The sequence below is a fragment of the Leptopilina heterotoma genome, unplaced genomic scaffold, assembly GCF_015476425.1.
Source record: "Leptopilina heterotoma isolate Lh14 unplaced genomic scaffold, ASM1547642v1 Lhet_18, whole genome shotgun sequence".
Taxonomy (NCBI): Eukaryota; Metazoa; Arthropoda; class Insecta; order Hymenoptera; family Figitidae; genus Leptopilina; species Leptopilina heterotoma.
The window spans coordinates 290,565-578,922 of NW_025110896.1; the positions used below are offsets into that span (position 1 = coordinate 290,565).

Genomic DNA, 288,358 nt, shown 5'->3' on the forward strand with positions numbered 1-288,358 from the left:
TTTTAATAAACTTTTCCCTACCTTTTTTCCCGACAATTTTTTTTCCATTCTTTTTTATTTTGAACTATATAGAGAAGAATGAAAATTTCAGTTGCGAAATAGAATTTTTTATTATTGAATTACATAAATTTTAATTGCAAAATGTAAATTTTAACTTGTAAAAATAATAGAATGGAAATTTCATTTGGAAAACTGATAAAATTAAAATAGAAAAATCAATTATAAGGCTGATAGAATTGAAATCGAAATTTTAATCCTATAACAAATAGAATTGAAATTGAAATTTTAATTGAGAATCAAACAGAATTGAAATGAAAATTTCGATTGTAAAATTATCATTGAATTAAAATCGAAATTTCAATTATGAAACTAATAAAAACTGAAATTTCACTTCGAAAACGAATAGAATTGAAATCGAACTTTTAATTCCAAAATAGTAAGAAAATTGAAATGAAAATTTTAATTTGTAAACCAACAGAATTGAAATTGAAATTTCAATTATGAAACTAATAGAAATTGAAATTTCACTACGACAATTAACAGAATTGAAATCGAACTTTCAATTCTAAAACAGTAAAAAAATTGAAATTTTAATTGGTAAACTAACAGAATTGAAAATTAAATTTCAATTTTGTAAAATTCTCATTGGATTGAAATCGAAATATCAATTATGAAACAATTATGAAATTTCAATTGGAAATTTAATACAATTGAAATCGAAATTTCAATTCTGAAAAAGTAATAAAATTGAAATATAAATTTTAATTGGAAAACAAACAGAATCGAAATCGAAATCTAAATTCTAAAAATGTAATAAAACTGATATTAAAATCCCAATTTTAAAACTAATAAAATTAATAATTGAAATTTCAATTCTAAAAATAATAAAATTGATAATGAAAAATTCATTAACAAGGGCGATAATAATTCTTTTACGTTTTTTCATTTACAAAAAAATACACGCAAGTCTTATTTTTGTAAAGTATAAACAATTCGTTGCATCACAGTAAATAATTTTTTTAATAGTAATAATAATAGTAATAATAGTAATAATAATAGAATTTTCAATAACAAAAATTAGTTTGTTTTAAAATTCTCTTTAAATAAAAGTTTAAATTATTTTTTTCCATTTTCTATTAATCAAAATTGAATTCATTTATTCAACCGGTCGTAATAATTGCATAAATTATCAAAATTTAATAAAAGACAAATTATATTCCAAAAATTTATTTATTTATTTCAAGTTGAATGTTTTTCCAAATAAATCCAAATTAATAAATTTCGTTTTTAGAAAACTAAAGTGTCAATTCCATTTTATAAAATCTAAAATTTCTACATTTTTCTCTAAAAGAAAATTTTAAACTTTGATTCAATTTTGAAAAATTGAAAAGAAAATGAGAAATTAGAATTTCATGAAAAATTCCCAAAAAATCGAATTCTATCACAAATCAATTATTTTGAAATAAATGACGTGAAGAATTTATTTTCTTTTCCTTTATTGTAAATTCTTTTATTTTTGCCTTCCATTTTAAATTTCCTTCCGGCACAAATTCCTTCATTTTTTTATTATTATATACGAGTGTTAATTTTCCAACGAGGAAAATCCTGCTTCCTCATAATTTACACGATATGTATACAATTTCTTGTTTATTAATTCGACTGCATCAACTAATTTAAATAGACGATATCTTGTTTTCTGTAAATTTAAATTTTTCAAATTTGCACTGGTTTTAATTTTTTCCCGATATTCGTCATATTTTCTCTAATTAACTATTTGTTTTTAATTTCCTATCATTGTCATCAATAGAAATCAGTGATGGTTACAATTTTCTTTTTTTTTTCATTCTTTCATCTGGACAATTCAATTGAAATCTGATTATTTTGACAAGGAAAAAAAAAGTGTGAAAAAATAATTTTTTTTCCCATTGAGGGAAAATTTTCTGCACATTTTCCAAAACAGTTGAGATGACATTTTGAAAAAATATTCTCGATATATTGTCGAAAGGAAAGTAAAAAAGCTCCGCCAATTTTTTTTTCTTTTTTTTGTGAAATTGTTGATATTCTCGGCGCAGCTTACATCTCGTAACACTATTTACCATTCGAGGATAAAAGTGGACTGCCAGTTGTGGAATATCCTTGATTACAAGTTGGCAACATAAATGGATTCATGTTGAACGGTGATCCCACTACTTCTCCCAATCCTGTAACATTTCAATTATCATTTTTTTTTCTACAATTCCCTCGAATATAAAGTTAAAAAGTTTTTATTACGAAGAAGTCTCAAAAAAATAAAATTCCCAAAAAAAGGAAATTAGATTTTTTTCAATTTTCAATAGAAAATAATTATTTATTATTGTAGTTTTTGGCTTAGAAAATAATTGTTTAGCAAATAAAAAAATTTCTGTTAATTTAAAAAATTTGCAAAAATTTAGTTAATTAGCGAATTTTATAATACGAATGAGGAAAATTGTTTTTTTTAAACAAATTAAAAAACAAGCACGTGCGAGTAATGGTTAATAAAAAAAAGTGAACACTGTAAAAATATAGTTTAAGTCGAATTTTTTACTGAAATGTTAAATCGACTAAATGTGAAATTTAATATTTTATTAATTTTTAGAATTCATTCTTAGAAATTAATTAATTAATTAATTCAAATTCAAATTGTGCAAAAATAAGAAGAAAATAAATAAATAAAAAAAAACACCCAGACAAGTGGCTTTTAATAAAAATATTATTTTTTCTAGAATTTGAATATCATCAGCTCGAACGTCAATTAATAATTTAATTGAAAAAATTAATTCCAATTGTATAAGAAAATAAAAAATAAATAAATATAAACGAATAATTTTGAACAAGTGGATTTTAATAAAAATGTTATTTTTCCACAATTTGAAAATAGTCAACTCGAAAGTTAATTAAATGATTATTTGATCAATTGACTCAATAAAATTTAAAAAAATTTTTAAAAATTAATTAATTAGAATTAAAATTGTATATAAAAAAATAAAAAATAACGAATAATTTAGAACAAGTGAATTTTAATAAAAATGTTATTTTTCCACAATTTAAATAAGTTCCATTTGAATGTTAAAGATTGGCTCAATAGAATAAATTTAAACAAATAATGACTCAATAAAAAAAATTCGTTAAAATTAATAAATTCAAATTCAAATTGTAAGAAAACGAAAAGAAATAAAAATAAATATTTTCAGACAAGTGATTTTCAATAAAAGAACAATTATTCTACAATTTGAATAGAATTAACTCAAACCTTAATTAAATGATTAATTGATTGACTCAATATAATTAAATAAAAAAATTCTGCATAATTATTTAATTAAAATACAAAATGTAAGAAATGAAAAAAAAATACTTTCGGACAAGTAATTTTTAATAAAAGAATATTATTTTTCTACAATTTTAATATAATCAATTGGAAGCTTAATTAAACTTAATTAAATGATTAATTCATTAATTAATTCAATATCTTTAAAATATATTGTTTTAATTAATTCTTTAAAATTAATTAATTAATTAAAGAAAATAAATTCCCGAAAATGTGAATTTAAGATGCAAAAAACTTAATTTTTACAGTGATCTGAAAGAAAAAGAAAAAATGAAACTCTACCATTTTCTGAATAATTCTGAATTGGGGGATGAAAAAAAAGTATTCTAATTTTTTTTCTCTCTTGACAAATAGAAAATATGCAAATTGAATTGAATTAGAATAAAAGGGGGGTGGAGAAGAGAAATATTTTTGGGGAAGTACCTACACTCTTTCTTAGCCGGATTCTCATAATATTTTTAATCACAGTGCATGGGGTTGGTGGTGATGGTGGTGGACGGTTAGCGGTTACTGGGCGGCTGTGGCGAGGTGGTGCTGTGTGGACCAGTGCGGTGGGACTGAGGTGGTCGGTGGTCGAACTACAGGGGCGAACGCACTTCCGTCCCCGGACGTATAGAAAATGCCATATTGTTCGTGCGCTAAAATGAAAATCCACAAGGAAAATAATAAGTGAATGCAAATAAATGAGGAGGAAAAAAAATAATAATAATGATAATAATAGTGTGTGCGACAATTAAGCAAAATTAAAATGCAAACTTCAGCCTCGTGCTCATGCAAATTTATTTATTGTTTATTGAGAAAAAAAAATGTTTGTTTCCTAAAAGCAAATTAGTTACTTATTTATTTACTTTCTTAATTATTTATTTATTTCTTTACTTATTTATTTACTAATTTATTTTCTAATTTATAAATCTATTTATTTAATTATTTACTTATTTCTTTACTCATTTGTTTAAATATTTATTTACCTATTTATTTATTTACTTATTTACTTATTTATTTAGTTACTTATTTCTTTACTTATTTGTTTACTTATTTATTTACTACTTTATTTTTATTTACTTATTTATTAATTTGGGACGCAGCAATATAATATTATTGTATTTTATATTCTGATTTAAAATTTTTAAAGACAGAAAAATGCACTAAGAGAAAAGTTATAAATTTTCATCGGAGATAATTTTCTGTCTCCCAGGCAAATAGAAATTAATTTGTTACAAAGAAACTATATTTGTTGTTAATAAACTGTATTTTTTGAAAATAAATTTTATTTATTGTAAATAAAATTTATTTAGTTCAAAACAAAAAATTCCTTTCCGCCCAAAAAATTTTGTGCGGAAAATTGTTTATACAATAATAATATTTAGTTCAAATAAACAATTCATTTCCGACCAAAAAACTTATTTGTGTCAATAAAATTTTGTTCGAATAAATTTTATTTTTTACAATTAATTTTATTTTAGTACAAATAAATTTTATTTCGATCAAATAAAAAATTGATTATTAACAATTAAATTTATCTTCTACAAAATAAATTTTATTTCGATCTAAAAAAAAAATTATTTCTGTCCAAAAAATCTACTGGACAAAATAAAATTTGTTTTCAATAAAAAATTAATGTCTACTAAAAAAAAGTTATTTGTGCAAAATAGAATTTTGCTTGTACATAAATTTTATTTTTTACAATTAAATTTTGTTACGTTCTAATAAATTTTAATTGTGATTCATTTGGTTCAATTTGAAAAAATTTATTTTCGGCTAAAAAATTTATTTCTGCGAAATAATAAATTCTTCAAATAAATTTGCTCGCACAAAATAAAATTTTCTTTTACATGAAAAATGTTTATTCAAATAAATTTTATTTTTTTAATAATTTTCATTTTATTCAAGTAAAAAGCTTTTTTATATGCAAAATAAAATTTTGTTTTTATTACAAAAAAATTTTTTTCTGCTAATAAAATTTGGTTTTAATAGAAAATTTGTTACAATCTAGAAAATTTATTTGTGACAAATATTTTTAAATTTAATGGAATTAAAATTTATTTGATTCAAATAATTCTTATTTGTCACAAATAATTTTTATTTGTCAAAAATTAATTTTATTGTTTCAAATAGATTTTAATTGTTACAAATTTTTTTTGATTTACATAATTTTTAATTGATACAAATTTTATTTGCTGCAAATAAAAAAAAATTTATTTATGCAAAATATAAAATTATTCAAATCAATAAATTTTCTGGAATAAAATAAAATTTTGTTTCTTACAAAATAAATTTTATTTCGATGAAATAAAATACTTAATACTGCACTCAAAATATTTGTTTGTGCAAAATAACATTTTTTATTTGAAATAAATAAAAATTAAAAGGAGATTAATTAAAAACAATAAAAAAAATTTCTTCTTCTCCCTGTGACGAAGACGAATTTTTAAAATTGAAAACAAAAATATAATTTTTTTGTTTACAGTTTTTCTAAGAATATTACATTGAGACAAAAAAACGAATCAAAAGTGTTGCGAAGCAACATTTTTGATTCGTTTTTCTGTCTCAATTTCAAATCCTTTGAAAAACTGTCCTTAATAAATTTTGCAAAAAGAAGAAAAAAAAACCAAAGGAGTTCTTTGTCTGTTTTTCCGCGAATGATTGTCGCGAAATATCGTCATGGGGCATCTGAATTGGGCGCAATTTCAAGTTCTCAGAATATAAAATTAATAATGAAGATTGCGTTCGTCGGTGAATCTTGAACGTTAAGAAGATAAGCGCTTGCGCATATAATAGAGATGTTCGCTGTTAATTAGAGTTGGTTGTATGGTGGTGGTGGTGAGACTTACGCGAAGTGTAGAGGGTCGGACTTCCGGTGTAGGGATTGGCGACGGAGTAACTTCCGCTTGTGCTGTGACTGTGCGGCGTGCTGGCGGAACTTCCGCAGTAACCGCCACTGGTTACAACCCCCCGTGGACTCGCGCTGCTACTTTGCCTATAGGCGTCGACAGTGTTGCCGCCGCCGCCGCCTCCACCTCCAGCTCCGGCGCCTGACGTTACCGAACCGCCGTCTAAAAATAGAAACCTGCCCGTCATACAAAAATCGTCAGTATCCGATTTTTTCTTCAATTAATGTGCTAAAAATTTTTCCCTACAAAAATGGACGTTTTTTTATTTTTTTTTATTTTTTTTGTAAATCTAACTGTAAGTAGTAAAAACTATTTTTAGTCAGACAAGGTAAAAATCTCCGTAACAATTCCTGTCATAATTAGTAAAAGTTATTTGCAGTCAGACGAATTTTTTGGCAATTTCTCGTCAGAAGTAGAACAAATTGTTTTGGTCAGACGCAGACTTCGCTTTTTTACTGAAACTACACAAAGTAGTAGGAACCAATTTTAGTCAGACAAATAAAAATATTTCAAATAATAAATTCAATTTTCATTACAATAAATGTTATAAGTAGTAACAGTCAATTACAATCAGGCGAAATTCTTTGAAATTTTTATAAATTTCCTGTCAGTAGTAGAAAAAATTGTTTTAGTCAGACAGCAGACTTCGTTTTTTTAATAGAACTACTGAAAGTAGTAGAAACAATTTTTAGTCAGACAAATAAAAATTTTCGTAAATATGAATTCAATTTTCGTTACAATAACTATCATAAGTAGTAAAAATCATTTGCTGTCAGACGAATTTTTTCTAGTATTTTTCTACAAATACTAAAAGTAGTAGAAACTATTTTTAGTCAGACAGATAAAAATCTCCGTTTCTATTAATTAAATTTTCGTCACAAAATTACTATCGTAAGTATAGTAAACGTCAATTGCTGTCAGACAAAATCTTTGTCAATTTCTTGTCATTAGTAGAAAAAATTGTTTTGGTCAGACAGCGGACGTCGCATTTTTACTAAAACTACTGAAAGTAGTAGAAAACATTTTTAGTCAGACAAGAATTTTCATATTTGTTGTAAATATCCTATTTAATCTATTTTTAGTGGGTCGAAGTTTTTCTACTTTAAAAATCGAAAAATCTTCTTGAAACAAGTAATAGAAAATTTACAAGTAGTATAGGTAATTTTTGTCCAGACAAGTAAATTTTAAAGAATTATACAAGCTAGTGATAAAAAAATGTTTTATATAATAGAAAATACAAAACTATTTCCAAATTTATGTAATCGCGTGCAAAAATTTTTGCCTGTTCACTAAAAGAAGTAAAATAAATTTTTAGTCAGACAAGTATTTTTGTGTTTAGTAGTGTAAGTAAAACAACTTTTAAGTAGTATAAGTTGTTTTAGTCAGATAAATAGTATCGACATTTCTGTTATAATTCTGTTTGCGATAAAACACAAAGTTTTAGTCACTTAAAAGACTTTGAAACTTCTGTAAATTTATTCTAAGTAGTATAAGAATTTTTAGGTCAGACAAAAAGTTTCAAAATTTTTTTTCAACATGCTTGTTGAATACACTTACGTTCTTTTGTATGAATATAGAATAAGTAGTAACAGAATTTTTCAGTCAGACGTATTTCTGTAAATATATTTTCGGACCTTTTTGGTCAGAAAAATAGTTTCTAACTTCCTATAGATAAGCAGTTTCTGTAATATTTTGATTTTTTTTAACTATATTAATTATTAATAAACCAAAACTCTTTACAATTTTCTGCAATTTTTCTATAAGTATTAAAACAATCATTAGTCAGACAAGCAGTTTCTACATTCCTATCATTATGCTGTTTATAATAAAAAAAACTTTTAGTAAAAAAAAGACTTCTATAAAATTTATTCTAAGTAGCAAAACTGCTTTTAGTAATAATTGTTAAGTAGTAAACAATGTTTTAGTCAGACGAAGATTTAAAAAAATTTCTATTAATGCGCTGTTACGAAGAAAACAAAGTTTTTGTCATTTAAAAATCTTCAGGACTTTTCTAAATTTATTGAAACCAGTAAAAATACTTTTAAAGTAGTAAAAGTTAAAAAAGAAAGTAAAAGTGTTTATTTTAAGTAGTAAAAGTGTTTTTAGTCAGACAAAATAGTTTCTAAACTGCTATTAATGTACTGTCAGTAGTGGAGCAAAGTTAAAGTCAACCAAAAGTCTATATAACGTCTGTAAATTTTTTTCTTAAGAATAAAAACTACTTGTAAGTAGTAGAAGCGATTTTAATCAGACAGGTTTGTAAATGCCCCTAAAAAAAATTCTATCAACAGAAGAAGAGTGTATTAATCTCCGAAAGCTATCAAGACCTTTTTTTAAATTTTCTCTAAAAATAGTAAAAATAGAACAAAAATGTAAAGTAAATTTACTATCAGTAAGTAGTACAAGTCAATTTCAGTCAGACAGATCTTCAGATCTTTTAAATCCATATTATAAAAATTAGTATTATCTTTCTTGTTGTTTATTTTTGTTGGTATTAATTACTATTAGTATGGTAATATCAGTAAATCTTTTTCTAGTAGTAAAAGACTGTTTTAGTCAGACAAAACCTTAAAATCTATCTTTAGGCCTTACCATTTCCTTTTTCTTAAATTATTATTTTCGAAAATATATATAAAAAATAGATTTAATATAAAATTTTCAGTTTTCCAATTTCTGAATGTAGTTTTTTGTAGTTCAAAAGAAATGCATAAGAATTCTCTTTTTAGGCAAAAATTACTCACCGTCCGTCCATTTGGCGGTGCTACCATTTTCCTGGACGGTGACAGCAAGTTGGCCAGTGTACGAGTTGAAAGCAGTGGCGGAACTTGATGTCGGCGGTGCCGGTGGATGACCGGAAACTGGACTTCTCGGTGCCCCTGTGATACTTGCATTCCCACCCCTAGGCATACTGTAAAGTGCCTCAGCCAGATCGGCAGCTCTCTTTAAAATTATTTCCTTCGGTAACTTCTCCGGATCGCCGGGATGTCGTGGTATTAATTTTTGTAACCTCTGAAATCCGTAGTCGATCGTCGGTTCATTCAACGCTGCAAAATATTTTTTTTTGTCTTTAAATACAAAAATTTATTAATTAAAATTTATTTATACTTACTCTAATTTAATTTTTAATCTAATCTAATTTTTAATATTAAAATTGTCAATTAATATTCTTTTTCGTTTTTTATAAAATGTAATTAACAAGAGCTATGCAATATATTTATACCAAGTAGTAGATTCGAAAAAAAATTTGTATTTAAAAGTATTTTATTTAATAAATAAAATAATAAAATAAAATACTTTTAAATAAAAAATTTTTTTTATCGTCTAAAGTCAGAAGTAATTTGTGTTAATAAAAAATTAAATAAAACTTTTGTTTATAATTCTAGAAATAAAATTAAGAAATTACAAATAATTATAGGGAAATATTTACTTACAGACATAAACGAATCTTCCTGGAGATCCTTTACAGAATTGTTTACTTTTGTAGGATAATGTCACCTCGACAACTCCTGGTATTTGTCGTGGTGGAGTTTGAACTCTAATTGCGTGAGCCGTTATTAACTATAGAAATGAAGAACAAAAGAAAAAAAAATTTGTTGAAAATATTCAAGAATATTATTATTATTATTGTTATTATTATTTTATTATTATTATTATTAATGTTATTATTACTACTATTATTAATAAATATTTGAATTTATCACTCGATCGTCTTAGTTAAAATAAAAACATTGTGTCGAACGATCACTCCGAATCAAGTTGAATTATTGTTTATTATATTATTATTTTTATTATCATTACTATTATTCTTATTAAGTTGTTATTATTATTATTTTACGAGAAGAGTGAAACAATTTCTAGAAATGCAATTAAAATTATAACGAACCTCACTCCATACGAGCATGGTGCCAAATACGACTTGTAAACCATCGAAGAAGTTGTCACCGATTATTATCACTGTTGAACCCCCCTGCGTCCACCCCTCACTGGGAGATATCGCTTTTATGCAGGGTGTCGCGACAGGAATTGGAGGATAAATGCCTGAAAGTAGAAAAGAAAAAAAAATTTTTTAATTAATAAAATAAAATAAAAATTGTTACTTCTTTTTTATTTTGATTTATTGTTATTGTACTGCACTGTGAAAAATAAATCTTATCTTTAGTCCAATTTTTACTAAAACCGTTTACATTATAGAAATATTCTTGACTGAATTTTACCCCTGAGAGTATTATTTTAAGTCCATTGACTAAATCCAGTTTTAAGCTTAAAAGTAGGATATTTGTCAATTACTTTTGGTTTTAAAATGTAAACGAATTTAGACTTTGGTATCTCTGTCAATTTTTTTTATTTTTATTATATTCATTTATTCTTACTATTTAATAAATAATAATTTATTTTGTATAACAGGAATAATTTTATTTATTTATTTATTTTTTTATTAAAATGACTTTTATTTAAATAGTAAATTTTACAAATGAAACCATTTTTAAAAATTAGATAATGTTTTTTTAATAATTAGGTAATGATTCTTAGAAATTAGAAAATTATTTTTAAAAATAAGAAAACAATTTCTAAAGGTTGAAAAATTGTTTTAAAAAATTAGACGATGGTTTTTTAAAAATACGAAAACATTTCTTCAAAATAGAAACTAATTTCTTAAAGTTAGAATACTTTTTCTAAAACTTAAAAAATCATTTCTTAAAGTTAGAAAATCGTTTCTTAAAGTTAGAATATCGTTTCTAAAAAATAGAAAATCATTTCTGAAAGTTAGAAAATCGAAGTAAAAATCGTTTTTTAAAGATAGAAAATAATTTCTTTGAGTCAGAATAACGTTTCTAAAAATAAAATTATATCTGAAAGTTAGAAAATTGTTTCCAAACATTTGAAAATCATTTTGTAAGGTAAAAAAATTGATTCTTCAAGCTAGAATATCGTTTATAAAAATAAGAAAATGAAAATAATTTCTTGAATGCAGAAAACTGTTTCTAAAAATAAAATAAAATTTTAAAGTTAAAAAATTATTTCCAAACTTTAGAAAATCATTTTTTAAGGTTACAAAAATTGTTTCTTAAAGTTCGAATATCGTTACTAAAAATTAGAAAATTGTTAAAGTTAGAAAATCAAGGTAAAAATCGTTTTTTAAAGACAAAAATCCATTTCTTAGTAAGGAAATCGTTTTTAAAAATAAAATCATATCTCAAAGTTAAAAAATAATTTCTTAAAGTCAAAAAATCGTTTTTAAAAAATTAGAATAGAATTTATTTCAGTTAGAAAATCGTTTCTTAAAGTTACAAAATAATTTCGCAAAGTCAGAAAATCGTTTCCAAAAATTAAATTATTTCTTAAAATTAGAAAATTATTTCCAAACATTAGAAAATCATTTTTTAAGGTTATTAAATCGTTTCTTAAAGTTCGAATATCGTTTCTAAAAATTAGAAAATCGAGGTGAAAATTGTTTTTTAAAGACAAAAAAACAATTTCTTAGTCAGGAAATCGTTTCTAAAAACAAAATTATATCTTAAAGTTAAAAAATAATTTCTTAAAGTCAAAAAATCGTTTTTAAAAATATAATTATTTCTTAAAGTTAGAAAATTAATTCCAAACATTAGAAAACATTTTTTAAGGTTAGAAAATCGGTTTCTAAAGTTCGAATATCGTTTCTAAAAATAAGAAAATCGAGGTGAAAATCGTTTTTTAAAGACAAAAAAACAATTTCTTATTTAGGAAATCGTTTTTCAAAATAAAATTACATCTCAAAGTTAAAAAATAATTTCTTGAAGTCAAAAAATCGTTTTTAAAAATTAAAATACAATTTCTTTAAGTTATAAAATCGTTTCTTAAAGTTAGAAAATAATTTCTTAAAGTCAGAAAATCATTTATAAAAATAAAATTATATCTTGAAGTTAGAAATGCATTTCTTAAAGTCAGAAAATCGTTTCGTAAAAATTATAAAATCATTTATAAAAATTACAAATTAATTTCCTTATTTCCTTAAACTTGGAAAATAATTTCTAAAATTTGGAAAACATTTTCTAATAAATTTGATAAGTATTAAATATTAATACATCACTATGACAAAAAAACAATTTTTATTCCCCAATAATTGTGATTATTTAAATTAACAATACTTTTCTTTCCCAAAAATTAATAAATAAATTTTGTACACAAATTAATAAAGAAAATTGTCAAAAAAAAAAGAAGAAAAATATCACAAAACTGTATAAAATATAGAAATGCTGATTAGTTAAGGAGAGATAAAAACCCATATAAATTTCGATTTGTTTGTTCATCAGGGACGTTTGCCCCATAAGTGGGACTGTAGCGAAGTACTTTGGGGTGTAAGAGAGGAGAATGAAAGGTAAAACAAAATCGTGTGCAACCGCGCACAGAGGGGGATCGAGAGAGAGCTGTATAGCGTTGCGTTGGTCGAGGGTTTGGGATATGGAAAATTATCTGAATATTCTGTTTATTCGGTGGAGGCCGAGTCTATGGCAGTTATATATACGTATATATTTTCTTGCTCCATGTATATAACAATGGGAGATTTCACGCAAAACTGGGGAGGGAAAAATATATATACTTTTTCTCTGTCTTACTCTTACATTCTTTTTTCACTCACTCTTTTTTTACTCTCTTTCTGTTTTTTCTCTCTCTTTCTCTTTTTTTCCCTCTCTTTTTTAGTCTTTCTGTCTTCTCTCTCTTTCTATCTTTTTTTTTACTCTTTTTCTGTCTTTTCTCTCTCTTTTTCCTCTTTTTTACTCCTTCTCTCTCTTTTTTACTCTGTTTCTGTATTTTTTCTCTCTCTCTCTCTCTTTTTACTTTTTTTTCTTCTCTGCCTTTTTTACTCTTTCTGTATTTTTTACTCTTTCTGCCTTTTCTCTCTTTCTATCTTTTTTTCTCCTTCTGTTTTTCTCTCTCTCTCTCTCTCTCTCTCTCTCTTTTCGCGAGTCGTTCCTCTTAACGGTAGCAAACGAAAGAGAAAAAGGAGAGAGAAAGAGCAAAAGAGGGAGAGAAAAGAAGAGCGAGAAAAATCGAATGACGGAGAAAAGGAGAGCGAGAGAGAAAAAGAAACCGAGAGACAGCGAACGAGAGATAAAGAGCGAAGGAGAGAGAAAAAAGCGAAATCGAGAGAGAAAGAAAGAGAGAGAGAAAAAAAAGTTAGAAAGAGAAAAAGTTAAAAGTTAGAGAGAGAAAGAGAGTAAAAAGAGAGAAAGAAAAAAAGAGGGAACAAGAGAGAAAAAAAGAGAAAGAGAGAAGGAAAAAAGGGAGGGAAGAAGAGAGAGAGAGAGAGAGAGAGAAGCGGAAACAGGAAATATAGAGAGAAAATGGGAGATCGAGAGTGAGAGTTATACAGAAGAGAAGGGTTGTAACAAGAAGGGAGAAGTACGATTCTCTCACCCTCTCTCTTTTCTCTTTGCTTCGAATTTATAACCCAATGATATCATTTTGTACCTCGGTAAAGTCAAGCCTCTCTCTCTCTCTTTCTCTCTCTTTCTCTCTCCCCTGTAACACGTTTTCAGCCTCGGCAGGAACAGAGCGCGGCAGCGGCAATGGCATAGTGGCTGACATCATGGTATATTGCCATGCAGTGACTCTCAAACACTTTTCGGTTCCCGCTGACTGCGAATAATAAATCTCGTCGTTCTTAACAAACTGCCGCGAGAGTCGTTTGTCGCTCCTCATCCCTCAACCCAAGCGTTTTATATGGAACACCCTCTACATTATACGAATCAACTCTATTGTCTCTTTCCAAATCCAAAGTGATCCGAGCAATTTTTTCATTTTTATTTTCCTCTATTTTTTTTTATATATCAGAAAGAAAAACGTTGAAAATATATTCTAAGTAGTATAGTAAATGTTTAGTCAGACACTTTATTTTTTAGGGGTGTTTTTTCGTAGTTGACGAATTAAATTATTATAAAGTTTACGAATTTAAAGTTTGTCTGACTAAACACTTATTTTACTACTTAGAATATATTTCCACCGTTTTTCTCTTTCTCCTTTCAATTAATAATTATTAATCATAATTATTTATATTTATAACATTTTGTAACATTATTCACTCCATAAATTTAAATTTGTAAAAATGTTTTATAATTTTAATTACTAATTTACTTTTTGCCTTTAAATTAGTAATTTTTATTCGCAAAAAGTAATTTCTACCAATTTATTAGTAAAATTCGAAAAATTAAAATTCTAACAAAAGAAAATTAGAAAACTACGAAAATTAAAAAATTTTCGTAGTTTTCTTTTGCTAGAATTTTAAATAAGTAAAAGAAAAATACGAAAAATTAAAATTCCAGTGAAAGAAAATCACTAAAAATTAAATTCCCAGCGAAGGAAAAATACGAAAAATTACGATTCCAGAGAAAGAAAACTAAAAATTCCAACGAAAGAAAAATACGAAAAATTAAAATTCCAAGGAAAGAAAAATTATTTACAGAAAAAACACCTTTTTACAAAAAGTCTCAAATCATACAAAGACGAATATTATTTTATGAATGTAAATGACAAAAAAAAATAGTGAAAATATGTTCTAAGTAGTATAGCAAATATTTAGTCAGACAAGAAGAAAAATCAGACTTAAAAATATATTTGTTATTATGTATTATTTATTTTTAGTATTAACGTAATTTTTTTAATTTACTATTGAATTACTAAAAAAATTACTATTAACAAAACGATTAAAAAAAATTAGTAGAAATAAAAATTGTCATTATTATTATTAATTATTTTTCAGAAAAGAAAGAAAACGGCAAAAATATGTTCTAAGTAGTAAAGTAAGTATTTAGTGAGACGTAGGGGATTGTTAGATAAATAAAAAAATAATTTCAGAGAGTTCCAAAAAGTTTAAAAAATTACCTTAAAATTAAGTAGTTCAGGTCAATTTCAGTCAGACAGTAAAGTAAACTCAGCCATTTAAGAACTAAGAACGTAATTATAAACAAGAAAATTTAAAAACTAATAAAGTAAATATAATTGAATTTTGTTATTCAAATAAATAAGAAAAAAAATTATCAACAAATAATCAGAAAAATTGTGAATTTATTTACTTTTTTCACTTCATTCGAAAAGTAAGAGTCAAATTTATTGCGACTCGTTCGAAAAGAGTAGAAAAAAAATCAGAAATCTCTGGCAATTTTTCATTTACTTCCTGCGGTATATATTATGCTCTTTTGTGTTGGAATTGTTTTGACCAGAATAAAAGCACACACAGTTGAGTATTAGCCTTAAAGGGAAGGGATGAAGAATGAAAAAAACAAGAGAGAACGCAAAAAAAAGGGGAATGAAAATTGTGAGAATGGAGACCGGAAACAAGAGCAGCAACTCGAAATAAATAAAATCTCTGAGTGTTGCTAGGATGCTGCTTTACTGCTTCCTGCGTTTTTCTTCTCGTTAACCAAAAAGTTCTTTCTTTTATATTTTCGTTTTTAACAATCATAGAAAAAAAATTCAATATTACAAAATTATTCAATCAACAAAAAAAAGTTCTCATCGATAAAATTTCTTTCTGATTTTTCTAAATATTCTTTTTTCGCATTTTATAAAGTGAAATAAAATGTCAATTTTTTGCTTATTTCAATCTGGAAACGAAAAAAAGTATTTGAACTTGACTTTTTTCTTGTTGGTACAAAGAAAAAAAATTTTTTTCAGTTACTTTTGTTATTTACCAGAGAAAAATCCAAACTGTCAGGAATTATTGACAATTTTTTACAATTTTCGGCTGAGGAAATTTTGCTACGTCGGTGTAAATTTTACTATAAACAAAGTAAACAATTAATTCAGAAATAGTAATTTCTACTAATGCTGAAATACTAAAATTTACTTTTTCCTAAAACGGGAAAAAATTAACAAAAATTACTGAAATTTTAAATTTCACTATGAAAAATAGTAAAATCGGAAATAGTAAAATTTATTCAATCAAAAATAGTAAAAATTGACTGAAATTAATGGCATTTTCAATTATATAATAAGAATAGTAAACTACTTAAAATAGTAAAATTTACTGCATTGAAAATAGTTAAAAAGGACTAAGAGTTTAAATTTGACTATAAAAATAGTAAAACAGTAATTTATATAGAAAATTTTACTGATTCCAAAAGAGAAAAAAAATTCAGTAGTAATTCTGGAATAGTAAAATTTACTCAATCAAAAATATTAAAAATTGACAAACAATTAATGTCAGTTTAAATTTTACAATAAAAATAGTAAAGTAAAAATTCGTAAATAGTAAAATTTACTCCTTTGAAAATATTTAAAAAGGACAGATTTGTTTTTTTTTAAACTTGGTAAGTCAAAATTGACTAAAAATTACTGAGGGATTAAATTTGACTGTAAAAACAGTAAAGCAGAAATTTGAAAATAGTAAAATTTACTCATTTAAAAATATTTAAAAAGGACAAATTTTGTTTTTTTTTGTAAAACTTTTTAGTCAAAATTGACTACAAATTACTGAGGGATTAAATTTGACTATAAAAACAGTAAAGTACTAATTTGTAAACAGGAAAATTTACTGGTTCAAAAAAAGTAAAAATTAACTAAAATTAATGTCAGTTTCAATTTATAATAAAAATAGTAAATTACTTGAAATAGTAAAATTTACTACCTTGAAAATAGTTAAAAAGGACAAATTGGTATTTTTTGTACACTTTGTTAATAAAAATTAACAAAATTACTGTCAGTTTATAGATTTTACTATGAAAATAGTAAAGTTGCAATTCAGAAATAATATTTCTTATTAATTCGGAAACAGTAAAATTTACTTATTTGAAACAGAAAAATTTGTTTGTTTTTATGGGAAAATTTGTCAGTGAAAAGTGTTAAAAATTGAAAATTATTAACATTACCTATGAATTTCAATGAAAAAAGTAGTAAACTAGCAATTCAAAAATAGTAAAAATTGACTAAAACTTACTGCGAGTTCAAAATTTGACTATAAAAACAGTAAAATAGTAATTAATATTTTAATATATATAGTAAATTTTACTGATTTAAAAATAGAAAAATTGAGTAGTGATTTAGAAATAGTAAAATTTACCGATTTGTAAAAAAAAAATTTGTAGTAATTTTGAAGTAGTAAAATTTGTCAGTTTCAAAAAAATGTTAGAATTATTGTCACTATAAAATTTGGAAATAGTAAAATTTACTTGTTTGAAAATAGTTAAAAAGGACAAATTTTGTTTTATCATAAACTTTGTTAGTAAAAATTAACTACAAATTACCGAGAGATTAAATTTGACTATAAAAACAGTAAAATAGTAATTTATATATAGTAAATTGTACTAATTTGTAAAGAAACCAATTGAGTAGTAATTCGAAAATAGTAAAATTTATCGATTCGTAAATAAAAAAGAATTTAGTAGTAATTTTGAAATAGTAAAATTTACTTGTTTAAAAATAGTTAAAAAGGAAAAATTTTGTTTTTTTTGTAAAATTTTTTAGTAAAATTTGATTACAAATTACCGAGAGATTAAATTTAACTATAAAAGCAGTAAAATTAAATTTGTAGCTAAACAGTAAAATTTACTGATTCAAAAATAAAAAAGTTGAGTCATAATTTGCAAATAGTAAAATTTATTCTTTTTGTAAAAAAAAAATTTGATTAGAATTGACGAAATTTTGAAATTTACTATAAAAGTACTAAAAGTTATTTTATTTCATTTTTCCCCCCTGAATGTAAAATCAAAAAAAAAGAAAAAGAAAGAAAGAAAGAAACGCTCTGGATGGCTTAAAACTTAAACTTAGCATTCACAAACCAACTTTCGTAGTCATGGAGAGTGCGCGAGAGGATGGAAAAGGGGTGAAAAGGGGGGGGGGGAGGGGAAAGAGTCGAAAATAGGAAAGTATAGAGATGTGTGCGACAAAGAAAAATAAGTACAGTGAAGAATACAGAGAGAAGAGGAAGGAAGCAATTCTCCCTGTCTTTGCGTTTCGTGGCATCTAACCAGACAAGGAGGTGGAAGAGAGGAACTTCCCCCCTCTTTCTTTCTCTCTCGTGAGAGAGAGAGTCTCTCTTTCCCTATTTTCTCTTTCTCTCTCTCTCTTTCTTTCTTTTTTCTCTTTCTTTCTTTCTTCTCTTTCTTTCACTCTTTTTCTCTTCTTTTCTTTCTATTTTTTCTTTCTTTCAATTTTTCACGAAAGAGAGAGAGGGAGAGAGAGAGAGAGAGAAAAGAGAGAGAGGGAGAGAGAGAGAGAGAGAAAAAAGAGAGAGTGAGAGAAAGGTAGAGAGAGAAAAAAGAGAGAGTAAGAGAATATCAGAGAGAGAAAAGAGAGAGAGTAAGAGAATATCAGAGAGAGAAAAGAGAGAGAGAGAGAGTAAGAGAATATCAGAGAGAGAGAGAGAGAGAGAGAGAGAGAGAGAGAGAGAGAGAGAGAGAGAGAGAGAGAGAGAGAGAGAGAGAGAGAGAGAGAGAGAGAGAGAGAGAGTGAGAGAAAGGCAATAAGAGAAAAAAGAGAGAAAGTCATAGAGAGAGAGAAGAGACAAAAAAGAGAGACGGAATCCAAGAGGCAAGAGGGGAAGGAGAAAGACGATAGAGAAAATCAAGAGGGTGAAAAGAAAGCTTAGATATAAGGGAGAGAATGGATCCTTCGTTTCTCCTTCTCCCATTGATTTACATCTTGTCTTGTCTCTCGAATAGTGGTAGGAAGCCGAGAAACGAACAAACGAATGGTGGAACGTTAAGGGGTGTAGGTTGCGAGGGGATGATATCAGCCGTTTGTATGCGCGGCCGAGGCCAAACTTTGCTGAATTGCCCTATGACTCCTCTCCTCTCCACCCTCTCTCCTCTCCTTTTCTCTCACTTTCCACGTGCCCACCATTTCAGAATTCTCCTTCAGCCTATATGTTAACCGATCTTCCCAAATTTCTTCCCCGACAGACAAAAAAGCAAAAAAAAAAAAAAAAATTCCACTTCTGCATTATTTAAATTCACCAAACAATCTTTTCTCTTCTTTTTTTCAAATTTAATAAATTACCGGGAAAAATAAAATCTTCTGTAATTTAGAGAAAATAATTTTTGTCGGCAGTCAGGGAAAAAACAATTTATTTCTTTCGTAAATTTACTAATTTACCAAAGCAATTTTTTTTTATATTCCTATTTAGTGTTTTAAATAAATAAATTACAACAAAATTATATTTGCAAAATAAAAATAAACAAATACAAAATTAAAAAAAGTAAAATAAATAAAAAAAATTTTTTATCTTACAGAAAAACAATATTTTCTATGCGAAAAAAGAAAATTGACTTTGTATGTCTGTAAATTAAAATTACAAAAAGAAAATTTTGTTTCTAAATTAATGAAATAAAAATTTTTCTATGAAATACTAAAGGGAAGAAACTTTTTTGTAAATTGCAGAAAGGAAATTTTGTCTGTAAATTTTCAGAAAGAGAATTTATCTCTAAACTACAGAGAGAAAATTTTTTGAAAATATTTTTTTTACGACAGTAAATAATGGGACGAAAATTTAGTTTAAAAATTTAAATGACAAGAAAAAAGATTTTTATTTATAAATTACTGAAAGAAATATTTTTTAAAAATTTTAGAAAGAAAAAGTATTTGAAAAAAATATTTATTTACTTTTAAAGACAGTAAATTATGGGACGAAAATTTATTTTGAAAATTTAAATGACAAAAAGAAAGAGTTTTATTCATAAATTACTGAAAGAAATATTTTTTATAAATCTTAGAAAGAAAAAGTGTTTTAAAAAAATATTTATTTACTTCTAAGGACTAAATTATAGGAAGAAAATATCGTTTAAAGATTTAAATTACAAAACGAAAAAGTAATTCATAAATTACTGAAAGAAATTTTTTTCAGTAGAAGGAAAAATATTTTGAAAATTGCAGAAAAAAAAATTTTGCCTGTAAATTACAGAAATAAATTTTTGTTTTCCAAAATACAGAATAAGAAAAACTTTGTCCAAGTTTCAGAATAAAATAGTTTTTGTAAGTTTTGGAAAATTTCTCGAAATTACAGGAAAAAAAATCTACTTTCAAAAAAAAACCTTTTAAATATGGTAACAAAAAGATTTTTTATAAATTACAAAAAATGTTTCTAAAATAGGGTAAATGCACTAGTAGTCGGACACTTAAGGATACAATCTTAAATTATGCTTTTTTTCTTGAAATAGCAAATATCTACTGTGTTTATAAGCACATTATTAATTAAAGAAGTTCTTCAGGATTAAAAATCATATAAATTTGTTACAAATAGTTGAGTATTTAATAAAATATAAACATTTTAATAAAAAATTACGAATGCTTTAGTAGTCGGACACTTTTTCCCCTTGTTTCTATAGTCGGACATCTGTCAGATATTTTGAATGTATAAAGTAAAAAAGATAATTTTTTAATTGCTATCTGCTGGAAAATGGAATTAAAGCATATTAGAAGTTATTAATATAATATTTAAACCCTATAAGTTTTAATATTTATGATTAATTATCAACAAAACTTTGTGCCACTCATCACGCTACTCGAAAATGGTTGTATCTATAGTCGGACACCATGATTTTTAAAACATTAAATAAAATATTTCTTGTTTAATTATTTTCGAAAATAACACTATTTTAATAAAATAAAAACTTCACACATTCGTCTAGTATACTTTTTAAAGTAATTATCACAATGCATTATTATTTATTTGCCAAAAAACACGAAAGTGTCCGACTACTAGTACTGTCCGACTATACCCGCACTTACCCTATATAAACAAATTTTTTGTAAATTAGAAAAAATAATAAATTTCTAAAATGTAGAAACAAATATTTTTTGTAAATTAGAAAAAATTATTGTTTCTAAATTACAGAAATAAAAATTTTTTTCTAATTTACAAGAAATTTTTTTTCAAGAAATACAAAAAGAATTTGTTTAAATATAAATTAAAAAAAAAAATAAAATTACCGGCCATAAAAAAGTAGAGAGAAAATTGAATAAATTTCGCTATAAATTATTGCAAAGGACATGGATTAATAATAAATTGATTAACCGCTTAAACTTGATTTACCAAGTTAACAGATATTAAAATATTGTTTATCTTGATGATATAATCACCTTTGTTGAGAATCGTTCCATCCGCTAAGTAGTAGATTGTTTCTGCGAACATAGCTTTAAGTTTATATCTCCATATAAAAGTGATATAGCAATTTTTGCGGTACACAAGTTTAAGCGGATAAATTTCTTCAAAAAAAAAATAAATAAATAAATAAAACAAAAAGAAGGAAAAGAAAAATTAAAAGTTGCGGAAAACAAAGTACATGTGGTTTTTCTTACACTCACTATTATATTCGCCAGGATCACTCGGATCCAATCTCTTCGCTCGACGTCCATGTTTGCTATTATTGTGCACAAACATATTGTCAGAGACGGCCAATAAGGGACCCTCAACGCCGACTTGCGTTGATATTACAACCTGTAAACAATAAAAAAAAATTATTTTATCCCTCCTTCACAAAAATATAATTATTTATTATTACTGTCATTATTTTTCTTATTTCATTTTAATTTAACTTAAAAATAAACATTTATTTTAACTAACTTTATTATTGTAATTCTTTATTTATTTAAAGTTCGTATGGGCAAAAATCTTTCAATATTATTATACTGTAATTTTTTATTAGACATTATTATTTTTATTATTATTATTAATATTAGTTTTTACCATTTTTATTATTACAAATGTTACAAATATTTTTTTTTTTTTGCTTCTTCTTAGAGAAGAATTTTTTTTTAAATAGGGGCGTTTTTTTTATTTTTGTTGGCTTATACGCGACTATAAATAATTTCTAAAGTTTCTAAGAATAAAAAAAAATTAAAGTGAGAAATAAATAAAAAAAAAATAATATTCATGGGAAATTTTATATTCGAAGAAAAAAAGCAATGTTTCTGGTACCAATAGGTAAAAAAAATTGTATTTAAAAAATAAATAAAAAAATAAGTGAAAAAAAAAAAAAAAATAAATAAAAAAATAAAATAAAGGAAATAAAAAAGGTATTTGAAATAAAAAGCTAAATCGATAAAAAGAAACAGTGTCACAAAAAGAATCGACGCAGAAAGAAACTAAAAGTTGCGTGATTAAAAATTTGTCAAGTGTATCACTTTGGTTATCTAAAGAAATATTCCTAGAAATGGAAATTTCTCTCTCCCCCAAACAGAGCACAGCTCTGAGAGCTTAGCATTTTAATTTTCAAGAGTTTCAGCGATAAGCAATTCCCAAAGAAATTTCTAAGTGTAGTAAATGTTTTAATTTTGGTTGAAGCTTCTTGGTTTGCCAAGTAAGGGGGGCAAAAGGGATTCACAAAATAGGGATAAAAGGAAAAAGTTGAGGAGAGGAGAGAGAGGAGGAAAGGAATCAGGGCAAGAGAGGCAATATCCTTCTTTTTGTTATTTTATTCTTTAATTCTGTCTTTTGTTTTGTCACACCAACTCTCAACGTCTCAACTCAAGCAAAGAAGGATAAAAAAAAGGTTATTTCAACCAAGAAGAAAAAGAAGAAGGAGAAGAAGAAAAAAAATTATAGTAAGAGAGACGCGTCTTTCTAAATGGGAAGTGCTGATGGGATGCTGAGCTAATTACTGGATTCCACCGAATAGAGTGCGGTCTCTGACTTCTGCGACACATTCGCTTATCGTAAAATGTCCCATACATGAAACCCTTCCCCTCCCTAAAAAAATATAATATCTACTGTACAAGAAATTATTTTTTTTGTATCATTTTTTTTCTTAGAAAATTTATTTTTGTTGATTTATAATTTATTTATTATTCTCTATTATTCGCTATAAATAATTTACTTATATACCTACATAATCCCTCCTCAAAAAAAAAAATAAATAAATAAATTTTTATTGAAAAAAAACAATAAAAAAAAATTAAAAAAGATATTCTACCGGAAATTAATTTTTTTTTGTCTATTTTCCATTCTTACAAAATTTATTTTCATTAATTTGTAATTTACTCATTTTTCCTTATTATTCGCTAAACTACTCGCTTATAATAAATATACTACATAAACCACCCTCCCTTAAAAAAAAAAATATTATTAAAAAATAGAAATTAAAAAAAAATTTCTTCTACCAGAAATTAATTTTTTTGTCTATTTTCCGATAAAGAAAATAATTTTTTCGGCAGTTTGAAAAAAAATTCTATTGTAATTTAATTTAATAATTCTAAGCGGACAGTAAATTATGAAAAAAAATTACGTTTGTAAATTAAAATAATAGGAATATTTTAATTAAAAATTACAAAAAGAATTTTTTTTTATAAAAAAATTTTTATAAAAAAATATTTTCTTTATAGAGAGAAAATATTGTCTACAAATTACAGAGAAAGATTTATTTCTAAAATTCAGAAAGAAAAGGTTTTTGGAAATTACAGAAGAATATGAAAAATCAATTATTTTCAATAGTTGTAATAAAATTCTTTAGGCAATTTATGAATAATAAAAATCTTCGTAAAGAATTCAATTATTTTTATATAAATAATAAAATTCTTATGAGGATTTCACTTATTTTCAATCACAATTTTAATTAATTTCTTCGAAAATTTCAATTATTTTTAAAAATCTTCTAAAAATTCTCCAAGAAAATTCAATTATTTAAAAAAATAATTGAATTTTGTTTTTCACAGGAGTTAAATTATTTAGAAAACTTTTAATAAAATCCAATTTAAGAATTCAATTATTATTAAAAATAATGAAATTTTCGCTGGAATTCAATTATTTTAAATACAATTTTAATTAAATTCCAGGGAAAATGCAATTATTTTTAAATATTTTTATTAAATTCTTCGAAAAAATTCAATAATATCAATGAATTGTATATTTTAAACAGGAATTCAATTATTTTAAATATAATTTTGATAAAATTCTTCTCAAAAATTCACCTATTTTTTATATTTCTCAAAAATTCAATTATTCTTAGAAATAATAATTTTTTTCTCAGACATTCAATTATTTAAAAAAGTTTTAATTAAATTCTATTTAAGAATTTAATTATTTTCAAAAATAATTTAATTGTCGATTTACTGAAAATCATTGAATTCTTGTAAAGTTGTTCTTGTAAACAAAATTTGAAAATAATTTAATTAATTTCAAAAATTTTATCAATATTTTTTTCAATTATTAATTTCTTTCTTGAAGATGTAAATCTTTCGGAGAATTTTACAATTCACAAAAATTATTGAATTGTTTCGAAGAATTTTGTTTAAATTTTTGAAAGTAATTGAATTTCTAGAAGGAATTTTATTAAAAAATTTTGATAATAATGATTTTTTTTTTAAAGAATTTCATCAAAATTGTTGAAAATAATTAAATTTATATTAAAATTCTTGAAAGTAATAGAATTTGAATAATATTTTTTAAAATAAATGTATTTTTTCGAGATATTTTATAAAAATTGTATTGAAAATAATTGAATTGCTCTAAAGAATTTTCTTATTTATTAGAAAATGAAATTTTTGGTTAAAATTATATTAAAATTTTTGAATAATATTTATAGTATATAATAAACAAGAATATTTACTATTATGTACTTAATGAGTGAATTCTTTAAATTTTGAATCTGTAATCATTCAAAAATTGATGTTTATTCTTGAAAATATAAAATTTCGTATTTACAAAATAATAAAAAATGGAATACACCGCGTTCCATGCACTGGCGAGCATATTATTTGCTAGTTTAATTATAAATTTTTCATAGAATATATAAATAACTAATAATAAAATAAAAATATTTTAAAATATAAAAAAAGACAGAAATTATGATTTTTTATCGTATACTTTATAATTTAATAATTTAAAATTCGATTCAAATTCAATTATTTTCAAAAGAGAGAATTTATCAACGAAACTTGGAGAGAAAAATTTTCTTCTCCTCAGGAAAAAAAAATCGAATGAAAAAAACACCAATAAAAACTGTAATTTCTTTGACAAAAATGATAATTCCTTTAGTGGTGGAGAACTTGAGTAAACTGTCGGGTGAATTTTCTAAAAGAGAATCCCGTGTGCTTGGATCATTTCGAATTTGTCAAGATCTTGAAATCTCGGTTGGTTTTTTCTTTTTCCTTTTTTTTTCTTGAGGGAAAAAAGCAAGAGATGTGCGAATTAATTTAAATTAAATTTTCGACGCTCTCACCTGAAAACGTCTCATGTCCCGTGGATTTCCAGCGTTCTTAAGACAGTTCTGGTTGCACTTGAGGAAGAACTTGAGGAAGAATCTGAAAGCAAAGAGAGAAAGGAGAATTAGTGTTGGTGAAAGAGTGAGTGAGTGAGTAAGATCGGGTTATACTGAAAGGCTTAAACGGTTGACATGGTACTTAACGCTCTTCAACGTTGGGAAAACTTAATTAGAACGCCAACTCGGCCGGAAAGCGAGCCTGAATACTGTATAAGCCAATCGTGACCCTGCTTCACTTGCTTCTATTATTCAGTATTTCTCTAGATTAAACCCCGACTCACGTGGTTCTCTTCTCTCCGACCTTTATAACCAAAATGGGGCCGGCAACATAGAAAATACCACGCCAAAGGCACGTTAAGTTTCTTAAATGTCAATAGAAGCATTTACCTATAACCTATATTTTTGCCTTTTATTATTTTTTTTCCTTGACGAAGTCTAGAATTTATAACAACGAGAAAAAAATTATTTCTTTTTATTTTTAATTCGAAAATTCGAATTGAAACTCACCATTTTGTAAAGGAATTTTTTAATGAAATACTTTTCAAAATTTTTAATTTTAATCTTCTTAAATAAAGATTAAAAATTCTTAAAATTTATTTTATTTTGTTTTATTTTTAATAATATTGCATAAAATTTCAATTAAATTAATATTTTTTTAATAAAATTTGCTTAACACTGTCAAAAGAAAGGTACTAATTTAGTACCAATTTTGGTACTAAATCGTCATTTGGTTTTATTTTAATACCGAAAACAGCTCTAATTTAGAACATTTTATTTACAATGAAAAATTCAAGTAACTTTAAAATTTTGAAAAAATGCATTCCTAAGAAATTTTAATAATTAAATTAACATTTCCTATAAATCCAATTTTTACAGAATTTTAATTGAAATTAGTAAAAAGTTAAATAATTTTTAAAATAAATATTTATAATTCTTTTTGTTGATATTCTTTTAATTGATTCATATAATTCTTATATTATTAATTTATTCACAGAAAACTAAAATCCGTTTTCACTTAATTAAAATTAACTTTAAAAAAGTTATTTTAAAATTTAAGTATTTAAAAAAAAAAATTAAGACACTCATTCGAAATTTATTGTGATAATTAATTTAAATAATTTATTTAAATGTATTTTTACAGTAGAGATTTAAATAATTAATTTAAACGTATTTTTAACAAAAAAGATTTAAAATTATTATTTTTCAGTAGTAGAGATAAATTGTAGGTCAGACAAACTTAACATATTATTCAAAAATACAATTTAAAAATTTTTTATTCAAAGTGAATTTATTTTTTATTATTAATCAATCACAACTAATAATTAATGAATTTAAATCAGAGTGATTTGAGATTTTTATTTTCAGTAGCAAAGGTAAATCTTTGGTCAGACACAGTTCAATAATAATATTTCAAAAGAAAATTACAAAATTATGACTAAAAATATATTTTTGCTGGGAAAATTAATTTTTTTTCAGTAGTACAGGTATATTTTTGGTCAGGTAAAGTTAACATATTTTAAAATACAAAAATTATGAATTAAATTAAATTTTTTCTGGAGAGATTCAAATTTTGTTATTTTTAAGTAGTAGAGGTAAATGTTGGTCAGACAGACTTAGCATATTATTGCCAAATAGAATTTTAAAATTATTTCAGAGTGTATTTTAATTTTTAAAAATAATCAGTCATCATTATTTTTTAACTAATTTTAATCAGAGAGAATTGATATTTTGTATTTTCAGTAGCAAAGCTAAATCTTTGGTCAGACAAAATAAACATATTATATTAAAACATATTCTGAAATTTAGTTTAAAGAATTAATTTTATTTTTTACTGAAGAGATCTAAAATTATTATTCTTCAGTAGTAGAAATAAATCTTTGGTCAGACAAACTTAAAAATTATTTCAAAATATAATTTAAAATTTTTGATTCAAAGTGTATTTTAATTTTTATTATTTATAAATTATTTATTAACTAAATTTAATCAAATAAATTTGAGATTTTTATTTTCAGTAGCAGAGGTAAATTATTATTGATAAGACACAATTAACTTATTACAAAACAAAAAAAAATTCTTAATTGACATGAGTTTTTTCTAGAAAGATTTAAAATTTATTTTTCAGTAGTAGAGGTAAATTTTTGGTCAGATAAAATAAAGGTTATTACAAAACACAAATTGAATTTTTACTGAAAATATTTAAAATTTATAATTTTCAAAGTAGTAGAGATAATGTTTTGATCAGACAAACTTAGCATATTATTGCCAAATAGAATTTTAAAATTATTTCAAAGTGTATTTTAATTTTTACAAAAAAATCAGTCATAATTATATTTATTAACTAATTTTAATCAGAGAGATTAGAAATTTATTTTCAGTAGCAAAGGTAACTTTTTGGTCAGACTTAACATTTTTTAATAAACAAAAATTTTTTAATTAAAATAAATTTTGTCTCGAGAGATTCAAATTTTATTTTTAAGTAGTACAGGTAAATTTCTAGTCAGACAAACTTAAAATATTTTGAAATACAAAACTTATTGAATAAAATGAATTTTTTCTGAAAAGATTATTCAAATTTGTTATTCTTCAGTAGTAGAGGTAAATGTATGATCAGACAAATTTCTATTTTTTTGTCCAGCTATAATATTATTCTTTTTATTCTCAAAATTGATCTTTTTTATTTATTATATTATTGTATTATTAAGTTTTGCTAAATTACTTGTTAAATAAACAAATACCATATACATTCTAATATTTTATCCAAAAGTAAATAATAAGAATAATTGAAAGAAAAAATAAATAATTGAGAGCAAAAGCAATACAAGAAAACGCAATTTCACCGTTAAAGTTAAATATTTTCTGCTTTTTTGCGAGAGAGTACGTCTAGAAAGTATGCGTTTGATTTTTCCTATGGAATCTCAAACGCACTCCGTAGGGGGATGACAATGGCGTCCCATGAGACACCACCAGGCCTACCAAACCAACGAACCAACCACCTCTCGATTTCGTCTCTCTCTCTCTCGCGACTCACTCTAGCCCATTCCTGATTGTTTTCTGCGCGTCTCTTTCACTTCTAGATTCTTCTCGATTCACATATCTACTTTATACTTTTTCTCTCTTTCTATATATGTAAAGAGAGAGAAAAAGGATAAAGCTAGAAAGAGAGAGAAAGAGTATACATATATATATTCCCCTACCGTACGCCCGAAAAATTTTACCGAATTCAATACTCCCCCTCTCCCCCCCTCTACCCCGATATTCTACATAATTCATGAAAATTGAGCCGCCGGCTTTTTGGCTATACACACGACGTTGTACCTCTGTGAATCCTTCTATCTTTCTCGTCTCACCTCGGGTTCAGAGTCGCTTTTCTCGCTTTTACCCTTTCCACCGTTTTTTTTTCTTTTTTTTTTTTTTTTTTGACTATATGTCACTTCTATTTTTCCGAACTGCTCACGACTTTTCAATATTCGCGATATCTCTGGTGGTAAGCGTCGCACAAGTTGCCAACGAGAGTAAAGTACACGGTATCTTTCGTACCCGGAAATCTGAATTTCTTGTCAAGTAATGGATATACATGTCAGAGGGGTAAAATGGAAAAATTAACTTGAATAAGATATTTTTTTTTTTGAAACGATATTTTTTATCGTCTAATAATTATATTTCTTCTCACAATTTTTCGAAGAATATCAAATTGAGATAAAAAACGAATCAAAAATGTTGCGAAGCAACATTTTGATTTGTTTGTCTCAATTTTATATTCTTATAAATAAAATTTTAATTTGAAAAATTAGATGTTTGTCTGATCATACATTTACCTCTACTACTGAAAAATAACAAATTCAAAATCTATCAAGAAAAAAAATTCATTTTTAATTAATAAGTTTTGTATTTCAAAATATTTTAAGTTTGTCTGACTAGAAATTTACCTCTACTACTTAATCCTTTGACGACAAGTGTTGCTTTCAGGCAACATGAACATTTTTTTATTAACTCGTGCATAAATTTCTCAATTTTCAAAACTGAATATTAAAACAATAATTTTCACATAGTCTGAAAAATTTCGTATGACAGACACTGGTTTTCAAGTAAAAAACTTCAATAACTTTCCCTGAAAAGTTTGCTTAAAAATCTAAAATCGCGATTTCTTAAAAAAAAATTTTGTCTTCAAAGGGTTAAAAATAACAAAATTCGAATCTCTTGAAACAAAATTTATTTTAATTTAAAAATTTTTGTATTTTCAAAAATGTTAAATTAAAATAATTTACCTCTGCTACTGAAAATAAAAATCTCAAATTTATTTGATTAAATTTAGTTAATAAATAATTTATAAATAATAAAAATTAAAAAACACTTTGAATCAAAAATTTTAAATTATATTTTGAAATAATTTTTAAGTTTGTCTGACCAAAGATTTATTTCTACTACTGAAGAATAATAATTTTAGATCTCTTCAGTAAAAAATAAAATTAATTCTTTAAACTAAATTTCAGAATATGTTTTAATATAATATGTTTATTTTGTCTGACCAAAGATTTAGCTTTGCTACTGAAAATACAAAATATCAATTCTCTCTGATTAAAATTAGTTAAAAAATAATGATGACTGATTATTTTTAAAAATTAAAATACACTCTGAAATAATTTTAAAATTCTATTTGGCAATAATATGCTAAGTCTGTCTGACCAACATTTACCTCTACTACTTAAAAATAACAAAATTTGAATCTCTCCAGAAAAAATTTAATTTAATTCATAATTTTTTGTCTTTTAAAATATGTTAAGTTTGCCTGACCAAAAATATACCTGTACTACTGAAAAAACTTAATTTCTCCAGCAACAATATATTTTTAGTCATAATTTTGTAATTTTCTTTTGAAATATTATTATTGAACTGTGTCTGACCAAAGATTTACCATTGCTACTGAAAATAAAAATCTCAAATCACTCTAATTAAAATTCGTTAATGAATAGCTATGACTGAGTTTTTATAAAAATTAAAATACACTTAAAATAAAAAATGTTTAAATTGTATTTTGAAATAATATGTTAAGTTTGTCTGACCTAAAATTTATCTCTACTAGTGAAAAATAATAATTTTAAATCTCTTCTGTGAAAATTCGTTTAAATTAATTCTTTCATCTAAATTTCAGAATATGTTTATTGTGTCTGACTGAAAATTTACCCTTGCTACTGAAAATAAAAAATACAAATTTCTCTGATTAAAATTAATTAAAAAATAGTCAAACTGCTTTTATTATAAAAATACACTTTATTTGAACCAATAATTTTTGAAGTAAATATAAATTGAACCATTTAATTGACTAAAATAAAAATTATTTGATTCAAGTAAATATTTCATTGATATAATAACCAAGTATAATCGGTTATTTGAATCAAATTAATTCTTATTCATTGTATTGTTTAAATTAAACAATTTATTTAAATTATCAGTTTATCTCTAAACTGTTAATTTAAATAATAAATTCCAATTTACTACTTCAAAAAAAAAAAAAAATTATTCAAAAACCAAAAAGAAAAAAATTATGAAGTGTGTAAGTGTGTGTATATAATACATAGAATTTGAGATTTGAGAAAATTGAATTTCCAGAGTTTGTCTAAAGTATACATGAAGATATATAGAAATCTACGCTTTCCACGACAGCAAGGCGAATTTAATTTCGTTTACTCTTAGAGGGCGTTAAGATCCTATCGAAATGCTGGATGGGTATTCAAAGCATTGTACAGTGGATTATCGAGAAAACAGATCTCGCTTTAAACAAGATGTCTCTCCTTGCCTGAGGCATCGTACCGCACACCTTCCACAGAATAGAAACTCCATCGACCTTTTACACGTACATAAAAAAAAAAAAAAAAAAACAGAAACAGAAACAACATATATACTCATTGTTAAAGCCCTTTCTCACAATGCCAAAGAACTATCAAACCTTTATTTGAATTCACAAACTACAAACGCTTCCCTTAAATTCACGAAAATACCATTTTAAGTTTGTGCTCTTATCTTTGCATAATGTGATGATCGTTGGAACGGCGTGAATAATATCAAGATTTTTGATTTTGATTATTATTTTATTATGATTATAGTAAATAAATATCACTGATTAACAAATTTTTTATTTTTACTATTTTCGTTTTTATCCTTTTTTTATTTTTACTTTCTTTCAGTATCTTTTTTTTAGTTTCTTCATTCTTAATATTTTATTATTTTATTTTTGGCATTACTGTTACTATTAATTATTACAACAATAAATAATGGAAAAAGTATAATTAATAATAGTAATGAGTATTATTATTATATAAATAATTCTGTAAACCCGTTTAGGTATATATAAAAAATAAATTAATAATTACTATCAGTTCAATTATTATTATTTTATGTTATTTTTTTACTTTATTTTTATTATAGTAATAAAATTTGCGCCCGTAATTTTAATCTAAGTCGAATTTTCACTTTAATCATTTTTTCTATTTTCAATTTCATTTTCACTTTTCTTTTGACAGTTCTTTTATTTTCACTTTCATTTCATTTTCACTTTAATAAATTTCTATTTTCACATTCATAACTTTTTTATAAAAAAAAATTTGTTAAAGTTAGAGTGAAAATGAAAATAGAAATCTATAAAAATGAAAGTGAAAATGAAAAAAAAAATGAAAAAAAAAGAAAATGAAAAATGAGAAAATGAAAAAATGAAAATGAAAGTAAAAGTAAAAAATGAAAATGAAAATCAAATATTCGCTAGTAAATTAGTAAGTAGACAAAATAATAATATTTATTTACAAATTCCCGACACTTATTTCCTTATCGAGAAAAAAACTTTCAATTCAATAAAAATAAAAATATCATAAAAGAAGTAAGAAATAAAAATTTCCTATTTATTTAAATTTAAAGAGTAAATTCGAGAGTAAATTCTAAAATGTAAAACATGAAAAGAGTATCAATAAACACAGTTTATCCGAATTTCAACTCAATTGTGAGAATGAATGAAGGAGCTCAATACGAAAATGATTGGAAAGGAAATAAAAAAAAAGAAGAAGAAGATTTTTTTCCCGGGACAAGAGACGAAATAACTTGCACCGAGCAAAGCGTAAGGTTGTGCGAAGCGAGTGTCGTACACATATATATCTATATACTTTGGAAGGAAAGGAAGAAAAATCTAATAGACACCCCCCCACACTTCCCCCCTCTAAGAATTGAGTTTAGCTCTGTAAGAAACTAACGCCCGAGCGCTTCAACGCTTGCTATCGATGCCCCATCGGGTCTGAAATGAAATCCAGTTCGCATTTGAATCAGTCGGTAACGCAATCCATTAGTCTCTAACAGCCAATACTTCCCTCGGGCGCAGAATAGTGAGCAAAAAAAAGAGAGAAGAAGGAAACTTTTTTTTTTAAGGAACATAACGCTAACGGCACTCGGGGCTTGTCGCTAATGATTAGTGTACCCTTCGACCTTGCAAACGATGGGACATGGAGTAACAACCACTATGATATCCATTCGTTGGCAATTTCATTTTCCTTAAGATTTCATCTGTCCTGAAATATTCTCTCTTTCATCTTATTATTTGAGATTGGGAAATTTTTTAGTGAATTTAAATATTTTATTCAATAAATTCACGGTGAAGAATGTCCCTTGTTTTTGGCCTGATTTTAACAGAACAAATTTTGATCAGTTCAAATTTTGACTAAATTTCCAATTAGGAGACTGATTTTGAATCATGGTTTTTCTGCAGATATCAAATTGAGACAAAAAACAAATCAAAATGTTGCTTTTCAACAATTTTGATTCATTTTTTGTCTCAATTTTATATCGGCAGGAAAACTCCGTAGGACTTAAATTAAAATTGCCTTAATTTTATTTTAAGCACAGAAAATGAGCTGAATTTAAGAAAAAATACGTTTGAACTGTAAGTGCATTAAGACTTTGTTTTTACAGTGTTGAAATTAAACTAAAGATTTGAAATTTAAAATTTTTTAAAATTGAAAAGTATAAATTAAAGAAAATTTAAAATTATACTTGAAATTTAAGAAAATTAAACTCTCTTTATTAAATGAGACAAAGAACTTAATTTTTAATTTAATCTTATGGGTGAAAAATGCAAATTTAAATATTTTTTCCGAATTTAATCGTAGGGAATAATTAATAATTAACTTTTTACTTTATGGTATTAAAATATACACAATCAGTAGTGTAAGTCAATTATAGTCAGACATAGTGGTCAGGGTAGTGTTTAAAGATAAGAATTATTTTTGACTATTGGTTATTATTTAAACTTCTAAAATAAATTAACTTAAAGACACAAATTTTTAAGTAGTATAATCAAGTTACAGTCAGACGAGAATAATACGAAAAATTTTCATTATAATTGTTTTTCACTTTACTTTAGACAATAATAATAAATATTTGACTTTTTAATTTGTCTTTATTCTAATTTTTAACATGTCTTAAAAAAATTTAATTTTAGTAGTGTAAGTCAATTATAGTCCGACAAAATAGTCACTGTACTGTTTGAAAATAACAGGAAAAATTCTACTTTTAAAGAAAATAACTAAAAATTATTTTTAACGACTAGTTTTTTTAAAAATTTATGAGAAATAAACTTGATGACTTTAATTTTCAGTAGTATAAGCAAATTATAGTTAGACGCGAATATTACAAAAAATTGAACGTCGACTGTTTACTTATCAAATTTAATTTTAGGGAATAATTATTAATATTTCACTTTTTATCGAAAGGAATTAAAAAAAAATTCAATATCAGTAGTATAGATCAATTATAGTCAGACAATATAGTTATTTTACTCTTTAATGAGAATAATTAGAATTTTCTTCTTAAAAATTCACTGACTTAAAAATTAATTTAAAAAAAAATTTTTTTGACTTAAAATTAATTTTTTACGATTAGTTATTCAATCTTAAATAATAAATAAACTCGAGAAATTTAATTTTCAGTATTATAATAATTTTATAGTCAGACCTAAGGAATTAGACGAATTACATTACTTTTAACGATTTTTTTCAAATTTAATTTTATTAAATAATTAATATTTGACTATTTGCCTAACGGAATTAAAAAAAATTCATTCTCAGTAGTATAGGTCAATTATAGTCATACAATAACGTTACTTTACATTTTGAAGAAAATAACTAGAATTCATCCTCCTGAAAATTAATAAAGTGTATCAATTATATTTTTATGAGTAGTTAGTAGTTAGTAGTTAGTTAGTTATTCTAAGAAATTAAGTAAAACTTATTTTGAAAAAACTAGTGAAATAAAATTAAAAATTTTAATTTTTATGATACAGAAATTAAATCTACAACTTTCAGTAGTATAATCAAATTATAGTCAAGCGCGAATATTACAAAAAATTAAAATTTAACCGTTCTTTTATTTTTAATTCAAGGGAATTATTAATAAATGTTTTGTTTGTAGCCAAACAGAATTAAAAAACTAATTTCAGTAGTACAACTCAATTATAATCAGACAAAGTAGTTACTGTCTACCCGAGTTTGATGGAAGTTCTACATTCATTAAATAACTGAAAATCATGATTCACAATTACTCAATCTTTCATAATCAGGAAAGTTGGAAATTTAAATTTCAGTAGTATACTCCAGTTATAGTCAGACGAACTGATAACCTAATTTTTCTATTTTTTTTATCTTTTTCGCATTATTTTTGTATCCTTGTACTTAGTTTCAGATCAAGTAATTATCGTTTAAGCTGTTGCAAAATGGAGTTAAAATTTCAATATCAGTAGTGTAATCCAATTATAGTCAGACAAAGTAAGCCAAAGTCTTTTTATATTGAATAAAACTAGAAAATACTATTAAGTTCCGTTTAATAATATTTATACATTAATTATACATTAATGTTAATCAATAAATGATTTTTTCAAATTTAATTTTAGGTAATAATTAATATTTAACTTTTTCCTTATGAAAATTTTACTTTTATTAAAAAATTTAATGTCAGTAGTGTAATCAATTTATAGTCAGACGAAAGTGATTGGACAAATTACAATTTTTCTAATGGGCAAAAAAATTTGAAATGAGATGAAAAAAGAAAGAATTTTAATTTAACAGTATTGTTAGTAACTAGAAGTGGAATATTATAAAATGCTCATGTAGGTATCTATGTATATATACAAACATGGTACATATCCCTCTTGCACACACCTTAACTGGGGTTAGGAAGGGGTTAGGAAGGTATCAGGGGATGCTTAATGTTTAACAAGCTTCCATTACGTCCCCTGCACTAAGCCACCCCCACTTTGCCCCTGACCCCAACTATCGTCGTCATCCAACTTCCTCATACACTTCCAGGAAGGATTATAAATAAAAAAAATCATCTCAGATAAATCGCTACCTATAAATATCAATTTCAAAATTTCCCTTCTCTCGAAACTGTCAATTCTTTTCTTTTTGTCGTATTTCTGCCAATTTTTTTTTATTTTAGTTTTCTCTTTTTTTTCATAACATTCTTTGTCTGTCTATGATTGGGTTACACTACTGATATTGTAATTTAAATTCCTTTTAGCAATTAAATTTTTAATTTAAATTATACTTATGATATAAATATTTGTAATAATAATAATAGTAATAGTAAGTAGTAAATCGAAATAGAAAATCGAAATAGTAAATCGAAATAGTAAATCGAAATAGTAAATAGTAAATAGTAAATATTAATAATGTCCAAAAATTTAAATGAAAATCGTGAAATATTTATTCTTGGCAATTTTTCTTCTTTTTCTGAGAGAATAAATAGATTGAAGTAAAAATAAAAAAAGAATACTCTTCTGTTCTCTTTAAAAATTCTTTCGCGTTTTGTTCTACTTTCCTTGGGATACAAGGGCAAAGGGCGATCGTTGAAAATGTGATTAAGGATTCCACCACCTTTGGAGAAAATAGAATCCTAATGCATTTGATGCTACCCTATTTGGTTCTATTACTCGTAAGTCTGTCAGTAAGTCCCCTATATCCATTCGTCCCTTGATGGAAATATACTTACGACATCAGAGAGTACTTACATACACTGTACGAGTAATATTTAAAGCCTGTCTTCACTCATCTTATTCCCCTTTTTTTTGCGAACAACATTTTTACATTCATTTCACTCAAACATAAACATCTTTCAATTTCGAGTTGTCACCTTTTACTTTTCTCTTTAAATTTTTTTTATACATTTGTATTTTTTTTTGTCAATGCGATTGGAATTGAAAAAATAAGAAATAAATGAAATAAATATTTTTTTACATTTATTATAATATATAAAAGTAATTAATCAATAATAAAATTAATTTTTTAACTAATTTAATTAGAAAAGAATTTTAAAAAAAATTTAATTAGAGACAAAAAAAATTCAATAAGTTTCGAGGGAGTGTATATGATAAAATTATTGGAAATTTGTTTACAATCAGAGTGTTAAATTGCTTACTGCGTGAGAAGCATTTGAAAACGAATGGTGAGTTATGAAACCGTTAATTGGTACACGCGGAAAAGGCAAACAGAGTTCGCTTTGCGAGCTGGGATGATTTATTGCAAGGTTTGATTGAATTCATTGGAGTCTGTTTGCTCGTGTTCGGCAAGCAACTCTCACTCCCCCCCTTTCTATTGCAACATGTAAGCGAGACTCGCCGATATTTAGGTTTTTTTCATCTGCATCGCTAGTACAACTCTCCCCGCCCCCACCCCTTTCCTCCTTGTTCTCTAAAAACCATCAGGTTTTTTTTTTATTTTCATTCCAATGGCAAGTTGCATGCTATAAAACTGAAAACAGCGGAACACTGCACATTTATTGGACCACCAAACCACCACCACCACCCCCTTGTACTATGAATGCTTTCTCTCTCTCGAACTTGATTCCTATATTTCCTTCAATCGAATATCATTTTTGATTGCGAATAAACTAGAGTCAAGTAATAATATTTGTGAAATTAATTTTTATTAATTTTATGGTATGAGCCCTTTTTTATTATATTAATATTATATTATTAATTTATTATTAATAAATTCTGTAAAATTGGATTACACTACTGATATTGAAATTTTAATTCTATTTTGCGACAGGTAAAACGATAATTAGTTTATCTGAAATTAAGTACAAGGATACAAAAATAGTGCGAAAAAGATTCTGTTTAGGTACAAAAACAAAACATTCATTAATAACTCCCATGAATTCAAAATAAAAGAACAGTTAAATTTTAATTTTTTGTAATATTCGCGTCTGACTATAATTTGATTATACTACTGAAAGTTGTAGATTTAATTTCTTTATCATAAAAATTAAAATTTTTTATTTTATTTTACTAGTTTTTTCAAAATAAGTTTTACTTAATTTCTTAGAAATTAGAATTCTTACTGTTATCTTCAAATAGTACAGTGACTACTTTGTCTACCTATAATTGACTTACACTAATGAAATTAAATTTTTTAATTCTGTTTAGCTATAAATAAAATATTAATTTAAAATTTCCTTGAAATTAAAATTTTGAAAAAACGGTGAAATTTAGATTTTTTGTAATATTTACGTCGGACTATAACTTCAAAATGTAAAGTAACGTTATTGACCTATACTACTGAGAATGAATTTTTTTTAATTCCGTTAGGCAAATAGTCAAATATTAATTATTTAATAAAATTAAATTTGAAAAAAACGTTAAAAGTATTGTAATTCGTCTAATTCCTTAGGTCTGACTATAAAATTATTATAATACTGAAAATTAAATTTCTCGAGTTTATTTATTATTTAAGATTGAATAACTAATCGTAAAAAATTAATTTTAAGTCAAAAAAATTTTTTTTTTAAATTAATTTTTAAGTCAGTGAATTTTTAAGAAGAAAATCCTAATTATTCTCATTAAAGAGTAAAATAATATATTGTCTGACTATAACTGATCTATACTACTGATATTGAATTTTTTTTAATTCCTTTCGATAAAAAGTGAAATATTAATAATTATTCCCTAAAATTAAATTTGATAAGTAAACAGTCGACGTTCAATTTTTTGTAATATTCGCGTCTAACTATAATGTGCTTATACTACTGAAAATTAAAGTCATCAAGTTTATTTCTCATAAATTTTTAAAAAACTAGTCGTTAAAAATAATTTTTAGTTATTTTCTTTAAAAGTAGAATTTTTCCTGTTATTTTCAAACAGTACAGTGACTATTTTGTCGGACTATAATTGTCTTACACTACTAAAATTAAATTTTTTTAAGACATGTTAAAAATTAAATGAAAGACAAATTAAAAAGTCAAATATTTATTATTATTGTCTAAAGTAAAGTGAAAAACAATTGCAATGAAAATTTTTCGTATTCTTATCGTCTGACTATAACTTGATAATACTACTTAAAAATTTGTGTCTTCAAGTTAATTTATTTTAAAAGTTTAAATAATAACCAATAGTCAAAAATAATAATAAATAATATCTTTAAATAGTACAGTGACTACTTTGTCTGCCTATAATTGACTGACACTACTGAAATAAAATTTTAATTCTGTTTAGCTCTAAATAAAATATTAATTTAAAATTTTAAAAAACGGTTAAATTTAGATTTTTTGTAATATTCACGTCTGACTATAAATTGATTATACTACTGAATATTAAAATTCTAGAGTTTATTTCTTGTTAAGTATTGAATAACTACTTGTAATAATATAATTAATACACTTTGTTAATTTTCAGGAATGTGAATTCTAGTTATTATTTTCAAAAAGTAAAGTAACGTTATTGTATGACTATAATTGACCTATACTGCAGACAATGATTTTATTTTAATTCCGTTAGGCAAAAATTCAAATATTAATTATTTACTAAAATTAAATTTGAAAAAAATCGTTAAAAGTAATGTAATTCGTCTAATTCCTTAGGTCTGACTATAAGATTATTATACTACTGAAAATTAAATTTCTCGAGTTTATTTATCATTCAAGATTGAATAACTAATCGTAAGAAAGTAATTGATAAAGTCAGTTAATTTTCAAGAAGAAAATCCTAATTATTCTCATAAATGAGTGAAATAACTATATCGTCTGACTATAATTGACCAATACTACTGACATTGAATTTTTTAAATTCTTTTTAGTTACAAACAAAACATTCATTTATTAATTAATTATAATTAATAATTTTTGTATTACGTAACTTTGTCTGACTAAAAATTTACCTCTACCACTGAAAAAAAGTTTCTTTATCTCTCCAGTAAAAATTAACTTTAAGCGATAATTTTTTAATTTTACTTTGAAATAATATGTTACCTATGTTTGACCAAAGATTTACCTTTGCTACTGAAAATAAACATCTCAAATCTTTTTGATTGAAACTATTTAATAAAAATTATGATTGATTAATTATAAAAATTCAAATACACTTTGAATAAAAAATTTTAAAATTGAATTTTGAAATATGTTAAGTTTGTATGACAATAAATTTACCTCTACCACTGAAAAAGAAATTTTAGATATTTCTAGAAAAAATTCTTTTTAATTAATAAATTTTGTGTTTTGCAATAAGAAATAAATGTAACAAATAAAATTTGTCTCAGCAAAAATTTATCTCTACCACTGAAAAATAATAAGTTTAAATCTCTTCAGTAAAAATTTGTTTTTTAAGTACTATTTAATTCCAGTTCTTCTAATTCTAATTAGAAATGAATAAAAAATTTCTCTCACTCAACCACGTAAATATCCTAAAATATAAAATCGAAATTGTCGACGACTATTTTTTTTAATCGTATCAGAAATGGGAATGAAATTAATCCTCAGTGGTAGTGAAATCTCTAGACAACTATTGCTTCGATCGGATCGTCGTGTCTTTTCGACAAATAGTAAATGACATCGAAAATGCTTACGGCGCACTAATCGTTGATTATAGAGAAAGCGAGAGAGAGTGAAGGAGAGAGAGAGAGAGAGAGAGAGAGAGAGAGAGAAAAAAAGGCTGGGAAATTATATATATAGAGAGAGAAAGGGAAAACTTAATGGATCCTTAAAGTAAGTGTCCCTTTGGTCATGATATCCACGATCAGGAGAATTCGATTATCCCAATATATACTAGAGTTTGGAAACTTCTTTGTCTGCAACTATCAATTCTTTTCGTTGAGTGATAACCAACATCTCCCAAAAGAGCACCTAAAGTTGAATTTCCCAAAAAAAAAAAAAAAGTTTAGTCACATTAATTGATGATTAGCACACACTCCACAAAACACGTACTCAATTCTGCTGATAAGACAATTCTCATACTTTCAAGACTTTTGGTTCCTTTGAAAGAGTATAGTTTTTCTAAGGATATGAAATTGAGACAAAAAACGTATCAAAACGGCAACGTTTTGATACGTTTTTTTGTCTTAATTTGATATCCTTGGAAAAGACCAATTTTCAGTAGTATAATCAATCTATAGTCAGACCAAAGTGATTTTAATTATTAAATGTCAGTTTAATCACTAAAATAATTATTCAAAAAATAATAATTTCATTAAAAATTGCTTAAGCAATGCATTAATAATATTTTAATTGTAAATAATGTAATGAAGATGATGGGTTCTTTGAATGTAATGAAGGGAGAGAGGGTATCATCAAGTTTTCTATATAGCGGAAGTAACCTAGGGTATTCAACAGACCTCGAGCAGGTACTACCAAAACGCTAAATAATTCATAACTAAGTAATACATCTTAGGTTGGTAGTTGCTTATATATATATGTATACAGGAGCTAGAACCATAGGATCGCGTTCGACATTCAAAGTTTGCCTCAGGCTTCGTTTGTCCTTCCCTTCAAAATCCAAATATTCCATAATAGCGACGGAGCTTATTTTTTACTTCTAAACTATTAAATCAAGATATTACAATATTCTTCTCGGCAATATTATGCCGAATATTCGAAATATTGCAGAAATTTACTCAGAAACGGTATTATAATTAATTAAACAAATTATATTCTTTTCATTTAAAATTTATTTATATTCTTTTTAGAAACGCAAAAAAGTTGTCTTATAAACTTAAATTTGTTCTAAAATGACTATTTCTCAGTAGTGGAGATAAATTATTAGGTCGAGAAAGTTAACATAATATTTCAACCTACAATTTTTAAACTATTACTTAACTTTTATATTGGACAAAAATTATTTTTTTAGTATAGTAGAGGTAAATTTGTCAGCCGAAATCATCAGGCGTAACTTTTAATGTCTGACTATAAAAAAAAATTAATCTGCTTGTTCTGTAAACTTTAAATTTTCGATTATAATGTAGTAAAAGTAGTGGAGTCAAGTTATAGTCAGACAATTTAATGATTGTATTGTAAAACTACGTATAGAAACAACAAAAAGTGGAAATTTTAATTTTCAGTAGTGTAATCAAGTTATAGTCAGGCGAGGGACAAAAATTTAATTTTCAAAATAATTTTACAATTTTTTGCGCGAACTTATATTTTTATTGAAAAGAAAGAGGGGAAATCTTGAGTTCATTTTGCCAGAGGAGAAATTTCAAGATTAAATTCAACAATTCCGAACATTTGGACAACTCGGGTATGAATGGCAGTGTAGACGGAAATTGCCGAATTATCTGAGCGCCTTGGGCACACACTCGGACAATGCTTGGCTGACACCATTTCCATAAACGCATCAGAACCACGTCTCTCTATACCAGTGCGAAGCGTCTCCGCACAGTTGTGATATATTCACTGTATAACTATATACATAGTATAAGTATATACATATAGTATATAGCATATATATATATATGCAAATGTGTATATATACATGAAGTGGAGAATTACGCACATTGCCATGAATAGCTACGATTTACAATTCATGTATCTCTCTTGTTCAGAGATATATGTGAATACACTGTGACTTATTAATGTCCACATTTGGATAGGAGCCCTCGTGGGAGTCTTAAAAGCGATTAACGGCACCCATATTATTTCCCTACCTGTATTTTAACATTCGTCAAGACGCTTGATTAATTCATATATTGGATATTGCGAAACGTCGAAATTGGTTTCATTTTTCGAATTATGTTCTATTTTTAAATTGTTTCACTGTTATTAATGTGTTTGGTGTGGAGAAATTTGAATTTTTTCCATTTTCAGTAGTATGGGTAATTTATAGTCAGACATCATTGACATATTATTCGAAGTTGTAGATTTAAAATAATTAATTAACATATATGTATTTTTATTAGGGATTTTTAGAATTTATTTTTCAGTAGTAGAGATCAATTTTCGGTCAGACGAACTTCTTTTGTATATATTACAAGAAACAGTTTTGCAAATTGTTCATTATAATTAATTTTTTTCTGGAGAGATTTAAAATTTGTTATTTTTCAGTAGTAGAGGAAAATTATCTGTCATTCAAACTTTTTTTTGCATATTACAAGAAACAGATTTCAAATTGTTCTGGTGAGATTTCAAATTTGTCATTTTTTTGCATATTAAACAGCGAGAATATTATAAAAAATTCAACGTCTACTGTTTGTCTTTCAAATTTAATTTTAGGGAATAATTAAAATTTTACTTTATACTTAATGACATTAAAAAATTCAATGTCAGTAGTGTAAGTCTATTATAGTCAGACAAAGTAGTCAATCTACTGTTTTAAGAAAACAGTACTAAAAATTCTACTTTCTAAGAAATTAACTAAAAATTGTTTTTAACGGACAGTTTCTTAAAATTTTATGATAAATAAAAGTGAAAACTTTCATTTTCAGTAGTATAATCAAATTATAATCAGACTCGAATATTACAAAGAAAAAAATGAAATTTAACCATTTTTAAAAAATGTTTGGGAAATTGTCAGACAAAGTAGTTTAATGTAAATTCTACATTCCTTAACCCCTTCGCAGTCTAGTTGAAAATCGCTTGTGGTCCAAAAACGGTCCGAAAAAAAAGTTTACAAAAAAATATGATTTAATCATATATAAGGTTTTTGGGGTCGCTGAATTCGAATTTGAGGTTAATTTTTGAAAATTCAAAATGGCGGATCCAATATGGCGACCAAATATGGTGGATAATTTTAAAATTAAAGCGTTTTAAGGGAAATTCATTTCTCGGGGGTTTTCGAGGTCGCTGAATCCAAATCTGAAGTCAGATTTAAAAAATTCAAAATGGCGGACCCAAAATGTCGACTTCAAAAAAAAATTTTTTTTCAGATTCCCTTAAAACTCGTTACTCGGGGGTTTTCGGGGTCTCTAATTACAAATATGATGTCAGATTTTCAAAATTCAAAATGGCGGATCCAATATGGCGGATGATTTCAAGATTGATGCGAAAAAAATATGAAGTTACCTCAAAAACCCCTGAGTAAACATTTTAGACAAATTTGTCAACATTCAAAAAATTTGATCGACATATTGAATCCAAAATTTAGCATTTAGAAAAACGAACATCAAATTCGAATTCAGCGACCCCAAAAAACCCCGGGAACGGAATTTCGATCAAAACGCATAAATTTTGAAATTATCCGCCATATTGGATCCAACATTTTGAATTTTGTAAAACGAACATCAAATTCAAATTCAGCGACCCCAAAAACCCCCGAGAAACGAATTTTAATCGAATCGCATCAATCTTGAAATTATCCGCCATATTGGATCCGCCATTTTGAATTTTAAAAATCTGACATCATATTTGTAATCAGAGACCCCGAAAACCCCCCAAGTAACGAGTTTAAAGCGAATTTGAAATTTTTTTATTTTTCGAAGTCAACATTTTGGGTCCGCCATTTTGAATTTTTTAAATCTGACTTCAGATTCGGATTCAGCGACCCCAAAAACAGTAGTATGTACTTCGCTACTAAAATCAAATCATGTTTAGTATTTTTTTTTTGAGATGGCCATATATGGCCACAGACGCAAAGGTGGCACGACTTTTCGTGGCCATATATGGGCCATGGACTGTTAAGGGGTTAAGCAACTGAAAATCATGATTCACAGTTATTCAATCTTTCATAAACAGTAAACTTGAGAACTTTAAATTTCAGTAGTATAATCTAGTTATTGTCAGACGAGATTGTAACATAATTTTTATATTTTGTATCCTTTTTGTCATTTTTCTTTGTTTTCTTGCACTTAATTGAAGATAAACTAATTATCATATTACCTTTTCTGAAATGGAATTAAAATTAAAATATCAGTAGTATAATCCAATAATAGTCAGACAGTTTAATAAGTTTTTATACAAAAATTATTTTTTTACACACTCACAATTGAAATGATAAATAAGTAAATTACAAACAGTAAACTAACTAGTTAGTAAACATTAAAAATTTTTGTTTCAATAAATAAATTATAGAAAATAAAATAAGCGAATAAATAAAATTTTGGTATAAATAAATAAATTATGGAAAGTAAAATAAATAGTTACTAGATGAATATAAATTGTCTATAAATTAATAACTTTTTTCCAAAATGAAATACGTTATTCAAAAAAGTTATGGAAAAAAAAAGTTATGGAAAGTTTTGGAAAAGTTATTTATTGATTTTAATTTTTATTTATTGACATAAATAAAAATTAAAAATCAATTAATTCGTTAAATTTACCCAAAAATTTTCATTTTCCCCGCTCGATTTGTGGGTGTTTCATTGACACAATCAGTCTTGCTAGAGTTAATTTATTAGAGAGAACCCGCAAACTAATGAACTATATATGTTCAAGTTTGCCGTAGCGGGTTCAACTTAATCCCTGCTAACCTCGTTGCCTCTGCTATGGAAGCCAGAAAGGGCGAGAGAGAGAGAGTTTGTCGAATGAGGTGGCTAAAATGTGATTTTAATATTCTCGGTTCCTTTGAGAGGAAAACTCGCGAGTCTCTCTCACTAACTGGCTTAGGAGGAATTCCCCTCTCTCCTCCATTCTTCTCATTCGCCAAGGGATTCCCCTTTGAGAAGTGTTACAACTTGTTCCGATATCTTGTAAAATCTTTGACTTGTCACGCTTTACAAACTTTAACTTTCCAACTTTTTTTTTTTTTTTTTCTTTAAATTTTATGTCTGCTATCTGCTATGTTTTCTTCTTTGAAGGAAAAAATTAATTTCCCTTACATCACTTATTTATTCTCTCTCTTTCTCTTTCCTTCTTTCCTTCTTTTCTTCTTTCGATGTTTCTTTATATCAGAGAGAAGGATAGAGATCTCTTTATAAAGAAAGAGAGAGAGAGAAAAGAGAGAAAAAAGAGAGAGAGGGAGAGATTCTCTCTGACCCAGATAAAAAATCCAGGTCAACCATAATTAAATCTTTATCCTTTCTGCATTCCGAAAGAAAATGAGATAAATTCGTTTAACAAAATTATATGACGAAGAAACGACTTTTCTTCTGCTTATATAGTAAGGTATAAGGAAAGACAAAAAAGAAAGAAAAAAGAGAAAAAAAAATAAAAATTGTAATAACGACTAATGAATTACAGGAGAAAAAAAAATAAATTGTAAAAAGGAATGTTTCAACGGAAGAAGAATTTTATATTAGAAATAATGCAGAGAATGTAATTATACATCCTGTTGAAGGAAGGATGCGACTTATTAAAAAATTTGTCTTAATTTTGCCCGAGGTATTTTTTAATTTCTTACCCTGGTACAACTTTCCTTTCCCTTTAAACCAACGACAGTGTAAATTTGAACTCGACAAATTAATTTTATTTGGCTACCAGAAGGAGAACAATTTGAAAAAAGAAATTATAATTATATTCAATTTAATCATTTAATGTAAATTTGATCTTTTTTATTTATTTATTTACTTATTTATTTATCTTAATTTATATTATATTATCTTCACTAGCAAATAATACTCGCGCGGAACGTGATATTCTATTTATTAATGTTATACAAATTGCACAATTTTTTATTTTCAAATATAAATTTTTAAATAATTTCATAATCAAAAATTGAAAAATTCACTTATAAAATTAATTATTATTGTTTATATTTTCAAAATTTTTAATATAATTCTTCCCAAGAATTCAATTATTTTTATAAGTAGTAAATTTTTTTTGCAAAAATTCAATTATTTTTAAAACAAAATTTTAATCAAAATTTCACGAAAGAATTTAATTATTTTTTGCATAAATTCAATTATTTTTAACAAAATTTTAATGAAATTTCACGAAAAAATTTAATTATTTTTATAAGTAGTAAAATGTTTTACATAAATTCAATTATTTTTAACAAAATTTTAATAAAATTTTACGAAAAAATTCAATTATTTTTATAAATAGTAAAATTCTTTACAGGAATTCAATTATTTTCAAAAGAATTTTAATTGAATTCCTCAACAGAATTCAAATATTTTCAAATATTCCCATAAAATTCAATTAGGTATTTCCTAAAATTTTAATAAATTCTTCGAAGTAATTCAACTATTTTTATAAATAGGTACTAAAATTCTTTGCAAGTATTAAATTATTTTTAATCCAATTTAAATAAAATTACGCGAAAGAATTTAATTATTTTCAAAAATTTCCATAAAATTCAATTTTAACAAGAATTTGAAATTCTCTAAAAATAATTCAATTATTCTCAAAATAGTTTTAAAAATTCTATACGAAAATTAAATTACTTTCAATGCAATTTTTAAATATATTCGTGAAAAAAATTCAAAGAATACAATTTAATATTTTCGAAACAACTTTAACTGAATTTGTCGAAAGAATTTAATTATTTTCAAATATTTCTATAGAATTCTTCAAAACAATTCAATGTCTCCGAAAATTTTAATAAATTCTTCGATCATTTCAATTATTATTATAAATAGTAAAATTCTTTGCAGAGATTGAATTCTTTTTAAAACAATTTTAATAGAATTTCTCAAAAGAATTTAATTATTTTCAAATATTTACATAAAATTAATTTATTTCCTAAAATACTAATAAATTTTTCGGAACAATTCAAATATTTTTAAAAATAGTGAAATTCTTAGCAAGAATTAAATTATTTTTATAAATAATAAAATTCTTCTCAGGAATTCAATTATTTTTATAAATAAAAAAATTCTTCGAATGAATTCAATTATTCTCTTAAAATTTTTCGATAAGATTATTTGCAAAAATGATTTATTTTTATTTTTTTTAAACATCAAATTGAGACAAAAAACGAATCAAAACGTTGCTTCGAAACACTTTTCTTTCGTTTTTTTTTTGTCTCAAATTAATATCTGCAGAAAATCTATGTCAGTAATTTTATGAATAGTTATTTTGAAAAATTGAAATTAAAAATCTTTTAGAAGTGAAAATTCTTTGGGTGAAATTCTATAAGTGGAAATTTTTTCATAGAAAGTGAAAGTATTTTTAGTGAAATTGAAAATTTTTTAATTGACAGTAAAAGTGGAAATTTTTTTTTCTGAAAGTGAAAATATTTTGTGTAAAATTTAAAATGTTTTTATTGAAAGTGAGAATTTTTTGAATGGAGGTGAAATTTTTTTCCGTTAAAGTGGAAAATTTCTGGTTGAAAGTGAAAATGTTTTAAGTGAATTTGAAAATTGAAAGTGAAAATTCTTTGGGTGAAATTCTATAAGTAAACATTTTTTTATAGAAAGTGAAAGTATTTAGAGTGAAATTGAAAATTTTTCAATTGACAGAAAATTAAAAATTTTTTGTGTGAATTTGAAAATTAAAAGTAAAAATTTGTTTAGTAAAAGAATTTTGAAAATTAAAAGTAAACATTTTTTTTAGTGAAAGAATTTAAAAATTAAAAGTGAAAATCGATCTCACAAAGTTAACGATCGATACTATTATACCCATACACCGAAATTTTTCAACTTTTGCGTCTAATTTTTTTCTTTTAACTTCTTCTGTTTTGTTTTTCTTTGTAGTTAAAGATAGTACAGTTCTGCTTGATCGAAGGGTGAATTTCTCTCTCTGTCTCTTTTTGGTATATTGTGAGGGTAGAAAAAAGAAGAAAGACGAAGAAAAAGAAAAAGAGGAAGAAGAAAAAAAAATCAAGAATATAAGCGGGTTATCGTCATCGGTCGAGGAGTTTGGGAGGTTAGTCGTCGCCATGTTGGCAGGACATGGAAAGCACGCAGGACACGACGCCGTAGCGGGACCGTGCGGGGGTTGCCATGGTGACTTGATAGGGAGGGCATTTGCCCTCTCTCACCCTCAGCCACGATGATAATGCCGCCAAGCCTGCCAGCCAGCTTTTCTACCAATGTTGCCTACTAGCGAAAACCACGATATCAGAAGGCAACGGACCAAAAAATATATTGTTCATTACTCATCGATAACAATATAGTTCTTCATTATTCGCTGTATGAAATTTATTTCCCTTTTTTGCAAAAATTTTTTTTTTATTCTCGTTTGGACCCAGTGGTTAAGATAATATTTCTCTTTAAATCTGTCAATATTTTAAAAATCAATTTAAATCAAACTTAAATTAAAAACTTATTGGATTTATGAATTTTTTTATTTTTTAGTAGTGAAGGTAATTTATAGTCAGACAAAGTTATATTTATATTTCAATTTTACCAGCAAAGGTTATATAAAATTTAATAATTAAAATTAAACTGTTTTTTTACTGGAAAGATTGAAATCCTTCAGTTTTCAGTAGCAGAAGTCAATTTACAGTCAGACAGAGTATTTATAATGATTTATCTATTGTTCTTAAATGCAATTTATAAATTATTATAATTTAAATAAATTAATTAAATTTTAACTAAAAAGATATAAAATTGTTATTCTGCAGTAGTATTGATAACTGTATGGTCAGACAAAGGAATTAAAATAATAGAATATTATTCGAAATTGCAATTTTAAAATTATTAAAAATTATAAATACAATGAACTTTAATTGGAGAGGTTTAAAACTTTTAATTTTTCAGTAGTAGAGGTAAACTAACAGTCAGACAAATTGCTTATAAATAATAGAATAATACATTGTTCTGAAATGCAATTTTAAAATTATTATAATTTCAATAAACTTTGATTAAAGAGGTTCAAAATCATTTTTTTAGTAGTAAAAGTCAATGTAGGGTCAAGGGAAAGTTAAAATAATTCCGAAATAAAATTTTTAAATTAGTACTCAAGGTGTATTTTTATTAGAGATTTAAAATTTAGTAAATTCAGTAGTGGAAGTAAATTTATAATCAGACAAAGTTTACAAAATATTTCAACTTACAATTTTTGAATTATTAATTAAGGTATTTTTATTAGAGAGATTTATGAATAAGCAGATTCAGTAGTACAAGTAAACATATAATCAGACAAAGTTTACATATTATATTTCAAATTACAATTTATAAATTATTAATTAAACCGAACTTTTATTGGACAGATTTAAAATTACTTTTAAGTAGTAGAGGTAAATATACGATCAGCCAAAATAGTCAGATAAAACTTTTTAATGTCTGACTCAAAAAAATTATTCTACTTATTCTGGGAATACTTTACACTCGTTTTGCAACTGAACAAAAATGAATAAACTGAATAAATTGAAATTAAATAATAATAATTAAATAAATTTTAATTTTTTCAGTTGCATTCAATTTTGAATTTTAGTTGAACAAGTAGTATCGTCTAATTATAGTCTGACAATTTAACTAATGTATTAATTACATATAATAATCCAATTTAATTTAACAATTATTTTAAATATTTCAAATTGATATTGATTATTGATTGAGAGAAAAATAAAATAAAAAGAAAATTCGCCAATTACCAAAACAAATTATTCTTCTAATAAACAAATAGACAGGAGATAATTTAGAGCAATAAAATTAAAACGATATAAAAAAAAACATCGGGAAGAATGAGAAGTACTTGCTTAAAGTGTACTTTCCAAGTAGAATATTCGTGAACATAACGCAGTGACTGCTACTCGAGACGTTTTTTAAGACGTAGCTCTATAGCGAAGGAATGTCGTCGTATTTTCGGTTTACGGCGTCTGAGGGTTTGCGACGTTAGAGGTTTGAATGGAGTGGGTGAGTGTACCTGAGCGCTTCATCGCTTTGGTAAGCAAGGACAGAGAGAGAAAGAGAGAGAGAGAGCGAGAGAGAAAGGGTGGTGGAGGGGGGATGACACCATGGAACGACTGAATACCGGCCCCCAAAGGTGTCGTTACAATTAGACAGTGCTGCCAACTGCTACGATCTCAACCGCTAAATAACTTACCAGAGTGCTGACAACCTGATCGTCTATCGTTAAACCACACTTTACAGGTGTGTTTAACAGTATTGATATCATTTACAGAACGATAATTGTATAATTTGAATTTAATTGTTATTTATATATTTGCAATCTGTTTTTTTTATTATTTCATTGTTTCTATTAATTTATTTTTTTATAATTCTTACGAATTTTTTTAATTTTTATTTATTTCTATTATTTTATTTTATTCTTTTTTTGCTATTCTAATTATTTTTATCAATTACTTTATTTTTTTATATTTGTTTCGTAATTGGTTCACTTTCAATTTTTATTTTCAGTATATAGTATTTGGTACACTTTCAACTTTTTTTTCAGTAGTACAGCCAATTTACAGTCAGACTGTTCTTTTATCATTTTATATTCGTCTCGTAGTTGATTCACTTTCAATTTTCACTTTTAGTAGTATTTGGTTCACTTTCAACTTTTACTTTCAGTAGTATAGTTGATTTATAGTCAGACAATTATTTTATTATTATTATTATTATCTTTCTATAATTTTTTTTTATTATCTATACATTATTTGCATTATTTTATTTAATTTTATTATTTTGTTGTTATTCTATCATTTTATTATTACTTGATAATAAAATTTTAACTTTAGTAGTTCAGTAGTAAAGTCTCACAACAGTCAGACAGATTTACAGTTCAGCGTCTTTCAATTTGTTTTATTGTCTTTCTTTATCGTTTTATAATTTTTGCTTTCAGTAGTAAACCTAATTTATAGTCAGACGACACTTTTGTGTCTGACATTTTTGTATCTTTAAATTTGTCAATAAATTCAGTAGTATAATCAATTTATAGTCAGACGTGTTTAAAGCTCTATCTTCAATACATTACACCTAAAATAATTTTCAGACAGCTTCGAGTTTATAAACACGGAGTTTTCTATTTTGTTAATTTGTAACTTTTACATTAAGTAGTATAACCAAATTTATAGTCAGACAATAATATAATAGAATATTTTCGTTTGTAAATAATATTTTAGTTATACTATAGGTAGAATTTATTCTTTAGAATTTATAGATTCTTCTTCTGCTATTTTGTAATTTCACTTTGACTTTCGCTTCGATTTTGACTTTGATATTGACTTTGACTTTCATTTTCACTGTATAATGATAATGGTTTGATATAAAATAAAAAAAACATAGTTTGAATTATACACTGATTCGCTACAGATTTTTTTGTATTAAAAAAAAAACTCAGCGTATACAGAAAAACTAATTGCAATCGAACATAATAATAAGGCAACAAACGAAGAATCAAGGAACAATAAATTTTCCAAACACTCTTAAATGGATTTATAGCAGTCGGTGTAGGGGGGTGGAAAAAAATGAATGTTTGCTGAGAGAAAAGAAAGGTAACGGCAATTGGTCGACCAAAGTTTTTTTTTTTGGTTGGTTGGAAAATAAAGAAAAGATTCCAAAATGCGCGTGCGCCTAGTATTTAGGAGTGTAATAGTCAGAGAAATGAGGAGAAAGGACAATGAAGAAGCTTGGCAAGTTCCGTTAGTGAGATAAAGATAGAGCGAGCGAGCGAGTGTGTGTGGGTGTGTGTGTGTTGGTGAGGGAAGAGAGAGTAAAAGGAGAAAGTGAGAGAGGAATATTGTGCGCGCGAGAAGGACGGCAATGTCCCTGGAGTATCGACTTGCCCCACGGGACTCGGCAGTCGATAGTCCCGTGGGATTCGCCGTCTCTTTCTATATCTCTTCAGTTGACGATCTTTCCTCTTGCTTTCCTCTCACGTCACAGAGGAAGGGTGGAGTCGAGAGGGAAGAAAGGGCGTTGCAGAATCAGGGATGAGGGAAATCAAGTGAGATGGAGTTTCACTGTTGCTCTCTTTCTAGGGGGGAAATTTGCTATTTCTCTCTTTCTAGGGAGAGGGAAATTCACTATTGTTCTCTTTCTAGGGAGAGAGAGAGAGAGAGAGAAACAGATTCACTGTTGCTCCCTTTTTAGGGAGAGAGAGAGAGAGAAAGAGATTCATTATTGCTCCCTTTCTAGGAAGAGAGAGAGAGAGAAAGACAAATTCACTATTGCTCCTTTTTTAAGGAGAAAGAGGCGATAGAAAGAGAGAGAGAAAGAGAGGAAGAGAGGAATAGAAAGAGAGAAACAAAAAGAAAGAGTAACAGAAAGAAAGAGAGATAAATATAAAGAAAGAGTAACAGAAAGAGAGAGAGACAAAGGGAAAACAGAGAGAGAGAGAGAGAAACAGAGGAAAAACATAGAGAGAAAGAGAGAGAGAGAGAGGGGGGGAGAGAATTTCTCCAAGATTGTATGAAATTATACGCCTTGTATTGCAGGCAACCATTCTCCTACTCTTGACTCTCTCTCACTCCCCCAAAGTTTCTCTCCACCGTTCCAAAAGAAAGAGAGACAGAAAGACAAAGAGAGACAGAAAAATAAAGTAAGAGAGAAAGAAAGAAAGAGAGAAAGAAAAACAAAGTAAGAGAGACAGAAAGACAGAAAGACAGAAAGAAAGAAAGAGAGAAAAAGAGAGAGTAGCATTCTACGGCCTCTCTGCTCTTCCAAGAATTATCCGCGCAACTTACAACCCCTCATTTTTTCCTCCTTCATTCGCCGCGTATTCGCTTGGATTCAACTGTCTCGCTTTTTCTACGCACGTGCACTGTGCAAACCGCAAGGAAAAAAAAGAAGAAGATGAAAAAGAGAAAGCACAAGAAAAATGAAAGTGAATCTTGAAACGTTATTCGGTACACGCTTCAAGCTTTGGGGCGCGACGATTTAAATAATTGAGCGAAACTGTTCAGCACCAAGTACACCATCTTGCGGTCGTGTGACACGATTGTAGTGGAAAATTTTTTTTTCTTTTCTTTTTTTCATCTTTTCTTCTTTTTTTTTTTTTTTGAAGAATAAATATTTAGTAACGCTTTTTAAAAAATAAGGCTTTTTGTAATATTGTATTTCTACAGTTTTGAAACTCTTATTAGGTTTCTACAGTTGAACCTCTTTGAGTGGGACGAGGGAAATGTAACATGTCCCACTCCAAAAAGGTTCAACTATAAAAATATAATAATGTATAAAAAATTTATTTCTTCCTAACTCAATTTAATTATTAATTTTTAATTTTTTTATTTAGGTATTTATTTATTAATTTAGAAGTATAGTTAGTAGTATAGTTTCATAATAGTCAGACATAGTCGCACAAATTTTTTTTTTTGTATTACTTTTCCATGGATCAAAGAGGTTGAACTGTTTTAAAGATTTGAAAATTACAAAGAAAAAAAAATGAGAAGATAACATTTCTTTAATCTTTTAATTTTCTTAATGTAATTGAAATTTCCCTTGAATTCTGATTTTCTTTCGATTTCTGGTAGTAAAGATAATTTATACTTCATAGTGAGAAAAACTGTATTCTTCGAAATTGTAATTTAGAAATTATTATAATTAAAGTGTAATTCTACTAGAGAGATTAAAATTTTGTGAGTAGAAGGGGTCAATTTATAGTCAGACAAAGTATTTATAATAACAAAATAATATATTGTTTTAAAATAAACGTTTGAAATATCTAAAATTAAATGGAAATTTCGACTGAAGAAATTAAAAATTTCTATTTTTCAGTAGAAAAGGTTAATTTATAGTCAGACAAAGTATTTTTAATGGAAAAATAATATATTGCTCTAAAATATATTTTCAAAATATCTAAAATTAAATTGGAATTTTTACTGGAAAAATAAATAATTTCTATTTTTCAGTAGAAGATGTCAAATTATAGTCAGACAAATAATAACAGAATAATTCATTGCTCTGCAATATAATTTCAAAATATCTAAAATTAAATTGAAATTTCGACTAGAGAAATAAAAAATTTCTATTTTTCAGTAGTAAAGGTCAATTTATAGTCAGACAAAGTATTTAGAATAACAGAATAATATATTGCTCTAAAATATGATTTTCAAATATCCAAAATTAAATTGAAATTTCGCCTGAAAAAATTAAAAATTTCTATTTTTCAGTAGTAGAGGTCAATTTACAGTCAGACAAACTTAACAAATTATTATAACTTTCAATTTTATTAACTTTCGATTAAATTATTAACTAAACTGGATTTTTTCTAGGGAGATTTAAAATTGTTTTCTTTTTCAGTAGTAGAGGTAAATTTACAGTCAGGCAATATATTTTCAATAATAATAACAGAACAGTTTATTATTCAAGAATAAAATGTTAAAATTATCAGATAAAATGAATGTTTACTGCAGCCATTTAAAATTTTTGTTTTTCAGTAGTCCAAATAAATATATAGCCAGGCAAAAGTTTTAATGCCTGACTTTTACCAATTTTTCTCCCTGTTTTGGAAACAAATTGATTTCTTTAAAGTGTGTCTCACTAAAACGAGGTTCGACTGTTAGTGTAAAACCAATAAAAAAGATTAAAACTTTTAAAAAAATATGCAAAATATAAATAAAGAATAAAAAAAACGAATAAAATATAAAAGATGAATAAAATATAAAAGATAAATAAAATATAAAAAAAATGAATAGAAAATAAAAAAATGCATACAAAAATTTTAAAAATGAGTTAACAATAGAAAAATATAAAAAAATTGTAAATGAATCCATCGCAAATGAAACGCAAAGAAGAATTATTTGCAGTTTAAGAAAAACTCGTCCACTTATTGCAGAGACTAGATAAAATGGCGTAATATTGAGGAGAAGAGAAAAAAATCGAAATCCACGTCTCTTTTCTCCTATACACTGAGCAGGCAGTATAGATATTGACAGGTGAATACTATCGCATGGTCCTTGAAAGAAAGGCAGAAGATCTTTTCTATTCTGAACAACTTTTTTTTCACGCTCAATTCCCTCTAACTGTCTCATCTTTCCTCCAACACGATTCCGCAATTTTTTTTGTTATCTCATCTTTTTTTCATCTTTATGCACAAATTTTTGTATTATTATTCTTCTATTTTTCCAAAATAGTAAACTCAAAAAAATGTCTCAATGCATTTTTTTAAACGACAAAAACATTCCAAATGAATCTCAATGTATTATTTTACCGCACAAAAAAAATAAAAATACAAAAAATATGCATTTTCTCGATCATAAATTTCGAAAAAAAATTGTCTCAACGCATTCTCTCTCTATATATAAAAAATATCTTTTTTTTTTCTTTTTTTGCAAAGAGGAAAAATATTGACCGAGTAACCCCTTGGTCCAGCCTAACCCTCAATGCGATGGGACAACACTTGATCGTTCAACAGTCTCTCGAGACTTCCATTTTGACTCTGGGGATTAGGCGTGACTCCGCCCATACCAACTGAAAATATTTTGTCCGCTTTCACCCTTCAGACGGCCTTAGATGGCCAGAAGCGAAAGCCACGAGATATTGATGACTTCTTTCTCCACCGAGTAGATGGGAAGGTATGTAAGGTTTGTGAGGAGGCAAAAAAAAAACCTAAGGAAAGCTGTTGTAACCCCTAGTGTCGTTACTGGCAAAGCAACTCCCTCCCTCTTCACCCACCACTTCACTCCATTTGCAAAAAAAAAAAAAAAAACTCTAATGCGCCTCCTTGTGTTTGTGCCTATACAGTATATCAAGATTTTTTTTCTTTTTTTTTTTAAAGGTTTCTTTCAATTAATAAATGCTTCTTGTTTAAGGGGGAAGTTATTTTCAAATTGATTTTGGAAAAAAAAATTTAATATTTATTTATTTTAATCTTATACGGGTTCAAATGAACTCTTTGGTACTACAAAAGTAGCAACAAAGTTTATTATTATATTTAATGTATTGTACTAAATTTCTTACAAATGAAAAAAATTTGTTTACTCAAATGACAGATTACTTGCTAATTATCAATTAAATATTTACTTGAATCAAATATATTTTTGTATTTTATTATTATAATAAATAAATATATTATTATTATTATTATTATTATTATTATTATTATTATTATTATTATTATTTTGTTTATTATTTATATATTATTTTTTTATAGTTCATGAAAAATAATATAAATTTTCAGAAAATGATGAATTTCCTTTTTATCAACACTGTGAAAAAATGACCGAAGTTAAAAAAACAATTTTTGGACTTAGGAATACAATTCTTGGAGTTAAGAATAAAATTTTGGGAGTTAAAAATAAAGAAATAAAAATTAAATAATAAAAAATATAAAAATAACGAAATAAAGATAAAATAATAAAAAAGAATTAAAATAAATAAACAGTTAATTAAAAAAAAAAATTTGTTAAAACTAAACTCTAAAAGTAAACTGAACGAGACTGAAACTAAAGACATAATTAATTTATATAATTTGCATCTGGCAAAAAAATAATTTACAAAATTTTTGTTTCTTTAACTTAATTATTTACATGAAAAAATAAGTTTATTATGAATAAATTATATTTTTTCCAAAAATTAATTAAATTTTTGTGAGAAATTCGATTGAAATTCTATTGAAACTAATTGAATTCTTTTGAAGAATTTTAATAAAATTTTTCAGAATAATTGCACTTTTCGAGGAATTCATTAAAAATTGTAATGAAAAATAATTGAAATTCTACGATAGTTTTTATTATTATCAAGAAAATAATTGAATTAGCAATAGAATTTTTATTTAATTTTTAAAATTAATTGAATTCTTTCAAAGAATTTTATTAAAAATAGTAGAAATTCTACGATGGTTTCTATTATTCTTGAAAATAATTGAATTCTTGCAAAGCATTTTAATTGAATTTTTTCGAAGAATTTTAATAAAATTTTTAAAAATAAATGCACTATTCCAAAAATTCATTAAAAATTGTAATTAAAAATAATTGATACTCTACGATGATTTCTATTATTCTTAAAAATAATTGAATTCGTGCAAAAAATTTTAATTGAAGTTTTAAAAATAATTGAATTTATACAACAAAAAAAATTAAAAATTAAAATTAAAAATAATTCAAATCCTACGATGATTTCTATTATTCATGAAAATAATTGAATTCTTGCAAAAAATGTTAATTGCATTTTTTAAAAATAATTGAATTCTTGCAAAGAATTTTAATTAAATTTTTAAAAATAATTAAATTCTTTCAAAGAATTTTTAATAAAACATTTTAGATTAATTGCACACTTCTTAAAAATAATTTAAATTCTACTCTGGATATTATTATTAACGCATAATAATTGAATTCTTGAAAAGATTCTAATCCAACGTTAAAGAAAAAATTAATAACATTAATAATAATACGCAATAATACTAACAATTTGTTTCCAAAGAAAATATTCTATTATTATTAGTACTGTCTGACTATAAACTGTTTATACTACTAAAAATAAATGTATTACCAGTAATAATACGTAATAACATTAATTGATGAACAATTATGTTAATAAATAAATATATTCTGTTCTTATTAGAATTGTCTGACTATAAATTGTTTATACTACTGAAAATAAATGTAATATCAGTAATAATATGTAATAATGCTAAGAATACTAATAAAATTAATTAATAAATTCAATTACAATCAACTCTCGATAAGACAAACTCGAAGGGAGACCGAAAAAACTTTGAGTTATTGAAAATTTTGAGTTATCAAATGTTAATAATGCTTATAAGGAATGAACGGGACCCAAGAATTACTTTGACTTACCGAAAAATTTGAGTTATCGCGCTTTGTCTTATCGAGAGTTGACTGTATTATTATTATTGTTATTATTATTGTCTGACCATAAATTGTTTATACTACTGAAAATAAATATTAATATTTGTAATAAAATGCTAATAATACTAATAATACGTAATAGTACTAATAATACGTAATAGTACTATTAATACGTATTAGTTCTTATAATACGTATTAGTTCTTATAATACATAATAGTTCCTATAATACTAACAACTAATAATAATAATAATAATAATAATAATAATAACAATAATACTAATAATTCGTATTGTTATACACAACAATACCAATAAATACCTAATAAACCCCAGAGTATAATGATATCAGTAAATACACATCTCAATATTTACACAGTGAATGAGTAGATAATAATCCTATTGATTTTCAGTAAATAGTGAATGTTCCCTTCCTCTCTCTATCTCTCTGAATGTGGAGAAATTTTTTTTTTTAAGACAGCACCGACTGTGGGGGATAGCAAGTTTTTGGGGTTGGTCGGACAGTGGCATCATAAGTCGGGAGTAGTTTGGAGGTTGGGTGGCAAAGGCAGGGGTGGCGAGGGTCCCTGGAGGCGGCAAGCTAAATATATCCACCCCCCCGACAAACCCCCGAGGGAGAATGTCAAGACAACATGGCCGACGCCCGTCATCCTACTACCACTATAACCCTACATATATATATATATATATGTACACAATGTTCGACCGTAAGCTCATATACCAAAGAACATACATATATATATACACTCACAAATACTCTTTATATGTCACAAATTCACTATATTTACATAGTTTTCAAGTAAATTTTTCTCAATTTTTCCCTTTATCAATCATATTTTTCATCTCTCAAACGTTCCTCCTCTGTGCTATGTATAAAGTTTTGCCCCTTAATTTCTCCGCTAGGAATTTTTATCAGTTATCACTTATTTATTCTTGAAAGTTTGTAATTGAAAATTGTTTTTTTTTAATTTTTTGTTTACCATTTATTTTGCTATTTTTAATTGAAAATTGATATCAAAAATTAAAATTTATTTTCCTATTTTTAATTTAAAATTATATAGTTAGTTTCGATATTGAAATATAGGAATATGGTCAAGGTTGGACCACTTTCTGAACTTTATATTAATAGTTTTTCTATAAGGATGGCAAATTGAGACAAAAAAACTAATCAAAACGTTGCTTCGCAACACTTTTAATTCCTTTTTTGTTTCAATTTGATATCCTTAGAAAAATTCGGTTTTATTATAAATTAAACTTTTTTAATAATTGTCTTGTCATCAAATTCAGTAGTATAGTCAATTTATAGTCAGACACTACTATTATTTTGATATTTTTATTTTCTCTATTTATTTCACTATTTTTCTATTATTATTTTTTTATTCTTCTATTGTTTTACCAACTACTAAAATTTTAATTTTAGTAGTACAGTAGTAAGGTCTTAATTCAGTAGGACAAATTTACAACTCAGACTCTTACGATTTTTTTATCATCAATTCCTTTTAATTTATTAATTTATTTTTATTTTAAATTATATTTTTAAAAAATAAATTCATACCACTGGAGGTATTGTTAGTAGGGCAACATAGTCAGGGTTGGACCACCTTCTAAACTTTCTGTTTTGAATTAAAATTTACGAATTTTTTATTTACTAAATTATTATTTTTTAAAATAGAATTTAAAATAGAAATCCAATTTAAATTCTATTTTATATAAAACTATTTTAATAAATTTAGGCCTTTGGAGTTAATGTCAGTAGGGGAACATAGTCAGGGTTGGACCACCTTCTAAACTTTCTATTTTGAATTAAAATTTATTAAATCTTTATTTTTATTCTATTTTAAAAAACAAATTTAGTCCACTGGAATTAATAAGAGAATATAGTCAGGGTTGGACCACCTTCTAACTTTTTTATTTTGAATTAAAATTTATTAAATTACTTCTATTTTAAAAAATAAATTTAAGCCACTGGAATTATTGTCAGCAGGGGATCATCTTAAATTCTATTTTAAAAAATAAATTCAGGCTACAGGAGTTATTGTTAGTGGGGGAACATAGTCAGGGTTGGACCACTTTCTAAACTTTGTTTACAAGTTTTAAAAAAAAATAAATTCAGGCCACTAGAGTTATTGTTGGAAAAATCTAAAAAAGACGAAAAAAAATACAGAAAAGTGAATTTTATCAGCGCCGATTATAATTGAGTTTGAGTGTTTAGATTTAATTTTCTCAAAGTACAAAAAAAATGAGACGAATATCTTTTGAGCGACAAAAGAAAAACGGAAGTATGATAGCAAACAAAAGAAAGAAACAGAGATTAAATGTCGAAAGAGAGAGAAAGAGAGGGGAGGCCGCGTTGAGGGGTTGAAATTAGCCACCCTCAAGATTACCCGGAATTAACAAATTGAAAAAAAGAAGCCGAGTCTCCTTTTTCCCCCTCGCATAGTTGGTGCGCGGCGGTGGCTGCCTTTAAAGGAACCAACCTCCAAGTGGCAACTTCTCAAGCTTAAAGTGCGATCTTTGCAGGGATATCGGGCCAACAAATTCATGCAAATGGTACTTCTACAACGTTAGGCAATGCACGTTTGTATCCACCTACATTTACCGCAGTAACGATAGTACCGGGTGAACAAATTGACCTCTGCCACCTGCAGATCTATATACACACATAGACAAGCAAAACGTGTATCTCGCTATTGCAAAAGTGAGATTTTGTAGTTGAGCTTCTTTTTGTTTTTAGTGCAAGAGAAAAAAAAACGAAAAAAAGAGAGAGAAGAAGAAAAGTATTTCTATATATGTATATAAAGAAAAGTTTTTCTTTAAAGTGTTTTAGAAAACTTGTTAACCTTCCCAAGTCGACTACCAATAAAAGTTTTTATTCGATTTTTCCAAAGAACTTTGTGCAGGTGAAATAAATTTTAATGTTTAATTTAATTATTAGTAGAGTTCAGGTCACATTCAATTGGTATAGTATATATTGTATTAGTAGTATAGTCAATTTATAGTCAGACATTCCTGCTACTATTTTATTATCTTTATTTTTTCTATTTATTTATCTATTCAATTATTTTTACAAGTAATAAAATTTTTCACATGAATTCAATTATTTTTCATAAATAATAAAATTTTCCATGAGATTTCAATTATTTTTAATACAATTTTAAGTAAATTCCTCAAAAAATGTAATTATTTTCAAAAATTTTTTGCAAGAATTCAATTACATTTCACAAATAATAAAATTCTTCGCTGAAATTTAAATATTTTCAAAATCTACTATTTTAATAAAATTTCTTATAAATGAATTCAATTATTTTCATAAATAATACAATTCTTTACAGGATTTCAATTATTTAATAAAAAAAATTAATAAAAATTCGTTGCAAGAATTGATCTATTTTCATAAATAATAAAATTCTTCGCAGGACTTCAATAATTTAAGAAAAATGTAATAAAATTCCTTTTAGGAATTCAATTATTTTCCTAAATAATAAAATTCTTCACAAGATTACAATTATTTTTAATATTATTTTGAAGTAAATTCTTCGAAAAATGTAATTATTTTTAGAAATATTCAAAATATAATTATTTTCGAAAATTTACGATATAATGCTTTTAATATTTAATTATTATGTAAAATTTTAACTGAAATTCATTTTTAAATCAATTTTTATTAGAAAATTCTACGAGAATTCAATTATTTAAAAACAAAAATAAATAATTTATTGAATAAATAAATGTTTTTCAATATTTTATCCTCATGGAGAATTTTATCAACAAATTTTTAAATAATTCAATTTTTTAGACGAATTTTAATAAAATCTTCAAGAATAATTATATTTTTTGAGGAATTCGATTGAAAATGTATTAAAAATAATTGAAATTCTATGATGAGTTTTATTATTCATATGAAAATAACTGAATCTCGATAAAAAAAATATTATTTTTCAAAATAATGTAATGCTTATTTTAAATTTTATCAACACTTTTTTAAAATAATTAAAATCTTTTGAAAAATTTTATTATAAAATCTTAGATATTGAAAATGATTTGAAATTTTTTTAAATAATTGAAATTTTGCCAAGAATTTTATTAAAACTTTTGAAAATAATTGAATTTTGGAGAAAGATTTTTTTATTTTTTAAAGAAAATTCAAATCTTGAGGCGAGAATTTAAAAAAATTTTTGAACATAATTGAATTTCTGCAAAGAATTTTATTACTTCTGAAAATAATTGAATTGCTACAATCATTTGTAACTCCTTATAAATTCAATTTTTTTCAGTAGTTGAATAAAAATCTCTGACTTTTCCCTGATTTTCCTGACCTATGACAAACCTGGAAATGTTAAAATATTTTTTTTTTGAAAATAAAAAAAATGCAGAATTTCCATTGAAAGTCCAGGGAAATTTCATGGAGAAGTTCCATGGAATTTCAAGGGAAAGTTTCTTCTGAACTTTCTTTTTTAAAATAAAATTTATGAAATTTTTATTTACTGAATTTATTATTTTTTAAAATAGAATTTAAAGTAGAAATCTATTTTAAATTTTATTTGAAAAAATAAATTTAGGCCTTTGGATTTGATGTTAGTAGGGGAACATAGTTAGGGTTGCACCACCTTCTGAACTTTCTATTTTGAATTAAAATTTATTGAATTTTTATTTAATAAATTAGTAGGTATTTAATAAATTATTATTTTTATTCTACTTTAAAAAATAAATTTAGGCCACTGGAATTAATAGGAGAACATAGTTAGGGTTGGACCACCTTCTGAACTTTCTATTTTGAATTAAAATTTGTTGAATTTTTAATTAATAAATTAGTAGGTATTTAATAAATTATTATTTTTATTCTACTTTAAAAAATAAATTTAGGCCACTGGAATTAATAGGAGAACATAGTTAAGGTTGGACCACCTTCTGAACTTTCTATTTTGAATTAAAATTTATTGAATTTTTATTTAATAAATTAGTAGGTATTTAATAAATTATTATTTTTATTCTACTTTAAAAAATAAATTTAGGCCACTGGAATTAATAGGAGAACATAGTTAGGGTTGGACCACCTTCTGAACTTTCTATTTTGAATTAAAATTTGTTGAATTTTTAATTAATAAATTAGTAGGTATTTAATAAATTATTATTTTTATTCTACTTTAAAAAATAAATTTAGGCCACTGGAATTAATAAGAGAACATAGTTAGGGTTGGACCACCTTCTGAACTTTCTATTTTGAATTAAAATTTATTGAATTTTTATTTAATAAATTAGTAGGTATTTAATAAATTATTATTTTTATTCTACTTTAAAAAATAAATTTAGGCCACTGGAATTAATAGGAGAACATAGTCAGGATTGGACCACCTTCTAAACTTTATGTTTTGAATTAAAATTTATTAAATTATTTCTATTTTAAATTCTATTTTAAAAAATTTATAGTCATACTATTTATACGACTGTATATAGTGTAGTATTATATACACAGTCAACTTGTAGAAAGGTGTAGGTATATATATGTTTGTGTATATGTATATAGGGTGAATATACAACCACCCTATGTACTATATATAGTAAATATATATACACCTTTGAGTAAAGTCGGCGGCACTACAAGGTCAGTCTCAAAAGGGAAGGAGACTCGAAACCAAATTTGCGAGGAATATCGAGGTCGAGTAAAGCGAACTGTGGAGGGTTCCTCTCTCCCTCTCTCTCTCTCCAGGATAACGGCTTCGGGTTACCCGGATATATGTATATTCCGGGTGAGCTACACAGTTACACCCTCCTCCTTTTCCCTTTGAATATTTTATGCAGACAATTCGCCAGTGCAGTTATTTCATGTTGGCTCCTTGGAAAAAGATTCCAAAGTCGTGGCACGTTTTCATCCCAACGCTCTGCGAGAGGCCTCTTTTCCTTACTTATATGTATGTACTCTCTCTCTCTCACTCTCTCTCTCTCAATTGTCGGTCAGGACTATCATATGATAACTTGAATGAAATTTATCCTCTCCCACCACTTTTTTCCACCGTCGAATTGTAAAATTAATCAATATTTCCGCGAGAACCAAAAGAAAAAGGTCTTTTGGTTTATTCTTTTATTTATTTTCATTTTTTTATGTTTTTGGTTTACTTGAATACCTTTGAATGAATAAATGAATAGCTTCAACTTAAGTAAATGAGAATTGTGTTGTATTTTTCTTTCAATAGTATAACCAATTTATAGTCAGACAAGAATAACAATAATAATAATATTTTTCTTTCAGTAGTATAACCAACTTATAGTCAGTCAATAATAATATTTTCCTTTCAGTAGTATAACCAATTTATAGTCAGACAGTAATAATATTTTCCTTTCAGTAGTATAACCAATTTATAGTCAGTCAATAATAATATTTTCCTTTCAGTAGTATAACCAATTTATAGTCAGACAGTAATAATATTTTCCTTTCAGTAGTATAACCAATTTATAGTCAGACAGTAATAATATTTTCCTTTCAGTAGTATAAACAATATATAGTCAGACAATAATAAGAATAATAATCTTTTCCTTTCAGTAGTATAACCAATTTATAGTCAGACAAGAATAACAATAATAATAATATTTTTCTTTCAGTAGTATAACCAACTTATAGTCAGACAGTAATAATATTTTCCTTTCAGTAGTATAAACAATATATAGTCAGACAATAATAAGAATAATAATCTTTTCCTTTCAGTAGTATAACCAATTTATAGTCAGACAAGAATAACAATAATAATAATAATATTTTTCTTTCAGTAGTATAACCAACTTATAGTCAGACAGTAATAATATTTTCATTTCAGTAGTATAAACAATATATAGTCAGACAATAATAAAAATAATAATATTTTCCTTTCAGTAGTATAACCAATTTATAGTCAGACAGTAATAATATTTTCCTTTCAGTAGTATAAACAATATATAGTCAGACAATAATAAGAATAATAATATTTTCCTTTCAGTAGTATAACCAATTTATAGTCAGACAGTAATAATATTTTCCTTTCAGTAGTATAACCAACTTATAGTCAGACAGTAATAATATTTTCATTTCAGTAGTATAAACAATATATAGTCAGACAATAATAAAAATAATAATATTTTCCTTTCAGTAGTATAACCAATTTATAGTCAGACAGTAATAATATTTTCCTTTCAGTAGTATAAACAATATATAGTCAGACAATAATAAGAATAATAATATTTTCCTTTCAGTAGTATAACCAATTTATAGTCAGACAAGAATAACAATAATAATAATAATATTTTTCTTTCAGTAGTATAACCAACTTATAGTCAGACAGTAATAATATTTTCATTTCAGTAGTATAACCAATTTATAGTCAGACAGTAATAATATTTTCCTTTCAGTAGTATAAACAATATATAGTCAGACAATAATAAGAATAATAATATTTTCCTTTCAGTAGTATAACCAATTTATAGTCAGACAAGAATAACAATAATAATAATAATATTTTTCTTTCAGTAGTATAACCAACTTATAGTCAGACAGTAATAATATTTTCCTTTCAGTAGTATAACCAATTTATAGTCAGACAATAATAACAATAATAGTTTTTTTCTTTTAGTAGTATAACCAATTTAAAGTCAGACAATAATAACAATAATAATCTTTCATTCAGTAGTGTGATCAATTTATAGTCAGACGCTAATAAAACAGAATATTTACATTATTGGTTAAAATTTTTTTACTAATTTCAAAAATTTGAGATTTATTTCTTTCTTAACGTGAATTTTTTATTTAGTTTTCAATTTCATAATTTTAGTGGAGTAGTCAATTTCTAGTCAGACATGTTTGGAAAATTAAGATCTTACTTAAAAGAAAATATTTTTATAATTAGAATTTCTAAATTTTACATAAATAATTTCTCGATGTTAGGCATTAAGTAGTGACAGGGTTGTCTGATTGTTTATTGGTTCCTACTACTGAATTGTGAAGATTATAGAAATAAAAAGATAAAATATAAGCAAATGTTTATAAACTCTTGGCTGTTGAAAAATAAGTGCAATAACTTAGAAAAGTGGAAAGTTAAATATCGATTCTGTCTGACTATAGATTGAACAAACTACTGAAAATAAAAATAAGTATAAAAAATTCGTTTAGAAAAAAATTGAGTCTCTTACTATTCGTTAGTAGAATTCTAATAAATTAGATTTAGAGCTAAAACTTTAAGGAATTTGCGAAAACCCAACTTAAAAAAAAATTTTAAATAATTTTTACAAAATGATAATTATAATTTAAAATTTCATCCATAAATTAAAGTGGGGGTTAAAGTGCGAAAGGAGGGTATATATATTCTATATATGTATACATATATCTTAAGGATGAGTCTAGTGGTTTCGAGATACGACTAGCTGGCACAGGTATTGAAGGGAGGGTTACGATTCCTGTGTATACACACAAAGCGCGAGAACATCGATTCGACAATGGGATATCTTGCGTTATAGAGCCAAACCTTCTCGAAACCTAACCTCCACTTCCAACTGCTCTGTCCTTATCTTTGTTGAATTCCAATCAAGTGAAAATTCTACAATAGAGTGCATCATGTCGCAATTATTGGGATACAGTTGTCAGTTTGTAACAGATAAAGGAAATACCATTGAGGATACAGTTGTCCCTCGATAACTGACCCCTTCAATTCCAAACAATATATATACATACTCTTTTACCGAATATTAATTCTACAAATAATAATAATAATTATAATATTAGGAATAAAAATAATAATAATATTAATAATAATTACACTGGAATATTAATTTTATAAAAAAAAATTTAATCTAGAATATTAATTCTATTAAAACAAATTTTATCCGCTCATTACTTTTTTTATCAATTAGTTTAGATAATCGAAGTTCGACTGTTTTAAAAATAAGTTTGAACTTATCATGTTGACAACTTGGCAACTTTGTATAAATAACTAATTTGTTATTATTATAGTTACTGTTTTTATTCTATTATTTTTTTTATTAACTACAGAAATTTTAATTATAGTAATACAGTAGTAAAGTCTTAATTCAGTCAGACAATTTCACAACTCAAGGTATTGAGGATTTTTTTGATTTATAATTTGTGCTTTCAGTAGTAAAACTAATTTACAGTCAGACATTTTCTTACTAACTATCTTTTATCAATTAGTTCATTAATATAGTCAATTTATAGTCAGACAATTAACTATTTATTAATTTACTTTAGGAATGATAAATTTTATTTCAAAAATATAACCTAAAAAATTTCAGTTTCAGATGTTACTTTGCAAGTAGTTAAAAATTACTTTATGGTTTTTTTTCTCACCATGAATAATATTATTTTTTACTAAGGAGTAAAAGAATTAAAAAACTTTTCACTTCTATTAAATAAAAAATGTAAAATATTTGTAATATTTTTCATTATGTAAAATAAAAAATGTATAAAAAATACTGTTTCTTACCCCTGCAGCAAAACAGTATTAGAAAGATAATTAAATTCAAGGACTCACCTGAAACAAAAAAGAAACAAAATATTAGCAAAATAGTCTTTAAATCGACTGAAAAATTATTTCAAAAATTAAAAAAACAACTACAAAAAATTACATTAATTAATAAATTTCTCAAAATATTTTTTAAAAAAATTCTATATTTAAGTTAAATTACTTTCAAATGCAATTCTTAAATATATTCGTCATAAAAATTGAAAGAATTCAATTATTTTCAAAAAATAATAAAATTCTTGTGATGAATTCAATTATTTTGAATATATACTTAATTTTAATAAAATTCTTTATAAAGAAATTCCATTATTTTCGAAACAACTTTAATTAAATTTCTCGAAAAAATTTCATTATTTTCAAAAATATTTCTATAAAATTCTTCATAACAATTTAATTATTTCTTAAAATTTTAATAAACTCTTCGAAACATGTCCTTTATTTTTATAAATAGTAAAATTCTTCACAATAATTCAATTATTTTTATAAATAGTAAAATTCTTCACAATAATTCAATTATTTTTATAAATAGTAAAATCCTTTGGAGGAATTCAATTATTTTCCAAAACAATTTTAATTGAATTCCTCGGATGAATCCAAATATTCTTAAATATTTCCATAAATTTCAATTATGTTCTAAAATATTAATAAATTCTTCGAAACAATTCAACTATTTTTAAAAATAGTAAAATTCTTCGCAAGATTTCAATTATTTTCAATTCACTTTTTAACAAAATTCTTCTTCATAAAATTCAATTACTTTCAAAATTTTCAATTAAAATTATTAAAGAAACTCCATTAGTTTATAAAAAAATTCAAAGAAATTCTTCAAAAAAATTTAATTAGGATTTTTAAAAATTTTAATAAAATTCCTTGCGAGAATTCAGTTATTTTCCTAAATAATAAAATTCTTTGAAGAAATTCTATTATTATCAAATTTTTTGATAAAATTCTTTGCAACAATAATTCGATGATTTTTAAAACATTAATTTTAAAATTGAAAGTATTTGAAAAGAAAAATTATAAAAAAGTTAAGAAACAAAAAAGCAAACAACTAACTTCAAACTGAGGACAGATTACAGGAACATGTATTTTATTATTATTAATAATTAATTAATGTTATAATTATTTTTATTTTATAATTAATTCAAAATTGTAATGACAAATAGAAATCATCAGAATTTTTTTTCAATTCTTTTCATTAAAGGACTAAAATTTTTGCTAAATATTATGTTTTGTCAAATTGAAATTATGCAGATTTTTGTACTTTACTTGTAAGGAAAATTAGAAAATTATTAAACAACTGTGATCAAGAAATAGAAAATTTATTTATTTTGCATTATTTTTCTTTATGAATCACAATTTTTAAAACAAAATTATTATTTTGTTTTAGAAAAAGAAAAAAAATATTTGCACAGTTCCTATTTTTAATCTTATTTTTGGAACAGGATTTTCCACAGGAATTAAGACATTCAAAAGATTCAAATTCAAACCTTTAATAAATTAAACAAATTATAAAAGTATTTGTTATAAAACATAAAGATATCGATTGCTCCGAGTCGAAGACTCGGAGTGATCGATTTCTTCATGTTTTCTAATAATTAAAAAATTTATTATTTATGAAAATAATTGAATTCCTGTGAAATTTTTATTATTTATAAAAATAATTAAATGTCTGAATAAAATTTTATTAAAATCTTTTTTAAAATAATTGAATTATTTTTAGGAAATTTTATTAAAATAGTAGATATTGAAAATCATTGAAATATAGAAAAATGCATTTTATTTTTGAAAATAATTGAAATTAGGACAAGAATTTTTTTTTGACATTTATGAAAATAATTGAACTTTGGAGAAGAATTTTGTTATTTATAAAGATAATTGGGATTTGTACGAGAATTTTTTTCAAATTTTTGAACGTAGTTGAATTTTATAAGAAAAAATTTTTTTTTTTTTTGTAAATAATTGAATTTCAGCATTTGTAATTTCTCCAAAATTGAATTTTTTTATTTTTTTCAACGAAAATTTAAATTAGAAAATTTTTAAATTCTATTATTTTTAAAATTGCTGTCTTAGAAGATAAGGTGAGAATTTTCTAACGTCGAATATTTACTGTACAGATGAAAAAAATTTTAGTAAAAATTTACAACAGAAAATAATAAAAATAATAAAGAAATTACAAAAAGAGAAATAATTTTTAATTGAAAAAAAATAAAGAAAAGAAATAAAAAGAATAAAAAAATTAATAATTAATAAAAAACTAAATAAAGGTAACTAAACAAAAATATAAACTAAATAATGTGAGAAATGCAGTAGAAGTATTCATGAAAAGATGAATTTAAAATATACAAAAACAAATTGTAAATGTATAAAGAAATTTTCTAAAGCAGGCATTACTCGTGTTAAGGTTTATATATATACACGGAAGGAAAGTAACTTGGGAGTTGAAACTTTAGGGTTTTTGAAGGATAGAGAGAGAATGTTGAGGGAAAAAGAAGAAACGAGAGAGAATGTTGAGGGAAAAAGAAGAAACGAGACAGAGTGAGATAAAGAAAAGTGAGGAGAAAAACGATTCTGAAAAGGAGTAGAGAGAAGAGAAATAGAGATACCAGTGAGTGCTGGTCATAAACTTCCATGTCGTTTGCGTTTTCTATTTAGTCATTTCAGTTTCTTCACTTGGTTTTTCGACTATTTCCACTCTCTTTCTCACATGACAAAAGATCTCGAGAGTCTCAATTCGATTTCAGTCCTATACTATATCATTCAAAATAGACTCGTGCAAACTTTTTCTCAATCTATTTCTCTCTCCCCTCTCGTCTGCTTCTCTTTTTGTCCAAGATTTTCAATTACGAAAATAAAAAAACAACGAAATTCAATTTTTATTTCAACCGAAAAAAGGAATTGCGGTTCTTTTGTATGTTATTAATTTTTTTCTCAATAACAAATTTTTTTTTATTTTTTTTTCTCGACAAGCTAATTTTTTTTTAGTTTATTTCTTCATTCTTTCATTTTTTTTTTATTTGCTTTTGTAATTTTGAATGAAACAAAATTTTGAAATTTTAAAACAAATTTTAAATGAATAATTAAATAAATAAACAAAAAGATAAATAAATAGATAGATAGATAAATAAATAAATAGATAGATAGATAGATAAATAAATAAATAGATAAATAAGTAGATAACGATATAAATAGATAAATAAATTTATAAATGGATAAAAAAATTAGTAAATAAATAAATGAATATATAAATAAAATAATGATTTTTATACTGAATTTTTTTTCCGAATTTTCCTATATATATTTTTTTCATTTTTTTTTTTTTTCTTTTTTTGAAGGTAAGTTTTTCTTCTTCCCAGAATGGGACACGAAAATACACGCGCGACGACGACGACGACGACGACGACGATATCTGAGGTATCGATAGGTGCTTACATTCACAGGGATATGGGTACCTGAGTATTATATTGGTGTATATAGAAAAGAGGGGTGTCTCTCTATATCGGAAACGCCGTTTGCCGTACATTTATTGCCTCAGCCTCAACCTCTCCCGCGCTTTCCTCGGGATACGACGTTATATTTGATATTGGATAGACTTCGTATACGTATCATTGGCGTCGTAAAACCTGCCGTAAATAATATTAAATAAATGTAATACGTCGGGTAAAATATCGTTTAGCCGAAGGTGCAGTAGATGCGACACTGACGATAACCCCGCACCTATAAGTCGAAAATTTTATTCGCGATATTCTTATGGGATATTAAAAAAAAAGAGAGTGAAAGAGAGAGAGAGAGAAAGACTCTTTATAGCGTCACAATACTTATAACACCGAACATTATTTTTTCAATCCATTTTTCTTTAAGCTGCTTTCAAAAATTGTCAATTTTTTTATTTAGTTGTATTTTTTATTTATTCCGATTTATTGTATTTTTTTATTTATTTAATTCGATTTATTAATTTCGATTTATTTTCTCCACTTTTTTTTTATTTTTTACTTAACTTTTGCGTTCAATTTGTTCAAAAATAACTTTGAACCACTTTTTCAATTCTTCTAATTTTTCTAATTATTACTAAAATTTAATATTTGTTTCATAATTTATTTTCTCTATTTATTAAAATTTTTCTAATTATTTTTTATGACTCTTGGTATTTTTATTTTTGCGGTTTCTTTTTATAGAAAAAAATAAAGAAAAGTAATTTTTTTGCTATTTTGTAATTTTTTTAAAAATTTATTTCTTCGAATTTGTTTTTTTATTACAATTCGAATAATTTTTATTTTGAATTTCGAATTGGACTTTAAAATTCAGCAAATTGCTTTAGAACGTTTAAAAGTTGTGAAACAAAAGTTGCTGGCTACTTGATCGTAATTTCTCCTGATCCACCAAGTGAGCACAGGGGGTGAGGCGCGAACGTATTTATAGCCACCGTAAAACTGGTCAGTTAATTGAATGTTGGAGTGACCTCGATCCGACAATGTCGACAATTCGATCTCGTACGAATCTCGAATCTATCGCTTCTTTTTCACTTTATATTTTTTTCGCCTTTGAATTTCAATTTTCAAAAAAAAAAAGAAAAATTTTATTTATCCTTTTCTAAAAAATTAATTTATCCTTTTATAAAATAAAATTTTATCAAAAAAATTTATCAAAATGAGCAAAACTAAAAAAACTAAATGTTACATTAAAAAAAACCTATTTGTTATTTGAAAAAAAAACAATAAAAAATATTAATTCTCCTTTTTTTGTTAAAACAAAAAAATCAAGTTTGAATTGCAAAAAGTGTAAAAAAAAGTCAAATATAAAGTATACAAAAAATTTCCTATGGATAAATATTCAAGAAATGTTAATTGTTAATTTCACCTGAGCCAAAATTGGCGATTTGTCGTAAAACTTGAGAAATTCTTGATAAAATCAACGAATAGAAAAATGTCAGTTTAAAAAAACCGGCTTCACTCGATTTGACGTGTCTCGTCACGTGGTTTGAATGAAAAAAAAATACTAACACCTCTCAAACTCTTACGTAATTTTTTAACTTAAAATGGAAACTAAACACTTTTTAGAAACTAATACATAATTGCGTGTAAGAAATTCCAAGAAAAGATTCGAGAAAAGTGCACAGTTGTGTTTTTTAAGTGAAATACTAAAATTAATACACATCTGGTGATGATGAGTTTATATATAAGCGACGAAACATCGAAAAGAACTTATAATAAGGGGGGACAAAAATGTCAACAATTATTCAAAGCGAGAGGAAGAAAAACCAGAGACATTGGAAAAAAGAGGGGGAAGAGTATATTTGAAAAAAAAATTTTTTAAAGGGAGAAAAAAAAGAATCACAGTTTTTCTAAGGATATTAAATTGAGACAAAAGAATAAATCAAAAACGTTGCTTCGTAACATTTTTAATTCGTCTTTTTGTCTCAAATTTCTAAAAATATCAAATTGAGACAAAAAAAAGAATCAAAAACGTTGCTTCGCAACATTTTTGATTCTTCTTTTTGTCTCAAATTGATATTTTTAGAAAAACTGTGAAGAAGAAGAAAAAAGAAGACAAAAATCTAGAAAAGAAAAAATAGATAGAAAAAAAGTGTGCAAAAGAAAAAAATATAGAAAGTGAAAAATATTGAAAGAGAAAGAAGATAAAATAGTGAAAGAAAGAAAGAGAAAATTTTTTTAAACAATAAATATAAAAAGAAAAAAATATGGAAAGAGAAAAAGATAGAATGAGAAAAATATAGAAAGAGAAAAATATAAAAAGAGAAAAATAAAGAAAGAGAAAAATACAGAAAGCGAAAAAATACAGAAATAGAAAAAATTCGGAAAGCAAAAAAATTACAGAAAGCGAAAAAATTTAGGAGGGAAAAAAATACAGAAACAGAAAAAATACGGAAACCGAAAAAAGGTAGAAAGAAAAAAAAATGTAGAAAGAGAAAAAATGTAGAAAGAGAAAAAATGCAGGAAGAGAAAAAATACAAGAAAGGAAAAATACAGAAAGAAAAAAATACAGAAAGAGAAAAATGCAGAAAGCGAAAAAATACAAGAAAGGAAAAATACAGAAAGAGAAAAACTGAAAAAATGCAGAATGAGAAAAAATATAGAAAGCGAAAAAATACAGAAATAGAAAAAATACAAGAAAGGAAAAATACAGAAAGAAAAAAATACAGAAAGAGAAAAATGCAGAAAGCGAAAAAATACAAGAAAGGAAAAATACAGAAAAAGAAAAACTGAAAAAATGCAGAAAGAGAAAATATATATAGAAAGCGAAAAAATACAGAAATAGAAAAAATACAGAAACCGAAAAAATACAGAAAAGGAAAAAATATACAGAAAACAGAAAAACATAAATGATCTGTTACTATTGACAAGGACAAGAAGCAATTAATTTTAAAAACTTGTATTTCGTCTCGAGGCGCCAGGCGTCTAAATGCATTCATCAAATGTGTGTGTGTTGACACTAATTTTCATATTAGGCAACACATTTGTTAACGGGCGTTTAAAATTTGTCTCTAAATCGTAAACATTCACATCGACCGTGTAAATTAGCCGGTAAGTGTTTTATATATACATCCGGTTCGCTGTTCCGTAAAACATTCACGAAAGTCACGTGGCACATTTGACTCTCTATATAACGTGTGTATGTGTGTGTGTTTGTGTTTGCGTGTGAACATTTCCGATCCTTCTCAGAAAAAGTTACGACCCTTCAAAATGTTCGAGAACCACGTGTTACGTCTTCTGTAACCGATCACATTGTCATTCCTCTTGCGTTTGATTTCCTCCCTTTTTCATGGATTAAAGTGTATCAATAGAATTTGTTTTTCAATTAATAGAATAAAAAAAAGATTTTTCTCATTTTATTCAGAAAAAAATTATTTATCATTTTTAATAATTATAATTATATAATTATATAATTATTCAAATTATTTGTATTTTTATTTATGTTATTATTATTATTAATTATTATTACATATATTATTATTTGTATTAAATGTTTTCTTCGATTTTATATTTATTGTGGATATTAATTAAATGATTTAGAACAGTAGAATATTTTCTCCTTCTATATCTTTTGCTTTTCTATATTTTTTCTCTTCCTGCATTTTTTCTCTTTCTGTATTTTTTTCTTTCTGTATTTTTCCTTTCTTGTATTTTTTTCTATTTCTGCATTTTTTTTTCTTTCTATATTTTTTGCCCTTTTGTACTTTTCCTCCTTCTATTTTTTTTCTTTTGTATCTTTTTCTCTTTTTATATTTTTTCCTTTTCTATATTTAGTCTCTTTATATATTTTTTTATTAAAAAAAGGATTGGATAAAATTTATTAAACTGAATGAATTAAATTATTTAATTAATTATTATGATTTGATTATTATTTAATAATTATTATTGAATTAATAATAAAAAAAATGCTAGTAGTGAAATAAAGAAATAGTAGGAAAGAATAAATGAGAAAAAGTTACTAGTAAAATAAAAAAATTTTAAATAGTAAAATAAATAATAATAAAACAGTATCACTAGTGGTAAGGTAAAATACTATTAAATGTAAATAATTATAAAATAGTAGTGTCAAAATAAAATACTAGTAAAAATAAATAAAAAATACTGCCAATAAAAATAAACCCATCAGACAATAAAATTTCGAGAAATAAAAACAAATTTTCATTGAAATAATCCATAGACAAAAATCTCCTTCTGAATTTTTCTCCCCCTCTTTTTCTCTCAAGTTTTTTGTTCCCCTGTCTCAACTTGTCTCTCTCTCTCTCTCTGTTGTTCGCGAGACTTCGTCAACTTGGAAGGAAACACGAAGTCAGATCGCGGATCGACCTAATGAGGATAATTCCTGAATTGATTGGGCGCCGTCGAATGCAATAGGTACAGTAGCTATTGCTCCGACTACTGTCTTTTCTCTCTGTCTCTCTCGAATACTATACATATATATATATATATATGTTTGTCAGACAGACTCTCAATGCCTAGTCGATAAATCATTCTTAATTAAACGATAGATATTTAATTAGGAAACTAGGAATTGAGTTAGTTATGAGGCATTTAACTGCGACGTCAATGTCGTCGTTTTGGCATCCGTTGACGTTGATAGTTGCAGTCTTGTGGCCCTGTTATCGCATTAAGTGGGCAATACAAACGGATATATCTCTTCGCGATAATCTGAATTCTGTTGCTTGCCTTGGTTTATGTATTTATTTACAACTTGGAAAACAGATGTGACAAAATGGTAGTTTTAGTAGGGTTTTTCTCAAGAGGGGAAAATTGGTAGCAAACTTTGAATGATGCAAACTTTGATGAATTTTGTACCAAATTGATTGCCAATTGGTACCAAATTGATAGCGAATTGATAACAAATTGGTACCATATCGATCGAAGGGCAATTTGTACCAAATACCAAATTGATAGCGAATTGAAACCAAATTGATAGCAAATTAATATAAAAATTGGTACCAAGTTGATATTAAATTGGTACCATATCGATTGGCAATTTGTACCAAATTGATAGCAAATTCAAACCAAATTAGTAGAAAATTAATACAGAAAAAATTGGTATTAAGGTGATATTTAATTGGTACCAAATCAATTGGAAATTTGTACCAAATCGATAGCAAATTGAAACCAAATTGGTAGTAAATTAAATAAAAAATTGGTACCAAGTTGATATTGAATTGGTACCATGTCGATAGGTGATTTGAACCAAATTAATATCAAATTGGTTGCAAAGTAATACAGAAATTGGTACCGAGTTGATATTAGATTTGCACCATATCGATAGGTAATTTATACCAAATTAATAGCAAATTGAAACCAAATTGCTATAGTAAATTAATTAAAAAATTGCTACCAAGTTAATATTTAATTGGTACCAAATCGATAGCAAATTGATAACAATATTCTTTTAGCATAAAAAATATTTCTTGATCAACGATTACAAAAAATTATTATTCTTTTCATAAAGATTATTTTATTCTCTTTTATTTTCTTTTTAGAATTTTTATTTTTATTGAAAAAATTCCAAAAATTGTAAATAATAACTTTTGCCTATCGTTGAAAATTTTCAAATAAATCTGATCGAGAAAAATATGACAAAAATTAAAAAGTCAACAAAAGAAGAAATTTAAAAGAAAAAGGAAAAAAAAAATTGTTCAAAGAAAAAAGAAATAGTAAACGTACATTTTTCCAGGTATTTTTGAGAAATTGCAAATAAAGCTTCGCTTGTCGTTGAAAATTTGAAAATAAATCTAATCAGAAAAAAATGACAAATATATTAAAAAGTAAACAAAAGAAGAAATTTAAAGGAAAAAGGAAAACAAAATTTTTTTTTAAAGAATAAGGAAAAAGTAAACGCACATTTTTCCAGGAATTTTTGATAAATTGTAAATAAAAAGTAAATAACAGAAAAGTATCTTTCGCGTCAATAGAGAACAGAGAGCAGTCTGTGTGTGGCCTGATCGAGGTGAGCCGTAGCTCGCTAAGTTGTCACTCGAAGTCAGCGAGTCTTTTTTACTAAATGGTAGCGAGAGGTAGAGAGAGAGAGAGAGAGAGAGAGAGAGAGAGAGAGAGAGAGAGAGAGAGAGAGAGAGAGAGAGAGAGAGAGAGAGAGAGAGAGAGGAGAAAAAAAGAAGGGGCGAAGGAGTGAGAGGAGGGAGAATCGGGTACCCCGAGGCTCCCTCTGGGAACCCCCTTGATCCCGTCAAGAGTCCGCAGATTTCCAGTTTTTCTTCAATCCGGGCGCAACCAGCTCTGGATCTAATAGCACGACTTTCTTTTCTTCCTCTCTACATCTTGCTCTTCCTTTATTATTTGTCTTTCTCTCTATTTCATTCTTGCTTTTTCTTTCCCTTTTCTTATTTTTACCTTTTCGTCTCTTTTAATTCTTTCAATTTAAATGCCTTTCTTTTTTTCTCCCTCTTTCGCATTGGGGAAAAAAGAATTATTCCACCAAAAAAAAGAGGAGGACAAAAATTTGTTCTTTAAATTATTTTTGAAGGAAAAGTATTTTATTTTACACTATTTTTTTTACTATTTATCTCTACTATTTTAGTTTGCTACTACTATTTCTAATTATTATTATTTATATTTTAGATTAATCTAATTATTATTATTTATTTTTACTAGTATTACATTTTGCTACTATTACTATTTTATTACTTTTCATTTTTGAACCCAGCGTTACCAAGCCAATTTAATGGAGAAAAGCAAAAAATATTTTTTTCATGGACAACAAAATGTTTTAAAAATGTTACTTTAAAGAAATTATATTTTACTATTGTTTCTACTAAATCAATTTTTTATAGTTAAAAAAATAAAAGGGAAAATGGTTAATAGAAAAAGGAAATACTGGTAAAAGTATATAATAATAAAATAGTAGTAACAGTAGTAACAGTAAAATAAAATGCAAGTAAAAAATAAATAATAATAAAGTAGTAGTGATAGTAGTTTTAATTATTATTAAGTAGTTTTTTAATTACTGATTAGTAGTTTTTGTTTATTACTAATTAGTAGTTTGAATTACTACTAAACAGTTTTTAATTACTAATTAGTAGTTTTTTAGTAAGAATTTTCAAAACTCTTACTAATTCAGATTTAGAGAGCATATTAGAAATTTTAGTAAAATTGTAAATTGTAAATTATAAGTTACAAAAAGCAAAAAAAAAAAAATAAAGAGGAAAAAAAACAATACTCAATTTAATAAAAAACTTAATTGGGAACAAACGACATCAATCAAGTTTTATAATATTGCGAGAAAAGAAGAAATTCAAGTGCTGGAAAATAATATTTACGTAATATGAACCTCGTTGGGAAAACTTATATACGGATAATTATAATTGTGGTCAATAAAAAAAAATATATATATATAAAAAATGAAAAAATCGATATCGCATTCTTGAAATGAGTCAACAACTTTCTTGATGCCACTATGTAGAAAGAAGATAAAAGAAGAAGAAAGAAGAAGAATAACTGGATTTCACTATGGTTGTTTCGAGAGACTCGCGGATATACTCGCTGTCAGTCATAATGATAGAAGAAAAAAGACATGCGCGACTAGTTGGCTAGCTAATACCGCCATATGTCGTGTACGTACGAGCCATGCGTTCACATTTAACCAGAGAGCGAGAGAGAGAGGGAGAGAGAGACTTGCCTCAGGCGACATGGGTTAGCCATATAGCAAATGTAGGTACTTTATCCGCTCCTTGAAATTCATTCTATTTCCACTGGAGCTTAATTTTTGGCTTCCACAATCACTTTTTGTTTGACTGCACTTTCGATTTGATAAAAAAATTATTTATAATACACATTTCCCTATAAAGAAATTCGAATTTTAATTTTTTTATTGTATACAGAAATGTCTCTCGTTCCTTATTGTTTATTTGTTATTATTATTTAGGTTTTAATTACTTTTATCAATTTTTTGTTTCTTTTTATTATGATCTGTATTATGTGTTTATTATTTATTTATTATTATTTACTATTGTTTATTATTTTTAATCGAATTCAAGGGTCGATTACGTAATTTCATTTCTACTTTGACTTTAACTATACTAAGACTAACTTTATGAAAAATAATATTCTAGAATTAATTTATTGACAACTTTGAAAATAATTAGTTGATTAAAAATTTTTATAGTAAAGGTAAATTGTTTGTTCAAAATCATAAAATTTAATCATTTCAATTCATTAAATTATCTAAAATAAATTTTTAATAAATAAGGACCTTAAGAAAGAATTTATGATCCCCAAGTTTTGAACGTTCAAATGAACGAAATATTTTTTATTAAAGATATTTTAATAAATTACTAATCACAAACAAATTTAAAAACTGAAAAATTTACGTTTAGAAAGTCAGTAATTAATTTTTTGGATAGTAACGCAAAATAATTGCAATAAAAATTTATTTTGGAGACGAAATAAATAAATTTCGTTCATTTGAACGTTCAGAACTTTAGGATGTTAAGAATTTAATCTATAAAAAACTAAATCTTCTAAATAGTGCAATTAATAATAGTTATTAATAGTAATAAAATATAATTTAAATCCAATTTCATTTTTATAAAAATTTTGTACATATTATAAATTTTTAAATTCTATCATTTTCTAAAATTCTTAATTTGATATAAAATCACAGTAAATCGTGAGGTATTAAAAAGTGTTGCAGATTAAATTAACATCAAAAAATATTAAAATAATCAATTTTGGTGTTATTTTTTACAATGAATGAAATTTTAGTTCATTAAATTTTTTATAACTATAAAACATGAAGATATCGATAACTCCGAGTCTTCGACTCGGAGTCATCGATTTCTTCATATTTTATAATAATTAAAGATGACCAAGTAATAAAATCATTATTTATATTTTAAGAATATTATACTTCTTCAAAATTATTTTCATTATTTTAATTCAATCATTATTTTCAAAAATTTTTAACTACAATTTTACTTTATATCAATTATTTTTAATAATTTTCGAAAAAGTTCTTTGGCAATTTTCAAATCCATTTGTTTACAATATTTAATTTCACGAAATTTTAATTATTCCTAAATTCTTTAATTAAATGCATATTAGAAAATAAAAACTTCAAATAATATAAAAGAAAATTCAATTAAACTTTTTCAAAAGAAAATAATTTCAAAATTCAATTATTTCTAAAAATTCACGCTATATTGCTTTTAATATTCAATTATAATCTTAAATTTTAATTGAAATTCATTTTTATGAAATAAAAATCAATTTTTATTAGAAAATTCTACAAGAATTTAATTATTTAAATGCAGAAGTAAATAATTTATTGAATAATTGAATGTGTCTCAAAATTCAATTCTTATAAAGAATTTTATTAACAAATTTTTAAATAATTGAATTCTTTTGTCGAATTTCATTAAAACTTGCATGAACATGATTACTTTTTTCAAGGAATTCAATTATAATTGTATGAAAAATAATTGAAACGCCGCGATGAGTTTTATTATTAGTAAAAATAATTGAGTCCTTAAGAAGAATTTTATTACTCTTGAAAATAATTGAATTTCTGCAATAATTTGTAACTTCTCTAAAATTAAATTTTTTTTCTAGTGTTTTTAACTAAAATTCTTCAATAAATCCATTATTTTTAATAATTTTTAAAAAAGTTCTTTGAGAATTTTCAAATTCATTCGTTTACAATTAAATTTTGAAAAATTTCAATTTTTCAGAAATTCTGCAATTAAATATATTGAAAAATAAAAACTTGAAATAATTTCAATAAAAATCCTATTAAAATTTAAAAAAAAATTCATTCTACAGAATTTTTTTGGCAAAAATATGAAAAATTAAGAATTTCAATGATTTTAGTTTGAAACTTTTTCAAAATTTAATTGTTTCTAAAAATACACGTTATAATGCTTTTAATATTTAATTATAATCTAAAATTTTTAACGAAATTCAATTTTTAAAACCATTTTTTCAGTAAATTCAACGAGAATTCAATTATTTAAATACAAAAATAAATAATTTATTAATTTCATGTTTCTTGAAATTAAATTCTCATAAAAAATGTTATCAACAAAATTTTTAAAATCATTAAATTCTTTGGACGAATTTTAATAAAATTTTTAAGAATAATTACATTTTTCGAGGAATTCGATTAAAATTGCATTAAAAATAATTGAAATTCTGAAATGAGTTTTATTATTTATGAAAATAATAGAATTCCTAAAAGAATTTGATTATTTATAAAAATAATTGAATCCCTGTAAAAATGTTATTATTTATGAAAATAATTGAATTATTACGAAGAAATTTATAAAAAAATTTGTAAATAATTGAATTCCTGTAAAAATTTCTATTACTTATGAAAATAATTGAATGTTTGCGTAGAATTTTATTCAATTTTCTTTAATAATTGAATTCTTTTGAAAAATTTTATTGAAATAGTAGATATTGAAAATCATTGAATTTAAGAATACTTTTGAAAATAATTGAAATTTCGACAAAAATTTGATTAAAATCTTGTAAAATAATTAAATATCAGAGAAGAATTTTATTATTTATAAAGAGAATTGAAATTTTGACGAGAATTTAAAAAAATTTTTGAACACAATTGAATTTAGTAACTATGTTACTAAGTTAGTTAGTAAGTTAGTAACTAACTTACTAACTTACTATTCTCCCTGGAGAAGCTAAAATCGTTGAATTTTTACAAATCGTTGACTTTGGTGTTTTATTTAATGTCCACGCAAATTATTTCTAGTTTTTTATAATTTTAATCAAAATAACTGCGAAAATTGAAAGTGAAAATAAAAAGTTGTTAAAAATAGAGTAAAGATAAGAGTGGAAATAAAAATTTGTCACAGTGAAAGTGGAAATGAAAACAATACCCTTCTAGGTTAAAGTGAAAATGAGAGTGAAAATGAAAATAAAATCTGCCAAGGTGAAAATGAAAGTGAAAATGAATATAAAATTTACCAAAGTGAAAATAAAAGTGAAAAAAGCAAGGAAATTACATAATCAACCCCCCGATTCAAATTTCGAGAACAAGAATATAATTAATTGTTCAGTATGTATATAAATTGGAGAATATTTAAAATTCGGCGAATGTTGGATAGTGAAGATTAATGGATCTTGACTTAATTGAATAAATTTGATAATATCGTGTAAGTTTAGGAAGGAGGAGTTTCCCTTGACAATAAATAATTTCGCGGAGTTGTCGTCCTCTTGTGCAGAGAGAGTGTATGGACTATTGAACTGAGGCCTGAAATGGAGATATTCGAGTATAGGACGATGGTTGCAACACGAGGGTGCATACATTGTATCGAAACGTCCTCCCTCTCTCGTCTCTCTCTCTCTCTCTCTCACACACACCCTCGTCTCGGCGACGTTCCAAGCCGCCAGTAACACCCCACGAGAGCCAATAATACCAGCGTACTACCAAGCTACTACGACCGGGGGCTTATTATTTTCCTACGGCTCATGGAGCCCAGTGTGCCGCTATCAATTACAGGACATTCCAGACTTGCAATCCCCTCTCTCCCTTACACCGACTTCTATATACACCACTGTGTGGACTTAGATGGATAAACGTAACCAAAATCCCATCTGGTAACCTTTCACGTGCGGACGATGCTCCACGACGATAAAACTCTCGTCGTAGCATTTACGATTCTAGATATTGTCTTTTAATGGACCCATTTTTTTCACTTTTTTTTCTTCTCTGTTTCGCCAAACAGAGGAAAATTTAAAACATCTTTTATAAAGAGAAAAAGAAATTTTTTTGTTATTTTTAACTTTGGTGAAATATGATGAATGTCTTTTTTCTATGAAGATCCTAACACAGATTTTCCAAGGATATCCAAATTGAGACAAAAAAACGTTATCAAAATAGTTGCGAAGCAACGTTTTGATACGTTTTTTGTCTCAATTTGGATATCCTTGGAAAAATAGCGAAAGTTTTGATTTTTTTAACGTTCAATTGAACGAAATTTATTTATTTCTTCTATAAATTAAATTTTTATTACAATTATTTTGCGTCACTATCAAAAAAAATTAATTACTTAGTTTCTAAAAGTAAAATTTTAGTTTACAATTTTTTTGTAATTAGTAATTAAATTAAAAATTTTTAATATTTTAATTTCAAAGCAATTTTTTTCGAACGTTTGCAAAAATTCATTGTTTTCACATCGAGAATATAATACAAACGTGAATGTAGAATCGAATTTTAGAAATGGTAAATGAGATTAAACAAATTCGTGTATGCATCTCTCTCTCGTTGGAAATAATTGTCACGGGAACGCGCTTTAGGGAACCATCTCATTTTGACCCCGTTGACGAATTTCACGCAGCTTCAATTTCCGCACTGAATGGAAATTGGCCTGTGAAAAAAGTCTGGTTTATTTTTTTTTCTCATGTTCTCCAAATGGTCGGAAACTATTTTTGGGCCGAATACATTCGACTGTACGTATATATACGTATATATAGGAACGTTGAACGTCCCGACGCAGTGTGCTCGCGAATCATTCGATTCCGTATCGCGTTAGCGACGGCGCAAATCTAATAGAGTGCCTGCAGCATCAAATGTCACTGCGCCTAACCATATATATGTATAGAGAGAGTAGAGAAGGGTCGCCTAGTATTGTAGTTTTTGATTGGCTAATCCACCCTAATCTAATCGAGTCTCCGAAGCAGCCCTCAATATAGAAAACGTCGTCCTTCGATTCAACTGAGATTCGATTACAACAGCATCATCTTACTCGAATCATATTTAGAAAAATCAACCCCTGCCAGTGTGTCACCCCCTTATAATTCAAGACCGACGGCTAATTAGTCGATTAACTTCACTGTCCTTCGTTTCATTTTTATTTACTCGACTACTTTTCTATTTCTACTGCTCATTTACTTTTTTTCTTTATTTTTTCACATTTTTCGTTACTTCTGTAATTTTTTTACTCTCCACAAATTGATTGATGAAAATGTTTACTAATTATAATTATTAACTGACTTTTGATTTTTAATTAGTACATTTTACTAATAAACAGTAATATTTACTAATTTTTCTAATAACTTAGTAATTTCTACTAATTTTTCTAAAAATTTACTAATTTCAACAAATTTACTCATTCAAACACAAAAAGTCAGTTACTAATTCGAATAAAGTAAATATTTCTCCTAACTTAAATTTAGAGAGAATTAGTTAAAAAATAAATAAATGTTAATAAAATCACGACTGCCTTTTTGCTTCAGCAATTAGAAAATAACTAATTATCTGTAAAAAGTACCTAATTCAATAATTAGGTAGAAAAAAACTTATCATTAGTAGAAAATAATTAATTATTAGTAAAATGTAACTAAATATTAGCAAAAAATAATTAGTTATTAATAGAAAATAATTAATAATTAATCGAAGAGAACTAATAATTATGAATTATCAATTAAAAAACATTCAAACAAAAGATTTTATTATTTTTCCCATAAAAAATATTTTTTCTTTCAATTACTTCAATTCGTTATTTTCTACTATAAAAATTAGTTCCTTTCTATAAGTAAATAAATCTTTTCGACTAATAATTAGTTCTTTTCTACTAACAAGTAGTAATTTTCTACTAATAATTAGTTAATCATTAAAATAACATTAAATATTATAATTTTCTACTAATAATTAGCTAATTATTATAATAATAATATTGAATATTATAATTTTCTCCTAATAATTATTATTAGTTGAAAAATAACTAATTATTAGTAGTAGTAAACAACTAATTATTATTTGTCATTGAAATAATTTAAACAAAAATTGTTTTCAACCAAAAAATAATAAAATTTTTAGTTTATTAAATTTTTATTCTGAAATAATCAATCAAGAAACTATTTAAATCATCTCTTTTAAACAATTTCTACAAAATTAAATAAAAAAATATTTTTTCCTCCAAAGCGTTAATTATAAACGTAGTGAATTTTACTATAACGTCCAAATTCAATTATTTTAAATAAATTCAATTTCACCTTTTGTGAAATTCAATTATTTAAAAAAAAATTCAATTTCATATTCTGTAAAATTATTGTTAAATATTATTAAATATTATTGTTAAAAAATAAAAATAGAAAAAATTGAAAGAATTGTATTAAGATTCTTTGTAACTTTAAAGTTTATTAAACAAAAAAATCAAAGAATAATGAAATTTATTAAAATTATTTAATTATTTTTTTTTTTTTGCTGAAGAACAAAAAGCCGAATATTTTACAAATTCTAGAAATTTAATATTTTTTCCAGTAGATACTTTGAAAAAAAATTCTCTAAGCCTGAGAATATAAAACTCTTGTCATCGTTTTAATTTAACAAAAAAAGCGACAGACAGATTAAAGAACAAAGAAAAAATTATAGTGGCGAACCAGTCTATATTTAACAAAGAAAAAAATTCGAATGGAAAAATAAATATATATCTAATAGAAAATTTTAGGAAACTTTACAGGAAATGTTATATCAATAAAAATAAGAGGCCCGAATACAAAAAGAAATTACAATCAAAAATCAAGATCACAATAATTGACAATTGAAAAAAATGATTTTTTGAATATCGCTATCTCGTTTCTTCGATCACACGATTCAAAAACCAGGTGGTAATATTCTAATTTCAATGGAATCTTTAGTCTATATTGTGTGATATGAGGTATAAAAATAATAAAAAAAAAAGTGTCGACAAAAGAGGTGCGTGAAAAGCGTTTGTCACGCAATGGATGAAAGCGGGTGTGGCTAGTGTAATTAACTTCTAATCACATCAGGTTTTTGGACTCAAACATACACATACAAAAAGAGACACAGAGGGAATATAAACACCTATGTAAATTATACAACCTTCTCTGGTCACTACTTCGGTCAACGCGACGAGAAATTGGGTCCACTTTCAACTTTCGCTCTGTACGTTATGCTAATCGAGCCACAACCCTTTAAGTGCTTGGCTGCTTTTTTAAACCGGGGGATTCAACGTTTTAGAACACAAACTCTCGTTTATCTACTAAACACCTTTCGTTATCTAACAATCAAACGATTTCCACAAAAAAAGAAACAAAAAGGATTTCTAATTAGCCTGAGATTTTTTTTGTACTAATCATTTTCTTTATTTGCTTAGACTATTTTTTTTACTTCTTTCATTTTTTATTTATTCTACTTCTTTCATTTTTTTATTATTTTTATATCTTTTATTATTTTTATATTTATTTACTTATTTCAACAATGTACGGAGCTGAGGTTTACTATCGTAAATAAATAATATAAATAAATAAAGAAAATAAAATAAGTAAAAAGAATAAAAATTTTATTACCCCATTTTATTTACTATTTATTTTCTAATTTGTTTAAGTATATTATTAATTTTTGTATTATTATTTTATTTACGCCGATAGTTTATATAAATTTAAGAAAGTAATTATATTAGTAAATAGTAAGTAAGTAAATACAATATAATAATTTCATTTACTTTATTTGTTTATTATTAATGTTATAAAATTTTTTACTTTCAAATATAAATTTTTGTATAATTTCATAATTAAAATTTAAAAAAAAACACTTATTAAGTATATAATTAATTATTATTGTTTGTATTTTCATTTTAAATATAATTCTTCACGAGCATTCAATGATTTTCATATTTGAAAAAATTTAATTATTTTTATAAATAGTAAATTTTTTTGACAAAAATCAATTTTTTTAAAACTATTAACCCCTTCACAGTCGAGTGAAAATAAAGTTTTTGTGCCATAAGTGTTCAAAAAAATTTTTTTTTTTTAAAATCATGATATTGTCATATTTTATGTTTTTGAGGTCACTGATTCAAAATCCGTGGTCGAAAAGTCAAAATTCAAAATGGCGGCTTCAAAATATCGAGCAAAAAAATTGAAAAGTTAACGAATTCGTTAATTTAAAAATTTTTTTTGTCGCCTGTTTAAAGTTGCAATTTTAAATTTTGAATTTTTGACCACGGATTTGAAATCAGCGACCTCGAAAACCCCCGAGTAGGCATTTTAAGGCATTTTAAAAAAAATTCGTAAACTTAAAAATTTTTTTGGGCGCCATTTTGAAGCCGCCATTTTGAATTTTGAATTTTCGACAACGGATTTGGATTCAGCGACCCCGAAAACCCCCGAGTAAGGATTTTTAGCCAGATTCGTTAACATTTAAATGTCTTTTTTTCCGATGGCCCTATAGAGCCCATGGACATACAGGGCACGACATTTTTATGGCTCTATAGAGCCCACTGACAGTGAAGGGGTTAACAAAATTTTACGAAAAAATTCAATTATTTTCTAAAATTTTTAAAAATCCTTTGAAACAATTCAATTATTTTTATAAATAAATAGTAAAATTCTTTGCAAAAATTCAATTACTTTTAACACAATTTTAAAAATATTTCACGAAAGAAATCAATTATTTTTAAAAATTTTAATTAAACCTTTCACAATTTAATTATTTTTTTAAATAGTAAAATTTTTGCAAAAATTAAATAATTTTCAATAAAATTTCACGAAATAATTCAATTTTTTTCTTAATTTGTTATAAAATTTTTTAAAAGAATTCAATTATTTTCTACAATTATAAAAAAATCTTTCAAAACAATTCAATTTTTTTTTTTTTGAATTTTTAATAAAATTTTTCGAAAGAATTTATTTATTTTCTATATTTTAATAATATTTTTTAAATTTATTTAATTATTTTAGAAAATTGTAATAAAATTCTAAGAAGAATTTAATAATTTTCCAAGAATTTTAATAAAATTGAATAATTTAATTGTTTAATTTTAATTACTAAAAAATACGATTATTTTAAAAACTTTTAAGAAATTGTTCATAAAATTCAATTACTGTCATTACTGTTCAATTACTTTAATAAAATTGAATAATTTAATTGTTTAATTTTAATTACTAAAAAATACGATTATTTTAAAAACTGTCAAGAAATTGTTCATAAAATTCAATTACAGTCAAAATTTTTAATTAAATTTATTAAAGAAACCCCTTTAATTAAAAAAAATTGAAAGAAATTCTTCAAAAGAATTTAATTAGTTTTTTCAAAAATTTTAATAAAATTCTTGTCTAGAATTCAATTATTTTCATAAATAATCAAATTCTTGTCAAGCATTCAATTATTTTTATAAATAGTAAATTTTTTTGAAAAAATTCTTTGCAAGAATTCAATTAGTTTTATAAATAATAAAATTCTTCGAAGAAATTCAATTATTCTCAAATTTTTTCATAAAATTCTTTGCAAGAATTTAATGACTTTCAATATATTAATTTCAAAATTGAAAATACATATTTAAAAAGAAAAATTATAGATTTTTAAAAATTTCAATTTTTTTATTAGCCTTTTAATTCATATTTTTTTAGTTTCTTATAAGTTTTTTTAATTATAGTTTTATTTATACAGTAAATTATATAAATCTAAAAAAATTGTTATATTTATAAATAGTAAATAAGTAAACACAATATAATCATTACATTTACTTATTTTATTTATTTACAATATTAAACGTGCTAAAAGTTTAAAATGCCTTTTCGACAAAAATTCTTTATAATAGGATGATAGCAAATGAATCAATTTCAAAAATTCTCATCTTTTAAAAATAGTTCTTTGAAAACTGAATAAAATATTATCCAAGGTGGAAGAAGAAGTTAACAATGAATAAAATTTTATTTAAAAAAGACACAAGAGAGACGTTAATTAAAATAGAGATAAAAATAAAACTAATAATAAAAATTCTATTTTTTTTGTTAATTTATAGTCTTTTTTTTAAATTTAAACATAATTTTTATATTCATTTTTCGGAAGTTCATTTTATATTTTATATTTTTTTTAGTTTATGTTTTATTTTATTTTTTATCGTTAAGAATTCCATTTCATCATAAAATTTCTATAACCGTAGAAAAAAAATTCCAAATTATAATTCACGTTTTACAGTGAATGGAAAATTTTGAAAATAGTTATAAAAATACATTTTAAAAATGATATAAATGAGATAATAAAATTAGAGCCATCTGTTCCGAGTCGTCAACAAGGCATGTAAACGGAAACTCAATCCGGTTTTAAGATATTCTACACTACAGTTGAGAATGTATATATAAAAGCAGAGCAAAAGAGAGAAAAAGAGAAAAAAGAGAGAAATGAAGAGAAAAAGAGAGCAAGAGAGAGAGAGAATGTACCCCTTCTGCAAAATTTTCTGAACCTTATCAACTCGTCCTTTTCTCTCTCTCTCTCTCCATTGTCTTCCCTTAACCACCCTCTTTTTCATTTCTATCTCTTTACCCTACGTCGGAAAAGAACAATTAATAGAATTTGCATTATATCTCTATCGAATTACACGATTCGTATTATCGATAAAATTGCCAATTTGAGGGGTACTTGGTAGGCGCGCGGGACCCTTCTTTCTTTTTTTTTCTTTTTCCTATTTTGGGGAGGGGGAGAAAAACTGGACCGAACAAAAAAAGGGAAAACGAGACACACACTTCTGCTCATTTAGAAATGATGTATCGAAAAACACGTTTTTTTCTTATCCATCACTTTCATCAATCTGTATATTTTTACACCAGTTGGTCCTTATAGAGGAGATGAACTATTACCGAAATTCAATATAATACGACAATGATTTATTTTTAACTACTTGAAAAATAAATTTGAGTCTCGCAAATTTTTTTTTTTTTGAAGTCAATTTTATTAGTTTTGATTTTTTGAATAGTTATAAATTAGTCAAATGTATTTTAAACTTGACAAAATTTATACCCTAAAAGTAAATTGAACTACACAATTTACTTTGAAAGAATAGCAAAATTTACTCATTAGTAAATATTATTAATTTCAAAGTTAATTTTACTATACAATTTACTTTGATAGTAGCAAAATTTACTATTTAGTCAATTTTACTACATTCAAAGTAAATTGTACCATACGATAGTACAATTTACTTCGAACGTAGCAAAATTAACTTGACTTAGTAAATTTTACTATACAATTTAATTTGAAAGTAGCAAAATTTACTTGTTAGTAAATATTATTAATTTCAAAGTTAATTTTACTATACAATTTGCTTTGACAGTAGCAAAATTTATTATTTAGTAAATTTTACTATACAATATTTACTTTGAAAGTAACAAAATTTACTATTTAGTAAATTTTACTATACAATTTATTTTTAAAGTAACAAAATTTACTATGTAGTAAATTTTACTACATTCAAAGTAAATTGTACCATACGATAGTACAATTTACTTCTAACGTAGCAAAATTTACTTGTTAGTTATATTATTACTTTCAAAATTAATTTTACCATACAATTTACTTTGACAGTAGCAAAATTTATTATTTAGTAAATTTTACTATACAATTTATTTTTAAAGTAGCAAAATTTACTATTTAGTAAATTTTACTACATTCAAAGTAAATTGTACCATACGATAGTACAATTTGCTTCGAACGTAGCAAAATTAACTTGACTTAGTAAATTTTACTATACAATTTACTTTGAAAGTAGCAAAATTTACTTGTTAGTAAATATTATTACTTTCAAAGTTAATTTTACTATACAATTTACTTTGACAGTAGCAAAATTTACTATTTAGTAAATTTTACTATACAATTTATTTTTAAAGTAGCAAAATTTACTATTTAGTAAATTTTACTACATTCAAAGTAAATTGTACTATGCGATAATAAAATTTACTTCGAACGTAGCAAAATTTACTTGATTTGGAGTAAAAACAGAAAAAAAATTTAGAGAAGAAATTTTTAAAAAAAATTTACTTGACTCAGAGTGAAAACAAAAAAAATTGAGAAGAGAAATTTAAAAAAAAAATATAGAAAATATCTATATGTTTAGTGTATATAAAATCATTAGCCGTCGTAATGCTCGAAAGTTGATACGAATATAAGGGTTACGCCCCTTACAGCACTCTGACGTTTTAACCTTATCACACACACACGATAGTGGCCAATCCAAGTCATATCGCTGGTTTATGAATTAGTCACAGGATTATAGTTCTCATAAAACAGAAGAAAAAAAAGAAGCACACGATAACGATTAAAATCGAAATAGCAAGTCTGACCTTACGAAAAATATTTTACAATTCCTTTTATCTTTTGTCAAACTATCCTCCCGAAATTTTGCTCCCGTATCTAAATTTTATTAGCCAGTGAAAATTGTATTCCATTAAAATTATCTCATTCAATTTTATTAATTACCCATGAAGACCGAAATTGATTATATTTTTTGTCTTTCATTTTGTATAAAACTTTAAAAATATAATTTCGTGGAATGTTTAAATTATTTTCTTGATATAATTAAAAATACCGCTGTACCCTCCCCTTAAAGAAATCAAATTATATCATGCATCTAATAAAAAGGAAAACAATAATTGAAAAAAAAGTCTAGGAAAAAGCCTCGATAAAAGTCGAGTATTATGTAAAATCCTTATTTATAGAGACATGTTGGTTTGTTAGGATGATATTGAGCCATAATAGTGGAAGTAATGAAACGTAGAAAAAAAAGATCGTAAAAGTAAGTGTGTATTGGTCTTTTCATGAGGAAAGAGAGAGAGAGAGAAAGTAAAGGCGAATGGATATACATATAAATATAGGGAAGACGCCTCGGGTGTTGGGACTTGAAGGTGCCTCGTCGACTTATATCCTTGTAACCAGTGGCTTTGGTAAATTTAGCTACCCCGTGAATAAATATGGTTAGTGGCCAGTCGAGCCCCCAGCCAAGCAGGCAGGCAGGCAGGCAGGGTTGTAACTGGTAAGTGCCCTAGGGCGACCATCTGTGCCCTTGTGCGCCTATGCAGCCACGTGGACTGCATTATCGTTTACGCGGCATTTGTTGCTAGCACAAGAATACATTATATCGGGATAATGCGCTCGTACAAGCGGGCATAAATATCGATCGCGCAAAACGAATATCTTATCCCGGTCAGCATATAAGAATTTCAACAAGCCGAAAAGAAAACTCATAAATTTCCCCAAATGTCAATTATTTTCTTTTTTGAGGAGGGGAGAAGATCTCTATACACAATAGAGATCTTTAGCGAGAAAAATTGTTCTTTTCAAATTCGAATCCACTTTTCTAAATTGTCACCGCAACCCTTGGCTAATTTCATTTATTCTTTTCTGACCCATTTGTCAATTGCAGTATATCTTTTAACAGAAGAAGCAATCGAATATATTAAGTTATGTTTGTATCAGATTTCTCTTAATTAGAAGTCGATTTTTAGACGCATGTAAATTTGTCATTTTTTGGATGCAAATCAAGACTTGAACATTAATAATTTTTTTGTAATTGATTCTCTTTCTGAACTTTTACTCCTAAACTTATAAACTTAATCTAGAATCTTTTAGGTATTTTTACTCCTTAAAAAAAATATAAACATAACCTAAAATTTTGTTAGGTATTTTTAATCCAAAAATTGTAAACATTGACTAAAATTCCATAGGTGTTTTTACTCAAAATTAAAAAATTATAAACATAACTTTGAATTTTTCAGGAATTTTTACTCAAAAAATTATAAACGTATATCATAAAATCTTTTAGGTATTTTTATTCCAAATCCAAAAATTATAAACATAACCTAAATTTTTTTTTGTATTTTTACTCCAAAAAATGTAAACATTGCCTAAAATTTTTAGGTATTTTTAGTTTTTACTCAAAATCCAAAAATTATAAACATAATCCTAAATTTTTCAGGTACTTTTACTCCAAAAATTGTAAAACTAATCTAATATTTTTGTACTTCAATAATGTAGCTTTCTTGAGAGCGCGCCACAATTTTAGAGTGAAAAAATTACAAGTTCGATTTACATAGATTATTTACACTGAAAAAATATTTATTCTGAATCAAATAAAAAATTACTTGTCTTAAATTAATATTTGAGTATTATCAGTTAAATGTTTATGTGTATGAAATAATTTTTAACTAAATCAATTAAAATTTGCTTCAAATACTGAAATTCAAATTCTTCAAATTGTTCAAGTCAAGGTCGCAGTCAAAATCAAAGTCAAAGTAAAATTTGAAGTCAGTTAATGAAAGTCAAAGTCAAATTACAAAATCGTAGGGATGAAATAAAAAAAATAGAAAAAAGTAAAAATAGCGTTAAAAATAATTATAAAGTAAAATTAAATTCTCTTAAAGAATTTTAGCAAAAAAATTTTTAAATAATTGAATTTTTTTGAGGAATTCAATTAAAATTATATTAAAAATAATTGAAATTCTGTCAAAATTTTTAATATTTATGAAAATAATTGAATTATTGTAAAGAATTTCTAAAAAAAAATTGCAAAACAATTATTATGATTTTTAATATTTTCTTCGAAACAATTTATGTAAATTCAATTTTCAATAATATTGAATTCCAAAAAAATTATTATTTCAGAAAATAATTGAATGTTTGCGTAGAATTTTATGAAATTTTTTTTTAATAATTGAATTCTTTTGGAAAATTTTAATAAAATAGTATATATTAAAAATAATTGAACTAAGAACATTTTTTGAAAATAATTGAAATTTGCCATGAATTTTGCTATTTATAAAGATAATTGAAATCTTGACGAGAATTTTTTTTTTAAGTTATTGAAAATAATTGAATTTTTGCGAAGAATTTTATTAATTTTGAAAATAATTGAATTTTGCAGTGAATTTTATTCAAATTCCTGAAAATAATTGAATTTCTCAGAAGAATTTTGATATTTTTTAAGATAATTGAATTCTTTCGGAAAAATTCGGTAAAATTTTTGAAATAATATTAAATATATATTAAAACATTTAACTAATTTCAATAGACAAAATTTTTGTTTAAAAAATTATTTCATTTAATAATTTTTAAGTAAAAAAAAAGTTTTCTTTTTCATGATAGTTCTTCAAGAATTAAGTTTTTTAAAGAAAATTATAGTCAAAAAATGAAAAAATGAAGGTTTTGTATTAAAAATTCGTGGTAATTTCATACTTTATGAGGCAAACAATATAGAACACAAAAAATGAGAATTTTTTTATGAATTCTAAAAATTTAATATTTTTCCAGCACTTTTAATAAAAGACCCTGACTTTTCCTGACCAATTCTACTTTTCCTGAATTCTCTCATTGCTCTGACCTGTGTCAACCCTAATTTTACAAAATTCAAAATGGTGGAAACAATATGGCGGACAAAAGTCAAATTACTTTAAGAAATTTTCCCCAAATTTTGACTGATAGTATAAAAATAAAAATTATTTCAGGAAATAATTTTTGTAAAACCCTGGATTTACAAAATTCAAAATGGTGGAAACAATATGGCGGACAAAAGTCAAATTACTTTAAGAAATTTTCCCCAAATTTTGACTGATAGTATAAAAATAAAAATTATTTCAGGAAATAATTTTTGTAAAACCCTGGATTTACAAAATTCAAAATGGTGGAAACAATATGGCGAATAAAAGTCGAATTACTTGAAAAAATTTTCCCCAAATTTTGACTGATAGTATAAAAATAAAAATTATTTCAGGAAAAAATTTTTGTAAAACCCTGGTTTTACAAAATTCAAAATGGTGGAAACAATATGGCGGACAAAAGTCTTACTTTAAAAAATTTTCCCCAAATTTTGACTGATAGTATAAAAATAAAAATTATTTAAGGAAATAATTTTTACATTTTCTCGATCCTAATCCTAAACCAATTACTTTCGAAACATTTAAGTATATAATAAAATTATTATATTTTCGTCCAAAGTCGAATGAAGCATGAATAATAAATTTATCATATGTGCGCGGCATTTTTAGAAACTTCGTGCCATCAGTGAACAGAGCGAAAGTTCCTAATTACGAAAGTAATAAGCCGGGAAATAAAAATGAAATAACCCTAAAAAAAAAAGAACGTATATATATTGTGTGATAAAGAAAATGATTAAATTATTTTTCCACGTCTACCGGAATATAAGCCAAATAAATTACTAATAAGCAAAGTGTTTCTCTTTTTCATTAACGACGAACGACGAAAAACAAATTTAAAAAAAAAAAGAAAAAACGAAAAAGAAGCTAACGATATATATTTAATAATGTGTAGGACAGTCGTGACAGATAGGAAAAGAAATATCTGCACACTAACAAGTTTATCGGGCGCTGTTTAGCCTCTCTCATGTATACCCATACAACCGAGATCACTGGCAAGTGGTCCGCTCCACTAGATAAGTTTGATTTATTTTAATTTCTCGGCGAGAACGAGAAGAGGGAGTATAGTGCATATATATATGTATACAAACATATATATATATATGAATTATTGCCAAGTTATTTTCGAGTTTCGTCTGATTTACGACTGGTTTCCGGGTATCGTGAGTACTTTAACATTATAACAAGAGGGGGTAAATAGGTGTGCGAAAAGGGTTTGAAATGATTACATAGAGAACTCCACTGGCTTCCCTATAAATAAGTCAGAAATCCTTAACGTCCCAGGGATTTCGCGCGCGTTTTCCATTGTTTTCTTAAAATGAGAAATTCCGAAAATTTCTTTCTCTGACTGCTCCTATACCATTTCTCGTATTCGCACTTGAAATAATTTTTCTTTCAAACTATAGGGAAAAATTTTATTTATTCAACACAAAGTTTAAACCTCGGTTTAAACAAAAATAATTTATTTCAATTCAATTAATTTGTCTTTTCGTTTTATCACAGAGCCTGCTAAAGTAATTTTTTTGTTACAAAATAAAAATTGTATTCCATAAAAAAATTTGCATTAGTTTTAAATTTTGAATTTGGTGCCAAAAAAAATTTTCCCCTGCGTATAAAAATTAAAAAATTGCAATTACTCCGATTGTAGAAAATAATTAAAAGAAAAAAAAATTCTCGAGTGTAATGAATAGAAGTAAATTTTTCTCTCAACTGTGATAAATTTTCCCGAACTGATTCCAGAACTGAACATTGAAAAAAATGCTAATTTATTAAAAACTAATTATCTAAGCATAAAAAAAGAAATAAAACAATTCAACTCGAAATGAAATTGGCAAACAAAAGAAAATTTTACGGAAAGCAACTCACGGAATTATACGTAATGCACACGTATATAACTGAGTAGAAACTCGAGAGTTGTGTTCGTTGCTCCCTTGTTTGTGGCATTAATCATGAAATCACCCTTGCCCTTGGCTCGTGAGTTTCACGGAAGATTGTGTTGTGTTACTGTGTTAACATCCTTTGATTGTGACGTTTCTAATTAAACTATAGCCGAATTTTCCATAAAAAAATTTTTTTTCTCCACTTTCCTTATTCTTTTTTATTTTTTATTATTAATTATATTATTTTTATTATCAATATTATTCGTTTTTCTAAGGATATCAAATTGAGACGAAAAACGAATAAAAAGTGTTGCGAAGCAACATTTTGATTCGTTTTTTGTCTCAATTTTATATCCGCAGAAAAACTGTGCTTATTTTTATTATTTTAAATTAATAATTAATGTTTTTATTAAGTACACTCAGAAAAAGTAAAAAAAAATTACTTTATGAATTTTTTTCTTACCAAAAAGAATATTATTTTGTACTTAGAAGTAAAAGAATTAAAGAACTTTTCACTTCTATTAAATAGAAAATGTAAAATATTTGAAATATTTTTTATAATGTAAAATAAAAAATGTATAAAAAATACTGTTTCTTACCCCTGCTGCATAACAGTATTAGAAAGATAATTAAATTCAAGGACTCACCTGAAACAAAAAAGAAATAAAATATTAGCAAAATAGTCTTTAAATCAACTGAAAAATTATTTCGAAAATTCGAAAAATAACTACAAAAAATTACATTAATTAATAAATTTCTCCAAATATTAAAAAGAAAATTCTATATATAAGTTAAATTACTTTCAAGTGCAATTCTTAAATATATTCGACATAAAAATTGAAAGAATTCAATTATTTTCAAAAAATAATAAAATTCTTGTGATGAATTCAATTATTTTCAAAAAATAATAAAATTCTTGTGATGAATTCAATTATTTTGAATATATACTTAATTTTAATAAAATTCTTTATAAAGAAATTCCATTATTTTCGAAACAACTTTAATTGAATTTCTCGAAAAAATTTCATTATTTTCAAAAATATTTCTATAAAGTTCTTCATAACAATTTAATTATTTCTTAAAATTTTAATAAATTTTTCGAAACATTTCCATTATTTTTATAAATAGTAAAATTTTACTCTTCGCAATAATTAAATTATTTTTATAAATAGTAAAATCCTTTGCAGAAATTCAATTCTTTTCAAAATAATTAGACGAGAATTCCTCGAAAGAATTTATATTTTCAAATTTAACATAAAATTCATTTATTTTCTAAAATTTTTAATAAATTCTTCGGAACAATTCAATTATTTTTAAAAATAGTAAAATTCTTCGCAAGATTTCAATTATTTTCAATTCACTTTTTAACAAAATTCTTCTTCATAAAATTCAATTACTTTCAAAATTTTCAATTAAAATTATTAAAGAAACTCCATTAGTCTATAAAAAATTCAAAAAAATTCTTCAGAAGAATTTAATTAGGATTTTTAAAAATTTTAATAAAATTCTTTGCGAGAATTCAGTTATTTTCCTAAATAATAAAATTCTTTAAAGAAATTCTATTATTATCAAATTTTTTTATAAAATTCTTTGCAACAATAATTCGATGATTTTTAAAACATTAATTTTAAAATTGAAAATATTTGAAAAGAAAAATTATAAAAAAGTTAAGAAACAAAAAAGCAAACAACAACTAACTTCAAAACCTCAAACTTTATTATTAATGTATTATTAATAATTAATTAATGTTATAAATATTTTTATTTTATAATAAATTCAAAATTGTAATGACAAATAGAAATCATCAGAATTTTTTTCACTTCTTTTCATTAAAGGACTAAAATTTTTGCTAAATATTATGTTTTGTCAAATTGAAATTATGCAGATTTTTTTTCTTTACCTCTAAACAAAATTAGAAAATTGTCAAACAACTGTGATCAAGATTATTTTTTATGAAAATAATAATTGAATTTCTTAAAAAAAATTTTTTATTTATGAAAATAATTGAATTTCTGTGAAATTTTTATTATTTATGAAAATAATTAAATGTTTGCACACAATTTAATTAAAATTTGTTTTAAATAATTGAATTCTTTTTGGGAAATTTTATTAAAATAGTAGACATTGAAAATCATTGAAATTAGAAAAATGCATTTTATTTTTGAAAATAATTGAAATTAGGGCAAAAATTTTTTTGACATTTATAAAAGTAATTGAACTTTGGAGAAGAATTTTGTTATTTATAAAGATAATTGGGATTTCTACGAGAATTTTTTTCAAATTTTTGAACGTAGTTTTTATAAGAATCTTTTATTTAAAAAAAGAAAATTTCTCCAAAATTGAATTTTTTAGTGTTTTCAACAAAAAATTTAAATTAGAAAATTTTAAAATTCTATTATTTTTAAAATTGCTAATTTTATTTAAAAAAAGCAGCAAGAAGTTAGCCGCGCGCTTTAGCGCGCGAATTCTTGCTGCTTTCATTTAAACCAAATAAAATTTATATCAAAATCAACAATTAATTTTTTACATTATTTATCCAATTCATCTCATTTAATTTATTTAATAAAGTTTAAAATTAATAATTAACTTTTCGCAGTTCTTATATATATATACGCTATTGGCTTATAAAATTTTGCATTCAAGGAAGAACGACTTAATAAGAGGCGTTCACATCCCTTCATCGATATTTGTAGTAGCCGAGAGTCGCCTCGCACCATTTGCCAGGCAAAGTAAGCGGAGAATTAATCGCGACTTAATTACGAGAGTAGGTAGAAGTACTTGTTGCAGGGCGAACAAGTCGTAGGGTGGAGCGCTAAGGGTGTAATAAGATTCCCTTTAATGGCATTATACGCCTCATTGGGACTTTCCAAGTCCGAAGTTAGCGCGACTTTGCGCCTTGTTTGACTTAACCGGAAGTTACCGCCTTTCTCGGGGATAGACACTGATGTACGACCTTCATTGTTCGTCCTTTTTTTCCCTCCCTCTCTCTCTGAATTTATTCCTCCTGTTGTAACAATATTTTTTTAATTCCCTTCGCTTTTTAATTTCTATTCAAACTTTAAAAATTTTTTTCAATAAAAGTAAAATAATAAAATTAATAAAATATAAAAATTAATAAAATGAATAAAATTTATTAAAAAATAATAAAATGAATAAAATTTATCAAGTATTAATTACTATTTTTATTTATTAATATTATCAATCAGAAATTTATTCCCGCGATCTTAATTTAATTGAACGAGAAAAGTTTAATTTGACAAATACTCGAAATTGTTTGAAAAATTTCTTTCTTGCAGGACTACAAAAAAAACAGGGGAATCGGTTTAAAATTTTTTCTCTATGAAAACATACTTGAAGACGATCACAAGGACGATCCTTCTGAATCTCGGTCGCAGCCCACCCTGTTATCCGGTTGATATGGCAAAAAGCGGCGAAGTACACATTTAATAGCTTAATTTATAATTCTCGCTGCAAGAAATGTCGGAACGAGTAATATATATGAGAGACGAGGAAAAGTAAAAAGAAGAAGGAGGGATTTCAGGTCCGCGATGGTTTATAAGCAATGGAACGTTTCACAATGTAGCGGCCGCGCTCTCAAGACAGCTTTATATGGAGCGTTGTCCCCGTGGGTGGTCCGCGGTTGGACGTCGCTCCAGGCGTTATCAGGTAGCGCTCGTGAGGAACGTCGCCGCTCATTGAGAACCACTCGTCCAACTTAGGAAACCCAGTGGAGAGTGAGATCGAGCCACGACGCGCACTGAATCACTCATCGCTCGGTTTGTTATTTGTTTTCCTCTTTCTTTACTACTATTACTACTACTATTATTACCATCACTACTAGTACTATTATACTATTACAATTACTACCGTTAATACTAATATCAGTCTTCTATTATTACTACTATCACAGTAAATCGTGATGGAATTAAAAAGTGTTGCAGATTAAATTTAACACCAAAAAAGATTAAAATAATCAATTTTGGTGTTATTTTTTACAATGAATGAAATTTTAGTTCATTAAATTTTTTTATAACTATAAAACATAAAGATATCGATAACTCCGAGTCTTCGACTCGGAGTCATCGATTTCTTCATATTTTATAATAATTAAAGATGACCAAGTAATAAAATCATTATTTTATATTATAAGAATATTTTTCTTCTTCAAAATTATTTTCATTATTTCAATTCAATTATTATTTTCAACAATTTTTAACTACAATTTTACTTTATATCTATTATTTTTAATAATTTTCCAAAAAGTTCTTTGGCAATTTTCAAATCCATTTGTTTACAATATTCAATTTCACAAAATTTCAATTATTCCTAAATTCCTTAATTAAATGCATATTAGAAAATAAAAACTTTAAATAATATAAAAGAAAATTCAATTAAACTTTTTCGAAAAAATTAATTTCAAAATTCAATTATTTCTAAAAATTCACGCTTTATTGCTTTTAATATTCAATTATAATCTACAACTTTATTCGAAATTCATTTTTATGAAATGAAAATCAATTTTTATTAGAAAATTCTACAAGAAATTAATTATTTAAATGCAAAAGTAAATAATTTATTGAATAATTGAATGTTTCTCAAAATTCAATTCTCATAAATAATTTTATTAACAAATTTTTAAATAATTGAATTCTTTTGTCGAATATTATTAAAACTTGCATGAACATAATTACTTTTTTCAAGGAATTCAATTATAATTGTATGAAAAATAATTGAAACGTTGCGATGAGTTTTATGAGAATTTTCAAATTTATTCGTTTACAATTCAATTTTACAAAAATTTCAATTATTCGAAAATTCTGCAATTAAATATATATTGAAAAAATAAAAACTTGAAATAATTTCAATAAAAATCCTATTAAACTTTTGAAAAGAATTAATTCTACAGAATTTTTTGGCAAAAATATGGAAAAATAAGAATTTTAATGATTTTAGTTTGACACATTTTCAAAATTTAATTATTTCTAAAAATCCACGTTTATAATGCTTTTAATATCCTTATTAATAAAATCAGACTTTTGTCTGTACATTGCATAGAATTCAAAATTTCTATTATATTCCTTCTTTTTACACTCTAAGGAATGCGAAAATACTATTAAGAAAATTATGTGTGTATGTGTATATGTGTGTATGTGTGTATGTGTGTATGTGTGTATGTATGTCCGCAAATTTTCGACCGCGTATCACGGAAAAACGGTTCAATCGTTTGAAGTGAAACTTGGCAGTCTTTTAGGCATTAGCCTAACTTAAAATCCTAGAGATAGTAGATTAAAAAATATTAATATGGACGAAAGTTATGCCATTTTTTCAAAAATTCGAAAATTCGAAATTTTTAGTTTTTTCATATACTTTAGTGAATTGTACTTAAACTTGGTACAGGGTTAATTTTAGTGTTTCTTATGAAGATTTAATCGTCAGAATAATAAAATTTTGAATAACAAATAAAAAGTGTTAGATTTAAATATTGAAAAATTAAAAAGTTTAAAAATTGAAATTTTTTTGTAATTAATTTTTATACGGTTGTATTTCTTAGGTCAACAATAAAAATTTGTTGTTGAAATCATAAGTTTACTTTCTTAAAAGAATTCTATTAGGTCAGAATATTAACAATATCCATATAATTAATATAAGACTTTTGTCAGTATGTTGCACAGAATTCAAAATTGCTATTATATTTTATTAATTAATGATCAAAAAATGAAAAACTCAAATTTCATTCTGATGACTAAATTGTAATAAAAAATACTAAAATTAACCCTGTATAAAATTTAAGTAAAATTAATGACAATAATTATTTCAAAAGATAAATTTTGAATTTTAAAAATTTTGAAAATATATAGCACTAGCTGTCATGTCGTACCCGTCTTCGACGGGTTTTAGTTTCTACCAATACATTTAACAATGTTTCTACCAATCTGCGGAAAATCAAAAATACCCGGGATAAATTAATTAATAATTAATAATTAATAATTAATAATTAGTTAATTAATAATAATTAATAATTAGTTAATAATTAATTAATTAATAATTAGTTACCATTAGCTATTTCGGTAGTATAATTATACTATTTGAATAGTCTCCACCCTTTAGCAAAAAATCAAAAATTATCAAAAATTCGAGAAACCGAATTTCTTAAAATTTAACATTTTTTTCTTCTCTTTTATATCATTAAGCTTCATTATTTTTGTACTCTTCAAAAATACTTTACTTATATTTAATAGTCTCCACCCTTTGGTAAAAAATCTAAAATTATGGAAAATTAGCAAAAATTCATAAAACCGAATTTATTAAAATTCAACATTTTTTCTTCTCTTTTATGGCTTTTGGCTTCATTATTTTTGGGCTCTTCAAAAATACTTTACCTAATTTGTTATCTCCACCCTTTGGTAAAAAATCTAAAATTATGAAAAAATAGCAAAAATGCAAAAAAATGAATTTCTTAAAATTAAACATTTTTCCTTCTTTTTATGGCATTTAGCTTTATTATTTTTGTGCTCTTAAAAAATACTTTACTTATTCAATAGTCTCCACCCTTCGGTAAAAAATCTAAAATTATGGAAAATTATCAAAAATTCAAAAAACCGAATTTCTTAAAATTAAACATTTTTCCTTCTTTTTTATAGCATTTAGCTTTATTATTTTTGTGCTCTTAAAAAATACTTTACCTAATTTGTTATCTCCACCCTTCGGTAAAAAATCTAAAATTATGGAAAATTAGCAAAAATTCAAAAAACCGAATTTCTTAAAATTCAACATTTTTCCTTCTTTTTTATGGCATTTAGCTAATTATTTTTGTTTAATGTAGCAAATTTTTTACTTTACATACTGATCTTTAAATAAAAAACTTTAATAACTTTTCCTGAAAAGCTTGCTTAAAGATTAAAAATCACTATTTTCTTAGAAAAAAGTTGATCTAAAAAAACGAAAAAAAATTTCAAAATGCATCTTTTTTAAAAATTTTATCGTAGAAATGGGTTGTATTTATCTGAAAAAGTTAGCTAAGGATAGTTTTTTCATTCATTTTACAAAAGATAAAAAATTTGCATTTTTTTGTTTTTTTGAATTTTTTGGAAAAATGTCATAACTTTTGTTCAAGTTAATATTTTTTAATCGGATGAGGCTATGATTGTAAGTTACTTTAATACCTAATAGACTGCCAAATTTCACTTTAATTGGTTGAACCGTTTTCAATTGATGCGCGAACAAAGTTTTGCATACAGACAGAGACAGACAGACAGAAATTTTTTTTACATTTTTAGAATTCTAATGTCTCAAAACGAAAAAATATATAAAAATTTTCAAGTTTGGAGCAATGTACAGATAGTAATCTGATTTTATTAATATAGATAATGTTCGTTCACATTAATAACTTTTAGTTTACTATAGCTACACTAAAAAAAGTTATATGATTCAAGTAATTATAATTATTTGAAAAATAATATCTTATTTAAAAAGTTTTTATTTCGATCTAATAAGAATTTATTTCGTTTAAATAATTTTATTTAGTTGAATCAAATAAATCTTAATTGGATTAATTAAATAAATACTTGACTCTAATAAATAAATTTATTTAACACAAATCATTTCTAAATTTTATATTTTTTCATGGATTGCTTCTAAACTTTCTATAGTTGAGTATTACATGTTATTTAACAGGGTGTTTACCAACCAGAAAAGACGTAAAATATCAGGGAATTCAATGTAACCGAGAAAAACTGGATCTACTTGCTATACAATTAGTTCGAATTAGACTGTACTATAACTCAAAAAACTGGAGGAAATTTTAGATTTATTTTAATACATTATATTGATTGAAGTACTACAAATTGAGAAATATTGTTTTCTGCATTTGAATTAGTTAAAAATAACTAATTTGATAATAAAAAGTCGGTCACTGTTTCAAATGGTATTATTTTCCTAATGAAATAGACAATAGTAACTAATTATTATTTTTTCCCTGTCAAATCAAATTCCCGGCTATTTTCCGGTTTTCTAGGTTGGTATAGATACACTGTTAAGTGCATTATCAGAAACTACAACCCGTCGAAGACGGGTACGACAGCTAGTTTAATTATAAATCTAAAATTTTAACTTGCAATTCATTTTTAAAACCATTTTTATTAGTAAATTCTACGAGAATTCAATTATTTAAATACAAAAATAAATAATTTATTAATTTCATGTTTTTTTTTTAAATTGAATTCTCATAAAAAATGTTATCAACAAAATTTTTTAAATCATTAAATTCTTTGGACGGATTTTAATAAAATTTTTAAGAATAATTACATTTTTCGAGGAATTTGATTAAAATTGCATGAAAAATAATTTAAATTCTGCAATGAGTTTTATTTATTTATGAAAATAATTGAATTCCTAAACGAATTTTATTATTATTATAAAAATAATTGAATCCCTGTAAAAATGTTATTATTTATGAAAGTAATTGAAGTATTGCGAAGAAATTTATAAAAAAATTTGTAAATAATAAAATTGAATTTCTGTAAAAATTTTTATTATTTTTGAAAATAATTGAATGTTTACGTAGAATTTTATTCAAAAAATTTTTTTTTAATATTGAAATTCTTTTGAAAAATTTCATTAAAATAGTTGATATTGAAAATCATTGAATTTTAGAAAACCATTTGTGAAAATAATTGAAATTTTGACAAGAATTTGATTAAAATTTTGTAAAATAATTGAATAGCAGAGAAGAATTTTATTATTTATGAAGAGAATTGAAATTTTGACGAGAATTTTTTTAAATTTGTGAACACAATTGAATATAGTAACTATGTTACTAAGTTAGTTGGTAAGTTAGTAACTAATTTACTAACTTACTATTCTCCCTGGAGAAGCCGCAAATTTGTTGAATTTTGACAAATCGTTCTCTCTAAATTTGAATTAGTAGAAAGTTACTAATGAAATGACGAAAAGTCTTCCACCAAATGAATTAGTAATAATTTTACTAACAATTAGTGGAATTTTACTAATTATTAATAGATTTTACTACTTGCTTAGTAGAATTCTACAAACAATTAGTAGAACTGTTTTATTAATAGTCGATAAAACAGTTTCACTAATTCATTTAGTGAAAAAATGACTTTCAATTAGTGAAATTCTACTAAAACATTAGTAAAATATTACTAAAAATTAGTAATATTCTACTAATTGAAAAGGGGAAAAGTCTTCCATGAAAACTACTAAAAATTAGTAAAATTTTACTATTTCTTAGTAGAATTCTACTAATTCAGATTTAGAGAGAATTGACTTTGGTGTTTTATTTAAAGTAAAATTTCATTAATAGTTAAAAATAACACCAAAATAGATTATTTTAATCCTTTCTGGTGTTAATTTAATCCTAGAGGGATTATAAACTGTTGCAGATTATTCTAATCCATTCTGGTGTTATTTTAACACTTCACGTTTTACTGTGTATTACTACTAGTTATAATAGAAGACTGATATTGGTATTAACGGTAGTAATTGTAATAGTATAATAGTACTAGTAGTATGGTGGTAATAATAGTAGTAGCACCTACTTTAATAGGAGTCAAGAATATTTACTACTTAAATTAAGTGGCCTTACTTAAGTGGGCCCACTTAATTTAAGTAGGGAATATTCTTGGCTCCTATTTAAGTAGGTGCTTCTTAAAATTACATTACCGTTTTTTCTGTGAAGAGAAAATTTAGATACCTTAAATTTAGGGAGTGGGAAAATTAATTTGAAGAAAACGTTTTGAAGCATAAAGTATATAGATATAGGGAGAATTGTAAATAAAAATAAAAAGTGACTTTTTATAACTCTTCGCAACATAGAAATATTCTTACCAGGGAATTACAAATTTAGACAGGTGTCACAAGAAGGAAATAAGAGATTTTCGTATATAAAATGACTTTTTCAGAAGGTCGATTGATGCTGCGAGATTTATGCGATTGATTCGCAAAAGGAAAGGAGTGACACAGTACAAGGAAGCGCTCTTAGTCCTCGTGGTTGTATCATCCCTCGAGGATATAGCGCGCGGTCCCCTCGAGGCGCTCTCGTGTCCGAAGGATCTCTATAAATTTGCATCTAGAATACTCTCGTTCACGTATATAGAATTCCTCTTATAGAAGTCCGCATTGAAAGAAAATACAAAAAGAAAAATGAATACTCTTTCCTCTAAACGCACGTAAAATGCCAGTTCCCTAAGTTTCTATTTCGGAAAATATTTCTTTTTTTCCCTTCTTTAGAGAAAGAATATATTTTTGGCGCGAAATTTAAATAAAAAAATTGAATTTTATATTAATACTAATAATATGGCTACAAGAAAAAAAAAGAAATCAAAGACAAATTAACCAAAAGAAACAAACCAAAATTTGGATTAATTTTAAAAAAAAATAACTTCGAAATGAATGGAAATTTCAATTTTCCCTTTTTTCCTGCGGGAAAACAAGAAAATGAAATTAAAAGGAATGTGAGAGTTGTTCTTGGTGTGATCTTGGTCAACCGGAGTCGTTTTCGCGCGAGGCAAATTTCAGAGGTAGAAGACCACCCTCGCTATCGTCAGCAAACACGACCCGGGTCCATTCGTTGGTTCGAACAGCCGGTAACCTCCGGACTTGGTCTGCAGGGGGTGGACAAGCCAGGCTGACCGGTTGCCATGGAGACCATATGGATTGATCCGAGTAAATATCATCTCCGAAGACGCCCGAAAGAATCGCTGGATTTCAGAGAATAGCCTGGTCGTGTCCTGGGTCCCTCCTCACCATCGGGGTGAATACGATCCGTCCGTATCAAGACAGAGACAGAAAGAGAGAACCGGAAATGAAAACTTACGGTTTCATACAAAACGCGCCTATAGGTACAGATTGTCACGTGTCTACGGACCAAACTCTTAGAAAACTGGCCTTTTTTCCTTTTCTTGAAATTAAGTCGCTATTTAATCAGTAGATACAAAGAAAATTAGGAACTAAAAGAAAATGAATAAATAAAAGTCTTTTCTCATACTTTTCCAAACTCTTTCCGCATACTTTGAGAAATGAAAAAAATTTGATAAAGAAAATTAAAAAATTGATTCTATAGCCTTGGTCCATACTTTGTATGACTCTTCGCATACAAATATTTTGGAAAATATTTGGACAAAATGATGGGAATTTTATTGTAAGATATAGTGAATAAGAGGCGAATGAAATTCTACATGTGAGCAACGGTTCATTTTTCTTTTGAAAGAAATAAGGAGAAGACAAAGTGGCATGGCAGGTATCATTGGGAATTGTCGAGCAATGATCGTGGTTACAAGGAGATAAAGCAGTGGATCATCATTAACCGCAGGTCGGCGAAAAACAGTCGACGTCTGATTGACAGGGTGTGCAAAGAGTTGACGTTTTTCCTAAACCTGCCTTTAAGTTCCCGGTACGGAGACGGGGCCTTCTTCGGTGCCATTTCTCTCTCCCTATCTCTCTCTTTCTCTCTTTGGTTCGTTCTCTCTTACTTTATCTCTTTAACAAGGTGAGATAAAACCTTTGTTTCTCTCTTTCTTTCTGTCTTTCTTAGAGGAAAAAAGAGATATAAAGAAAGAGAGAGAGAGAGAGAGAGAGAGAGAGAGAGAGAGAGAAGGATAAAGAGAGAAAAATAGGAAGAGAGGAAAATATAGAGCGAGAAGAAAAAAAGAAATAGAATATAGAGAGAGAGAAAAAGAGAAGGAGAGGAATATATAGAGAGAGAAAAAGAGAAAGAAAGGAATATACATAGAGAGAGAAGAAGAGAAAGAGAAAAATAAAAAGAAGAATATACAGAGAGAGAAAAATAAAAGGGAAGAATATACAGAGAAAGAAAGAGAGAGAAATATAAATAGAGAGAAAAATGGAAAAGGAGAGGTTTATACACAGAGAGAGAGAAAAATAGAAAAAGAGAGATAGAAAAAAGAGAGAAAGAAAAAAGGAAGAGAGAAATAGAGAGACAGAGAGGCAAAGAGAGAAACAGAAAAGAAACCTTAAGATCGAGGGAGAGAGAGAGAGAGAGAGAGAGAGAGAGAGAGAGAGAGAGAGAAAAGAATTGAAAGAAGAAATAAGAAGACAAAAGAGAAAATGAGAAAAACGGGACTGATGGACTGTAACATCCAGAGGCGCCAAGCTATGTGAGCTATTCGGCATTTATTTTATGCTTGTTTCGCACATTATTACAGACACTTAAGTGCCTTGCGTGTTTGTGTGTGAATTTGTGACACTGGCGTCTGCCTTCTGCCGATAACCACACTGAATTCCGAGATGTCAATTGACGACCTCGCATCAGAGCTTTTTCGAATACTTCCATTCTTCTCTCGATTCGTCGCGTAATCGTCAGTGTATAAAAGAAATGATCATTTATATTTTTTTCTCCACAAAGAAAAAAACAAACAAACAAACAACATTGCCTCCTTTTCTCACGAAACCGCACTGATATACAATTATCCTTCTATGCACATTTGCTTCTTTTCTCCTTCTTCTACAAAAATAAAAGAAGAATTTCTTCTCCAACCAAAAACAATTTTTTTTTTTCTTTTTTCCACTAAAAAATCATCTCTTTTTCCTTGTCTCTCTTTTCTTCTTCAGCAAATCAAAAATATTCTGTTCTTTTTCTATTATAATGAAAAATAAACTCTTCTCTTCTTTCTTCACCGAAAAATAACCTCTTTTCTTCTTTCTTCGCCAATAATAATTTCTTTTCTTCTTTCTTTACCAAAACTATGACCTCATTTTTTCTTGTTCCTCCAAAAACGGTCTTTTTTTCCCCTTTTTAGAAAAGGCAATAAACAAAAATTTCTTCTCTTCTTTATTGAAGTTGATATAAAAAATTTTGTTCTATTTTATGAGTATGAATGCTTTTTATTTTTCAAGCTGTGGATAACAATTAATTTTTGGTTTTCAAGGTGCAAGCGCGTCGTGAATGGAATTCGAAAACCGAGACAATTAATATCCCCCCAATCCATTCAACCACCTGCAGTGGCTGATAAAGTCAGATACAAATTGATTTTGGCTTTTGCACGCGCCCCACTCATTCTTCTCGTTTCTCGCGAAATTAATCAATTCGGTGACATTATGGAAATAAGAAGTTGTCTAATCGAAAGAGTGCAAGAGAAATTATTTCAGAAAATAGATTTTTTTTCAACAAGAAAAAGAATATAGCGTATAATTGAAAGAAGAAACATAGAATCATAAATATAGAAAAATATTAAAATAATTATAAGAAAAACAAATTGAAAATTAATAAATAAAATATTTAACCCCTTGAGTGGCATGGCAAAGTTTTGAGTTTGGCAATTTAAATCCTTACCATCGCCACTCGAGGGATTAAAAAAGACGTTAAAGCAGACAAAAATTAAATTATCAAATTAAAAAAATAGCCAAACAAAAAAATATAAATTATCAAAAATAAAACAATAGCCGAAAAAAAGTAAATTATCAAAAAAATAAAAAAAGGGGAACAAAAAATTAAATTATCAAAATATGAAAATAGATAACGAAAAAAAATTATAATAGACAATAAATTAAGATAAAAAAGAAGATAAAAAAGAAGATAAAAAAGCAAGTTCTGCCGAACAACAAGAGGATATTCCTTTATAATTGATAAACAGACATATGATGGGACAACTGTCCGAGAGTGTCAGTTTTCCTTTTTAAAAAAGGCCTGAATGGCATGGGGAGAACAATGGGATGATACATTCTCACCACACACTCACACAGACACGGACACTTTGTAAGCGCCATGCCATGCCATCAACTCCCTATAACGCTATTGGCATTAGATGCAAGAGCACCGGCGTTTTGAGGCCCTAGAAAGTAATTGAGTTGGCCACGCGACTCTTCGAGTGGCCCCCTGCCTACATAATACGAACGGGGTCCCTAGGCGGTACTTCTTCTCCCTAGTAACCACCTGTTTCGAGTGTCGTCCGCTCACGAGTCCGCATAGAAACAAATCACACACGCTCCGCTGACGATGATAAACTTTTCCTCTCAATTCCTCGCATCGTTTTTTTAAATTAAAAATTTTTAAATATTTTAAATATTAAATTTTTTAATATTATTAATTTTTTAAATATTATTAAATTTTTAAATATAATAATAATAATAGTACGCTGTAAAAAAAGTTCTAAATTAGACCTAATTTCGATATTAAAATAGAAACAAATCACGATCTATTATCAGTACCAAAATTGGTACTAAATTAGTACCTTTCTTTTTGCAGTGTAAAATTTTTTTTCATTCATATTTAAATAAACTTTCTAAATTTGAATTGGTCAAACTGTTTACTAATTCGAAATAATGACTGATTTTATGCTCTTAAATTAGTAAATTCAATTTATTTAACTAAAAATAATTTTTAATAATTAAACATTTTTTTTAATAATTGAATTTTTTTGAGAAACTTAATAATAATTGAATTTCAACCATAAATTTCATTATTTATACGAAAATAATTGAATTCGTTCCAGATTTTTTATTAAAACTAGAATGAATTGAATTGATGAGTAAAAAATAATTTAATTCCTACAAAGAATATTTTGTTATTAACGATAATAATTGCATTTTTACGAGGAATTTTATTAAATTTTTTTTTAAATAATTGAATTGTTTTGAGAAATTTTACTAAAAACAGAAGATATTGAAAATAATTTATTTTCAGAGAAGAATTTCATTGTTTGTAAAAATAATTGAATTTTTGCGTAGAATTTTATTAAATTTTTTTAATAATTGAATTTTTTTGAGAAACTTAATAAAAATTGAATTTCAACCATGAATTTCATTATTTATACGAAAATAATTGAATTCTGTTGAGATTTTTTATTAAAATTAGAATGAGTTGAATTGATAAATAAAAAATAATTGAATTCTTTCGAGATTTTTTATTAAAATTAGAATGAATTGAATTGGTGAATAAAAAATAATTGAATTTCTATACAAAGAATTTTAATATTAACGATGTTAATTGGATTTTTGAGAGGAATTTTATTAAATTTTTTTTTAAATAATTGAATTTTTTCAAACACTTTTATTAAATTTTTTTTTTATATAGTTGAATTTTTTAAAGAAATTTTATGAAAAATAATAGATATTGAAAATAATTGAATTTCTGAAAAGAATTTAATTATTTGTAAAAATAATTGAATTTTTGCGAAGAATTTTATTGAGAAATTTGATAATAAATTGAGAAATAATAATTTAAATGGTTGCCTTAAATGAAATTGTCCTTTTTTACGTTGGTGAAGTTCACAACGTTTATGATCAACGATTTCAGAAGAAAAATATTTTTTCAGCAAATTTTTATTAATCTTTGTATAGAAAATTTTTTGGTTCGTTTTTTAAATAATAATTTATAAACGAAATATTTGTGAACAAATAATTTTATTCTTTTTGGTAGGAAAATATAATCTTTTTTCTTTCAATCGTTGATCATAAACGTTGTGAACTTCACCGACGTCCTTTTTTGAGTTGCTCAATTCGATTACTGTGAATCAAAAGAGTAGGTAAACATTTTGAAATTCTGAAAATAATTGTATTTCTTGGAATAATTGTTTTGAAAATTTCACAGAATAATTGAAATTGGTCTAGAAATTTTTTTTATTTACGAAAATAATTTAATTTTTATAAAGATTTTTTTTATTTATGAAAATAATTGAATTTTTCTGAAGAATTTTATTATTTATGTAAATAATTAAAATTCTGCAATTTTAACATTAACATTTTTAAATTCCGATTTTATAATGTAAAAAGTAAAAACGTGACTTTTTCATTATTAATTTTGGACGTTTTGATTTATTTCGGATTTTTTTACTTTGGATATTTTTATTTTTTGTACTTTGGACTTTTTTTCTTGGATTTTTTTATCTGGATTTTTTGTCCTGTAATCCTAACAAGGATTGTGAACAGGATTCCCTGACCTTTTCCTGACTTTTCTTAAATTTTTCCCTGATTTTTTACTAATTTTATTCCTGCTTTCATGGGACAAAAATATGGTAACTGACATACTTAATAATAAATTAATATCTAATGATAGAAACAAACGGTATAATAAAAATCTTTTAAGTTTTGTTAGATTAAAAAAATTAACTGATTTAAAAGCAAAAAGACAGTCACTAATTTTAAATTTTTAATTAGTAAAATATCTATTAATTTGAATTAGTGGCTGACTTTTTGCTTTAAAAGTAGTAAGTTTTACTAATAAATAGTAATAAATAAATAAATAATAATAAAAATAATAAAAAATATTATAATAAATAAATAAAAAATAAATAAATAAATGTCTACTAATTTAAATTTAGAGAGTAAGAATAATAGTAATTTCAAAAAAAATAATAAAAATAAGTAATAGCAAAATTTTTTGAAAATAATAAAATGAATACAATAATAATAACAGTAGTAATAATAATGAGATTGCGTACAATTAATTATGGGAATTAATGAGAATAAAGAAGTAAAAATAAATAGAGGGTTTTTTTCATTGATCGTTTTGACATACGGTCAACGGGAATACGGCATTCAACCCCTTTTGGTTATCTTCACCACAATCCCCTATCACTCACGTTAGTAGACTCTCAGTTTGTTTGAACTTCTTCTTTAGAAAAATAAGCAGTTCATTTAATTTATTCGTTGCAAAAAAAAATCAATTCGTTTGCTCTCGATTATTTCGAATTTCGATTTTATGACAGGAAACCGTTTATTTAAATTCTTTCATTAAACAAAAAAGGTTTTAAAAAGAAAAAAAAAGGTTTTACCTTGAACAGGTACAAATTTCACTTTATTGGCGGAATCTTTAGTTGTTTCAATTTAAGCCCAGGAGGTCAATAAAGTGACCATTATTGCCCTAGGGTAATAAATGGCCACTTTATTGACCATCTGGGTAATAGGGGGACCTGCAAGCGGGCAATAATGGCCACTTTATTGACCGCTGGTACAAATTTAACTATATTAGCGAAATCTTTAATTATTTCAATTAAATAAAGTGATCATTATTGCCCTAGGGTAATAATGGCCACTTTATTGAGCAACAAGCGGTACACATTATTGCCCTAGGGTAATAATGGGTATTTTATTCATTACTGGGCGATAAAGACCTGTGAGAGGTCAATAAAGTGATCATTATTGCCCTAGGGCAATAATGGGTACTTTATTGACCGCTGGGCTATAAAGAAATCTCAGTATGCGTCTTTTTAAACATAGATAAACTGACCATAATTCGCCTGAGTTGCATAAGAAAAAAAATCAATTTCTCAAGTAAAATTTGGTTTCGAATTAACTTTTCTAAAACCCTCACAAATGAAACTCACCAATGTGACGATCTTATTTTGAACTACTGCACAAAATAAGCAAATAAAAGAAAATTTAAACTCGCAAGTTGGATTCAATTCCTCTTATTATAGATTAAACTTCAGAGACTATAAGGATAAGGTAGTGGGATTAACATAAAGTAAAGATTAAAGTGAAGAAAAGTGGCCAACATAAGATTTTGCAAAAAAAAAATTGAGATTAAACTTGAATGAAAAAGAGTAGAGGGATGATAATATAAAGAGATTAAAATGTAAAGAAAATGATTGAAATCAAAGAAGCTTTCATAAAACAGTTGTATTAAATTTTTCTCCTCTCTTTTTTTTTTAGACGATAAAACGAAATTACGAGAGATCGATTTCGCGGATAAAATTGGGGGCACAATGGGGGGTGGTGGTGGCGGTGGTTCGGGAAGAGAATGAAGACCGAATGCCATTTAGAATCATCCACCGTGTCTCAATCTCGAGTCACCCTTCCAGTCATCGTCGAGCCGTGACGGTTGGCATCTGTTCTACGAGCCGGGACCCTTAAAGTTGCGTCTGACACTAACACCAAGACAAGAGAGGCCTAAGGAGCAAAACAATGATGGCCATTGGAAAATGTCAAGGGTCTCTCACTCACTCTCTCTTTTTCTCTCCTTCTCTCTTTTGCTCTACATGCACGATAATGTTAAAGTGACTTCTCTATTTTCGAAATTTGTGCCACGAGCCGGCACACCAACTTTTCCGAACGATTTCACAATGGTAATCGGCTGGAAATGCTTTCTAAGTGATTTCAATAACTGACAATAGCCACACACACGCGCGCCAAACACCTCTTTTCAATTATCCTTACGAGCCTTTTTTTAATATATGGGCAGAAAAAATTTACTCTGTTTTTTGTTGCGTGAAAAAAAAATTTAACGGATGCTAAACGGCACAAAACGAGACGCTATCTCCAAGGGGTCAGTTAGCAATTTTTTAATTATAATGAATAGTTAATTAAGGAATAATTATAGTAGATATTTAAAACAATTATATAATTAAATTATATAATTATATAATTAAAATAATTATAACAGGCACAAAAAAATTGTGGAATATTATATGTTAACACCAAAATGGATTAAAATAATCCCTCTACAGGATTTTTCATAATAATCATTAATCCACTACAGGATTATTTATTCAAATATATATGTGTACTTGCCAATGTGAAGATTGGTCTGATGATCCATACACTTTGCTATTTTGTTCCCAATATGAAGCTTCGTCTGATGATCAATTCACTTACTCTTTGTTCACCTTAGATTCTTCTTTTATGCGATTACAAATATAATTTCCAAAATTACACTTTCCAACTTCTTCGGTGGTCAATTAACAACTAGCCCTTCAATTTTTCTCTTTCCCCTTTCTTCTGCGGTTCCTCCCCTCTCTTCCTTTTCCTTTTTCCTTCAAAAATTTTCTTCTTCCCCTTTCTCCTCTCGAAAATATTTGTTTTTCTTCTTTTACGACCTATTGTCTCGAAGGTGAACAATAGATTCTTTCTCCTTCTTTGTTTGACCCTTATTCTCAAAACGCAAACAATTAACCAAAGTAAACAAAACTGATAATACAATTTTAAATACGCAGAAGAACAATTTTAATAATTTCGAATTATAATATTAACAATTAACAAATTAATAAAAAATTAATACAAATTAATTCTCAAATTAATTTTTTTTTTAACTTAATTTTATTTCGTTTGCAACAATTTTTATAATAATTTTTTTAAAGAAATTCAATGGTCATAAAATAAAATATAGTAAATATTTTCACACTTTTTGAATTTATATTTTTCTTAAAAGTATTGATATTGATAGAATCCTCGATAGAATCTTAAAATCACATCTGTAATTTTGTAAAAAATATGTTTTTGTATCCACAAAAAAAATTTCTGATTGAAAAATTTATTTTTTCTGTTTTTGAAGTTTTTTTGTGAAAAAACAAGTTTTTACAAAAAAAATACCACTGTTATTAAATTTATTTCTTTGGAAATTCATTTGTTTTATTTTTCCGACTAATTTAAATTCATAATTTTAATCATAATTTTTTGTTCTTTATTTTACAAAATTATGATTTGAAATTAGTCAGAAAAATAAACAATTGAATTTCCATAAAGAAAAATTGAAATAACAATGGTACTTCTACTTATTAACATTTTCAACCTAAAAACAATTTTTTTCCAAACAAATAGTAAAAATAAATTCTTTCATTCGGGAATTTTTTTTTATTTTTGATACAAAAAACATTTTTTCTACAAAATTACGGTTGGATTTTAAAATGTACCCAATTTTTAAGAAAAATAAAAATTCTAAGTGTTAAAATATTTTCTCACCGTTTTCATTTTATGACCATACTAAATTACTCTCAAAAAAACTACTATGAAAATAATTTTTATGAAAGATTTAAATCATTTTCTTGATTGTAGTTAAAAGTATAGTCGAACCAATTAAACTGTAATAACAATAATTTTGCGATACTATCGAAACATTTTTTTTTAAGTTTTTAAATGTAGAAAATAATAAAAAGAAGAATAGTGAATAGTGAATAAGAAAAATACACCTATAGAAAAAAGATATATTTAACTTAGAACCAACTAGACTTTTTTATTTTTTTCAAACAAATTTTAATTGGTTTAAATAAAATTTCATTTTGTTCAAATAAAACTTTTATTCATGTCGAATTTTATTTTTTATTTAAAATTAAAACAAATAAATAACCTACTTGACTCTAAAAAAATATACTTTTATCTAACTCAAATAAATTATAATTGATTAAAATAAAATCTTTCTCTGCGAGTGTAATAATAAAAATAAGAATAAAGATGAAAATAAGATAAAAATTAGAATAAAGATAAGAATAAGATAACTCCCTCCTCTCAGCAATGGTTATTCTTTCAGTAGCAGTCTTAAAAAATGAAAATCTCAGGAAAAGCATCTTGGTAATTCGAGAAACCAAAAAACCGAGAGGAAAAAAAAGTATATAACTGGGATGAGAAATGAGAGAAAAAAAAGAGAGAAAGAAGGTGGAGGAGGGAGGGAAGAGGGGGGGACAAAAAAACAAAGAGGAAGAAGGGAAGTGAAGCTCGTTCAAAGTATATAGTTGAGAGAGGAAAGGAGAGACGAACAAGACAATGCTACTTCTATCCGGGGGTAGATCGATGGCGATTTTTCACTCACTTAGCTCGGTGCGCATCAATATGCATTAAGCTGATCGGTCCTCCCTATTGGATTCTTCGCTTTTCCAAAAGAAAAGAATTGAAAGAAAGCCAACGGAAGGTAGAAAAAAAAGGAGGGAGAGGATAAAAAAAATGAATCGCACTGATGTGAGGCAAAGAGAGAAAGAGAGAGAGAGAGGGAGGGAGAAAGAAAAAGAGTGAAGGAGAAAGAAAGAGGGAAAGAGAGAGAGAGAAAGAGGTAAATAAAGTGAGAGTTGGAAAAAGAGAAAAAAATATATAAAGAGAGTAAAAAATAGAAAAAGGGAAAAAATAGAGAAAGAGAGTAAAAAAGAGAAAAAATAGGGAAAGCGAGAAAGAAAGAGAAAAAGAGAAAACAATAGAGAAAGAAAGTAAGAAATAGAAAAAGAGAAAAAATAGAGAAAGAGGGAAAGAAAGAGAAAAAGAGAAAACAATAGAGAAAGAGAGTGAGAAATAGAAAAAGGGAAAAAATAGAGAAAGAGGGAAAGAAAGAGAAAAAGAGAAAACAATAGAGAAAGAGAGTAAAAAAGAGAAAGATAGAAAAATTAGAGAAAGAGAGTAAGATAGAGAAAAAGAGCAAAAGAGAAAAATAGTGAAAGAGAGAAAAATAAGAGCGAAAGAGGAAAAGAGAGTGAGAGAAAATATTTAAAGAGGGAGAAAGAGACAAAAAGTGAAAAAAAGAGTGAAAGAGAGACAGAGAAAGAGGGAATTACAGAGGATTGCGTACCGCAGAGATTGTTAAGATATTCTTTAGAAAATAAGTATACCATATCGGGGAGGGTAATTCTCGGCAGTTGGAAATAACCATAAGAAAATCGAGCACAAGTATTGCCAAGATTCTACCACCTTCATTGGACTCTAGAGTGTCCTTGAGAATCTGCTCAGTTCTCTTTTAAAGGTTTTGGTATCTCTGCGCGACTTCTTTTTCCCTTTCATGTCGCATTCACATGAAATTCCCCGATTATGCACTCGCAAGTGCTTAAAATTACAGCTAAACAATGTTCTCAATGAAGAAAAAGGAAAATCTATTTTCGAAAAAATTTCACTATATTTACTATCAAATTAAAATTGTATTTTAATTTTTACTATACAATAAATTGTATAATTTAATTTATTTATAATTCAATTTTTCAATTCGAGTCAAAATTATTCAGTTGAAATTTAAATTATATTTTCACTTTAATAAAGAAATTAAATTTATATTTTTACTTCATATAATAAATTAATTTTTATTTCAAATTTTAATTTTAACAACAACTACATATTTTACTTTGACTGAAATTTTATTTTTGTTTTTGTTCAAATAATATTTTAATTCAAATTACAATTATATTTGAACTAATATTTAACTATCGACTTATTAATTTTATTTTAATTTTATTTTAATTTTATTTTAAGAATAATCCATTTTTATTAGAAAATTCTAGAAGAATTCAATTACTTTAATTAAAAAATAAATAATTTATTGAATAATTGAATGTTTGTGAAAATTGAAATCTCATAAAGAATTTTATCAACAAATTTTTAAATAATTGAATTCTTTTGACAAATTTTAATACAATTTTTAAGAATAATTACATTTTTTGAGGAATTCGATTAAAATATTGTATCAAAAATAATTAAAATCCTACGATGAGTTTTATTATTTATGAAGATAATAAAAAAATAATAGTTTATAAAAATAATTGAATTTCGGTGAAGAATTTAATTATTAATAAAAGTAATTGAATTCTTGAAAAGAACTTTGTTAAATTGTTTAAAATAATTAAATTCTTGCGACGAATTTTATAAAAATCTTCTTAAATAATTGATATTTTTCGAAAAATTTTATGATGTTTTGTATTTTAAATATTTTTGAATTCCAGTGAAAATTTTATATTACTTATGAAAATAATTGAATTATTTCAAAGAAATTTATTAAAAATTTTGTAAATATTTGAATTCCTGTGAGATTTTGCCAAGAATTTTATTAAAATTTTGAAAAATAATTGAATTTCGATGAAGAATTTTATTATTTATAAAAATAATTGAAATTTTGACGAGAATTTAAAAAAAATTTTGAAAATAATTGAATTTTTGTTAAAAATTCTAGTATTTTTGTAAATAATTGAATACTTCCAAAAGAATTTTCATAAAACATTTTTTTAAATAATAATTAATTTTTTTAGAAATTGAAATTAAATTTTTAAGAATAATTACATTCTTTGAACAGTTCCTGTAAAATTGTATTAAAAATAATTGAAATCTTGCAATGAATTTTATTTATGAAAATAATTGAATAGTTATACTAAGAATTTTATTAAAATTTTCAAAAATAATTGATTTTTTAAAAAGGAATTTAATACTCTTATAAATAATTTAATTCTCCAAAAAATTATATTAAAATGCCTCAAAATAATTGAATTTTTGGAAATAATTTTGTTATTTATCTTTAATAATTGAATTCTTTCGAAGAATTATTTATGTTAATAATTGAATTCTTGGGAAGAATTTATTAAAATCTAAAAGAATAAATTGAATAATTGAATTATTTCAAAAAAAATTTAATTAAAATTGTATTTAAAATAATTGATTTCTTTGCAAATAATTTCACTAAAATCTTTGAGAATAATTGCATTTCTGGAATCATTTCTAACTTTTACAAAATTCAATTTTTGTTGTACCTATTTTTAACAAAAATTCTTCTATCAATCTAGTATTTATGAATATTGTAAAAATTATTCATTAAATAATTTATTGAAAAATTAAGAATAAAAATTAAAGAAATAATAAAAATAGTAAAATAATAAATAGACAAAGATTTATAACATAATAAATTATTATAAATATCTAAAGTATTATTCAACATTAATTTCGCGATTCGCCACCACATTAGTATGAAATCCTCTTTCTCTCTCTTTCATCGCTTTTTTCGACACACACAACTATATAAAGGTTGTCCTTTATATTTATATTTCTGAATTTTTTTCCCTTCCCCGCCGATTTCGCTAATTGGATAAATTTACGATGGTCCATTTCTGGTCCAACGAACCTGCCATTGGTGTATATACTGCGCGCGTTGTCGTTGTCGTTGTCGTCGTATATAATGAACCAACCGGAACTGTTCAGAATTTCTAAACTTCAAGACCCAATGTACAAGACTGGATTGGACAAAGATGACACAAATGATGACGACTATAATGAGAGCAAGAAGCGGCTATTTGGAGAGACAACCGAGCCATTTATACGATCGACTCACACAACTTGGAATACTTAACTAAGTGTAAATGATAATTATCCAAACAAGAACTTTCCGATCGACCTTTCGCTTTAATTTACCTCCCTATACCAACCATACCGATTTACACCGTCTATTAATTACCCTTTTACTGTAATTTACTGTAATTATATACGACGTCACTTTGTATAATTCGTCTCACTCTCTCGTTTGCATTTTTACTTCGTCACTTTCTGTCTTCAAATTCTCTCATTATTTTCTTTTTTTTATTTTACAACCAAGTTTTAGAAAATAAGATGAAAAAAAAATTAAATATTAAAATAATTCTAATGCGGATTTTATGAAAAATTTTTTAACAAAAAATGTATTTATTTATTTACCGAATATTTTATTATTATTTATTTATCTACCATTTCATTTTATTTTACTTTTTCCTATAAAAATTCTAATAAATAAATTTTTTCCACTTATTTTCTTATTGACGAGAGGGAATAAATTACAATATTTATTATCGCGGCTAAACATATGAATGAGACACTTAATAATAAAAGTGTTTCACTCCAATTAATTACCCCCAAAAAAAAAAAAAAAATCATGCTTTGAGAAAATTTATGTTTTGAAGTTTGTTTATTTTCTTCCGTTTATCGTTAAAAAAGAAAGTGGGCTTCCGAAAATAACTAAACTATTGGAGGGGTGAGTCATTTGGACTGGTCCTATTTTCCAACGCGTCTATTAGGGAAATCAAAACACACTCAGCAGTGGTATATAGACCTTATACTCGAGAGAGAGCATATGGGGCCCCATATAGTTAGGGTGTCACACCCTTCATTCTGTATGTACTCTCCCCCCCCCCCTTCTCGCCCTTCACGAAAATAAATGGATGAACTCATAAACACATATGTGTATGCGTTCTAAAACACAAACACACTCTGATACATTTTCTCGTTTACGACATAGGAACTATTGGTCGCTGGACCGAAAAATCGCTCGATAAATAAGACCATATTTACCCCGCTAATTATTTTGGGTTTTTGGTAAATCAGAAAATTTAATAATATGCGTCTTATGGTCAAAAGTTTTGTTGTTCTTTACAATTATTGATAAACTAGTGGAAAATGAAGAGAGAAAAAAATTAGTTAAGTAATTAATTAAGTAAATTTGATTAATTAAGTAAATAATTAAGTAAGTAATTAATTTATCAAGTAAGTAAATTTGATTAATTAAGTAAATAATTAAGTAAGTAATCAATTTATTAAGTAAGTAATGAAATTTGATTAATTAAGTAAATAATTAACTAAGTAATCAATTTATTAAGTAAGTAATGAATTAAGTAATTGATTAATGAAGTAATTAATTTATTAAGTAAATAAATAATTAAGTAATTAATTTATTCAGTAAATAACTAATTAAGTACTAAATTTGTCAAGTAAAAAATTAAGTAAGTAATTAATTTATTAAGTAAATAAATAATTAAGTAATTAATTTATTAAGTAAATAACTAATTAAGTACTAAATTTGTTAAGTAAAAAATTAAGTAAGTCATTAATTAAGTAAATAATTAATAAAGTAAATAATTAACTAAGTAATCGATTTATTAAGTAAGTAATGAATTAAGTAATTGATTAATTAAGTAATTAATTTATTAAGTAAATAAATAATTAAGTAATTAATTTATTCAGTAAATAACTAATTAAGTACTATATTTGTTAAGTAAAAAATTAAGTAAGTAATTAATTTATTAAGTAAATAAATAATTAAGTAATTAATTTATTAAGTAAATAATTCATTAAGTACTAAATTTGTTAAGTAAATAATTAATTAAGCACTAAATTTATTAAGTACTCTCTAAATTTGAATTAGTAAAAATGTTTACTAATTTGAATTAGTGACTGCATTTTGCTTTTGAATCAGTAAAGTTTACTAAAAAATAGTTATTTCTACTAATTTATTAGTAAAATTTACTAATTCAAAAGCAAAAAGTCAGTCATTAATTTTAACTAGTAAAAATTTTTAATAATTCAAATTTAAAGAGTAAATAATTAAATAAGTATCTCATTAATTAATTGTGGAGTTTATTGCATTGTTTTATAAGTAATTATTGTAAATTATTGAGGGAAATGATTAGTGTAATTTCAAACCAGAAAAATAAACGCTCTAGATGAACGTTAATTTTTTTGACATTTATGAAAATAATTAAATTTTATTACTTTTAAAAATAATTGAATTCTTATGAAGAATATACTATTATTTATAAAAACAATAGAATTTTGCAGTCAATTTTATTATAATTCTTGAAAATAATTGAATTTTGTCGAAGACTTTTGCAATTCAATTATAAAAATAATTGAAATGTTGACAATTTTCTTTTTTGGTTCTATGAAAATAATTGAATTTCTCCGAAGAATTTTATTAATTTTGAAAATAATTGTATTCTTGTGATGAATATTGTTATTTATAAAAATAATTAAATTTTGCAATGAATATTATAAAAATTTCTAAATTTAATTGAATTTTGGCGAAGAATTTTGCTATTTATAAAAATAATTAGAATATTGAAGAGAATTTAAAAAAAAATTTTTGAAAATAATTGAATTTCTGGAAGGAATTTTAATATTTATTAAGATAGTTAAATTCTTTCAAAAAATTACGTTTAATTTTTGAAAATTGAAAATAACCGAGAGATAAAATCATTTTTTTATATTATAAGAATATTGTTACTGTAACATCATCAAAATTATTTTCATCACTTTAATTCAATTATTATTTTCTAGAATTTTAAATTATTTTTTATAAAAATAATAATTGAATTCCTTAATAAAATTTTATTCTTTATGAAAATAATTGAATTCCTGTGAAATTTTTATTATTTATGAAAATAATTAAATGTTTGCATACAATTTTATAAATTTTATTTTTGAAAATAATTGAAATTAGGACAAGAATTTTTTTCGACATTTATGAAAATAATTGAACTTTGGAGAAGAATTTTATTATTTTTAAAGATAATTCGGATTTTTACGTGAATTTTTTTTATATTTTGAACATAGTTGAATTTTATAAGAATTTTTTTTTTTGAAAATAATTGAATTTCTTTAGTGTTTTCAACAAAAATTTAAATTAGAAAATTTTTAAATTCTATTATTTTTAAAATTACTAATTTTATTTAAAAAAGATAGTAAGAAGTTAGCTAATTTAATAATAACTTAATAAATTGAACAATAAATAAATACATTGAATAGTAAATTTAATAGTCACAAATAAAACCCTACAAAATAAATGGATTAATTAATAAATTTGTCAATAAAAAAATGAATAAAAACTAATAAAAAAAAATTTAATTTTTCTCGAAATTCTGAGAATAGAATATTTAATAAAATGAATATAACCGAAAGTTAATTGCGATATTTTACAAGTTGGCGTGCGTTTCATTTCGATTATTCTGACAACGCGAGTGTTTGATAAGTTTGTTGATTTATATCGTGTGATATAAAATAAATGCGACGAGACCTATTATTTTGTGTCTGCTATCAACTAAATTTCAATGATTCTCGTCAAGATGATTATAACACTTAATGCACACGTCATAAATAACATTCTCATATTTCTCATTAATAACCGTAGCATGTTGTACATAATATTGATAACAACTGCCCGTACATCCCTCAATTACGAAACACGTTAATTTTATTCCCACCCCCTCCTCATCTTTTGAATAAATTATAATAAAATAGTAATAAAGAATTACTCTAATCAACTTTATGCGCTATTTTCATTTCTTTCCCAATTTTTTGTAGAAAATATGTTTTTGTATTAAAAAATAAAAATTCCGAATAAAAAATTGATTTTCACTATTTTTGAAGCATTTAAAAAAAAAAATTTGAAAATGCTAAAAATATCATTGTTATTCAATTTATTTATTTAGAAATTCATTTGTTTATTTTTCTACAATTAATTTCAAGTCATATAATTTTGTATATTTTATATTTAAAAAAAAAAAGATTTGAAATTAGTCAGAAAAATAGACAAATAAATTTTCAATTAGAAAAATGGAATATAATAATAATATAAATATTATAAACAATTATTATCATTAATACAATCAATATTACAAAAATATTGAAACAATAAAATTATCGCCAAATTTTGAAAATCATTACCGAAAAAAAGAAAGCAATAAAATAAATGCCCGCCAACTGTTCAATTTACTCGTTTGTTTTTCATTTCGATAAATTGATGACCAGGTTAAAAATATTCAAATCAACTATACGCAGAGAAACGAGAAACAAAAGAAAACCTTTTTTTAAATGATTAACGAAAAAAAATGGTCCTCCTCTTTTTTTTGATCTAATGGGGAAATATTTCTCTAATGAACAAAGAAGATTTGTATAAGAGATGCACTGAGTATATAGAGAAATTATTTGAACGAGTTTCAGTAATGGAAAATGCATGACAATTTGGTTTAAAAGGGTAAAAAAAGGAAGAGAGTAGAAATAAAAAAAAAGAGGAAAAAAATAGAAGTAGATTCTCGTATTCTTGTATCATGTTGATTCAAGAGGATATAGAAAGGACGAAGAGAACATCGTTGGTAGTGGTTGGTCAGATTTGCATGCATCAACGTGACAAGCGCGACTGATTGTCAATCCGTACGTCATTGTGACGTCACTCAAACCACTCTACCACCCGGATGTCCACCACGAGTCGCAATCAATTAAGGTAACGATTGATTGTTACGCGTTTCGACTATAACGCTGGGAAATATTCTATATATGTGTATATAGTCCAGAGAACTACATTTCATATTAATATTTACTCTTTTAATAATAAAATATTGCAAAGCGCGAGTATCTGTGATTTCGTCAAACATTCTAGGAGAGCGAAATTTTCATAATTTTTTCCAGTTTTTGTCTTTTTTTCATTTTTTTTACTTAATTTTCAGTTTTTTGTATTTTTTCCCCTTTCTTCTACTTACTTTCCATATTTTGTACTTTTTAGTATTTTTTGCATTTAGGTATTTTCAATTTTTTGTAATTTTTGGCAATTTTATTTATTATTTCTCTATTTATTGATTTTCTCAATTATTACTATATTTCTCATATTGGAAGGATTTTTATCTGTTACTTTTTATATATGTATTTATTCATTTTTCCCTCTTTAGTGATTTCATATTTTTCTTTTCTACTTTTTTACTTTTCAACTACTTTACTTTTCTAAGATTTTACTTTTTTACTTTTCTACAATTTTACTTTCTCTGCTTTTTACTTTTCCTACTTTTCTAATTTTATTTGCCTTCGTGCTAGTCTTCGAAAAATTTTTAGTACTTGAAGAAAAAAATTAATTAAATGTCACAGGGGGAAAATAATAATAAAAAGAAAAATTTTGTTAACCAATTATTGGTTTGCTGTAAAAAGTAGTCAAATTTAAATAAATAATTATTCTTCAATAAAAAATAATAAAAACGAAAAATATGTTAATATTCAATTTCAAAGAATAATTTTGCTCTTTACCAAAAATATACTTAAAGAAATATAATATAAATACAATAAATACAATAAATAATATAAATACAATAAAATAATATAAACAAAGATCTAAATTTTCAATGGTTTAAATTAAAAAAAAAACAATTTGAAAACGACACTGAAAAAAAATTGATTTGATTCAAATAAGCGATTACTTGCCTATTTAAATTTTAAAATTAATCAAATTTTATAATTTAATGTTTTGAAGAATAATAACTAACAAAAAATAAGTACAAAATTATTGTTTTAAATTAAGAATTATTCAATTTGTTTATTTAACATTCCAAAACGTAAAAAATTATAATTTTCTAAACTTCTATAATTTTCAATCAGGAATAATTCACTGATTGCTTCGAATTTTATTAAAATCTTTGATAATAGTTCAATTATTTTTTGAAATTTAATTAAAATTGCATTTAAATTAATTGAATTCTTAAAAAAAAACTTAAAATTTTTTAATATAATTGAATTCTTACGAAGAATTTTATTAAATGTTTTATAATAATTGAAATTTTGACAAGAATTTGTTAAAATTTTCGAAAATAATTTAATGTCTACAAATAGTATTTTTATTTCTGAAGTAAACTGAACTCCACTGAAGAAACATTTATTAATTCAGATAAGCGATTACTTGCCTATTTTATCAAATAAATATTTCCTTGAATCAAATATTTTTTATTAAAGTCAATTAAATGGTCTTTGCTTCAAATACAGAATTCATTGGTTCAAATACAATTTAATTGACTGACATAAAAATCATTTGATTTAAGTAAATATTTATTTGATAATAAACCAAAGAATTCGGATATTTGAGTCAAATAAATTTTTTTCTCGTGTCTTAGGAAGAATTCGATTAAAATTTTTAAAAGTAATTGAATTTCTTTGAAGAATTTTATTATTTTTCGAAGATGATTGATTTTTTTCGAAGAATTTTGATATTTATCAAAATAATTAAATTTTATTGAAGTTTTATTAAAATTCGAATAAAAAATTTGAATTTTTGCGAAAAATTTAATTATTTATAACGATAATAATTGAATTGTAGGGGAGAATTTTAATCAATTATTTTTTAAATTAATTGAAGCTCTGCAATTTATTTGATTTAAATAAAAATTATTTGATTCAAGTAAATATTTATTTGATACAATCAACAAGTAATCGATAATTTGAATGAAATTAATTTTTTTGTCATTCGCCTTTTTTGATTTTTGTTTAAAAGGTAATTTTGACAACTCCATATAAGTTTTTTAACGGTAATAAATATCAAAAAAGCTAATAATAAAAACATTATAATAAAAATAAAAAATTGTCATAATAGAAAAAAATAATAAAAATAGAAAACAATAATAATAACGATAAAAATAAGGAAATTAATAAAATTGTAAATAGTTTCTGTATTTAAAAAAAATTTTTTTATTTTATCTTCACTAATTTTTAAAAATTGAAAAAAACTTAAAAATCCTAAAAATTTTAATTTTCCATTCTATCGAACAACTTCTCACACACTGTATGGAAAGTGAAATTTTTCCCCCGCGAATATGGATATTCATTTTAGGAATAAATTATTTAAAATGATAAAGAGTGCGTGTAGATGAAGGGACTGCGCGTATAACCAATTGGCAGGACTTGGCGAGAGGAGGACTAAAATCAGAGGGGGTTGAGAGTGAGAGAGAGTGCCGAGGGTATGTAACCCTATGATCGATGCTGGAATTAAGGGGTTGCCGCGTCGAGCGAAACAAAGTTAACCAATCGCTATACTGAAACGTTACTTTTTATCGTTATTGGCTGACGCTTTTATTTGCCGTGTCAATTTCGTTTATTCGCATTTTTTCACAAATTTTATTTATCCCACGCAAAATTTTTCTCCTTTCTCTCTCTCTCTCAGAATTATCAATTTTTCCTTTTTTTGACTCTCTCTGAAAAATATCACTTTTTTGACTCTTTGAAAATAATCACTTTTTTAGCTCTCCGAAAATATCAATTTTTGACTCTTTGAAAATACCACTTTTTACTCTCTGAAAATATCACTTTTTTGACTCTCTGAAAATATCACTTTTTTGACTCTCTGAAAATACCACTTTTTTGGCACTCTGAAAATATCACTTTTTTGGCACTCTGAAAATATCACTTTTCCTTTTTTCTGACTTCATCTAGAAAATATCACTTGTTTCTTCTTTTCACTCTCTCAAAAATGTAATTTCTTCTCTATTTGACTCTCTGTCAAAATTATCACTCCTTTTTTTTAACTTTCTCTCTCGAAATTATCAATACTTTTTTTTACTCTCTCTTTTTTTGAAAAATAATTAATTTTTGACTCTTTACCAAAAATATCACTTCTTTTTCTGACTCTCTCTAAAAAATATCACTTCTTTTTTGCTAGAGTTTAAAAAAATTAAGTGATATTTTCCCGAGAGTCAAAAAAAGAAAGAGAAATATTTTTCAGAGTGAGTCAAAAAAAGAAAAAGTGATATTTTTGACAGAGTCAAAAAAAAAGAAAAGGAGACTTTTTTGGCAAAGAGTCAAAAAAAGAAAAAGGGATATTTTTTAGAAAGAGCCAACAAAAGAAAAAGTGATATTTTTGACCGAGGCAAAAAAATAAAAGGAGATATTTTTGACAAAGTCAAAAAAAGAAAAAGGGATATTTTTTTAGTGAGAGTAAAAAAAAAGAAGTTATAATTTAAAGAGAGGAGGGAGGGAATGAAAGTCCAAAAAAAAGAATAAAAATTTGCGAGAGAGAAAGAGAAATTTCATAATTAAAGTTGAAAAACAGTTTTTCAGTTATACACGCATATAAATATATATAGACGAATGAAAAAGAAGAAGAAAAAGAATACTGAGATGAGCAAGAAGGAAGATCCTTGTAATTATGTAACACCATCAGTCTCATGGGATTTGTTAGACAGAGGACCAACTGCCGACACTGCGGACTACGACAATGCCGTTTTAATTATGCATGTTAATTGCTTTCCGAGCGTCCACTGTATTATACGTGCGCTTCTCTAGGCACTATATGTCTATCCTCACCTTCTGCCTTCATATATACTAAACGTACTCGGCAACCCGAGTGTGCTTAAATTTCGCTCAAGCTAAAATGTGCACTGATTCGTGCGAACTTGACTCAACCCGCAATTTACTCAAAAGCTCTAAATTCCAAAACTAAACTTTCCATGTTTTAAAAACCCTCATCAAATTATCGCTTAATAAAATATTAAACATCACTTGATAACAGATATTATTCTTCAGAATATTTCATAAATCTTTTTTAGAAAATTGAAATGTTAATTTCAGGAACTTTTTACAATTTTATTTATTTCGTTATTTTTTTTTTGCTATTATTATTGTTTTCTATTTTTATTATTTTTTTCTAATTTTCTACTATTATAATTTTTTATTTCTATTATTTGTTTCTATTATTATTTTTTTTCTATTATAATTATTTTTATTAAATTTTTTTTATTCTTACTTTTATTATTATTTATTATAGTTAAAAAAACTTATGCCGTGTTGTCAAAATTACCTTTTAAACAAAAATTGAATAGGCGAATGACTAAAAAAATTTATTTGATTCAAATAATCGATTACTTGTTGATTGTGTCGAATAAATATTTACTTAAATCAAATAAATTGCAGAACTTAAATTATATTCAAAATAATTTCAATTATTCCCTAAAATTCAATTATCTTTATAAATAATAAAATTTTTCGCTGAAATTCAATTTTTTTTTAAATTCTAATAAAACTATTCTGAATTCAATTATTTGAATAAATAACAAAATGCTTCGAAAAATAAGAAAATTCTTCAAAGAAATTCAATTATCTTCATAAATAATCAAATTCTCTGCAGAAATTCAATTATTTTCAATAATTTTACTAAAATTCTTCCAAAGAGACTGTAAAAAAAATTTATTTGACTCAAATAATCGATTTCTTTTATTTATTATCAAATAACTTTTTTTTATTTTTATTATAATTTTTTTATTATTAGCTTTTTTTTATTTATTACCGTTAAAAAACTTGTACAGAATTGTCAAAATTACATTTTAAACAAAAATCGAAAAGGCGAATGACAAAAAAATTTCTTTTATTAAAATTATCAATTACTTGTTGATTGTGTCGAATAAATATTTACTTAAATCAAATAATTTTTATTTAAATAAAATAAATTGCAGAGCTTCAATTATTTAAAAAATAATTAAATAAAATTCTTCTCTACAATTCAACTATTATCGTTATAAATAATTAAATTTTTCGCAGAAATTCAAATTTTTTATTCGAATTTCAACAAAACTTTAATAAAATTCAATTATTTGAATAAATATCAAAAATCTTCGAAAAAATCAATCATCTTTGAAAAATAATAAAATTCTTCAAAGAAATTCAATTACTTTTAAAAATTTGAATCGAATTCTTCCTAAGACACGAGAAAAAAATTTATTTGACTCAAATATCCGAATTCTTTGATTTATTATCAAATAAATATTTACTTAAATCAAATGATTTTTATTTCAGTCAATTAAATTGTATTTGAACCAATAAATTCTGTATTTAAAGCAAATACCATTTAGTTGACTTTAATAAAAATTATTTGATTCAAGGAAATATTTATTTGATAAAATAGGCAAGTAATCGCTTAGCTGAATTAATAAATGTTTCTTCAGTGGAGTTCAGTTTACTTCATAAATAAAAATACTCTTTGTAGACATTAAATTATTTTCGAAAATTTTAACAAATTCTTGTCAAAATTTCAATTATTATAAAACATTTAATAAAATTCTTCGTAAGAATTAAATTGTATTAAAAAATTTTAAGTTTTTTTTAAGAATTCAATTTTAATTAAATTTCAAGAAATAATTAAAATATTATCAAAGATTTCAATAAAATTCGAAGCAATCAGTGAATTATTCCTGATTGGAAATTTTTAGAAGTGAAGAAAATTATAATTTTTCACGTTTTGGAATGTTAAATAAACAAATTGAATAATCCTCAATTTAAAATAATTGTGTACTTATTTTTTGTTAGTAAATAGGAAAGTAATCGTTTATTTGAATCAAATCAATTTTTTTAGGGTCGTTTTCAAATTTTTTTTTAAATTTAAACCATTGAAAATTTAAATCTGTGTTTATATTATTTTATTGTGTTTATTGATATATTTTTTTTAGTATTTTTGGTAAATATCAAAACTATTGTTTGAAATTGAATATTAACATATTTTTCGTTTTTAAATATTTTTTATTGAAAAATAATTATTTATTTAAATTTTTCCTAATTTTTACAGCAAAACAATAATTATTAAACAGAATTTTTTTATTATTATTATTTTCCCTCTGTTACTTTTAATAGATTATTGTCTTCAAGTACTAAAAATGTTTTGAAGATTAGCACGAAAGCAAATAAAAGTAGAAAAGTAGGAAGAGTTAAAAAAAAACAGAGAAAGAGAAAAGTAGAAAATTAAAAAAGTAAAATAGTAGAAAAGTAAAAAAGTAAAATAGTAAATAGTAAAGTAAATAATAAAAAAGTAAAATAGTAGAAAAGTAAAAAAGTAGGAAAGTAGAAATAAACAGTAGAAAAGAAAAAATATAAAATCAGTAAAAATAAGTAAATGATAAGAATTCATTAAATCGAAAAATTCGAGCAAAAAAGGCGACAAAAGAATGAAAATAGTACAGGCGATACGCAATAGGTCTCTTTTGTTTTGTGTGTGTGTTTTTTTTTTCTTTTTTTTAATACTTTGAGGTGCTCCTGATATTCAAAAGTGTGCGGCGTACCAAATTTTCGTACTTTCGGTTTACAGTCGAGTGAGCATGTCACAATTCAGGATGGTCGCTTCAATCAAACTTGGTATTGATATCCCTCGCCTACAATACGCCCACCATTGTTGGACTTTTCAACAGTCGAAAAATCTATTAGCCTACTTTCTATACGGAGGAAAGTGACAATGAGAATATTCCCTACAATAAAGTATGTTATAAAACCTTCATGTTGCCATCAAGGGACTTTTTTTTTACCAACTATGGGGAAAAGATTTCCAAAGGCAAAAAAAAAAGCAGTGAGAGAGAAAATAAGATCGAAAATTGATTCTACATGAAATTAAGCCAAAGGGGGCGTTGCACGTGACACGCGACCAGGATAACCACACACTGCATTTATCCAAAGTGGCTATACACAGTTACGTGTGCGTGTTGAATGCGTCAAACGAGCATTTTCGAGATTAATTTTTCTCCATTAGAGAGACCAGTCAACATATTTTTTCTACTCTCGAAAATAGAATTAAATTTCTCTAATTCTTATTAGTATAACTGAATAATTAAAAATCCTTCAGTCAGAAAAATTTTTTTAATCAAATAAACGAATACTTTATCACCAAATAAATATTTACACTTGTAACAAATAATTTATCATCAGTAAAAGTTCTATTTCAACAATTTTTTTTCTATTACTGTTTGCTTCAAATACTAAAATTATTAGTTCAAAATTTCAAATGCAATGTTGTTGATTTAAATAAACATTTATTTTCGCATAAACATTTTATTTCGAAAGAAAAAATTCTTTTCTCAGAAAGAAATATATATATATATATATATCTAGATTTTCCCTATTTTTGAAAAAAGAAAGACAAACAAAAAATTGATTCGACATGGAGAGGAATTGTAAAGTTAAGTATATATAAGGCGCGGATGAGAAGGATTCTCTCGAGAGGAATAATGGAAGAGACAGTGGTTGAGATCCACTGAGAGCAAGATGTCCTCCTGAAGACTATCTCGGCCCAGGGTCCCGCGGGAAACCTCTTCCTTTCCAACCGTTCCTATCTCAAGACACTATAGCCTATTCAGATACCGAGCTCACTCTCTACTCTACCACGTTAGCCAGGATACGAGAGTCTAGAGAATCCAGCAATGTTTCCTAGTACGGGCCACCCCGCACTAGTGGGATGAGTATATTGCTGAGTACAAATACTCATCCGCCCTTGTATCAAGGTGGATACTCTCCCATCTACCTCTCGTAGACAACGTATTTTGCAAGCCTAAATATCCCTGGATTCCATTCAGCAAGTTATCCCTCTATACACTCCTCTAACTTCCGTATATCGATATTATATATTATTATTATAATACTTTCTGTATATAATACAAAATATAATACTTCTTATATCACAGCTTTCCTATTCAAAGTGTTAAATTTATATCAAAAATTTCGATCAAGTTTGCATTTGATCCACATTTTTCGGCATTCTTTCTTGCAAACGATTTTATTAGAATTTTTTTAAAATAATTGAATTTCCAAAAAGAAATTTATTACTTTTAAAAATAATTGAATTTTTGTGATGAATATTGTTATTAATGAAAATAATTGAATTTTGTAAAGAATTTTACAGGGTGACCCCAAGTTTTAGTTTATCAATTTCCCTGACATTTCCCTGACAATTTACTGACATTAAAATTACTTTCCCTGACAAAATTCTTTTTACAGGAAAATATGAATGTTTACGGAAAATGGGTAAAATTTATGAATTTAAATAATTTCTAAAAATTACAATTATAACCCTTCCTGAATTCAATTATTTTTTACAATTTTCAAGTAAACTTCATCTCTGAATCAATTAATTTAAATAATTTCCCAAAAGTACTTCTAGAATTCAATTATTTAAATACAAAAATTAAATTTTTTATAATAATTGTAATTATTTTATAAATATAATAGTTTTTCAATTTTTAATAATTTCCAAACAATTAAAATTTGGTAAAAACTTTTAAAAATAATTGAATTTTTGAAAAAAACAAATAAAAATGATCAAATTTTTGAAGAATTTTAAATATAAACAGGACCATGATTTTTCAAAAATTTTAATAACTCCAAAAAGTAAATTTTCATAAATTTTTATTTACATCGTTAGAAGATAATTGAATTTAAAAAAATTATTATAAAACAATTCTAATAATTAGTGTTTAAAAATATTTTAATGCAATTTTTCGAAAATAATTGAATTTCTTAAAAAAAATGTTGTATAATTTAAAAAACTAATTAATTTTTTTTTAAATTTTAATTACAAATTTTGAACTTGATTGTATTCTCTAAAATATTAAAAAGAATTCTAAAATGTTGTTATTTTTGTATGTATTTGAATTTTTGGAAATATGTAATTGAAAATACTGAAATCATTGAATTTTAAAAAATTAGAAGCTAATGTTCATTAATTTTCATTTTTAAATTTACCTTTAAAGATTTTTCATTAAAATTTTTGATATTTCAATTATTTTCATGCAATTAAAATTCTTCAAAAAATGATGTTTAAAAATTGTAAATAAATACTTCAAATGTTTGAAAGAAAAGTCAAAAAAGTCGCAATTTTTTAAAATAAGTCAAAAAAATTCTCAATTTTCTTAATTTCTCTGACAAAAATTTTTTTCCTAACATTTCCCTAACTTTACTGACAAAAAATTTATTTCCCTGACATTTCCCTGACTTTACTGACAAAAATTTTATTTCACTGACATTTCCCTGACTCTACTGACTTTACTGACATGTGGCCACTCTGAATTTTAGTAAAATGTCTGAAAATAATTGAATTTTCGGGAATAAATTAAAAATTAAAATCTAAAAGAATAATTGAATTATTTAAAAAAAAATTTAATTAAAATTGTATTTAAAATAATTGATTTCTTTCGAACAATTTTATCAAAATATTTGAAAATAATTAAATCCTGTGAAAAATTCTAATATTTTTATAAATAATTGATTTTTTCGAGGAATTGAAATTCAATTTTTAAGAATAATTACATTTTTTTAGTCAATCCTGTAAAATTGTTTTAAAAAATAATTAAAATCTTGCGATGAATTTTATTTTTTAAGAAATTTGATTTTAAATAATTAAATTTGTTGTGACAAACTTTATTTGTGAAAATAATATGAAGCTGAAGCTGGCTGTGAAAATTAATCTTTCGATTAATTAATTTAAAATAGTGTTAAAAATAATTGAAATTCTTCGATGAGCTTTATTAATTTTAAAAATAATTGAATTTTGGATGAAATTTATCATTTTCTTTTTGAAATAATTGAATTTTTTGCCAAAATGTTATGAAAAAATACTACCTAGTTATTGAAAATAATTGAATTTCGAATATTTTTTGAGAATAATTGAATCGTTTTAAAGAATTTGATAATAATTTTTGAGAACTTTTAAGTAAAATTATTGGCTAAATTATATTCATAAATTATTATAAAATTATTATAAAATTATTATTTTTGAAATCTAAGATTTTCAAATTCAATTTCAAGAATTAAATTACGTATAATATAAAATATAAATTTAATTTAATTTTCTAAGGACAACAGTTTTTCTAAGGATATCCAAATTGAGCAAAATTGTTGCGAAGCAACGTTTTGATACGCTTTTTGTCTCAATTTGTATATCCTTAGAAAAATTGTGTATATACATTTATTTAGAGGGCATATGCCATATAAAGTACTTTGAAACCCTATTTTCTAAAGGTTTCGCTTTCGCCAACAGATTTCAAGAAGCCTGCGTGAATTTTTCATTTTTCATCTTGATATCACATTATCGAATCTATAATATTCAAGTATAGAATCGATTTTCAACAAAGTTTTCACGACTTTCAAGTGCGAATCTTATGAACGACTTTTATTTTATATTGAGTTAGTTCTATTTTCTCTTCCAGCCACTTTAGGTATTATAGAGAGGAAAAATCAATTATTAAACTCACCGATCGATGATAACTGGATCACTTGGAGTTTCATTTCTATTTCCACAGCTCTTTTTATCACAGCAACGACTGAAACAATCATTTAAATTGATTTTTGAGTATGAAATATTTGCTATTTTCCCCTGAATTTTAATTTATTTTCTTTTAATTTATTATTTTATTAGTCGTTCACTATTTAAAATTTAAGTATAAAAAATTTTGTTACTATCATACAATCCTAAAATTCTAAACGCGCTTAAACTTTAAATATTTATTGCTTCCTTAAAATGTTTATTAGAACAATTTTACGTAATTATCAAAACCAGAATTAATCAAATTTGGTAAAAATTTGTTAAGTATTGTTAATTAAATTATTTTTTGCAAAATTTCTCACCTGCACATGACTTCGTGAGTCAACAAAACACGACACATCTCTGGATTCTTATCCTGACCCTCGTACATAATTGCCTGGAACAAAAAAGACATTCGTTATTTACCAAAATAATAAATTAGCATTAATGAATAATTTATTACAGTTATAACTACAATAATTACAAATTTATTTATAATCCAGAAATAATAAAAAATTAAGGAGAATTTAGAAAAAAAGAAAATTTCGAAAAACTGTAAAGAAGAGGTACAAATAATTTGTATAAAATTTTTTTTGTACAAATTGTTTTTGATTTGAATAAATTTTGTGTGTATGGGAGATATAAAGGAAATTCTGTGCAAGAATCATTTAGGAACTATGAACACCAGACAATGAGAAGTTTTGGTATCCGCATGGCTGGCAATGAAGGGAGATGCGTCCCGTAGGACTAGATATAAGCCGTGGGCGTCGAAAGCAAATCCGTTAAGCTTCCTTCACGACCTTCTGATTGATTTTTATTTAATGACAACACGTTGTTACCCTGTATTCATATATTTATGGATGGGGATGTCGGCCGCAGATTACCCTTGGAATAATAAAGCTTTTGCGGATATTCCTTATGGCTTTGATGTTGCTATGAAGCCTTTGCGATGTTATACAAAAAAATCCACCACTAAATCACTTGTATATTGTATAACAAATTTTAACAAGTACTTCCCGTAGCAAAACAGCCAAAAAATGAATAATTAATGACGAACAATAATTTGTCATAATAATAATAATTTATTATTAATTATTAGAGATAATTTATTATTAGGGAAAAATTATTACTGGAAAAAATATTTTTCGCTGCTTAATAATAAATTACTCGCGCTTGTTATATTTTCGCAAAGACTACAAAAAAAATTATAATTTATTTTCTTTTTTTTTTTTGGTAAATAAAATCCTCATAAGTATTTTTATGGAATTTTTTCCATCGCTGAAAATGAAATTTAATTTAAAAAAAAAAATGAAGAGCAACAAGAAAGTAATGATACGTTTTCGGTTTCGTGCAACAAGGTTATAACAAGTGACCTACAAGGTTAAAACTTATTAGCCCCAACGAAATAATTAACATAAGTGTTGCATATATACAGTTACACCATGAAGAGATCGTAATTCAAATACAATATTTCAGCAAAATGTTGGCAAATATTTGTTTCTTACAAGTTAAAGAGCACTTCAATATTAATAATTAATTATACCGATTATTTCAATTGAATATAATTGATTAAGTCAAATTAAAATAAATAGTTTATTAATTAATCGAATAATGATTAAAGTATAGTATTTTAAAAATAATTAAAATAAAAATAGATTTCTTTTCCATTTAAATTAATTGAATAGAAAGAAATAGAACTCAATAGAATTATTAATTCACCAGAACTAGAATAATTAAGTTATTAATTAATTAATTAATTAATTATTAATTGAAGAATAATTAAAATAAGAAAAAAATACTTGTTTTAAATTTTAATTCAATGGAATTACTAATTAACAATTGAAATAATTAAGTCAATAGTAAATTGAATAAAAGAATAATTAGAATAAAAAACGATTTCTTTTGAATTTGAAATTTTAATTGAACGTAATTCAATAAATTTTTTCACGTTACCAAAAAAAGCAGTGAAAATACTTGATGCGCTTACGAGAAGATTATTATTTTATACTATGTGTTTCGCACCTGCAAACACATTTTCACGATGCCAGTAATCACTGTTTAAACACAGAAAGTGATACACACACATATATATATATACAAAACTCATATGGTTAGTATAATTTGGACAAAACACGCGACATTATTTGCATGCTCACTATTTCACTAAAACCATGTTTCATTTACATTTCTTTCAATGTTCGGACCAACAATTTTCAGCAATTATTTTTACAAGCCTCTCATTGACGTTTTTTTCTACAATTTTACGACTTCTCCGAAAGTCTATTAATTTTTTTCATAAATACCAAATGTCATCAGAAGAATTATACAATTATCCGATTCCACGAATGAGAAACTCAAATTAATAATTTAACCGAGATGTCAAGTTTTCACGATCACTTCGTTCAATTTTAATTAATGTTTATTGATTAATTAAATAGTAATTAATTATAGTATTTTTTTCTATTTATTTATTTTTATTTGAATATAAACGAGACAGGCACTTTCGTACAATAATTTTACTACGAATTTATTATAAGTATTTCATTACAACTAATTAGCAATAATTAATTCTATATAAAATTATAGTTTTCCTGCAGATATCAAATTGAGACAAAAAAATGCATCAAAATAGTTGCGAAGCAACATTTTGATGCATTTTTTTTTGTCTCAATTTGATATTTGCAGAAAAACAGTAAATTATTAATTAATCAACAAAAATGTGATCAAAAATAAATTTTTTTAAATACTTTTTTAAGTATTATTAAGGGAAAAAAGTAGACGAAAGGAATTTGAAGGGCAGGGAAAGTCCTGTAATTTGCTCCTTCGAGTTAGTAAAGAAAGTCTTTCTCCGGTCCCCGAAGAGGTTCTCTCCGTGGTGTCCCTAGACAAATCTCTTGCTCGCTTCGACCGAATAAGCTGTAGTTACTGTATCCCAAGTCGCAGATGAAAACTTGTGTAGTAACACACATGTACATTATATACTCTATATATATATATATATATATATATATATATATATCTATATCGGAGGGTAAAAGCAAGCACATCCAGTTGGCGTGTCCTGGGGGTGCGACCAGTCAGAATAAGTCCCGCGGGGGCCTTTCTTCGCGTAATACCATCAAGTCCCACCAGAAAACGCACTCTTTACCCTCCCCCCTTTTTCCTCTCTTCCGATTCCCACGGGAATTTCCTGCCAAGGACTAATAGCGAAATCATTTCAAATACCGTCACATTTGATTTTATTAAAAAAAAAAAAATTGAAGATAAGGATAAAAAAAGTTAATGGAGAAAAAAATTAAAGATAATCTGGACCAAAATAGAAGCAGGATCTAAATTCGAATGGGGTTTTTCCTTTCTTTATATAATTGTAGATTAAATTAACATAAAAAAAATTAAATTAATCAATTTTGGTGTTATTTTTTACAATGAATGAAATTTTAGTTCATTAAATTTTTTTATAACTATAAAACATGAAGATATCGATACACGGAGAGAAGGGCGTAGTAGATTCTACTGACAAGGCAGTTAAATCTACTAAACAGAATCGTTAGGTTTGGACTGACGGTACAGACAGTGCCATCTACTGCACTGTTTAGTAAGATAGTAAGATACACTGAGCAAACAGTATATTCTACTAAACAGAGAGGTGTCGTAGTGTATTATACTAAACATACAGTTGGCGCCACTAACCGGTGCACTAAATGATTTACTAAACGCGTTCTGTCACATTTACTGCAACTCTTCTCTCCGTGTAACTCCGAGTCTTCGACTCGGAGTCATCGATTTCTTCATATTTTATAATAATTAAAGATGACCAAGTAATAAAATCATTATTTTATATTATAAGAATATTTTTCTTCTTCAAAATTATTTTCATTATTTCAATTCAATTATTATTTTCAAAAATTGAAAACTACAATTCTTGCTTTATATCTATTATTTTTAGTAATTTTCGAAAAAGTTCTTTGGCAATTTTCAAATCCATTTGTTTACAATATTCAATTTCACGAAATTTCAATTATTCAGAAATTCTTTAATTAAATGCATATTAGAAAATAAAAACTTCAAATAATATACATAAAAGAAAATTCAATTAAACTTTTTCAAAAAAATTAATTTCAAAATTCAATTATTTCTAAAAATTCACGCTATATTGCTTTTAATATTCAATTGTAATCTAAAATTTTAACTGAAATTCATTTTTATGAAATAAAAATCAATTTTTATTAAAAAATTCTGCAAGAATTTAATTATTTAAATGCAAAAGTAAATAATTTATTGAATAATTGAATGTTTCTCAAAATTCAATTCTGATAAAGAATTTTATTAACAAATTTTTAAATAATTGAATTCTTTTGTCGAATTTTATTAAAACTTGCATGAACATAATTACTTTTTTCAAGGAATTCCATTAAAATTGTATGAAAAATAATTGAAACGTTGCGATGAGTTTTATGAGAATTTTCAAATTTATTCGTTTACAATTCAATTTTACAAAAATTTCAATTATTCGAAAATTCTGCAATTAAATATATATTGAAAAAATAAAAACTTGAAATAATTTCAATAAAAATCCTATTAAACTTTTAAAAAGATTTAATTCATCGCAGGAGTTCAATTATTTTTAATACGATTTTTCAGGAATTAGTATTAAAAATAATTAAAATTCTTCGGTGAGTTTTATTATTTTTAAAAACAAATTGAATTCTTGCTTAGAATTTTATCAACAATTTTTTTTAAAAATTGAATTTTAATGAAATTTGTTATTATTAATGAAAGTATTTGAATTATTGTGAAGAATTTTATATCACTTTTGTTAAATAATTGAATTTTTCGAAATTTTTTTGAAAATTCTATTCTAAATTAATTGAATTCCTGTGGAAAATTTATTATTTATGAAAATAATTAAATTTTGGATAAAATTTATGATTTTTTTCTTTTGCAATAATTGAATTCTTTTGCGAAATTTTATTAAAACTTGCATGAACATAATTGCTTTTTTTTGAAGAAATTCAATTATAATTAAAAACTCTAACATCAGTTTTATTATAAGTAAAAATAATTGAATCCTTAAGAAGAATTTTATTACTCTTGAAAATAATTGAATTTCTGCAATAATTCGTAACTTCTCTAAAATTAAATTTTTTCCAACGTTTTTAACTAAAATTCTTCAATAAATACATTATTTTTAATAATTTTTAAAAAAGTTCTTTGAGAATTTTTAAATTCATTCGTTTACAATTCAATTTTACAAAATTTCAATTATTCGGAAATTCTGAAATTAAATATATATATTGCAAAATAAAAACTTGAAATAATTTCAATAAAAATCCTATTAAACTTTTAAAAAGAATTAATTCTACAGAATGGTTTGTCAAAAATATGAAAAATTAAGAATTTAAATGATTTTAATTTGAAACTTTTTTAAAATTTAATTATTTCTAAAAATCCACTTTATAATGCTTTTAATATTTAATTATAATCTAAAATTTTAACTGAAATTCATTTTTAAAACCATTTTTATTAGTAGATTCTACGAGAATTCAATTATTTAAATACAAAAATAAATAATTTATTAATTTCATGATTCTTGAAATTAAATTCTCATAAAAAATGTTATCAACAAATTTTTTAAATCATTAAATTCTTTGGACGAATTTTAATAAAATTTTTAAGAATAATTACATTTTTCGAGGAATTCGATTAAAATTGCATTAAAAATATTTGAAATTCTGCAATGAGTTTTATTATTTATGAAAATAATTGAATTCCTCAAAGAATTTTATTATTTATAAAAATAATTGAATCCCTGTAAAAATGTTATTATTTATGAAAATAATTGAATTATTGCAAAGAAATTTGTAAAAAAAAATTTTAAATAATTGAATTCCTGTAAAAATTTTTATTATTTTTGAAAATAATTGAATGTTTGCGTAGAATTTTATTCAAATTTTTTTTAATAATGGAATTCTTTTGGAAAATTTTATTGAAATAGCAGATATTGAAAATCATGGAATTTTAGAAGACTTTTGAAAATAATTGAAATTTTGACTAGAATTTGATTAAAATTTTGTAAAATAATTGAATATCAGAGAATAATTTTATTATTTATAAAGAGAATTGAAATATTGACGAAATTTTTTTTTAATTTTTGAACACAATTGAATTTAGTAACTATGTTACTAAGTTAGTTAGTAACTAAGTTATTAACTTACTATTTTCCCTGGAGAAGCTAAATTCGTTGAATTTTTACAAATCGTTGACTTTGGTGTTTTATTTAAAGTAAAATTTCATTTATAGTTAAAAATAACACCAAAATAGATTATTTTAATCCTTTCTGGTGTTAATTTAATCCTAGAGAGATTAAACTGTTGCAAATTATTTTAATCCATTTTGGTGTTATTTTAACACCTCATGTTTTACTGTGTAAAAAATAAAATCAAAAGAAGTAAAAATCTATCGTTAAATATTTAGAAAAAATTTATAAATTAAAATTATTTTTTTGTACAAAATTTTCGAAATAAAACAAAAAATTGTTTACTCCGGTCGTCATAAGGGATTAACAAGCAATTTACCTTGATTATGCAGTTTCCATTGATTGGCAATAAGAAAACGTACATTTCCGATGAAATATGTGTCTTTGCATCGGGAATGATTATAAAGAAGATAAAAATCCTCTTGAATGCATCGCATCATTCTTGCTTAAAAAAAAAAGAAAAAATTCCCAGCGCCACAACATAAAAGAAAGGGGAGCTTGAATTTCTAATGTGAATCTGGAAATAATTTCTTAATAAGTTCGTCGTCGTCGTCGTCGTCTGAATTTCGTATCCTCGAATAAGCGCCACTACAAAAAAAATTTGCTTTTTCAAACTTTTGTATATTTTTCGTGAAACATGATCACCTGCGTCGAACAATATTGTACTTGGGCAACATTAAAATCCTTTAGGATTCAATCAAAGTTCCAATAATCCGATAAAAAATGCCTATCTATTATACATCCGATGCAAAATCAGAAAGGATGTCAGGCGAGATGATTTAGTGCAAAGCGATATCGATAATTGAAACCAGTTATGACGGACAGTATATAGACTGTATAACGAGAAGTGAAAAAAAAGTTCCAAGACAGAAAAAGGAACAAGAAAACCGGATCCAATCACAGGAGTCGTTTCTCTGATAATTCGCGACGTTCCCCTCTTTCTCTGCCCTCAGGGGGGGTTTTTCAACCTGCGTGTGTAACTCTCTCGAATGAGGTATGAATCCAAAGAGAAAATCATTATAATTTTCTCTGGATAGAATTTTTTTTTCGTTCATAAACTTTTCTTTCTTCTATTTTTGGCAATTTATCCACGATTGCTTTTGAAAAATAAAATTAAAAAAAACCATAAATAAATACAATCTCAAAAGAATTATAAACAATCTAATACAATAAAGAAAAAAATGCAGAAGAAGAAGAAAACCAAGAAATAAAAATTTTACTTTGTCCTAACGAAAATTGCTCCACATATCAGAAAAATGAAATCATTTATCAGAGAAATATCGCTCATCGTCAAGGCAAACATATACGCACGATTATCGTATGACTGAATCGCATTTTATTACCGGCTGTTAAGGAAAATTGTAAAGAACCGTGGAAATAAATGCTATTCAATGTCATACATATATATACAGCTTGGAAGAAAGATGAAGGAAGAGGGAGTTAGCGGAGAAGGACCAAGATAAATTCCAAGATAGTCATTCAAATCTGCCTGTAATGATTTCCATCCCGAATCGATTTCAAAAGTCCCCTGGGAATCTCTTGTATCGGGGAGAATTCGACCCTCTAGTTCTACTCTAGTATATACAACACATACACAATGTCAACTCAACCCCCTCCCCACTTCACTTCATTCTTTTTTTTTTATGAGCGAACTGCATTTGCGAGGGTTGCAACCTCTTTCTCTCGTCTTATCTATCCAAGGATTAACTTATCTCGCGCTTATTATTTTCTTAATCTACGTTTAAATACTCATATATTAGTATTAACTTTGCTCATGATCGATATTGCCTTTTCTTTTGTTGATGACTCTCACTTTGTTTTCTCTGCTTTTCCGTACAAAAATAAATGCGGATAGAACTGTTGTATTCAAATTTGAAAAATTTTCCACTTATTTGAAACAAATAAATTTTATTTATTCTATAAATATTTTTGGAAAAAATATAATTTATTAAATATAATTAATTATATACATTAAATATAATTTATTCTACTCAAAGAAAAATATGTATTTCATTTCATTTTATTCAATTATTGATTGAACTTCAAGTATTTAAATATAGAAAATAAAATTTCCTTGTTTTTTTAGAAATCAATTAAATTGAAAGTTTATTTGAAACAAATAAAAATGTATATTTGGCTGTAAGATAAATATTCGTTTTAAAATGTCTCTAAAATTCTAGACTTTCAAACGAAAGGAATTTATTTATTTCTTCTTTATAGTTTATCATAATAATAATAATATTGCCTAACGTATATCAGAAAATAATTTTAAAATCTCTGAATGTTAAATTTATATTTAGACTTTTTATTGTATTTAGTGATTTTAGAAAATATTTATATCGACAAAAAAAGATTTCGTTCATTTTTACATTCGGAATCTATTTAACTACTCGATTTACTTCAACGAAAGAAATTTTATATAATTCAAATAAATAATTTCTCTGGGTATGAGAAAGAAGAAAAATGGAGAAAAAAGAAAAAAAAGAAACAGAACAAGTAGAGGAAAAAGAGAAAGGGGAAAGAAAAAAACGAAAAGAAACATTAATTATAGAAGAAAAAGAAGAAATGAGGATAGAAATTAAAAAGAAACTAAAGAAAAAAAAACAGAAAAAGAGGACAATAATGAAAAAGAAAAGAAAAACAGAAAAAGTAGAGAAAAAGAAAAACACAAAAAAGCAGAAAGACTAGAAAAAAAGAAAAAGGAAAGAAACACTGAAAAGAAACAGAAAAATTAAAAAAATTTCAAAAAAAACAGAAAAGATAAAACAAAAAAAGGTAAATGAAAAAGAAGACAAAAGGACGTAAAAGGAAAGAAAATCTCGAGAAAAAACAAAAAAAAGTAAATTAAAAAAAATAAAGAAACGAAAAAACGAAGAGAAACCGAAATTTTAGAAGAAAAAGAAGAAAAGAGAATAAAAAATAAAAAGAAACGAAAAAAGAAAATGAAGAAAGAAGAAGTAAAGAGAAAATGGAAAAAAACAGATAAAGTAGAAGAAAAAGAAAATAAGTCAGAAAAGGTAAACGAACAGAAAAAGTAGAAAAAACAGAAAAGGAAAACCAACATAAAAAAGAAAAAGAAACAGAAAAAGTAGAGAAAAAGAAGAAAAAAGGAAAAATCATGGAAATCATGGAAAAGAAAATAAAAACGAAAAAACAAAAAAAGTAGAAGGAAAAGAGAAAAGGGAAAGAAAAAACAAAAAGAAAGATAAATTATAGAAGAAATGAGGACAGAAATTAAAAAGAAACTAAAGAAAAAAATAAAGAAATAGGAGACAATCATAGAAAAGGAAAGAAAAACTCGAAAAAAAACAGAAAAAGTAGAATAAATAGAGAAAAAGAAGAAGAAACAGAAAAAGTAGAAAAAAAAATTCCAAAAAATTAAAGTATAGAAGAGAAATAGGAAAAGAAATGGAAAAAGTAAAAGAAACAGAAGAGAAAAGGACAATAATGGAAAAGGAAAGAAAAACACGAAAAAACAGAAAAAGTAGAAGAAAAAAAGAAAAAGGAAAGAAACACTAAAGTGAAACAGAAAAAGTAGAAGAAAGAAAAAAACATTTCAAAAAAATAAACAGAAAAAATAAAACAAAAAAAAGTTAAATGAAAAAAAAGACAAAAAGACGTAAAAGGAAAGAAAATCAAGAAAAAAAAGTAGAAGAAAAAAATAAAGAAACGAAAAAACGAAGAGAAACAGAAATTTTAGAAGAAAAAGAAGAAAAGAGGATAAAAAGAAAAAGAAACGAAAAAAGAAAATGAAGAAAGAAGAACTAAACAGAAAATGGAAAAGAAACAGAAAAAGAAAAAAAGGCAGAAAAGGTAAACGAACAGAAAAAGAAGAAAAAAACAGAAAAGGAAAACGAACAGAGAAAATAATGAAAAGAAACAGAAAAACTATAAGAGAAAGAAGAAAAAAACCGAAAAGAAGAACTACCAGAAAAAAGGAAAAAGAAACAGAAAAAATAGAAGAAAAAGAAGAAGAAACACTTTCTTCAAAATAATTTTTAAAAAACCACAAAATCCAGAACAAAAAAACCCCAAGAATGAAAATTGAAAAAAAGCAAGATTAATGAGATTTTTGTCATTTGAATGAGCCGGCTGTAAAAATGATCAAGTATTCGAGATTGTTTAAGCTTAATGCAAGCTCGTTCATGGGTGCGTGTTGGGGTTGAAACTTGAAAGTAGGAAGAGCTTATAACGGGCTTGCGAGTTAGTTACAATTTCCTGTTGTTCATTCATTTAAAATAACGGCGCGGCGCAGCACGAATCCAAACCCCCCCCACCCCCTCCTCATCCCTCTTCATCCTCCCCACTACCAGCACCGCACCACGAACCGTAAATGTTTTCCCGGAACTAATTAGCATTTAGCATTTTTAATCCGGTGAAAAAGCTCGCTCACGTGTACTTGTTCCAGTTCGTTAGAAATGGTTTTGGCATTAGCGTGATTCACGATGCCAGCGTCTTTTCCAAATTAAAATATTTACCTTTCCAATATATTAAAAATACATATGTTATGAGTCGTTCATATTCATAAACATTTTTTTTCTGTTCTAAATTAATTTTTTTTTTTCCTTTCTTCTTTTACTTTTGGCCTTTTTTTACTTTCTTTCTTTTTTAATTTTGTTGTTACTGTTTTTTAATAAATATTTTTCGTTACTATTTGTCCTTTGTATTATGTTCTTGAATTTTTGAACTTCTAAATGAACGTAAATTTTTTTAACTTCTTTTTATTTTATTATAATAAAATTATAAATTTTATAATTTTTTTTAACTTCTTTTTTGAATTTTATCAAATTTTTTTTGAATTTTATTAAATATTCGGCTGAATATTGAAACAATTAATTGTTGAGTAAGCATGCGATACTTTTACTTTATTTTTTAATAGTAGTATAAAAATTTTCTTATAATATTAAAACAGAATGATTTTGTTCATTTAAACGTTCAAAAAATTAAGGTTTCAAGAAAAATGTAATTTTGTCATTCTCTAATTTTCAAACAGAATTTTGAATTTTTTTGTAATTTCTACTAAAAAAAAATTTAAGGATAATTCAATTTTATTAAAAGTTTATTTTTAGTAGAAAACATTTGATTGAAAACTTTAAGAGCAATTTACATTTTTATAAAAATAATTCTTATCACTCCTGCTAATTGTCCTCGACTATTTTCAAAAATTAAAATAAAAATTCTTGAGAAAAATTCTATTTGTTTTTAAAAGAAATTAAAGAAAATTTCAATAACTTCTTTCCATAATTTAATAATTCAATAAATAATAAAATTTTTTAAATCCAAGTATCTTTAAAAAATTAAATTAAAATCTCTCTTCTAAAGCCAAAATTTGCCTTTTCGAGCAAAAAATATTCAAAGAAATCAAATATGCCACAGAATCAGTAAATAAATTACGATTATCAGAAGAAAAATAAGACAAGAAGTTCCCATTAGACCATATAAGTGGGATCAGAACAAAAGTTGCGTGTTGGAAAAGAAGAGTTCGACTATTATATATAAAAGCGATGAAATTGAAGAAAATTTTTAAAAGGTCGGATGATTTTGATTTGAGAGAGAGAGAGAGGGGGGGAAAATAATAGAGGAGAGGAGAGAAAAAGAGCGAGATTCTATGGAAACTGTCTGCGTTTGTGTAGCCAATTATTGCGAATTTATAACCGAGAATTTCATTCAACTAGAAGGCAGGCAGGCGCTCCCACTTGGCCGCGTGCACATTTTCCAAATCGGGTAAGAATCGGCACGATTTACATGCCGTTATAAACTCGTATTTGACTCGTAAAACTCGACGGTTTTATATATAAAAGCGTCCGAGTTCATGTGTAAAGGTGTTTCAATAGACGATTGCCATCGAATTCATTCTTCTCACAACGAATACAATGCACGCCTCACAAATTTATATCGACTTTCACAGTTTATGACTATACCGACCCGATGACACTAGCGATTTTTCGCAAGAACAATTGCCATAAAGAAAAATATTCCTCACGTCGCGTTATATTCCTAACAACTGAAAATATTGTATTATCTTCACTTTTATGTACGCAGTGTTATTATTTTTCTTAATATTGTTTTGTTATTTAGTTGTTTATTCTTTTGTTATTTACTCTTTAAATTTGAATTAGTAAAAATGTTTACTAATTTAAATTTGTGACTGACTTTTTGTTTTTGCTTTCGAATTAGTAAATTTTAATAAGAAGTTAGTGAAAATAATTATATTTATTAGTAAAATTTACTAATTCAGAAGCAAAAATTACTATTTGCTAACTAAAAAAATTTACTAATTTACTAATTCAAAAGTAAAATGTCAATGACTAATTAAAATTAGTAAACATTTTTAATAATTCAAATTTAGAGTAAAAAGTTTACTATTTTGCAAAAGCAAAAAGTCATTGACTAATTAAAATTAGTGAACATTTTTACTAATCCAAATTTAGAGAATAAAAAGTTTGCTATTAATGTAATGAAAAGTAAAAGGAATTAAAAATTATAAGTTAAACAAATAAATAAAGACGAACAAAAAGAAGGAGTAAAAAGTATATCTAGAGAAACATGAAGCAATTTAGATAATAAGTTTATGGCGAATTTTTCAAAGATTAATGATGGTTGAGAAGGAAAATATATATATAGAGAAGCGATTGTCGCGTGACAAGTACTTGTTTAAAATAGGTAGACGTTACCTACTTTCTGAAATTATTTTCTATCGCGTCGTCGTGAACTCGGCCTATAGGTAAGTGCCTATAGGTAAGCGCGACCGTTTTAGCAAGATTAAATCATCTTGGGGTTGGTCTGTTACGGAGCTAGGTTACAAAAGAAGGGATGGGGTCGGAGGGCGAGTAGAGAACGATGTTAGTTTTAGCTGATTAAATTACTAAGCCGTGGTAGCTGTGCACTCGCACAGAGAGACGGGTCGACGATTATTCGCGATCCATTCCTTTTATTAATCGGCGTCAACTCAAATTGAATTCGTTTTCATCTCAAATCCACCACTGCCGTTCAAAAAAAAAAAAATAAATAAAGAAAATTTTACAATTCATTCTACAATTTTTGATAGTTTGAAATTTAAAATATAATCTTCTTTTCTCCCTCTCTCTCTCTCAAATAAAAATCATTAGTTGGGGTATTTTGGTACCCCAATGTGTACGAATTTCTTTAATTGTATAATTATTCTAAAATATAAAATCAGTTGAAATTTATATAATTTAAAACCTTTATGAATTTAATTAAAAATTCTTGAAAAACTAGATTATTTACAAAAATTTTAATGAAATTATTTAACAAAAACTCAATTATTTTGAATATATAAGGACTATTCAAATTTTTTTAAAATAAATAATTGAAATTTAAATAGTCAAAGATTTGCATAATTTGACAAATGAATTCATTAATCTTAAATTATGTTAAGAAATTTTAATAATTTAAAATTTCTTTACATAAAATTCATAATTGATTAAAATGTATTAACAAATTTGTTTTTATCAATTATAGAAATTTAAATGGATTAGAAGATGGAACATTTTGAATTGAATTAAAATGTGAATAAAATTAAATTTTCTTGACTAAAATATGATTAAATTAAGTAAAATTCGAATAAAGTTTGAATTTGGAATTAAATTGAAATTTAGATGAATCATATGGAAAATACTTGAAATTTTGATAAATTAATTGAAAAATAGATCAAATTTCGATAAATTAAATGGAAAATAACAGAAATTTGGATAAATCAATTTGAATTATTTGCAATTTGGAAAAATAAATCAATTGGAAAATAATTAAAATTTTGAAAAATTAATTGGAATTTGGATAAATTAATTTAAAACTAGATTTACATTTTTATAAATTAAATAAAAAAAATTGAAATTTACATAACTTAATTTGAATTATTTGCAACTTGAATAAATAAATCAATTGGAAAATAATTGAAATTTTGATAAATTAATTGAAAAATAGTTTCGACGACCCTAATAAATTAGGGACGCTTTCATGAAGCTTCTCTCTCAATTTAAATTAGTTTTTTGAATTAGAAAATTTTAGTCAAACATATTTTTATTTTTATTAATATATTAATTTATTAGAACAATTCACGAATTCGAAATCTACCGATTTGTTATTAAAATTTAATAATAATTATGCTACTATTATGACTTTATAATTAATTTTTTTGATAGTGACGCAAAATTCTTATAATGAAAATTTAATTTGAAGAAGAAATAAATAAATTTCACTCATTTAAAAGTTCAGAATTTCTTGTAAAGCATTTTTGGTAAATTTTATTACTTTTGGAGTAAATTCAGGGTTCATAGAGAAATCCAAACTTAAAATTCCATACCTTTTCCATGATTTCCGGGTCAAATTTTGAGGAAATTCCAATGGAATTTTAAATTTAATTTCCACGTCGTAACCGAATTTTTTAAAATTCAACATTTTTTCTTCTTTTTATAGCATTTAGCTTCATTATTTTTGGGCTCTTCAAAAATACTTTACTTATTTAATAGTCTTCAACCTTTAGTAAAAAATCTAAAATTATCGAAAATTATCAAAAATTCAAAAATCCGAATTTCTTAAAATTCAACATTTTTCCTTCTTGTTTATGGCATTTAGCTTTATTATTTTTGTGCTCTTTAAAAACACTTTACTTATTTAATAGTCTCGACTCTTTGGTAAAAAATCTAAAATTATCGAAAATTATCAAAAATTCAAAAATCCGAATTTGTTAAAATTAAACATTTTTTCCTCTCTTTTATGGGATTTAGCTTCATTATTTTTGTGCTTTTGGAAAATACTTTACTTATTTAATAGTCTCGACTCTTTGGTAAAAAATCTAAAATTATCGAAAATTATCAAAAATTCAAAAATCCGAATTTCTTAATTCAACATTTTTTCCTCTCTTTTATGGGATTTAGCTTTATTATTTTTGTGCTTTTAGAAAATAATTTACATAGTTAATAGTCTCGACTCTTTGGTAAAAAATCTAAAATTATCGAAAATTATCAAAAATTCAAAAATCCGAATTTCTTAAAATTAAACATTTTTCATTCTCTTTTATGGGATTTAGCTTCATTATTTTTGTGCTTTTGGAAAATACTTTACTTATTTAATAGTCTCGAATCTTTGGTAAAAAATCTAAAATTATCGAAAATTATCAAAAATTCAAAAATCCGAATTTCTTAAAATTCAACATTTTTTCCTCTCTTTTATGGGATTTAGCTTCATTATTTTTGTGCTCTTTAAAAACACTTTACTTATTTAATAGTCTCCATCCTTTTGTAGAAAATCTAATATTATCTTAAAATTTCTAATTGAATTTCTATTAAAGAAAAAAATGGAAAAAGGAAAAATTTAGAAACTTTAAAAATTCCAGGCCTTTTTCATGATTTCTCTGATTTCCAGAAGCCTTTTAAAAATCCCATACCATTTCCATGATTTCCATGGTTTCCAGATTCTGTAGGAACCCTGAAATTTTGCTACGTTCAAAGAACATATTTGTAAAAATTAAAAAATGAGTAAAATTTACTTCGAAACTAGTGAAAGTTACCAAAAAATGCTTTACCAGAAACGTTTTGCTATAAAAGTAGTAAAAGTTACTATATATTTTTCTCCGTGTATAAATTCAAAATCTACTCATTTTTTAGAAAAATTTACTTATTCAAAATCCACTAATTTATCAGTAAAGTTCAGAAATTTATTCATAAAATTCATTAATTCATAATTCTATAATTTATAAGTAATGTTCACTAATTCAGAAACTATTAATTTATTAGTAAAATTTACAAATTTAAAAGCAAGAAGTCAGTTACTAATTCTAATTAGTAAACATCTTTACTAATTCAAATTTAAAGAGTTGTAAACTTTCGTAATATTTGTAGAATTTTAACATTTTCTCATCACTTTTGATAAAAATCCCTGATGACATTTTCTTAACCTGTGTCAACCCTGTTTAAATATTTAATTCACGATTAAAACAAAAACAAACAAAAGAAAACATTTTAATATACAACTCGACAATCTGACAAAATACTGAGCCCGGCAGTTACACAAACTCGAGCTTGCAACCAACATGAAACATGAAAACAAAGATAATTCCCTGTTTTATGGAATGTGACATACAGAGGACTTAGAAGACTTGTTAGAGGAACGTCTTTGTATGAAATGATTATAGTAGGTGCGAATGTAGTTGCCAGTAAAGTGTGCGAGGGATATTCAAAGAGCAAAAGGAGAGAAAAAATCACCCTTTGCCAGACATAAAGTCCTTATCCTGCTCGTAATCTGTCGGCGTATTTGCGTTTGCTCGAAGGTTATGATCCTTCTTAGGGTGCTATCGTCGCGTCAGGATCTCCCCATCCTTTGAGTTAGGTGCGGGACATGAGAAAGGAGGAGTGAGAGAGGTGGGTGGTGGTGGTGGTGAACACGTGGTTCCTGCTACGTATACATTGGGGGTTCGCCACGTGGCGCAGATAACGGGACACTACAGTCGCGCAAATGCTGCTGTATTCCTGGGGTTGAAATCAACCCCCCGGAAAATTAAGTGCTTGTACGAACTACGATAACGCCACTTTAGCTGAGAGCATGCGCGACACCAGCCAAACCCGATTTGTTCGCAGTGCGCGCTCAACCGGAAGTTATACCCTTTCAAAACCGGTGAATTTAGAAACAAAAACAAAAAAATAAACAACAAACATACTCTCTAAATTTGAATTAGTAAAAATGTTTACTAATTTGAATTAGTGACTGACTTTTTGCTTTTGAATTAGTAAATTTTACTAATAAATTAGTAGTCTTACTTTATTTTACTATTAATTAGTAAAATTTACTAATTTAAAAGCAAAAAGTCAGTCACTAATTCGAATTAGTAAACATTTTTACTAATTCAAGTTTAGAGAGTGCAAAATAAGAATTTTTGCGAAATAAACCTTTATAGTTATTCTGCAGATATCAAATTGAGACAAAAAACGAATCAAAAGTGTTGTATCGCAACACTTTTGATTCGTTTTTTGTCTCAATTTGACATATACAGAAAAACTGTGTTATTCTAATTAAGCAAATAATCATTTGTTGTAGATAATAAATATTTTATGAATTCTTACCTGTTTCGTGACGGAGTCGATCAGCCTCACAAAAATATCCTGCTCCTGCCTGACACCTGAAACAGAAAAAATAGTCTTTCTTTATCCTCATTGAAATTTCAGTAGTAAAAAAATTTTTGGTCAGACAATTTTTCTTGCCTTGCCTATAAAGTTAAAATTCGTTCACAGAAAAAACGGTAATCTAATTTTAAGAAGCTCCTACTTAAATAGGAGCCATAAAAAGGCGCCATCCAAAGTTTTATTAAAATTCTTTATAACAATTCAGTTATTTATTATTAAGAAAATTTTCAAAAAATTCCTCGAAAGAATTCAATTATTTTTCTTAGTAATAAAATTCTATTGTAGGAATTTGATTATTTTTTTGAAATTAAAAAAAATTATAAGAATTCAATTATTTTTAATGCCATTTTAACTAAATTTCTAGAAAGAATGCAAATAAATTTTGTTTACAATTTCGTGAAATTTCATGAAAGAATTCAATTATTTGGAAAATTTTTTATAAAACTTTTTAATAGAATTCAATTATTTTTAACGAAATAGTAATTAAATTACTGGAAAGAATTCAATTATTTTTATAAATAATAAAATTAAAAACCCAAATTTATTAAATTTTTTCTAGGAATTCAATTAAAATGGCATAAAAAATAATTAAATTTTTTCTAGGAATCTAATTAAAATACTAAAAAAAATAATTGAATTTTTATAAAAAAATTTTTTTTTAATTTAAAAAAAATAATTGAATTCCTATAAAGAATTTCATTATTAATAAAAATAATTGAATTGTTTCGAGGAATTTAGATAAAATTGCATTGAAAGTATTTCGTTATAAAGAATTTTACTATTTATAAAAATAAATGGATTCTTAACAGGAATTCAATTATTATTGTATTAAAAATAATTGAATTCTAATAAAAATTTTTATTAAAAATTTGGCAAATAATTGAATTCTGTCAAAAAATTTTTTAAACAAAATTTATTGCATTTTTTCTAGGAATTTAGTTAAAATGTCATTAAAAATAATTGAATTCTTATAATGGTTTTTTTAATTTAAAAAAAATAATTGAATTCTTTCGAGGAGTTTAATGAAAATTTTCTTAATAATAAATAATTGAATTGCTATAAAGAATTTTAATAAAAATTCGGAAAATAATGGAATTTTTTCGATAAGCTTTATGAAAATTATAAAGGAAAAAAAATAATTGAATTCTTACGGAGAATTTTATTAAAATTTTTGAAATTAATTGAACTGCTTTTGAAGAATTTTATTAAAATTTTTGAAAATAATAAATAAAATAATAAGAAATTCGTTAACTACTTAATAAGTAAATTATTATGAATAATAATTAAATCCTTGAAAGAATTCAATTATTTTTGTTAATAAATAAAATTCTATTGTAGAAATTCAATTATTTTTTTTAAATTAAAAAAAATTAAAATAATTCAATTATTTTTAATGCCAATTAACTGAATTCCTAGAAAAAATTCAATAAATTTTGTTTATAATTTCGTGAAATTTCTCGAAAGAATTCAATTATTTTTCAAATTTTTGATAAAACTTTTTAATAGAATTCAATTATTTTTAACGAAATAATAATTAAATTTCTGGAAAGAATTAAATTATTTCTATACATAATAAAATTTTTTTAATAAAATACTTTCATTGCAATTGTAATTAAATCTCTCGAAAAAATTCAATTATTTTTGTTAAGAGTGAAATTCTTTGAAGGAATTCAATTATTTTTGTTAAGAGTGAAATTCTTTGAAGGAATTCAATTATTTTTCTTTAATTAAAAAAAAAAAAATTTTATAATAATTTAATTATTTTTTATGACATTTTAATGAAATGCCTAGAAAAAATTGAATTATTTTTTATGCTAATTTAATTGAATTCCTAGAAAAAATTCAATAAATTTTGTTTACAATTTTGAATTTAATTATTTTCCAAATTTTTGATAAAACTTTTTATAAGAATTCAATTATTTATTATTAAGGAAATTTCCATTAAATTCCTAGAAAGAAATCAATTATTTTTATAACTAATAAAATTCTTTATAATAAAATACTTTCAACGCAATTTTAACTTATAATTATAACTGAATTTTATTTTTTATTTACGGAATTTTTTTTTCGGGTCAATGAGGTGAATAATTAATTATAGCTCGGATATTTTGGTGATGTGTATGGTCCAGGGAAGATAGTGTAGCTGCAAAAGTAACTTCCGGTAAGCCGCGAAGGTTTCTCGAGGTAATTTGTGAGCTAGTTTCGGGTGGACTATAATAATCCACGGTATGAACGTTATGCGGTGTAAGTATGCACCTCAGCCGGTTGTTGGGCCAACGGAATTTAGAAGTCTTATGTTGGGATTACTCCAGATTAAACTGGACGTGCAAGACAAAATTTGTATACGAGGGCATTTGTTTACCTGAAGGACGACATCAACTAACACCTGAAAACTCATTTATCTTACATTATATATCTTTTACCAAATTTTATTTATTTTACTTATCAAAATTTATTTATTTTAATTTTTTTTTATTTATTATAATTGGGGCCAGAAAGTAACGATTTCAAAATTTATTTTATTTACTTTAAAATTACTTTATTTTATTTTTTTTAATTGTTGTCAATTAGGGGCTAGAATAAATAATGATTTGAAAATTTATTTTACTTACTTTAAAATTACTTCATTTTAATTTTTTTTATTTATTGATAATTAGGGGCTGGAATAAGTAATGATTTCAAAATTTATTTTATTTATTTTAAGTTTTACTTATTTTAATTTTTATTAAAATTTCACTAAAAGTAATTAAATTCTTATCAGAAATTTCATCAAAAATTCCAAAAATAATTTAATACTTTCAAGAATTTTTTTTTAAAAAATTGTCAATAAAATAATTGAAATAATTTGAGAAATTTCGAGAAATTTCGAGAAATTGTAAACAGAATTTATTGAATTTTTTCTAAGAATTCAATTACAATGGCATAAAAAAAATTGGACTTTTATAAAAAAATTTTTTTTTTTATTTAAAGAAAAGTAATTGAATTCCTCCAAAGAATTTGACTCTTAATAAAAATAATTGAATTTTTTTGATGAATTTAGTTAAAATTGCAATGAAAGTATTTTATTTTAAAGAATTTTATTATTTATAAAAATAATTGATTTCTCTCTAGGAATTTAATGAAAATTTCCTTATTAATAAATAATTGAATTGTTATAATGAATTTTAATAAAAATTTAATTAAAATTAATTAATTAATTAATTTAGTTAAAATTAAAAAATAACAGAATTTTTATAAAAAAAATTTCTTTTTTATTTAAAGAAAAATAATTGCGTTTTTTCTAGAAATTTAGTTAAAATGGCATTAAAAATAATTAATTTCTTATAATGGTTTTTTTAATTTAAAAAAAATAATTGAATTCCTAGAATAGAATTTTGTTATTAACAAAAAAAGTTGAATCCTTTCGAGGAATTGAATGAAAATTTCCTTAATAATAAATAATTGAATTCTTATAAAGAATTTTAATAAAAATTTTGAAAATAATTGAACTTTTTCGATAAAATTTATGAAAATTATAGAGAAAAAAAATTAAATTCATGCCAAAAATTTTATTATTTATAATAATAATTGAATTCTTATGGAGAATTTTATTAAATTTTTGAAATTAATTAAATTGCTTTTGAAGAAGTTTATTAAAATGTTTGAAAATAATAAATAAAATAATAAGAAATTTCTTAATTACTCAATAAGAGAATTTTTATTAATTTTGGAATATGAAATTATTCAAAAATTGAAGTTGATATTTAAGAATAAAAAATAAGAGCAATAATAATATTAGGATAATTCAAAGCGTAAGAAAAAGAAATTTTCTTATTTTAACATCAAAGTCTCAATAGAATTTAAAATAATGTCATTCATATAAAAAAGCAAAACAATAAATATTAATACAAGTATAAAAATTGCTCACTTTTTATGAGACAATTAAAATAGTTTGAATTCGAATTTTTGCAATAATTCCCTTCTTATTTTTGTTTTTCTGTTTTTGTTTATTTTTCTTTTCTTTCCATTTTTTTTTTTTTTTTATTGAAGGGGGAAAAAACATTTCGGTCCATCTTTTATTGAATTGTTTAAAAGGGAGCGAAAGGAAGAAAACGAGAGAAGAAGGCGAAGAGAAAGAAAAGAGAAGCTGAAAAGATGACAAAAAGAAGTAGATCCTGATTTGGAGGAGCTCGTGACGACTGCTGGATGGGATCACTCCTTATTTATTATTTAATTATAGATTTATTACCTCGTCGGTAGATCGGAGATGTGATGACGTGAACACCTGTATATCAACGCATCAACAGAGTATAAACTCCTTATCGTTTGCAATTTGTCTTTAAAGCCATAAAATGTTCAAATAAAATATTATTATATACTTCACAAAGAAAACAAACCATAAATAATTTTTTTCAATTTTTCCCTTTCTACTCAAGTCAGTAATTTTGTAAAAAATTTACGTCAAGTGTCGACAAAAAGTATTCAAACGTTTAATAATTATGAATTTATTCCTCAGGGGAATTAAAGTAAGTAAATTAAAGTAAAATAGTTTTTCCTTCAATTATAATTTTTTCAAGGAAAATTTTTTCGATTTTTGAAAAATGCGATGGAAACAAATGGAAATTGAAGAAGAAAATTAATACAAAAAAGGATTTTTTATAAAAACTGCAATATAAAATTTAAAGATTGGAAATAAATAAATTTATTCAATTTGCAAAATTAGGAATTTAAATTTAAAATTCCAGACTAAAGTAAAGGGAAAGATAATAAGGGAATTAAATGATAATTAGGGACTATTAACAACAGTCAAAAGTGCCAGAGTGAATCTGACGAGTCGAAAGAAGAAATCGAAGAAAAATAACTCGAAAAAGAAGAAGAGAGGAAAAGACGTGAGGACCAGGTCGCGATTCTAAAAGATCTCCGTCAGTTTTTCTGACTTTTGCAACAGTTATAGTTATTTCTTGTTCGCAATGTTGGCAACACGTTTTCGTCTCCCAAGATGGTAGGACGGCCCTTCAGAAAGTTCCAGCGGCAAAAATCTCGCATTGATCGATCGGAACTCAAAGCGAATGGATAAAAAGTATTTGCTCAAGAGAGAAAGAAAGAGAGAAATGTAACAAAAGAGAGAAAGAAAGAAAGAAAGAGAGAAAGATAAAGGGAAAATAAGAGAGAAATATTAAAAGAAAGAAAGAGAGAAAGAAAGATAAGAAAAGAAAGAAGCAACTAAATAAGAAAACCGAAGTTTATTTTATGATCCATGTGGGAAGAAAACATATATGGCACACATTGACAATAAGAACTGCACTTATTTCAAAATCATGACTTTTTTTCTATCCTCAACCATTAATGAAAATTCAAACTCATGTAATAGCACTTGTGCACGTTTTTGTCTTTCGAGACTGATTTATATAGAAGAATTACTTTAAAAATGATTATCATTGAATTGTCCCGAGGATCTCAAGTTCAGTTTGATTGATTCACTTCTTTTGAAGAAAAATATTCTCCCTTCAATTTTTTTTCATCTACCAATAAAATTTCAGACTATTTCCGTATTATTGAAAAATTAAAGAAAAAATACTAAATACTACTTTCGATTGAATTTCTCGTCATTTCCTTAATTTCGCCTAATTTTCCCAAACCCTATTTTGAAGATATTGAATTCATATTTTCAATTTTTATTTAAAAATCCATAATTCATGAGAATAATGAAAATAAATTACGTATATACCAATTTTAAATTCAAAAAGAAAAAATTAAATAATAGTAAATTGTTAATTAATAGCAATACTCACCATTCGCATAAAGAAGCTGAAGACGATACTGAATTCCATTATTTGTCTTTTGCCCTTCGCTTTCCTGTAACAAAAAAATAAATATTATTGTACAAATTAACCTTTTTAATTACCATCACTTAAAAATATAATAATGATAATAATAAATAATAATAAAAAATAATATTTAAGAATAATTTTAATTACACATTAAAAGGAAGAAGAAAACATGATTTTAATATATGGTTTCTCGTGCAGTCCGCTAGCATAGGTAATAATCATTATATGCATTCAGAAAACAGGTCACCATCTTTGTATGTATATGTATATAACTCGCGATTCCTTTTTGTTTAATTAAATGCACCGGAGAAATACGATATCACGACACATCTATCTGTCTCACTTTTTCTTCCATCTCCCACTAATTATTAATTTCTTGATGTGACCATAAGAGCTTTGCCATTATGTTATATCGCGTGGCTCTCGTGATGCATAATTATCCATCCCTGTTGACGAGTCATGCGTGCATCACACCATCTGCCATATCGTTAGTAATGCATTTTTAACAATCAACCGGATCAAAGAAGGAATTTTTTTTTTTTTGGTTATAAAAGATTCTCTCGATATTGTAATGTATAGAACACAATATAAATGTAAACCACAATAAACAATAGAAATAGGTGAAAAGAAGAACCGCCTAGAACAACAACTATAAAATATTTATTGTTTTTATTTTATTAACTAAAGTATTTTAATATTTTTACTATCACAGTAAAACGTGAAGTGTTAAAATAACACCAGAATGGATTAAAATAATCTGCAACAGTTTAATCCCTCCAGGAGTAAATTAACACCAGAAAGGATTAAAATAATCTATTTTGGTGTTATTTTTAACTATGAATTAAATTTTACTTTAAGGGGACTTTCTGGTTTCGAATTTCAAAAAAATCGATTTTTTTTTTTTTGCTTAAAAATGTTCCTTAGTATCATAGAATTACTGTCCCAAAACGATTTTTAAAAAATATGTACAAAAACAAAAGTTATAACAATATTTATGACGGTATGTATTTCAACAACAATCTACAGTTATCTTATTTACATATTTGGTGTTCCTCTTTTATTGATATTAGCTTGAAACATGTTACTCGAGGGTTTTTGGGGTCGCTGATTACGAATTTGATGTCAGTTTTTGAAAATACAAAATGGCGGATCCAATATGGCGGACGAAAAAATAAAAATTCAACCGGATTTGCTTAAAACTTGTTACTCGGAGGTTTTTGGGGTCGCTGATTACGAATTTGATGTCAGTTTTTGAAAATACAAAATGGCGGATCTAATAAGGCGGACAAAGATTAAGAAATTAATTAAATTTAGTTGAAAATGGTTACTTGTGGCCTCTTGAGATTGCTAGTTATGAATATAGGCACAAAACATCAACGTTCTAGTTTTAAGCAAATCCGGTTGAATTTTTATTTTTTCGTCCGCCATATTAGATCCGCCATTTTGTATTTTCAAAAACTAACATCAAATTTGTAATTAGCGACCCCAAAAACCCCCGAGTAACAAGTTTTAAGCAAATCCGGTTGAATTTTTATTTTTTCGTCCGCCATATTGGATCCGCCATTTTGGATTTTCCAAAACGGACATCAAATTCGTAATCAGCGACCCCAAAAACAGCGGGATACGAAGTTCTGTTGTAATAAAAATTTGTTTGATATTCATGACTCAATGAATTATGTTATGAAAACTTTAAACGCGTTTTTCTCGAAAACTCATTTTTCAAACTGGTACAGAGCTTTTCTCGAAATCTACCGAACCGATTTTGAAATCCCAAAAATTTTTCGATTCTTTATTTAAAAAACTGGTGCCTAAACCTCTAAAAACTCATATTTCTACCGCCTGTGTTTTTATATGGAGGTAAATTGACCCAAAAACACGGCGTTTTTGGGAGTTTTTGAGAAAAATGTACATATAAAATAAAAAAACCTTTAAAAAAAATCGTTTTTGAGGTTTAGGCACAAGAATAAATCCTTATGAAGAGATTCCCGTTTGGAACTTGAATTTATGTATTACAGGTTGCCCGGAATCTAACGTACCAAAAAAAAGGTATCTTTTGGAAGACGCCACCTACAGCTATGAAATTGAACTAAATACACTCAAACATATTTTTTAAATTTTCTCTACGCAATGTGCTACAATGTCCAAAAATAGTTTTTACAATTTCTTTAATACTGTTCTTACAATAAAAGTTTTAAAACCTTCCTTTTTTGTCAATTCTAAACCAGAAAGTCCCCTTAAATAAAACACCAAAGTCAACGATTTGTAAAAATTCAACGATTTTAGCTTCTCCAGGGAGAATAGTAAGTTAGTAAGTTAGTTATTAACTTACTAACTAAATTAGTAACATAGTTACTAAATTCAATTGTGTTCAAAAATTTTTAAAAATTCTCGTCCAAATTTCAATTCTCTTCATAAATAATAAAATTATTCTCTGATATTCAATTATTTTACAAAATTTTAATCAAATTCTTGTCAAAATTTTAATTAATTTCAAAAGTTTTCTAAAATTCAATGATTTTTAATATCTACTATTTTAATAAAATTTTTCAAAAGAATTTCAATATTAAAAAAAAATTTTGAATAAAATTCTACGTAAACATTCAATTATTTTCAAAAATAATAAAATTTTTTACAGAAATTCAATTATTTACAAATTTTTTTATAAATTTCTTCGCAATACTTCAATTATTTTTATAAATAATAACATTTTTACAGGGATTCAATTACTTTTATAATAATAATAAAATTCTTTTAGGAATTCAATTATTTTCATAAATAAATAAAACTCATTGCAGAATTTAAATTATTTTTCATGCAATTTTAATCAAATTCCTCGAAAAATGTAATAATTCTTAAAAATTTTATTAAAATTCGTCCAAAGAATTTAATGATTTAAAAAATTTGTTGATAACATTTTTTATGAGAATTTAATTTCAAGAAACATGAAATCAATAAATTATTTATTTTTGTATTTAAATAATTGAATTCTCGTAGAATTTACTAATAAAAATGGTTTTAAAAATGAATTTCAGTTAAAATTTTAAATTATAATTAAATATTAAAAGCATTATAACGTGGATTTATAGAAATAATTAAATTTTGAAAAAGTTTCAAATTAAAATCATTGAAATTCTTAATTTTTCATATTTTTGACAAAAAATTATGTAGAACTAATTCTTTTTAAAAGTTCAATAGGATTTTTATTGAAATTATTTCAAGTTTTTATTTTTCAATATGTATTTAATTGCAGAATTTCCGAATAATGGAAATTTTGTAAAATTGAATTGTAAACGAATGAATTTGAAAATTCTCATAAAACTCATCGCAGCGTTTCAATTATTTTTCATACTATTATAATTGAATTCCTTGAAAAAAGTAATTATGTTCATGCAAGTTTTGATAAATTTCGACAAAAGAATTCAATTAGTTAAAAATTTGTTACTAAAATTCTTTATGAGAATTAAATTTTGAGAAACATTCAATTATTCAAAAAATTATTTACTTTTGCATTTAAATAATTAAATTCTTGTAAAATTTTCTAATAAAAATTGATTTTCATTTTATAAAAATAAATTTTAGTTAAAATTTTAGATTATAATTGAATATTAAAAGAAATATAGAGTGAATTTTTAGAAATAATTGAATTTTGAAATTAATTTTTTTTAAAAAGTTGAATTGAATTTTCTTTTATATTATTTGAAGTTTTTATTTTCTAATATGCATTTAATTAAAGAATTTAGGAATAATTGAAATTTCGTAAAATGAAATATGGTAAACAAATGGACTTGAAAATTGCCAAAGAACTATTTCGAAAGTTATTAAAAATAATTGATATAGAGTAAAAATGTAGTTAAAAAAATTTTTGAAAATAATAATTAAACTGAAATAATGAAAATAATTTTGAAGAAGTATAATATTCTTATAATATAAAATAATGATTTTATTACTTGGTCATCTTTAATTATTATAAAATATGAAGAAATCGAAGACTCGGAGTTGTCGATATCTTCATGTTTTATAGTTATAAAAAAATTTATTGAACTCAAATTTCATTCATTGTAAAAAATAACACCAAAATTAATTAGTTTAATCTTTTTTGGTGTTAATTTAATCTGCAACACTTTTTAATACCTCACTACTTACTATTAATATTTACTATTTTTTTTACTATTTACTATTTACTCCGGTTACTCTTCATTCTTTTTCCTTTTTTCTTTTGATCGAAAAAATTCGTTTTCTTTACTTTAAACATTTCTAAAAATTCTTCTTTTAAATATAATACAAAAAGTTTTAATTAAAATTGAATAGTTTCTGGATGAAACTAATTTTAGTTAAATTTGAAAAAATGTCAAATATTAGTTTTAATTCAAGACCGAAGATCTTAAAGTAAAATTTTCCATTAACAATATTAGGAGTATAGAGTTGCGTGCGCATCAGATTTCAAAAGCAAGTTTCAGTTAACAGCATCAACGACATAGAGATGGAGAATCAAGCCAATTACTCCGAAATTTCTGCACTCATGATTTCACGAAATAGTCACCTGGTTGCTCAGGCATGTGCAATTTAACGCACTGGTCAACCTACTTAACTAATTACACATGACCACGTGCTAGTGTTTACACTGGCTTTGTAAATGTATTGTAGGTAATCTCCGTCTCTCTCTCTCTCTCTCTCTCTCAGTTGCTCCCTACATCCATCTACCTTACTCTCGCTCTTACTCGTACACATACGTATATGTATAATTCACGTTGGTGGACAGTTGCATCGCGTGGTCTCCCTATTAATTAGGGTCATGCACCACGGACATACATCAACCCCCGGAGTAGAGAGAGGCGACTCATGACCACCTCTAGCAATGTTCCGTCAACCACCAACACACCCACGGAATTTACATATTTTCACGTCACTCTATTATTTAATATAAACCAACATTCTCATCAGTTTCAAGAGGTTTCGCTCTATATCAGAAATGGAGTCAACACTTTACTGGCGATTTGTCACTTTATACAATATAATTTTATTCTTTTCAGACTTTTTGCTATTTTATTGAATACAACTGTTTTTTTTTATTTTCTTTCCATTTGCGATCAACTTCGAGAATTTCTTTACTATTTTCTGAATTTTTCTCTTTATTGTAGACTTTATTGTCTTTATTGTAATTTGTAATAACTACAATCATTGTTCACTTTATTCTTTATTGTCAATCTTGTACTAAAGATTTAGTTCAACCACATGCCACCAGATGTCCTATGACTGCGCTTGCGCCACAATAACTCTCTCATTCGTAGGAAAAACCGCGCTTATTTCAAATTTTTTTTTTCTAATCAAAAGATAAATTTTACTACATTACTTTAAGTTTTACTTTTATCTACTTATTTTTATCACTTTATTTATTTATAATCACAGTTATTCTAAGATTATCAAATTAAAACGCTGCCTCGCAACAATTTTTCTTGGGAAAAATTTTATTAAAATCGAAAAGAATAATTGAATTATTTCAAAAAAAAAATCTAATTAAAATTGTATTTAAAATAAAATAATTTCTTTCGAACAATTTTATTAAAATATTTAAAAATAATTGAATTCCTGTGAAAAATTTTAATAGTTTTGTAAATAATTGTATTCTTCCAAAGAATTTTAAAACGACATTTTTTTAAATAATTGACTTTTTCGAGGAATTGAAATGGAATTTTTAAGAATAATTACATTTTTTTAGCAATACCTGTAAAATTGTATGAAAAACAATTGAAATCTTGCAATGAATTTTATTATTCATGAAAATAATTAAATTTTGCAAAGAATTTTATTAAAATTCCTCAAAATAATTAAATTCCTAAGAAGAATTTTATTATTTATGAAAATAATTGAATTATTGCGAGAAATTTTACTAAAATTTTTAAAAACAATTGAATTTCTGGGAAAAATTTTGTTATTTTTGAAAATAATTGAATTCTTTATAAAAATTCTATAAACATTGTTTTAAGTAAATAATTTTTTCTAAATATAATAAATATTATGAAAATTTTATTTTAAATAATTGTATTCTTGTGGAAAACTATTTGTTATCACAAATAATTGAATTTTTCGATTAATTAATTTAAAATAGTATTAAAAATAATCGAAATTCTTCAATGAGTTTTATTATTTATGAAAATATAAATTAATTCTAGCGAAGAATTTTATTAAAATTTTTAAAAATCCTAATTAAATTCTTTTGAAGAATTTCTTTTAATTTTTTTGGAAATATAATAGAGTTTTTTGACAATAATTGAATTCTTTCCAAAAAATGCCTTTAATTTATTAAATATAATCGATTTTGCTAATAATTGTAATTAATTATTTTGCGATTAAAATTTTATTAAAATTATTGATAGAAAATTAAACTCTTTTAAACAATTTTATTAGAGTTTTTTTAAATAAATCAAATTCTTTTGAAGAATTTCTTTAAGTTTCTTTGAGAAATAATGTAATTTTTTTTAATAATTTTAATTAAAAATTTTTAAAATAATTGAATTAAACAAAGAATTTTTATCAATTTTAAAAAAAATTGAATGTCTGTTAAATATGAAATCTCAGTTAATAATCATAATTGAATATTTAATTATTGAAGTTCATTAAAATTATTTATAAAAAATAATTTTATTCTTACGATAAATTTTACTACTTATAAAAATAATTGAATTTTTCCAAAGGATTTATTAAAATTTTAGAAAATAATTGAATTTTTTAAAAGAATTTATTAAAATTGTAGAAAATCATTGAATTCTTTAGTGAAATTTTATTGAAATTAATTGAATTTCTGTAAAGATTTTACTATTTAAAAAAAAATAATTGAAATGTTTCGAATGATTTATCAAAATTAAAGAAATAAGTGAATTTTTGAAAAGATTTTACTATTTAAAAAAAATAATTAAACGGTTTCGAATAGTTTATTAAAATTTTAGAAAATAATTGAATTTTTTAATGATATTATTTTTAAATTTTGTTGAAAATAATGGAAGTTTTGCAAAAATTTATTCAAAAATTAGGATTTCAAATTTAAAAAAATTCTGTAAATTCGCTTAATAATAAATGGAATATCACATTCGGCGCATAATATTTGCTAGTTTTTAAATAATTTATAAATAATTCATCAAATTATTTTACTTAAAAATTCCACATAATTGAATTTCTAAATAAATTGCAATTGTAATTTCTATAGATGATTAAATTTTCACAAGAGAAAGACAAAATTAATTTTCGTTACCTAAACCCTAAAAAAATATTATATTTTAAATCCTATGTACAATTTTTTATTTTAATAAAATAAAATAAAATAAAATTTATTGCATTTGGAAATTTTGTTCTCCAATAAGTATTAAGCATCGAAGAAACATGCGAGAAAGCTTGCTTCTTTCGAAAATCCAGTTTTTTTTCAAGAATTCCAGTTTGTCAAATTAGGTCATGATTTATCGCATCGAGATTTATTAGGTAGTTTTCTCCCTCCTTATGGTTATTTCAGCATGGATTGCTTGTTACTAGATATATAGAAACGCCCCTAATCAGATCATGTTTTTAATATTTGTTCTTCAATACTAAACCTCGAAAAAAAATTTTATTTTAAATAAACACTCAACAAAAAACAATGCAATCAAACGAGGTAAATAATTACATATTACAAATTAGATTTTTTTCATTTTTCTTACAAATTAAAAATTAATAAATTGCAAAAATTAGAATTAAAAAATCTAGAAATCAAATATCTTATAAATAATAAGTAAATAATTAAGTAATTAAACAGTAAATATTCAAAAAACTAAATTCCGACTAATTTAAATTTGAATAGAAATAAAAAAATTTGAAAATTAAATGCCTTGAGGCTGCAATAAATAATTGAATTAAATGGAACAAAATTGAATAATTGAATTAAATGGAATAAAATTTAATAATTGGATTTAAATAAATTAAATAAAAATAATTTTATCTTTAATGTAGAAAAAACTTAAATTTTTTAAAGCTGCAATAATCGAGTAATTGAATTTAATCAATCAAACTAAATAATTAAGTGACACTAATAAAAAAATAATTGTTTATACCCATCAAAGGTCAACTAATTTCCATGAAACGAGGGGGAATTTCCGGAAATCACGCATATAACATATGACAAATACGTATTGTATCGAGTTGATATTCATCTCATGATCAATGGATTTTCGAGCGTTCATCTAATCGTTGCAATATACGCACATACATTGTGAAATCAACGATTTAACGAGATGTACGCAGTCAGTTGTTTAATATTTGACGTTATACTTGGATGAAAATGGCAATTATCGAGATAACCAAATATAGGCTCCTATACATTTACCCGAAGGCCATAAAAAAAGCACTCCTATCACTTTTTTCCCCCATCCCCATCAATTTTCCTGTGTGTTTTTTTTTTATTTGTATTTTTAAACGCACATTTATAACGTTATCACGAGAAAGACTTTAAAAATTATTGTGAAACAGATAAATGCCGCTTGATGAAACAAAAAATTAATTCCCGTTAAATTTTTATTATCGTCATCCCTAATTCGTTTACGTTTCATATATATAATCTTTGCCAATAAAAATTCTTTACACTATAATTCTTTACGTATGTAAATATTTTCTGAATTTGTAAATATTTTACCATAAGGGGGGGAAGAGGAATTTACATAGAGTAAAAAAATATTTACATAGAGTAAAAAAATATTTACGTAGAGTAAAAAATATTTACATATAGTAAATAAATATTTACATATAGTAAATAAATATTTACATATAGTAAATAAATATTTACATAGAGTAAATAAATATTTAAATAAAATAAATAAGTATTTACATAGGGAAAAAAATATTTAAAGAAAGTAAAAAAAAAATTATATAATTGTCTGTTTACTCAGAAAAATGTAAATATTTTCCTATAGAAGGGGGGGGGGATTTACATAGAGTAAATAAATATTTACATAAGGGAAAAATATTTACAAAGAGTAAAAAAATATTTACATAGAGTAGAGAAATAATTATATAGGGTAAAAATAACATTTACAAAGAGTAAAAAAATATTTACATAGAGTAAAAAAAAATTCATATAATTGCTTTTTTACTCGGAAAAAAACAATAAAGAAAAAGAATATCAACTTACCTGGTCCTTCTCGACGAATCCAATGAAAGCCGTCCTTTCGATTTCAATCGGTTGTCCCCCTCGATCGTAGAGAGCAATAACAAAGTGGAAAAAGTTACTCTTCCTTAGATTGCTCGGAGGCTGTTTCTCGAAATGGGCTCTACCCACTCCAACCCTGTAATTTAAAACGAGAGATTTAAGAACAATTGTGAATTGAAATTAAAAATTTATTTTCTTTTTCGTTTCGAATTTTTTTCCTTTTTTAAAGATTTTTTTTCTTAAGAGAAGGAGATTTTTCCCAGGGGAGGGGGAAATTTTAGGTTTCAAAATTATCGCACAACATTTTTTGTTTATTATTAAAAATTACTTAAAAATAAAAAATTATTTAAATAAAGGAGAAAATAAAATTGGAAAATTTTTCGCTTTTTGTAAAAAATTTTCCAAAAATTGTGGAAAGTTCAAATATGAACAAAATTTATTTTCTGTTTAAACAATTTTCAAAATTTACTAAATAAAATGAAAAATAATGTATATTAAACATTTTACTGAATTATTAATTTTATTTACTGATTAATGATATAATATTTAATTAATTTTTGTAAAATAGAAAATAATTTACACTGTAAAAAAGATAGTGTTATTTTTTTTGCGAGTAATTTTAAACAATGCATTTGCACATAGACAATAACGCTTTCACCTAGGAGAAAATTTTTACCCCAAAATCGAGGTAGAAATTATACTTTTTTCTTGTATTTTAAATAATAATAAAATAATAATCAACAAAATATTTTGAATAAACAAAATAACTTTTTTTAATATGCAAAATAATTTCTTTAATGCAGAAAAAAAATTTTTTAATAAAATTGAGTGAAGTAAGAAAAATATGGAAGTAAATAAATATTTTCCTTCACATAGGAGAAAATTTTTACCCAAAATCGAGGTAAAAATTATACTTTTTTCTTGTATTTTAAAGAATAATAAAATAATAATCAACAAAATGTTTTTTTAATAAACAAAATAACTTTTTTTAATACGCAAAATAATTTGTTTAATACACAAAAAAAATTTTCAATAAAATTGAGTGAAGTAAGAAACATATGGAAGTAAATAAATATTTTCTTTCACGTAGAAGAAAATTTTTACCCAAAATCGAGGTAAAAATTATACTTTTTTCTTGTATTTTAAAGAATAATAAAATAATAAACAAAATGTTTTTTTAATAAACAAAATAACTTTTTTTAATACGCAAAATAATTTGTTTAATGCACAAAAAAATTTTTTAATAAAATTGAGTTTATGTAAGTAATAATGTAAGTAAATAAATATTTTTTTCTTGAACGTTCGAAACTTTAGCAAAAATTATAATTAAGTGCGAAAAATTGAGTCTCAAGTGTATATTAGAGTTAATTGAGAACGATTCAGTGGATTAAACATGAATTCGTCTTTTTTTTATTTTTTTTTTTTTTGGAAATAGAAGTATAAGACATGTCCAGAGATCGTTGAAGAGAAAGACAAACGGAGTTGGCCACGGGGAAGTGCGCAGGTGGTCCTGACGCCTTAAAATCCCATTAAGGTCTCATGTGCTGAGATTAGGGCACTACCGGACTCCGGGTGCCATCTTTGAGTAATGGCACAGAAAGTCCCCTTTTCCGTACAGTGCATGCATTCCACGTAATTTAGATTCAGTAAAAAATAAGTCAAACTTTCAAAAGTTTTTTTCTTTGCCTTTTTTTATATCCCTTTTTTCGAAAACTACAAAAAAATTCTATTTTTCCAAAAAACGAATTTTTATTTTAATCAGAAAATAAAAAAAGAATACAAGTAACAGACAGAAAATAAAAAAATACAAGAAAAAATTAGAAAATTATGAAAGAATACAAGAAACAGTCAGAAAATAAAAAAGAATACAAGAAACAGTCAAAAAAGAATTAAACTAAATAAATAAATTAATTAAAATTTCAATTATTTTCCTTAAACAAAAAAATTAAAAAGAATAGAAAACAAGAAGAAATTAAGAAACAGAAAAAGTAAAAATTATAGAGGAAAAAAATAGAAAAAATTAGAAAACGAAAACAAGCAGTAAACAAAAGGACTAAAAAATTCCCCAAATTCGTGTCATTAATAAAAGAACAAAAATTTCAAAAGAAATAAAAATCAGGGAGTGAGGAAAATTTAGAAAAAAGCTTCTTTCTTTTCTCTTTGAAGACGATGATAATAATGATGAAAATAGCCAAATTCCCTGGAGACGTGGCATCTTTCATCTTCGAAACTAAGAAGTGTACATGACTTTAGAGGTATATATTTATATATGTACATTATATGTCAGTGAATATTGTATTATAAAGAAAAACAAGAAAAGAAAGGAGACGGTAACAGAAAAATGTGAGAATGCATACCCGAAGAACAATTTGGCAACAATTTTTCAAACTGTCAAAACAGTTACCGCTGCACGGTCCCACGAGAGTGCTTTAGTCATTCCTATGTCCCTTTAACCGGGCAAATACACAATCACTATAGATACGACTTTTATTATTATTTTCATTAACAAAAAAATTTTTTTTTTCGAATCCATTTATAACGCGCAAAAATTTGATTCACCTGAGAAAAAATTTTTTCTTTTTGAAATTGTAAATTATAAACTACACGATAAATCTAATTATGCTAATTTTAGGCATTATTTCTTTACTATTTCGCCTCTCCACCTCCTCTAAGAAAATAGTTACTATTATTATTGTTACTACTACAGTACTACTATTGTTTACTATCGTTACTGTTATTATTATTTTTTTAAATTTTATTACTATTAATATGTATATATTATTTTTATTATTATTATTATTATTATTATTATTATTATTATTATTATTATTATTATTATTATTATTATTATAATTAAACACTCTTTTTCTAAGAATATCAAATTGAGACAAAAAAAGTATCAAAATTGTTGCATCGCAACAATTTTGATACTTTTTTTGTCTCAATTTGACATTCTTAGAAAAAATGTGAACATAATATAAATTTTTGAATTAAAAAATAAATTTAATATTTGGGCTAGTTATTTTGATAAATAAATAAAATAAATAAAATAATTTTCTATAAACACGAGCAAGCGCGAAGAAAGAGTTTTTTTTAAATAAGGAATACGAGGCACGTTTCGGACATTCGAATCTAACGGGGGATTTAACGAGCCGCGTTTTTTCGTAGACCCAGTAGAACGTCGGTGTTCGAGAAAGAACTGATTTTGTCGCCTTTTTTCCCGCAATTAAGCCAACCAACTGAATATTTAACACTGTGCCAACACACAGCAGCATCTGCTCTTAATAAAACGCTTTTCAACTCGATTCCTTCTTGGTTCACGAAATAATTATTATTCTTATATACTTTTTCACTTTGATATCGTTTTTGTACGAAAGAGAAATTACACATTTATTATATTTTCAATTTTAATTAATTATCTGCGTATTTTTAAAACTGTCGCTTGTTTTCTTTTTGCAAACGGTATATTGCAATTAAATTATAATAAAAGAATGAAAAAAAATTTAATTATTTTTATTTTATCATAAAATATTGTTTTTTTTATAATTTAAAAATTAATTCTCGACAAATAAATATTTAATTCACATTATTTTCTTTATTATTTATTATTTTAAATTATTATTTTTTACCTAGTATTATTATTTATTGCATTATTATGATGTTTCACTGACAATTTACTGTCATTAAAATTTTTCTACCTAACACAATTTTTTTTCACAGGGAAATATGAAAGTTTACGGAAAATAAGTAAAATTTATGAAATTTAATAATTTCTAAAATTTACAATTATAAATTGTAAATTTAAATTCCTAAATTCAATTATTTTCTACATTTCAACTAAATTTAATCTCTAAATCAATTATTTTTAACAATTTTCCGAAAGTTGCAATATTTTCAAAAAATAATCAAATTTTTGAAGAATTTTAATTATAAATATGACCATGATTTATCGGAAATTTTAATAAGTCTAAAAAAGTAACTTTTTATTTACTTTATTCGAAAATAATTAAATCTTTAAAAAATTGGGACAAAAAAATTCTAAGAATTAAGTAGTTTTTAAAAATATTTTAATCTAATTTTTCGAAAACAATTGAATTTTTTAAAAGAGTTTTTGTATTAATTTAAAAAAAACTAATTAATCTTTTTAATGAATTTTAATTAAATATTTTTGAACATGATTTTTTCTCCATAATACGTTAAAAATAATTCTAAAATGTAATTATTTTTTCTATGTATTTGAATTTTAGAAAACATGTAATTGAAAGTATTGAAAATACTGAATTAAAAAAATTAGAAGCTAATTTTTATTAATTTCCATTTTTTAATTTATGTTTAAATGTTTATCATTAAAATTTTTGATAATTCAATTATTTTAAACTTTAAAGCAATTAAAATTCTTCAAAAGTTCATTTTCAAACATTCTAATAAAATACTTGAAAGAAAATTGATTATATTCAATTAAATTTTACAAAATTTCAATTATTCCAAATGTTTTTAAATGATTCCAAAAAAAATTTTTAAAAAATTTGTTTATAGTTATTTTTTCTACTATGGAAATCGAAATGAGTTACATTTAACGTCCCTAAAGTTTCGAAAATTTCAATGAACCGAACGATATTTTTATTATTTCTTTTAATTTGAATTCTATTTACTAAATATTTTTTTTGTAATTAAAAAAATTATTTTTTATTGTGAATAATTCTTCAATTAGAATATTTTTTATTTTAGTCTGGTAATTTTTCAAAATATTAGAGCTAAAAAATTATATTTCGTTCATTTGAACATTCAAAACTAGGGAAATTACATTTAATACTAAAAAAATATGATATTTTGTTGCAATGTTTGGAAAAAAGTCGAAAAAAATCTCAATTTTCTAAATTTCCCTGACAAAAATTTTTTTTTACTAACATTTTCCTGACTTTACTGATTTTACTGACATGTGACCACCCTGATAATAATATAAAAAATGCTAGCAATAACAAATTTTCCTTTGTTCAAAAATTGCCAAAAAATAAAAAAAATGTAAGTATAAAATATGAATATTATATAAAAAACTAAAAAAAAATAAACCTTTAAATTTAATTTACTTTTGTTGCAACATAATTCACAATTCAGATTAAAATTCACATAATTTATATATAAATTTCGATAATAAAACCGTAGATCATAAATTTTACACAAATATTCATACAGCAATAAAAAAAAGAAAAATTCATCGAAACAATATTTTTACAATAATTTCCACCTTTCACCCTTTGAAAATCCTTCCCTCTCTTTCTGTACCAAATTCCTAAATTTCAAAACCACCATATTCCCTTTCTCTCACACACACATATATGGAAATTCACCCAAAACGAGAAAAAAAACGAAAAATCCTTATCTCGACCCGTGATTCGAATTACGCTTAATCGCTCGAAATTGGCCTCTAGTCATGGGTATCGAGTGATGATAAAAATTTACCTATTGGGGCGCAAACTATATTATCAAGGGGGGGTGAAGGGGCGCAGGGGGGAGATTTCCGATCGTGAGTCTGGATCGACGATAAAACTATCGGTTTTGCAAAAAGGGTTTGGGGTTTAGAGATTCTCGCGATGGTGGAAAACTGAATCGAGTGCCACGAAAATGAATAGCGGCAGTTTTGCAGCACATTTGCGAAATAAATGATGGTATCGGCGGTGCGTTTGTCACGCCAGTCGTGCGAAGGGTGGTAGGTGGTGGAGGAGGAGGAGGTGAAGGGTGGATGGGTCACCTAAATGTGGGGGAGGGAAATGGCGGCTTAGGGGAAACACAGTGGGGGACCATACACAATATATAGTATAGAGAGAGAGAGAGAGAGAGAGGGGGGACTCTGATGGGGCCAGATGGGGGTATGGGGTGATATACTACCCGTGTCGATAATTATCGGTGGCTGATTAACCGGCTGGCGGTTCGCGCCCCATAACTCTCAACGTCCGATTATTTTGTCCCGTTCGCCATGCACCAGTTCCTATATAATGTGTGTGTCCTGAACACGACATGATTACACCCGCATTAAGTCATGTCTATTGTATAGATGGATTTACGTACATTGAAGAAATATTTCCTCGCACGGATTATAATATGTCGCATTTCTTTTACACAATTCGGTAAATTTGTCTATAATTAATTATTTTCAAATGTTTCAAAAACACTTCTCTTTTCTCTTTTTCAATTTTCCTTCCCGTATTTTATTTGTCGATTGGGAAAATTTCGAAAACTTTCCCAAACACTGAGAAAACAATATATTTGAATCAAACATAATAATCGTTGTTATGCCATCAACGAAAAATTATTTTTGAATTATACATCATTATTCTTAATAACAACAATTCGCGCGCTGAAGCGCTTGATTAACTTCTTGCTTCATTTTTAAAACAAAATTACTAATTTTAAAAATAATGGAATTTAAAAATTTTCAAATTTAAATTTTTGTTAAAAACACTAAAAAAAATTCAATTTCGGAGAAATTACAAATAATTGCAGAAATTCAAATATTTATTATTTAAAAAAAAATTCTTCCTATAAAATTCAACTATGTTTAAAATTTAAACAAAATTCTTGTAAAAACCCCAAATATCTTTATAAATAACAAAATTCTTCTCCAAAATTCAATTATTTTCATAAATGTCAAAAAAATTCTTGTCCTAATTTCAATTATTTTCAAAAATAAAATGCATTTTTCTAATTTCAATGATTTTCAATATCTACTGTGGGGCCGTTCAAAAAATACGTAACGCTATTTTTCGGAAATTTGGACCCTCCCTCCCCCCATGTAACGCAATGTTGTATACATTAGCGCCATTTTTTCTGCTGACCGTAACAAATAGCTTGACCCCCCTCCCCCCTAAAGCGTTACGTATTTTTTGAACGGCCCCTGTTTTAATAAAATTTTCCAAAAAGAATTCAATTATTTAAAAAAAAAAAATAATAAAATTGTATGCAATCATTTAATTATTTTCATAAATAATAATATTTTTTTAAGGAATTCAATTATTATTTTCATAAAAAATAATTTTAAATTCTAGAAAATAATAAGTTCAATTTGACAAAATATAATATTTAAAAAAATTTAGTCTTTCAATGAAAAGAATTGAAAAAAAATTCTGATGATTTCTATTTGACATTATAATTTTGAATTAATTATAAAATAAAATAAAAAATGGGAAATTAGTGACATTTTCAACTCTAAAAATTGTTTTTTAATGGTGAACTTAGACGCTAACTTCAGGGATATTTTACAAAAGTATTTATTTTAAAAAATATTTTAGAACACTAAACAAAAAGACAAGAAAAAGAAAAAATCAATAAAGAAAAAAATAGAAATAGTTACAGAAAAAATTGATTAATTTTATCAAACTTTAATTTTGAGTAGTGAAAGTCACAATTAGTCAGACTTTTTATTTTATAAATTATAAGTAGTATAATGGTAATTTTTAGTCAGACTTGCAAATAAAAAAATTTTTGTTTTTTATATTAAAACAAAATTGTTTGTTCGTTTTACTTTCAGTTTCAGTAGTTAAAATCAGTTTTAAGTCAGACAATACATATATTCGATGGATTTTTTACAAAAATTCGATTTTGTTTTTCCCTAAAACTTTTCCCTAATATCAAAACAATATTTCAACTTTTTTCATGATTTATATACAAAAAAATGCAAGACGTGTTGAATTGCAAGAAAAAATATTAATTTTTAGAAGCAAAAACATGATTTAAAAATTCATTGATGTCGACCTATTTTAAATAATAAAAATTAATTACTTTCGCCAACTTCCCTCGACTATTTTCAAAAAATTTTAAAAGAATCTAAATAAAATCCAATTATTTTCTAAAGAATTTTAGGAAATTTCAATTGTTTATAAAGTTTGATTGTTTAGAAAAATTTCAATTATCACTAAACAATAGAATTAAATTAAAATATGTAGAAAATCCAATTTCTCAGAATTTTAAGTAAAACTTTACAAAATTTCAATTTTTGAAAAAAGTTAAAAAATTTTTTTTTTATTATTTAAATTAAATAAAAATTCAATTTCTTTAAATTTTCTAATGTAAATCTTTAAAAATTCTTTTCAATTCAATTTCACAAAATTCAATTACTTTTATAATTTATTAATAAATTGTTTTTGATAATTTATTAAATTTATTAATTATTTTTTATAATTCAGGAAATTTTTAAGAATTGAATTAAAATTTCTCAGAAAATTAATTTTTTTTAAATTCTAAAACCAAAATACAATTATATAAAATTTCAATTGTTTTTCATGTAAATAATTAATTCTGAATAATTTCTGCAAAATAATTGAAATTATCAAAAATGTTAATTAAAAATCATCTGAAATATAATTAATTCTAAAGATTGCAACTAACATTTTTAATTAAAGTCTTTTCCAAGTTAATTATTGAATTATTTTCTTGAAGAAAAATATGTTAATATTTAATTATATATACTATATGTATTACTGAAGTAAAAAAAGGCATTGTTTTAAAATTCACTGCGATACAAAAGATCTTGAGTTCGAAAAAAAACAATCAATATTTATTTGCATTAATTTCTAATTTTTTATCTAAGACAACTTTTTGAAATAAATGAATAAAATATTTTTTTTTCAAATAAGTAAATATATTGAAAATGTTTTTTTGAAATAGATAAAAATACTGAAAATATCTGTTGAAATAAATAAATAAATGGAAAATATTTTTTCAAATAAGTAAATATATTGAAAATATATTTGAAGGAAATAAAAATAATGAAAATATTTTTCGAAATAAATAAATGAAAAATATTTTTTTCAATAAATACTTAAATTGAAAATATTTTTTTAAATAAATACTTAAATTGAAAGTATTTCTTAAAATAAATAAATTCAATTGAATTAAAATTTTCAAATTGAAAAAGATCTTCCTACAAAAATTAGCGAAGAGAAAAAAAAATCCACCATTTAGAAAATTAAATATACAATACCCGGGCTTGTAATTAGAATTACTTTTCTAATTAACAGGAGAAGAGTATAAATAGAGATTCATTAAAGATTGTGGTGTATGCCGGGGAAAAAAGTGACATTTTTAGAGAAGGTTGTTGTTTTTATTTTCTTTTTTTGCCCCCGCGCGCGCAGTTATTATTGTTATCATCATTCGGGTAAATGGATATATACGTGTGACTACATTTAGAAGCAATCGTTATCGGGTCTCAAAATTGTACTCGTGGCAAATTACGCGATAAACGCGAATCGAGCTTGTAATTATCACCTCGATGTTGGTGTTGGGTTGGAAACTGCAAACAACGCGTTCACTATATACTCTCTCTCTCTCGTGTGTGCACACAAATGAGCCCGATCTGTCGCATCCGAGTGTTGCAAATTCGTGTACGCGCGAATTTAGCTCTCTCGAGTTTATACTACGTGCATCAGAATTATAGATATACACCTCCTGGATCACATGTGTGTAAAGGAACACACGCTTTTTATTTATTTTTAATTTTTTATATAATTCTTCTTGAATACTATATTACGACAATACACTTTCCTTGTATTACATATTTTCATAAAATAATTATTTCATCACTCGATAAATTTTTTGATTTTTATTGCAGCAATCAGTAATTATTTTTAAAATATTTACATTAAAAAAATATTTCCTTTCGATCAAATGATTTTTTTTAAATTAAATAATTTTTATTCCGAACAATTAGTTTAATATTTCGAAAAAAGTCAACATAATTACAGTAAAATTTCCGATTATGTCAAAAATGAAAAAAATATTGAAACGAAAGAAAAGAAAAAAAGAAGAGAAAAAATAAGAGAATAATAAAAATAATAATATTAATAATATAATAATAATAATAAAATAAAAAAGTAAAAAAAAAACACTAAACATTCTCTAGTGTGTATAATGGAGAGCAAAATAATAAGTAAACTAAAATGGAATTTTGTAGGCGTTCGCAAAACACTGTGTTTAGCGTGTATTTTGAAATCAAGGGATACGCGGATTCGTGGACAAAGCAATCGGGTGCAGAGAATCACAATAAATCCAGAGTTAATGCACGATGCGCCAAGCGTTAGTTATTATATGAGTTAGCCGAGAGCGCGCAGTCTATTTACGCAGCATCCCAACATGATTCATAATGCACTGCGAGAGATAATGAGCAATTTGTAATGGGTATATCCAAATATAATCCGCGACCTCTCGCGAGTTTAAATGCGATGAGCTGAGCTCTTTCATTAACTTCTTCAATATCCGAATGCTTTTAAATTTTCAAAGTCATTAAAATATTAAAATAAACGCACGTCGAGAGCGCTGTACTATATAATAATGGACATGTAACTTCATTATCACTCTAATTAAGAGACATTCCTTTTATTTTTTTCTATTATTATTTTTTATTATTTTTCTTTTACATTTGCTTCAATTTACCTATTTTCTATTTTATTTTTTTTTGTATCTATTTATTTATTTACTAATTTCTATTTTAATTAATATTTCGATTTTATTATTCATTCTATTTTTTATTCCACTTTTTATTCTATTTTTTATTCTGCTTTCTATTCTGTTTTTTATTCTTCTTTCTATTCTGTTTTTTATTCTTCTTTCTATTCAATTTCCCCTTCTTTTCCTATTCCCTATTCTCTACACAACTATTTTTTTCCTTACTGCTTTTTTCTTTTCCTACTTTTTTAAAACTATTTTTTTTAATACTTTTTTGACATTTTTTTTTTAATTTTTGCTGCTTTTGCTATTTTTTTACTACTTTTTTGACATTTTTTGATATTTTTGCTACTTTAGCTATTTTTTAAACTACTTTTTTTCAAATGTTTTTTTTCATTTTACTGTTTCTTTACACTGACGAAAAAATTTATTCGATTGCAATAATTCGATTACTTTTCCAATATCAAATATTTATATTGACTTGAATCAGATAATTTTTATTTAAATCAAATAAATTATATTTTTTTTAAATAAAATATTTAATTCAATCGAATAATTTATATTATTATATATCAAATAAATCGTGTTTTTGTAAAATAAACATTTACTTGTATAAAATAATTTTTATTTACATAAACGAAATTGTTTTTAAATCAAATGAATTTGCTCTTGTCGAAAAAGAAATTTTAGTATTTGAAGCAAACGAAATAATAAAATAAAAATTATTTTGATACCCATTTAATAAATATTTATTTGTATCAAAATAATTTTTATTTACATCAAAAAAATTGTTCTAATCTTTTTTTTTAAAAGAATACATGTTCTGTCTTACTTAAAACTGATTTAAACTACTGAAACTGCAATTTTAATAAACCAATAATTTTGTTTAAATAAAAAATAAAAAAATTATCTTTGCCTCTCGATTACTATTCCTATAAATTTATATATATATATATATTCTATAAAATAAATACTTTTAAAAGTTAATTTTTCCGTTTGTTCTTTTAAAAGAGAACTTTTTTCGGCGATAGCAGTAAACTTGAACGTTACAGGTACAATTTTTAATAGTATTTTAAGAGTAAGAAAGTTTGTCAACGCTTGCAGAAAGTTTTAAAACACTTTGCAAGCTTCCAACACCATTTCACTGTAAAGTAAGTTGTTGGGGCTTTTGCCTTTCCAACTATAACGAAAACGAAAGTTCGCCAACAGTTCCAAAACAAAAGCAACTAACTTGTTTGCTATATAGTTTAATCGTTTAGAAAATTGCGAGTTTTGTAATTGATACACTTATACTGCAAAAGTAATGCGGAGAAATATTTTTAAGAAACAAACACTAAATGCCTCCAAAGTTCGTTGCAATAAAAAAATTGGATTTTAACAAAATATTTAAGAAAATAAAGTTGAAAATTGATTTCTTTCCAATAAATAGAAACAATAGACAATTAATTCATTAATTTTTCAGAAACGTTAAAAATATAATAATTGCTAATTTTCTTTTTTAGAATTTTATCATTATTTTGTTATAAATTCTACGTAGGTAAAATTCACAACGTTTATGATCAACGACTATGGAAAAATTTACATTTTTTAAAAAGAAAATAATGTAATATTTTACTTTTTCTATCTTTCTTTTGTTTGATATGTTTGTTCAAGAGATTCTTGATCAAAAAATTGTTTCTATAAATATTTTATAGCTAAAAAATATTTATTTTCTATAATTACTTATTTTTACTTCATTTTATTTGTTTACTTTTATTTTATTTAATTTTATTTATTTATTCTTATTCATTTATTTTCATTTCTTTTATTTTCATTTCCTTTATTAATTTATTTTTATTCATTTTAATTTCATTTATTTCTTTATTTATTTTTATTCCTTTTTTTTATTTTTTGAAAATATGTTTATACAAGTTAATAAAAATTTGTCAGGGAAATTATTTCTTTTTTTAAAAAATAAACGTTGATCATAAATTCGAATTTCACCATTTAAAAGTGTTATGTAATTTTTACAAAGAAACTAAATTCTGATTACTAAACTTTAGTGTTTTAAGTACCAAATTTTACAAGTAACAATTCCATTTATTTGAAATTAGTTGCAAGTTAGGAATTTTTTACTCGTAAAATTTTTTGATATTCAATTTAATTTCTATGGAGTATTGAAAGAATACTTTTATCAACAATTTGCTATAAATCCTTTTGAAGGAATAATAATTTTTCCTGTAAAATTTAATCCAAAAGTTTTAAAAATTCAGAAATAATGTAAATTCTAAATTCTATGAGTAGTACAAGTCAACGAGCGATCCGACGGAACAGGAGAGAAAATAATCTGTGGCCGTCGGATGAAGACATTTCACGCAATATTGCATTCAAATAATTGAACTTTTATATAATTTCTAACATAATTTTTCGACCGTAAAACGAATTTATTATTTTTTATAGAATTCCTAAACATTTTTTTACTCCCTTTTGAATAATTTTAACCTAATTTAGCAAACTAACAAAAAAGTTGCATTTGTTTTTTTTCGTTGACTAAATTTTTCTTATCAAAAAAGAGTTACAAATTTATTCATTATTATTAACTATACTTATTTACCTTAAACGTATTATAACTGAAATATTGTAATTATTGCCTATAAAAATTGCAATATTCGAATTCAGAATCAAAAGTACAGAATTTAAATACAAAAAATTAAAAATGTCTTCTTTTTTTAAGAAAAATTAATCTTTCTTCCTTTCTTCTGAATGACAAAAATACTATTTTTCAATATTAAAAACGAATTAGAATCATGTGTATATAGACAAAATACAATTTTTGAAAATGAAAATCAAAAATTCGAACCTCTTGTTATTAATTTAATCCTATCGGTACAATTTCAAATTTTTTCATATTCATTTTAATCTTTTAGTACTAATTGGAATCTTTTGCTATTAATTTTGACCTTTTGGTATTAATTTTATCCTTTTGATATTAATTTAAATCTTTCAATATTAATTTAATCCTATTGATATTAATTTAAATCTTTTGGTATTAATTTAATCCTATTGATATCAATTTAAATTTTTTCGTATTAATTTAATCCCATTGATATTCATTTAAATTTAAAACTTTTGATATTAAATTCGAATCTTTTGGTATTAAACGCCAGTGAAGTTTACAACCTTTATAATCAACATTTTAAATAGAAAAAATATACTTTTCTACTTAAATTTTTTCATAGATAATTTTTTACAATATTTCTTTATCGAAAACTTAAGAAAACAAATTTGTGAACAAAAATAAATAATTATTTTCAGCATAAAAAATATTTCTTTCTTTCAATCCTTGATCAAAATTATTATTAATTTCATCCTTTTAGAATCAATTCCAATTAATTAATTTTAGTATTAGTTTGACATTTTTGGTACTAAATTTGTAACATTTTGATATTAGTAATCGAATCTTTTGGTATTAACTTGAATTCTTTGGTATTAATTCGATTTTCTTTCATAATTTTTCTAAAGATATCAAATTGAGACAAAAAACGTAGTTAAATTGTTGCATCGCAACAATTTTGCTACGTATTTTGTCTCAATTTGATATCCTTAGAAAAATCTTGTATCTGATTTTAAGTTTTTTTAATCAGTTGACAGTTGTACTCAATCATCAAGGATCATAAAAAATTTACTCAATTCTTTTACTACTGTCAATTAGAAAATAATTCCCACTCAGAAGAAATGAAAAAGAAAAATAATCACTATATAAATTAGTGCCAAAAGAAAAATATTCACTAAAAATTATTGTCAAAGAAGAAAAAAAATACTCACGGTCCATTATCGGCGAGCGCAGGTTGAGGCCAGGCACGTGGTACGGGTTCCTCCTTCAAAATTTGCCGCATGTCCTGCGGAGCAAAAACAAGCGGGGCACGTGGATGATGATGAGGCGGTGGCGGTGGTGGTGCAACACTTGCCCCATATAATTTCCTGCCCCAATGGCCCTCGAGTTCGACAGGACTCCCTGAACCCGTGGTAGCACCTGCTCCACCCCCGGCACCCAAACCCAACCATGGTGACCCCCCAGCGCCCACGATAGTGGAGCTGGGCAGGAGACCGCTCCACTCGTCGGACCTCGTCGTGAGGCCGTAAAAAAATTATTTCCTCTCTACTTTCTCTTCTCAAAATCACTCTTTTTTTTCTCTCTTTCTCTTTTTTTCTTTCTCTCTATGTCAATCAATTTTTCCAAAATTCACAATTCTTGATCATCAGGATATTTTACCTTATTTTCTTATTCATTTGTAATGCTTTTCAATTGTCTCGCACTTCACTATATATACAAAAGTCCGAAACTTCACTCGAGTCAACAAAAAAGTATTTTCAACTTCACTGAACTTCCGCACAATTGTCACGTGGTTTACCGCACAAAAATTCTGTCCGCACTTGAATCGTCAAAATAAAAATTTTCCCTCTCAGAATATTCTTCGTAATTTTGTAGGATTTTATGAACCGTTTTGGGGCAAATACTTCGTAAATACTGTTTTACAAGGGAGGGAATTTTTTCAAAAATGTAAATCAACTCTTGTAAGCAGAGCAGAATTGTTATAATCCGATGTTGTAGTTTGTCGAATCATGGCGAGAAGAGGGTTTTTTTTTATTAATTTTTGTGGAGGGTGAGAGGTCAAGGCGGTCAGATAACAGTGAGACAGAGGAGAATTCTTGAAGGTCCCCAGTCGCACGTTGCTTCCCGTTACGGCGCCGCTTGTCGAATGTGTCACGGCCGGCAGAGCCAGCGTGGCTCGAGTCCCACGGGGTTGAGGATCAACCCAAAGGCGTGGCATTCACAGGAACGCTTCGGCGCGACTGTATTTTGGTCGCACCCATTCACCATATCACCAATCAGTTCATCTCAGTTCAACCAATCAAGAATCATCCTACGCCCTTTAACACGCCCGCTACGGGGAGTAAAAAGTACGTGGCGCCACTGTGGACAGTCACTGAGACTCTCATTCCGGCTTCTGCCGTCTTCCCATCACGTATGAATTTTGCCATTCTTCCTCTTGAAGTCACCAAAAATGACGAATTTCTGCGAAAAAAAAAAATTTCCATTGTTAATATTGGTGGGTTTTGATGGAAAAAAGGTTTTTAATGATTCTGAATGATTTGGAATGATAATGAATCATTTAAACGGATTTTAAAGGATTAAAAAGCTTTTGAATTGTTTGGAATGATTCTGAATGATTTAGAACGGTTCTGAATCATTTATAAGGACTCTGAATGATTAAGAATGATTCTGAATAATTTGTAACGACTTCGAATGATTTAGAACCATTTTAAATCTTTTGTAACAACTCTGAATGATTAAGAACGATTCTGAATCGTTTGTAACGACTTTGAATGATTTAGAACCATTTTGAATGACTTATTATGATAATGATGCTGATTCCGAAATATTATTGGTGGAAATGATACTTATTTTTTGTTATAATGAAGCTGATGCTGATTCTGAATTACTATGATAATGATGCAGATTTCGAAATATTAAAGGTGATAATGATGCTTATTTATGATAATAATAATGCTGATGCTGATTCTGAATTATTTGTGATGATAATAATGCTGAAGATGATGTTAAAGAGTATTATAGAATTAGAGGATTAAGATGATGATGGTTATAGATGATAAAGACTCTGAAGAAAGAGCATATACGATTTTTGCACCAAAAAATCTTTAGGGATGTTTAAATGGAACTCAAATTTGGATCGATTTAAGTTCTGAGTTGAGACGCAACATTATACAAAAATCGTTTGACAAAAGACAATGTCCTCTAAGTAATTAATGGCAAATATTGTCAAAAATACTTCAAAATTAGTAATTTCAGTTAAACATTAGTTAAAGATAATTATTTATATTTAAGGAACATATGCTACAATTTGATAATTAACAACCTGAAGAAAACCAAGAACATCATGTGGAACATAAATATTTTTGCACTCAGAAATCTTTACGAAAGTTAAAGTCGAATCAAAATTCGTATTGAACCATCAACTTTTATGTTGCGTTCAACAAAAAATGAAAAAGATTTTATGAAATACAATAAACAATATAGTTTTTCATAAGAAGCAGTAATATCAAAAACGATGCAAAAATAAGCTAAAGAACATTATAGGATTAGATGATCGCATACAACATCATCTTGTACAAAAGAAGACGAAGAATACTATCTGGAAACTAAAGATTTTTGAACTCAGAAATCTTTACGTATATATCGAACCGAAATTCGTGTTTAATTAGATTTTTTGTTCATACAATATTCACAATATTATGCATGAAATTATAATGGAAAAGTGTTATATTGTATAAAAAACAATGCCCTATAATAATTTATGACAAACGTTGTCAAAAACACTGTGAAATTAATTAAAACAACATTCTATGATTAGATGATCAATACTCTGAAGAAAGTCTAAGAACATCATATATGTTATCTAAAGATTGTTGGATCCGCAGAAATATTGAAAAATTTATAAAATTAAACCAAAATTCGTGTTACGTGCAACATAATATATGATGAAAGATGGAATGATAAACAATAAAAAGTAGTTATTGATAATAAATACCAGAAAAAATAGTTAAAAAACATTGTAGGATTAACAGATATGCGATTATAAAACCGCATTATTCTTATTCAAAGGAAGAATATGCTATATGATAAGATTTTTGAACTCAGAAATAGAATTTACAAATTGAACCAGATTTTTGTGTGGCATTCAGCATAATCAACGGTATACATATTCGGCAAGAAAAAGTAGTTTTAAAAAATTTATTCTTAACAGATTTTGAAGACTATTATTTTTTATATTTTTAAACCATAATTTTAAAGAGAAGAGCGCTTTGTTTAACAAAGATGCCCATATATACAATGTGCTAAGTACAAAAAATATTGATGCTACATTTAAAAGAATCATTCCTATTCTTTGTATATACATCATATGTAGAATAAAGAATAAAGGGCAAATTCTCGTTTGTTTTCAACCGCATGACGTACAGAAAGCAGATGGCAGGAAAAGTATTTTATTGTCAATAAGTTTGTCATATTTAGTGTAACATTTTGAGTGAGAGTAAATTCGTGGTCACAGTAAAATAAACATGAAGATCAGACTGAGAATATTATCATAGTCTCGTAATAGGCTTAGAGTGCTCCTATATATATGGACACAAGGGCGCTGGGTACGTGCATCAAACGGTAACAACGTTGAGATACGCCCTTCCGTGTATGATAATTGGATTTGATTGACGCAGTGATGTTCACTTGACATTATTGGGACATTTAGAAACGGCCTCAATATATATATCTGGCATTATTGATTGGATTACTGCGGCATATTTAAGGAACATTTTCTCTATATATATATATAGCTTTAATAATACCTTTCGGTTAATTGAACATTATTGTTATGTGCCTAATTGCTGCTCCTTTCGCTTTTCTTTCGTAATTGATATTTTATTTAGTATTTATTCCGCATTTTTTGCCCTGTTCATACTTTCTGAATATAATTTTATTTTCTAATAATTATAGTTATTTTTAAAAAAATAATGCTTTTTATCTATGGCCGCAAAGATATTTCTTTAAAAAAATGTGAAAGTTACGATACAGTATAATAATTGCAAACTCAATAGTGCGAAACTTAATGATAGTTTTGTCACGTAGAGCACGAATGCAGGAACACTATACTTAGTTTTTTTTCTGTTTTGTTTTGATTTCAAACTCGTATACAACTACCTATAACCTGTCCCAGTTTTTGCGTAGAGCAGTAAGTACCTACCAAGAAATCAATCTTCTCTCCCACAGGGCATCATCTCTCCTTCGGTCATTCTGAATAAGAAAACTTTTTTCCGAAAATTCTAAGAAACGTTCATTTGATTTCATTTCTTTATACACGTTCCGAAGATCGCAGTACATAAGAAAATATCGCGCAAATTGATTTAAAAAAGGTTCAAAGCAAAAGTTATCCTTTTCTTAGCATTTTAAATTTTGTTTTGAATTATTTTGGATTCCAAATTTAGAATTTTGCTCCATAAATTATGTGTGCTTTTTTATTTATTTACAATGTCTTCGCGGTTTTAAGTTGTCTGTTAGTCCTATGAAGAGTGGATTAAATAACATTAGGGTTTTTTTTTTTTTGAAATTGATTATAGAGATCATAATATTTTTATCAGTGCAGTGTTAAGGAGGGTATTACTTTTATATGTTGAGATAATAGCATGTGTAAATTAAATGATGGATAGGACTTTTTGGTATACATCTTTTGTCGTCGTGGGACTAAACAACCCTCAACACGGGGTGGCACTCGCCCTCATTACATACAACGGGCTATATCTTTAAGATGCCCCATAAAGAGGCATATACCACTTTTATACATTTATGATATTTTATAGCTTTGGTTGTCAAACTATTTTTTATCACCATGTGCATAAAATTTGATGCTGGGGATGAAAATTCTGCCCAAAGAAAAATTTCGGAAGCTCGGACTATATAGTATTATACTGATCCGAGCCATGTTAAAAATAATATATTTTACATTCTGAAAATCTGTTCTTCTTCATAAAATTTAACTATACGAATTTCACGAATTCGTAGTTTCACGATAGCATATTAATAAAAATTAAAAACCAACTTTAGCATTGTTATTGAATATCCAATTCGAAATTAGTGCTGATTTCAATTACAAAAGTGATGCATTTAAAAGACCCTATAAAAAGTTTCCTTATAGGTTGAAATTTTTTACAGCCATCTCCTTTATTTCCCTTACATAGATAGAAGAAAAAGAAATTTAGTACCAGTTAGTTGATGACATTTCGCGAGCAACAAAATTAGTTTCCGTAATGATGGTTTCGTTCTTGAAGAACGTAATTTGCAATAAAAATGCTAAAGGGTCGAATTCCGTATGTAATAAATCTTTTGGATCGAGAATCGTCCGACCCGAAAAAGTAATTATAGAATTTGTTTGAATAAATTTATGGGAATTGTAGAAAATGCTGCGCGCGAATTTATAGAGATACGACTATACTCTGCGAAAGAAAGAAAGTGACTCTCATTTTGATATCAAATTTCAAGCTACTTTAAAACTTTTCTTATAAACCTTTCCCTATATAGTAGTATAGGAGAGATGCTGGAAGATCTTTTTTCTTTTTCGCTGAAAAAAAGAGAAAAATTGCAATATTGGGAACCTCTGCGTTAAGGGTACGAGGTCTATCAAGTAGAGATAATGCGTTCTGTGCCGGGTAATTTGACCCTCCCTCTTCTCTCCCCCCTCCGACTGCTCGAGATTCGCTTCTTCAAACCACTTTGCATCAAACATTCAACAAGCATACGACTTTATTTTTACCCAATTACTATTTTTGAGAATTAAGATTCGCAACTTTTTTCGAGTATGAAAATATATTTTTAATTCTGGTTCTGTCGCAACTTTTTTTTCTAAAAACTATTATTTTTCAGTCTAAAAAAAGTTCCCTAATTTCTTATGTTTGCGATTATACGCAGATATCGAAATCCCTTCGGCATTTTTTTTTTTTGAACAGAAGACATGAATTGAAGAGTGACGATTTGCGTGCGGATGCGAGGGTTTGTGTTGATTCGAGAAGGACCATTAAAGGGAGGTGTACCAACATTGAAATCGAAAATAATCAAGCGGCCTCTTCAGTACTCATAGGCACAAGTACAAACAAACTTAGTTTATAGAATTCTAGACACTTGTATTCTTCGCACATGTTCAAAAATACGTCTGTATATATGTATCGAGAGGGGGGGCACAGGGAAAGCTATATACCCCATAAGCATCGCATATGTCAAGTCTCCCTTTGGGGTGTCCTCAATCCATAACACCAATACGATAGTATCCTGTTACTGTATCCTACATTCTCTATTGACATTCACCAGCATCATACACACTAGTGTTTCCATTCGAGAGGGATTTTTGAGAGTGTGCCTAAGAAATATTTTTGCCACCTTCTGTATATAAGGTCTCCACCTTCTATATTCTATGTAACTATAAGTTTTTCAAAAACTTGTTTTCTTCCTTTTTTCGCGTTGGAATTAAATCGATATCTATTACAAAAATCATAATCGTTAAAAAATACAATTTATTAGCAATTGAACGTTTATTTATAAATTTTTTTAATAGCATTTAAACTATAATATTTGGTAAAACAAATTTTCAATTTTACAAGAAAAATATTTATAATATATCGTTTTCACTCTCAGGGAATGAATCATGTATTTTCTTTTTTCTGTTTTTCGAAATTCTAATGGGAAACACTAGCGGATAATAATTTGCAGAAAATGTATATTCCAAGCTGATTAATAATGTCGTATTGCGCTTGTGATACCCGCTTGCAACATTATAACCAATATGGATAACAGTAAATTATATTAAATTACGGTATTTAATGAATCTCTCATACCACGTGTCGCAGAGGACATAATCAGTTTTCATTTATATAAATATATATAAAGCGCGGATATGTTTTATTCAAGAAGCTTTTAAAGATTATTCATAATGTCACGCATAAAAAAAAGAAACGTCGTCCTATAGTTTTACTTTTGCAGTAATATCAATATTTAGTCGCATACAAACTGATGAACGCATTTAAAATACAAACCCCAAAAGATAAAAACAGAAAGAAACCTAAAAAACTAATAACAGAGTCTGAAACTTTTAATATATTTTATTTATTTTGTTTGTGTTTATTTTAATCTTTAATGTAACATTTTATCGTCCCCAGTTTATTTAATTACTTTTGCTTTATCATCATTATCAGAAAATTAATCTCAATTTCTTTTGTAACATTAGATGTAATGTGTAAATTCACACGTTTGACTTCCTTTTTGCTTGTAATTTCTATTAAGTCGCGCACACGTGTTCGTGTCGGGAATATTGAAATATACAACATTTTAATGACACTTTCCGCACAGTATTCACAAGTTTTCTAGGTCCATTGTGCGAAAATGTCCAAGGCAATATTACCTACAGGGCGTCTGATGTGTGTATTTCTCACATTAGTTTGTTTGCCGAGGGTTGGTTCCGGTCGCGAGTGCGACACATTGCGTCGCAATATCTTCTGCTTCATCACAAACTGACTTCACTTAAAAGCGCATTTGCTTTCTTTTCACACTTTCTCACATATTACATGATATTAAATATCGTCAGCAAACATCATTATTTGGTAAAATTTCAAAAAAGAATAATCATGCTTTAATTAACAGATTTTTTACCAATCGAACAACTATTGTTTTTATGATCGATTTTATTGTTCTGTAAATCTTGTTTTAGGAAAAGTTGTCTAACTTAGGGCTAGTTTCATCAATTGCGATTAAAATTTACAGTCAATGATTGAAGTCAGCTTAAACGCTCATGATTGGTCAGTTAAGGATTTAATCATTGAATAACTTTTAAGGGACAGTTTCACCAACTCCGATTAAAAGTTAATCAATGATTAAATCCTTAACCGACCATTCATGGTCGATTAAGGATTTAATCATTGATTAACTTTTAATCGTAGTTGGTGCAACTGACCCCAAATGGTGTTATAGTGAAACCAGCCCTTAAGAAAAAGAAAAATTTGTTTAGAAGAACCAAAATTTGTTTGAATCAACCAAGTAAATACGTGTTGCACTAAAGTTAAGTAATAGACATGTGTTATAGGTTCAACTAAAAATTAGTTTTCGGCGAACAAATTCGCATTACAAAAAGAATTGTAATACTGATGTAAATAAATTTATTCGAGGATAATACCCAGAGTGTGTGTGTGTGTGTCTGCGTATAAGCAACGATTTACCGTCTGACGTCACTAGGAGGTTCTCATAAGTTTATGCAAAGAGGGTTGGCAGGACATCGGGTGGTTGTTCGGATGGCGAGAGCATTACGTGGTATAGAGCTCGAGGAGGAAGTACAAGATGGCGTCCTCCCGAGAGGATTCACGAACGAGGCCGCAATCCAGCGTATACACGTCCTGTCGACGACGTAGGAAACTACTCTCTCTCTCTCTCTCTCTCTCTCTCTCTCTCTCTCTCACATTCACTCTCTCGTTCTCTTTTCGGCTCAACGTCAGTCCCCTTCCAATCTCTCAATCTTTCCATGTTCGCATTTCTCTTTCTAGCGAATAAGCTTCTTTCTCTCTCTTTTTCTCGTGCGTGGTTTGGCCACGTTTGGCATTGGTCCCTCGTGCAAACTCACGTGAACACGTGGCGTTTACCTCTCGACAAAACTTATACAAAGCGATGCGAGAATGCATATAGGAGAGAAACCAACATTGCTGATCAGCACGCAAACCATCACGACACACACATCACGAATCCCAAAACTTTAGGCACCTGTCTTCAAGTATTATCCAGACAGACTGTATTTAATCCTGTTAAGTCCCGCATCTTCTCCCGCTTCTCTATTTCCGATATTTCATGTGTCAAGTTACTTAAGGAGAATTATATATATTCTATATATCTTTTGATGATATATATCAAAATAAGTATACTACTGTTTCCCTAAAAGTTAATTTTTTGCTATCCGCTTAAACCATCAGTGGCTGCTCTCTAAATTTGAATCAGTTAAAAATAACAGATTTAGAAACAAAAAATCTGTCACTAATTCAAATAGTAATATTTCTACTGACGATTTGTTAAAAATAACTGTTGTTCCGAGGTGGAAAAGTTAATGCTAGTTAACGTTAGCTAATACTACTAACAATAGGCTCTTGAATTTACCGCAAAATTAATAATCATTACAGAGGGTTATTAATAGCAAATTCACCTGTTCTCGAAATCTGAGATGATATTTCTCCTCCACTAAAATTGAGCACAATTGATACCGTATGGTGCTTTATCTGCGGTGTGTGCTCGTCCGATGGCTTAACATTTGGCATAACAATACGGTTGATCAGCACATCGGTGGTGAGCTCGATTATAATGATAATAGCCTTGGCCTTGTTACGCAGGGAAATGTATATGTATATATATACGAAGGAGGCGCGTTCCCCTAACGATATCACATTTTTTTTCTTGTATTTTACTCAATCAATTTTTGAACTCTATTCGAAAAATTTTGCTAAAATAATATTTATTCCCCTTTTCTAAAATCAAAACGTTTTTACATTCAGCAACAGTCGACACCGTAAATAAATAATGTGCGACTATTTGCAACTATTACGAACATTGTAGACACTTTTGATACTATTTTTCATTTCTATATTCAGTCCGAGACCCATTATTTCTAAATTCAGTCCGAAACTATAGTGTATTATTCAGTCTTTCTTTTTTAACTTTTCTTACTGATGGGTATGTTTAATTAATTGAAAAATACTTTGGAAAATGGTAAATTAACATTTTAAATAATTAGAAGTTTATATAGAAAGAATAATACCTTCTAGCTTTCGATAAGTGAAATCAGAATAAATTTAGAGATGTACAATTTTAGGAGTTTACAGATAGAAAGTTTTTGCAGCAAAAAACCGAATATAATTTATACTGAAGGATGTGCGACATATACAAATACATGAGGAGAAAAAAATGAGCCTATACATATTTGGAAGCAGAGGATGAAAAAAAATAACATCGTTTGTAATAAGAATTCGTAACTGAGATGCTTACCACTTTGGGAAACTGGCTCATGATTTATTCTACAGCATCGCAAAGGACCTACGTGTCCATGGATGATATCCTTGTGGGAATGGGGACGCGTCTGTTTCCATAAACCAAATTATTTTTATATCCCAGGATCTGCGTTCCTGTGAATTAATGATAAATCGAGATGGTCACTTTACGTTAGCCTCCATACACGCTGACCCCTTGTGTTGATAAATGTTATTACAAATAAGGTCCATTGTGCTATATCCTCCGTATATATTACTGAATGCATCACCCTTTTCAATTATTAATTATTTCTCAATAGCTTCTAATTACGGTTTATTGATTCTTAGAATACAGAATGTTTTTTTTTAATATCGACTCCGTTTTAGTTCTTAAAATAATTTTTCAAGCATATGCATTCCTATATTTCTTCACTAAATCTTTTGCAATAATAATGAATTCGTTAGGTCCCTGAATTTGGTAAAAACAAAACCTAAAGATTTTCCCCAAAGCTAAAGAAGTAAAAAACTAAAGTTGAAAGGAAAAATTTTTTTCGCACAGGAAAAAGAATATATTTAAACGGTTAGGAGTAGGAGAGTAGAGGTTATATCGTGATGAAGTAAGTGGTAGTGTGGAACGACACAATCTCGCCTCGAATACGATTATATACTCGTTGGAATGAGGTTGAAAAAGAAATGGCAATGCGGAATTACGTGGTCAGTGGTTGGTCAGTTGGATAGTGGTAATTCCGTCACGCCGTAAAGGTTGCTTTTTATTGTCTTCTGGACCAGTACAGCTATCAACCCCACCCAAAAGAGCGTACTATCACACATTCTTGAATTCTCCTTCCCAAAGCCTCTTTCTCTCTGCTTGTATTTTTTCTCCTTCTCTCTCTCCCTCTTTTGCTCCGTGTCATACTCGTCGTTTGATTGTTCAGGTTTTATTATCACTTGGGGTCCATGACTCCTCCTTTCTGGCCACCAACTTCATTGGTCACGCTGCTGCAGTAACATTGTAAATAAACCATAACGTCTTCGGAGGGATTAAATATTTACTGATTGCGTCACAAACCTTGACATTAACGCAGAGCTTATATTGGATTTCAAATTGGCAGTTTAGAAAATCGATAAATTTAACCAAAGATATTTTAAAATGTTAATTTTTTAGCAATTGTTTTAGCGATTTTCTTAGCGATTTACTTAGCGATTTTTTAGCGATTTTTTTAGCGACTTTTTTACCAATCTTTTACTCAATTAGGATCGAATTTAAAAATTCGAAACGAAATGGTAAAAATTAGACGTATGGTGACACACATGGTCGATTGCATTTGATGGAATAATGAAAGCACCTTGCTTGTATAGTGAAGAGGTCAACCTAAACTCGATCAGTGTCATCGATGCGATTTATGAGGATAGGAACCTCGAGTAGTAGCACGCCAGAAGAATGGGGTTCGCGTCTTTTGTGTTTTGCCTGATGCCAGTGTAAGGGCGGGGGTTTCACAGTATCGCGACGCCTCGTTGGTCACCAAAGGACCCAGCCTCTTTTTCAATCTGTCATAGCGGTCACGAGTGCTTTCTAACGTTCAGCACGCAAAACTCTCCCTTTTCATATCCATATTTCTTCATCTCTCCCTCTCTGTTTATAGTCCCCGGCATTCTGTCTATACTTCAAATACGTTCACTATTACTTATACTTCATATTCACTACTATACCATAAACATAAAGCATCAGGCAAAAATTTACAACAGCATATATACTCCTTATTAACTCAATAAAACAATGTTTGAATGTGGACATCTTAAACCCAAAGGTGTACAACTTTGGCTCCTTTCATTTTTTAAATGAGCCAGAGCCAAAGAAAGAAGAGATTAAGTTAGTAGGACTTATGCCTCCAATGCTAAAAATCAGTTAAAAATAATGGTGCTAATACAAAAGGATTTAGCCAAAAATAAACCAACAGTAAAAAAAAGAGTTGCAACAAGAGAAGAACAACAATTATCAGCTTTATTTCCGTTTCATTTGGGAAAATTGACGGAGCGCATGGAATTCCAGTATGAAAGAAAATGATTCTTGACATTGGTGAGCCTGCGGGATTTGATAAAATATAGGGAGCTAATCCTGATTTTCGATAATTAGACGGCGCAGCCTCGCGAGCCACAGATGGGCGATAGGGCTCGTCATATTCCAAACGCAAATCCCTCGTAAACTTGTCTCAGGTTACTTGAGGGGTTTTTGCCTCCGGACTTTTCAAGGATGATTCACATGTTCACTACCATGTGATGTATACTCAAAGAATTATGATGTTAGATCGACAGTTCATAAATCTAGATATATGTGTTAATATATAAAAATTCTACTACTTCGATGTTGTACCATTTGGTTTGAATACCCATCTGCACCAATTGCACAAAAAGAATCGTTATCGTCATTTCTTTGTTTCACCTTCGATCTCAAAAAGGGACAAAAACCCTTTCGATCATTTTTCTTCTCTCCCTCTTTTTTCCACAAACGCTAATTCACAATCGGTGACATCTCGTTGCCTTCGTAACAAGTACTATTGTCCACAATCAATGCACTGCACAATTTTGACCCCTAACATCAACACCAAAATGTGTTGTGCTCCAAAGCGCACCTGGTTTGCAGAAAGCTCACTGAACAATTATCAGCGATTATTAAGAGTTTGTTTGAAAACACGTCTTTCGTTCAATTAGGCATCAATAGAAATTAAAAAAATTTAATGAAAGTAAAATATGGACAAAACAACATGATGTATAATTTATCATTGCTGTTAATTTTTAAAAAGCTTCAAGAAATCAAAAGCTTTTCTGCACTGCGGTGTTGCTATATATGGTGTTTATTCAAGAGAAGCGGAAATTATAATGTGTAGGACAATATGGTAGATAATAAACAGACATAATTGGGGAAATAATGGCTGAATGTTTGAGACAAACAGGGAGCTGATTTCTCAACGAGAAAATGCATCTTGTGTATATATTTGTAGCTTGTTATGAAATTAAGTGACGCGTACTTTGTATCTCTGTGTGTATATATATATACGCACTACTAATATAATATATACAGCAGCGCACGTCCCTCTCGAAAAATACAATTCCTCTTTCTCATATTCACGCGCCCTCTTTAACACTGAACCATCATACAATCGTTCCGGTCCTCATCCTCCCACTCATATACATATACATACCATATGCAAAGCAAATGTATCATATTGGTCCCAAGGGTTGCATTACAAACTCGATCATAGTACATTTTCGACTGTGTATTAATACATCCGTAAAAATGCATCCGGCTATTTCACGACTTTGCCCCAAAACTAAGCCACTCGCGTGCACTAATTCCGTTTTGGAACATGTGCAAATATGCAAATATGTCTATACTTAAAATTTTTGAAAATATAATATATATTTTACAAGCAAAAAGTCACACAGAAAAAAACGGAAATTTAATTTTAAGAAGCTTTCTACTATAGGAGCCAAGAATATTCTCCACTTAAATTAAGTGGGAAATATTCTTAAAATAAGATTGATATTCTTATTGTAAGAATATTTCCCACTTAATATAAGTGAGGCCACTTAATTTAAGTAGGGAATATTGTTGGCTCCTATTTAAGTATAGGCGGTTCTTAAAATTAGATTATCGTTTTTTCTGTGGTAGTCGAAACATTACTAAGCGGGAGCGTTCACAAATGACGTCACGTAATTTTTCGGTATTTTTAAATAAATATTTCATTATTATTATTTTTCCATGGAAATTAGAAATTTATAATAATTTTCAAAAATTTCAAATTCAAACATTTTGAAATTCAATAACTGATAAAAATATTATTGTAAAACATGAAGAAATGGATTACTCCGAGTCTTCGACTCGGAGTGATCCATATCTTCATGTTTTTATAATAATTAAAAACAATCCAGTGATAAAATTATTATTTTATATAAAAATATTGTTTCTTAAAATTGAATTTTTATGATGAATTTTATTAAAAAATTTTGAAAATAATTAATTTCTTTAAGGAATTTAGTTAAAATTTTAGAGAAATTTATTGAATTAACGAATTTTATTACAATTATTGAAAATAATTGAAAACTTTTGAAGAATTTTATTAAAATTTTTTTTAAATAATTGAATTTATGAAAAGAATTTAAATAATAATTTATGAAATTGAAAATAATTGCATTCATGGCAGGAATTTTATTAAATTTTGTTTAAATAATTGAAATTTTGCCAAGAATTTTAATGGAATTTTTGAAAATAATTGACTTCTTGAGAAGAATTTCCATACCTATAATAGTTATAAAAATAATTTAATTCTAGATGAGCGAATTTTTCAAAAATTTTGAAAATAATTTAGTAGACTTCTGAAAAGTATATACTTTTCATAAGAATTGAATTCTTGCGATAAATTTTGATATTTATCAAAATAATTGAATTTTAGAAAAATTTTTTTTTTTTAATTTTCTTAAAATAATTGATTTTATGGGAAAAATTTCGTTTTTTATCAAGATAATTGAATTCTTTTGCAGAATTAATTGAACATTTTTTAAAATAGTTGATTTTTTGAGATGAATTAAAAGTAATTTATAAAAATAAAAATTTAATTATTGCAACGAATTTTATTGTTTTACTGAATAATTGAATGTTTTTTAAAATTGAATTCTCTCGTCAAGTTTTAATAATTTTTTAAAGAATAATTGCAGTTTTCGCGGTATTTATTTAAAATTTTATTAAAAATATTTGAAACTATGCGATAAAAATAATTGAATTCCTAAAGAAAATTTTATTCTTTATGAAAATAATTGAATGTTTTAGCAAAATTGTATCAAGTATTTTTTTCAATAATTATAAATTTTGTGATAAATTCTATGAAAATACATTAAAAATCATTGAATTGAGAAAAACTTTCGAAAATAATTGTAATTTTGCCAAGAATATTAAAATTTTTGAAAATAAATGAATTTCAGAGAAGAATTTTGCTATTTATAAAGATAATTGAATTCTTGACGAGACATTCGTTAAAATTTTTTTAAATAATTGAATTTCTTCAAAGAATTTTATTAGTTTTGAAAATAATTGAATTCTTGTGATAAATATTGTTATTTATGAAAATAATTTTAATTTTGTAAAAAATTTTGTTAAAATCGTTAAAAATAATCTAATTTCAGCGAAAAAATTTATTATTTATAAAAATAATTGAATTTTTACAACTGAATTTATTGGTTTTTTAAATAATTGAATTTTTTTTTATAAATTTTATTAAAATAGCATTATTAATTCAAAAGAATTTTATTAAAATGTTGAGAATAATTGAACTCGTTCAAAATATTTATTATTATAATTGAATTGATGAATGCTTGGAAAATAATTAAAGAATTTTATTATTAATAATATTAATTAAATTTTTGCGATGAATTTAATTTTTTTTTTTTTTTGAAAATTCAATTCTTTTCAGAAATTTTATTAAAATAGTAGACATTGAAAATAATTGAATTTCTATTAGGAAGAATTTCATTATTTGTGGAAATAATTGAATTCTTGTGAAAATTTTCTTAAAATTGTTGAAAATAATTTAATTGTTTCAAAGAATTATATAACAAAATTTTTGAATTGCTTCGAAGAATAATTAAAATTTTTGTGAATAATTTTGTTATTTCAACTATTAGTGGATTTAAAGTAGTGCAAAGTCTTCATGACTTTAAGATTTATTTTTTACAGTATAGCCAAGATTTTACTAAAAATAGTTATTTTTAACTATAACTCAGATTTAAAGAGTATAAAAATATAGTGCTACATTTATCTTTGTTTGCTGAAATAAATCACTAAATTTTATTTTGAGTCAATATACATATAAAATACCGTAAGAAAATTGAATTCACTGCATAATCATATTACGTATCAACAATGAAGTTTAATGATTATTTTTGTTAAAGAAGATAAATGGGAAGAGTAATATTTCGGCGTTTTATTTGAAATAAAAATGTTATCAAAATTGTAATAGAGGAAGTATATGAAACGACCAATCGTCGGTCTAAGGATACTTAACGAGATAACGGGTGGCTCGTTGAGCATAACGAAAAGTAGTTGGCGTGTATATAGACAATGCCCTTGCTTGCGAGGCATTAAGATGGCATAGCGTAAGGTAGCCGTTGAATAGATACGGGTAGAGGGTCGTTCAGATACGAGAATGACAATACGACCAAGCCAAAACGCACGTTTGAGACATCCAAACTACCTTGTATTATTGAAACATCATTGTTACCGCATCTATACACAAAAACCAACACCACAACTAGACTTCTTATATACACACTTTAAAAAAATCTTTAAAAAAACCTTTTTAAATAAAAATTTTCTATTTAAATTCGATTCAATTCCGGAGATTTTACTTTCGCAGGAGGCAAAAATCTGGATTTTGTAGATTTCTCCTAACACAGGGAACAGTTGGAATTAGTATACTTTTTTCTGATAAATATTATTAATTTTTCCTGTCATAATTATCAATTATTATTAATTGTTACTATTGTAACTGGAAATTATTATTAATTGTTGATATTGTAACTAGAAATTATTATTAATTATTGCTATTTTAATTATTTATTCCAGTAGTCTGCTCGAAGTTTAAAGCACAGTTTTCTTGAAAGTATCAAATAGACACCAAAGTGAATAAAATTGATACAAAAAATTTGCATCAGTTTATGATTAAATCCACACTTTTTGTATCCATTCTTTTGAATTTCATACCTTAAAGTAAAAAGTGTTGTTGCTTGCCTTTTTGTTTCCTAACTTAAAAAAAAATTTCTAAACGTTTTGAATTATACTGAATTTTATTATAATTTTTTTTTTTTTGGAAATAATTGAATTCTTTATGGAATATTATTACATATTCTTGGAAAAATTAAATAGTTTACAAAATATTAAATTTTTTTTTAAATAATTGAATTCTTTCAAGAAATTTTATAAAAAATTGTTTTCAAAATAAATAAATAATTGAATGCAAGAGATAAAATTTATTATTTATGAAAAAAAAATTAAATTCTTATATAAAGTTTTATTAAAATTAAATTGAAATTAATTGCATTCTTAAGAAAAATTTTATTATATTTATAAAAACAATTGAATTCTTGCAAAGATTTTTTTTTACATTTGAAAATAATTTAAATCTTGTAATTATAAGCATGTTATTAAAATTTTTGAAAATAAATAATCGAATCTTTTCGAAAAACTTCTTTAAATATTTTGAAAATAAAAGAATTTTTTAAATAATTTTAATAACAATTTTTAAAGAAAGTGCATTTTATAAAGAATTTCTTCAAAGTTTTTAAAATAATCATGTTTGTTAGCAATTGTAATTTAAAATTTAATTAATGAAATTTATTCAAATTGTTTCTAAATATTTGAATTGTTTTATCAAATTAATTGATTTATTACAAGATATTTTATAAAAATTGAATAATAATTAAAAATAATTAGTTATTATTTTAGACAATAATTGAATTTTTATAAAACATTTTATTAAAAATTTTGAGAAAAATTAATTTTTTTACGAAGTTTTATTAAAATTTAATTAAAAATAATTGAATTTCTGAGAAGAATTTTGTTATTTATAAAAATAATTGAATTCTTGCAAAGATTTTTTTTCAATTTTCGAAAATAATTGAAATCTTGCAGAGAATTTTATTAAAATTTTTGAAAATAATTGAAATCTCCCAGAGAATTTTATTAAAATTTTTAAAAATAATTGAATTACCGAAAACAATGTTATTATTTATAAAAATAATTGAAATCTTACACAGAATTGTATTAAAATTTTTGATAATAATAGAGAATTTTATTAAAATTTTTGAAAATCATTAAATTCTTGAGAAAAATTTTATTACTTATAAAAATAATTGAATTTTTGCAGATGAATTTTTTTTAAATAATTGAATTCTTGCAAAGAAATTTTTTGTTATTAAAAATAATTGAATAAGTTTTATTAAAATTGAATTGAAAATAATTGAATTCTTGCAAAGAAATTTTTTGTTGTTGAAAATAATTGAATAAATTTTATTACAATTGAATTGAAAATAATTAAATTGCTGAGAAGAATTTTATTATTTATAAAAGTAATTTAATTTTTGCAAAGAATTAAAATTTTTAGAAATAATTGAATTACTAAAAACAATTTTATTATTTATAAAAATAATTGCAATCATGCAGAGAATTGTATTGAAATTTTTGAAAATAATTGAATTCTTGCAGAGAATTTTATTGAAATTTTTGATAATTAATTTCTTGAGAAGATTTTTATTATTTTCAAAAATAGTTGGATTATTTAGTCTTTTATTTTTTAAAATAATTGAATTATTCAGAGAACAATTTTATTATTTAGCATATTTACAAAAATAATTGAAATCATGCAGAAAATGTTATTAAAATTTTTGAAAGTAATTTAATTGTTTCGAAGAATTTTTTTAAAATTTATGAAAATAATATTCGAAAATAATACTTGATGGTACAATAATAAATTTTATTAAATTTTGAATCTAAATTATTCAAAAATTGGGGGCTGATATTTGATAATAAAAAATTATTGTAAAATAATAGTAAAAATAATAATAGTATACTATTATTTTTTTACTATCAGAATAGTAAAAATAGTATAGTTACAGTAATAATAATAAAAATATTAGTAATAACGATGGCTAATTAATAATAATCAATAGTAATAATTATTACCATTGCATGAAAAATGAATTTTCATCAAAAGAGAAATTTCCCTCTTATCTTAAAAAAGACAATATGAAAAATTAAAGAAATATTGTTCTCAGCACGACACAATAATGATTTGACAAATATAAAGGATGCAATGAAAAAGTTAAACTCATAAAACTAAAATAAAAATCGAGCCACTCGTCGTTTCAATTGTAAACAGATGTGTCAAGACACGTATCGTGAATTTCAACCCCAACGTAAAATTCACCCCTGCTTTGAAGCTATCGCTCAAACTCACTCGAACGTAGGATAGATACCGCAGCCACTCTTCTCGAGACCATCATTCCAAAAAAAAAAGAGAAGAGAAGGAGGGGTGAGATTGTCAGATTTTAGTCATATAGTAAATCGGGACAAGTGCACAACTGTACCTACTCTATTCATTATAAATCCAGTGTATAATGTTTTCAATGGTTGTTTCAGTATCTATTTCAAACCGCACATATAAAGATATATGCGGCATAAGGACGAGTATAATTTTACGAGGCAATGGACCGAAATCAATTTACAAGGATAGCATACATACAAGTGCGGGATTAAAATTGTCTAGTAATTATTCTGTCTAAAATTGACTATCAATTATTTATCAATTCTGCTGAATGTTCAAATAAATGAATTTTGTTTATTCTTCAAATTAAATTTTTATTATTGTGTTGCGACATTATCAATAAAATTAATTATAAAATTTCTAAATGTAAGATTTAAGTTTTTAACTTTTATTTTAATTAGGGGTGAGATTCTGTAACACAGCTTTTCTAAGGATATCAAATTGAGATAAAAAACGAATCAAAAATGTTGCGAAGCAACGTTTTGATTTGTTTTTTGTCTCAATTTGACATCCTTTAAAAAACGGTTTTTTTTTTAATGAAAATTAGTAAATTTTTAATATAAATATAAACACACAATAGTGTGGAGTGTATGAAAACAAATTTATTCCAACAATAACTATATAATCACGAGGACCTTTAAGGACAACAATTTGTCATAATCATCGTTTCAGGTATATACATACATATATATATTATTTGAATAAAAGTTTAAAAATGACAGGAAGTCAAAAATGGGCGGAGTTGTGGTCACAGCAAAACGGGTTTAAATTAATTGTCTAAATGTGACTATGGACTGGCTAATCCACGCGCCGGGAAAATCCCTTCACCTAACTCCGATTAAGTCTTTGTTTAACACTCGTGCGGATAATCTCCCGCCAGGGAGATCGGCAGAGGAAGACACTGTGAGAAAGGGTCTTGAATAAGGAGAGAGATAAAAAAAAAGAAAAAAAAGAGAGAGAAATAAGGAAAGAGAAGAAAAATATAGAAAGAGAAAGAAAATACAGAAAGCAAACAATATAAAAGGAGAAAGAAAATGCAGAAAAAAATAAAGAAGGAGAAAGAAAATATACAGGAGTGCAATTTGGTGCCTAATTTGATATCGAGTTTGGGTTCGATTTTGAATTTAAAGAGTTTGACATTGACTTTGACTATTATTTTGATTTTGACTTTGACGTTTATTTTGACATTAGAAGTCAAAAAGAATCTAAAAGTTATAATGAAAGTCAAACTCAAAATCAAAGTCAAAGTCAAAGTCAAAATGGAATCGAAAGTCAAACTCAAATTACAAAATCGAATTCTAGGAGGAAAATATAATAAAGATAGAGAAAAATAGAACAGAAGAAAAAAATAAAAAAAAAGGAAGAACAAGGTTGACACAGAAATTTTATTTTTCCCTAATTTCCGCAGACAAAACTCTGACTTTTTCCCTGGCCCTAAATAATATTTTAATTCACTCTAAAAATAATTAAATACACAAAAAAATGTTTATAATATACTACATTTATTTTTAAACAAGTTTAATTGTAAAATTATTTGAAACATCAGCTGCGTTTTTTTTAAATAAATATTTTATCATTATTATTAGTTTTCCAAAAGAATTAATATTTTTTTAAATTTCCAATTTCAAATCCCTTTACATTCAATATTTTAAATAATTGATTTGCTACTGTAACTTATCAAAAATTATTTACAAGATTTCAATTAATTCATTTTCTATAATTTTTAACTAAAATTCTTCTCCAATTAAATTTTTTGTAATAATTTTTGAGAAAGTTCCTTAAAAATTGGCTCGGTGAAACTAGCGACCCGCCGGCCGCCAGCCATCAGAAAAATCCAAAGGCGCCGACACACATAGTAGCGCGGTGGTCCTATACGGTTCAATCAACGCAAAAACAACGTACGCTAGCTATTACAGTTTATAGAAAAAATTGCAATAGTCACATTTTAAACAGCAATAATCTCCCTTTAATTTGTGACCAAGAAAAAAGAATTTGGTCGAAAATTGTTCGAGTTATGAATTTTTTTTGACATATTTCGATATTTTCGTTTTTCTGATACAGGCGGGTGGGGACGCTGGCTATCAAAAATTTTTTAATCATATTCCTATTGGTCCAGTGACAAGAAGCATTAATCCCTCTTTAATTTGCGACCAAGAAACAAGAATTTGGTCAAAAATTGATCGAGTTATGAATTTTTTTTGACATATTTCGATATTTTCGTTTTTCTGATACAGGCGGGTGGGGACGCTGGCTATCAAAAATTTTTTAATCATATTCCTATTGGTCGAGTGACAAGAAGCATTAATCACTCTTTAATTTGCGACCAAGAAACACGAATTTGTTCGAAAATTGATCGAGTTATGATTTTTTTTTGAACTTTTTTTTCCATTCTCGTTTTTCTGATACGGGCGGGTGGGGACGCTGGCTGTCAAAAATTTTTTAAACATATTCCTATTGGTCCAGTGACAAGAAGCATTAATCCCTCTTTAATTTGCGACCAAGAAACAAGAATTTGGTCAAAAATTGATCGAGTTATGAATTTTTTTTGAACTTTTTTTTCCATTTTCGTTTTTCTGATACGGGCGGGTGGGGACGCTGGATATCAAAAATTTTTTAATCATATTCCTATTGGTCCAATGACAAAAAGCATTAATCCCTCTTTACTTTGCGACCAAGAAACAAGAATTTGGTCAAAAATTGATCGAGTTATGAATTTTTTTTTAACTTTTTTTTCAATTTTCGTTTTTCTGATACGGGCGGGTGGGGACGCTGGCTATCAAAAATTTTTTAATCATATTCCTATTGGTCGAGTGACAAGAAGCATTAATCACTCTTTAATTTACGACCAAGAAACAAGAATTTGGTCGAAAATTGATCGAGTTATGAATTTTTTTTGACATATTTCGATATTTTCGTTTTTCTGATACAGGCGGGTGGGGACGCTGGATATCAAAAATTTTTTAATCATATTCCTATTGGTCGAGTGACAAGAAGCATTAATCCCTCTTTAATTTGCGACCAAGAAACAAGAATTTGGTCGAAAACTGATCGAGTTATGAATTTTTTTTGACTTATTTCGATATTTTCGTTTTTCTGATACAGGCGGGTGGGGACGCTGGCTATCAAAAATTTTTTAATCATATTCCTATTGGTCGAGTGACAAGAAGCATTAATCACTCTTTAATTTGCGACCAAGAAACAAGAATTTGGTCGAAAATTGATCGAGTTATGAATTTTTTTTGAACTTTTTTTTCCATTTTCGTTTTTCTGATACGGGCGGGTGGGGACGCTGGCTGTCAAAAATTTTTTAAACATATTCCTATTGGTCCAGTGACAAGAAGCATTAATCCCTCTTTAATTTGCGACCAAGAAACAAGAATTTGGTCGAAAACTGATCGAGTTATGAATTTTTTTTGAGTTATTTCGATATTTTCGTTTTTCTGATACAGGCGGGTGGGGACGCTGGCTATCAAAAATTTTTTAATCATATTCCTATTGGTCGAGTGACAAGAAGCATTAATCCCTCTTTAATTTGCGACCAAGAAACAAGAATTTGGTCAAAAATTGATCGAGTTATGAATTTTTTTTGACATATTTCGATATTTTCGTTTTTCTGATACAGGCGGGTGGGGACGCTGGCTATCAAAAATTTTTTAATCATATTCCTATTGGTCCAGTGACAAGAAGCATTAATCCCTCTTTAATTTGCGACCAAGAAACAAGAATTTGGTCAAAAATTGATCGAGTTATGAATTTTTTTTGACATATTTCGATATTTTCGTTTTTCTGATACAGGCGGGTGGGGACGCTGGCTATCAAAAATTTTTTAATCATATTCCTATTGGTCGAGTGACAAGAAGCATTAATCACTCTTTAATTTGCGACCAAGAAACACGAATTTGTTCGAAAATTGATCGAGTTATGATTTTTTTTTGAACTTCTTTTTCCATTCTCGTTTTTCTGATACGGGCGGGTGGGGACGCTGGCTGTCAAAAATTTTTTAAACATATTCCTATTGGTCCAGTGACAAGAAGCATTAATCCCTCTTTAATTTGCGACCAAGAAACAAGAATTTGGTCAAAAATTGATCGAGTTATGAATTTTTTTTGAACTTTTTTTTCCATTTTCGTTTTTCTGATACGGGCGGGTGGGGACGCTGGCTGTCAAAAATTTTTTAAACATATTCCTATTGGTCCAGTGACAAGAAGCATTAATCCCTCTTTAATTTGCGACCAAGAAACAAGAATTTGGTCGAAAACTGATCGAGTTATGAATTTTTTTTGACATATTTCGATATTTTCGTTTTTCTGATACAGGCGGGTGGGGACGCTGGCTATCAAAAATTTTTTAATCATATTCCTATTGGTCGAGTGACAAGAAGCATTAATCCCTCTTTAATTTGCGACCAAGAAACAAGAATTTGGTCGAAAATTGATCGAGTTATGAATTTTTTTTGAACTTTTTTTTCCATTTTCGTTTTTCTGATACGGGAGGGTGGGGACGCTGGCTATCAAAAATTTTTTAATCCTATTCCTATCGATCCAGTGACAAAAAGCATTAATCCCTTTTTAATTTTCGACCAAGAAACAAGAATTTGGTCGAAAATTGTTCGAGTTATGAATTTTTAGGAAACTTTTTTTTCAATTTTCGTTTTTCTGATACGGGCGGGTGGGGACGCTGGCTGTCAAAAATTTTTTAAACATATTCCTATTGGTCCAGTGACAAGAAGCATTAATCCCTCTTTAATTTGCGACCAAGAAACAAGAATTTGGTCGAAAACTGATCGAGTTATGAATTTTTTTTGACTTATTTCGATATTTTCGTTTTTCTGATACAGGCGGGTGGGGACGCTGGCTATCAAAAATTTTTTAATCATATTCCTATTGGTCGAGTGACAAGAAGCATTAATCACTCTTTAATTTGCGACCAAGAAACAAGAATTTGGTCGAAAATTGATCGAGTTATGAATTTTTTTTGACATATTTCGATATTTTCGTTTTTCTGATACAGGCGGGTGGGGACGCTGGCTATCAAAAATTTTTTAATCATATTCCTATTGGTCGAGTGACAAGAAGCATTAATCTCTCTTTAATTTGCGACCAAGAAACAAGAATTTGGTCGAAAACTGATCGAGTTATGAATTTTTTTTGACTTATTTCGATATTTTCGTTTTTCTGATACAGGCGGGTGGGGACGCTGGCTATCAAAAATTTTTTAATCATATTCCTATTGGTCGAGTGACAAGAAGCATTAATCACTCTTTAATTTGCGACCAAGAAACAAGAATTTGGTCGAAAATTGATCGAGTTATGAATTTTTTTTGAACTTTTTTTTCCATTTTCGTTTTTCTGATACGGGCGGGTGGGGACGCTGGCTGTCAAAAATTTTTTAAACATATTCCTATTGGTCCAGTGACAAGAAGCATTAATCCCTCTTTAATTTGCGACCAAGAAACAAGAATTTGGTCGAAAACTGATCGAGTTATGAATTTTTTTTGACTTATTTCGATATTTTCGTTTTTCTGATACAGGCGGGTGGGGACGCTGGCTATCAAAAATTTTTTAATCATATTCCTATTGGTCGAGTGACAAGAAGCATTAATCACTCTTTAATTTGCGACCAAGAAACAAGAATTTGGTCGAAAATTGATCGAGTTATGAATTTTTTTTGACATATTTCGATATTTTCGTTTTTCTGATACAGGCGGGTGGGGACGCTGGCTATCAAAAATTTTTTAATCATATTCCTATTGGTCGAGTGACAAGAAGCATTAATCTCTCTTTAATTTGCGACCAAGAAACAAGAATTTGGTCGAAAACTGATCGAGTTATGAATTTTTTTTGACTTATTTCGATATTTTCGTTTTTCTGATACAGGCGGGTGGGGACGCTGGCTATCAAAAATTTTTTAATCATATTCCTATTGGTCGAGTGACAAGAAGCATTAATCACTCTTTAATTTGCGACCAAGAAACAAGAATTTGGTCGAAAATTGATCGAGTTATGAATTTTTTTTGAACTTTTTTTTCCATTTTCGTTTTTCTGATACGGGCGGGTGGGGACGCTGGCTGTCAAAAATTTTTTAAACATATTCCTATTGGTGCAGTGACAAGAAGCATTAATCACTCTTAAATTTGCGACCAAGAAACAAGAATTTGGTCGAAAACTGATCGAGTTATGAATTTTTTTTGACTTATTTCGATATTTTCGTTTTTCTGATACGGGCGGGTGGGGACGCTGGCTGTCAAAAATTTTTTAAACATATTCCTATTGGTGCAGTGACAAGAAGCATTAATCACTCTTAAATTTGCGACCAAGAAACAAGAATTTGGTCGAAAACTGATCGAGTTATGAATTTTTTTTGACTTATTTCGATATTTTCGTTTTTCTGATACGGGCGGGTGGGGACGCTGGCTGTCAAAAATTTTTTAAACATATTCCTATTGGTCCAGTGACAAGAAGCATTAATCCCTCTTTAATTTGCGACCAAGAAACAAGAATTTGGTCGAAAACTGATCGAGTTATGAATTTTTTTTGACATATTTCGATATTTTCGTTTTTCTGATACGGGCGGGTGGGGACGCTGGATATCAAAAATTTTTTAAACATATTCCTATTGGTCCAGTGACAAGAAGCATTAATCCCTCTTTAATTTGCGACCAAGAAACAAGAATTTGGTCGAAAACTGATCGAGTTATGAATTTTTATGAAACTTTTTTTTCAATTTTCGTTTTTCTGATACGGGCGGGGGGGACGCTGTCTATTAAAAATTTAATAAAATAAAGATTTGCAATTGTTTTATTTTAAAAGGCGATAATCCTTTTTTATTTTATATTAAAAAAAAAAATTGTTAGAAAACTATTTGAGTTTTGAATTTTTTTAGTACTTTTTTTAAAGTTTTTATATTGATTTTAGTTTGCATAAGTTGTTTCTATCCCTGCGATTAGCTGATGAATAAATTCATTACCCCAGAGTGTGCCGCGTGGAGGTTGCAATTTTCTACAGTCCTTGTTTAATTTTTTGTTTTAGTTTGTATTCGTAATTCATAATAAATTGGAAAAAAAATCGAAAAAAATTCATAACTCGAACAATTTTAGACTAAATTTTTATTTCTTGGTCACAAATTAAAGGGAGACTATTGCTGTTTAAAATGTGACTATTGCAATTTTTTCTATAAACTGTAATAGCTAGCGTACGTTGTTTTTGCGTTGATTGAACCGCATAGGGCCACCGCGCTACTATGTGTGTCGGCGCCTATGGATTCTTCTGATGGCTGGTGGCCGGCGGGTCGCTTGTTTCACCGAGCTTTAAAAATTCGAGTTCAATTATTTATTTACAGAAAAAAAGTTCATCTAAAATACTTCTAAAATTCATTGTTTGCAATTAAATTTTGCATCTAATTTCAAAAATATTTGAATGGAAATATTTCAAAAAAATAAATTCTTAAGAATTTTTATAAAATTGTTTAAAGATCAAATTTTCTAAAAAGTCAATTTGAGACTTTTTGAAATTTAATCTATATGTAAATAATATATTAGTAAAATTAATTTAACACTCTAAAATGTAAAAATAGTTACTTATGAATATTGTTATAGAAAAATTAATTAATATTAATGCAAAATACCGTTTTTTAAAATTTATTTTTTAAGAAAAACATATCTTTATTTCTCTTAATATCATTATTGTTCTAATTATCAATTTTTATAATTTTTGTAATTTTTCTGTAATTTTGATACTGAAAGAATTAAATTTTCAGTTTCACATAGAATTTTATTAACATTTTTGAAAATAATTAAATTCTTTCACGAAAATGAATTGAAATTGCGCATTAAGAATCTTTGAATTATAAAATTTTTTTTTTTAATTTATAAAGAATTGCATTCTTTTGAGAAATTTTATTAAAATTATATTAAAAATAGGTAATTGAATTCTTGTAATATATTTCGTCGAATTCAATTAAAATTATTCTGAAAATAATTCAATTCCTATGTAGAATTTAATTAAAATTTATTAAATATTAATTTAATTCTTTGGAGAAATTGTTATTAAAATTTTTTTGAAAATAATTGAATTCTTGTAATATTTTTCGTCGAATTTAATAAAAATTATCCTGAGAGCAGTTCAATTCCTATATATGTAGAATTTTATTAAAATTTATTAAATATATAATTCAATTCTTTGGAGAAATGTTATTTAAATTTTGTTGAAAATTATTGAATTTATACGAAGAAATTTTATTAAAATTGAATTTTTTTAAATTTTGAATCTGAAATTAATCAAAAATTGAATTTGATATTAAAAAATAAAAAATTTCGTAATTTACATCATTATAATAAGTTAAATACCTGTGATTCGTAACATTTGGAGTAGTTGCTTATATTATCTATATTTTATAAAAATTAGCGCAACTTTTATAAAATTAAATTATTTTTTGAATTTCTAAAGAAAATTATTCACAAAATAATTGATAAATTATAAATTTTTGATAGTTTTACAAGAATTAAATCAGTTTAAATAAAATTAATTTCAAATCTGTAAATTTCAACATATTGTTATAGAAATAGAAAGAATTTAAAGTAAAATTAACTTTTTTTAATGTTTAAAGTCTGATGGACAACAAAATTCAGAGTTTTCTATTTAATTCGAGAAACTGAATATTTTTGCAGTACTTTTGATAAAATTCCCTGACTTTTCCTTGACCAATTTTACTTTCCCTGACTTTTTACTGAATTCCCTGTCCTTTGGCAACTCTAAAGAAAATACATAAGAAAAAAATAAAAAAAAGAGGAGGAAAATACAAAGAGAAAAAATAAAGAAACAAAAAAAAACTACAGAAAGAAAAAAAGTATTACAGAAATAAAAGAAAACGTAGTGTCTGTAAGAAAATAAAAAAAGGAATACAAATACATAAAATGGAGATTTAATTTCTCCACTTGAGAACGCCAAGGTCGCCACTAGGTGGCGAGGAATCTGATTTTATCAACTGAACTGCCATCTGGCGGTGACCTTGGTGTTCGCAGGTGGAACAACTCCATATTGAATCTCAAAATATTCGTAATTTTATGATTTTCAGGACACTTTTTCGCTTCTTTCTCTATTCGTAATTTTATATTTATTCTAATCAGACATTGAATCTAAAGAATTTGATAATTACAGAAGAAAAAAATAGAAAAACAGGATGGAAATACAGAAGGAAAAAAAAAGTATGTAAGTGGAAGAGAATACAGAAGAAAAAAATAAAGTAAAAGAAGAAAAAATAAATAAAAAGGAGGAAAATGCAGAAAGAAAAAAAGAGAGAAAAAAACAACAGAAAGAAAAAAGTATGACAAAAATAGAAGAAAACACTGTGCGTGAGAAAAAGAGAGAAAAATAAAAAAGAAATACATATATAAATATACACAAAGAAAAAGAGTACAAGCAAGTGACTTTTGCGGTTGGTAGGCGAATCTTGCCAACAACCAGGTAAGTCGCAGCCGAAATGAATACAAATGATGTTCGGGTCACCTGCACAGTAATTGGATGATCCCCCATTCTGAGGATTATCCTCCCTTGAATATCTCTCGGCGAGAACCGCCTTGTTCCCGTGGCCAAGAATAAACGCCCACTCGACGAATTTTTGATCTCAGACTAACAAATTTTGTCGTCAGAATGAAGAGAGGGGGGGAAAGTAAGGAAAGAGAGCAAGAGCGCCTGAGAGCAAAAACAAAATTGAGAAAGAGCGAGAGAGAGAGAGAGAGAGGGAAAAAGTAAAGGGTACAACCAAAGATCATGAAAGTGTTCAAGAGAGAGAAACCATAAATCAGACTTCTAGTTTTGAGACCCTAACAGGCAAATAATGTCGCGTTGTCCTAACAATGAAAGCACATGATGCATTCTAATGCTTTTACGACCCTTTTCTTTTTTCTCATGAAAATTTGAATGTGCGAAACTTTTGTCAACACAGTCCAACTTTGAAGAGAGTGCTCACAATTATTTCTTCTATTTAGCGAAAATTTGGCGGAAATCGCATTCAAAGAATTTTACAACCGGAACAAATTTTTCCCAACAAAAATGATTTCACGCCGCTTATTTTGTAACTTTAACAAGATTTTCCGGAGATTAGGAGTCTATTGTATTTTGTATTTTTCCTGCGTGAGTGTATATAATTTTTCACTCTGACTTTTGAAAACAAATTCTTTTTTTCGAATTTTGCCTTTATGAAGAATAAATACGGAAAAAATATTTGTTTTTTTTTTATTTATTTATATAAAATATGTAAATGTGAATTTACACGTAATTTCCATAAATTAAAATTTTATTTACAACTTTAATTATAAATTTTGTCCCCAAAGCTTAGATCCTTGAAAATGAACGATGTTATTTTATATTTTATTTATTCAGGGTTGCCACAAAACTTTAATTTTGTTTTCCACTGACTTTTCCCTGATTTCCACACAAAATTTTCCCAAAGATTTCAATTTGAACCCTTTTCAAAACTCAATCATTTCTAAAAATTCACACAATAACTTTTCTAATATTCTCAATTATTATTTAAAATTTTACCTGAAATTCATTTTTTAATCCATTTTTATTAGAAAATTTTTCGAGAATTGAATTATTTACATACAAAAATAAATAATTTATTCAATAATTGAATATTTCTTAAAATTGAATTCCCATAAAGAATTTTATCAACAAATTTTTAAATAATTGAATTCTTCCGACGAATTTTAATTTTTCTATATTTTTCGAGGAATTCGATTAAAATATTGTATGAAAAATAAATAAAATTCTGCGATGAGTTTTATTATTTATGAAAATAATTGAATTCCTAAACAGGAATTTCATTAAAATTTTTTTTAGGAATTGAATTCCTGTGAAGAATTTTATTCAAATTTTTTTAAATAATTAAATTTCTCAGAATTTTTTTAAACTTTTTAAAAATAATTAAATTTTATTTAGAAATTTCATTAAAAAATTGAAAATAATTGAAAACTGACAAAGAATTTAAAAAAAATTCTTTCTTAAATTATTGAATTCCTGTGAAAATGTTTATTTTTGAAAAGAATTGAATTCTTTGGAAGAATTTTATTAATATTTCTTAAATAATTTAATTTCTCCGCATTTTTTAAATCTTTTTGAAAATAATTAAATTCTATCGAGAAATTTTATTAAATAATTGAAATCTGACAAAGAATTAAAAAATATATTCTTCTTTAAATAATTGAATTCCTGTGAAAATGTTTATTTTTGAAAAGAATTAAATTCTTGGGAAGAATTTTATTAAAATTTCTTAAATAATTGAATTGCTTTAAAGAATTCTATATTCTTTAGAAAGATAATTAAATTCCACCGAGAAATTTCATTAAAAATATGAAAATAATTGAAATCTGACAAAGAATTAAAAAAAATTCTTTTTTAAATAATTGAATTCATGTGAAAATGTTTATTTTTGAAAAGAATTGAATTCTTGAAAAGAATTTTATTAAAATTTCTTAAATAATTGAATTGCTAAGAAGAATTTTGTTTTTTACGAAAATAATTGAATTCTTTCGAAGATTCTTACAAACATTTTTGATAATAATTGTATTCCCAGGAAGAATGTTATATTTCACGAAAATAATTTTATTCTACAACCAATTTTATTATAATTTTTTAAATTTATAAAGCATTTTATCAAAATTTTTTAAATAATTGAATTCTTAAGAAAAATTTTATTATTTATAAAAATAATTGATTTCTGGCGAAGAATTTTATTCAAATTTTTTTTAAATAATTGAATTCCCATAAAAAAAATGTATTATTTGTAAAAAAAATTGAATTCTCAAGAAGAATTGTATTGTAAATAATTGGAAATTAAAATTTTGTTTAAATAATTTAGAATTCTTGTGTAAAATTTTATTAAAATAGAAGATATTAAAAAAAATTGAAATGAGGAAAATTTTTGATATTTTGCCAAGAATTTTATTAACCAAAAAACACTGAAATTCAGAAAGTTCTTATAAAATCTAAAAATTTAATTTTTCCAGTACTTTTATTAAAAATTACTGACTTTTCCCTGATTTCCTTGACCAATTATAATTTCCCTGACTTTTCCCTGAATTCCCTGACTTATGGCAAGCCTGTTATTACTTTTCTAATTTCGTCCAAAATTGGACTTAAAATTGGACTTAAAATTGGACTTATTCATAAACTAAGTTGTCAAAAGTAAATTAAAATTATTAATCGCAGTAATTTTCAAAATATTTCATATAAATGACAATTTTTGAAATAAAATTCTGAAAAATTGCAATACAAATGAAGAAATATATTTGAAGAGAAGAACAAAGAAGGTTTACTGAATGAATTCCACTGCGCATGCAACAAATCTCGAAAAGAAAAAAACAACGAATCTCAAGACAATCGTTTAAACCAACAACAAATTAGCATAATTCGTCAATTAAACTGTGCGCAACTATTGCAAAATAGAAACTCCTCATATCCCTACAGCGCTAAAGTCCCAAGTGTCTTTTTCGTTTCGCTTTTAATTTTTACTTGTTTCGAGAATGTCAATAAAACAAAGTTTTGCATCGCATTTCCTGTCGCAATGCAAACAAATAAGAGTTGACTTAAGAGACAATTGGGAGACATTCGGTAAATTGTCAGTTGCATTAATCGAGAGAAAGACAGTAGCGAGAGAGTGAGAAAGAAAAAGGAAAGAGAATTTTTCTGCTCCCCCAAAGAAAAAGGTGAAAAGCGAAAAAAAGAGAGAGAAAAAGGAAAAAGAAAAGATAGAGAAATAAGGAGAAAAAGAAATAAAGCAAAGAAGAAAGAGAGGAAAAAAAGGAGAGAAAAAAAGAAAGAGAGGAAAAAGAAAGAGAGAAGAAAAAGAAGGAGAGAAAAAAGGAAGGAGAGAAAAAAAAAGAGGGAGAAAAAGAAGGAGAGAAAAAATAAAGAGGGTAAAAAGTAAGAGAGGAAGAAAAAGAAAGAGAGAGAAAAAAAGAAGAACGAGTAAAGAAAAAAAGAGAAAGACAAATAAAAGGAGAAAATCAAAAAAGAAACAGAGAAAAAGAAGCAAAGAAAAAGAAGAAGAACAGAAAAGAAGAAGAAGTAGAAAAAGGACAGAAACAGAGAAAGAGAGAAAAAAGAAGGAAAGCAAAGAAGAAAGAACGAAAGAAACAGAGAAAAAGACACAGAAGAAAGAAAGAAAAAAGGAAAGAGCGAAAAAAAGAAAGAGTGAAAGAAAGAAGCGAAAAAAGTGTCCTGAAAATCATAGAGGGGATGATGTTGTACGTGCAAGAGGCTGGAAAAGAGAAGGAGGCATCCTTGAGCAGGGTTTAGGAGAAGATAGGGGGCGAAAGTCAGCGCACAGCTCCTATGGGGGCAACTAGCATCCTTCGTGCCGCCGCCACCGCCACCACCATAGATGCCACTTGAGGAACTCCTGTTGCCGACTCTGCTGAAAGCTATACAATCCCCGCAACGCCAGATACGAAGGATATACCCTGGAATCGAGAGGGAATGTCGCTACTTTGTTCTATCGACAGAACTCTGCGCCACCTTACTTCCAAACTCCGTGGTTCTGTATTCACCAGGGACTATGATTACCATCAACGTCAGAAATGCACTTTACCGTCTTCCCTATATATACAACAACAAAATTTTAATTCTCTGCAGTTGCAATACCTCCTCATTTCTGTATAGAGAGAGAAAGAGAATTTAGATTTTTAGTTCCTTATTAGCTAACTCGATTGTTGCTCTACTAAAATCTGATTTAAACTCTAATCTGAATTAGTCACTTTTGACCTAAAACTATAGTTTCAGGTCAAAAGTGACTAATTCAGATTAGAGTTTAAATCAATCTTTACCTATAAAATTATTAAAATCTGTAACTAAATCTAAACCGTAAACTAAACCTTAAACTATACGAGAAAAAGAATAAAGTATTTTTTACTATTTTCAACATAAAACTTACACTGGCCGAAACTTCTGCGCATCTTTGGCAATTTTTACTTTTTTTGTAGGAACTATAACAAATACTTTAAGCAATACCGCAAACTTCGCACTCGATAATTAATGTTAAAAGCGCAAAAAGTAGCTTTCAAACTATAAAAAGTAGTAAAAAGTATAGCTATCAAAAAATTAAACTTGACGACCAAAAAAAACTCGTTTTAGACACTTCATAAAACTGACAAAAATTCCCTTCGATATTTTATTTTCCTGACTTTCTCCTAATTTTCATAAAAAATATTTCCTTCTCTCTTATCCTGCTAATAAATTTATTATTCATGAAAGAATTTAAATATTTATAAAAATCATTTAATTCTTGCGAAGAATTTTATAAAAATTTTTTAATATTTGATTTCTTTCGACTAATTTTATCCAAATTCTAATTTAAATAATTAAATTCCTGAGCAATTTTTATTAATCAAGAAAAGAATTGAATTCTTACGAAGATTTTTACAAAAAAATGTTTTAAATAATTAAAATTTATTTGGAAATTTTATGAAAATAGCAAATATTGAAAATCATTTAATTGCGAAAAGTTTTTGAAAATAATGAAATTTTACAAAAAATTCTATTAAAATTTTTAAAAATAATTGAATGTCTGTGTGGTATTTTATTCTATTTTTTTGAAAATAATTCAAGTCTAGAAAAGCATTTTATTATTTATGAAAATAATTGAATTCTTGCAAACGATTTTATTAGAATTTTTAATAATAATTGAATTTCCAGGAAGAAATTTATTACTTTTAAAAATAATTGAATTCTTGTCATGAATATTGTTGTTTATAAAAATAATTGAATTTTGCAAAAAATTTAATTAAAATGCCTCAAAATAATTGAATTATTTGAAAAAAATTTAATTAAAATTTTATATAAATAATTGATTTCTTTTGAACAATTTTATTAAAATTTTTGCAAATAATTGAATTCCTGTGAAAAATTCTAATATTTTTTTAAATAATTGATTTTTTAAAGAAATTGAAATTAAATTTATAAGAATAATTAAATCTTTTGAGCAATTCCTGTAAAATTCTATTAAAAATAATTGAATAGTTGCTAAGAATTTTATTATTTACGAAAATAATTGAATTATTGTGAAAAATGTTATTAAAATATTTAAAAAGAATTGAATTTCTTTGAAAAATTTTGTTATATTTAAAACAATTGAATTCAGAAGAAGAATTTTAGAAACCTAGTTTTAAATAATTAATTTTTTCGAAATATAATAAATATTATGAAAATTTTATTTGTGAAAATAATTGCATATTTCTATTAATTAATTGAAAATAGTATTCTATCAAGAATTTTTTTTTAAAATGGAATTTCTATGAAAAATGTTATTACTAGTGAAAGTAATTAAATTGTTGTGAAGAATTGTATAAAAATTTGGTTAAATAATTGATTTTTTCGAAAGTTTTTTTAAAATGGTGTTCTAAATTAATTGAATTCCTGTGGAAATTTTATTATTTATTTAAATAATTGAATTTTGGATGAATTTTATCAATTTTTATTTAAATAATTGAATTCTTTTGCGAAATTTTATGAAAATAATTTAATTTCGAATATTTTTTGATACGATTTTTGTCTCAATTTGATATCCATAGAAAAACTGATAATAAAATACTAATGACAATATAATAATTAACAAAGTACTAATAATAATATAATAATCCTGTAATAAGTTACTAATAATAACAATTTGCAAACAGTAAATTCGAGACCAAAAAAAAAAACAATTTGCAAAGAGGAGAAAAAGTTCCCTTGAATCTCTCGCCATTATAATGTGTCAGGGTGTTGAAGTTTATTAATCTCCTTATATACCTAAACGTACTTATACTTAGTTTCACTTGTCGAATCGAGAGTTTCCTGCACAGTTTTCGGAGATACCTCGAGGGCTTACTGACCACCCACCAGGTTAAAACTGGTCCAGAAGGATCCATATCTCTGGCAAACTATCGTTCGACACGTATATATATACACAACTTGCAGATTCACTCGAAAACACAAGTTCCAACTATAGAAACGTTTTGGCATGTATATGCTAACTGCTTTCTCTAAGCAAGGCGGAAACAAGCTTCTATAATCTATACAGCATCCCCTTGTGTGCGTATGTTTAAAATAATCCCCAATAATATAACTTACGATTTTTTTCATAAACTTTTTTCAGTTTATTTTTATGAGCTTGTAATTATCTTAATTGTTGGTGAAATAAAGAATTCATTCGAATAAAACTATAATTTTTCCTGAGTATAAATATTAGTGAAAACAGTTAATATGAAAACTGATTTAGATAACAAATTGTTTGTTTACTCTGTACCTGTAGTAAAATTCTCGTTCTAAATTCGAAACATAAATTATACAAGCACCATACAATAGGAATAACAAAGTATAGAGAGTGGAAAAAAAGAAGAAATTAAAAATTTGTTAATTAAGGGAAATAATTTCACCCCAAAGGTGTATAAAATATTCGGCGTGAATTAGAGTACTAAGTAAGAAATGTTGTCCTAACGTCTTGTAATAACATAATAAACGTGTTAAAATAACTACTTTGCCCAACGAAGTGGCTGAAAGACTACGTGTTCGTTTCATAACGACCTGCACCAAATGGAAGACACTATACAGTGGACATCCCAGGGATGTACTTGATTAAGGGTTTTGCTGTAACCGTGGCACTGCGTTAGCATATTATGGCTTTAGAGAATATCAGTACCCTCTAAAGTCCTCTGCAGTTTCCATAAATGAGAGCTTGCTCGGTTGTGCTTTTCCTTCAAAAAATATTATTTCACGAATATGCTCAAATTTCCTACATCTCAAAATATATAATTATCCAAATGTAAATTGCTAATTAATTTATTTAACCAAACAGGACTCGAACTAAAAATGGTGTTTTTCAATTAATCCTTAACTGTGAATAGATAAAAATTACTTTACCACAATTGTAACTTGATGACGTCTGATATTTTTCTCCAAAGAATCAGGGATATCGGTATGAGGAGCAGGATGAAGAGCAATCTGAAAAGAAAAAAAGATTATTTAATATGAGTAACTTTCAAAAATCCTATTTTTCTAAAAATCAGAAAAATTAATTTACTTGTAAAATGATAAAAAAAAGTCCGAAAAAAACTAATATTTACAATCAATAAATTCCAAATTTTTTGGGTGAAAATCATGTGCGATGAAAATAGAATCAGTTGGTGCGGCAGTTTATGAGCAAAGAACATATCAGTGCGTGATAAAAGATAGAGAATTGCATATGTGTGTTATTGAATACATATATGACGCGCGAGCAAAGTTATGATGGTTTATGAATACCCCGTAACGAATGCGCCACACACTAGTAGTCCCCTTAATTCTGAAGTGAATTGTGAGCTGTTATGTGTGCCATAATAGAAAACTATAACGTCTGATTTTCAATGCTGAAAATTGTTTTACGCCTATAAACACAACCTGCTGTGCCATGACAGTTGGCCCATAAAAATATAATGACCGAATTGTACCTCTTAAGTAAATGAATTATTTATTTTTTGTTCTTTTTGCGCTCTGCGAACAAAAAATGAAACTATTTTTATCCAGTTTTTCCACAAACTATACTTGAATCCTATATATATATATATATATAACAAAAAAGCATCATCCAAAGAAATATTTTATTTGAAGAAAGTTTATTTTTGTAAACTATTTTAACCTTATAACCTAGTGGTCAATAAAGTAACTATTATTTCCCCAGGGAAATAATAATCATTTAAAAAGTGACTATTATTTCCCTAGAGAAATAATAATTACTTAAAAAGTGACTATTAGTTCCCTAGGGAAATAATAATCACTTTATTGACTACTGGGTTATATTATAAGGTTGAAATATTTTCATTATTTATTTATTTCAAATATTTCAACCTAATAACCCAGTGGTCAATAAAGTGCCTATTATTGCCCTAGGGAAATAATTAACACTTTACTGACCACTGGGTTAAAAGGTTTATTAATAATATTAATAATAAAATATAATATTTATAAAACATTTATGTGGACAATATTTTAGGAGGTTAAAGTTTTGAACGTTCAAATGAACGAAATTTATTTATTTCTTCTTCAAATTAAATTTTTATTACTATAATTTTGCGTCACTATTAAGTAAATTAATTATAATGTTTCTAAATGTAAAATTTGAGTTTTTAATTTGAATTGTAATCAATAATCTATGAAAATATTTTTAACAAAAAATATTTCGTTCATTTGAACGTTCAAAACTTTTTGTTCATAATATTTTTTTGTTATACAGATTCTAGTAAATTCGTCTCAAAGCTGGACAAAATAATTTTATTATTATAAGATGGTAAATAAAGTAACCATTATTGCCCTAGGGCAATAATAGGCACTTTATTTACCAGCTGGGCTAAATAAAGAAAAAGCACACACCGGATAAGGTTGTGTAGAGTGGCCATAATACCAATGTTCACAATGAGATAGATTCTTTTTTATCGTCTTTCGGAGAATTTTTTGCCCCTAAAACGACCATTAAAAAAGAAGAGTTTAATTGACATTATTTATTGCATTATTATGCAGAGTTCGAGTGGCACTTTTCTTTTTATCAATAACGTATCATTGACATAACTGCAGGGGGCTCGATGGGTGCCAATTTGTAAGACTATACCCCATGCTGTTCGCTGTTAGCTCAGGGCACAATATGCTGCAGCACTTGATTAAAAGCACCAGCTCATATACACATTTGCTCATTGCGTAAAAAAATCTCGAACACTCGTAAATCAAAACTTATAAATTCTTGACTTTTTGAAAATATGCACTAAAAATGCAAAATGTTTTTAAATATTAAATTTTCAATCATGATCTATAATATTCGCATACTGATAAGGAATAAAAAAAATGAATAAAATTTGTCAAGAAAAAAGGATTTGCTCCACTTTTAAATATTTGTAATTTTATAATTTTGTACAGAAATTACTGACTTTTTCCTAATTTTGCATCAAAAATATTTACCTCTTTCTTATTCTGCTAATAAATTAAATTCCTGCAACGAATTTTATTATTCATAAAAAGAATTGAATTTTTATAAAGATTTTTACAATAATTTTTTAAATAATTGAATTCTGTTTGGAAATTTTATGAAAATAGTAGATATTGAAAATCATTGAATTAAGAAAAGATTTAAAAATAAGTAATTAAATTTTAAAAAGAATTAAATTAAAATTTTTGACAATAATTAAATTCTTACAATCGATTTTATTCGCATTTTTTAAAATAATTGAATTTTCAAGAAGAAATTTATTACTTTTAAAAATACTTGAATTCTTGTGATGAATATTCTTATTTATGAAAATAATTGAAATTTGCAAAGAATTTTATTAAAATGCGTCAAAATAATTGAACTTTCGGGAATAATTTTGTTATTTATCGACATAATTAAATTCTTTCGAAGAATTATTTATGTAAAAACTTATGTAAAATAATTGATTTCTTTCAAACAATTTTATTAAAATATTTGAAAGTGATTAAATTCCTGTGGAAAATTCTAACATTTTTGTGTAAATAATTGAATTCTTCCAAAGATTTGAAAAAAATGTTTTTTAAATAATTGATTTTTTCGTGGAATTGAAATTAAATTTTTAAGAATAATTACATTTTTTTAGCAATTCCTGTAAAATAGTATTAAGAATAATTGATATCCTGTGAATAATTTTATTATTTATTAAAATAATTAAATAGTTGCTAAGAATTTTCTAAAATTTTCAAAAATAATTGAATTCTTGTGATGAATATTCTTGTTTATGAAAATAATTAAAATTTGCAAAAAATTTTATTAAAAGTCCTCAAAATAATTGAATTTTTGGTAATAATTTTGTTATTTATCGACATAATTGAATTCTTTCGAAGAATTATTTATGTAAATAATATTGAATTCTTGAGAAGAGTTTTATTAAAATCTAAAAGAAAAATTGAATTATTTAAAAAAAATATATAATTCAAATTGTATTTATAATATTTGATTTCTTTCGAACAATTTTATTAAAATATTTGAATATAATTGAACTCCTGTGAAAGATGCTAATATTTTTATAAATAATTGAATTTTATTAAAATCTAAAAGAATAATTGAATTCTTTCAAAAATATGTTACTAAAATTGTATTTAAAATAATTGATGTCTTTCGAACAATTTTATTAAACGATTTGAAAATAATTGTATTCCTGTAAAAAATTGTAATACTTTTTCTTGCAAATAATTTTAAAAAAATATTTTTTTAAATAATTGAATTTTTCGTAGAATTGAAATTAAATTTTTAAGAATAATAACAGTTTTGAGCAATTCCTGTAAAATTGTATTAAAAATAATTGAAATCCTGCGATGAATTTTTTTTTTATTTTTTTTTGAAAATAATTGAATAGTTGCTAAGAATTTTACAAGATTTTCAAAAATTATTGAATTCTTGTGATGAATATTCTTATTTATGAAAATAATTGAATTATTGCGAAAAATTTTGTTAAAATGTTTAAAAAGAATTGAATTTCTGAGAAAAATTTTGTTATTTTTGAAAATAATTGAATTTGTTAGAAGAATTTTATAAACTTTGTTTTAAATAATTAGTTTTTTCGAAATATAATAAATATTAGGAAAATTTTATTTTAAATGATTGAATTCTTGTAGAAAACTTTATTTGTGAAAATAATTGAATTTTTCAATTTATTAATGAATTTAAAATATAGTATTAAAAATAATAATTGAAATTCTTCGATGAGTTTTATTATTTACGAAAATAATTAAATTCTTGCTTAGAATTTTATCAAAAAATTTTGTAAAAAAAACGAATTTCCATGAAAAATGTTATTATTAGTGAAAGTAGTTGAATTATTGTAAAGAATTGTATAAAAATTTTGTTAATTATTTGATTTCTGAAATTTTTATGAAAATGCTATTCTATATAATATAGAATAGAATTTTCATAAATGCATAAAAACAGAAATTGAGTTTCTGTGGAAATTTTATTATTTACAGAAACAATTGAATTGTCTAGTAGTTTTTAGAATTTTCTAGTTTTTCCAAATGAAACTTTTTTTCGTGATACCAAAAATGTGGATAAAAAAATGCCTATCAAAACTGATCGAAATTTTTAGTTTTCAATTTTTAGTGTTTGATTCGGTTTGGTATAAATTTTTCATACTGTCGAGAAAAGTGCCCATAATTCTATATTTTTAATTCATAAACAATTTTTGAAAAAATGGGTAAGTTTGGAAAAAGAGGAAAATATATAGCTAAATCGATTTTGCTGCATGACAATAGAAGCTGTATTACTCAATATAGACAGGCTGTCTATTATAGTACACGAAATGACGTAGTATCCTGATAGCCCTCGCAAGATGCACTAACAGATGGAAGTGTTAATAATTGATAGTCGCGCCCCTCTCGTTGATAATTCAAACACCGTGGGGTTTATTCGAGCAAAGAAGGGTGAGAGAGAAAGAGGTACAATTTCCATTACAACCGGAATTTAAATTTTTACTCTCAACAATATCATTTTCTTTCATTCTAATAATAATAATAATAACAATAATAATCGCAGAATGGTCAAAATAATTCATACCATTTTTTCTTTCATCATGTCCCAAAAAGTTGATTTTGTTTCTTCCTGATTACTAGACAGAATTTTTGACATTTTGCACTGAGGAACAAATAAAATACTATTTGGTTTAAATAAAATTTTTCTCCTGGTGTAGCTGTTTAAAAAAAGTTACATCTTATTTTAAGACTTTTTTTTCTGCCTTCAAATAATTGTGACTAAAAATATTTCCTTTCGATAATAAAAGGAAACAAAAATGCTAAAAGAGTCAACGAATTTTAATGTGAAATTAATGAATTTCCTAAAAACGGAGAACGAAACACTGGCTAATAAATAAATTAAGACGCTTTGGTAAGTACATTAAATTTGAGGGTCGTTTTCAAAGAGAGGGGGGGTGGAAAGCGAGATGCCGCAAGAGAGGTTTGAGGGTCCAGCCTGGGCAGAGGGCAGGAGGACATAATGGACACATTAGTGCCTGGCCTCCAGTTTAATTAGTTTACATTACGGTGGCATCGTCACCACCGCGAAAGGGGATCGTTGCTCGACCAGAAGCTATGCTACCTGGGAGTCGAAAGGAGGAAGGGAAGCTTGATTAATCGGGAAAGTTTGATGCGAGTTGACGGAGACGCTAATCACGCCTCATATAACCGAATAATACCATTCAACTTAGATATTCTCTCTCACTACATATTCTATCCTCACTATTCCCCCGAATACTCTCTAATTCTTCTGTATTTCATCTCATTCACAGGACAAAATATTTCTTTACATTCTTTTTTGCTTTATACACTATTATCATATGTTATTATCATTAATAATCTGAAATTAACAAATTGATATAAAAAATGTGGAGTGAATTATAATCTGACCCATATTTTTGATCTACATTTGTTTGGCTTTGGTATCAATTTGATACTTTCAAGAAAACTTTGGAATAGCTATTATTAATCAATAATTACATAATCATAAAATAATATAGGATTGACACAAAAATATAATTTTATTTTTCCCTGACTTTTCCCTGATTTCCAGACAAAATTTTGACTTTTTCCTTGACTCCGAAGAACATTCTGATTCACTCTAAAATGATTGGATACTTAATAATCATTTAAGATAAGTACAGAACAAAAGAATTCTTCTGCTTATGTTCCGAATTATGTGTGACCCAATTTTCGACAATGAATTTAATTTCCACATTCTTGTCAGAGACGGAGAGAATAAGAGTATGTGGTCGAGGAAAAGTTGCGAATATTATAGAAAAAGGAAGTGTTTCGTGTGAGTGAGAAAGAGATACGGCATATAGCTCATTTAATTAGAAATTCCATTAAAATGAATGCCAGTTCAGAAACAAACTCCACATATCTACATTAAAGCTGCGAGGCAACATGTCTTAATCAGGTTAATATAAATATGAAATATGCAGCGAGTGCTAGTCCAGGGTCGCGAGTAAAGGGTGGATCGCGGCATACGTGTGCCACCACCTTACGACTCCTGGGGGGCGCCTTCATATTAACCCTTGCATATTAAGCGGACGATAACCGGATTCTCAAATATTAAAGTTAACACACTCTCTCTACTCCCTCAGTGTTATGTCAGCATCTCGTCCATTCCTTAATGGATGATTCCTTCCCTTAATAGATGATTCCATTCCTTAATGGATAATTTCGGTCCATTTCTCAAGAAATCAAGACACACACGATGAGATAATCGATCATTACTTCTTTGATTCAGGGTTGACATGCTTTTCCTCATTTCAAATTCCCTAAGACTTTTCCAGGTTAAAAAACGTAATTTTTCCAGGTTTTTAAAACTACATTTATATTTTACAAAATTCTATTTTTAATTTTAATTTAATTTTTAATTTTACCAAACTCCCTGATTTCCAGACAAAACGACTTTTTTCTTGTTCTATTACATTTATTTTACGAATTTCTTTAATTGTAAAATTACTCAAAAACGTCAATAACTTCATTTTTAAATAAATGTTTAATCATTATTATTTTTTTACAGATATTAAAATTTTCAAAAATTTTAAATTCAATTACATATCAGAATATTATTATAAAACAAGAAGACATCGATCACTCCGAGTCTTCGACTCGGAGTGATCGCTTTCTTCATGTTTTATAATAATTAAAACTTTATACTATCATTATTTTATATATTCTAAAAGTATTATTACTGTAATTTTTTCAAAATTATTTTCATTTCAATTCAATTCTTCATTTCTAGAATTTTAATTTAAAATTCTTTTTTAAAACAATTTTTTTTAATAATTTTTAAAAAAGTTCTTCTTTGAGAATTTTTAAATCCATTTGTTTACAATTCAATTTTACCTAAACTTTCGATTATTCTGATATTCATCAATTAAATAAATTAGAAATTAAAAACTTTAAATAATTCAAAAAAAAATTCCATTAAACTTTTTGAGAAAAATTAATTCTAAATTTCCTTAAATATCTTGTCAAGAATTCAATTATTTTTATAGATAATAAAATTATTCGCAGGAATTCAATTATTCTCAAAAAATTTGAATAAAATTCTTCGAAATAATTCAATTATTTTTAAAATTGACAAAATTCTTCGCAAGAATTCAATTATTTTCAAAATTGATAAAATTCTCCGCAAGAATTCAATTATTTTCAAAAATGATAAAATTCTTCGTAAATATTCAATTATTTTCAATATTAATTTTTACGTAATTTTGATTATTCTGATATTCTTCAATTAAATATATATTAGAAAATAAAAACTTGAAGAATTAAAGAAAAATTTCAATTAAACTTTTTAAAAAAAAAATTCTACAGAATTGTTAATTAAAAGTATAAAAAGTTCAAATTTTCTAAAAGATTTTAATTTGTAACATTTTTAAAATTCATTTATTTCTTAAAATTTACGACATGTTGCTTTCAATATTCACTAATAATCTATAATTTTCACTGAAAATCATTTTTAAATCAATATTTACTAGAAAAATTCACGAGAATACAATTATTTAAATACAAAAATAAATATTTCATTAAATAATTGAATGTTTCTTAAAATTGAATTTTTATAAATACTTTTATCAACAAATTTTTAAATAATTGAATTCTCTTGACAAATTTTAATAAAATTTTTAAGAATAAGTTGATTTTTCGGAAATTTGATTAAAAATTATATTAAAAACAATTGAATTTCTCCAAAGAAAAAAGATTTTTTGAAACTTTTTTTTAAGAGTTTATGAAAATAATTAAAATTTTGCCAAGAATTTTATTAAAGTTTTTGAAAATATTTGAATTTCGGAAAAAAAATTATAAAGATTATTGAAATTTTGACGAGAATTTTTGTAAATTGTTGAACACAATTAAATTTCTGCGAAGAATTATTATATTACTTTTGAAAATAATTGAATTCTTGAGACGAATTTTATTAAAATATCTTTTTAAATAATTGAATTTCTTTGATGAATTTTAATAAAATTTTGAAGAATAATTTCATTTTTCGAGGAATTTCATTAAAATTGCGTATTAAAAATAATTGAAAGTCTGAGATGAGTTTTATTATTTATGAAAATAATAAAATGTTTGCGTAGAATTTAAAAGTTTTTTTAAATAATTGAATTCTTTTGAAAAATTTTATTAAAGTTTATTTATTTAAAGTTTATTAAAAATCATTGAATTGAGGAAAGTTTTTAAAAATAATTTAAATTTTCTCATGAATTTTATTAAAATCGTTGGAAATAATTGAATTTCTAAGAAAAATTTTACTAACTTGGAAAATAATTGATTTTATGCAATCATTTGTAATTGCTTCAAAATTCAATTTCCTTTAGTGTTTTTAATTAAAATTCTTCTATAAATCCATTATTTTTAATAATCAATTAAAAATATAGATTAAAAAATTTAACTAATTTCAGAAGAATTGGAATAATTAAAATTTCTCAAAAATTTACGTTCTTTAAGACGATTTCTAGTTAAATTCATTCAAAATTGAAATTTTACAAAGTTTGAAATTAAAATCTTTTGAAATTCATCTGTACTTATGAAAATTGTAAACGCAACTTTTTTAAAATTTAATTAATTTTGAAATATTTATGTAAAGTTAGATTTCAAGAATAAACTTTGGAAAGTAACAATTTTCCAGGATTTCGATCAAAATTCCCTGACTTTTCCAGGTTTATATAATTCCCTGACATTTTCAGGTTTTCCTGGTTTCCAGATTGCGTGGCAACTCTGTTGATTGTAAACAGACAAGGATTTTCTCCTAATCATCTAAATGAATCAAAAAAGAGAAATTAGTCTCATTTTCTTCTCTAGAAATACTAATAGATACTTTTCGACGCTTAGCGTTGACACCAACTTTAAGGACACAAAAAAGTGCCATTCTGTTGCAACATGAGTATACATAAGAAAAGTAAAAATTCGCATTTCATCAAAATAAATCCAAGAAAGCAGCAAAATATTGGAAAAAATCGAAAAACTCCCACACACTATCCAAGAGCTGAACACAGGAATAAAATAAAAGAATGAGCGAATTTAAATAAAGCAAATTTCTATTGGAAAAATCAAATATAAAATATATACTCATTTTTCCGGCGAGCATATAGAAAAAAAGGGGGAAAAAACAAAAACTGACAGGTGAATTCGTTTTGACAGAATGAGTGTATTCTCTCATTGCTAGCTCTATGATAGTACAAACGAAACAAACAATATGTTAGCGACCCTCGACGATATTTCGAATTTGAATTTAAATAACCTGGTAGGATCGGCTCTGGGACTCTGGGACCAGGAACGAACGCACTCTCTCTGGCTCTCTTTTTTCCTTTTCGTGCTTCCGATCTCACTGAACACTATTATCCTTTTTTTTCTTCCTCCTTCTCTATTTCAGTCGGCAGTGTCGGCACTTTTGTATTTCTGCACACGTTACTATACACACACACACATATACATAGTACGTATAGAACCTTAGCAAAAGTTATTACTTTGGCGACACAGATATCGTCGTTGCGGAAAAAGCTTGAGACTGAAAATTGAGGTGGTCCTTGGGTGACTTGTTGTTAATTTTTAATTGATCTAATATTTATAAAATCGTATCGCAAGCTAGAGAGATTTCCCCAGGTGACCAAGCCAGACCGCGCCATCCTGGTTATATTGAAAAATATCGAGTCGGAAAAATGTTTGCGCTTCTTTACTTCCTTTTTTTTAGTCCTTCTCCCTCTCCACCTCTTTGGTCTCTTTATTTCATGACCCGACCGACCCTTGATTAAAGTTTGCTCCCCACGAGTCGACAAATACGATGTAGGATGTAATTCCACTTTCGTCGCCGCTCGTGTTGCAAAGTATCATGACTTGATTTTTATTTTATAAATATTAACTTCAAGTTTTTCCAAGTAATTTTCCTAAAGGGTTTCAAGCCACTTCCGATAGGATCTTAAGACCGGGTTGCCACAAGTCAGGGAATTCAGGGAAAAGTCAGGGGAAAGAAATAAAAGTTTTCTGGCAACCCTGTAAGGTAAAAAAAATTATAAATAAAATTATTACATACAAATTACTGGTAAATAACAAAAGATAAACATATAGAAAAAAATTGTAATTAAAAAAGAAGATTAATTTGTCGGGCAGATAAAATACAAGTCCTCGTGGTCGCATATGTAGAAATTCTCATATTTGTGGGGGTTTAAAGGAGGAACAAAAAAATATGAGGTAGTTGAAGTAATATTGTCAAGTATGAGACATAGGTAGGTTTTTAAGCAATTTCTCTACCTCTCTTTCTCGGTGGCACTTGTGAGGGTCAGCTTGCAAAAAGACTTAATTAATGAGCGGCTATCTCACTCATTCCTCTCCCTCAGGGCGTCCACGCGACGAGGCCTTGGCAAGCGAGAAGAGCAGTGAGATGACGGAGTGCCCTCCGAGGAACGACCCTCGATGCAAACTCCTCGTATGAATATGTCTCCGCTAATTCAAACTTGGTCCCAGAGGCGGACACTGCCTGTTTACGACGAATATTAAAAACTTGAGCGTTCACTTCTGTCTCTCCCTGCTCACTACTCTGACTCCTACTTTTCTATACTGTATGTGTACTTTTCAACCATTTATGCGCATTCATATGCAATTCTATAGTCATAAGAAAATTTTAGAAAATAATCTATAGAAGAAAAAGTTTCGAAGATGTAACTTTATACCCGGTCCAATCAAATTCGACTAACTTTAAATCTTATAAACACTTAAATAATCCACTGCATATGCCAAGTAGGGAACTTAACACTCTGGCTGCAAAATGACGTTGAAATGGCACCCTGTAATCCGAATACACTAATTTTTCAACAAAAAAAATCCCTTTCTTAAACTCAATTTTAACTGCAGTAAATTGTTAATAACAATTGAAATTGATTATCATTTATTTTAATCTAGCATAAATTAAGAAGCAATACCACAAAGATTTGTGATGGAAAATTTTTTTTTTATCGAAAATTCAATTTTGTTTATTAACAATTGTTAATAAAAAATTATTTCTAGGCCCTAAGCTATTACTAGAACATTCCAATTGATATCTGGGTCGTCAAAATTAATTTTATTCACAATTAATAAAAAGTAACCACAGCCGCCAATCAGCAGAAAATGAAAAAAAATTTTTAACAAAGATTCTATTTTGTTTATCAACAATTATCAATAAAAATTATTTCTAGGCTCTAAGCTATTACTAGAACAATTCCAATTGATATCTGGGTCGTCAAAATTAATTTTATTCACAATTAATAAAAAGTAACCACAGCCGCCAATCAGCAGAAAATGAAAAAAAATTTTTAACAAAGATTCTATTTTGTTTATCAACAATTATCAATAAAAATTATTTCTAGGCTCTAAGCTATTACTAGAACAATTCCAATTAATATCTGGGTCGTCAAAATTAATTTTATTCACAATTAATAAAAAGTAACCACAGCCGCCAATCAGCAGAAGATGGAAAATTTTTTTTTATCGAACATTATTTTTGTTTATTAACAACTGTTAATAAAAAATTATTTCTAGGCTCTAAGCTATTACTAGAACAATTCCAATTAATATCTGGGTCGTCAAAATTAATTTTATTCACAATTAATAAAAAGTATAACCACAGCCGCCAATCAGCAGAAGATGGAAAATTATTTTTTTATCGAAGATTCTATTTTGTTTATTAACAATTGTTAATAAAAAATTATTTCTAGGCCCTGAGCTGTTACTTAAACAATTCTAATTAATATCTGGGTCGTCAAAATTAATTTTATTCGCCATTACTAAAAAGTAACCACAGCCGCCAATCAGCAGAAGATGAAAAAAAATTTTTTAACAAAGATTCTATTTTGTTTATCAACAATTATTAATAAAAATTATTTCTACGCTCTAAGCTATTACTAGAACAATTCCAATTAATATCTGGGTCTTCAAAATTAATTTTATTCACAATTTATAAAAAGTAACCACAGCCCCCAATCAGCAGAAGAATCTTCTGAGAAGATGGAAAATTCTTTTTTTATCGAAGATTCTATTTTGTTTATTAACAATTGTTAATAAAAAATTATTTCTAGGCCCTAAGCTACTACTAGAACAATTCCAATTAATATCGGTGTCAACAAATTTAATTTAATTGACAATTAATAAAAAGTTAATTAATAAAGTTAATTAATAAAATGATTGTTATCATTTTTTATCAACAATTAATAAAAATTTATTTCTAAGCTCTAAGCTATTACTAGAACAATTCCAATTAATATCGGTGTCAACAAATTTAATTTAATTGACAATTAATAAAAAGTAACCACAGCTGACAATCAGCAGAAGATGAAAAATTATTTTTTTTTATCGAATTTTATCATTTGTTTATTAACAATTGATAATAAAAAAAATCATACTAAAAATCATAATTTGTAATTTTTTTAAAATAATAAAGATACATAATAATATAACTGACCATTATCGTCTGTTTCCTGTAATAATTTTCCACTTCAATTTTGCTCTTGATAAATCCGTGATGATAATCTCTTGATAAATCCGTTCGATTTGTAACACTTCTGAACACTCCCGCACTTATATTTATTAGTATTTATTAATTATTATAATAATAGATTTTAAATTTCGGTACTTTAAGTTTTCTACTTTTAACTCTACTCTAAGTGACATGAAAATATATATATCTTTCTTGTTATATATAATTAACGATCGCGATTTAAAAATTTTTGAGCACTGCCAGCGATTATAATATTCGAACCGCAAAGAATGTTGTTTGTGACTAAATTAAATTTTCTCCTTATATATATATAGCAAATATCACGTAAAAATGGAAAAATACTTGTTGTGCATGTAATTGACTATTAGTTTTAATTACTAAATAAATTTACTAAATTAAGAATTTTTGGTAAAATATTATTAGCAATCTTTGAATATTAATTTATAATTTAAAAGACTTTAATATACTGGTCATTAATACTATTGAAGTGACTACTGTAATTGTTACTTAAAATCCATACTTTTATTGACCATTTCATTTTTGTCTTTCTTTTTTACAATTGTCTTGATAAAAATTTGTTTTTTTTCCTAAAATGTATTGAAAACAAAGAAAAAATAGTAACATTTACTGTACTGACACGATTATTTACTTTTTATTTGCTTTGCAAAATTTACAAAACAGAAAGTCAACATAAAACCTATAATTTTAGTGATATAATTCAAAAGAAATTCTCAATCAAAAATTAGTACAGTTCTTATTTGAAATGTACGTCGTTTCAATTAAATGATTAATTGGTAGTGATTATTACTAAAATTACATTAAAATTATAAGCACTAAAAGTTTGATTATTATTTTGGAGCAAGTGGAGAAAATTTAGGCACATCTAAATAAAGGAGAAATTTCCAACTTGAAATTATGTTTACGCGTTTGTCCTTATATGCATCACGTTTCGATTTAGGTCAAGAAACAAATAAACGTATTTAAATTACCTATAAATTACCTGAATATTATTAGTTTTTAGATTTAAGAGGATTAAAAGTTGGCACGCGCCGCGAAACCGCCGCCATTTTTATTTTGTTATGCACTTTTCACTTGCAGCAATTATTGCATACATACTAAAGGCGTGTTCATAACTTACGACTTGCTGGCAGAAGGGGTGGGGGAATTAAGAAATTAATTGCACTTTTTGAAAATAAACTAATTTTAAATGAATTATTCTTGTATATTATTATACTTTAGACTAAATTGATTAAAAGTTAACACGCGCCGTGACACCGCCGCGATTTTACTAATACTGTAACTAATGTACACTTTTCACTTTCGGAGCAAATTTTTTGTACTTTTAAGACGAATTCGTTTCTTATCACTTGCGACAGCACGTGTCCGTTAAATAAATGAATGCCTACACTTATGGAAAATTAACAATTACTTCTGAGTAAATAATTATTATACTATTATTCTTTACTTTTAGACTAAAACGATAAAAAGTTCACCTGCTCTATGACACGACCGCCATTTTTTACTAATACTAATTGTTACGCACTTCACTTGCAATAATTAAACTAAAGATAGGTTCACATCATACCATACTAAACAAATTGCACTTACGTAGTGACTAAAGATTTTATATTTACTTTTTGTAAAGTCTCTATTTATTGACACGTAATATTATGATAAAACACGTCGAATAGTAATTTAAAGTCAATTTATTTTTAAATTTCTTATATTAATACGATTTTTAATTAATTTTCGCATTAAACAAATAGTACACTTTTTAAACTATCGCGCCATTCAGCACGCAACTAGTGCCACCGTTGTGACGACGGTAAAGTACAAGGTTGGCAACACTGCTCATTGTCGAAACACTTCACAGTACAGTCTCCGATTGTTGCGTACATCCCGTCTCATTGTTTATCAACTTAATTTTTCTTTTGTTTCGGTAATCGGGAGTGATCGAATAGTATAAAATCGCGATCGTTAATTAATAATCAATCAGAAGTCTTAATTTTTATATAAAACACAACTCCGGGAGTGTAAGATGGGTAAGAAATATGTTGAAATACGCGTTTGCCTTTGTTGAACAACTTTGCTGCACATCAGCTGTGCTTGTATAATTTCGCGTTTTTTCGGGTTAAATTTTTCGGTAATCGGGCATAATCGAATGATTTTTCATCAATCGCGATTCCGGGCTAAAACGAAATTCATTAAATCGGGCATAATGAGCAAAAATAATGTTGCACATCAGGTGTAGACAAAATGACGGTTAGGATTGTATATATAGATATGAGCAATTCCACGGGAAGTGATCTGAAGAATTTTCGATGATTTTAGCAATATTAATAATACTTACTGAATTTGTTCCCTCATATACATGGAATAAAAATGTATAAAAGTTTTTTCAAAATTTTCAAAATTTTTTGAGTTACCGCTTACTCAAAATTTTGGTCGGTTTTTCAAAAAAGGCACATAACTTTTTTCTTTGTTAACCGATTAAGATAATTTTTTTTGGAAAATACTCATAATAAGAAGCACTTTAAAGAAAAAAATAAAAAGAAAAAAAAAAATTTTTTTTTGCCCGAAAAAATTTTAAAAAAATTTTTTGAATCAAAATTTTGAAAAAAATACCTCTTCGATTTGAAATTTTTTTTTTTGTAGTTATTGTCTATAAAGTCAAGAATCCTTCCTATAAATTTAATTATGGGACAACAATAACTTTACGAGAAAAAAAATAAAATGTCCAGCGCGGCATGCCGGGACTCGTGCATGTATTCGCTTATGGCGGCGCAAGTATCGTTCCAAATCACTCTACAAGTCACAATTTTTTGCCAAAACGATTTTTCTTTTTTTCTAAATCTTCGTAATTAAGTCTTCTATCGATCTCTCGAGCCCGGTTTTGAAATTTTGTTTTTAAACATTTTTTTAATAACAATAAATTTTAAAAAAATCATAAAATCGTAAACTATATTTTTTTCAGCTTCAATCATTCAGAAAATTAATCAAAAAACCTATTAAAAGAATGTTTGAGTGTTTCTGATGTATAACAAAAGTATACCAATTTATTAAATTGTTTAAACAATTAATTGTTATTTCTTTCCTAAACTGTACTTAAGGTTAGAAATTTCTAGTTTTTTCTCTATTGTTACAATTTTTCATGAGTAAAACATCTACTGATGATAAGAAAGAAAAAATTATTTATTATAAAACTGTTTAGCCAATGAATTGTTGCCATTTTTTTATAAATTGCACTTAAGGCTAAAGTTTCTAGTTTTTTCAAAGTACAATTCATTAAAAAATAGAAAACTATAAATTAAATAATAAGTTTCTAGTTTTAAGTTCAGTAAATTGAAAACTTTACAAAAAATAAATTGTTTAAACAAAAAAAAAATGCACAATTAAAAAAAACTAGAAGTTTCTAACCCTAAGTACAGTTTAGGAAAGAAATAACAATTAATTGTTTAAACAATTTAATAAATTGGTATACTTTTGTTATACATCAGAAACACTCAAACATTCTTTTAATAGGTTTTTTGATTAATTTTCTGAATGATTGAAGCTGAAAAAAATATAGTTTACGATTTTATGATTTTTTTAAAATTTATTGTTATTAAAAAAATGTTTAAAAACAAAATTTCAAAACCGGGCTCGAGAGATCGATAGAAGACTTAATTACGAAGATTTAGAAAAAAAGAAAAATCGTTTTGGCAAAAAATTGTGACTTGTAGAGTGATTTGGAACGATACTTGCGCCGCCATAAGCGAATACATGCACGAGTCCCGGCATGCCGCGCTGGACATTTTATTTTTTTTCTCGTAAAGTTATTGTTGTCCCATAATTAAATTTATAGGAAGGATTCTTGACTTTATAGACAATAACTACAAAAAAAAAAATTTCAAATCGAAGAGGTATTTTTTTCAAAATTTTGATTCAAAAAATTTTTTTAAAATTTTTTCGGGCAAAAAAAAATTTTTTTTTTTCTTTTTATTTTTTTCTTTAAAGTGCTTCTTATTATGAGTATTTTCCAAAAAAAATTATCTTAATCGGTTAACAAAGAAAAAAGTTATGTGCCTTTTTTGAAAAACCGACCAAAATTTTGAGTAAGCGGTAACTCAAAAAATTTTGAAAATTTTGAAAAAACTTTTATACATTTTTATTCCATGTATATGAGGGAACAAATTCAGTAAGTATTATTAATATTGCTAAAATCATCGAAAATTCTTCAGATCACTTCCCGTGGAATTGCTCATATATCACTGGTGGGGGTAAAATTGGCGGTAAATACTTGGCGGCCATGTTTGTTGCTTACAAAACAATCAACAATGGTATATTTTCAATGTTTTTAATTGTAAATTCTATTCTTGTGAATATTTTCTGCTATAAGTTGTATTTTTAACTCATTTTCAGCTTCCAAGGCAATTTGATATTGCTATACGGATTCCATAAGATAGTTGTATGTAAATTTCAGATTGTATACATATTTATAGTAAATATAGTAAATAGTTGCCATATTTTCTGATTTTTCCGTATTTTGAGAAAATAGGTGAAAAATTTATTTATTACGAAAGATTTATTGTGTAATAATTTTGTAGGTTGTTAGATGACCATCCATTATATGAGTGCGTAATCCTCGACGAGTAATAATAGAGGGAGAAAAAAAGGGAACCTGCACAAGAGTGAGAGAGTGATGCGTACGTGTAAAAGTATAGAGGAAAGCACCGGAGCAAGTATAGAGAGAGAAGAGAGGAATTGAAGGGACCCAATGGAGTCGTGAAATCCATCAGACCAGGGCTTCGCTTAAGGTGCTGGTGGTACGCCAAGTCGAGGAACGGCATCAAGGACTTTTGCAAAGGTCGACACTGGGGGAAACTGAGTCCGACGGATGTCGTGAGGTGTGGTTCGGGGTAAGAATAAAATATCATCCATGCTATGTCTCCTTTGAGAACCTTGGTATCCTCATCTTCGACCCTCTTCTTTTAGTATATACTTTTAAAAGGTGCTTTTTATACTTCATTTTTATCCACGAGTCACCACGAAAAAATTGCATTTCCACTTATTTTCAATCAAGTACACACAATTTTATGACTCTTGTCTTGTGGTTTTTTGGAAAATCTGTTTTTGCTTTTTCTTTTATAATTTTTGCCATTTTCATCAACCGCTTATTGTTTTCTTTTGTTTTTTTTGTTTTAATTAGCTTTTCTAACCTGTAAATAATTTTTTCCTCTTTTCTTTGCTATTTTTACCAACCGCTTTCTATTTTCTATTGTTTGGTTTTTAGCTTTCCTAACCTCTAAATAATGTTTTATTATTAATTTATTTATTTTTACTAAACGCTTTCTATTTTCAATTGTCTTTTTATTTTTGGTTGTAATTAGCTTTTCTAACCTCTAAATAATTTTTTATTTTTTTTACTTTATTTTTCGTATTTTTACCAACCGCTTTCTATTTTTTTATTGTTTTTTTGCTTTTAATTAGCTTTTCTAACCTCCAAATTATTTAATGTTATTAATTTTTTATTTAGTTTGATTGTTCCTTTTCTATTTGTTCCACTTTTGTTTATTTTTTCTTGCATCAGAATTTCTTTAACTTAATTAGAAAAATATACAAAATTTCACACTTTTTTCATAATTTTCAATTTATGAAATATTTTATTAAAAATTTTAGTAAATTTATTTATTTTATTAAATAGATTTAATAATTTAATATATTTAATGTTTTTTATTTAATACAAAAAATTTTAGTTAAATAAAAAGAATATTTAGAGGTTTGATTAGCTAATTAAAACCAAAAAACAAAAGAAGACAATAGAAAATAGAAAGAGGTTCGTAAAAAAAATGAAAAAAGAAAAAATTATTTAGAGGTTAGAAGAGCTAAAGAAATATTTATATATTTAAATTAAATTAGAATTTTAAATTAAAAAATCAAACCAATTTTAAATCTTAATTTTAACGAAAATGAAGTGGATAATTTTTAAATTGGGGAAAATTTTAAAAATTCTTGGGAATTTTGAATATTTAGTAAAATAAATAAAACTAAACAGAAAATATTCAAATTGTAGGGAAATTTTTAAAAGTTTCTAAAGTTTCAAACGCAAAAATTGAATGATTATAAATATTTTTAATTTCATTAACTTCTAAATAAATATTTGATTTTAATTTTATTTTTTGGATGGCAATTTTTGAAAATATTTAAGCAGGAAAGAAATTTCGTTCATTAGAATGTTCGAAACTTTAGAAAAATGTTTTAGAGAATTTTTGAAAGTTAAAAGTTAATAAATGTAATAAATAAAACTGAACAATATATTAAATTAAAGAGTAATTTTTAAAAATACTTGGAAATTTAATTAATAAAATAAATAAATGAAACTAATTAGAAAATATTTATTAAAATGGAAATTTTTGACAATATTTAATCAAATTTTAGACTTTAAAGTTAATAAAATAATTAAATATTCTTGAAAATGTTTCTTATTAATTAAATATAATTTTCTGTTTAAGTTTCTTTATTTATTTAAATATTTTTGAAAATTTACCTTCAGTTAAATATCCTTTTGTTTAGATTTCTTTGAAAGTTCAAAATTTTATTTATTCAAAAAAATAAAGCAAAAAAAATATTTAACGAAAAGGAAATTTTGAAAAACACTTCAGAGTGTAAAATTAATAAAATAAATAAATCTTAACAAAATTTTCGAGAATATTCGAGAGTTCAAAGTTAATAAAATAAAACGGAAAATATTTAATTATCAGAAAATTTCGAAAAATACTTGAGAGTTTAAAAGTTAATCAGAAAAAGAAAGAAAAATAGAGGCTCGTTTAGTGTCACCGTAGCAAAAGATTTCGGCAGTAAAGAAACAAGGTATATAAGGGTGAAGGACGAAGGAGAAATGGTTCAAGTCGGTCCTTAAATCTGAAAAATTAAATTATATCGTCGTAAAACTCGTTGCTTGGGGGGTTTTAGTGTCTCGGGGGTGGTACTCGTTGTGTATGGTTGGGACCGTTGAATAAAAATAGCATTAGTCCTTGCATAATGTATGGATCATGGCTGGTGTTGGTGTGTACTTTAAGGCGACGGTTTAGCTTTGCGTTGCGTTCACCATTCACACCTCTCTCTCTCTCTATATGTATGTTTTTGCGCGTCTGTGCTGACAAGAAAGTCGCAAGCTTCGTAACGGAGCTTTAGGAGAAGGCTGGGAGTCGTAAACCTCGTCGCTCGCTCTGAAACACGTTATAATAATTCAGTTCATAAAATTCCTTTTCATATTGTGCGCACTGCATATTTGCTTTCACATTTCTACTAAACGGACCTTTAGATCATAATTATTCATATCAACTGCATATTCTAATATCCTCCACTCGCTTTTATATTCTTTTCGCTCTGTTATTCGATTTTGTAAGTTTAATTTTCAATTTAATGGTCAATTTCGCTAATTTTGTTTTCCCCGTTTTCCAAATTTGCATTTTTTAGTGTATTTGTTAGTTTTGCATTTTGTGGTTTCGTTTTTAGTTTCTATCTTCTCATTTGTCTTTCAACTTCTAATTAATTTATTGTTATATTTGCAGGGTTGCTACGCAAACTGAAAACCTGGAAATTTCAAGGAATTTTATAAACCTTGAAAAACCTGAAAAAGTCAGGGAATTTTTAACAAAATCGTGGAAAATTGTTGTTTTCTAAAGTTATTGTGTTTAATCTTGAAATCTGATTTCACTTAAATAATTCAAAATTAATTCAATTTTGAAAGAATTGCGTTTACAATTCTCATAAGCAGATGAACTTTAAAAGATTTTGATTTAAATTTTTGTAAAATTTCAATTTTAAATGAATTTAATTAGAAATATAAAAAAATCTAGATTTAACAAAAAATTTTAAAAAATACAATTCTTCTGAAATTAGTTAAATTTTTTAATATATATTTTTAATTGATTATTAAAAACAATTGATTTATAGAAGAATTTTAATTAAAAGCACTAAAAGAAATTGAATTTTGAAGCAATTACAAATGATTGCAGTAAATCAATTATTTTCAAAAATAGTAAAATTCTTCATAGAAATTCAATTATTTTCAAAAAAATTTTTTAATTCTCGTCAAAATTTCAATTATTTTTATAAATTATAAAATTCTTCTCCAAAATTAAATTATTTTCCAAAATTTTAATAAAATTCTACGCAAACATTTAATTATTTTCATAAAATAATAAGAATTTCACAGGAATTCAATTATTTACAAATTTTTTTATAAATTTCTTCTTAATAATTCAACTATTTTCATAAATAATAAAATTTTTACAGAGATTCAATTACTTATTATCGTAAATTAAAAAATTCTTTTTAAGAATTCAATTATTTTTATAAATAATAAAACTCATTGCAAAATTTGAATTAATTTTATTACAATTTTCATCAAATTTCTTGAAAAATGCAATTATTCTTTAAAATGTTATTGAAACTTGTCAAGAGAATACAATTATTTAAAAATTTGTTGATAGAATTCTTTTAAAAAAATTCACTTTCAAGAAACATTAAATTGTTTAATAAAATATTTATTTGTATAGTTAAATAATTTAATTCTCGTAGAATTTTCTAATAAATATTGATTTAAAAATGAATTTTAAGTTAAAATCTTTGAAAATTTGAATTTTTCTTACTTTTAATTATGAATTCTATAGAATTAATTTTTCTTAATAAGTTTAATGGAATTTTTTTTAATTTCTAATATTAATTGAAGAATATTAGAATAATCGAAATTTCATGAAATTAAATTGTAAACAAAAGAATTTGAAAATTTACAAAGAACTTTTTCAAAAATTATTTTTAAAAAAATTGACTTAAAGAAGAATTTTAGTTGAAAATTCTAGATATGAATAATCGTAATGATAAAAATAATTTTTGAATATGTTTAATTTTTATAAAAAAAAAAATAATGATTAAATATTTATTTAAAAATGAAGTTATTGATGTTTTCGAATAATTTTCGTTTTAAAAACCTGGAAATTCAGGGAATTTGAAAAAAGCAAAAGCGTGGCAACCCTGATTTGGACGAGTTGGTATCATTTTCATTATAATTCCAAAGATTTGTATTTGTGGTTTCGTCTTTTGTTTCTATATTCTCATTTGTTTTTCATATAATAATTAATTTGTTTTTAGATAAATTTGTACAAGTTGGCATTCCGAATAATTCTCATTTTTGTATTTTTGGTTTCGTTTTTTTTTCGTTCGTATATTGTCATTTATTTTTTCATCCACTAATTAATTTATTGTTTTTAGATATATTCGGACAAGTTTGTGGTGTTTTTCTTCAATTTCGAAAATCGAAGTGTTTCTATCCTTTTTATTAAAATTTCGTCACTTTTCGGTTGTTCGTTGGATTTTGTTTTTGGATTTTGCAAATTTCGAGAGGATTTTGATTAAGCGAACAATGTGGCAGAAGAATGCTCGCGGATTTGCTGATGAAGAAGAAGAAAAGTATATGGAAATTGAAGGAAAGGATATGAAAAATAATTTAATCTAAGACCGACAGCAAATCGAATATGAAAACCGCAGGAAAAGGGCGATTGGGACGAATGGAAAAAAAGAAAAATATATATATTTTCCCCGATGTACCATCGGTAGAAAAACCGATTTGATTTATCAAGCAGGCAATCCTATTGCCTCACGGCTCAACAAGACTTTTCACTCCGATCCTTTGATTAAAATGCGAGCTTAATCATCGCTCGTCTGGCACCTGGGGACTTGGTGTGTTCGTCTCTCGGTACGAACGCCCACTTTCCTGTTGTTCCGCCAGCCTAACAATCCGTGCGCCTTTTCTTTTTTTCTCCTTCTCCCTCTCTCTCTCTCTCTCTATCTTTACAGTATTTGACGAAAGCAGGAAAAGCACCAAGATAATGCATGATGTAGTCTTTTGTCGAGGTGTACACCAAACCACACAGAGAGAGGTGCCAGGAAGTAAAAGAAGAGGACAAGAGAGAAAATGAGAGAGAACTTGTCAGGCTGCTTGCTTTTTAAGATATTAAAATGTGTCATCAACTGATGTCTTCGTTTATTGCACATCGTGATGGATTCACACAAAAATTTACAATTTTTTTTCGCTCGCGCCTCTTTATTAAATTACACACAAGGCACATCATAATTATGGAAAATGATCTTTTCACCAGGATATATTTTCATTATTATCAACTCGAGGAGAGGCTCACCACAATTTTCATCAGGGGAAATTCATTTCTATTTTTCTCCAACGTTTTGAATAGGAAAAATTTTTATACTTTCATTTCCTAGTCTTAATTATACAATATGTTTCCTAAAAGTTACAGAACTTTTTGTTATTTAAACGAACTTTCGTATATTTAAAAAAATGAAAATACGTTTACGGAAATGCATTTAATCTGTAATGTACGGGGAAAAAGTACATATTAACGAATGAAATACTTTTCCAGATTCGCCGTTTAAATAAACCGTCTGACTAGAAGTGACGTAAATAAAAAATATAATCGTAACTTTACGCAAGTATTTGATTCATAGCGGAGGTGAATTCTGGTTGCATTAAAAGTACCGTTTGCCGTTTCCAACCGCACCTTTTAAACTTTTGCTTATCCACTGGGAAAAATATTGACCGTTCTTCTCTTCTGCGAATTTTATTACGGTCATTTTTCTGTGATTAAAACAAAAATTGGCTTTATGGAATATTGACAATTAAGTGAAACGGAATCAAAAATTGGAACCATGAAAATTTTTATTCTGGAGGATTAAAAATTAAGACTAATTAATGAGGAAACATATGAAAATGATTGAAAAATACGGAAATGATTGAAAAATACAAAAATTATTGAAAAGAACGGAAATTATTAAAAAGTACGGAAATGATCAGAAAAGAAGAAAATAATCGAAAAAAACTCAAGAATATGGAAATGATAAAAAATACAGGGTTGCCACAGGGCAGAGAATTTAGGGAAAAGTCGGGGAAAGTAAAATTGCGGTCAGGGAAAGCAGAGAAAAGTTAGGGAATTTTATCAAAAGTACTGGAGAAAATTAAATTTTTAGAATTAATAAGAAAATTCTGACTTTTTTTTGCCTTATAAACTTTGAAATTACCACGAATTCTAATAAAAAATCTGCAATTTTTTATATTTATGATAATAGATTCTTTTGAAGAACTTAAATCTTGAAGAACTATTATAAAATTATTACTTATAAATGATTTAAAGAATAATTTTATAATATTTCAAAATTAATGGAATTTTAAAAGAGTTGAGTTTATAATTTCCATAAATAGAATGAATTTCAAAAGGTTTTAATTTAAAATGTAAAAAAAATTCAATTTTGAATGAATTTAATTCTAAATTTTAAAGAACTTAGATTTTTTAGAATTGTAATAATTCCAATTCTTCTAAAATTAGTCAAACTTTTTAATATATGTTTAATTTTATTAAAAATAATGAATTTACAGATAAATTTTAGTTAAAAACATTTTAAAAAATTAAATTTTAGAGAAATTCGAAATTATTGAAGAAATTCAATTATTTTCAAAAGTAACAAAATTCTTTGCAGAAATTCAATGAGTTTCAAAATTTTTTAAAAATTCTTGTCAAAATTTCAATTATCTTTATAAAGAATAAAATTCTTTTCCAAAATTCAATTATTTTTAAAAATTTTAATAAAATTTTTCTCCAAAATTCAATTATTTTCAAAAATTTTAATAAAATTCATGGCAAAAATTCTCGTCAATTCAATGATTTTTAATATCTACTATTTTGATAAAATTTTTCTACAAAATTCAATTATTATTCAAACAAAATTTTAATAAAATTCTAAGCAAACATTTCATTATTTTCAAAAATAATAAAAATTTAACAGGAAATCAATTATAATTAAATTTTTTAGCAATAATTCAATTATTTTAATAAATAATAAAATTTTTTTATGAATGTTTTTCATAAATGTTCAAAAGTTTAAAAAAATTTTCTTCAAAATTCAATTATTTTACAAGAATATTCTTGAATTCAATGATTTTCAATATCTACTATTTTTATAAAATTTTACGCAGGAAATCGATTATTTTAAAAAAATTTTAATAAAATTCTACGCTAACATTTTATTAGTTTCATAAATAATAAAAATTTCCCAGGAATTCAATTATTTACAGATTTTTTTATAAATTTCTTCGGAATTATTCAATTATTTTCATAAATAATAAAACTCATTGTAGAATTTAAATTATTTTTAATACAATTACAATTTTAATCGAAGTTTCTGAAAAATGTAAATATTCTTAGAATTTTTATTAAAATTCGTCGATGGAATTTAATTATTTAAAAATTTGTTAATAAAATTTATTATGAGAATTCAATTTTGAGGAACATTCAATTTTTAATAAATTATTTATTTTTTATTTAAATAATTGAATTCTAATAAAAATTGATTTTAAAAATGAATTTTAGATAATAATTAAATACTAAATGCATTATAGCGTGAATTTTTAGAAATAATGGAATTTTGAAAGAGTTTCAAATTAAAATCTTTGAAAATTTGAATTTTTCATGCATTTAACTTTAGTTTAATTGAATTTTTTTGACATTTTTTGAAGTTTTTATTTTCTAATTAAAATTTAAATTTTTATTTGAAGAATGTTCTAAGAATAGAAATTTTATAAAATTAAATTGTAAACAAATGGATTTAAAAATTTTCAAAGAACTTTTAAAAATTCAATTAATTAAATTAAAATAATTGAATTCTTTTGAGAAATTTTATTAAACTACTTGATTTTAAAGATATTTGAATTTCAGCGAAGAATTTCATTGATTGTGAAATATAATTGAATTCTTGCAAAAAAATTTTGAAAATAATTTCATTTTTCGAGGAATTTATTTAAAATTGTATTAAAAATAATTGAAATCCAATGAAAAATTTTATTATTTATGAAAATAATTGAATTCTTACAAAGAATTTTATTACATTTTTTTAAATAATTGAAATCCTGTAAAGAATTTTATTACTTGTAAAAATAATTGAATTCTTGCGAAGGATTGTATTAAAATTTTTATAAATACCTAATTTAATTTTTTTTTTTTGAAAAATTTTATGGAAATTTTAATTATTATAAGTTTTTGAATTTCATAAAGGTTTGAATTTGAAATTTTTTGAAAATCTTAATTTATATGGAATACGTAATAATAATGATTAAATATTTATTTAAAAAAGAATTTATTAATGTTTTCGAATAACTTTACAATTAAAAAAATTCGTAAATAAATGTAATAGAACAGTTTTTTTGAGTATCTAATCATTTTTAGGGTGAATCAGAATATTCTTCAGTGCCAGGAAAAAAGTCAAAATTTTGTCTGGAAATCAGGGGAATGACAGAGAAAAATAAAATAAAATTTCTGTGGCAACCATGAAATATGAAAATGATTAAGAAATGGAATTCAACCAATAAAAGAAGAAGTGTGACTTAAGATTGTAAGAGAAGGTTCTCTCTCACACACATACAGTGTGATGGAATATATCAACAACTTCTCCGATAAATTGAGGATGAATCGGATCCAAGTGGATGGAGGTAAAGAAAAGGATGAGGAACGTCAATAGATTTGCCGCGATTTCCAAGATAAGGCGTCAGTATGAGAACGGGTGGATTTTAGTTCGAAGGGAGTGAGAGAGAGAGAGAGAGTATGGAGACGAAAAGGGGAAGAAGGGAAGAAAGCAGAAGGGGGTTCAATGTGGGGGTGAGTTGCTGCAATTTCCGCGGCTCGTGATTGGGGCAGCCTCCTCGGGGAGCAAAAACTCCATCTACAAATGAACAGCCGTGACAAGAGCCATAATTTCTCGGAGCTGAGCCGCAAGCTTTCCAAACTATACCCCGTGTAGATATACATACAGAGATGTATATAAATGTCTTTATTTTTTATGCATGCATCAGTCCATTCACAAACTGCTGTCACTTCAATTGACTCCTCGGTCTTCCCTTTTTTTCTAAATACAATAGTGTATATTCCTTACACTTTTATTTTGACAATTTTCTTCCGAGTTTGCTCTGGAATTTTCTTCAGAAATTCTTCAGAATATTCCCATTTCTTCCCTAAAAAATGATGAACTTTATTAGTTTGTGAACTTTCTTTTCACTCGGTAATTAATAAAGCTGCGATATCGAATAAGGAATATTTAAGAGCGATAAAATAATAAATTTGGTAGTTTATTGTTTGATAAATTTTCTTGGAGTTGTTATCGTTCCATTTCCTGGATAGGTTTATCCCAAGTGGATATCTAGTAGATTCGGATCATGCCTGTGGGGATGATATACGATGGTTCCTGCGAAAAAATTAAACGTACATTTGATAAATAGAGTTGGCAACAGTGACTGAGTCCAATCGGACGGAGAAACGTTCTTTGGCACTGGATACACTACCGCACATCATGAAGCTTATATACACGTATATATACAACTATCCGGTTTTCTTCCGAATTCCATGAGCCCATGGGAATTCATGTGAGTAACGCTTTGCTTTTGCGGATCACGCGATTCCATTACCTCTCATTCGATCTTCCACGCTCTACGAATCATTATACGACTCGTTTTTTTTTTGGATAGACAAAAGGAAATAATGATCTTCGAATGAAATTTAAAATATTTAGTGACGATTTTATTAGTCTAGAACTGAAAAATTTTATTCTTTTATTCCGTTTTTTACTCTGTTGTAACAAAAATGAATACGTAAATTATAGTTAAAATCATAGTTGAGATTGCGATTATTTTTGTGTAAAACAGGTCTCGAACTAGGTCCTTAAATCCCGTAAAAGTCAGTAAATTTGCTTGAAGTTAGTAAAAGTCAGTTTTTTTTTAAAAAGGTACGTAAAGTCTGTAATTTAATCGAAAAAGGACGAAAAGTTCGTAAATTGAACGATATAATTTGGAAAATTTTAGAAAAATTACAAATGATTGCAGAAATTTAATTATTTTCAAAAGTAATCAAATTCTTCGCAAAAATTCAATTATATTCAAAAATTTTTCAAAATTGTTGTCAAAATTTCAATTACTTTTAGAAATAATTAAATTCTTCTCCAAAATTCAATTCTTTTCAAAAATTGTAATAAAATTCTTGGCAAAATTTCAATTATTTTCAAAAATTTTCCTCAATTCAATGATTTTTAATATCTACTATTTTAATAAGATTTTCCAAAAGAATTCAATTATTTCAAAAAAGTTTAATATTATTCTAGGCAAACTTTTAATTTTTTTTATAAAATAATTAAAATTTTATATGAATTCAATTATTTACAAATTTTTTTAAAATTTCTTCACAATCATTCAATTATTTTCATAAATAATAAAATTTCTACAAAAATTCAATTATTTTCGTAAATAATAAAATTCTTTTTAGGAATTTAATTGTTTTCATAATTAATAAAACTAATTGCAAAATTTGAATTAATTTTATTCCAATTTTAGTCAAAATTCTTGAAAAATGTAATTATTCATAAACATTTTATTAAAATTTGTCAAATGAATTCAATCTTATGAAACATGCAACTTTTTAATAAATGATTTTTTTGTATTTAGATAATTGAATTCTAGTAGAATTTTCTAATAAAAATTGATTTAAAAATGGATTTCAGTTAAAATTTTGGATTATAATTGAATATTTAATTTTTTTGAGAAAGTTTAATTGCGGAGCTTTTTTTCAAATTGTAGATTGTTAATTTTTAAACAAATGAAATTGAAAATTTTCAAAAAAGTTTTGCAAAAATTATTAAAAATAATGGATTTGTAGAAGAATTTTGGAAAAGTTACAAATTTTTGTAGAAATTCAATTATTTTCAAGAGTAATAATATTCTACTTAAAAATTCAAATATTGTTCAATAATAATAAAATTCTTTTTAGAAATTCAGTTATTTTCATAAATAATAAAACTCATCGCAGAATTGAATTTGAAAAAAACATTCAATTATTCAATAAATTATCTATGTTTGTATTTAAATAATTGAATTCTCGTAGAATTTTCTATTAAAAATTGATTTAAAATGGATTTCAGTTAAAATTTTAGACAATAATTGAATATTAAAATCATTATACCATAAATTTTCAGAAATATAATTGAATTTTGAAATTAATTTTTTTTGAAATGTTTAATTGAAATTTTTTTATTTTGAAATTTGTTAAATGGTTCGTAATTTTTCATTTTTGATTCGTAAAGTCCGTATTTTTAAATACTTCCACTGGTTCGAGCCCTGTTTAATTGAAAAGAAATATTAAAACAATTCGGTAAAAATTCAGTCGCCCCTCGAAAAAGCGTGAAAAGGTGAATATTTTATTGTTTCGTGTTCAATGGATTTTTTAAAGGCTCTTACATCTCGTTCAGCAGAGTAAAAAGAAATTAGAAACTCTGAATCGACCTTTCGAAGTGGGAGAAACTATAAAACTTGGGCTGGAATTGTTTTTCCACTGTTGGGTTTGAGTTACCAAGTCGTAAAAAAAGTACCAACTAACGACCACTGGGTTCACAATGTGGCGATATCCCGCAACCACAATATTGCGATACAGTTGAAAACGAAATTTTACACAATTAAAAGCGAATCTGGCAAAAAAAATAATCGTTCGGAAAAAAATAATAATGCAAAATAAATAAATAAAAAAGAATAGAAAAATAAATAAATACAACAAAAATAAAAAAGAATACGAAATATATAATTCAGAGTAAATAAATACATAAAGAAATAACAAATAAGAAGTATTTGAATATTTATTTAACGAAGTTATTGAAGTTTTGAATTAAAGTCGATTCGAGGCCTGATAAATAGAAAAAAATACAAGATAGAAAAAAAAATTTACAGTGAAACATTTTTTTGTAAAGACAAAATTGAATTATATTAGACTCTATTGCGATGTATTTACTAATGTCCTTTTTTTAATTTATAAAAGCGTTTTGAATAAACCGCAGGCAGGCACAATTTAGTGAAAGCAGTAGCGGCGCAGTCGGTAATTGAGTAAATCTCGCAAACAAAATTTTGCGGAGACGAGTGAGGTACATTAAATTATGTCGTGGTTCGTTGGCAATTATACGTTTATTGGTAGGATGCGCAAACTGAAAAAGTATATATAATTTTTCAAGTAAATCGAATTATTTCGTGTTATGTTATATACTGGACTCTTCTCTCCCTTTTCACCTCTTCTCATCATTACAATTATTATATATAGTGTGTGTATATATATATTCTGCACAAAACCAATATATACTGTTTTGTTGATCAAAAACACGGTTCATTAATTACTCAAATTCCGCCATCAATTTTCAAACTGAGTCATGAATCTCGATGGGGAACGAATTTCATTACTGCCATGGCGCATTTCACTCACGATGCTTATCTAAAAAGTAAATAATTCCTCACTTCTCATTCAATATTCATTGGATTTCAAAATAAGAATATTGATTTCGCTTTTTCTGTCACAAAGAGAAAATCATCAAAATCTACGTTTCGTAGGCTGAAAAAATAATAATTTTTATTCGGTAATTTATTTTCAAGATCTAACATCACAGTTGCTACAGGTTAGAAAAAGTTAGGAAAAGTGACTGAAAAGTCAGGATAAGTAGAATTTGTCAGGGAAATTAGCGAAAAGTCAGGGATTTTTATTATAAAAGTGCTGGAAAAAATTAAATTTTTAGAATTGATAAGAAAACTCCAAATTTTTGTGTCTGAATTCTGATACAAAAAGTTCAATTTATTCTATTTCTGACAATAATTTCCTTGTAAATAAATTAATTTTTGAATAATCAGAAAATTATTACTTAGAAATTATTGAATAATTATTTTCCTAAATTCAATTATTTTCATAAATTTTAATAAAATTCTTATCAAAATTTCAATTATTTTTTTAAGTAATAAAATTCTTGTCCGAAATTCAATTATTTTCAAAAATTTTAATGAAACTCTTGTCAAAATTTCAATTATTTTCAAAAGTAATAAAATTCTTGTCCCAAATTTAATTATTTTCAAAAATTTTAATAATATTCTTGTCAAAATTCCAATTATTTTTTTAAATAATAAAATTCTTGTCCGAAATTCAATTATTTAAAAAGATTTTAATAAAATGCTTGTCAAAATTCCAATTATTTTTTTAAATAATAAAATTCTTGTCCGAAAGTCAATTATTTTAAAAAAATTTTAATAAAATTCTTGTCTGAAATTAAATTATTTTCAAAAATTTTAAACAATTCTTGTTAAAATTTCAATTATTTTTATAAATAATAAAATTCTTTTCTGAAATTATTTTTTTTATAAATTTTAATAAGATTTTTGTCATATTTTCAATTATTTTCAAAAGTAATAAAATTCTTCGTAGAAATTCAATTATATTCAAAATTTTTTTAAAATTCTTGTTAAAATTTCAATTATTTTTATAAAGTTTAATAAAATTCTTTTCATAGTTTCAATTATTTCCAAAAATAATAAAATTCTTCGTAGAAATTCAATTATGTTCAAAAATTTTTTTTAAATTTTTGTCAAAATTTCAATTATCTTTATAAATAACAAAATTCTCATCCGAAATTCAAATATTTTCCCAAATTTTTCTCAATTCAATGATTTTCAATATTTACTTTAATGAAATTTTTCAAAAGAATTTCACGGTTTAAATAATTTTTAATAAAATCCTACATAAACATTTAATTATTTTTATAAATAATAAAGTTTGACCGGAATTCAATTATTTATAAATTCTTTATAAATTATTTTTTTGCAATACTTCAATTATTTTTGTAAATAATAAAATTTTGTGCAAAGATTAAATTATTTTCGTAACTAAAAAAATTTTTTTAGGAATTAAATTATTTTTATAATAAATAATAAAAATTGTTTCAGAATTTCAATTAGTTTTAAAATAAAATTTTAATCGAATTCCTCGATAAAATTAATTATTCATAAAAATTTCTTAAGAAAATTCTTTATGAAAATTCAATTTTAAGTAACATTCAATTATTCAATAAATTATTTATTTTTGTATTTAAGTAATTGAATTCTTGTAGAATTTCCTAATAAAAATTGATATAAAAATAATTTTCAGTTCTACTTTCAAATAATAATTGAATATTAAAATTATGATTACGTGACATTTTTGAAATAATTGAATTTTGAAAATATTTCAAATAAAAATCTTTGAAAATTTGAGTTTTGAAGTTTATATTCTCTAATTGTAATTAAAAATTTATAATTAAAATTTTTATTTGAAGAACATCTGAATAATCGAAATCTCGTAAAATTGAATTGTAAACAAATATATTTCAAAATTTTCAAAGAACTTTTACAAAAATATTAAAAATAATTGATTGAAAGAAGAATTTTTTTGTTTAAAATTCAATTTTTGAAAATAATTGAATTTCGGAGAAGAATTTTATTTATTTATAAAGATAATTGAAATTTTGACGAAAATTTAAAAAAATTTTGTATTATAATTGAATTTTGGGAGAAGAATTTTATTTATTTATAAAGATAATTGAAATTTTGACGAAAATTTAAAAAAATTTTGTATCATAATTGAATTTTGGGAAAAGAATTGAAGCAAATTTACGGACCTTTACGGAATTTATCGACTTAGTTTGAGCCCTGAAAATTCGCAACGATTTTAATTAATACTGCTTGAGGCGAACAAAAGACAATTATTTTGTTAAAAGTTGTAACCAATACGCAGACTAGAATATTGTTTCAAGAAGGGTCATTGGTCATCTTGGGGTTTACCAGTTTCTCGAAGAGCACAGAGAGAGAGATTTTAACCCCAAAGGAGTCGACCCCCATTAGGCGAGGTTAACCGCTCGGTGCCTTCGCACTTCCGGCGGACTTTGATTGGTCTCGCAAATCCCATTAATTCAGCAAAACTCCATCGTTCATGACATTCCGGTTTTCTTTTAAGACGTGTTGTTGTGATTCCTCCCCATCCATATAGATTGTATATATATAGAAGGAAACTAGACTTGGGGACTCGGTGATGAAGAATTAAAGTTTCGAGTCTCAGTTCTCGCTTCAGAGACCATGTTACTTTACTCGCTTCGTTGTTTCTACACTCAACCAAGAGTGCTCCCTTGAGTGATATACCTCGATTTTTCTATCCACTCCTTCTTTTTTCCATTCTCCTCTCTTCTTGTCTTTTTTTTGTGTAACGAAAACGTTGATTTCAACTGAAAATCCATCTACAAGTCATTTTTCAATTTTTTATTTCCTTGCACGCTCGTGTCAGCAAATTCGATCGCAACTAAAAGCAAAATTGCAAAAATACAATAATTCCTCTTGAAGACAACTAGAATTTTCAACAAACAATAGTTTCAGGATTGCTACAACAATCTAATTTTAATTTCCCCTTATTTCTAGACAAAATTTTGACTTTTCCCTGACTCTCGAGATAATTTTGATTCACTCTAAAAATTATTAGATACTCAAAAAAAAGACTCGGAGTGATCGATTTCTTCATGTTTTAGTTATATGTAGAATTTTCTCTTTTTTGACTAGGAATGGTTATATTTTTGTCCGTAATTTTTAATTTTTAGTCCGTAAAGTCCGTATTTTTAAATACTTTTACTGGTTCGAGTCCTGATTTTGTCACAACAAATTCTTTGTCTAAGCCAGAGAAATATTTTTGTCAGAAATAAGAATTTGATAAAGAAATGATGTATTTCTTTCGAAAAAGTTTTTTGTAGGATAAATCAGTTATTTTTTTTATTCAATTTTCCAAGTTATATTTGATATCATTAAATGTCATGGCAAAGGCGCAAAAGAAGAAATATGTGTGAAAAAGTAAAACAGGAGAGAAAGAGACTTTGAAAGTTTTTTCAACCCTAAACATACGCATATAGTCGATGGAGGAAAATGTCCCTAAAGTCGATATATGTATATGGAAAATGTTTTTTTCAATACAAAATGCTTTTTTCTGAAGAAAGTGTTTCTTCCAAGCGTATCCAGACAAATAGATGAAAGTCTGTGACGGAATTTCTCGCCTTGGCTAAAGGTCTCGCGGGACGTAACGCGTCGCGACGCATACGATGCCACTTCTAAATAATGTACGCACATATGGCACTGTTTTTGCACCGAGGTCCAAAAGCAAACAAATTTTCCCAACTGTCAGTTTGTGAATATTCTCGTTGGCTCTCGTCTTTTCCTTTTTTTTCTCTGTGTTTAGATGTAGAAATAGAATTTATTTCCGCTTTATTGTAATTTCTTGCTGACTTTTTTTTTGTAATTTGTAAGAATAATTTTGTAAGAATAATTTTTGTTTTTAGATGATGCGGTTTCGTAATTGGGAAATTATTGATTGACTTGAAAGCGATTGAGTTGAAAGTGTCAGGGATTAAAATCACATTGGCGTTGAAGATTCATGAACTAACATATCAATGTACTTGAGCTTGATATCTTCTGGACATGCGGAAACGTAAACATAGTCGCAGTGCTTCCTAATTTCTGTCGCTTGAGTGACAGATCACTGTGTGAAATATTAACCATTACGTTCAACGACGATTCGCTATTTCCTTAGAGCTGAATTTTTAACTAGGAAAATCCAAGGTGATTCCAATATGTCATTCGATTCGATATATTGCTCCTTTTAGAACTTGGGATTCAAAATTATAAAAACACGGAACGTATAAATATTCCATCAGACATTTTTAGGCATTTTTCATACGAGATTAGAAATTTTATTCTTTTTTTTTCGTTTTCCTATTTGGAAAGTGAATTTCGAAACGTTGAAGTAACATTGAAGAATCTTCGTCTGAATGTCTTCCTTTCTTTTATTATTAGTTTTCGTTCTATTATTTTAATCGAGATTTTAATGATTAATTTCTAATTATTATTTAAAGAAATATTTATTTTTGGAAAAATATTTAGACTTTGGAAAATTAAATTCTTGTGGAAGAATTAAAAACATCATCAGTGATTTGTGGAGATATTTTAGAAATTTATTTTTTCCGTGGACTTTTGTCACTTTTTTCGAGGTAATTCGCAACTTTTTTGTTTAATCATTTGTGATGAATGTAAAAATTTAGAGGGAAATTGTTTCGCAAAACAGGGAGATGAGAGTAAAACTGAGGATAGAGAGAGGTGACGTAAATAAAAATTGCTAAAACGTGAGAGGCAGCGCTTAGCCCCGAGTATTAAAACAATATGAAGATAAATATGGGTTGCGGTCGTGGACTTACACAAGTAGATATTAAGTAATAAATTATGCGAAAACAAAGTTCTTAACTTACAGCTATTTCATTAATTCCAAGCAGTTACAATAATCAAGTTTCACAAAACTCTAGTTTTATTATTATTTTTTAATACAAATTTAAACGAATTGTTGTACCTATTTCAAATTAGCCGCAAAGAAGAATTTTACGTTTTAGGAATTTTTGAAATATTTTCATCAATCATTGATAACTTTTATAAGAAATCTTTTTTTAGGAGTCTAGCTTTTTTCCTAAAGTGTAATATTTCCAAAAAAATTATCCTGAAAGTTCTGAACGTTGAAATTAATCGAATTTGTTTATTTCTTCTTGAAATTAAATTTTTATTATAATAATTTTGCTTTACTATCAAAAACATTAATTATGCAATGAAATAAGGATTCAAATATGACATTTGAATTCAAATATACAATATATTAAAAAACTTATTGTCTTCGGAATGTTTTCCAAAATCGACTCGAATTTTAGGTTCAAAAAGTTAAGAAATTTGTTTATTTCTTCTTGAAATTAAATTTTTATTACAATAATTTTCGCGACATTCTCAAAAAAACTATAATTGCATTTTGAAACTTTCCTTATTATTATTTTTATTGCAAACACAAACTTCAATTTTGGAGAAGTTACAAATCATTACAGAAATAATTCAATTATTTTCATAAGTTATAAAACTCTTCGCAAAAATTCAATTATGTTCAAAAAATTTTTTAAAATCTTGTCAAAATTTCAATTATTTTTATAAAAAATAAAATTCTTGTCCAAAATTCAATTATTTTCAACCATTTTAATGAAATTCTTGTCAAAATTTCAATTATCTGTATAAATAATAAAACTCTTCTCCAAACTGCAATTATTTTCAAAAATTCTTAGCAAAATTTCAATTATTTTCAAACATTTTTTAAAATTCTCGTCAAAATTTCAATTATTTTTATAAAAAATAGAATTCTTGTCCAAAATTCAATTAATTTCCAACAATTTTAATGAAATTCTTGTCAAAATTTCAATTCTCTTTATAAATAATAAAACTCTTCTCCAAAATGCAATTATTTTCAAAAATTCTTAGCAAAATTCTCGTCAAAATTTTAATTATTTTTATAAAAAATAAAATTCTTGTCCAACATTTAATTATTTTCAACAATTTTAATAAAATTCTTGTCAAAATTTCAATTATTTTCAAAAAATTATTTTCAATTCAATGATTCTCAATTTAAAAAATCTGCTATTTTAATAAAATTTTCCAAAAGAATTCAATTATTTTAATAAGTTTTTAATAATATTCTACGCAAACATTTAATTATTTTCATAAATAATAACAATTTTACAGAAATTCAATTATTTACAACTTTTTTTTAAACTTTGTTCGGAATAATTCAATTATTTTCATAAAAAATAAAATTGAATTTTGGAAAAGTTCCAAATTTGCGAAAGAATTCAATTATTCTGATAAATATCAAAATTCTTCCCGGACATTCAATTATTTTCAGGAATTTTAATAAAATTCTTTGCATAATTAAATTATTTTTATAAATAACAATATTCATCACAAGAATTCAATTATTTTCCAAAGTAATAAAATTCTTTGCAAAAATTCAATTATTTACAAATTTTTTTATAAATTTCTTTACATAAATTCCATCATTTTTTTAAATAATAATATTTTTTACAAAGATTCAATTATTTTCACAAATAATAAAACTCTTTTGAGGAATTCAATTATTTTTAATACAATTTTAATCGAATTCCTTGAAAAATATAATTATTCTTAAAAATTTTATTAAAATTCGTCAAGAGAATTCAATTCTTTAAAAATTTGTTGATAAAATTCTTTATGAGAATTGGATTTTCAGAAACATTCAATTATTCAATAGATTATTTATTTTCGTATTTAAATAATTGAATTCTCATAGAATTTTCTAATAAAAATTGATTTAGAAATGAATTTCGGTTAAAATTTTAGATAATAATTGAATATTTAAAGCATTATAGCTTGAATTTTTAAAAATAATTTTATTTTGATAGGGTTTAAAATTAAAATCTTTGAAAATCTGAATTTCTACCGAAAAACAATAATTAAATATTTATTTAAAAGTAAACTATTTTGATGTTTTCGAATAATTTTCCAATTAAAGAAATTCGTAAATAAATGTATATTAGAACATGTTTTTGAATTTTCTTTTGTTAATATAGTCAAGTTTTTGGATCTCATTATATATTATCGTTCCATTGTTTAGGTCAAAAAAACTAGAATATTCTTTAGTGTCAAGGAAAAGTGAAAATTTTGTCTGGAAATCAGGGAAATGTTAGGGAAAAGCAATTAAATTTTTATGCCAACCCTTAAAAAGTTTTCGTAAGCAAAAGAAAATTGCTCTCGATGCAAATGAGAAGTATTTTTATTAAATTCAACAAAAAATTTTTCCTGTTTTTAAATTTTGAACTCGAAGTTTCAGAAAAAGAAATCGAAATCTTATACACCGATGAGAATGAAAAGATCACCAAACTAGGACAAAAGTTCACCGCACTCTCGCATATTATTGAGAATATGAAAAATATTCAAAAATTTCACCGAGAGTTTAATTATTGAAAAATTTCTTTTTTTTCATAAAGATGAAGAAGAAGAAGAAGCAAAAAAAAATGAAGAAGAAAAAGAAAGAAGAGAAATTCCCAATGGAATTCGATGTTCGTGTGTACTTGGAGAAATAATTTTCATCTCGAAATGAGAATCTATATGGATGTCAACCATCTCTCTAGTAGATTTCTTGCAACGCGCAAGTGCACCAGAGCACCTGTATCTTCAATTAAGTGCGGTACTGCTGCGAATTAAGAGTTAAGGTGCATAGGTGGTTCCAGTTATAAGGGTGGGTGTTCAGACGGGGGTTGGTAGATACCACTAGGGTACCAACTTTGGAAGGCGGCACCGGACACGCCCTTGGTGGTCGACCGCGCAACCATCGTGCGCCTTTCCTGCCGATATTCAACATCTATAGACATACATCTGAAAACCTAGTGTACAGTCAGCTATTCTCTCTATTCGCGTCTTTTCAACCACCATATCCACCTTTCGTGAGGGGGAGGGTGCTTTCAGTCTTCTGCACATTGCCGGAGACTTCAGTCGGCCACCGATGCAATACAGGGATCTCGACGACTCTCTCTCGAACCTGCGATAATGATAATTTTCTTTTTACAGCTGAAAAAATTACCGAATTGGTTTAATTTTGATTTTTTTTGTTTCTTTTTATTCTTCTTCATGAAAAAGCTTTGGTTGATTTTCTCTAGTTCTCTAGTTCTCTAGTCAAGGCGATTTTGTAGGAATGAGAATTTTTGTCAAGTTTGGCGAGTTTAGATTTGTTTAAACCAGTTGCGAAGTTTAGTAATCGATTTTTACTTTAGAAGTTTGTTTCGACTGTAAACTATATATTAGATTGATCTCAGTAGAAAAGCAGAAAATTCGCGTTTGAAAAAGAACCAAGGTTTTCGTTTTAGACTTAGTTAAATGAAAAATGAACTATTATTTATACAAAAATGTATTAATTTTAAGCGGAATTCCTTTTCTATCTTTTACTAATAATTTCTTTTTTTTCGCAGGAAAAAGAACGCGAGTGTAAGAATTCCGATTCGAAGGAAAGGTAAGAAAATTGTTTCGAAAACTAAAAATCTCGTTTTTTACAGTTTGATTTTTTATTAAAACTATTTTTTGTTTTTTTGCAGTGAAAAGTGCATCGAGTGTCATGTGTGAAGATTGCGGTACGGAAGAAGGTTGGTAAAATTATTTTGAAAACGCAGGCCTCGGATATTTCGACTTTTTCGGCTATTTTCAGAAAAAGGCGAATCTTTTTTGCTTTTTTGAAAAAATGCGACTTTTTCGATTTTTCTTTTGAATATTGCAACAAAATACCATTTTTTGGTGTAAAATGCAAATTTAATGATTTTTATAGTATTAAAAATAAATAGTCAAATATTTCAAATTATTCAATTATTCAAAAGAATTCAAATTCATATTTTTGATTAATTGCTCTAAAAGAATTAAATCTTCGAAATATATAATTAAAAAGTTTTTAAATAATTGAAATTTTTGTAAAATTTTATTGAATGTAATTGATTTTTTTTAAGGATTTTATTAAAATTTCTGGAAATTACAGTTTGAAGAATCTTAATGCAAATTTGAAAAATAATTGAATTCTCAAAAATTTTTATGAAAAATCTTCAAATTGAAATTTGATAATAAAAATTGATTACAATTGTCTTGAAAAAATTGTATTAAAATAATTTTTAAAAATATTTTAGAATTGTTTCATTACATTTCTTAAAATTATTTTCAATATTTCAATTAGATATTTTCGAAAATTCAAATTTCTACTAAAAAATCATTGTTATATTACAATATTATTAAAAAAATATAATCATTTAGAATTATAATTAAAATTTTATAGAAAACAATTATTTTCGTAATTTTTATCAAAATTCGTCAAAATTTTGATTAGTTTTTTAAATTATCCAAAACTTTTTTTTTTAATCCCAATTATTTTCGAAAAATTACTTTATAATCATCTAGAAAAAAAGTAAATTAATATTTTTTTAAACTCTTTATGATTTGTTAATCAATTTTTCAAAAAAATCATCTATTTGCAATTAAAATTTTTCAAAAACTTGATTATTTTTTAATATTTTTCAAAAATTCTCGTGAAAATTCAAATATTGTAAAATAATTTTACTAAATTTTAATTATTGGAAGATTTTTCAATGATATATAATTAAAAAAATCGATTATCATTCAAAAAGGATTGAAAAACATTTTTAAAACAATTTAAAGAATTTTTTTACTATAATTTTTAAAAATTGGGTTATTTTCTTTATTTGCCATTATATATATTTTTAATAATTCACATTAATTACTTTAAAAAGAAATCTTGAAGCGATGCAGTTACAATTGTGATAAAAAATTGAACTTTTGTATTTAAATAATCGTATTTTCGAAAAACAATCGGAAAATTATTAAAAATAATTTATTTAAAGAAGAAGTTTAGTTAAAAATTCTTGAAAATAATTTTTTACTATAATTTTTAAAAACGGAATTATTTTCAATATTTTCGGTTATATATTTTCAATAATTCACATTAATAACTAAAAAGAAATCTTGAAGCGTTGCAGTTATAATTGTCATAAAAAATTGAACTTTTCTATTTAAATAATTGAATTTTCGAAGAACAATCGAAAAATGATTAAAAATAATTGATTTAAAAAAGAAGTTTAGTTAAAAAATCTTCAAAATAATTAAATTTTGGAAGTTTATTTGGTAACTTGTAATTTTTAGAAATAATTATAGACTTTGGAAGTATATTTTTGGTTACAGTTGTAATTTTTTGAAATAATCAGATTTCAGAAAATTTGTAATTGAAATTTTAATTCCTGCGTGAAAAATAAGTAACAAGTATTCAATTATTTTTTTAAAAAAGTTAATGAAGTTTTGAATAATTGAATTTAGAAATCAATGAAAGATCAGAGAAATAAAAAATAAATATTTCTGTGCCTTTTATATTCAATAATTTATTTAATTTAAAAATGACTTTTTCGTCTTGTTTTGTATCTTTAGTCGACTGAAGCGACTTTTTTTTCGATCCGAGGCCTGAAAACCCCAAAAATTTGCTCCTTTACAAAATAAAAATGATTGTTTTCATTTTTGCTTTTTTACTAAATCTGTTTTCCCTTTTTATTTTGCAGAGGAAAAAAAGACGCGTCGAGTGTGTAAGGATTGCATGGTTGATGCAGTTCGAAAAAAGGTTAGTGGTAAAATTGTTTGGCAGTCAGTCAAGTCAGTAACGAGGGAACAATTGATGCATCGAAATGAATAAATGTGCAGTGGATGGACGTACGTCATTTGTTCGACGTTCCCCAGTGTTGTTTGCATTCTACACCCCAAATAATTGCAGCAAGTCTTTCTCTCTTTGCGCTTTTTCAAATTATTCCATCTCACTCACACATTTTTACGTGTGTATGTATATATATGTTTGTATATAGTATATAGTCTTGCGTGCGTCCTCTCGCTTTTCGTTTTTCCTCCCCCTTCATTGAGTTCGGCAACAAATCGCACCTACTGGTCCTCTGGGAATTCACCAAGTTATGACCGGGACGACGACTTCTCGACGACTCACATAATTATCTTTTTCCTAGTTTCGGTGTATCACATATCAAATCGATTTGTGCAATTCTATTTCATTAGTTTTCCTTCGATTATTAGGATCACGATTATGTTGAGGGTTTATTAGAAATTTGGATTTTCTTCTTATTACATGTAACTCTCTTGAGGATAAAATTGTTCTTGAAATACAGAATATTTGAAATTAGGTTCTTATTTTACGTAGCTTCGAATTTCTTTTTTTTTAATGTTTAATCGCAATGGGGTAATATATAAAATAGAAATTCTACCCACTAAATTCTGTTTTAGAAATAGCTTTAAAACTATTTTTATAGTGGGAAGTATTGAATTTAAAAACGGGAACAAAAAATAAAATAGACCTGGAAAACCTATAGAAATGTCAGGGAATTTTATAAACTTTGAAAAAACCTGTAAAAGTCGGGGAATATTTATCGAAATCCTGGAAAATTGTTGTTTTCCAAAGTTATTATGTTTATTCTTGAAATCTAATTTTACTCAAATATTTCAAAATTAGTTCAACTTTAAAATGGTTGCGTTTACAATTTTCATAAGCAGATGAAAATCAAAAGATTTTGATTTGAAATTTTGTAAAATTTCAATTTAAAATAAATTTAATTAGAAATTCGAAAAAACCTAGATTTTAAAACAATTTAGGAAACTAAAATTCTTCTGAAATTAGTTCATTTTTTAAATATATATTTAATTGATTATTAATTTTTTAATTAAATATCTTCAAAAAATTGAATTATTTTCATAAATAATGAAATTCTCTGTAACAATTAAATTTTTTCAAAATAATTTTCATAAAATTCTTCTTAGATATTTAATTAATTTTAAAAATTTGTCAAAATTCAATTATTTTCAAGGTCTATTATTTCCATAAAATTTCACAAAAGAAATTTTAATAAAATTCGTCTCAAGAATTCAATTATTTTCAAAATTATTATAATTCTTCGAAAAAATCAAATTATGTTCAAAAATTTACAAAAATTCTCGTAAAAATTTCAATTATCTTTATAAAAAATAAAATTCCTCTCCGAAATTTAATTATTTTTAGAAATTTTAATAAAATTATTGCCAGAATTTTAATTATTTTTAATTTTTCTTCAAATTTCTCGAAAAATGAAATTATTCTTAAAAATTTTATTAAAATTTGTCAAGAGAATTAAATTGTTTAAAAATTTGTTGATACAATTCTATATGAAAATTCAATTTCAAGAAACATTTAATTATTTAATAAATATTTAATAAAATATTTATCTTTGCAGTTAAATAATTGAATTCTCGTAGAATTTTCTAATAAATATTGATTTAAAAATATATTTCAGTTAAAATTTTAGATTATAATTGAATATCGATAACATTATAGCGTAGATTTTTAGAAATAGTTGAATTATCAAAATGTTTCAAATTAAAATCTTTGAAAATTTGAACTTTTCATACTTTTAATTAAGAATTCTGTAGAATTAATTTTTTTCAAAAAGTTTAATGAATTTTTTTTAATTATTTAACGTTTTTAATTTCTAATATATTTACTTGAGGAATGTCAGAATAATAGAAATTTCGTAAAATTAAATTGTAAACAAAAGAATTTGAAAATTCTCAAAGAACTTTTTCAAAAATTATTTTTAAAAAATTCATGAATTTTAGTCGAAAATTCTAGAAATGAATAATCGTAATGATAAAAATAATTTTTGAAGAAGTTACAGTAACAAAGTAGCAAATTTTAATTATTATAAAACATAAAGAAATCGATCACTCCGAGTCGAAGACTCGCAGTGATCGATGTCTTTATGTTTTATAGTAATATTCTTATATGTTATTGAAATTTTTATTTTTGAAAATCTTAATTTCTATATGAAAAAATAATTATTAAATATTTATTTAAAAATGAAGTTTTATTGATATTTTCGAATAATTTTCGTATTAAAAACTTGGAAAACCTGGAAAATTCAGGGAATTTGAAAAGAGCAAAAGCGTGACAACCCTGATACTTATTTGAATATATAGAAAAATAAAATAGAGCGGATTACTGGAATACTTTATAGAGAATGGGATTAAATGACGAAAGACGAGAGCTACTGAATAAATCGCGGATTGAACGTTTACAAAGATAGAGAGTCTATTTTTCTGAGAGCCACAACCCCTTGTGCAAATCCAAAGCGAGTAAAGCAAAAGTGATGAACCTTTATCTGCGCTTTACGTTGCAATAAGAAAAATCGCGGTAACCTTCCGCGCGTACCTATGCATGCGGTTGTGGTCGACAGACTTCATCAATGATTCAGACGCAATCTCATTTTGTATGATAATCCGCGACACGAAGAAATATTCATCGCTGTGTTTCTCCATCTTCTTTTTTCTCCTTTTCCCCCGTAAACTCAGTATATTTCTTTCTTCTCTTTCTCTCTCTCTCATTCCGTGAGAGCGGCTGAAAATTCGCGATTCGCTGGTCCACTGGGGGGTTTTTCTTTGCGGCTTTTTCGCATTCTCGGACCAAGGCCATGGTGATGCATGCCAAAATATCCCCTAGGGAGACAAAAATGTTAGAAGGGAATCAGTCTTGGAGAGTTGGAAAAACAAAGCAAAAAAAAAGGAAAGGAACAAATAGATATGAAAAACAAACAAGTTTTGTGTATGTGCGCGCGGAGTTTTTTTCTTCTTCTTTTTTGGACAAGTTTTTTTGAAGTGACGTTGAATGTAAACGGGATTAGAGATGGAAGGAAGGATGATGATACTTTTCTCGGAGTCGGACATGGGTAAATGATGAATCGTTCTTTCTCGCCACTGAACCTGAATGTAAAACCCACGTAAATCTCAACTCCTGCGGATCTTCCTGTCGTGCGGATACCCCGTGACTTGTGAAAGACGTAGTTTGTACTTTGTACTTTACGATGAGGATACTTCTTTGAAAACTTGTCTTTATCTCGAAAAACATAAGTTTTAGAATATTTTCCGAATAAATGAGGGCAAAATTGACGAATTTCATTTTTCTCGAAAGTATTTCGCATTTCTCGAACGTTTTTCTCGGTGATTTTCAGATCTATTTTATATCTATTCGTAGAAAATATATTTTGACAATATCAGAGTTGCCACAAGTCAGGGAATTCAGGGAAAAGTCAGGGAAATTAGAATTGGTCAGAAAAAAGTCACGGATTTTTATTAAAAGTACTGGAAAAAATTAAATTTTAGAATTTATAAGAACATTCTGAATTTTTTTCTATTTTTTCTAGTTTTCTTATTTCTGACAATAATTTCTTATTAAATAACTTAATTCTTGAAGAACTACCATAAAATTATCACTTATAAATTATTTAATGAATAATTTTACTTAAAATTTTCAAAATTAATTAGATTTCAAGAGAGTTGCGTTTACAATCTTCATAAATAGATGAACTTCGAAGGTTTCACTGTAAAATTTTAAAAAATTTCAATTTTTAATAAATTTAAATAAAAATTTTAAGAATTTGTATAAATTCAGTTATGTTTAAAAATTTTTTAAAACTCGTCAAAATTTCAATTATCTTTATAAATAATAAAATTCTTCTCCGAAATTCAATTATTTTCAAAAAATTTAATAAAATTCTTGGCAAAATTTCAATTATTTTTAAAAATTTTCCTCATTTCAATTATTTTTAATATCTATTGTTTTAATAAAATTTTACAAAAAAATTCTATTATTTAAACAAAATTTGAATAAAAATTTCACATGAATTTAAATACATACCAATTTTTTATATATTTCTTTGCACCAATTCAATAATTTTTAATTTTTTAATTAAATTTCTCCAAAGAATTCAAATATATTCAAAGAATTGAAAAAAATTTTAAATAGTTCTGAGAAATTCCATTATTTCGAAAAATTTAAATAAAATTCTTTTAAAAATTCTATTATTTAAAAAAATTTTGAAAAAATTCTTTACAAGATTCAGTTAATCAACTTGCAATTTTAATAAAATTTTCCTATACAATTTAATTATTTTCAATACAATTCTTCTTGAGAATTCAATTATTTTCACAAATAATACATTTTTTTATGGGAATTCAATTATTTTAAAAAAATTTGAATAAAATTCTTCGCCAGAAATCAATTATTTTTATAAATAATAAAATTTTCCTTGAGAATTCAATTATTTAAAAAAATTTTGATAAAATGATTTATAAATTTCAAAAATTATAATAAAATTGGTCGTAGAATAAAATTATTTCCATAAAATATAACATTCTTCCTGGGAATACAATTATTGTCAAAAATGTTTGTAAGAATCTTCGAAAGAATTTAATTATTTTTCGTAAAAAATACAATTCTTCAAAGCAATTCAATTATTTAAGAAATTTTAATAAAATTTTTCCCAAGAATTCAATTCTTTTCAAAAATAAACATTTTCACAGGAATTCAATTATTTAAAACAGAATTATTTTTAATTCTCTGTCAGATTTCAATTATTTTCAATTTTTTAATGAAATTTCTCGATGGAATTTAATTATTTTGAAAAGGTTTTAAAAAATTCTGAAAAATTCAAATATTTTAAAAAATTTGAATAAAATTCTTTACAAGAAATTAACTATTTTCATGAATAATAATTTTTTTTCTTCGGAATTCAATTATTTTTACAAATAAAATTCTTTAAAGGAATTCAAATCTTTAAAAAAATTGTTAATAAAATTCGTTGCAAGAATTCAATTATTTTCATGAATAACTAAACTTATCGCAGAATTTCAATTATTTTTAATACAATTTTAAATATAATGATAAAAAATTGCATTTATTCTTAATTTTTTTTTAAATTCACCGAAAGAATTTAATTATTTTTTAAAATTTTGATAAAATTCTCCATAAAAATTAAATTTTAAGAAACATTCAATTATTAAATAAATTATTTATTTTTGTATGAAAATAATTGAATTCTCGAAAAATTTTCTAATAAGAATTGATTTAAAAATGAATTTCAGGTAAAATTTTAGATAATAATTGAATATTAGAAGAGTTATTGTGTGAATTTTTAGAATTGATTAAATTTACTTCACTAAAGATTTGAACGTTGAAATGAACGACGATTTCTTTTTATATTTCGTTAAAATTTAAATATTGCTAGAGAATTTTTTTTTCGTAATTTAGAAAATTCATTCGTTCTAAAAATGTTGAATTTGTTTTATTTTTAATTTTATTCTTTAGTAATTTTTGAAAATATTTAAAGTTTTAAATAGAAAAAAATATTAGTTCCTTTAAACGTTCGAAACTTTAGGAAAATTTAAATTTTGAAAAGGATTCAAATTAAAATCTTTGAAAATTTGTATTTAGTGTAACAATATTCTTATGATATAAAATAATGATTTTATTACTTTGTCATCTTAAATTTATTATAACTTATTATTGAATTTGAGAATCTTAATTTCTATAGAAAAATAATAATGATTAAATATTTATTTAAAAAAGAATTTATTGATGTTCTGCAGTGTCAGGGAAAAAGTGAAAATTTTGTATGGAACTCAGGGAAAAGTCAGGGTAAAACAAAATTAAAGTTTTGTGACAACCCTGAGTAGGAATGAATTAAAACGTGAAAATATGAATTTTTAAAATGTGTCTTTTATCAAATTTCTTGTTTGTACAGAAAATTCCAGTGGTGGATAGACTTTTTTCTTCAAAAAAAAAAGAAAATATTACGAATCATGCACAAGCGCATACACCAGGTGCAAAGATGAAAAAGTGTCAAAAAAACGAACATCAGGGGGTTGAGAGTAGAGTACCTGTGTGAAGTACATAAAAACCACACATTGGTGATCCAGGAATCAGTAGAACTCAAATATTTGGACAGATCGCAGAGTCATGACAGGCCACACACATATATATATTCAATTCACACTTGGTATATTTAACAGAGATTATTTTGAATGGAGGAAATTTTCAATGTTTTCCGCGAGACTCTTCGAGACAAGAAACGAGGAGAAGGAGAGAGAGAGGGGGTAACACTGAAAGAAGAACGAGAAACGAACATTGTGCGAGTTCTTTCACCCCTTGGGACGGTTTCCACCGCCTTGCCAACAACTGATTAATCGTTCTGGTCCATCCCGCGGGACCACCAGACGCATCGAAACGGCTTCTTTGTCATTGCGGAAGGCGTTCCGCTCCGTCTATTTTTCGTTTACTCTTATAAGAAACCGTATGGCGATTCTCTGGTTGGTTCATTTTTGAAAAAAAAGACTCTCCAATGGGCTGAATAATTTTTTTGGTTTGGGTAAATTGGTTTTTACTTTTGGATTAGGAAAGAAAGGGTGCATAGGAAAGTTAAAGAGTTGGGAAAGCTAAATTAAAATAGGAGATATTTCATGTTTGAATTTCGCTTTAATTTGTAAAAGAATCCTTACGTTGAATTTTCGAATTACATATATCATCGTAGATTAAACAGAAATTTAATTGAATGAAAATGAAAATTCTGAAATGAAAATTTTCTCAACTAGAATTCGATTCCATAAAAATTCTGTTTCGTTAATTATCTCTATAGTGAAAGAACAAAATGTTTGAATTTAAAAATATATTTGAATTATGAAAAAATTTAACAAAAAGAAAATTTAAATTGAAAAAAAAAACTTCTGTCATTCCCTGCAGTATAAATTCTATCTAATGAGTTTTACGATCTATTCACGTGCTCGATTGAATGAATTATTTTCCTGTAAAAATAAATTAAAGAAAAATAATTCATAGGCAAAAAAATATAATTTTTATTAATGAAACCGTGGAGAATTAAAAATATTGTTGAAGTTATTAGTTTATCAGTATAACAGTAGTCATGTGTTATGTACACAAAGTAGAGGAAATGTACTTGAAAATTGAATTCGGACAAGAGGAGGAGACAGCAATATAGTATACACACGAGTCGCATTTGTCGAGAGCAAAAATAGTCCCCCGTACAGTGTGCATCGCGCACCCGTTGCAGCTTAATTTGTTTATCTGCAGAACAGGGATCGTTGTAGAGGAAAAAGGGAGGGGCGGTAGGAGGTTGAATTGCAACGCGATCCAATGTTTTATTTAAATACGTCGCTTGCGACCCTCCTGGTACCCCCATGGGTCTCCTGGACCGCTAGCTACCTCCACTTAATATGGGAAGTGACAGTCCCATTTTTATTTTCAGTCCCGGCGATACTCATTCGTTGGATGGCTCCCGTTTCTTTTCTCCAGTCAACTATAATCTCCGTTTTCTTAGGAAATAGCCTTTTATAGTGAGTTGAACGTTAGTTTTTGAGAGTCTGTAAAAAGGCCGGTGTGATTATTTTCGCTTCTTTTTGAAAATTTAAATTTGATTTTTGTCCTTCAATTTGGATTGCAGCTTTTGTTTTGATTTTATTTCTATTATTTCAATTTCTATAATTTATGTTTCTATTTTGAGTTTATTTGAATAATTTCCGTTTCTACTTCTATCAGGATTGCCACAGCTCAGGAAATTCAGGGAAAAGTCAGGGATTTTTATTAAAAGTACCGGATAAAATTAAATTTTTAGAAATGATAAGAAAATGATAAATTTTGGTTTCTTTTTTGTTTACCTCATAAACTATGAAACTACCATGAATTTTAATACAAAACCTACAATTTTTACTATTTCTGATAATAATTTCTTTTTATACAACTTAATTCTTGAAGAACTATCACAAATTTATTAATTAAAAAATATTCAATAAATAATTTTACCTAAATATTTCAAATGTAATTCAATTTTATTCAATTATGTTCAAAAATTTTTTAAAATTCTGGTCAAACTTTCAATTATCTTTGTAAATAGGTAATAAACTTCTTTATCGAAATTCAATTATTTACAAAAACTTTAAATAAAATTCTTGGCAAAATTTCAATTATTTTCAAAAATTTTCTTCAATTCTATGATTTTCAATATCTATTATTTTAATAAAATTTATCAAAAAAATTCAATTATTTAAAAAAATGTTAATAACATTTTTCGCCAACTTTCAATTAATTTCATAAATAATAAAAATTTTCACAAGAATTCAATTATTTCACAAAACTTTAATAAATTTTTTCGCAATAATTCAATTATTTTCATAAATAATAAAATTTTTTAACAAAACTTTAATTATGTTCAACAATTTTTAAAAATTCTAGTACAAATTTTAATTGTCTTTAAAAATAAAAGAATTCTACTCCAAAATTTGATTATTTTCAAAAAATTTTAAATTTAATAAAATTCTTGGAAAAATTTCAATTATTTTCAAAAATTTTCCTAAACTCTATGATTTTCAATATCCGTTGTTTTAATAAAATTTTTCAAAAAAATTCAATTATTAAAAAAAAATTTTAATTAAATTCTGCGCAAACATTTCATTATTTCTAGAAATAATAAAAATTTCACAGGGATTTACAAATTTTTAATAAATTTTGTCTCAATAATTCAATTATTTTCATAATTAATAAAATTTTTTACATAAATTCAATTATGTTGGAAAATAATGAAATTCTTTTTATGAATTTAATTATTTTTATAAATAATCAAATTCATCGTAGAATTTTAATTATTTTTAGTACAATTTTAATCAAATTTCTCGAAAACTGTAATCATTCTTAAAATTTTTATTAAAATTCGTTGAAAGAATTCAATTATTTAAAAAAATTTTGTTAAAAGTCTTGTCGAGAACTCACTTTTGAGAAATCTTCAATTATTCGATAAATTATTTATTTTTGTATTTAAATAATTGAATTATCGTAGAATTTTGTAAAAAATTTGATTTAATAGTTAATTTTCGTTAAAATTTGATTGATTTTTTTAGAAATAATAGAATTTTGAAAACAATAATGATGACTTTATCGATCACTCCGAGTCATTTAAAATAATGAAAAAAATTAAGAGAAAAAAAATTTTTTTTTTATTTTTATTTTTATATTTTATATTTTTTTTTTTTATTAGAATTTTGAAAAGTTTTCAAATTAAAATCTTTGAAAATCTGAATTTTACATACTTTTCATTAACAATTCTATAAAACTAATTGTTTAGAAAAATTTTTATTCCAATTCTTTTGAAATTAAGTGAATTTTTTACTGTTTTTAATTATTAAAACTAATTGATTTAGCGAATAATTTTAGTTAAAAACTATTCAAAAATAATTGAATTTTTGAGAAGTTACAAATACTATCAATTTTTCAAATATAATTGAATTTGGAAAAAATTTCAAATTAAAATCTTAGAAAATCTGATTTTCATATTTTTAAGTAGCAATTCTGTAGAATTTAATTTTTTTGAAAAATTTTAATTTTGATTTTTTTGAAATTAAGTGAATTTTTTAATATATTTTTAATTATTAATTATTTAATTATTAAAACTAATTGATTTAGCTCAGAATTTTAGTTAAAAATTCTTTAAAAATAAGTGAATTTTTGAGAAGTTACAAATACTGCCAATTTTTCAAATATAATTGAATTTGGAAAAGATTTCAAATTAAGATCTATGAAAATCTGAATTTTTCATATTTTTAAATAAGAATTCTGTCGAATTTAATTTTTTTTGAAAAATTTTAATTACAATTTTTTTGAAGTTATTTCAAGTTTTTATTTTCTATTATATATTTAATTGAAGAATTTCCTAATAATCGAAATTTTGTTTAATTGAATTGTAAACAATTCAATTTGAAAATCCCCAAAGATGAACTTTCTTTAAAAATTATTGAAAATAATTGATTTAAAGAAGAATTTTATTTAAAAATTTTAGAAGACAAAATTGAATTAAAATGATGAAAGTAATTTTGAATAAGTTACAGTAACAATATTTTTACAAGTTATTGAATTTAAAAAATTTGTAATTTGAAATTTTTGAAAACCTTAATTCCTATGGAAAAATAATAAAGATTAAATATTTATTTTAAATAAAACTGTGGCTGTTTTCGAATAAGAAATTCGTGAATAAATGTAATAAACCATTTTTTTGACTATATTAAAATCATTTTTGGAGTGAATCGGAATATTCTTTACGGACAGGGAAAATGTCAAAATTTTGGTAGGAAATCAGGGGAAACAAAATTAAATTTTTATGGTAACACTCTTCAAGTTTCTGTGATTTCTGTTTCTATTTTGATTTTATTTCTATGATTTCTGATTCTGTTTATGATTTTTTTTCTGATTTTCCTCTTTTGCTTTTATTTTTCTATCAATTTTGACTTTTAATTTTGAACGTTTGATTGATTTATTAATGTTTCGCAGTTAATTGAGAGCTGAGGGTATGAAGAAAGAATTTTCGTTCGGATTCGTCGTCGCCGACGCATTTTTCTTGGAGCAATTTTCTCAACGCTGCTGAGCCCTGATGTACATTTGTTCAAGTTTCAAACATATACTGGGGAAGGAGCAAATAAGGATCTAAGATACTCCGTGGGACATTTTAAATTGGCCATTATACTGTTTAACTTAGGGGTGACGTGGGATACGATCGTACGTTAGTATAGGAAGGAAGGAAAGGTCTTTGGAATTGTGTGCGGGGGCCAAGTTCTTGGTTTCAGTGCGGACCAGTTACACACATGTGACTACCATTCAAAGCAAAGCAAACAGCGTTAACCGTATTTGCCTACGTCCTTGGCGATTTACTGTCTTAGCTAATTTTCTCACAGTGAGTCATAAATTCAAAATGAAATGATTTTCTCCAATTCTTTCGTTATTCTACAAAGAGATGAATGTCGAGGAATATTTTATCTAATTCAAAAATTATGATTTGAGGATATTTCGTAAATTTTTTCAACTCTACTTCAACACGTGAATGGACAAAACTTTGCCACTCTTGGCAAAGTAACTCCCATGTAAGTCCAGGACGTCTTTCATTGACTCTGTCGATCCTTCGGGATTTCGATGCAGACCAGAAAGAGAATCCACAATTATCTTTGCGGACATTAAATCTCTGAAAGACGACGCTACGACGCTACGACAAATTGTCAATTCGGAATATTTATTTAAAGTTTCTACAAGGGAGGAAAATATATTCGTTGGAGGAAAAATTTCTTTGGAAAAATTCGTTGAGAAATAGAGAAATAGAAAAAAAGAAAAAGGGAGAATTCGTTAAAATAAAAAAGAAGGAGAGAATTTATTTGTTGGAATAAAGAAAAAGGGGAATTTTTAGTTTTTCGTTTATCTGTCGATCAGGCATGAAAATTGAGAGGAGGAAGAGGAGGAGAAGAAGAAAGTGGTTGGTGGATGTCTATGTGTTTGTTATGAATTTTAACGAGCTTTGCAATCCAGTGGAATTGGCCAGGGTTGTGAGCATGCACCCTGGGCAAACGGAAGACAATGAACAAAGATTTTTAATCGAGTCTCCTGTTCTCTGCAGCGGAATTAACTCAAATTACGCCACTTGGGAGTCCGCGTACGAATTTAGAATTCATGCAGTCTTTTCAAAATCTCCATTGTCCCCGAAAGCGCGGAGAAGTATCTAAAATGCTGTGTAAATGTGACTCTCCCTCAATTAAATACATCGCTCGAGGTTAATACTTGCTTGGCAAATATTTCCATTTCACAATATCTCAGCCAATTTCTTCAAACTATTTTATTTACATTTTTGTGAATTCAATTTAGAAATTCAGGAAAAATTTTTGGAAATTCAGAAAAGAGGTGAAAAAGAAAATAATCAGTGTTCGTTTTTGTAGAGGGTTTGAATTTTAATGTTTTTGAGAATGTGTTTACTGCTTTGTTAGTTTTAATATATGCAGTACACGGTACTCCTGATGAAATTTGCAATTTATATAAAATTTTTAAGTAACTGCAATTTTTTTAGGTAACTTCAATTCAAGATTAGAATAATTTTTTGATATTTTGAAAATAGTCAAATTTAGAGAGATAAAAACAAAAAAAAGTCAGGAATGATGTAAGAAATTCAGAAAAATTCAGCTTAAGAAGAAATTTATTTCAACATTCCCGAACTGAAATTAATTTAAATTTCAATGTTAATTTTAATTAATTGATAAATTAAATTTAATATTTTTTAATTTACAATTAATTTACAAATTGTAGTTTTGTTCTTTTTTTGTTTTTATAAATAATTCAATTGATCCAAAATTCAATTTATGAAAGTTTTTGATGATCAACAAATTTTAAATTTAAACAATATTTAAACAAAGTTCAAATATCTTCGTTAAACGAAATATTTTTTATTGGAAATATTCTCATAAATTATTGATTAGAATAAAGTTAAAAAATAAATGTAAAAAGAAAAATTTACAATTCGAAACTTTGTTATTTATTTCTGGAAATTGAAGTTACCTAATTATTTTGCTGAAATTTTAAATATTCAAATAAATGAAATTTTTTCTGGTTAAATAATTAAAAAATGAATTTTTATTAAATTTAACTAAACTTAATTCAATTTCTATTAAATTAAATTAATTTAAATATAGGTATTTAGAAAATTAAGTTAATAAAATGGGGAAAATTAAATAGTTCTTTCTTTGAGAATTAATTTTTTTTACAGAGAATATTTTCTAATGAAACTTAGATTTTAACAAACAATTAATTAATTAATTAATACAAAGAATCGTTTATTTGGCTTGGGTGAAGTTCACAACGTTTATGAAACAACAATTGAAAGAAAAAAATATTTTTTTCTGCAGAAAACAATTTCATTTATTAGGAATTTTCCTTTTTTTTGAATTGATATTTGAAAAAATATTGTTACAAGAATTTTTTAGAGAACAAAAATTTTGTTTTCTAATCAAAAATATTTTTTAGTTTTTGAATTGCTATTTGAAAAAATTTCGTTACAAGAAGTTTTTAGATATTAAAAATATTTTTTCTTTCTAATCGTTGATTAAACGTATATCGCTAAAATTATGAACTTTCAAATGAACGAAACTTATTTATTTTCTTTTCAAACTAAAATTTACCAGCAATAATATTGCGTCACTTACTAAAGAATATTAATTCTAGATTCTAAATGTTTAATTTTGTTTTTTGCTTTTTATAATCTAAAATCGTAATTTTTGAAAATTTTTATTTTACCAACAAATTTTGTTCAGAACTTGAATTTTTTAGAATTTAAATTTTGAAAAATTTGTGAAACGATAAATTCGAATTTGTGAATTTTAGTACATTCTAAACTCTGGAGTTATTAGAAATTTTATTTAAGTTGTTTCAGGAGTTTCGTGGTGTACCGAATTTGACTATTAACAAAATAAAATAGGAAAACTGCAGGAACTGACTAGGATAATTTATTTATGGCTTCTGAAAAAATTCCAAAAAAAGAAAAATCCAAGATTTCTTAGAAAGGGGAAAATAAATGAGATTCATCTAAAATTGGTCAAGCAAAGTGGTCTTCAGAAGAAAAAAATGAAGGCAATGTATCTTGCTATCGACGCAGCTGGTTCGAGAGGAAAATAAGGATAACGAACGATAGTAACTTCTTGGTAGGAAGGAATAAGGATAAAGCAGGACGAAATCCTAGAGTTTTCTTCTTCCTCTTCTCTCTGCCTTTCTCTCTCTTTCTTTTCCTCTTGGATGCTGCTCGTGTCGACCAGAGACCAGAGAAGAATAAAACATTGCGGCGCGCACCCCGCGAGACATTGGCGGATGATTTGTGAGTGGAAACAATAAGCGCCCCCTGCAATATTCATCACATGACCCCCCGCATGACCCCTTGCATCCGCCCTCAGTTCTTCTTGGCACGATTTTCTCGCTCTCTCTCTCTTTTTTCTCTTGTTGTATAGAGAGAGAAGAAGAAGAAAATAAAAGCGTCGAGAGAAAATAAGAGTACGGCTGGAGAAAAAGGAGTGAGTGGTGTCCAGCTAAAAGTTTGATGGGTTACCATTTGCCCAGGGGAAAATGGACGTAAGGCACACATTGCTAGGCATCTCGCGTTTCCCGGTCGCAGGACCTCTGAAGGATTTTGGGATTCTATCAAACTGGACAATGCAATAATGCGCGCCATGCTAGGTGCTTGGACATGCGGCGCGCCAGGAACGTTGAAAAATTGGCGGACTGGGTGCGAGACATCTCGTGGGAATATGTCAGGGTCACGTGCGCTACAAAACGTGTGATACGTTGTGGGATCTTTTAAGAAAAAGGAGATTCCAAAACTATTACATTTGTCATTTTACATCAACCATTTTTCTTTTTCGAAAACACTTTTTTTTCTTATTCTTCTTCTTCTTATTCTTCTCATCTCGTTGAGGAGAGAAATTGTTCTCTCTCTCTCCTTGTTCGTCTACACAAAGTAGGAGAATTATTTTTTGAGGGAGTCTTGGTTTAGGGAGAGGAATTTTAATTTTCGATAATGGGACATTTCTCATCAATTTGCTAAATTCATGTAGTGGATTTTTACATTAGTCTCTTCTGAACGTAAATGAACGAAATTATCTTGGTCAGTTTTTTACTAGGTATCTTGTCAAGTGTGAAAAGAACAAGTAGCCATAGGTCAGAGAATTCAGGGAAAAGTCAGGGAAAGTAAAATTCGTCAGGGAAATCAGGGAAAAGTAAGGAATTTTTATTAAAAATACTGAAAAAATTGAATTTTTAAAATTCATGAGAAAACTCTGAATTTCGATGTTTTTTTGTTTGCCTCGTAAACTACCTCGTAAACTTCTTCGAAATTCAATTATTTACAAAATTTTTAATAAATTTCTTTGAAATAATTCAATTATTTTCATAAGTAATAATATTTTCACTAGAATTTAATTATTTAAAATATAAAAATCATAAAATTTTTCAGAAAATATCAATTATTTAAAAAGTTTTATAAAATTTGTCGCAAGAATTTTATTATTTAAAAAAATTAACAAAGTTCTTTTAAAGAATTCAATTATATTTATTAATAAAATTCTTCACCAAAATTCAATTATTTTTCTAAACTTGGATAAAATTCGTTGCAAGAATTCAATTATTTTTAAAAGTAATAAAATTCTTTTTCGAAATTCAATAATTTTTAAAAATTTTAATAAAATTCTTGTCAAAATTTTCCAGGAATTCAATTATTTACAAAATTTTAAATAAATATCTTTGAAATAATTCAATTATTTTCATAAGTAATAAAATTTTCACATCAATTCAATTATTTAAAAAACAAAATTTCATAAAAATTTTCGAAAAATATCAATTATTTAAAAACAGTTTTATAAAATTTGTCGCAAGAATTCAGCTATTTAAAAAAATTTAACAAAGTTCTTTTCAAGAATTCAATTATTTTTGTTAATAAAATTCTTCACTAAAATTCAATTATTTTTATAAACTTGGATAAATTTCGTTGCAAGAATTCAATTATTTATATAAATAATAAAATTCTTCACAGTAATTCAGTTATTTTTATAAACTTGAATAAAATTCGTTTGAAAAATTAAATTATTAATTATTAATTCAATTATGTTCAAAAATTTAAAAAAAAATTCTTGCAAAAATTTCAAGTATTTTTATAAATAATAAAATTCTTCTCCTAAATTCAATTATTTTAGAAAAATTTTAATAAAATTCTTGGGAAAATTTTAATTATTTTCATAAATAATAAAACTCATATCAGGATTTTAATTATGTTTGATACAATTTTAATCGAATTCCTCAAAAAAAGTAATTATTTTTAAAAATTTTATCAAAATTTGTCAAAAGAATTCAATTATTTAAAAATTTGTTGATAAAATTCTTTATGAGATTTCAATTTTAACAAACATTCAATTATTCAATAAATTATTACATTTTTTAAAAATAATTGAATTCATTTAAGAAATTTGATTAAAATAGTAGGTTTTGAAAATATTTGAATTTCAGCGAAGAATTTCATTATTTGTGAAATGTAATTGAATTCACGGATTTCTTTTCAAAATATTTTTGATAATTTTTACTATTTCCGAAAGAGAGAAATTTTCAGGATTTCCGATTGAGTAAATTTTACTATTTTTGTCAGAGTGAACTGAACTTTTTTCACCAAAATATATTCGACTTGTTGCGAAAAAGTAAATATTAGTGAAAATTAGTTAAATTTACAGGCATTTTAAGTTTTATTCTGTAAATAGGAAAAGTTACTCTAAATTTTTTTCGTATATTGATAACAAAAAAATTGGTAAACGTGAAAACTTTTCTGACGGAAATTTCTTTCTACTGTAAATTTCAATTAGTTAAAAAAAAAAAAATAATTTAGTCTGAGATGTAAATATTAATATTTTTGCTATTAGTTTATTTCAAAATCAGTAATTATTAAATTATTTAAATTGAATTCGTTACAAATTAAATTTGTTAGAAAATTAATTAGTTACATATTAAAGTAATTTAATTTTTAATTCGTTAAAAATTAAAGTAGTTAAAAATTTGATTAGTTACAAATTAAATTAGTTAAAAACTAAATTAGTTACAAACTAAATTAGTTAAAAATTAAATTGTTTGCAAATTAAATTAGTTAAAAATTACAAGTTTGTTGAAACATAAAATTCAAATTGAATAATGAAAGAGATATGATATAAAGGAAAAAATTGCTTTAAGGGAAAAATAATTCTCACATTTTGCCACGTGTGATTTGGAATGTAAAAATATGGACCCATAATTCTCCGTGTAAGAGCAGAGGCAGCCCTTCTCGTCTCAGTTCCATCCCGTAAAAATAATTTTGAGAATAAGCCACGGATGTTGCTGTTAAATAATCAAGTAGTCGAGTCGCTCGAAAAGATTCAATTTAGGGGTGCAGACGGGAGGGGAGTTTATTTCGGAGCTGAAAAAAAAGTTGGACGTTTAGAAAAGTAAATCAATATTGACATTTTTTTCTTTATAGATTTATATGAAAATTTCTATCATTTATTTAAATCAAATCAAATTTTATAATAGTGCTCCTTTAAGTTACACTGAGGAAAAAATTTATTTTATTCAAATAACTCCGATTACTTGACTATTATTAGATAAATAATGTAGATAATTTTTATTTAAATCAATTAAATGGTATTCTTTATTACATTTTTTTATTTTAATTATTATATTAATTTAGAATTTTTCAAGAATTTTTCACGAAATAATTGTCAATATATCATCAAGTCATTTCCCGCATTTTTTCATAGTTTTAAATTTATTTTCAATTCTATTTTAATTTAATTAGTTAAATTAATGGAATTTTTATTTAAATTATTGATGTAAATAAAATTTATTGCACTTGAGAAAAAATTTATTTGAGAATGGACAAGTAATTGGTTATTTGAATTAAACAATTTCTTTTTCAGCGAATATTTTTCTTTTGTTATTATTTATTTATATTTTAAAATGTACAATGTTTTCTTTGATTGATAAACACAGTAGGATTTTATTATTTTTGATTTCTGAAAGAATCACGATTGAAGAAAAGAAAATTTATGCAAACAGAAAGATATTCAAATGTAATATTCAAATATTGACCCGTAGTTTTCAAATATGATTTCCATCTTGAGGTCCGATGTTTCAGAGTAGTCGCACTGACCAAAGGAAAACTGGGGATAAGAAATATTTCCAGATTTATAAAATACTTGACACATTCATTCATTTTTTGTTACGTGACGCAATGTTATGATATAAAATTTGAATATTAGAAAAAAAAATGAATCGCGTTCATTTGAACGTTAGAATTTTGAATTGAAACTTAGTGACCACTTAGTGACAGTTTTAAAAGTTCAAATGAACAAAATTTCATTATTTCTTTTTTTAAATTTTATCTTTGAATCCGCTTATAGTAAAAATAAAAAAAATTATACTCAACAATTTTAATGAAATTCATTGAAACGATTAAATTATTTTCAAAAAGTTTAAGAATATTTTTCGTAAAAATTAAATTATTTTTACAAATAATGAAATTCCATATTTATTTTAATAAAAATTAAATTCTCGAAAGAATTCAATTATTTATAAACAATTTAATAAAATTGTTTGCAAGAATTCAATTATTTTCGCAAGTAATAAAATTCTTTGCAGGGATTCAATTATTTTTCATTCATCAATTCAATTTTAATAAAAAATCTCTAAAGAATTCAATTATTTTCAACATTATCAACATTTTCAACGAAATTCTTTGGACACAATATAAAATTACTTCCAAAAATAGTAAAATTCTTCGAAGAAATTAAATTATTCGAAATAATTGAATTATTCTTTTAAATTTTAATAAAATAATTTCTTTGAAGGATTTAAATTACTCGAAATAATTGAATTATTCTTTTAAATTTTAATGTAACGATTTAAAAGAATTAAATTATTTTCACAAATAATGAAATTCAATTATTTTCAATAATGTAGTATTTTAATAAAAATTCTCAAAAGAATTCAATTATTTAAAAGCAATTTAATAAAATTCTTTGCAAGAAGAATTAACATTTAACATTTTAATGAAATTCTTTGAACGCAAATTAAAATTACTTTCAAAAATAGTAAAATTCTTCGAAGGAATTAAATTATTCGAAATAATTAATTAAACTATTCTTTTAACTTTTAATAAAATAATTCAAAAAAATTAAATTATTTTCACAAATAATAAAATTCAGTTATTTACAATATAAACAATTTTAATAAAATTTCTCAAAAGAATTCAATTATTTTCACAAATAATAAAATTCTTCACGGGAATTTGTTTATTTATAAAAAAATTAATAACATTCGTTACAAGAATTCGATTGTTTACATAAAAGATTTAAATAATTTTATTTAAAAATTCCAAAAAGTGATTGAATTCTGGAAGAATTATAGTTATTTTTAGAAATTTTTAGAAATTTTTAACATGCAAATGATTAAAAATATTAATTCCTTGTGGAAAAATAAATAAATAATTAAATATTTATTTAACAAAAATTGCTCAAGTTTTTGAAAATTTAATTTAGAAATTGTAAAAAAACATATTTTTTGTAAATTATAATTCAAATTTTTTGAAGATAGTTAAATTCTCGTAAATAATTTCTAAAAATGAAAATGAAAATTTCAACCAATTAGAAATGTTGTCAAATTTAATTAGAATAAATTTTATTTTTTAAAGAATATTATTTTTTATTTTAAAAATTACCTTTTTAAATAGTATTATTTTCAAAAAGAAAATTATAAATATTTAAAAAAAAAATAAAAAAATTTTAAAATTAAAAAAAAAATTTATTTTAAGAATTCTAATTACAAATTTGGAAAATAATTAAATTTCAGATAAAATTTACTTGAATTTATTACCAAGATAAAAGAAAAATACTCTCTAAATTGTAATTAGCAAAAATTACTACTGACTGACTTTTTGCTTCTGAATTACAAGTTAGTTCAATTTATTTTACTAAAAAATTAGTAGAAATTATATTAACTTTAGTGAACTTTTCTAATTCAAAAGCAAAAATTCAGTTACTAATTTAAATTAATAAACATTTTTAGTACTAATTCAAATTTAGAGAGTAAATAGTTTTTTTGGAAATCAGGAAAAAGTCAGAAAAATACGGAATAAAATTTTTGTGAATCGTCTAAAACAATTTACATTAAAAATTTTATTTTTCTATAGTTAAATTTCACTTTTTTTCTTGGTCTTTAAGATACTTTTTAAAAATTAATTATCGAGTGCGTCTGTTATAATTTATTTTTTAGTACTTGACTCTCCATTAATATAATAGAATTTGAAGATTGAAAATAAATAAATAAATAAATTTCGTCCATTTTGAACGTTCAGAATTTTTTTGGGGGATAAAAAAAGAAAATTTCCCTTTTTTTTCTATTGATGGTGAGAATTTGCGGATATCACGAAACCAGGACAACGGGATTCCCGTGCGCCCTGTTTACTGTCGGTGAAACTAATTGCGCGTGCACGATTTTATTAAATTTGTCCACAACGTTACCTCGTTTGCATTCGTTAATGAGTTTTCGGTCTGGCGGTTCACAGGGCAAGGAACGTAACGAGGTCGAGAGTGGCACAAGGGGGCAGGGGGTGGTGGTGGTGGTGGTGAAAAACTGAAGAGGAACTGAAGTTGGGGCACACAGTTTTTTTATTCGAATTTGCATATTTTTCGCACCAGGTTAATTTTTCCAGTAGAAATCGCTGTTTCCCCCCTTTCTCTCAATATAAACTTTTTTTTTTTGGCTCACTCACCTCACCTCTTTTTTTTTTTGTTTTAATTTCCCTCTTCGCAGTATTTTTTCGTTCTCTTTTCCTTTTGCGGATATAGACTGACCAAACGGAATAAGTACAGGGCCAATGTGATAGGGTGCCGTACATCACTTTGCGGTCGAGCATCTCAAGGGTCGCATTATCCCAACTGCCTCACCAACAAAACCCTTTTTGTCGGTCTTTCTTCTGCAAATTACCCTCTCGCCTGACTTCATCTCGAATACTTTACCGTGGAGTTCTATTGGTTTCGCGAAAAAGAATCGAGCAACAACAAACCCTTCTCTTCTTCTTCTTTTTTTTTCTTCATTCTGGATAAGATTTAGAGATTATTGGTTCAATTGTCGGGGAGAAAATATATTCATTTGTATTTGTTTTCTTTGGTGGAAGGAAAAAAGGATTGTGTCTCGGAATATTTTGTTTGTTGGTCACCTATTTGAAATTTTGTCGCACTTTCGTCAATTTTATGTTACTGTAATTTTGAATTTACTTCATTTTTTGAATTCAAATTAAAAATTTAAATCAAATAATTTTTTTTAATACACTGAAAAAGGAATTTATTTAATTCGAATTAGCGATTACTTGTCTTCTTAAATAAAAAATAAAAGTTTACTTGAATCGAATAATTTTTACTTGAATCAAATAAGTTTTTACTTGGATCGAATAATTTTTACTTGAATGAAATAAATTTTTACTTGGATAGAATAATTTTTACTTCTATCAAATAATTTTTAATTAAATAAAATATTTTTTACTTGAATCAAATAAGTTTTTACTTGGATCGAATAATTTTTACTTGAATCAAATAAATTTTAATTAAATAAAACAATGTTTACTTGAATCAAATAATTTTTACTTTACTCAAATAATTTTTAGTTAAATAAAAGAATTTTTAATTGAATTAAATAAATTCTATTCGAATCAATTTCACTATATTAACGAAATTTTTATTTGTTTCATTTAACCCGTTGCCTGTTTGCGACCCAACGTTGGGTCGTGAAAAAAGTTGGCCCAGACTGTTTCCGACCCAACGTTGGGTCGTGAAAGTTTTAGCAAAAAATAGAAATTTGTTATTTAAATTATAAAATAAATTCTTTTATATCATTATTCACATACTATAGGTATCAATGATACCAGAAAAAGTAATAAATAAATAATTGTTTATTATTTTTAAGTAATATAACAATTTAAAAGATTTTGATCGACATTTTGGGTCACTAAAATGAATATTTTTCCAAACAGCGAAGGGGTTAAGACTTTTGCTATTCTAGAGAAACTAGATAATTATTTTTCCGTGCAGTATTTCAATTTATAATTTTATATTGTTTCAATTATTTAAACAATTATTTCAAATAAATACCATTTAATTAACATAAATAAAAATTATAATTATAATTTTATAAATATTTATATGATTTAAAAAATTATTTATTTGATAGTAGACAAGTAATCGTTTGTTTGAGTCAAATAATTTTTTTTCAGTGTAATAATATTGCGTCCCGTGTTAAAAGAAAATTTATAAATTTCCAATGTGTTTAATGAAGGTTTTTAGAATTCTAAATGAAAATAAATACGTTTTGAAAATATTTGTAATGAAAAATATTTTTATTTGAATGTTCAGAATATTTGAAACTTCACCTTTTTTTGGGAATTTTTTCATTTCCATATTTTCTCATTATCTGGTTAATTTTCGAATGCAATAAATTTTAAAAATACAAAATAGTAATGAATTTAAGGATGAATCATTCTTAATTAAAATTTTTCTCTGTTTTAAAGTTTACTTTGTCCGAATTTTATTGAATTTTATTTCAATTTTACTTCAAATTATTGAATTTTTTTTTATTTAAATTTGTATTCGATTAAAATTGTAATTTATTTAATTACTGATTGATCTTCACTTGAATTAATAGACAAATTCAATTTTTATAAATTTAATCTATTCAAAATTGATTATTTTTGCAATTAAATTTCAAATTAATTTAAAAAAGAGTAAAACATAGTTTTTCAATTCAATTTAAAATATAATAAAAATATTTTTTCAATTAAGTTTCGATTCCGTTCAAAATATAATAAAAATATTCAAATTTCAATTCAATCAAAATTTTATTCAATTTTATTGAAATTTTAATTAAATTTTCAAATGAATGAACTTTTAATTAACTTAAATTTTTATTGTTTCTTTGAAGTATTTTAATTTTTAATTGAATGAATGTTTTTTGTTTAAATAGTTTAAAAAATTGTTGTAGTGTAATGGAAAATAATGTAAATAAGATTTTTATTGTTAAAAATTAAATGAATTAAACAAAATAAATAAAATATTTATTTCAAAGAATTTTTATTTGAGTCAATTAAATTGTTTTTGAACTAATAATTTCAGTTTTTAATTCAAGTATCATTTAATTTACTTAAAAATTATTCGATTCAAGTAAATATTTGATTGATAATAGTCAAGTATTCGGTATATTTGATTCAAATAAATTTTTCCCAGTATAATATTCAATTAAATGTTATTTGCTTAAAATTATCTCAAATTATTTATTGGTTGAAACAAAATTTATTCGATTTACATAAAAATTAATTTATTCAATTAAATATTTATTTGATAATAGGCAAGTAATCGTTTATTTGAGTCAAAGAAATTTTTCCCAGTGCAGGAAATTTTATTCGATTCCAAATTGAATTCAAAAAAATTTTGTTTTATTCAAATTTCAATTCATTTTAATTCTGTCAAACCCACATTCATTTCATTAAAATTTAAAATTATTGTTGATTATAAATCTTGTGAATTATATCAACGTATTCTTTTTAAACTTGACGCCATAAATTAGACAAATTTAAGTTAAAAAAAAAGAAATAAATAAATTTACTTTATTTTGCAGTCAGTTTCTTGTCAATATTTAAAAATACACTATAATATGATTTCTAAGTAGTATAGTTTGTGGTGTAATATAATATTTTCGAAAGTGACCAATGTAAAAGGGTGTGGGGTCCAGTATTCCTCAAAAGCAAGAAACAGAATATGTCAGAGGCATCAGACTTGGGCTTTTCGATTTCTGAATCTCATTAAAATCATTGGTGCGTGATTTTGCTTTTCAAGCTTGTCGTCGTCGTCGTCCAAGCGACGACTCTATTAAGATGACCACATTCCCGTGATATTAGATATCACACCACACCAACCATATCAAAACTTCTCCTCGTCGTAAGTTACTCTCGTATCGCAGAATATGTAGAAATTCATTTCTGCAGAGATCATGTAAATTTTTATTCATATTTTTCTTTTTTTTGCCCTGATTGCAGGCACTTTGAAGCCCATTTTATGTCGGCGGGTTATAATCTCTCTATTTATTTTTTCTTTCTCTTCGTTTTCATCTTTTTTTCTGTATATCTATTTTATCTTTATTTTCTCATTCTTTATTTTTTCTGTTTCTCTATTTGACTATTTTATCCCCCTATCCTCTTTTTTATTTTTTCTCCTTCTTTCTTTTTTCTGATTTTCTTTTTAATCTTTTTATTCTCTTTCCTTCTTTTTTCTCTTTCTTTATTTTTTCTGTTTCTCTTTATTATTTTATTATCTTTCTTTCTTTTTTCTGTTTCCCCTTGTATCTATTTTCTCTTTCTTTCTCTTTCTGTTACTTTATTTTACCTTTTTTTCTGTTTCTGCCTCTTTTCTTTTTCTTCTAATCTTTTTTTCCCTTTCTTTATTTTTTCTGTTTCTCTATTTATCTTTCTTCTTTCTGTTTCTCTTTTTTATCTTTTTCTTTTTCTTTATTTTTTCTGCTTCTCTATTTATCTTTCTTTTTTCTGTTCCTCTTTTTTATTATTTTTTCTCTTTCTTTATTTTTTCTGTTTTTCTTTTTATCTATTTTCTCTTTCTTTCTCTTTCTGTTACTTTATTTTATCTCTTTTTCTCTTTCAGCTTTTTTCTTTTTCTTTCTCTTTTTCTTATATTTTTTTTCTATTTTTTATTTTTTTGTCTTTCTTTCTCCCTTTATCATTCTATTTTTGTTTCTCTTTTTTTAAACTTTTTTTCTCTTTCTTTTTTCTGTTTCTCTTTTTTATCTTTCTTTTTTCTGTTTCCCTTTTTCATCTTTTTTCTCTTTCTTTATTTTTTCTGTTTCTCATTTTATCTATTTTCTCTTTCTTTCTTTTTTCTGTTTCTCTATTTTTTAATTTTCTTATTTTTCTTTTTTCTCTGTTGCTTTCTTTTTTTATTTAAAAAAATTTTTTTTTCTCTATTTATTTTTTTTTTCTCTTCTTTTCCTTCTTTTGTTTCTTAATTTTTTTAGAGTAAAAAGAAAATTTTTGCTTTTTACTATATTTCTCTTTTTTTCCATCTTCCTCTGTTTCTGATTCTATCTTTCTTTTCCTTTTTTGCCGTCTTTCTTTTTTTACTTTAGAAGGAGGGTTAAAAGTTCTTCTTTTCTCTTGTAACAAAAAAAGTTGAGGTTGATTTTACGCAAAGCGGATTTGAATAATGTCTTTTATCAGTCTCCACATCCGTTATCAATAGCCTTAAGGCCGTTGCATGAAAAAACATGTGTATTTATCGTGAAATTCCAAGACGATTTTTATATTCTCCTGGGGCTTTTTCCTATCGCAAACTTACTCGCGTTAAGGGGGTATTTAAAATAACCACATCTTGTTGCTCGCGAAACTTTTTTTTTTGTGTGTATCTTTTTATCGTGTTTTTTAGTTTGAGACAATATTTAAAAATAGATTCTCTTCACTGACAGGAAAAAAATAAGACAATTTTATAATTTTTCCTAGGATAATTTTTAGTTATAGTAAAAAATCGTGCTCGAATTTATTACTTAGAGTTACAATTTTTATTAGTAAGAGTTTTTTTATTAATTTTTTTATTAGTTGATTTAACTATTTATTGTTTTCGTAAATTATTTTTTATGAAAAATAATAAAAATAGGAAAAAATAGAAAACATAGAAGAAATAGAAAATAGGAAAAATGGAAATGTTTGTTTTGTATTAAGAGAGTTAAATTAATTTTGAGTATAAATTGTCGCGAGGTTGTGTGATGTATTTGATTTTTGAAAGTGAAGGGGTTAAGGTAAGGGTTTATATATATATGTATATAGAGTGTTTGGAGAATGGGAGATATCGAGAATGAGAATTAGGAGAGACAGTGAGAATTGTTGGCATAGAATACGTGTTGGTCGTTGTGGGGTTTGAGGAGTTGAGAATTTCGGGCCGGTGGCTCGTTCGCGGGGGCACAAAGCGGTCTGCCGGACTTAACGCGATTAGCAGAGATATCACAGGCAGCTTCCTATTATCCGTGGTCCAGACGCCACCACACAACTAACTCCCCCCCTTTTGTCACCCTCACTCAAACTCCCTTAACCCCTCTTTAACTCAATTTAACTTCCTGACCTTCAACTTTTTCACCAAATTACCCATTCTTTGTCAATTTGTGTCTCTTCTGTGTGAGCTCGTTTCATCATTTTTGGATATTATTATATAAGAAAATTGATAAATAAATAATATTCGTTCTACTTCTTCTTGGGCTTCTTATTTGTCCTTTGCTTTTAAGCAGGAAAAGTTTGTATTTTACTTAAAAATCGTGTAAACTTTAGTTTGTTTCAAATAGGTTATGATTTGGTGTAAATAAAGATTATTATTTTTCTGCATAAAATTGATTAGTAAATTTTAATTTATTCCTTAAATTAGAATTTAAATTTCTTTGATTGAGAAAGAAAATTGAGATCAGAATATTTTCTAAGTATTTTTCTGGTTATTTAAATAATTTTCAAGTAGAATTCAGGAAATAAGTAGTAAAGATCGATTATAGTCGGCCACTCGTAATAAAATTCTTTAACTGATAAAGTGGAAAAAGAAAATTGTAGTCAGACTGGATTCTAATTTCTTATCTAGTAACGTGAGTAATTTCCAAGTAGGATTTAAAAAAATAAGTAGTAAAGATCGAGTATAGTCAGACATTGGTTAGAAAATTATTTAACCGAAAAAAATTAAATAAAATTGTATCCAGTTAAGTTGCTCATTACTTTCCTGATAATTTGAGTAATTTTCAAGTTTACTTGAGAAAATAAGTAGTAAAGTCCAATTATAGTCGGACATTGGTTATAAAATTCACTAACTTGAAAAGTGAAAATAAAATTGTAGTCAGACTAGTTTTTTTGAAAATTTTTTTCTTAGTTTGTAGACTAATTACTTTCCTCCTAATTTATGAAATTTACAAGTAGAATTTAGAAAATAAGTAGTAAAGATCGATTATAGTCCGACATTCGTATTAAAATTCTTTGACACTGATAGAGTGGAAAAAGAAAATTGTAGTCAGACTGGATTCTATTTTCTTTTCTAGTAACGAGAATAATTTTAAAGTAGGAATAATAAAATAAGTAGTAAAGACCATTTGTAGTCAAACATTGGCGTTAAAATTCTTCAACTGAAAAAGTGTAAATAAAATATTGTAGTCATCAGATTAGTTTTCTTTTCTTAGTTTTTATACTAATTACTTTCTCCATAATTTGACTAATTTTCAAGTAGCATAGGGAAACTAAGTAGTAAAGTCTATTTATAGTCAGGCATTGGTAATTAAATTCTTCTGTTCTTCATCTAAAAAAATTGTGATGATACTAGTTTTAAATTACTTATCTGCTAATTTAAGTAATTTTCAAGTAGGTTTGAGAAAATAAATAGTAAAAACAATAATTTATATACGGACATTGTTTCAATTTAAAAAATTTTAACGCAATTCTTTAAAAGAATTTAACTATCTTAATTAACATTAAAATTCTTTACAGAAATTCAATTATTTTTAAAAATTTTTTAAAAATTGTCGTCAACATTTCCGATGTGGCCCTGATCAGGAAATCCACATTTTCTTGTCGCCCCGATCTGGCTCTGATCGGGCGCGGCGTTTCATTCCTTACTATGGCCCTAGTAGGGCAATTTCTACACGGGATTAATAAAATTCTTTACAGAAATTCAATTTTTTTCAAACAATCAAAAAAAAAAAAAAAAATTATCGTCAACATTTCAATTATATTTATAATTGAATAGCAAAATTCTTGGCCAAAATCCAATTACATTCAGGAATTTTTATAATATTCATTTTAGAATTCAATTATTTTCTCAAATAACAATATTCATCACAAGAATTCAATTATTTGCTAAATAAATAAAATTCTTCGCAGAAATTTAATTATTTTAAAAAATCCAAAAAAAATTGTCAACATTTCAATTATCTTTATAATTGAATATTAAAATTCTTCGACAGAATTCAATTATTTTCAGGAATTTTAATAAAATTCATTGCAAAATTCAATTGTTTTCATAAATAATAGTATTCGTCACAAGAATTCAATTATTTTCAAAAATTTTAATAAAATTCATGACAAAATTTCAATTATTTATAAAATTTTTTCTTGATTCAGTGATTTTTTTAATTTAATTATATTCTACTATTTTAATAAAATTTCACAAAAGAATTCAATTATTTAAAAACAATTTTGACAAAGTTCTAAACAAATATTCATTTATCTTATAAAATAATCAAAATTTCACAGAAATTCAATTATTAAAAATAGAGAATTTGCATACATTAAACATTAACAAAAAATTATTTGTTGTAAACTTTTTTATAAAATTCTTTGCAATAATTTAATTATTTACAAATTTTTTATAAATTTCTTCGCAATAATACCGTTATTTACTTAAATGATAATATTTTTTTTACAAAGATTCAATTATTTTCATAAATAAAAAAATTCTTTTTAGGAATTCAAATATTTTGGTAAATAATAAAACTCTTTTTAGAAATTTAATTATTTTGAATAAAATTTTAATCAAATTCCTCAAAAAATGTAATTTTTAAGAAAAATTTTATTAAAATTCGTCGAAAGAATTTAATTATTTAAAATTTTGTTATTGATAAACTTCTATGTAAGAATTAAATTTTAAGAAACATTCATTCATTTTTTTCAATAAATTATTAGGTAATATTCTTTCAAGTTATTGAATTTCAAAAGGTTTGAATTTGAAATTTTTGATATCTTTTTTCCTTTGAAAAAATAATAATAATTTAAGAATAAGTTAAGTTATTGATATTTTCGAATAATTTTACAATTAAAGAAATTTGTAAATAAGTGACATGAATATTTTTTTGAGTATCTAATTATTTTTTAAGTGAATCAGAATATTCTTTAAGGTCAGGGAAGAAGTCAAAATTTTGTCTGGAAATCAGGGAAGAGTTAGGAAAAAGAAAATTAAATTTTTGTCGTAATCCTGGTTTGGAAAACTGTGAAAAGTCTGGGAATTTAAAAAGAGCAAAAGCGTCGCAACACCCTGTGAGGTTATTAATAAAATTTCTCGAGTAAATAAAACTTGAGAAATATTTGTAAACTTGTATTTTGCCTACTGCGAATATCAAAGCAAATTAGTGTTATATAGTGACATGCTAATATGGGAAATTGAATTAATGATAAGGATAACAAAATTGAAATGGCATTTGGCTTTAGGTAGGAAACATCGAAATCAGGCCGAAGTAGTTCGCGAATGCTGAAATCAGCGAAACGATACAGAGATGAGAGAGTTAGAGAAAGATAGGAAGATAGTTAGAGAAAGAGAGAGAGAGAGAGTTTGTATATGTATATATATATAGGGAATGAGAGTCCCTGCGAGTATGAAACTCAATTTGATTCCTGCTTCCCCTGAACCCTCGCAAGCAAGCAAGAGGAAGGTGGACTACCATCTCTTCTGTACCACCCCAGAAATGGGGAGGGGGAGGGGTGCTCCCTGGGGCGCGCAACTGACCCGACATCCTGCAGGATCCAGCCACTCATATTGCCAATTACCAACTCTACGACCCTCTCACTCACCCACTCGATATCTATATGCCACTTGCCTCGGACTTTGGATATGATTCGAGGCCACTTCCAGTTTCTGTCCAGTTGCGGATTGTTTCTCGATTAAATTCCTCATGAAAAGACCATGGAGCTTATTTTAATTAAGATTTCATAATTATGTGATTTCGAGAGGGAATCTTCATGAAAGAGTTCACCTTTTCTCCATTTTATTTGTTCTCTGCAAATTCAAGTTAATTCAAGGGAAACTTTAACCATTATTCATCTAACAGATTCTAATTTTTAAAAAATATTTCTTCGATATGATTTTCTTCCTCTATTTTTGCATATTTTTACCTTTATAACCTTTGTAAATAATTTTTACAAATAATTTTTACACATGTAAATAAATAAAGTTTACATAAAGAAAATGCTATTTTACATAAAGAAAATATTAAGTACGAAGCGGTTTACACTTTAAAATGAAAAATAATTGAAAGGATGAGTCTAATTTTTAATTTAAAACTATGGGTTCATAAATTTTTTAAATTCTGTTTCGTCAAAATTGGAGATTTTTATATTTAAGCACTAAAAGGAAAAAGTTAGGTTCAAGTTGTGATGGAGAGTTTAACTCTGACTGACGTGTGCGTATAGTTTCTGCGTTGATTCTCAGTCTGAGGGAAAAAGAAGAAAGTTTCACGCAAGTTTTAAATTTGTCAAAATGTTTAGGTTTGCTTTTTTTTTGATATTTCTTCTTTAGTTTTCTTTTATTTTTTTATACGGAAGTTCATTTTATTCGTGTCTTCTTTCTTCCTTTTTCTGTCACCCTAACACGATCTTAAAACGATGCCTTTCAATATTTTCCGTCCTACGACATCTTGAATCGTTCTTCTCGCAGACTTTTTGCATTTCTTATATTATATACATACCTCTCTGATCTAGAACTTTCTCGTCTTTGATCTTTCTGTATATTATATACATATATCAAAACACATT

At 25.6% G+C, this 288,358-nt stretch overlaps 1 protein-coding gene across 6 annotated transcripts; it reads right to left on the reverse strand.

Moving 5' to 3' along the window:
- Nucleotides 1-1,476: 1,476 nt before the first annotated feature.
- Nucleotides 1,477-182,958, reverse strand: LOC122499931 (transcription factor collier). Of its 6 annotated transcripts, none has more exons than XR_006301410.1 (14): nt 181,824-182,958; nt 167,565-167,718; nt 158,378-158,441; nt 152,547-152,602; nt 135,536-135,609; nt 135,163-135,231; nt 25,365-25,446; nt 21,514-21,646; nt 10,121-10,275; nt 9,669-9,795; nt 8,979-9,281; nt 6,178-6,399; nt 3,774-3,984; nt 2,066-2,201 (listed from the first exon to the last, which is right to left on the reverse strand). XR_006301410.1 is itself a non-coding variant. In XM_043608530.1 (13 exons), exons 1-13 carry the CDS (start codon nt 181,892-181,894, stop codon nt 2,089-2,091), a joined length of 1,623 nt encoding a protein of 540 aa, XP_043464465.1. In that variant the 5' UTR covers nt 181,895-182,958; the 3' UTR covers nt 1,477-2,088. The 6 variants fall into 6 exon arrangements, 3 of the variants coding, with proteins under 3 accessions (XP_043464465.1, XP_043464464.1, XP_043464466.1); XR_006301408.1 differs by having other exon boundaries at nt 21,508-21,646; XR_006301409.1 differs by having other exon boundaries at nt 2,089-2,201; nt 3,770-3,984; nt 21,508-21,646.
- Nucleotides 182,959-288,358: the final 105,400 nt, after the last annotated feature.

Excerpts from the sequence above, each read along its gene's own strand:
- LOC122499931 (XM_043608529.1), bottom strand. The coding sequence starts at position 181,894 with ATGCGGCAAATTTTGAAGGAGGAACCCGTACCACGTGCCTGGCCTCAA. Across the intron at positions 9,796-10,120 it reads CCATGCTCGTATGGAGTGAG|TTAATAACGGCTCACGCAAT; the intron begins GTTCGTTATAAT and ends TCATTTCTATAG. Across the intron at positions 9,282-9,668 it reads AGGAAGATTCGTTTATGTCT|CGTTGAATGAACCGACGATC; the intron begins GTAAGTAAATAT and ends AATATTTTGCAG.